At 41.9% G+C, this 243,793-nt stretch overlaps 7 protein-coding genes across 17 annotated transcripts; 5 read left to right on the forward strand and 2 right to left on the reverse strand.

The window, feature by feature from the left end:
- Positions 1 to 28,250: 28,250 nt before the first annotated feature.
- LOC115174853 (heat shock factor protein 2) lies at positions 28,251 to 34,667 on the forward strand. The gene is made up of 11 exons (XM_029733795.1): positions 28,251 to 28,453; positions 28,891 to 28,999; positions 29,088 to 29,215; positions 31,829 to 31,953; positions 32,059 to 32,134; positions 32,289 to 32,347; positions 32,442 to 32,523; positions 32,809 to 32,921; positions 33,010 to 33,264; positions 33,439 to 33,550; positions 33,867 to 34,667. The coding sequence occupies exons 1-11, from the start codon at positions 28,361 to 28,363 to the stop codon at positions 34,224 to 34,226; spliced, it is 1,512 nt and encodes a 503-aa protein (XP_029589655.1). The 5' UTR covers positions 28,251 to 28,360; the 3' UTR covers positions 34,227 to 34,667.
- A 31-nt stretch (positions 34,668 to 34,698) lies between these two features.
- Positions 34,699 to 41,051, reverse strand: LOC115174852 (serine incorporator 1-like). The gene is made up of 10 exons (XM_029733793.1): positions 40,922 to 41,051; positions 39,522 to 39,683; positions 39,215 to 39,408; positions 38,979 to 39,058; positions 37,300 to 37,437; positions 36,981 to 37,150; positions 36,742 to 36,832; positions 36,495 to 36,639; positions 36,133 to 36,357; positions 34,699 to 35,638 (listed from the first exon to the last, which is right to left on the reverse strand). The coding sequence occupies exons 1-10, from the start codon at positions 40,958 to 40,960 to the stop codon at positions 35,500 to 35,502; spliced, it is 1,383 nt and encodes a 460-aa protein (XP_029589653.1). The 5' UTR covers positions 40,961 to 41,051; the 3' UTR covers positions 34,699 to 35,499.
- Positions 41,052 to 58,624: 17,573 nt separating this feature from the next.
- LOC115174854 (cAMP-dependent protein kinase inhibitor beta-like) lies at positions 58,625 to 86,212 on the forward strand. Of its 2 annotated transcripts, none has more exons than XM_029733796.1 (3): positions 58,625 to 58,922; positions 83,449 to 83,608; positions 85,228 to 86,212. In XM_029733796.1, exons 2-3 carry the CDS (start codon positions 83,476 to 83,478, stop codon positions 85,314 to 85,316), a joined length of 222 nt encoding a protein of 73 aa, XP_029589656.1. In that variant the 5' UTR covers positions 58,625 to 58,922; positions 83,449 to 83,475; the 3' UTR covers positions 85,317 to 86,212. The 2 variants fall into 2 exon arrangements, with proteins under 2 accessions (XP_029589656.1, XP_029589657.1); XM_029733797.1 differs by lacking the exon at positions 58,625 to 58,922 and adding an exon at positions 69,183 to 69,268.
- Positions 86,213 to 87,483: 1,271 nt separating this feature from the next.
- Positions 87,484 to 89,421, forward strand: LOC115174855 (fatty acid-binding protein, brain). The gene is made up of 4 exons (XM_029733798.1): positions 87,484 to 87,645; positions 87,795 to 87,967; positions 88,564 to 88,665; positions 89,138 to 89,421. Exons 1-4 carry the CDS (start codon positions 87,573 to 87,575, stop codon positions 89,186 to 89,188), a joined length of 399 nt encoding a protein of 132 aa, XP_029589658.1. The 5' UTR covers positions 87,484 to 87,572; the 3' UTR covers positions 89,189 to 89,421.
- A 15,349-nt stretch (positions 89,422 to 104,770) lies between these two features.
- On the forward strand, positions 104,771 to 110,649 carry smpdl3a (sphingomyelin phosphodiesterase acid like 3A). The gene is made up of 8 exons (XM_029733799.1): positions 104,771 to 104,990; positions 105,317 to 105,530; positions 106,735 to 106,879; positions 107,164 to 107,260; positions 107,468 to 107,631; positions 107,852 to 108,032; positions 109,395 to 109,519; positions 110,324 to 110,649. Exons 1-8 carry the CDS (start codon positions 104,888 to 104,890, stop codon positions 110,624 to 110,626), a joined length of 1,332 nt encoding a protein of 443 aa, XP_029589659.1. The 5' UTR covers positions 104,771 to 104,887; the 3' UTR covers positions 110,627 to 110,649.
- Positions 110,650 to 125,852: 15,203 nt separating this feature from the next.
- LOC115174857 (clavesin-2) lies at positions 125,853 to 153,815 on the forward strand. Its single transcript, XM_029733800.1, has 5 exons — positions 125,853 to 127,157; positions 127,792 to 127,966; positions 144,321 to 144,431; positions 144,905 to 145,125; positions 153,606 to 153,815. Exons 1-5 carry the CDS (start codon positions 126,769 to 126,771, stop codon positions 153,697 to 153,699), a joined length of 990 nt encoding a protein of 329 aa, XP_029589660.1. The 5' UTR covers positions 125,853 to 126,768; the 3' UTR covers positions 153,700 to 153,815.
- A 10,821-nt stretch (positions 153,816 to 164,636) lies between these two features.
- On the reverse strand, positions 164,637 to 243,216 carry LOC115174858 (titin). Of its 10 annotated transcripts, XM_029733801.1 has the most exons (66): positions 242,719 to 243,207; positions 239,181 to 239,390; positions 225,677 to 225,733; positions 223,023 to 223,154; positions 220,708 to 220,734; positions 219,572 to 219,661; positions 219,213 to 219,239; positions 213,403 to 215,001; positions 211,459 to 211,545; positions 210,940 to 211,224; positions 202,195 to 202,233; positions 201,764 to 201,829; positions 201,105 to 201,137; positions 200,109 to 200,135; positions 199,239 to 199,277; positions 199,027 to 199,068; positions 198,733 to 198,777; positions 198,254 to 198,298; positions 198,092 to 198,133; positions 197,816 to 197,872; positions 194,783 to 194,830; positions 193,489 to 193,713; positions 193,142 to 193,189; positions 193,021 to 193,056; positions 192,770 to 192,805; positions 192,644 to 192,691; positions 192,509 to 192,556; positions 190,123 to 190,170; positions 189,525 to 189,563; positions 189,379 to 189,447; positions 188,986 to 189,129; positions 188,835 to 188,879; positions 188,658 to 188,690; positions 188,495 to 188,542; positions 188,353 to 188,391; positions 188,207 to 188,275; positions 188,011 to 188,058; positions 182,653 to 182,700; positions 182,512 to 182,550; positions 182,366 to 182,434; positions 181,973 to 182,116; positions 181,822 to 181,866; positions 181,650 to 181,682; positions 181,486 to 181,533; positions 181,345 to 181,383; positions 181,199 to 181,267; positions 181,003 to 181,050; positions 178,509 to 178,556; positions 177,981 to 178,019; positions 177,835 to 177,903; positions 177,705 to 177,746; positions 177,456 to 177,596; positions 177,305 to 177,349; positions 177,130 to 177,162; positions 176,967 to 177,014; positions 176,827 to 176,865; positions 176,687 to 176,749; positions 176,305 to 176,448; positions 176,154 to 176,198; positions 175,995 to 176,027; positions 172,216 to 172,248; positions 171,344 to 171,394; positions 170,520 to 170,585; positions 170,365 to 170,394; positions 168,275 to 168,319; positions 164,637 to 168,166 (listed from the first exon to the last, which is right to left on the reverse strand). In XM_029733801.1, the coding sequence occupies exons 1-66, from the start codon at positions 242,735 to 242,737 to the stop codon at positions 168,006 to 168,008; spliced, it is 5,796 nt and encodes a 1,931-aa protein (XP_029589661.1). In that variant the 5' UTR covers positions 242,738 to 243,207; the 3' UTR covers positions 164,637 to 168,005. The 10 variants fall into 10 exon arrangements, 9 of the variants coding, with proteins under 9 accessions (XP_029589661.1, XP_029589663.1, XP_029589664.1 ...); XM_029733803.1 differs by lacking the exon at positions 175,995 to 176,027 and having other exon boundaries at positions 219,572 to 219,679; positions 242,719 to 243,208; XM_029733804.1 differs by lacking the exon at positions 175,995 to 176,027 and having other exon boundaries at positions 172,216 to 172,245; positions 219,572 to 219,679.
- Between the last annotated feature and the right edge of the window lie 577 nt (positions 243,217 to 243,793).

Genomic DNA, 243,793 nt, shown 5'->3' on the forward strand with positions numbered 1-243,793 from the left:
GGCAAAGCTCTTAGAGACTTACCCAGAAAGACTCACAGCTGTAATCGCTGCCAAAGGTGATTCTAACATGTATTGTCTCATGGGGGTGAATACTTGTCTAATCAAGATATATTAGGGTTTTTATTTTTAATTTTTTTGCAAATGTTAGAATTGTTCTTTCACTTTGACATTAGAGTATTTTGTGTAGATTGTTGACCAAAATTTACAATTAAATCAATTTTAATCCCACTTTGTAACACAACAAAATGTGGAACTTCCAACTTCTGAGGGTCAGCGCCAGAGACAGATAGAGAACTCTATTGCCCAAAAGCCAGTTTTAGTATGGGCAGCACCATTAAGGACTTTCACCATTTTTAAGTAGTCAACTGAGTGGGACTTCCTACAGATGTAGGATCTTAATTTGATAACCTATTTGCAGGAGGACATTTAAAATGTGTAGTGTATTTGAAGTAAAAAAAAATGAACGTTCATGGGGTGAAACTATTTTCCATTAAAGTTCTTGCTTCATTTATTGTTAAAAGTTTAGTCACAATACCCTGAGCAGGGGACATGACTGCCAAAGACAAAACATTTTCAGGGAAGTAATGACATTTAAATAAATTCAACAACTTTATTTGACTCAGTCAACCAGTTATTATGGGTGAATTTGTAACATTGCTGGAACAAAAATGTAATATCTATTAAATGCTGATACTAATACAATAATGTATTTTGATAATTGTTAATTTTATATTTCTACACACCTCATTGTCCAAAGCACGAAGGAAAATGTTCCCATATCGTATAGGTCTGCTCAGGCTTCCTAAACCTCTTAATCTCCCTGTGCCCCAAATAAGCTATGGACCTGCCTCTATTCAATCATAGAAAATGTAAGTAAAAAGACAATCTGTGTTTTATACCCCCGATAATTCAATTTCTTTATTATAAGTCACGATTTCTCTGGCGGGCACTTTGACAGACTAGAGAAAAGGGCATTGTCAAGGAATTCAATGTACTTTAATTGGGGCTACCCAATGATTACTGGACCTTTTTCATTTCTCTGGCAGTGCTGGTACAGCCCATCAGACACATGGTGAATTGTAGCGATTGACTTACAAAGGTTATCCTCTCCTATGGTACTGTGAGTGGTGGGGGGTAGATGTGTATGGAATGCTTAAGTGAATTCACAATGGGGTTACTGGGAAAAGGGCACTGCAAAGCCAGACAAAGAGGTGCCCTGCTTATTCAAGTGCACCAGGGACTTGGATGAACTCTCTCTAAGGAGTCATTAGAACTTACACTGTCGATGCGTAAAATAACAGAAGGGAAGATGCAGAATGTACATATTCACCCAATCTGATGGGATTTGTGAGTACACTGAGTAGATTTGCTGACACAAGCATCTCTAGAAACCACTGATGTTGAAGAATGCTCTCCTTTGGCAAGTGTTTGCCCTTTATAAGTATGCCAAGGCCAACACATGTCCCCTGGAAGTAATTGCCTGCCCTTGACAACACACTCCTCTAATGTAACTGTAGTGTCCTCTATCTCCCCAAACTGAGGAGGGTGGTGAGGCCATCCAAGGCCTACACTACAGTATTAGTAGCAAAGCAAAGTTGGACACATTTGTGTATGACACTTAGACATTTGTTTCTAAATGATGTGCTCAGCTTAAGCTTGTCTCGAATTCAAGCACAGTGGAATTTATGTAGGATATGAGGCTTTTTGCTAAATGATGTTCATGTCAGTAGGAAAGCCCAAGGCCAATTTTATGAAAGCCCGTGTTGGTGTATCTCTCCAAATACAAAGTACCAACTGGCGCCGAAGGAGATGGCTGCCGTTTTACGATCCCGTAACCAATTGTGCTATTGTGTAAGTTATTTTGTACATAATGTTTCTGCCACCGTGTCTTATGATCGAAAAGAGCTTCTAGATATCAGGACAGCGATTAATCACCCCATACTGGAGGAATACTTTTTCTTCAACGAGTTGGACGGGAAGAATTACTTCAGACGCCCGACAAGGCCCTTATCCCCGTTATTCGCAGGAGAAAGAGACGGTGGTATCATGGACAAAGATCCGGGTGCCTTATTAGGATACGTCGCCGAGAGGGTAATCTACCTTTACCATCGGTCCTATTAGCCAACCAACAATCAATCGATAATAAAAGAGACAAACTATGATCATGTATATGTCCTACCAACGGGACATAAAAAACTGTAATATCTTATGTTTCACCGAGTTCAGCGAACGACAACATTAAGAACATACAGCTGGCGGGTTATACACTCCATCGGCAGGACAGAACAGCAGCCTCTGGTAAGGCATGGGGCAGGGGCCTATGCATATCTGTGAACAACAGCTGGTGCACGATATCTAAGGAAGCCTTGAGGTTTTGCACGCCTGAGGTAGAGTATCTCATGATAAGCTGGGGACCACACTATCTACAATAAGTGCATCGAGGACTTCATCCCCACAGTGACCATACGTACATACCCCAACCAGAAGCCATAGATTAGAGGCAACATTCGAACTGAGCTAAAGGGTATAGCTGCCGCTTTCAAGGAGCGGGACTCTAACCCGGAAGCTTATAAGAAATCTTGCTATGCACCCTCCAACCAACCATCAAACAGGCAAAGCGTCAATACAGGACTAAGATCGAATCGTACTACACCGGCTCTGATGCTCATCAGATTTGGCAGGGCTTGCAAACTATTACAGAATACAAAGGGAAGCACAGGCGAGAGCTGCCCAGTGACACGAGCCTACCAGACGAGCTAAATAACTTCTATGCTCGCTTCAAGGCAAGTAACACTGAAACATGCATGAGTGCATCAGCTGTTCCAGATGGCTGTGTGATCATGCTCTCCGCAGCTGAAATAAGACTTTCAAACTGGTCAATATTCACAAGGCATTAGAGCCAGATGGATTACCAGGACGTGTACTCCAAGCATGCACAGACCAAATGACAAGTGTCTTCACTGACATTTTCAACCTCTCCATGTCTGAGTCTGTAATACTAATATGTTTCAAGCAGACCACCATAGTCCCTGTGCCCAAGAACACTAAGGTAACCTTCCTAAATGACTACCGACCCGTAGCACTCACGTCTGTAGCCATGAAATGCTTTGAAAGGCTGGTCATAGCTCACATCAACACCATTATCCCAGAAAACCTAGACCCACTCAGATATGCATACCGCAAAAACAGATCCACAGATGATGCAATCTCTATTGCACTCCACACTGCCCTTTCCCACCTGGACAAAAGGAACACCTGTGTGAGAATGTAGCTCAGCATCTACAACTACAGCTCAGTGTTCAACACCATAGTGCCCTCAAAATTCATCACTAAGCTAAGGACCCTGGGACTAAACACCTCCCTCTGCAACTGGATCCTAGACTTCCTGACGGGCCGCCCTCAGGTGGTAAGGGTAGGTAACAACACATCCGCCGCACTGATCCTCAACACGGGGGCCACTCAGGGGTGCGTGCTCAATGCCCTCCTGTACTCAATGTTCACTCATGACTGCATGGCCAGGCACGATTTCAACATCATCATTAAGTTTGCCGATGACGCAACAGTGGTAGGCCTGATCACCGACAACGACGAGACAGCCTATAGGGAGGAGGTCAGAGACCTGGCCATGTGGTGCCAGGACACAACCTCTCCCTCAACGTGATCCAGACAAAGGAGATGCTTGTGGACTACAGGAAAAGGAGGACCGAGTACGCCCCATTCTCATCGACGGGGTTGCAGTGGAGCAGGTTGAGAGCTTCAAGTACCTTGCTGTCCACATAACAAACACAGTAACATGGTCCAAGTGCACCAAGACAGACATAAAGAGGGCACGATAAAACCTATTCCGCCTCAGGAGACTGAAAAGATTTGGCATGGGTCCTCAGTTCCTTTAAAGGTTCTACAGCTGCACCACCGAGAGCATCCTGACTGGTTGCATCACTGCCTTGTATGGCAACTGCTAGGCCTCCGACCGCAAGGCACTACAGAGGGTATTGCATACAGCCCAGTACATCACTGGGGCCAAGCTTCCTGCCATCCAGGACCTCTATACCAGGCAGTGTCAGAGGAAGGACCTAAAAATTGACAAAGACTCCAGCCACCTTAGTCATAGACTGTTCTCTCTGCTACCGCACAGCAAGCGGTACTGGAGCGCCAAGTCTAGGTCCAAGGTCCAAGCTAATCAAATGGCTACCCAAACTATTTTCATTACCCCCCCCCCTCATTTTACGCTGCTGCTACTCTCTGTTTATTATCTATGCATAGACACTTTAATAACTCTACCTACTTGTACATATTACCTCAATTACCTCGACTAACCAGTGCCCCAGCACATTGACTCTGTACCGGTAACCCCTGTGTATAGCCTCGCTATTGTTATTTTACTGCTGCTCTTTACTTATTTGTTACTTTTATTTATTTTTCATTTTATTTAAAAAATATATATATGTTCTCGTTATTTTGGTTACATTTTTTAAATATATATACCTAAAAAAAATATATCTATATTATTTTATTGTTTGATATTTTTTTTGGGGGGGTGGTATTTTTTCTTAAAACTGAATTTTTGATTAAGGGCTTGTAAGTAAGCATTTCACTGTAAGGTTGTAATCGGCGCATGTGACAAATACAACTTTATTTGAAGCTTGGCAGCAAGCAGGTTCACGCTCCGGACAGACACATCTTTACACAGGATAGATTGTAACAATCCACTGCAACCCAGTTAGTCAATGTACAAAGAACCCCATTATTAGAGGCCAAGTTACAGCCTATATTACTGCAGATTTTAAAATAGTAAATTCACAGATGTTTTAGTAAATGTGTTCATCATACTGCTCAGGATTAAGATAAAACTGCTTGTGCTGAGAGGATCTCATGTGCATTAAAGTCTACTAGTTTACTGTTCACCTATACATATCTAGCAATGCAACATCTGACTTGCCAGGGCTGTAGCTACATAGGACACCGAGGTCTGAAACTCACGTTGAATTGCAGCAAACTAGATGTAAAACTGCAACAAAAGGTTGATTTTGTTTATTTTTTGCTATTCAAATATGTTTTCTGCTAACAGAGCCTTCTGTAGGTATTAAATTATAGTTTTTAATCCCAGTGCTGAGTTCATGTGTAGCAGCTAATTGTATAGCTAATAGGCTATATGTTTCTGGAGGTGAATGAAGCTTCAGCATCCAATGTGATAATGGCTGGGGTCATTTTTTGCTTGTTTTTGCTTTTCTCCAAATAGCATTTTAGAGTTTAAAAATGTATAGAAATGCAGTAGCTTACAGTTCTTGGATGGGGGGGGGCTCACTAAGACTCAGATCCTGGCTACGGCCATGCCTGACACGTGACCGCCTAACACTCTTGATTCACATATAAACAAACAAGTACCTCTTGAATTGGGATTTGGAAGTGATATAAGAAGGATGGTAATCTTCCGTATCAGTAATTTCCTCACATACTTCTCTTGCAAATTAAGCTTGGAACATTTGTTGCCATGGAGCTATACCAAGGAAGATACTTTTTTAGTTATTTAAGCAGTCTTTCAGTGGGCTGTCAATTGTTCCCCTTGTCTCTCTGTTTGCATTGAAGTGTTGAGGTCAAGTCACCTTATGTGTCATTGTAGTTGAATATATTACTAAATAAGAAACACGGCATTCATTTATATTCTCTCAGAGTAATCATGAAGTATTAAATGAAGGCTTCTTCACTATTTGGATTATATGTCTGGCTAACATAAATTGGTTGGTAAAACAACCAGGTCAGTCTTATATAGTTCCTTCATGTTCGTTTAGAAGTTTCTCTGGAGGAACTGGAGGACATCCAAGTCGACGTGAACAGCTTCCATAGTCCAACTCAGTTTGACATGGTGAGAGGCACACCAAACACTGAAGGGGCAGAGCTGTGAATCAATAACAGCCTAGAGGAGAAAACAGAGCCAGCCAGACAGTGGATGTTAGATGGCACTGCAAGGATATACTGTTGAGAGCAGCTCTATTACCCAGTAAAATGTTTCTGTTAGGGAGGGGGCTGAGGGGGACCTGTTGGTACACACACAGAGAGAGACAGAGAGACAGAGACACAGACAGAGACACAGACAGAGACACAGACAGAGACACAGACTGAGACACAGACTGAGACACAGACAGACAGACAGACAGAGAGAGAGAGAGAGAGAGAGAGAGAGAGAGAGAGAGAGAGAGAGAGAGGACCTGAGCATCTGCCACTGATGTGGTAGTAATGCTTCTGTTCTTATCAACAGCCATATTGGAGCCAGTACATGAGTCTTACAGCCCAACACAGACAGACCTCGATAGCTGCCTGAGAAACAAGCATCACGAACTGAACATGTGCACATCACCACAGGTATGTGGAAATGCTCTACACTGGAAATACGCTTCAGAGCGTTGAAATCACTGTCAGCAGTGCCTAACAATCACAAGTGGGAATCATGTGCTGTTTATCTCCAAACACCCTTAACAGGTCATCATGCTTCTGGTTTCTGCTGACCCTGTTCAGGCGTTTCTTTAACGCCTGCAACGTTAGGTTAATCTTCAAGACTGAGAGGGATAGCCATTAAGATTACGCCCAAGCTCTTAAGAGGATACTGGCTTCAAGAAGCATTAGTGGCTCCACCTCTTTGAATACTCAGTGGTTCCCAACTATTTTTGGTTACTGTACCACCAACTGAATTTGATCTGCCCAGAGTACCCCTGAAGTATCCCTCATGTGCATTTTACCATTAGGCCTATGATCTCATGAGTTTTCTCAAGTACACCCTGTGGATAGGTCAAGTACCCCCAGAGGTCCTAGTACCCCTGGTTGGGAACAACTGTTCTAATGTGCTGAATATGTAGAAGCCCAGCAGGCATCTAGCAGCTGGCACAGCAGTGCTCCTCGTCCTCTGTATGAAAACGAGACGCACTGTATTATTCCCTATTATCACAATAACATCTGGAAAAGCACCGTTTGCTGGAAATTAAACTCACCTGAGCTTACATCTCATGTGCCAGTGGAGGCTGGTGAATTGAAAATGGAGGAGGATGGGAGACCCATGGTATAGGCGCGGAACACATGAAGACCATAAAGTTTGTTTAAAAAATCGTCAAAGACGAATTCTTTTAACCTAAAGCATTTAATAAAGGCATTTATAGTACAATATTATGGGGAATGGGAATGAGAAGGCTACTTACACAGTGTTGGGAAGGGATCACAGAGGTGATTGAATGAGGGTATGAGGCATGAGTTGAGGTGTTCAGAGGCTTGACAGGGAAGACAAAAAACAATAACACACCACAGTGCACAGTTAGACAAAAGAGCTAATAATGAGTTAGTCCAAGCAAGGAGTAAAATCTTTGATGTGTAATAATGTGCTTGTGTATGTGATTGACTCTACATACAGTAATGAGAGACAATTGATACTCACAGTGCTAGGAAGGGAAACATTCAATATGCCAGTGGATGAGCGGGCAGATGAGACATCATGGCTTCAGTTCGTCAGGAGAAAGTTGACAATGGTAGTGGAGTGGAGTAGTCATCACCACTTAGTCATGTAACATGAGGGGACATAGCTGTAAATACAAATAGCAGACACATTCCATTACAGCTGCGCCATCGTAGGTTTGGACAACGAGTTTCTCTATGAAGTTAAACTCAGACATCTCAGAATTCATAAAGTCGAACACAGACTGCACATCTCGCCCACTTGACACATCAAAGTAGCTCAAGGAACGTTCCTGACTAAAGCCCTGATCATCCACATACCTGACGATAACTGACAACTGCAAGCAGTCTGGTGGCACCATAGGTCCCAGAACGGTGGGGCAAATTTTACCTCCTGGTGTCTGGAGTTTTTCCTTATATGTTAATCTGAGAAATGAAGGCTATTCTGGACCCTATAAGGTATGACAGTGATTAATCAGTTGTTAAAAGGTTTTATATGGGCTATGATGGGACCAGTTTTTCCTAATCAAGTCACATGGTTTTAAAAAACTCCTGAAAACAACTCCTGGCACTGGGGGGATGAATCCATTTAAACTGCAGCTACCTTATATTTGTTCATATAAATTATATTTAGACGAGATTAGGAGGGGGATTTCCGTTACCCAGACACAGACAACAACTGATAGGTAATAGAACTCACAGGGCTGAGCTTGCTTTATCCATGTTTGCATCATGCAGGCCTGTGCAACTGTAGGACTTATAAAAAAATGACTCAGATCTGACAGATTCATTCCAGGTAATAATTTTGAATATAATCAAATTTGATCACATTCACATTTTCTCCTGACACACAAACACCAGAAATACATAACGTTACCAGTTAGTTACCCTGACCAGATGGACAGAGCACATAGGCTGTATGCAGCTGCTCTTATTAGCAGTCTTCAGTTGATCAGACTGAAAAATGGTCTCGTTTTCATCCCACACAGCATGTCAGATTTCTAATGTTTAGGTGTAGCCTGAGCTGTTGCAACATTTATGCCATGAGTCCGGAGCGACAATGTGTTATCATCTTTGCTAAATAAATACCGGAGGAAAGTGGAAAGCCTACATAAGCGCACAAAAAAAATGTGCTGTGTCAACCTCTCTCTTTACTCAATTTTTTGAATAGATGATGCGATGGAAGCTATCAAATCATTCGGGATTGTTTTCGATATCCCAGAAAAGATGTTCAGCGTGTAAAGAATCTTAATGTGCAATTACAACTCTAATGTACTTGTCCTCTTGCTTAGTTGTGCACTGGGGCCTCCCACTCCTCTTTCTATTCTGGTTAGAGCCAGTTTGTGCTGTTCTGTGAAGGCAGTAGTACACAGCGTTGTACCAGATTTTCAGTTTCTTGGCAATTTCTCGCATGGAATAGCCTTCATTTCTCAGAACAAGAATAGACTAACGAGTTTCAGAAGAAAGTTATTTGCTTCTGGCCATTTTGAGCCTGCAATCGAACCCACAAATGCTGATGCTCCAGATACTCAACGAGTCTAAAGAAGGCCAGTTTTATTCCTTCTTTAATCAGTCAAACAGTTTTCAGCTGTGCTAACATAATTGCAAAAGGGTTTCTAATGATCAATTAGCCTTTTAAAATGATAAACTTGGATTAGCTAAAACAACATGCCATTGGAACACAGGAGTGTTGGTTGCTGATAATGGGCCTCTGTACGCTTATGTAGATTTTCCATTAAAAATCAGCTGTTTCCAGCTATAATAGTCATTTACAACATTAACAATGTCTACAATGTATTTTCTGATCAATTTGATGTTATTTTAATGGACCAAAAAATAGCTTTTCTATTAAAAACAAGGACATTTCTAAGTGACCGCAAACTTTTGAACGATAGTGTACGTACACTGTATATATATACTGCTCAAAAAAATAAAGGGAACACTTAAACAACACATCCTAGATCTGAATGAAATAAATAATCTTATTAAATACTTTTTTCTTTACATAGTTGAATGTGCTGACAACAAAATCACACAAAACTAATCAATGGAAATCCAATTTATCAACCCATGGAGGTCTGGATTTGGAGTCACACTCAAAATTAAAGTGGAAAACCACACTACAGGCTGATCCAACTTTGATGTAATGTCCTTAAAACAAGTCAAAATGAGGCTCAGTAGTGTGTGTGGCCTCCACGTGCCTGTATGACCTCCCTACAACGCCTGGGCATGCTCCTGATGAGGTGGCGGATGGTCTCCTGAGGGATCTCCTCCCAGACCTGGACTAAAGCATCCGCCAACTCCTGGACAGTCTGTGGTGCAACGTGGCATTGGTGGATGGAGCGAGACATGATGTCCCAGATGTGCTCAATTGGATTCAGGTCTGGGGAACGGGCGGGCCAGTCCATAGCATCAATACCTTCCTCTTGCAGGAACTGCTGACACACTCCAGCCACATGAGGTCTAGCATTGTCTTGCATTAGGAGGAACCCAGGGCCAACCGCACCAGCATATGGTCTCACAAGGGGTCTGAGGATCTCGTCTCGGTACCTAATGGCAGTCAGTTTACCTCTGGCGAGCACATGGAGGGCTGTGCGGCCCCCCAAAGAAATGCCAACCCACACCATGACTGACCCACCGCCAAACCGGTCATGCTGGAGGATGTTGCAGGCAGCAGAACGTTCTCCACTCTGTCACGTCTGTCACACGTGCTCAGTGTGAACCTGCTTTCATCTGTGAAGAGCACAGGGTGCCAGTGGCGAATTTGCCAATCTTGGTGTTCTCTGGCAAATGCCAAATGTCCTGCACGGTGTTGGGCTGTAAGCACAACCCCCACCTGTGGACGTCGGGCCCTCATACCACGCTCATGGAGTCTGTTTCTGACCGTTTGAGCAGACACATGCACATTTGTGGCCTGCTGGAGGTCATTTTGCAGGGCTCTGGCAGTGCTTCTCCTGCTCCTCCTTGCACAAAGGCGAAGGTAGCGGTCCTGCTGCTGGGTTGTTGCCCTCCTACGGCCTCCTCCACATCTCCTGATGTACTGGCCTGTCTCCTGGTAGCGCCTCCATGCTCTGGACACTACGCTGACAGACACAGCAAACCTTCTTGCCACAGCTCGCATTGATGTGCCATCCTGGATGAGCTGCACTACCTGAGCGACTTGTGTGGGTTGTAGACTCTGTCTCATGCTACCACTAGTGTGAAAGCACCGCCAGCATTCAAAAGTGACCAAAACATCAGCCAGGAAGCATAGGAACTGAGAAGTGGTCTGTGGTCACCACCTGCAGAACCACTCCTTTATTGGGGGTGTCTTGCTAATTGCCTATAATTTCCACCTGTTGTCTATTCCATTTGCACAACAGCATGTGAAATGTATTGTCAATCAGTGTTACTTCCTAAGTGGACAGTTTGATTTCACAGAAGTGTGATTGACTTGGAGTTACATTGTGTTGTTTAAGTGTTCCCTTTATTTTTTGGAGCAGTGTATGTATATATATATATATATATATATATATATATATATATATTAGCATGGGTGTTGAAAGATACCAGAGGGTGGATAACAAAAAAAAGCACTAATATAAGAAGTGGAAGGTACATGTTCTGTTTTTGGACTAAATGTTTACATTATGATTTGCCTCTGAACTGGCACTAACTATTAAAATATAGGACTTCAACTATGTTATTTGCTCTCTTTCCCTCTTAGACTGCTAGCACAAAGCCTATGTGAAAATTAGGTTTATCACAAAAGATAATGAAAAAAAAGATCAACTGTCCCAAATCAGCTCTTCTTAATTCAGCAGGGAGGTACGCAACTATCATACATTATACCCATTATACCAGTGGAGAAACTACGTCACCTACGTAGGTATTACCATATCCCTTTCAATTCACATTCTTTGCAGAAATAACTATTTGCAAACCTTTTAAAACGTCCAGAAAGACAGTGGTCTCAGAAGGGTAGTTATACTTTAAAATACATATTTTATGTGAATGGATGTGTTTTAATGTCCTAATAAAGTGACCACTGTCCACTGTATCTATATACATGTGTTCTGAGAATACCCAGGGTATTAAACATTTGGCTGTAAGTGTTGAACAGTTGAATCTATTACCTCAGGAGATGGTACCATTCAGCTTGTCTGGGGATGACAAAGAAGGACTTCAACAAAGCCAAAATAAAAAATGATTGGAAGGGGCCTCTTTGCTGTTAAATTAGAGACGTTTAAATAAATTACTGTTGTGCCTTGTAACTACTTTAAAATGTGGAACTGTTGCACTAAAAATGCAAATATTGATTTGGTATACAATTTAAGATAGTAAACATTATACAACTTTATGTAAACATTGTCTAACTTCATATAGAACAAATTGCACTTGAAATTAACATTTCTTGAGAGTTATTGCAAATACATGCATATTTACACTTTTTCTGCAACAATCACTGAATTAGTTATTGATTTCTTAATCTTTAAATGCAATATTTGAGATGTTATGTATTTCTATCAAATAAAAACTGGAATTTCTACTCAAGCAAAGTTTGTAAAGGTATACTAGACATTTATAGAATAAATCATACCTAGTTGGATGATTATGTCATAATCAGTAAAAACATTCTTGATTTCTATAGCTTTAAATGGCATTTTATAGATGTTATGTATTTCTATCAAGTCAAAACTGGAATTCTTACTCAAAACAAAGGTTGTAAAAGTATTCTAGACATTTATAGAATAAATCATACCTAGTTTGATGATCTGTGACAAACGGTGAATTAGTTATTGATTTATACCGCTTTTAGTGGCATTTTATAGATTTTATGTATTTCTATAAAATCCACACTGGAATGTTTCCTCAAAGCAAAGGTTTTAAAAGTATGCTAGACAGTTATAGAATAAATCATACCTAGCTTGATGATTCTGTCAAAATCAGTGAAAATGTTGTTGATTTATTGTGCTTTTAATGGCATTTTATCGATTTTATGTATTTCTATCAAATCATAACTGGAATGTTTACTCAAAGTAAAGGTTGTAAAAGTATCCTACACATTTATAAAATAAATCATACCTAGTTTGATGTTTCTGTGGCAAAAGGTGAATTAGTTGTTGATTTATACCGCTTTTAATGCATTTTATAGATTTTATGTATTTCTATCGAATCAAAACTGGAATTTTTCATTAAAAAAGTTTGTAAAAGTATGCTAGACATTTAGAGAATAAATCATACCTAGTTAGATTTTTCTGTCATAATCAGTGATAACGTTATTGATTTATATAGCTTTAAATGGCATTTTATAGATGTTATGTATTTCTATAAAATCAGAACTGGAACGTTGACTCAAAGCAAAGGTTGTAAAAGTATTCTACATATTTATAGAATAAATAATACCTAGTTTGATGTTTCTGTGACAAACGGTGAATTTGTTATTGATTTATACAGCTTTAAATTACATTTTATAGATTTTATGTATTTCTATGAAATCAAAATTGGAATTTGTACTCAAAACAAAGATTGTAAAAGTATGCTATACATTTATAGAATAAATCATATCTAGTTTCATGATTCTGTGACAAACGGTAAATTAGCTATTGATTTTTACATTTGTAAATGGCTTTTGGCGAATGTCTGCTGAATGTCTGATCTACGTCTGTTGAATGTCTGTTGAATGTCCGAATGTGTGAATATGAAACAAACTTTACCTCAGTCTATTACCGAGCTATACATTTGATACCAGTTGGTATTGAACGCCCTCAACTTTCATCCTTCTTCATGAAACTGATCTCAGGCAGAAATTGGCCCTCACTTTTAATTTGCACCTTCCGTGTACCCCAGAGAAGGAAAGGGGTTCTTCAACAAAAAGTCCACAACATTTTCGGCAGCGTTGGCCATTCTACCATTTTGGCGGAGAAAACTGCTGGTAGCTAGCTAGCTACTGAAGTTAGCAAGGCAAATTTAAATAAATAGCGCTAACTGGACAAAATAAAATAAATAAAAAGGTTCTAAACCCAAGAAACAGCGTATAATATACCTCCTCCGTCTCCGTAATTTGAAAAAACTAATTTAAATTGAATAATATCCCAAAAATGCTCAACTGTCACTCTTCACTCTTAATGTCTATCCAACAATGTCACCAAGCTTTTCAACACATAACACCCCCATAATGCTCTGTGGCACAATCCCAATACAACACACTGGGTTCATTCTCTGATCCTACATCCATGATTGGACGGACAACATGTCAGTTCATACTACAAAAGCTTTGAGTGGTTGGAAGACGTCCTCCGGAAGTGATCATAATTACCATGTATGTCCATGGAAGGGGGTGAGGCCTACCAGCCTCCTAGGTTTTGTATTGAAGTCAATGTAGTCAGAGGAGGATGGAATTTATCTGTCCTCCAGCTATTGTAGACCTTCATTGCAAAACAGTGTATTTTAATCAATTATTTGGTGACATATGAATATATTTAGTATAGTTTATCTAAAAAGGATAACTTCTTTAATGTTTCACAATATTTATTTTGATGAAATTTCCCTGAGATGGATGGTCCTCCCTTTCCACTGTCATGTACAGAGAAAACTGCAGTCTATCTTTCTACACTCTTCAAGATCATACAACCATCAGAAAAAAAGGTTTGTCCTAATCACCTTGACTGAGCCAGGCCAAATCTTGGTTACACTCCAGTGATCCATCTCCTCTCCTCATGTTGTAGTTCACTCCTGGGTCATGTATAAATGCCTAATGGGGCTGAGCAGTGTGTCCCCATGGCCTTGTGACACCGCTGTAAGTGTTTTCTGAGCCATAAAGTACAAGAAAATGTTAATACCGGAGCATATAAACATGTGTGCCAGGTGGTTCTGAAAGTTTGGAGGCTTCGTTTATATATTTATTTACTTTTATTACTCTTGGCATGCAGGAATGCAGGTCTCGCACTGGGATAAAGCAGCCTGCATGCAGGCCAAATTGCTTTATTTAATTTATCGAAAAGGAAGAAATTGGTGAGAAAGTGCAACAAGTTGAAGAGTGAGCAGGATTTTCAGACATGTATATCATGCAACTGGAAGGATTTGGAGCTAACCCCAAGGATGTGAAGGTGTTAGTTAGGTAATGAACTATGTCTGTCTAGTTAGAACAAAGCCATATGTGCCCATGCCGTTTTGATCCCTGCTCTGCTGCTTTGCTAATTATTTTATGTAGGAATCAGGTGTTTTCTACAAATGTTTCATATCGTTATTATAAAGTGATGTCATTGTACATAAAATTATGTTACCTCACGCAGATGGTGAGAGTAGAAACCTTGAATCAACAGGCTATAACCTGAATACAAAAAAAAGATGCTAATCTGGATTTGTATGTCTATTCCTGTAGCAAATAAATTAAGAGAAATGATAACGTTTGATACAATAAAATAACCAGTTTCATGTTTTGTCCTTTATAAAACCACATGATTAGAAGAGCTCACATTTGTGAGTCAAACAATGTGTGAGACTTACCATCTGCAAACAGTTAGTGTGCTAATTATGACTGGCTCACAGCATAGTCTCGAAAACCCGACCCTAGGCAACACAGTGACTGGTTTCAATGATGTACTCTTTTGGATTAGAGGAACTATGTCACTGTCAGGAGGCAGACATGCCAGAATGTCACGATTTAAAACCAAAGTTTGCAGGCAAAACCTTTGCAGTGGTTTTAGTGAAGGTAGTAGATGCAAACTAGCCACTTGTGAAACGCACTCATTAAAAATAACCTCTGTGAGCTCCATCTTGCTAGCTACTATTTTGTATTTTATTCAAGCGGATAAAGTAGTGACGCACACAGTGACGTAGTTTCAATATGCCAAAAGAGCCTATCATTGAAACCAGACCCCAGTCACTGTGTTGCCTAGGGTCAGGTTTTTGAGACTACTCACAGAAAGCAAGGTACATGATGCCAACAAAGAGAGTGCAGAGCCTGAGACATATAAATCAAATCAAATATCCAGGTAGAACTTCCATGTGAATCAGTGTGAGTTGCAGCAGTAGTAGTCTATGCATCGTAGCAACATCGATTCGGCTCTGAATTCCACAACAATATGTCTTCCAAGGTCCCACTGAGGTTCTTCACAGTCTGGAAGGTGGACACAATGGGGTTGTCAGTGGTGTTGGAGTGGTCTTGGAGCCCAAACTTAGACCTCTTTATTAATTATTTAATTTATTAATAAGACAAGGTCTAATTGTATTCCATAGAGAACGCGTTCCAGATAACTCACGATCAAATGACTGTACCTGTGTAGCAGCAGCCCGTGTTCCACATTGGAATGTATAGGCTATCCATAGTCGGCAGACAGATCTTACATCACAGAGCAGTTCACAAGAAACTATTAAATAAAATTGTTGGACGCTACCTACCCCTCCAAATCAAAACCAAACATTGATGGGGGGGCATCTAACAATTGGATTTAGTGTTTCCTGGGCACCGCCCGGCGATGCAAACAATGCATTCGGAATCAGAACCATCCACCAACCACGAATATACCCTCAGACGGGGGAAAAGCATCGCAAAACAGGCACAGACAATGGTTGGTAAATAAGTAGCACTGTGGGCTCATGTTAGGTGGCTAGGAGCGAACCGGACTTCCCAAGGTAGAGACACATACAAACAAATGTCCATCCAATTATAGCTAGACATTTCTACGTCACATTAATAAATATTCACTCACATTTACAGTCAAATGGCCTATTAGCTACTTGTGTAGAAAGGAGAGACAGGCCTATTCCTGTACAAAAACTGTAGCCATGAGAGCATTCCCTTATTTTAAGAAACAGCTGGTCAGGCAGAGAGACACAGAGAGGGGAGAGAGAGAGAGAGAGAGAGAGAGAGAGAGATCTCTCTCTGGATTTGAAAGGAAAAGACAGATATATTTAAACCCCCTGTATCCCATGCCAACACCAATCCAATGCTTTTACATTTGTGGGGAGTAAGTAGTGTAGTGAGCGAGTGCACACTTCAGGAAGACGGAGAGATTATTGGGATCTGGGATGTACCTGAGAGAGTTGAAAGTGCATCTAGCTACCTACTTGGTCGGTCAACTACGAGTTAGTGTGGCCAATCACTGGCCTATCAATGCAGGTTGGTTAATGCACTGTTTGGGAGGCCACAAAAGGCAGTTCGTTCCTCCATCTGCAACTAAAAAGACAAGCTAGAATTGTTTGTATGAAAGGTGTTAGCTAGCTAGCTAAACAAAAATGTATGTCAAATGAGAAAATGAGATAGGTGCGAAATTGACCAATAGACTAGCGAAGGATGCTGGAAGTTACGCTGTTTAGCTAACTAGTTAGCTAGCTAGCCAGCGCTAGTTAGGTGTGCTTGCTGAAAGCCAAGCACAACTTTAGAAATTGTTTACTCTTATTATTATTTGCCTTACACTGCCACCTTTAGGGCCAAAACCGTAAAAGCAACCAACACCAAAACAATGTTAGAACTTGCAGGCAGACTGTCTTCGGGTTACTTGAGAAAAAAACGATGTTTTGATGCAACTTATACTTTTCACACTACAACCATATTAGCATAAATTCCAATGCATTCCATTCCAATTCTGGTCGCTACTATTTTCAACGGTAGGTTCAGAATTTCTTGTAGTAGATTGGTGTGTGTACAGGGCCAAGCATGTCTCTCAAGGAGGATAAAAATTGATTTTGTCTTGTAAAAGTTGAATATTTTCAGAAAGAGTTGGATAATTGGTTAATGGAGGAGGATTGGAGGGAAAGATAGAGGAGGTTGAAAAGACTGAGGGAGGCAGAGGATAGGTTTGAATCTGTTGAAGCTAGCAATAACAAGGGAGAGGGTATGTCGAGGAAGATTGGTGTCAAGTTCAAACAGAGTCATTTGGATGCCAGTTTGAGTTCTGGAGATGAAATGGAAGGGGTAGAAGGTGTTGTGAGGGACTCAGAGCCTTGCATTGATGGAAATGGTTATGATAAAGATGAGTTTGGTCCAGTGGGAGTGAGATTTTTGAAGAGGATGGAACTAGGCCTTTTGGCTAATCAATGGGTGGATTCAGGTTGGGTGGAAAAGATGGTGGGTGCTGTTGAGTCGTTGAAGGTAACCAAAAGTGGACTTGTGATGTTTGCTTGTGTTTCTTCAGATCAGAGGGAGCAGGCCTGTATCTTGCTTTGCACTTAGGTGCAGGACACCATTGAAGGGAATGATTTCTGTGGTAGCATTAAGTGTGGAGGTGGAGCAATTGAAGTTGAAGATTCTTGGTGTTTGTGACGCCCACCGTTTGGTGCGACACAGACCTGGCAGAGAGGGTGGTGAAACAGAGGTTATGCTCTCTGTTCTTTTGAACTTTGATTTAGAGTCTTTACCTGACAAAGTAATGTTAGGATATATGAGTTATACTGTTAGAGCTTTTGTGCCGAATCCACTGCGGTGTTATAAGTGTCACGTTTATGGGCATGTCGCAGGAGTGTGTAGGAGGGAGTTTCCAAGATGTGGGAAGTGTGCATGAGGACATTGGACAGAGTAATGTGTAGAAGTTGTGTATGTCAACTGCAGGGGTGCTCATTTTGCTGAGGATCGGACGTGTCAGGGTGCGAGAGAGGCAGGTTGAGGTGGCCAGGGTCAGAGTAGTGCGGAAGGGGTTGTATGCTGAGGCAGTGAAGAAAGGAGAGCAGGATCAAGGGTCAATGATTCTGAGAGAATCCCTGTGAATAGTAGATCTGTGCCAGAACAGAGGGATAGGCCAATGAGTGATATACTGTATGCTATAGTTCAGTTAGGAGCTGTAATGCAACATATTGGATGCCAACCACCGTTAAACCTCACAGAAGAAGAAGAATAACTATTTCAAACTGTTTGAGCTTGAACCACTATTCAAACTCTAAAAGGTGCAGACTGGTCTGAAATAGGTTGCTCGTATACTGTTTTTTGAAACCATTAATAGTAAATATATTAATTTAAAATGTGTACAAAAGATCCATAGGCTTCAATGGGAAGCATTTGGATTCGCCACTGCTCTTGAACTGTTAAAGCTAAAGACACCAAACTAACGTTGACATGTTCAGACTGACTCAACTTAGATTGCTTGACAAAAGATTGTTGAAACTATTTTGCTTTTTGAACTATAACCATTTAACATTTGCATAAAAGCTCCATTGGCTTCAATAGGAAACAATGACTAGCTACTACCTACTAGCTATGCCCCGGATCAAAGCTCTAGTCTGGCTCTCAATAAATAGCTTTGGTCCAGGGAGTAGTTAGTAGCTAGCTAGCTCTGGTCCACACTAGCTCTGGTCCAGCTCTGATCCAGGGTGTACCTAGTAACTAGCTAGCTCTGGTTTGCACTAGCATTGTCCCAGCTCTGGTCTGCACTAACTAGCTCTGATCCTGGTTATAGCTACTAGCTAGCTCTGGTCTGCAGTAGCTCTGGTCCGCCCTAGTTAAGCTCTGTTACCCAACCCGAGTTCTATGGACCCCGACATCTTACATCGGGTTAGGGCTGGGTAGGGCCTTTTTTTTAATCAATAACTAGGGTTACAGTCTGAGCTTGTGTATAATTTTCATGAATGATTAAATTGATGACTAACATTTTGAAGCTAAGCCATTTGCTCCCTTCGGCTCTTCTGTGTAGTGTCCCTGTATTGGTCATATCTTACGATCAATCATAACATGGTGTCAGAAGTGCTTCAACCTAGTAAAATAGCAGGCCAACCTCGTAAAATATACAGTAAGACCAGAACATTGTCCGAGTCGATGAGAGATTATTTCTTAGAAAATGTGACTTTTGCTAGCTAGCTCTGGTCCGCAGTAGTTTAATTTTACTGAAATTAACGTCAGTAGCTATCAAATTCTCTGGTGATAAAATATCTCATCAGGCATGTCACCTGTAAAGTAAACAGACACCAAAATGCAGTAGCAATGCAATATTAGCTAGCTAGCTAAAGTGTTTTGAACCTTGTCGCAAAGCACACCATCCACCCGAGTGGGAAATGTACAGGTTATTTTTTCTTCTTTCTTTTTTAAGTGTCAAGTTATTTATTTATTTATTTCACCTTTATTTAACCAGGTAAGCAAGTTGAGAACAAGTTCTCATTTACAACTGCGACCTTGCCAAGATAAAGCAAAGCAGTTCGACACATACAACAACACAGAGTTACACATGGAATAAACAGACATACAATCAATAATACAGTAGAAAAATAAGTCTATATACAATGTGAGCAAATGAGGTGAGAAAAGGGAGGTAAAGGCAATGAATAGGCCATGGTGGCAAAGTAAATACAATATAGCAAGTAAAACACTGGAATGGTAGATTTGCAGTAGATGAATGTGCCAAGTAGAAATACTGGGGTGCAAAGGAGCAAAATAAATAAATAAATAAATACAGTAGGGGAAGCGGTAGTTGTTTGGGCTATTTATAGATGGGCTATGTACAGGTGCAGTGATCTGTGAGCTGCTCTGACAGCTGGTGCTTAAAGCTAGTGAGGGAAATAAGTGTTTCCAGTTTCAGAGATTTTTGTAGTTCGTTCCAGTCATTGGCAGCAGAGAACTGGAAGGAGAGGCGGCCAAAGGAGGAATTGGCTTTGGGGGTGACCAGTGAGATATACCTGCTGGAGCGCGTGCTACGTGTGGGTGCTGCTATGGTGACCAGCGAGCTGAGATAAGGGGGGACTTTACCAAGCAGGGTCTTGTAGATAAGTATGAAGCGAGGGCCAGCCAACGAGAGCGTACAGGTCGCAGTGGTGGGTAGTATGTGGGGCTTTGGTGACAAAACGGATGGCACTGTGATAGACTGCATCCAATTTATTGAGTAGGGTATTGGAGGCTATTTTGTAAATGACATAGCCAAAGTCGAGGATCGGTAGGATGGTCAGTTTTACGAGAGTATGTTTGGCAGCATGAGTGAAGGATGCTTTGTTATGAAATAAGAAGCCAATTCTAGATTTAACTTTGGATTGGAGATGTTTGATGTGAGTCTGGAAGGAGAGTTTACAGTCTAACCAGACACCTAGGTATTTGTAGTTGTCCACATATTCTAAGTCAGAACCGTCCAGAGTAGTGATGCTGGACGCGGTGGGCAGGTGCAGGCAGCGATCGGTTGAAGAGCATGCATTTAGTTTTACTTGTATTTAAGAGCAGTTGGAGGCCACAGAAGGAGAGTTGTATGGCATTGAAGCTCGTCTGGAGGGTTGTTAACACAGTGTCCAAAGAAGGGCCAGAAGTATACAGAATGGTGTCGTCTGAGTAGAGGTGGATCAGAGACTCACCAGAAGGAAGAGGGACATCATTGATGTATACAGAGAAGAGAGTCGGCCCAAGAATTGAACCCTGTGGCATCCCCATAGAGACGGCCAGAGGTCCGGACAACAGGCCCTCTGATTGGACACACTGAACTCTATCAGAGAAGTAGTTGGTGAACCAGGCGAGGCAATCATTTGAGAAACCAAGGCTGTTGAGTCTGCCGATGAGGATGTGGTGATTGACAGAGTCGAAGCCTTGGCCAGGTCAATGAATACGGCTGCACAGTATTGTTTCTTATCAATGGTGGTTAAGATATCATTTAGGACGTTGAGCATGGCTGAGGTGCACCCATGACCAGCTCTGACACCAGATTGCATAGCGGAGAAGGTACGGTGGGATTCGAAATGGTCGGTAATCTGTTTGTTAACTTGGCTTTCGAAGACCTTAGAAAGGCAGGGTAGGATAGATATAGGTCTGTAGCAGTTTGGGTCAAGAGTGTCCCACCCCTTTGAAGAGGGGGATGACCGCAGCTGCTTTCCAATCTTTGGGAATCTCAGACGACACTAAAGAGAGGGTGAACAGGCTAGTAATAGGGGTTGCAACAATTTCGGCAGATAATTTTAGAAAGAAAGGGTCCAGATTGTCTAGCCCGGCTGATTTGTAGGGGTCCAGATTTTGCAGTTCTTTCAGAACATCAGTTGACTGGATTTGGGAGAAGGAGAAATGGGGAAGGCTTGGGCGAGTTGCTGGGGGGGTGCATTGCTGTTGACCGGGGTGGGGTAGCCAGGTGGAAAGCAAGTACGTCATTCCCATCAGCTGATGGAAGCTGGAGGCAAAAAGGGACATAAGACCATTTGGACAAGGAAAAGTCTAAGTGGAATCCTTGGGACATCTAATGCTGACATCAGCCAATTGAAGTAGAAATGTAAAATGGTTAAGGTAAGGGGGTTATGGTTAAGGTTGGGGCTAAACCTAGGGTAAGGGTAGGGGGTTAAGTTTAGGGTTAGAGTTTAGGGTAGGGATGTCCCTGGGATCCAACTTTGCATCTACCTTTGAACATACCACTTCATCAAAGATTTTAGATTTCATCAGAATAACGCCATATACCCAATAACATCATTGTTCTTTAAGAAAATGAGAGAAATCTACACAAGCTGATGGGTAAATAAAGACTTTGGCCAGCTTTCTGAATTCTGTCAATAGTTTTACCAGGCCTATACAGAATGTCATCAATCTGAAGACAAAGTTAAAACCAATTAACTTAATACAAGGCCTCCATCCCAGCGCTATTGGCCTTAATGTCCTCTCTGCTCTTGGATATTGATACCATGCTGTAACCCATTTATTCTCAACCCAGGACCTAACACTAATGTGAAATGTGCAAACATATCTTTTATGGATTCTGGCTTGTAAGTAGTCATTTCATTTCCAAGTCTCACTGAGCTAAAAGAAAATAAATGGATGTAATGATCTTTTTACTAAGAACTTCCTCAAAGCAAAGAAAAGAGTTTTAACATTTGTCTCTAACATCCAACTGAGAAGGTGTGTTTTATTGTTGCACATAGCTCTTAAAAATAAGTACTTTGGTGAGATCATTTTATTTCAATTTGTGTGGTGGAATATGCAGCATCAATTAATATACAGAGGCATTCCCATTTGGTTACACTTAATCAAAGATGTTTGAAGCAGCAGTAAAAATTCTCCTTTGGCAGTCTAAAGGAAGTCTAATACCATCAGAACATGGCAAACTCCAAACGTATTTATTAATTAAGTAAAAAATAAATCTGCTGAGATCTGGACTAATATATTTTTCTTTGGTTCTTTTCTGTTCTGTTAGACTTCAAGATTAATCAAATAATGAGAGAGAACAACAACAACTATAAAATGAGGGTCCAAGTTCTACATCCAATGGAAAATGTAAATTCATTCCAACATTTTTGTTCCAACTTTTCTGCAAAAAGAGAGGGAGAGTGAGTATGCAGCTTCACAACCACTACCTGAACACCCTGAGCCTCGTCCAGGGAATGGGCATGATTAAGGAATGCATTGGTAAAACTTTAACCTAACAGTGCTTTTGTCCTCCTCATGGTTGCATACAAACACAGGCCTGAATAAAAGTAGTTAATACGACAAATATAGGTCAAGTCATGTAGCCAATTCCTTTTGGAGCACTGTATCAACATTTTCCTATGGCATTAACACCTTACAAGTCAGATGAGAAGAGTGTCACAACCTTTCACCAAACGCAAAAGTTAAGCCAATTTAATCTTCTGAATTAGCCGTTTAACAATGCTGCCTGCCACCAAGTGAGACATAGTGTAAGTCCCCATAAGCACTCTATTTGCTGGCGCTATGCCTACTCTCCAGCATTTTTTCAACAATGGAAGTTTTTCAACCGGGGCAGGGATATTGTCAAATATAATAAGAAGCAACTTACATTCTTCAGCACCATACTGTGTAAATATACTAATGTTCAAGGGTCGAGCAGTATTTTACTTTTATCCAGGACAATTGTACATATGGTACTGAACTTACCTCCCTCTACTTATACAATGAAAGGCAGAATATCACCTGTCTTACTTTAATGTGCTGTGATTTTGCCTTTCCTATAATCTCTCTGTCTCAGAATCAAAGAATGTCCTAATTACTGCCATTTAAAAGGACTTTATGACGTCTTTTGATGTAATATTACCGTCTGTCCCAATTAGCTGTGCACTTGTCAACCTCATTTTGTTATGATGTCTGAATGTTAGAAGAGGCATGCGCTGTTGGCAACATAGATCTTTCTGCAAATGGTCCCCCTTTCGGTGTAGTGTGTTAGCCTATGTTTTTAAGCCACAGAGGGAAAAAAGCACTGAAATTAAGTTTATGTGTGTGAGATAAATACAGTACAATAGCATTACATTTTGTTCATGGGCAGCATTTAGGAATTCTTAAACATTTGCATTAATCCCTCTGAAGAATGCAATAAACACCAATCGAATGAAAAGTTACCTAACAATAGACCACAATAGTGTACTTTTTATGGCAAATAAGAAATGCCCTCTATTGGAAATAAGTTACGTCCTTGCTTATCTGGTTCACAAAGCAGACCGTTTTGGCCAACCAACCCCCACACATGGTTTCTGCTGTACTCTAGCTGCACTCTAGCAGGTAGGTAGTCAACAGTGGCTCTCTCAAACTGCGGAGGGAAATGGTTTTACTTAACCCCTGAACTCTCCTTTATGGCTTTTTCCACTGAGATGACTATAATAGTAGATAGATTTTTTCTCTCGGTTTTTTCAGGACATTTTGTCCTGAACATTGCAAATATTTATTCCAGATATTCCAGAAATTGAATGAATGATCAAGAACAATTGACAATTTATTCTTAATTTCACTTCAGCACTTTGATAATTGCTATACTTTTATTTGTGTTAGACCTTTATGCAGGGATAGAGCTGAAGAAAAGCATATTGTAATGAAAACAAACAAATATTTACATTAGAAGAAAAGTGCCAAGAGCATAAGTTATAGGAGCAGAAATTTGAGAAATATCTGAGGTTGGAAACTATCCTAAACATGTTACATACTACATGATCTAAGGCTGACACCTAGTGGCAAGACATAGAATGACTCATCAATCTAATGTAAACAAAGCTAGTCAGTAGTGGGTGTTATGAGCATCCTTCCATGCCAGCTGACTCAAGAGCGTCAATTGAAAGGCTGTCAATATCTAATATCTTACCTTAAAATAACTGCTCAGTGAAAATCTCACTTTTAAAAGTACATTTTCTCTTAATTCATACCCAAATAATGTTGTTGACTCATCCTATACTTGTATTTGTGGCAAAAGCATAAATTGGAGAAAAAATATTTCAAGTACCCCACCTCAAACTGTTAACTCAAACAGATATTTCCTGATAGAGGGTGATGTCATCCTCCTGAGGAGGATGAACTGGCCAATCAGTGGTCTACTCGCATGAATATTTTTTATGAATGGTAAACACCCATTCAATTGCTTTTTAACATACTTAATTACAATTTTTTTGGAAGGAAATCAATTTTACTCATATTGTAATTAATTAAAGGTCATATTTTGTAGAAATCTGTAAACCCTGGTCTGTCACTTTAAGGGTATTAGTATTTATTAAGGTTCCGCATTAGCTGCTACCAAGGCAGCAGTGATGCTTCCTGGGGTCCAGCAACATTAAGGCAGTTTATACAATTGAAAATATTACATTACATCACATTTCATAACACTTTTCACAACACATTAAGTGTGTTCCCTCAGGCCACTCCTCCACTATCACGTATCTACAATACAAAATCCATGTTTATGTGTGTGTCTTATCATGTGTATGTGTGTCTGTGCCTGTGTGTGTGTCTCTTCACAATCCTCGCTGTTCCATAAGGTGTATTTTTATCTGGTTTTAAAATCGGATTCTACTGCTTGCATCAGTTACCTGATGTGGAATAGAGTTCCATGTAGCCATGGCTCTATGTAGTACTGTTAGCCTCCTATAGTCTGTTCTTGACTTGGGGATTGTGAAGAGACCTTTGGTGGCATGTCTTGTGGGGTATGCATGGGTGTCCGAGCTGTGTGCTAATAGTTTAAACAGACAACTTGGTGCATTCAGCACATCAACACTTTTTGCAAAAACAAGTAGTGATGACGTCAATCTCTCCTTCACTTTGAGCCATGAGAGACTTACATGCATATTATTAATGTTAGCTTTAAGTGTACATTTATGGGCCGGCTGTACTGCCCTGTTCTGAGCCAATTGTAATTTTTCGAGGTCCCTCTTTGTGGCACCTGACCACACGACTGAACAGTAGTCCAGGTGTGACAAAACTAGAGCCTGTAGGAACTGCCGTGTTGATAGTGTTGTTAAAAAGGCAGAGCAACGCTTTATTATGGACAGACTTCTCCCCATCTTAACTACTGTTGTATCAACATGTTTTGACCATGACTGTTTACAATCCAGAGTTACTTCGAGCAGTTTAGTCACCTCAACTTGCTCAATTTCAAAAAAAAAAATTGTACACGATTTAGTTGAGGTTTAGGGTTTAGTGAATGATTTGTCCCAAATACAATCCTTTTAGTTTTTGAAATATTTAGGACTAACTTATTCCTTGCCACTGATTCTGAAACTAACTGCAGCTCTTTGTTGCAGTGATTTAACTCCCTGTAGTAGCTGACGTGTATAGTGTTGAGTCATCCGCATTCATAGACACACTGGCTTTACTCAAAGCCAGTGGCATGTCATTAGTAAAGATCGAAAATCGAATTAGGGGCCTAGACAGCTGCCCTGGGGAATTCCTGATTCTACTTGGATTACGTTGCATATGCTTCCATTAATAATCTTCTTCGGGATTGGTGTCCCATCCATGGGATGGTTGAGCTAACATAGGCTAATGCGATTAGCATGAGGTTGTAAGTAACAAGACCATTTCCCAGGACATAGACATATCTGATATTGGCAGAAAGCTTAAATTATTTTTAATCTAATTGCACTGTCCAATTTACATTAGCTATTACAGTGAAATAACACCATGCTACTGAGGAGAATGCACACATTTGAACATGAAAAGTTATTAATAAACAAATTAGGCACATTTGGGCAGTCTTGCTACAACATTTTGAACAGAAATGCAATGGTTCATTGGATCAGTCTAAAACTTTGCACATACACTGCTGCCATCTAGTGGCCAAAATCTAAATTGCATCTGGCTGGAATAATACATTATGGCCTTTCTCTTGCATTTCAAAGATGACGGTACAAAACAAAATACAAAAGAACGGTTGATTTTTTTATTTGTATATTATTTTACTAGATCTATTGTGTTATATTCTCCTACATTCCTTTCACATTTCCACAAACTTTATAGTGCTTCCTTTCGAATGGTACCAAGAATATGCATATCCTTGCTTCAGGGCCTGAGCTACAGGCAGTTCAATTTGGGTATGTCATTTTAAGTGAAAATTGAAAAAAAGGGGCGTTTCCTTAGAACACCCTCTGTATTCTGTTAGACAGGTAACACTTTATCCACAATATAGCATGGCATGTAAAGCAATAACACATATGTTTTTCCATCAGCAGACTATGATTGATAATGTCAAAAGCCAAACAGAAGTCTAACAAAACAGCTCCAACAATCTTTTTATCATCAATTTCTCTCAGCCAATCATCAGTCATTTGTGTAAGTGCCATGCTTGTTGAATGTCCTTCTCTATGTGTGCTGAAAGTTGTCAATTTGTTTACAGTAAAATAGTATTGTATCTGGCCAAAAGTTTACTAATGGTTGGTAACAGGCTGGTTTGTCTGCTATTTGAGCCAGTAACGGGGGCTTTACTATTCTTGGATAGTGGAATTACTTTTGCTTCTCTCAAGGCCTGAGGGTTCACACTTTCTAGTAGGCTTAGATTGAAGATATGGCAAATAGGGGTGGCAATATTGGCCGTTATTATCCCCAGTAATTTTCCATCAAATTTTCCATCTTACTGAGAAATCACGTGACTAGGGTTGATTTTCCATCTTACTAATAAATCACGTGACTAAGGTTGATAAAAATAAGAAACTATACTATAAAACAAAGATAAATTATATAAAGAATGATAGTAAAAACCTTTGGAGCAGCTTAAATGAAATGTTGGGCAAATAGGCTAACTCAGCTCCATCATTCATTGAATCAGCTCATTCATCACAAAGCCCACTGATATTACTTTAATGATTTTTTCATTTGCAATATCAGCAAACTTAGGCATGACATGCCAGCAACAAACGCTGACATTACACATCCAAGTATAACTGATCAAATTATGAAAGACAAGAATTATAATTTAGAATTGTCTTTCATAATTATTGTCTTTCATAATTTGATCAGTACATTTTCCAATCGGTTGGGCAGCCAGACTTATTTGCCATTCCTTTTGCCTCGTCGCTCTCAACCGTACAATTTTTCAATTCCACATCAATCTACGGGGATTTAACAGTTTTTACAGTCATTTTCTTAATGGGTGCATGCTTATTAGTAACTGGAATAAGCAATTTCATAAATGTGTCAAGTGCAGCATCTGGATGCTCCTCATTACACACCACAGACCAACAAACATTCTTAACATCAACAACATAGGAATCACTACAAAACGTATTGTATGACCTCTTATAGGCAGACTCAGCAAATTGACATTGCAGGTAGTAGCACCACAGATATTTAGAAGATACAAGACTCTCTCACAAAGTCACACACACCAAAAAGGCAGAGATGTTGAGCCTCGCGCTTCAACGCTCTTAGTTGTTATAGAAATTGACCCACTATGCTGTTTAGTTTCTGCATCTATATCATATTGCTGAGTGTACCATTAAATCATGTCAGAAAAACTACAACATTTCACCAATACTTCATTACCTTTTTTTGGAAGGAAAACGATTGAACTCATATTGCAATTTATTAAAGGTCATATGTAATAGAAATCTGGTCAGTTACTTTAATGCATGTCACAGAAAAACTAAAACATTTCAGCAATAATTTGCAAACGTATAATGATCTATGCATTATTCTGCATGTTTCACGTGTGAAACGTAATGTAAGTCAACATTCAACCAATCAGCTGCTGCTCTTCAAACAGGAAGTCGTATGCATGCTTAGGACGCTTGTTTTCTTCTTCTCAGCGACTTGCTTCTTTCATCACCAAAAGGCATCTTTCCTTCTTCAGTTTGCAAAATGAAACAAAATTCAAATGTACCAGCCTTTCTCACCAAGCTTTGGACTCTTGTGGAAGATTCTGACACAAATGAATTTATTTGTTGGAGTCAGGTAAATGAAATTGCCCAACTGAGCGTGCCAGCCTGGCAGAGCTAGGTAGCGCTAGCACTTGACTCTGCAGGGTGTGAAACGAGTTAGCCAGTTATAGTAGCTATGTCTGCCTAGTCCTAGATGCATGTGTCGATTAGTAGGATTCAAGAAGCATCGTTTTGTTTTGTTACTGATACTCTTTTGCTATTGTTGTCCCTGCTGGCTAAAGCTAGCACGTTATTTTGAATGATCTGTTTGTAAATTGGCTAGCTTCTTATAATAGCATATCAATAAAATTGGCTAGCTAACAAAAGAGCATATAAATAAGCATTCCATGATAAAATAAAGCAAGAATACCCATGCACTATTTACGTCCTAAAATTTAACACACAAAAATGTAATTGAGTGGAAGTAGTTGTAGACATTCTAGTCTCCTAATATATACATGTTTTTTTTAGGAAGGTAACAGTTTCCTTGTCATGGATGAACAGCGATTTGCCAAGGATATCCTTCCCAAGTTCTTCAAGCACAACAACATGGCCAGTTTTGTCAGACAGCTGAATATGTGTAAGTAAGCGCTTCTATAAACATAGCGGCTCTGCTGTTTTATTGGAATGCCTCTTGTGCAGCTGTCTAATGGGTGTTCAATCTGCAGATGGATTTCGCAAAGTGATGCACATCGACACAGGCATAGTAAAGCAAGAGAGGGATGGACCAGTTGAATTTCAGCATCATTACTTTAAACATGGGCAGGATGACTTGCTAGAAAACATCAAAAGAAAGGTAAGACTAGGGGTGGTGGTTTGTCAGCCAGTGATTGTCAAGCAAATAACTGTCGCTCTCACGGTAATTGACCGGCAATTAACATAAACACATTTAACATCTCCACACATAGTCTGCAAGCCATTTTAAAAGTCTAAATCCATGTAATATAGCCTACACCTTCACAATAAATCCATTATTTATTTTAGACATGTCTAAAGAAATTGTAGTCTATTTCAGAAGAAAAGAATAGCATAATCTGAGTTTTCCTTATGTTAGATCCAGATGCGGCTATGCCAAATGGCTGTGGGCTACACTAGTTCATTTAGCAGACAAGATTTGCTTATAATTCCATGGTATTATTTTATAGTATGAAGAATACAATTGAACAAACCTGAATAAAATATAAATAATTTCTCCGAAATGATTTGAGGGAGTGCGCACATGCGGCTATTCTGTGTTGAGCGGTTTACAAAGAAATAGGTACTCCTACACTACCAGTCAAAAGTTTTAGAACACGTACTCATTCAAGGGTTTTTCTTTATTTTTACTATTTTCTACATTGTAGAATAATAGTGACGACATCAAAACTATGAAATAACATGTAGTAACCAAAAAAGTGTTAAACAAATCAAAATATATTTTATTTGAGATTCATCAAGTAGCCACCCTTTGCCTTGATGACAGCTTTGCACACTTTTGGCATTCTCTCAACCAGCTTCATTTGGAATGCTTTTCCAAAAGTCTTGAAGGCGTTCCCACATATGCTGAGGATGCATTTTCCTTCGCTCTGCGGTCCGACTCATCCCAAACCATCTCAATTTGGTTTAGGTCGGGGAATTGTGGAGGCCAGGTCATCTGATGCAGCATTCCATCACTCTCCTTCTTGGTAAAATAGCCCTTACACAGCCTGGAGGTGTGTTTTTGGTCATTGTCCTGTTGAAAAACAAATGATAGCCCCACTAAGCCCAAACCAGATGGGATGGTGTATCGCTGCAGAATGCTGTGGTAGCCATACCGGTTAAGTGTGCTTGAATTCTATATAAAGCACCCCCACACCATAACACCTCTTCCTCAATGCTTTATGGTGGGAAATACAAATGCAGAGATCATCCGTTCACCCACACCGCACCTCACGAAGACATTGCGTTTGGAACCAAAAATCTCCAACTTAGACTCCAGACCAAAGGACAAATTTCCACCGGTCTAATGTCCATTGATCGTGTTTCTTCTTATTGGTGTCCTTTAGTAGTGGTTTCTTTGCAGAAATTCGACCATGAAGGCCTGATTCACACAGTCTCCTCTGAACAGTTGTTGATGTGTCTGTTACTTGAACTCTGAAGCATTTATTTGGGCTGCAATTTCTGAGGCTGGTAACTCTAATGAACTTATTCTCTGCAGCAGAGGCAACTCTGCTGGTGGTCCTCATGAGAGCCAGTTGCATCATAGCGCTTGATGTTTTTTGTGACTGCACTTGAAGAAACTTTCAAAGTTCTTGAAATTTTCCGTATTGTCTGACCTTCATGTCTTAAAGTAATGATGGACTGTCATTTCTCTTTGCTTGTTTGAACTGTTCTTGCCATAATATGGACTTGGTCTTTTACCAAATAGGGCTATCTTCTGTACCCCCCCCCCCTTGTCACAACACAACTGATTGGCTCAAACGCAGTAAGAAGGAAAGACATTCCACAAATTAACTATTTAGAAGGCACACTTGTTAATTGAAATACATTCCAGGTGTCTACCTCATGAAGCTGATTGAGAGAATGCCAAGAGGGTGCAAAGCTGTCAAGGCAAAGGGTGGCTACTTTAAAGAATCTCAAATATATAAAATACATTTTGATTTGTTTAACACTTTTTTTGGTTACAACATGATTTCATCGTTTTGATGTCTTCACTATTATTCTTCAATGTAGAAAATAGTAAAATAAAGAAAAACCCTTGAATGAGTAGGTGTGTCAACTTTTGACTGGTACTGTATGTGTGACATTTGTTTTGATTTAGAATGGACCATTATCATGCACCTGTATCAAAACAGGGGTAGCCGGGAAAAATACGTAATCTATGCACTTAAATAGTGAATGGAGGACTTTTCCCTGTGGTTTATTTTCATGCCAGCCAGGTAGGCTCTACTCCTGTTGTAAATATAAGCAATGTGCTTAATATTAGGGAAGTTGATAAATAAATATAGTAGGGCAAGCCTATAGAAGGCTGATGGATCCTCCTCTTTTTATTAGCGGCCATCACTCTGTTTTCTCCCGCATAGCCTAAACAAATGTTGCACAACATGAGCTGATTGGTTCTCATGAAGTGTTTCATTAGATTTTCGAATACATTTGTATGATGTTATAGTGATTAGAGGGACAATAGCGTGCTGAGTACCAGGCAGTTAGCAAGTTTGGTGGGCTACTAATGACTAGCAGCAGCATCAGAGCTTGGAGAAGCCTAATTACCGTGACTAAACGGTCATGTGGAATTTGACTGCCTTCTCGACTTGTGACCGCCGGTGTAGTGGTAATACGGTCACCGCAACAGCCCTAGATAAGACCTCATGGAAACAAACGTATGATGGTAAACAAATAAATGGCCTATATCAGTAAGTACGTCAAACTGAATAAGGGCATATTTTTTCAGGTTTCCAATGCAAGACCAAATGATACCAAGATTAGACAGGAAGACCTGTCCAATATTTTGGCCAGTGTTCAGAATGTTCACGGAAAACAAGAAAGCATTGATTCCAGACTCAACACACTGAAAAGGTAAGCAATCTACCATGCCCTGGCTATCAAATGGAGGTTAGAAAGTAGTAGTGATGTGTTGGTTTGGAGACAGTTCTATGCTCATACTTGAATTTATGTTTACAGAGATAATGAAGGTCTATGGAGGGAAGTATCAGACCTGAGACAGAAGCACTCCCAACAGCAGCAAATCATTAAGAAGGTGCAGCAAAAAAATCTGCACCAAGAATGAGTTTCAATATTCAGTAGGAATTGAATTGGAAACAATTTGCTCACAATAAAAACGCATAACAATTGGCCTTTAGGGTATAATGGTTCAGTCTAAATTTGATAATAATTGTCTTTATTCATTTCAGTTGATACAATTCATCATTACATTGGTACAGAAGAACCGGATGAGTTTAAAACGCAAGAGGTAAGGCTTCGTAGTATAGCAATCTTCCTCTGAATAACATCATCGATTACTAAACATTATTAATTCATTTTACATCTGAATCTCCATTTTACAGGCCTATTCTACTGAACAGCAATGGAAAGAAGCCTAAATGCATCCATGAAATCTACGATGATCCTCCTCTGGACCACAACAAAGTATGTGTAGAGGTCTGAATGGGTTTACCTCCCTATGTAAGGTGTACATGGTGGTGTCCATCCAATCAGTCAGGACACTAATAATGCTAGCAAACAGATCTTTTTATTTTTTTTTACAATATTAAGGCAGGATCACTGCCCAGGAAAATGCCGCATTGTGAGAACAAACTTGACATTGGCGGCGGCGCAGATTTCTTCCATAATATGAGTTTCTAATGTTATTTCAGAAGTCTGTTTTCTCAATGTAAGCTATTCTAAAGATGTACATTTTGAACTCTCTCCCAGCCCTCTGTCAGCGGTTTGAAGAGTGCTGATCTCACTGACGATGTCGTCATCTGTGATGTAACTGACGATGACACAGAGATCACAGAGGGCCCCTCAAGAGCATTGGATCAATCGTAATTCAACATAAAAAACATTGTTTCATGTATATTTCCATCTGCCATCGTCCATTCTCATGCCTTTTCTCCTGTCCTTCATTCTCAGGGATGTAGAAATAGTTGAGGTCTTCAACAGCAATACTGTGTCACAGACAGACAGCTCTGACAGTATAGGACAGACCAACTCTTTAGTAATCGAACCAGAAGAGACCACCATAAGCACATATGATAGCCTTCCCACAAGCAGCACCTTGCAGCTCAACAAACAGTCAGGGTTGAGCCTGGAGGATCCCATGAAGATGATGGACTCAATTCTCAATGAGAGTGGAGCTATTTCTCAGAATATCAACCTCCTCGGCAAGTAAGTGGACTTGACTAGCGTTACGTTTGTGGCCTGTAGTTCATGAAGAACTTGAGAAGGCTTTCTCACATTATGTTCCATATTACTGCGTTGCATTTTTTCATTTGAAAGGATATAGGCCTATTGAATTATTGTCTCGTCTTACAGTTAATAGGCATCCAAATGTTTTAACAGGGTTGAGCTGATGGACTACTTGGACAGCATTGACTGCAGTTTGGAAGACTTTCAGGCTATGTTGTACGGGAAGCAGTTCAGCATTGATCCAGATATTTTAGAGGCCACAGAGGTTTATGTTAATTACATTTCCATACAAAATCTACAGTTTTGCACTTGTATAGAATTACCTGGTTACCCCACTCAATTCAATATCTGGGATATATTTGTTACAGAAACCGTTTAAGAACCAAACACAGCAAATGGAATGAAACATGGAGGGACCTACCTGAATTTGTCCAATAGAAACTCTCGTTTGCATTTCCCATTTGGAGTAAACGGTTTCTGTTGCAAAACCTTTTTTGCCACAGAATTGACGTAATGATTATACCCCAAGTCTGTCTGAATTTTATTTGTGTTTCTGAATCCTCATTAATTTCACTCTTTAGGGGAGTGGCGGTCCCAAAGAAAATGCAGGGCTGCTATCCAAAGGAGACAAGTCTAGTTTCTCAGCAGACAACCAGCTGGTCCAGTACACGTCCTGCCCTCTGCTGGCCTTCCTGGATGGCTGCACCCCTTTGGCCACGGAGGCAGACAGCAACACAGCCACAGAGCTGGGAGACAGCCTGCTGCAGCACAACACTGAGGTCCCCACAGACCTCCTGGAGCCAGACGAGGAGCCTCCACGAAGCTCTCTGATCCGCCTGGAGCCCCTGACTGAGGCAGAGGCCAGCGAGTCAACGCTCTTCTACCTGTGTGAACTCAACCCAGAGGGCGACACCACTGACTCGACACAGCTGGAGATTTAACAAGGTTAACCAAGGAGCAGAAAAAGGATTGGACCTTTTGTAGATACTTGTCAAAATGTTCTATTTCCCCGTAGCTTTTCTGTTCATAAGACATTCCGTCATTTAGTGGAAATAGTGAAGCAATCTACTAACAGCTGTATGTAAACCCCGATAAAGATGAGGCTGCAATTGTTGTTGGTTTAGGTTTCAGCATTTCTTGTGAAAAGGGGAATGTTTCACTATGTATTATTGATTTCTGTATTGATATGTTTTAAGGATCACATGAATCTTTAATGAACAAAAAACAGAAGTGCCTGCATCATTTCCTTAGTAGAACCCCAATGTTGATCATTTCAAGTACTGTAGTCTGATATGTACCATGTGTAGCATAATGTTTCATGTTAAGATTCATAGATTGCGAAGCTTAACAGTGGCAATGACATTAAAAGAACAGCAAAAGCATCATTACATTCTGAATGCTTTGTTCTGTAGGTGAAGGTATATTCAAGTTTATTAAAAGGTGGGTTACAATGCACTTTAATACATGTCAAAAGACAAAAACAATTGTCAGTCTGCTGGAAATAATGAATACACATTTCTAGTATGTTAAAGCATCTACAAAATAATTTATCCACTGAACATCAGTATTTTACATTAAGATAACTCCAGTGTGAATCATAAGTAACAAGGTACACAAAACTGAGGGACTAATATTTGACCTATAACACAAGATGTGCATGATCACAAAAGGGAAAGCTGTAGTTTCAGTTTTGCAATTTGGGAGGATGTTCTGAAAAGGGAAGCACAGCAAAGCATGATGGTAGATTAGCCTATAATATCACGCCACTGGTACATCACTGATGGAAATGTCCCTGGATTACAACAATGAGCTAAAATCTGAAACCCTGCACTTCATTGCTACATATGCATAACTTAAAGCAAAGTGTAGCATATCAAACATCAAGCAGTCTTGCCCAAATCAATGGTTCTTTCTGAATGTCTCTTAACCAGAGTCAATTACAGTTGAGGAGGAGTCCTTTCACTGACCATCTCTCCAAGCCCCAGCTACCTTTACAACCCCAACTCGGCAAAAAAACATTATTTAATTTTGCAATAGGATAAAACATGTTACATAAAACACCCATGTATTCAATACTATAGCATGCATGCAGTGTATTAACAAAAAGGGTGGGTGGGGAATGCACATACAGTATTTACAGAGCTTGTTCACCTTACGAGTTGAATATTCAAATTGATCATGAGCAAATGATTGCCCCCCTCATTCTTTAGATCATCAGTCAAAGTCTCGGTTGACCAGGACCAGTGGGGCTGCCAGGGTCCACACATAGAGGGCAATGCAGATCCAGCTGGAGGAGATCTTCACCCAGACAGAGGGCCACTTGCTGGTCATTGTCTCATAGTTGGAGTCAGGGCTGAGAAAATCAAAAACAACAGACAAGTCAAACTCAGGAGGGATAGATGTGGTAAAAGAGGTCAATCAAACTCAACCAAAACAATGGAATTGCCATGGAAATGTGTGGGGGAAAAGGGCCGTGAGGGAAAGATCTCATTTAGACTACTGTTTGTGTGCATTTCACACTATGTTGAGGTAGAAATCAGAGTATAATGCCTGTATGGATGTCAACCCAAATACATGTTCCTGTAATACTTAATCAATCAATTGCATTAAAGTTAAAAACGACTGACTACCACCACCGATTTGTTTACTAGCTAAGCTAACCATCTTAAATGAAAGGGAGTTAGCATTGAGCGGTCACTTCTTCTAAACCTGAAAAGGGACAACTTCTACATGTTATGACCTGTGTATATTTCACAATATTCAATACTAAGGCTACAGACTCATTACTGCAATTGCCTAGTTATCATCCTACCAGACCAAATAATCCAGGAGAGTGAGGATACACACCTGTACCAGTTGGTGAGGGTCATCATGATGTAGAGGGAGGCCAGGAAGAGCATGAAGTGGAAGAAGGAGTAGCTGTAGGTGACTCCGTCCTTCTCGTTGTCCACGGCACGGTTCTCACCATCTTCCACGTCAAAGTTCTCAGGGTGGTGGCCATCCTCAATCAGGGAAGACTCGTCACTGGTCAGAGACAGTTTGTTCACCTGGGTGTTGGAGGAGTTGCGGATGCTATAGGAATGAATGGATAACATGTTATTGTCAGGGTCAATAGCAACTGCACAAAGCTGGTAAATGGTAAAATAGCATTAGCAGTTTTTTCAAAGAGAAAACTGCAGACGTTGTTTGGGTCTGACTTGTTTCCTTACCTTGAGTACAGAACACACATCAGGAACAGGACCAGCCCCACAATACCCTGGGCATCCCACCACTGAACAACAGGGTGGTCCTTACCAGCTGGGGTGGTGTTGTTGAGGCCAATGATACCCAGCAAGCTTGGGTTGCATTTCTTGTCTGTGGATGACAAAGACAAACACATTTACTCGAGTGCTTGTCTTGATGAAGAGCTAGCCATTTATTGGTGTATCGGAGACATTTGATCATTAAAATTCTCACCTGGCTCATTGGTCATGGCAGACCAGGTGAGATACATGGTGTACAGAGTCACAATGGAAGACTGCAGCAACCCGGACCTTGGCTGGGACTCCTGTTGAGAAAAGCGGTGACACTAAGATGTAAATGTGTCAGAACATATTAGATTAGATGTTTATTATACAAGATGAAGGTCCAGAGACTAAGGTTTTTGGGGTACAACATGGAGTGAGGTGACATGCTGGTCCAATGCACTTCCTTACCTGAATCTTGGGCAGGACGGACATGACTGAAGCTCCGACACACAGCAGCATGTTGACAGTGATGAAGGCCTTGTTCTCAGTGCAGCCGTCAGTGTGGGTGTAGTAGACGTAGAACATGATCAGAGACACCAGGGACAGGATGTAGTTGATGGTTGTAGCAGACAGCAGAGCTGCACGGGAGAAATTAGACTTACTGGTTATTTGTGGACAATGAGGACAGTTGGAGTTAAGTGTAGACAGAGGGTTGCTTTAACTCAACCTGTCACCAGTGCATTTTCACAAGGTATTCTTAAAGAGAAGCTCCTGTTGATTACCATACCTGCATACCAGCAGCGAGAGTTGCCCTCCTCCATCTTCTCCACCCAGGACTCATTCCAGGAGTGGGCAAAGTCTATCAGCAGGACCAGCTGGATCAGGATGAAGCAAAAAGCTCCAGCCATTCCTATGTAGAACCAAACTAAGGGAGAGAAGTGTGAACTAGCTGCAGGCTAAGTGAGTATTATTAGCTACACTTACAGTACCAGTCAAAAGTTTGGACACCTACTCATTAAAGGGTTTTTCTTTATTTTTACTTTTTTCTAGTTGATATTTGAGATTCTTCAAAGTAGCCACCCTTTGCCTTGATGGCAGCTTTGCACACTCTTGGCATTCTCTCAACCAGCTTCATGAGGTAGTCACCTGGAATGCATTTCAATTAACAGGTGTGCTTTGTTAAAAGTTAATTTGTGGAATTTCTTACCTTGTTAATACGTTTGAGCCAATTAGTTGTGTTGTGACAAGGAAGGTGTGGTATACAGAAGAAAGCCCTATTTGTTAAAAGACCAAGTCCATATTATGGCAAGGACAGTTCAAATAAGCAAAGAGAAACAACAGTCCATCATTACCTTAAGACATGAAGGTCAGTCAATGTGGAAAATGTCAAGAACTTTGAAAGTTTCTTCAAGTGCAATCGCAAAAACCATAAAGCGCTATGATGAAACTGGCTCTCATGAGGAACGCCACGGGAAAGGAAGACCCAGAGTTACCTCTGCTGCAGAGAATAAGTTCATTAGAGTTACCAGCCTCAGAAATTGCAGCCCAAATAAATGCTTCACAGAGTTCAAGTAACAGACACATCTTAACATCAACTGTTCAAAGGAGACTGCGTGAATCAGGCCACTACTAAAGGACACCAATAAGAAGAAGAGACTTGCTTGGGCCAGGAAACACGAGCAATGGACATTAGACCGGTGGAAATCTGATGAGCCCAAATGTACGATTTTTGGTTCCAACCTCCGTGTCTTTGTGAGACGCAGAGTAGGTGAACGGATGATCTCCGGATGTGTGGTTCCCACCGTGAAGCATGGAGGAGGTGTGATGGTGCTTTGCTGGTGACACTGTCTGTGATTTATTTAGAATTCAAGGCACACTTAACCAGCATGGCTACCACAGCATTCTGCAGCGATACGCCATCCCATCTGGTTTGCACTTAGTGGGACTATGTTTTGTTTTTCAACAGGAGAATGACCCAACAGACCTCCAGGCTGTGTAAGGGCTATTTGACCAAGAAGGAGATTGATGAGTGCTGCATTAGATGACATGGCCTCCACAATCACCCAACCTCAACTCAATTGAGATGGTTTGGGATGAGTTAGACTGCAGAGTGAAGGAAAAGCAGCCAACAAGTGCTCAGCATATGTGGGAACTCCTTCAAAACTGTTGGAAAAGTATTCCAGGTGAAGCTGGTTGAGAGAATGCCAAGAGTGTGCCAAGCTGTCATCAAGACAAAGGGTGGCTACTTTGAAGAATCTAAAATATATTTTGATTTGTTTAACACTTTACAACATGATTGCATACGTGTTATTTCATAGTTTTGATGTCTTCACTATTATTCTACAATGTAGAAAATTATAAAAATAAAGAAAAATCCTTGAATGAGTAGGTGTGTCCAAACGTTTGACTGGTACTGTATATTTCTATGAGACAGAAAAACATTATTTGTATGAAAAAGGCCATTACCAGTTGTGAAGGGACCCTCTGGAATGAAGAATGCACCAATGGTAATGGCAGTCGCAGAAGCAAACTTGAAGAACCAAAACCTAAAAGAAAGCACAAGTATTTTAACTGATCGACCCGTTTGAACTTAAATATACTTATGGATACCCTTGTTCCTTATTTCTCTTCCTGCATTGCAGTATATAATGCTTACTGATATTGTCATTACCCATATATGAAGAAGACACAGTGCTATTTACCCATTGTGTATAGTAGCTCTGGGATCCTGGCTACTCTTGACTTTGACCATGAGGAGGGAGAAGAGCAGGAAGAACATTGCCATGCCGAAGCAGATACGGTACACAGCCTTGTAGCCAACCAAGACATCACAGTTGACATGACCCTCCACACCTGGAATTGATGTACCCATTCCCCCATCACAGAATCCTGGAATCTGCAAGAGCCAATATGCACAAGTAATTAGTCAGGCCAAACAAAAATGTGTAGAATTAGTTGTCTTAATTGTTAATGTTGTATATCAAATACATAAAAAACATAGTTTGGTACCTTCTTGAGCTGCTCTTCCATCCCTGGCATGAGCATAATGCATGCGATGCCCACGCACAGCAGGAGGAAGAAGGCATAGATGAGTCGGGTGACAGTGGAGTTATTCCCACTGGGGCAGCATTTGCACAGCAGGCAGGGGGCAGTGCCACACAGGCAGGGGATCTACAAGGCAAGACAAGGGAATGAGGTTAAATGTGATTAAAACCAATTAGCTAAGTCATACAAGTATAGAACTGATGCTGACAGAATAATATATCTGCCCACCGCTGAATGGTTTTACAGTTAGAATATAGCCTAAGTACAAAGTCAATAGGGTTTTCATTCATTGATAAAAGTTAATACATCTACATAGGGTTGACATAACACCAACACACTTGTTTTTCCCAAGTTGCTAACTGCTTTGGAAACCAAATCTCTGCTAAGAATAGAGATCTGGCCACGGCAGGTGTCAAACCTAATCAAGTTGATACCAATGTGGAAGAGAGACCAGGCAGTTAACGGTACACTTTTAGCTTGAAAATAGTTCAGGAATATGATTAGTTAAACTAAATAGAAAACAATACCAGACATATGCCTAACTGAACTGAGTGCCGTTATGTTCAAGAGTATTTTAATGACCCACATTTCACAATGCACTGGTAGCCTAACTGGAGACGTCATAGTTAACGGTTATCTGACATTTGATTCTGTTTTGATGCCTAGCTACGGTGTTGCAATATTTCCAAGTACCGGGCGGTAGCTAGCTGGTTAAAATGATCATCATGTTATTGATAAACCATCGTCATATGCAGGTTTTGACAGTTCGCTCCCCGAACTGGTTTGCTTTGCTTGCTCTCTATACATTTCTACAGCAATGTAGGCCTACTTGAGACCTAGCTAGATAACCGCTAACGTTAACTATGACGTCTCCAGTTAGGCTACCAGTGCATTGTGAAATGTGGGTCATTAAAATACTCTTGAACATCACGGCACTCAGTTCAGTTAGGCATATGTCTGGTATTGTTTTCTATTTAGTTTTCTATGTAGAAATGTATAGAGAGCAAGCAAAGCAAACCAGTTCGGGGATCGAACTGTCAAAACCTGCATATGACGATTGTTTATCAATAACATGATGATCATTTTAACCATCTAACGTTAGCTAGCTAAAATTGTGGTCATGTTTTAGAAAGATTACCCGGGGCCAATGTATTTGATTAAAAGGCAACGCACCAGGCCAGACTGAACAGGGAACCACCCTGGCTTTGTTGTTGTGCATTGACGCTAACACAGCTACTTTAGGATTACTGTAGCTAGTGAAACTGTCGTCTGAAGAAATATTTGATTCGGTCCGTTAAAAAAAAAAAAAGTGGATCTGAGTGATGTCGACTTTTATTTAAATTATCATAAAAACGAAGGCTTACCCAACTCGCCATGGAACACAGTCCGAGAACGGCCCCCATGATGTTTTGCCGAAATAAGACTTCTCTGTGCTGTAAAAGATGGATGCTTTTCGTCTGTTTACAATACAATCGCGCTTCTTCTTTGGATTTGGTTGGTGGATCGCATCCAATTGAAAGTGCATATACCGCCATCTACTGTACTGGTGTGTGAGGCATTTCACGGCCTACTGTACCGAAATGAAATTATGGACCTACATTAAATTACACAAAATTTGAGAAAATTAAAATTGCCCTGCCAACTATTAACCATTAAAAAAACATTAAAAAAACACCCCATTCCACTATTTAACCCTATCTAATCCTATTCCAGCGGTCTGAGAAGATAGAACTCCACTCAACACCCATGCAACTGTTTTGAAAAAAATCCTTGCAATCCAAAGTACTTCTGTGCGGCAGCCACCACTACCTCTATTTTCTGTGACTTCCGATCCATTTATACAGTACAATTGACAACCATGGCTATGAATACTAAAAATCACACCTTACTGAAGCACATATTCTTCCCATTGCTCTCTCTTGGGCTCTGCCTATCCACAGGAATCCTCTCAATATCCCTCACCCAGTACCCATCTTCCACTACCACTCCCGTCACTGCTCCTGCACACTTCTCACATCTAGGGATCTCCCTACTACACACTACTGCAACATGCCCATAAACTGGCATTTTCGGAAAACAAAAGTTCTCATGGGATAACTTACACTTCCTAACTTGACCTTGTTGACAAAGACTCTACATCAAAGCTCAGCAGGACAGACAATGTCTTCTCCGTTTCCCCACGCTCTCCATCACACCAACCGGTGGGCATCACAGACACCGGGAATCTTCCATTTGAACTGATCCTCCTCAACACTTAATGCCACCCCTGTTATCACTTCTTTCTTAACAATCTCACTGCCACTTCTGTTTCTTTTATGGGAATCCACCATCTATGACTCATTTCCGGTTAGCCTTGCGTATGTGATCAAAGATGTGATCATGCACCAGTGTGAATAAATGCAACATACTCAGAAAATTGGCATATTTGTTGCTTTGAATCTGTTAGTTGGTTCTAAACACAATGCGTTCATTGTTGTTCAATGAACATTGTTACATATTGAAGGCAACTGTATCCAGGGTGGAATAAATGAAATGAATTGTCTTACATTCCCTTCAATTTCACTCCAGACAAACAGCGGTATCTACCATTCTGCTCTCTCTTTGCTGGCTATCAGTGGCAGGACCAAGACTACATTTGTACCTCTTTCTCTTGAGACTTTAACTTGAAACTTTGTGTTTTCCTCCTCTAAATGGTTACAATGCATGGTGCTCTATGCCTTTTCATTCTATTCCGATAGATCAGTGATTGTAGTGCAACCCAAGGAAAGTCCCACAGGCCTCACAAGACTCATCCCTATGTCCCCTGGTACCAGTTGAAAAAATGTATGAAAGTATATATGGTGACTGTTTAGTGCCAGAAATAAGCGGTTAAATACATGTAACAAACAAAACCTCTTAGTGGTGAATAGATCCTGGGCTGTTGTCAAGTGGACAAGCAGGGAGAATTCTGGAATCATGTTAATTCCTTAATGGAAATAAAACATCTTAAAAAATAAAGGGGGTTAGATGGACTTGTTTAATCTCTCCCGTGGATTCCATGACCATCACTTTAATATCGAATGCTCGACCCGGGCTGGCAAAACCCTGGATCATTGTTATTCTAACTTCCGCTACGCATATAAAGCCCTTCCCCGCCCTCCTTTCGGAAAATCTGACCATGACTCCATTTTGTTGCTCCCAGCCTATAGACAGAAACTAAAACAGGAAGCGCCCGTGCTCAGGTCTGTTCAACACTGGTCCGACCAATCGGATTCCACGCTTCAAGATAGCTTCGATCACATGGACTGGGATATGTTCCACATAGCGTCGGACAATAACATTGATCAATACGCTGATTCGGTGAGCGACTTTATTAGCAAGTGCATCGGTGATGTACCCACAGTGACTATTAAAACATTCCCCAACCAGAAACCGTGGATTGATGGCAGCATTCGCACAAAACTGAAAGAGCGAACCACTGCTTTTAATCATGGCAAGGTGACCGGAAACATGACCGAATACAAACAGTGTAGCTATTCCCTCCACAAGGCAATCAAACAAGCTAAGGGTCAGTATAGAGACAAAGTAGAGTCGCAATTCAATGGCTCAGACACGAGAGGTATGTGGCAGGGTCTACAGTCAATCATGGACAACAAAAGGAAAACCAGCCCAGTCGCGGACCACGATGTCTTGCTCCCAGACAAACTGAACAACTTCTTTGCTTGCTTTGAGGTTCAACAGTGCCATTGACACGGCCCGGCCCGCTACCAAAACCTGCGGGCTCTCCTTCACTGCAGCCAACGTGAGTAAAACATTTAAACATGTTAACCCTCGCAAGGCTGCCGGCCCAGATGGCATCCCCAGCCGCGTCTTCAGAGCATGCGCAGACCAGCTGGCTGGTGTGTTTACGGACATATTCAATCAATCCTTATCCCAGTCTGCTGTTCCCACATGCTTCAAGATGTGGGAACAGCCACGCTCAAGGTACTAAATGATATCATAACCGCCATCGATAAAAGACAGTACTGTGCAGCCGTCTTCATCGACCTGGCCAAGGCTTTCTTCTCTGTCAATCATCGTATTCTTATCGGCAGACTCAATAGCCTTGGTTTTTCTAACGACTGCCTCGCCTGGTTCACCAACTACTTTGCAGACAGAGTTCAGTGTGTCAAATCGGAGGGCATGTTGTCCGGACCTCTGGCAGTCTCTATGGGGGTGCCACAGGGTTCAATTCTCGGGCCGACTCTTTTCTCTGTATATATCAATGATGTTGCTCTTGCTGCGGGCGATTCCCTGATCCACCTCTACGCAGACGACACCATTCTGTATACTTCTGGCCCTTCCTTGTACACTGTGCTAACTAACCTCCAAACGAGCTTCAATGCCATACAACACTCCTTCCGTGGCCTCCAACTGCTCTTAAACACTAGTAAAACCAAATGCATGCTTTTCAACCGTTCGCTGCCCGCATCACCACCCTGGACAGTTCCGACCTAGAATATGTGGACCACTACAAATACCTAGGTGTCTGGCTAGACTGTAAACTCTCCTTCCAGACTCATATTAAACATCTCCAATCCAAAATCAAATCTAGAATCGGCTTTCTATTTTGCAACAAAGCCTCCTTCACTCACTCCGCCAAACTTACCCTAGTAAAACTGACTATCCTACCGGTCCTTGACTTCGGCGATGTCATCTACAAAATAGCTTCCAATACTCTACTCAGCAAACTGGATGCAGTCTATCACAGTGCCATCCGTTTTGTTACCAAATCACCTTATACCACCCACCACTGCGACCTGTATGCTCTAGTCGCCTGGCCCTCGCTACATATTCATCACCAGACCCACTGGCTCCAGGTCATCTATAAGACTATGCTTGGTAAAGCTCCACCTTATCTCAGTTCACTGGTCACGATAACAACACTCACCCGTAGCTCACGTTCCAGCAGGTATATCTCACTGATCATCCCCAAAGCCAACACCTCCTTTGGCCGCCTTTCATTCCAGTTCTCTGCTGCCAGTGACTGGAACGAATTGCTAAAATCACTGAAGTTGGAGAGATTTATTTCCCTCACCAACTTTAAACATCAGCTATCTGAGCAGCTAACTGATCGCTGCAGCTGTACATAGCCCATCTGTACATTGCCCACCCTATCTACATACCTCATCCCCTTACTGTTTTTATTTTATTTACTTTTCTGCTCTTTTTCCACACCAGTATCTCAACATGCACATCTTCATATGCTCATTTATCACTCCAGTGTTAATCTGCTAAATTGTAATTATTTGCTCCTATGGCCTATTTATTGCCTACCTCCTCATGCCTTTTGCGCACACTGTATATAGACTTTATTTTTTCTACTGTATCATTGACTTGTTTATTGTGTTATTGGCTTGTTTGTTTACTCCATGTGTAACTCTGTGTTGTTGTCTGTATCACACTGCTTTGCTTTATCTTGGCCAGGTCGCAGTTGTAAATGAGAACTTGTTCTCAACTTGCCTACCTGGTTAAATAAAGGTGAAAAAAAAAAAAAAAAAAAAAAAGAGGGCCACCATTGTTCCTGTTCCCAAGAAAGCGAAGGTAACTGAGCTAAATGACTATCGCCCCGTAGCACTCACTTCCGTCATTATGAAGTGCTTTGAGAGACTAGTCAAGGACCATATCACCTCCACCCTACCTGACACCCTAGACCCACTCCAATTTGCTTACCGCCACAATAGGTCCACAGACGACACAATCGCAATCACACTGCACACTGCTCTAACCCATCTGGACAAGAGGAATGCCTATGTAAAAATGCGGTTCATCGACTACAGCTCAGCATTTAACACCATAGTACCCTCCAAACTCGTCATTAAGACCCTGGGTCTCGACCCGCCCTGTGCAACTGGGTCCTGCACTTCCTGACGGGCCGCCCCCAGGTGGTGAGGGTAGGTAACAACATATCCACCCCGCTGATCCTCAACACTGGGGTCCCACAAGGGTGCGTTCTCAGCCCTCTCCTGCACTCCCTGTTCACCCATGACTGCGTGGCCATGCACGCCTCCAACTCAATTATCAAGTTTGCAGACGACACTACAGTGGTAGGCTTGATTACCAACAACGACGAGACGGCCTACAGGGAGGAGGTGAGGGCCCTCGGAGTGTGGTGTCAGGAAAATAACCTCACACTCAATGTCAACAAAACAAAGGAGATGATGGTGGACTTCAGGAAACAGCAGAGGGAGCAGCCCCCTATCCACATCGATGGGACAGTAGTGGAGAAGGTGGAAAGTTTTAAGTTCCTCAGCGTACACATCACGGACAAACTGAAATGGTCCACCCACACAGACAGCGTGGTGAAGAAGGCGCAGCAGTGCCTCTTCAACCTCAGGAGGCTGAAGAAATTCAGCTTGTCACCAAAAACACTCACAAACCTTTACAGATGCACAATCGAGAGCATCCTGTCGGGCTGTATCACCGCCTGGTATGGCAACTGCTCCGCCCACAACCGTAAGGCTCTCCAGAGGGTAGTGAGGTCTGCACAACGCATCACCGGGGGCAAACTACCTGCCCTCCAGGACACCTACACCACCCGATGTCACAGAAAGGCCAAAAAGATCATCAAGGACAACAACCACCCGAGCCACTGCCTGTTCACCCCGCTATCATCCAGAAGGCGAGGTCAGTACAGGTGCATCAAAGCGGGGACCGAGAGACTGAAAAACAGCTTCTATCTCAAGGCCATCAGACTGTTAAACAGCCGTCACTAACATTGAGTGGCTGCTGCTGTAACAGTGTAGGTTCCGTCCCTCTCTTCGCCCCAACCCTGGCTCGAACCAGGGACCCTTGCACACATCAACAACTGACACCACACAAAGCATCGTTACCCATCGCGCCACACGCAAGGGGAAACCCTACTTCAAGTCTCAGAGCGAGTGACGTCACTGATTGAAATGCTATTAGCGCGCACCACCGCTAACTAACTAGCCATTTCACATCGGTTACACTGCCAACATACTGACTTATCTCTAGCCACTTTAATAATGAAAAAATGTATGTAATAAATGTATCACTAGCCACTTTAAACTATTGCCACTTTATATAATGTTTACATACCCTACATTACTCATCTCATATGTATATACTGTACTCTATACCATCTACTGCATCTTGCCTATGCCGTTCGGCCATCGCTCATTCATATATTTTTATGTACATATTCTTATTCATTCCTTTACATTTGTGTGTATAAGGTAGTTGTTGTGAAATTGTTAGGTTAGATTACTTGTTAGATATTACTGCATGGTCGGAACTTGAAGCTTAAGCATTTCGCTACACTTGCATTAACATCTGCTAATCATGTGTATGTGACAAATAAAATGTGATTTGATTTGAGAAGAAAATAACTTGTCCTAATTGCGTTTTCCTATCTCGTTGAATTGACTTCCTTCTTAGCTGTTTTCTAAATTTAATAATTGAGTCACATTGAACATGTAAATGCCCCCTGAGCACAAATGCTGCTGATAGAGAAATAACAGAATGTGTGGGAAATAAGTATGATTCATGCATGGCTTTTTCAGTGAGCGAAGGGCTTCTGTTAAAGTTCACAGTCGACAAATCAAACATGATGTTAGATCAGATATTTGGTAGCTTTATCACCTTTAGGCTATTTTGGATAAACACATATTCTGGATATGGAGTATTAGGAAGTCATCCATGAGTACTTTGAGTTTCAGATGTATGTTAGGTGCCTCCTAAGAAGAGGTAGGTGCAGGAGTCAGGAGCAGGAGAGCAAGGAATTTCCAGTAGCACAATCGTTTATTGAATGTCCCAAAACACGACAACAACAGGTGGGGAAACACACCCAACGAAGTCACCACACACAGGGAAATAAATGTAATACACGGAGGAGAAACCTCTACTCCTAAATACACTACAAACGGTACAACACGACCGTGAGGGGGAAAAAAAACCCTGTGGCGCAAACACGCACCCCTAACGTAGCAACAACAGCAAATAATCCCCCACAAAGACTAGCAGGCAGCGGAGGTTAATAAACCCACCCAAATTAACTAATAGGACACAGGTGTAAACAAAACAGACAGACGCAAACGAAACGGAAAAATGGATCGGTAGCAGCTAGTAGGCCGGCGACGACGACCGCCGAGCACCGCCCAAACAGGGAGAGGAGCCACCTTCGGTGGAAGTCGTGACAATGTAAGTAGCCTCGCACGAGCCTTGGCTTGTGGGTTTCACATGGGCATCAGTTTTCCAGATACCTTGCTCAGGTGATAATTGAGCCTTTCCTTACTGAGCGTGAGGCTATCCTAATTTTGGCTGTGTATTGAGCACAGTCTGAGCTTGCTGTTATTTTAATTGCTTTTGTTCGATTAAGAATATTCATTTCCTCTCTGATCTAATTCTATTCTTTACCCTGTTTGGTTTGGGTGAAAGCCTTACATAGGCTTACTCTGTACAATAAGAGGCAGTGACTCCTTGTTCAGACAGTACTCATAAAACTAATTGCATTAATGGGAATCGGAAAAGATCAGGGACACAGTAGCCTAATTCTATCAAGGGTCGTCATGTATTGAGGAAGTTCGTTTTACCTCTCCAAGCTACTATAGCAAAGAAACTCTGACTATAGCCTGTCACTGATGATTTAGTAGAATAGGAAAGTCTAGGGGAAATTCATGCATAACACTTTTCTCACCATCACAAGAAAACCTAACAATTTGAGACTCTTGAAATGGATTTGCATCATTACATGGTTCATAACACAAAATTGTGCTGCTATTCAAATGTCAATTTTATTTATCTCATACACATATTTTGCAGATGTTATTGCATCTGCAGTGAAATGCTAATGTTTCTAGCTCCAACATTGCAGTGGCTTTGTCCCAGTTTAGTTAGTCTGTGTTTTCTCCAGCTGAAAAGGGGTGCATATGTTCCCTGTCCTGCCATGCATACATGCATATTTAATATCACAATTATATATTGCAAAATTAATTTTCTCTTTGGCTGTCTGGTCTAGGATTCCGTGTTACATTTCATAATTGAGTACTTTTCCAGAAAATCTCATTGCTCATTTTATTTCTGGGAAGAGAACAATTGTGGAGGTGACACATCGCCTAGTGCTCAGTGATGCATAGGCATATTCTACAAATAGATGAACCACTACACAAGAAATGAATTTAAGAATTCATTTGGTAGGATACATTTATCCATTAGAAATGTGCAAAGACTGAAATAGGACTATGTCTCTCATTGTATGACAGGTACATTCAAACTGAGGGAATGCAAATGTCAATACTACATTATAATTGTCACAAGCGTCGTTGTAGGTAGTGGACCAAAACACAGCGGGTATATGAATCATCTTCTTTTTATTTGAAGGAAAAACCAAAATACACTTACACAAAACAAACGACGAAAAACAGTCCCGTAAGGTGCTCAGACTATACAGGGAAACAACCACCCACAAAGACAAAAGAAAATAAACCCACTTAAATATGGCCTCCAATTAGAAGCAACAACAACCAGCTGGCTCTAATTGGAGGTCGTTCCCAAAACTAACATAGATATAGAAAAACTAGAAAACCCACATAGAAATAGAAAACATAGAACATAAACCAAAACCCCGAAACACACTAAACAAACACCCCCTGCCACGCCCTGACCACACTACAATAACAAACAACCCCTTTTACTGGTCAGGATGTGACAGTACCCCCCCCCCAAAGGTGCAGACCCCGGATGCACCGAAACACAAAGCCCCACAAAAATAACCCCAAACTAAAGGGAGGGAAGGGAGGGTGGCTACCGTCACCGACGGCTCCCGTGCTACACCCCCCCCCTCCCCAGTCCTCCAACTACGGAGGTGGCTCAGGGTCCGGCTTTAGTCCCCATCCTAACCTGCCCACCCCCCTTGAAGGCTCATGGCTGTAGACCACTGCTAAAGGCTCTGGGCTAAGGTGCGTCCTCGGGCTGAGGCGCATCGCTGGAGACCTCGGGCTGTGGGCCGTCTCTGGAGACCTCGGACTGTGGGCCGTCTCTGCAGGCTCCGGACTGTGGGCCGTCTCTGCAGGCTCCGGACTGTGGGCCATCTCTGCAGGCTCCGGACTGTGGGCCGTCTCTTCAGGCTCCGGACTGTGGGCCGTCTCTGCAGGCTCCGGACTGTGGGCCGTCTCGGGACTGTGGGCCGTCTCTGCCGGCTCCGGACTGTAGGACGTCGCCGGAAGCTCTGGACGGGCCACTGTCGCCAGAAGCTCGGGACGGGGCACTGTTGCCGGAAGCTCTGGACGGGGCACTGTCGCCGGAAGTTCTGGACGGGGCACTGTCACCGGAAGCTCTGGACGGGGAACTGTCGCCGGAAGCTCTGGACGGGGACTGCGCACTGAAGGCCTGATGCGTGGGGCTGGCTTTGGAGGCGCCAGACTGGTGACACGCATCACAGGGCTAGTGCGAGGAGCAGGACGTACTGGACTGGGCAGGCGCACTAAAGGCCTGGTGCGTGAGGCTGGCTTTGGAGGCGCCAAAACAGTAACACGCACCACAGGGCTAGTGTGAGGAGCAGGAACTGGATACACTGGGCCTTGACTATGCACTGGAGGTCTGGAGCGCACAGCCTGCACAACCTGTCCTGGCTGGATTGTTACTGTAGCCCGGCACGGGCAGAGTGCTGGCACAGGGCGAACTGGGCTGTGCTAAGGCATGATGGCTGCCGTGCGTAGAGCAGGCGCAGGGTAGCCTGGGCCTAGGAGACGCACTGGTGGCCAGATGTATTGAGCAGGCATACTTCTCCCTGGCTGGATGCCCACTCTAGCACGGCACTTGCGGGGGGCTGGTATCGCTCATACCGGACTGTGCGTGCGGATGGGCGAGACCGTGCGCACTTCCGCATAGCACGGTGCTATCTCCGCCAAACGCTCCCCATAATAAGTATGAGGAGTTGGTTCAGGCCTATTGCCTGAGTTACTCCAACTCCCCGTGTGCCCCCACAAATTTTTTTGGGGGGGCTGCCACCTCACCTCCTGAAATGGAGGATATAGTGCCTCGTACCTCCGACGCTCAGCCTTTGCTGCCTCCAGCTCCTCCTTCTGGGGCCGGTACTCCCCAACCTGGTGCCATGGTCCTGCCCCATCCAGGATCTCCTCCCAGGTCCATGACTCCCTATACTTTTGATGCTGCTCCTTCCTCCGCTGCTTGGTCCTTCGTTGGTGGGTGGTTCTGTCACAAGCGTCGTTGTAGGTAGTGGACCAAAACGTAGCGGGTATATGAATCATCTTCTTTTTATTTGAAGGAAAAACCAAAATACACTTACACAAAACAAATTACGAAAAACAGTCCCGTAAGGTGCTCAGACTATACAGGGAAACAACCCCCCACAAACACAAGAGAAAATAAACCCACTTAAATATGGCCTCCAATTAGAAGCAACAACAACCAGCTTCCTCTAATTGGAGGTTGTTCCCAAAACTAACATAGATATAGAAAAACTAGAAAACCCACATAGAACATAAACCAAAACCCCCAAACACACTAAACAAACACCCCCTGCCACACCCTGACCACACTAGAATAACAAACAACCCCTTTTACTGGTCAGGACGTGACAATAATTTCCATATCAGGGTCTGTAGTGATGCCTCAAGCACTGCGATGCAGTGCCTTAGACTGCTGCGCCACTCGGGAGGCCAATAAATACACTTTTAATAAAATACAAAGATACGTCAATGGTATTACTCAATAGTCTGAAAAATTTGAATTGGTCTCTGTTCTGGGCAACAGGCTTAATACATGTCACGTTGTACAGTATAATGATAGGAGACAGGCGCAGGAATACGAAATAGAGGGTTTTATTTCTCTACCCAAAATAGCATACCTCATGAACATGACGGGGACGAAGTCCAAACAAACACGTATACTGTTGAAGTCGGAGGTTTACATACACCTTAACCAAATACATTTAAACTCAGTTTGTCACAATTCCTGACATTTAATCCAAGTAAAAATTCCCTGTCTTAGGTCAGTTAGGATCACCACTTTTATTTCTTTCATCACATTCTCAGTGGGTCAGAAGTTTACATACACTCAATTAGTATTTGGTAGCATTGCCTTTAAGTTGTTTAACTTGGGTCATATGTTTCGGGTAGCCTTCCATAAGCTTCCCACAATAAATTGGGTGAATTATGGCCCATTCCTCTTGACAGAGCTGGTATAACTGAGTCAGGTTTGTAGGCCTCCTTGCTCACACACGCTTTTTCAATTCTGCTCACACATTTTCTATGGGATTGAGGTCAGGGCTTTGTAAAGCCACTCCAATACTTTGACTTTGTTGCAGTGGCGGTTCTAGACCATTTCAACTGAGGGGGCCAAGCTGGGGCCAGTTGTACTGTTAGAGGGGCCAGTTACATTAGACGTTAAGACCCATTTGCGAAGCTTTAACTTCCTGACTGATGTCTTGAGATGTTGCTTCAATATATCCACATAATTTTCCTTCCTTCAATGCCATCTATTTTGTAAAGTGCACCAGTCCCTCCTGCAGCAAAGCACCCCCACAACATGATGCTGCCACCCCGTGCTTCACGGTTAGGATGGTGTTCTTCAGCTTCAATGCTTCCCCTTTTTTCCTCCAAACATAACGATGGTCATTACGGCCAAACAGTTCTATTTTTGTTTCATCAGACCAGAGGACATTTCTCCAAAAAGTACGATCTTTGTCCCCATGTGCAGTTGCAAACCATAGTCTGGCTTTTTTATGGCGGTTTTGGAGCAGTGGCTTCTTTCTTGCTGAGCATGTCACAACTTCGGTCCCTCTCCTTGTTCGGGCGGCGTTCGGCGGTCGGCGTCACCGGCCTTCTAGCCACCGCCGATCCACTTTTCACTTTCCATTTGTTTTGTCTATGTCTTACACACCTGGTTTCACTCACCCAATTACCTGTTTATTATTTAACCCTCTGTTCCCCATGTTTGGTTGTGAGTGATTGTTGTTTTGTGGTCCATATTTGTGGGCTTGGTAATTCTCTTGTATTTTCATGACTTTGAGTAAAGTTACTTTTATTTACTCATCTCTGCTGTCCTGCGCCTGACTCCTCTGCACCAGCTAGCTACACATAGATCCTTTACAGAGCGGCCTTTCAGGTTCTGTTGATGTCGGACTCGTTTTACTCTGGATATAGACACTTTTGTACCTGTTTCCTCCAGCATCTTCACAAGGTCCTTTGCTGTTGTTCTGGGATTGATTTGCACTTTTTGCACCAAAGTACGTTCATCTCTAGGAGACAGAACGTGTCTCCTTCCTGAGCAGTATGATGGCTGCGTGGTCCCATGGTGTTTATACTCACGTACTTTTGTTTGTACAGATGAACGTGGTACCTTCAGGCATTTGGAAATTGCTCCCAAGGATGAACCAGACTTGTGGAGGTCTACAATTCTTGTTCTGAGGTTTTGGCTGATTTCTTTTGATGTTCCCATGATGTCAAGCAAAGAAGCACTGAGTTTGAAGGTTGGCCTTGAAATACATCCACAGGTACACCTCCAATTGACTCAAATGATGTCAATTAGCCTATCAGAAGCGTCTAAAGCCATGACATAATTTTCTGGAATTTTCCAAGCTGTTTAAAGGCACAATCAATTTAGTGTATATAAGTGAAATAATCTATCTGTAAACAATTTTTCCAACAATTGTTTACAGACAGATTATTTCACTTATAGTTCACTGTATCACAATTCTAGTGGGTCAGAATTTTACACACAAAGTTAACGGTGGCTTTAAACAGCTTGGAAAATTCAGAGGGTGGCAGCATCATGTTGTGGGGGTGCTTTACTGCAGGAGGAACTGGTGCACTTCACAAAATAGATGGCATCATGAGGAAGGACAATTAAGTGGATATATTGAAGCAACATCTCAAGACATCAGGCAGGAAGTTAAAGCTTGGTCGCAAATGGGTCTTCCAAATGGACAATAACCCCAAGCATACTTACAAAGTTGTGGCAAAATGGCTTAAGGACAACAAAGGCAAGGTATTGGAGTGGCTATTACAAAGCCCTGACCTCAATCCTATAGAACATTTGTGGGCAGAACTAAAAAAGCGTGTGTATTCAAGGAGGCCTACAAACCTGACTCAGTTACACCAGCTCTGTCAGGAGGTGTCACAGAATAAGTCATACTCATCGTTGAAACTGTCATCCATGAGAGAGAAGGACCAAGGCGCAGCGGAAGTGTGGACACTCATGTTTCTTTTAATTGGTAAAAGGCAAAGCATCCACCGGAAAACAAAACAATAAATGATACTCACAAGGACAGTCTCACAGGCTATGCAAACGCAGTGCAAGAACAATTCCCCACAACCCCAAAGACAAAACACACACACACCTATATAGGACTTCCAATCAAAGGCAACTATACACACCTGCCTTCAATTGGAAGTCCCAATCATCAACCCAACATTTAACAAACACAAACCCCCTGCCACATCCTGACCTAGACTAAGCAATACGCCCTCTGCTGGTCAGGATGTGACAGTACCCCCCTCAAGGTGCAGACTCCAGGATGCACCTAAAAAAGAAAAACACAAGAAAATCCCCAATACCCCAACAAAAACCAACAAACAATAACCCCTAAACCATAAGGGAGGGAAGGGAGGGTGGCTGCCGTCAACGACGGCCCTGTGCTACACCCTCCCTCCCCAACCCACCTATCCTGGAGGTGGCTCCGGTTCTGGCCGTTCCAGGCTGTTGGGGCAGTCTGGGCAGTCTGGCAGCTCGGGACAGTCTGGGCAGTCTGGCAGCTTGGGACAGTCTGGGCAGTCTGGCAGCTCGGGACAGTCTGGGCAGTCTGGCAGCTCGGGACAGTCTGGCCACTCCGGCAGTTCAGGGCAGTCTGGCCACTCTGGCAGTTCAGGGCAGTCTGGCCACTCCGGCAGTTCAGGGCAGTCTGGCCACACTGGCGACTGTTGACTGGCGGGCAGCTCTGAAGACTGTTGACTGGCGGGCAGCTCTGACGACTGTTGACTGGCGGGCAGCTCTGGTGACTGTTGACTGGCGGGCAGCTCTGGCGACTGTTGACTGGTGGGCAGCTCTGGTGACTGTTGACTGGCGGGCAGCTCTGGCGACTGTTGACTGGTGGGCAGCTCTGGTGACTGTTGACTGGCGGGCAGCTCTGGTGACTGACTGGCGGGCAGCTCTTGCCCCGTCAAACAGCCCTTGTGCCCCCCCCTAAAAAAATCTTGGGGGTGCCTCTTGGTCTCCCTTACCCGTCGTGTCTACCAGTCCTCGCCAGCCTTCTTCCACTGCTTGGCCCTGGTTTGGTGGTGGGGAATTCTGTCACAGAATAAGTCGTACTCATCGTTGAAACTGTCATCCATGAGAGAGAAGGACCAAGGCGCAGCGGAAGTGTGGACACTCATGTTTCTTTTAATTGGTAAAAGGCAAAGCATCCACCGGAAAACAAAACAATAAATGATACTCACAACAAGGACAGTCTCACAGGCTATGCAAACGCAGTGCAAGACCAATTCCCCACAACCCCAAAGACAAACACACACACCTATATAGGACTTCCAAACAAAGGCAACTATACACACCTGCCTTCAATTGGAAGTCCCAATCATCAACCCAACATTTAACAAACACAAACCCCCTGCCACATCCTGACCTAGACTAAGCAATACGCCCTCTGCTGGTCAGGATGTGACAGGAGGAATGGGCCATAATTCACCCAACATATTGTGGGAAGCTTATGGAAAGCTACCCGAAACGTTTGATCCAAGTTAAACAATTTAAAGGCAATGCTACCAAATACTAATTGAGTGTATGTAAACTCTTGACCCACTGAGAATGTGGTGAAAGAAATATAAGCTTAAATAAATCACTCTGCTATTATTCTGACATTTCACATTCTTAAAATAAGGTGGTAATTCTAACTGACCTAAAACAGGGAATTTTTACTAGGATTAAATATCAGGAATTGTGAAAAACTGAGTTTAAATGTATTTGGCTAAGGTGTATGTAAACTTCCGATTGTAACTATATATATATATATATATATATATATATATATACACTGCTAAAAAAAATAAAGGGAACACTTAAACAACACAATGTAACTCCAAGTCAATCACACTTCTGTGAAATCAAACTGTCCAGGATGGCACATCAATGCGAGCTGTGGCAAGAAGGTTTGCTGTGTCTGTCAGCGTAGTGTCCAGAGCATGGAGGCGCTACCAGGAGACAGGCCAGTACATCAGGAGACGTGGAGGAGGCCGTAGGAGGGCAACAACCCAGCAGCAGGACCGCTACCTCCGCCTTTGTGCAAGGAGGAGCAGGAGAAGCACTGTCAGAGCCCTGCAAAATGACCTCCAGCAGGCCACAAATGTGCATGTGTCTGCTCAAACGGTCAGAAACAGACTCCATGAGGGTGGTATGAGGGCCCGACGTCCACAGGTGGGGGTTGTGCTTACAGCCCAACACCGTGCAGGACGTTTGGCATTTGCCAGAGAACACCAAGATTGGCAAATTCGCCACTGGCGCCCTGTGCTCTTCCCAGATGAAAGCAGGTTCACACTGAGCACATGTGACAGACGTGACACAGTCTGGAGACGCCGTGGAGAACGTTCTGCTGCCTGCAACATCCTCCAGCATGACCGGTTTGGCGGTGGGTCAGTCATGGTGTGGGGTGGCATTTCTTTGGGGGGCCGCACAGCCCTCCATGTGCTCGCCAGAGGTAGCCTGACTGCCATTAGGTACCGAGATGAGATCCTCAGACCCCTTGTGAGACCATATGCTGGTGTGGTTGGCCCTGGGTTCCTCCTAATGCAAGACAATGCTACACCTCATGTGGCTGGAGTGTGTCAGCAGTTCCTGCAAGAGGAAGGCATTGATGCTATGGACTGGCCCGCCCGTTCCCCAGACCTGAATCCAATTGAGCCCATCTGGGACATCATGTCTCGCTCCATCCACCAACGCCACGTTGCACCACAGACTGTCCAGGAGTTGGTGGATGCTTTCGTCCAGGTCTGGGAGGAGATCCCTCAGGAGACCATATGCCACCTCGTCAGGAGCATGCCCAGGCGTTGTAGGGAGGTCATACAGGCAATTGGAGGCCACACACACTACTGAGCCTCATTTTGACTTGTTTTAAGGACATTACATCAAAGTTGGATCAGCCTGTAGTGTGGTTTTCCACTTTAATTTTGAGTGTGACTCCAAATCCAGACCTCCATGGGTTGATAAATTGGATTTCGATTGATTATTTTTGTGTGATTCTGTTGTCAGCACATTCAACTATGTAAAGAAAAAAGTATTTAATAAGATTATTTATTTCATTCAGATCTAGGATGTGATGTTTAAGTGTTCCCTTTATTTTTTGGAGCAGTATATATCACAGGGCTGCTCCAACAGTCTTCCCAGCACAGACCTGACCAACGAGACATGCTAGGCGTGGTCAGCAGAATAGACCAAAATGTAATCTATTTAAACCACAACGCCCCGTCCCAGCATGTCCCGAAACACTTTGTTAATAAAGGCCTGGAAGACTGAAGAAGCATTAGACAGGCCAAAGGGCATTACTAGATACTCGAATGTGCACCAGATTGTAGGCGCTCCTCAAGTCCAGTTTTGTGAAGTACTGTGCCCCGTGCATTTGTTCGATGATGGTTGGGATGAGGGGTAATGGATAGCTGAACTTAATGGTTGTTTTATTCAGTCTTTAATAATCAATGCAGGGGCGCAGTCCCCTATCTTCCTTCTTAACAAAAAATAAGCTAGAGGAGGCTGGTGACGTAGGGGCGGAAAAACCCTGCTGTAGGCTTTCCTGTAAGTAGTTCTCCATGGCCTCGGTCTCCGCATAGGAGAGAGGGTAGACGTGTCCTCTCGGGAGGGCTGCGTCAGACAGCAGGTCAATGGCACTGAGGAGGAGATGAGGAGGCAGGTGTGTAGCCTGGGTCTTAGAGAAAACCCGCTACAGATCCTGTTAATCCTCCGGTAAATCCACTTGAGGGGCGGAGGAAGGTAGTGGTGGTGTGGGAGCTGGTGCCAGAACTGGTGCTGGAGACTGGAGGGACTGCACATTCCCCTCCAAACGCAGGATGGTTGCCAGTACGCTGTCCATGGCGCTGCCGAGTCTGGAGAGATGGTCCTTGTGATGCTGGACTGTCCCTATGATGGCCGCCAGCTCTGCCTTTCCCGCTGTCTCCATTAGATGGGTTGATTATTCTGTCATGTTGTATAATGAATGATAGCAGACAGGCGCAGGAATACGAAATACAGCTTTTTTTATTTCTCTACCCAAAATAGTGTACGTCATGAACATGATGGGGACAAAGCCCAAAACAAACATGTATATATATATATATATATATATATATATATATATATATATATATATATATATATATATATATATATATATATATATATATATAACACAGGGCTGTAACCCAAACAAAGAGCGAGATGTAAACCTCAAATAAATACATGGGACGAGACACGTAATAACACTAGTACACACTAACACGGTAACACGCAAGCCGATACAACAGAGCACAGGTACTCACAAGACCAACGGACATGGAACAATAATCAACAAGGACAATGTGGAACAGAGGGCACATACATACACATACTAATCAGGGGAATGGGAACCAGGTGTGCTTAATGAGACAAGACAGTCCGGGGTTGGTGGTAATGATCCAGTTCAGTGACGACTAGAAGGCTGGTGATGTAGACCTCCGGAGCTGGTGAACAGAGTGAAGAGCATTACTGGGGGAATCCGTGACAATACAGAGTACTGGTGACTCCTTACTCCCCCACTTCATTCACTGCAATGCAATACACGGTATATGGGATACTTTTTGGGTTGTAGAGAAAATACTTTTCTACTTTTCTCAGCTAAATTGGGGTGGGAAATACTCAGTAGGTCCTCTACTAACCAAATATGTGTAGTTTTGGAAGGGGACTGTGTCATACATATCCAGCAGCACTTCGTTCTCCACCAGCTCCATAGCCCAAAGCAATACACTGTAATAGACTGTACATGGGATACAGAGAGAGAACTTTTCTAGCTGTCTCAGCTAAAGTGGTGTGGGAAATACTCAGTAGAGTCAATACTAACCAAATATGGCTTTTATTTGGAAGGTTTCTTCATTTCCGAAAGAACGTGACGTCATAATTTGTGCTGGCAGAATACTAGTTCTGTGTGATAAAAAAAAAAATATATAGTTCTGTGTGATGTCACCGCGGCGGAGATAGTTATCCTCGCAGTAGAATAAAGAGAGTAGAGGAAATCACAATGAGGACAGACTGTGCGCACCAAGTCCTTTCCATGGGTTGTCAATGGTGAAATATCGTTGGAGCGCTATTAAATAACATTCTCTTAACAACCATTGTTCTACACATTGGGTAAGTAGGTGTCACAATATTTCTTATTTTGGCAGGCTTCTCGTCGTCAGGTTGTTGCCAAATGCCGACAAGTAGCCTACAATCTGCTGTAGCTTAATTTATGGGCAAATTATAGGCTACAGTTTTTAATTCAGCTGGTTATTATTGTCATCGCTTGCTGTTGAAACCTGTAGCCAGAAAATGTTGGTCATGTAAATTCAACACATGACCATGCTGTATGCAATGTCATGCATAAAGGCTACAATGCACAGATGTGTGAGAGCAACCTTTTTGTCAATTGATGGATCCGTTGCACATGTATTCCATTGTTACATTGTTATGGAAAAAAACATGTTGTATGTGATGCAGAAGAATGTCAACGAATATCAGTCATACGTATGCCACTTGGGATTGATTGATTATCAGGATCATTAAAAGACATATGCTATTAATTGATCATAAAAGCGTTTTATTTGAATGACACATCCTCCTCTCCTGTCATCCCCAATGACGTTTGCCTTTGATGGCTATTGAATACTTGAAAACCCTGCATACCTATCTCAAATACAATGATCTGTCCTCTGTCTACCTGTCCTTCTACCTGGCTGATTTTCTTTAATGCAATAAATAGCTTATTTCAATGACCTGACTACAGTGCAATCCCAAGGAACAAACATGATCATATTAATCAATGTTTCCTTATACCTTTTGTTGATATTCTCCTGCTGATTAAATAAAGCATAGTCGTATAAACATGGGTCTTGTCTATTGAATGAGCTGTTTACGATGAACGTGAGTCAGACAGCAGCTTTCTTATCACAAAATTCAACCCTATGGTTTAAAATAGTGTTTGGCCTTCATGCATCATGCAGTAAGATGTTGTTGTTATGGTGACCTCCAAGCACTAGGTTTATTACTGGTTGCAGCATGCATTTCATGCCAGTGCTCTGACTCTATAGCTATAGCTCCTGCTGATTAGAGGGTTAGCACCATGTTATTCCCTCCACAACCACCATCAACACATCTACTGTACCAGTCAACACCTGCCCTGAGAGACCACATGCCTGGAAGAATAATAAGCCGGGGAAATGTGTTGATTATGATATGGAGAAAGAAGAGATTGCAGACACATTCTAATCTTAAATCTGTCGACTGCCTTCTCTAGTATTTAGAATCCTGTGTAACGTAATTTCCAGACCCTCTCGAAAAATCTGTCTGACCTTCTCCACCATCAAATCAAATCAAATGTTATTGGTCACATACACATGGTTAGCAGATGGTGATGCGAGTGTAGCGAAATGCTTGTGCTTCTAGTTCCGACTGTGCAGTAATCTCTAACAAGTAATCTAACAATTTCACAACAACTACCTTATACACACAAAAGGAATGAATAAGAAAAGGAAAGGAATGAATAAGAATATGTACATATAAATATATGGATGAGCGATGGCCGAACGGCATAGGCAAGATGCAGTGGATGGTATAGAGTACAGTATATACATGTGAGATGAGTAATGTAGGGTATGTAAACATTATATAAAGTGGCATTGTTTAAAGTGACTAATGATACATTTATTGCATCCATTTTTTAGTTATTAAAGTGGCTAGAGATTTGAGTCAGTATGTTGGCAGCAGCCACTCAATGTTAGTGATGGCTGTTTAACAGTCTGATGACCTTGAGATAGAAGCTGTTTTTCAGTCTCTCGGTCCCAGCTTTGAAGTGACTATGCATATATGATAAACAGAGAGTAGCAGCAGCGTAAAAGAGGGGTTGGGGGGCACACAATGCGAATGGTAGCCATTTGATTACCTGTTCAGGAGTCTTAAGGCTTGGGGGTAAAAACGGTTGAGAAGCCTTTTTGTCCTAGACTTGGCACTCCGGTACCGCTTGCCATGTGGTACTAGAGAGAACAGTCTATGACTGGGGTGGCTGGGGTCTTTGACAATGTTTAGGGCCTTCCTCTGACACCACCTGGTGTAGAGGTCCTGGATGGCAGGCAGCTTAGCCCCAGTGATGTACTGGGCCGTATGCACTACCCTCTGTAGTGCCTTGCGGTCAGAGGCCGAGCAATTGCTGTACAAGGCAGTGATGCAACCAGTCAGGATGCTCTCGATGTTGCAGCTGTAGAACGTTTTGAGGATCTCAGGACCCATGCCAAATGTTTTTAGTTTCCTGAGGGGGAATAGGCTTTGTCGTGCACTCTTCACGACTGTCTTGGTGTGTTTGGAACATTCTAGTTTGTTGTTGATGTGGACACCAAGGAACTTGAAGCTCTCAACCTGCTCCACTACAGCCCCGTCGATGAGAATGGGTGTGTGCTCGGTCCTCCTTTTCCTGTAGTCCACAATCATCTCCTTAGTCTTGGTTATGTTGAGGGATAGGTTGTTATTCTGGCACTACCCGGCCAGGTCTCTGACCTCCTCCCTATAGGCTGTCTCGTCGTTGTCGGTGATCAGGCCTACCACTGTTGTGTTGTCTGCAAACTTAATGATGGTGTTGGAGTCGTGCCTGGCCATGCAGTTGTGGGTGAACAGGGAGTACAGGAGGGGACTGAGCACGCAACCCTGGGGAGCTCCAGTGTTGAGGATCAATGTGGCAGATGTGTTGCTACCTACCCTCACCACCTGGGGGCGGCCTGTCAGGAAGTCCAGGATCCAGTTGCAGAAGGAGGTGTTTAGTCCCAGGATCCTTAGCTTAGTGATGAGCTTTGAGGGTACTATGGTATTGAACACTGAGCTGTAGTCAATGAATAGCATTTTCACATAAGTGTTCCTTTTGTCCAGGTGGGAAAGGGCAGTGTGGAGTGCAATAGAGTGCATCATCTGTGGATCTGTTTGGGCGGTATCCACATTGGAGTGGGTCTAGGGTTTCTGAGATAATGGTGTTGATGTGAGCCATTACCAACCTTTCAAAGCACTTCATGGCTACGGACGTGAGTGTTACGGGTCTGTAGTCATTTAGGCATGTTGCCTTTGTGTTCTTGGGCACAGGGACTATTGTGGTCTGCTTGAAACATGTTGGTATTACAGACTCAATCAGGGACATGTTGAAATTGTCAGTGAAGACACCTGCCAGTTGGTCAGCACATGCCCGGAGCACACGTCCTGGTAATCCGTCTGGCCCCGCAACCTTGTGTATGTTGACCTGTTTAAAGGTCTTACTCACGTCGGCTATGGAGAGCGTGATCACACAGTCGTCCGGAACAGCTGATGCTCTCATGCATGCCTCAGTGTTGCTTGCCTCGAAGCGAGCATAGAAGTGATTTAGCTCGTCTGGTAGGCTCGTGTCACTGAGCAGCTTGGGGCTGTGCTTCCCTTTGTTGTCTGTAATAGTTTGCAAGCCCTGCCACAAGACGAGCATCGTAGCTGGTGTAGTATGATTCAATCTTAGCCCTGTATTGACGCTTTGCCTGTTTGATGGTTCGTCGGAGGGCATAGCAGGATTTCTTGTAAGCTTCCGGGTTAGAGCCCCGCACCTAAAAAGCGGCAGCTCTACCGCTTTTAAGGTGCGGGATATGTCCGTAAACACACCAGCCAGCTGGTCTGCGCATGCTCTGAGGACGCGGCTAGGGATGCCGTCTGGGCCGGCAGCCTTCCGAGGGTTAACACGTTTAAATATTTTACTCACGTTGGCTGCGGTGAAGGAGAGCCCGCAGGTTTTGGTAGCGGGCCGTGTCAGTGGCACTGTATTGTCCTCAAAGCGAGCAAAGAAGTTGTTTAGTTTGTCTGGGAGCAAGACGTCGGTGTCTGCGATGGGTCTGGTTTTCTTTTTGTAATCCAAAAAGAAAACTGTAGACCCTGCCACATACGACTCGTGTCTGAGCCGTTGAATTGCAACTCTACTTTGTCTCTATACTGATGCTTAGCTTGTTTGATTGCCTTGCGGAGGGAATAGCTACACTGTTTGTATTCGGTCATGTTTCCGGTCGCCTTGCCATGATTAAAAGCAGTGGTTTGTGCTTTCAGTTTTGCGCGAATGCTGCCATCAATCCACGGTTTCTGGTTGGGGAATGTTTTATTAATAGTCACTGTGGGTACAACATCACCAATACACTTGCTAATAAACTCGCTCACTGAATCAGCATATTACATCAATGTTGTTGTCTGAGGCTATCCGGAACATATCCCAGTCCACGTGATCGAAGCAATCTTGAAGCGTGGAATCCGATTGGTTGGACCAGCGTTGAACAGACCTGAGCACGGGCGTTTCCTGTTTTAGTTTCTGTCTATAGGCTGGGAGTAACAAAATGGAGTCGTGGTTAGATTTTCCGAAAGGGGGGCGAGGGAGGGCTTTGTATGCGTCGCGGAAGTTAGAGAAGCAATGATCCAGAATTTTGCGCATTCAATATGCTGATAAAATTTAGGGAGCCTCGTTTTCAGATTAGCCTTGTTAAAATCCCCAGCTACAATAAATGCAGCCTCAGGATATGTGGTTCTTTCAGGGCTGTCGAGGTGTCTGCTTGGGGGGGATATACACGGCTGTGATTATAATCGAAGAGAATTCTCTTGGTAGATATTGCGGTCGGCATTTGATTGTAAGGAATTCTAGGTCAGGTGAACAAAAGGACTTGAGTTCCTGTATGTTGTTATGATCACACCACGACTCATTAATCATAAGGCATACAACCCCGCCATTATTCTTACTCTAGTCTTTAGAATCCTGTGTAACATAATTTCCAGACCCTCTCGTACAATCTGTCTGACCTTCTCCACCATACTGTATTGTAAGTGTCATTTAAACATTCAAACAGTGCCACTCAGCTTGGACCAGGCTGTTGTTGTCTACTGACTGCTGTATTTTCTAGAGGATACTAAAAGTAGAAATGAAATGTTGTTAACGCATATCCAGAGTGACAGATGAAGTTGCAGTGGACATAGCATTACAACCCCTCTGCTTCCTCTGGGCAGCAGTAACTCAAATAGACTCAGAAGGGTGCCCCTTCACCTCACAACACTATGTCGTTATCATTATTCTCTGGAAAGGTAAAGAGGAAGGTGAAGAACGCTGTTACCCTTTTAACGTTAGAGGTGGGGTTTGTCTGTCCCTAGCTGGCTGCTGCCTATAGGCTTATATTCCTGCTAACTGGAGCTTGTCCGGTGTTAGATATGCAGTTATTACTATTCATTATTCATGTGAACTAGTGTCATACATCATCTGCCAGCCTGTCACTCATGATCTAAATGTCACAGTAAGGTAATTCCAATATGGTCAGTCGTGACTGTACTTTAAAAACATCTATTCAGTTAATGAGTTTAGGAGGATCCAGGTGCGTCCCATTTGTATTATCCTCTTAATTGGCTGTGTTGATGACAGAGAATTAGCAATGGTGTCTGCCTACTAGTATGTGTAATTGCACACATGGGAATGAAAAGTGCAGTTTGGTATCACTTATTTTCCTGTTATCACATTGTGCTGTGTCTACACATTAATTGTTTTTCTCAGGCACGTCTGTTAAAACAAATGCGAAGAGAAACTGTGCCTGTTATTGTATCAAACAAATAAAGTGTAAGGTGTAACTTAATCAATTTCATCAAGAGTGTTTGATCGAAGACACCCCTATCTGAAAGCCCCAGAGACCAACATAGTCTTTTGAAGATGGTGTCTGAAGGGATTAGCCAGGTAAACACTGACAATAGGTGATATTTCAATTTGGACATCCTTAACTACCTGCGAGCTGCGACTCAGGAAATACTTTTTGTAACAGTTGTAGCTCACTCTGTTTGAAGTCTTCTTTTTTCATCAAGTGTCATCAAGGCGCCTGTGATTGTCTTTGACAGTTTCTGTGCTGGTATTTCACTGGCAATGCCCCAGGAGGGATCCTTTTTCCCATCATTCCTCTCTTCTGCCTGGCTCTCTCTCAGCTCAGTCAGCACCACAGTAATTGGCTCTTGTGAAACCGGCTCAGTTTTAGCACATAGCCAAGCATGCTCTCGCTCCTCTCACTGTTGAGTCAATAAAATTATCACAAATCGGTCCCTCTGTAGAAGACTAACAGGTCCTTGTGGGGGTGGGAGGGTATGTATCAAAATCTATCACATTGGCATTCTGGACCATTCTGCCAGAGACAGAACAGCTTGCAGAGACTGCTGCACACATATTTCCTCTCTGTGACATATTGAAAATAAGACTAAACTATGTATTGGATGTATTGCTAATGCTTTATTCATGCTATTGGGTCGCATTTTGCCCTTTTTAGCCCCTTAAACCTCCGGCATTTTGGTAATGAAAGGAGCCATGGGTTAGGTGGTTAAACAGCAAAACAATAAAATCCCATATTGTTGTGTTTATTTTGTGTACTGTAGTGGAGTGTTAAGGTTATCCCCTGGATTAGGTTTTTGGAGTAACTTGATCTTTTTGGGATTAAAGCTCCATTACACTGTTGTTACCACGCTGGATTAGGATCCAAATGTGCTGATTGGCCCATCGACCCACTGTGAACCGCAGTATTCCTCAGAGGTTCCTACCCTGTGGGTATGTCCATGTTCATCCGCCTGTATCTAAGTCCCTTTGGGTCACCAGCTGCCAGTTTGTCACTGACAAGAGGACAGTGGAGTACTATAATGTTGCAGTGCCAGTATTGCATGACACACATGCAGGAACCCCATGAGTGCACTTAGCTCTCACTGGTAGTGCCCACAATTATGCTACTCTAGTCTACATAGTACAGTGGTGCATCCCAAAATGAGTCATTTTAAGACCACAACACGGGTAGCATTCCCTGTTCCTTGGGCCACAGGTGGCAATCCATATCAGACATTGATTGTCTTTAAAACACAGATAAACTACATTGTAAATCTGATTATTACCATACATATTATTCACTTAGCACACACAATGCCGGGTGAAGAGCCCCACAGACACACAGCTCTGTGGCCTAATCCTTATCTTTATCCAGCCTTGTGTAAAGTCTGAGTTTTGGGCCAATAAAATGACCAGGATCGTGTTATCTAAATCACTGGATTTTAACTGAGTTATCACAGAGGCTAAAAATAAACCACTAGCAATCAAGGCTGCACTCGTCGCTCTGCTTTATATCCCGTGTTACACTCTGAAAAGGAATCTGCGGTTGAACAAGACACTGTATGAGGAATAACAAATATGAGACAGACCACCTAGCTGTCATTGTTTGGCCACAACCGACCGCACAACGGCCTGGTAAACTCTTCAACAAGGAGGTTGTTTTTTTCTAGACTGCCCTATGTGATTTGATGAAATGGCACTCTCATTTCCTGCTAAACAAACTGCCTGTCTGCTAATGTAGTCTGTGACACATATGGGCCGATATAAAGACAAGTGTTGCATTCACAAAGTGTTTGTTATCAACCTCTGGCAGGAATTCTCTCTGATGTGAAGAAACAAATTATTTATTAAAGCCCATGATCATTAAAAGGGATGATTGTTTCTCCTTCCATGTGTAATACACCTTGTTAATCTGGATTGTTTTAAACATCATTTCTGTGGAAATTGGAAAGAGAAGTATTGACTGACTGATTATGAATGAGGGTCTGTAGGCCTACTACAAATGTACTATTTCACATGAAGCCAAATAGATACACTACATGGCCAAAAGTATGAGGACATCTGCTCATCGAACATCTAATTCCAAAATCATGGGCATTAATATGGAGTTGGTCCCCCCTTTGCTGCTATAACAGCCTCCACTCTTCTGGGAAAGCTTTCCACTAGATGTTGAAACAGTGCTGTGTGGACCATTCAGCCACAAGAGCATTAGTGAGGTCTGGGACTGATGTTGGATGATTAGGCCTGGCTTGCAGTCGACGTTCCAATTCATCCCAAAGAGGTGTTTAATGGGGTAGAGGTCATGGCTCTGTGCAGGCCAGTCAATGTCTTCCACTCCGATCTCGACAAATCATTTCTGTATGGACCTCGCTTTGTGCATGGGGGCATTGTCATGCTGAAACAGGAAAGGGCCTTCCCAAAACTGTTGCCACAAAGTTGGAAGCACAGAATCATCTAGAATGCTATTGTATGCTGTAGCATTAAGATTTCCCTTCACTGGAACTAAGAGGTATAGCCCGAACCATGAAAAACAGACCCAGACCATTTTTCCTTCTCCACCAAACTTTACAGTTGGCACTATGCATTGGGGCAGGTAACGTTCTCCTGGCATCTGTCAAACTCAGATTCATCCATCGGACTGTCAGATGGTGAAGCGAGATACATCACTCCAGAGAACGTGTTTTGACTGCTCCAAAGTCCAATGGCGGCGAGCTTTCCACCACTCCAGCCGACGTTTGGCATTGTGCATGGTGATCTTAGGCTTGTGTGCCGCTGCTCGGCCATGGAAACCCATTCCATGATGCTCCCGACGAACAGTTATTGTGTTGACGTTGCTTCCAGAGGCAGTTTGGAACTCAGTGGTGAGTGGTGCAACAGGACAGACGATTTTTAAGCGCTACGCACTTCAGCACCCAACAGCCCCGTTTTGTGAGCTTGTGTGGCCTACCACTTCGTGGCTGAGCTGTTGTTGCTCCTAGACTTTTCCACTTCACAATAACAGCTCTTACAGTTGACCGGGGCAGCTCTAGCAGGGAAGAAATTTGACGAACTGACTTGTTGGAAAGGTGGCATCCTATGACGGTGCCATTTTGAAAGTCACTAAGCTCCTCAGTAAGGCCATTCTACTGTCAATGTTTGTCTATGGAGATTGTATGGCTGTATGCTCAATTTTATACACCTGTCAGCAACAGGTGTGGCTGAAATAGGCAAATCCACTAACTTGAATGGGTGTCCACATACTTTTGGTCATGAAGTGTAGGTGAGTCACTATGACTCTTGAAAGTGAATGCCTGTGCATGTGTGTAAATATACACAGTACAATATGACGATTTCCTTCAAATATGCTTATATCATTAATTATTCAATTGTAATCACTCTTGCATGAGCAAAAAGAGCTGTTTTCCATTCATAGGGTCACTGTCAGAGAGAGGAGTTACAGTGTTGGGGTGCGTGCATGCCTCTTCTGGCAGGTGTGTGTAATGAATTGGCTTTCAGGTGCATTTCCTCTCTCTGAGTCTTGCTCTCCCAAACATTAAACTCCTCATAAATGTTCTCAAGGTAATTTTTCAACAAAGCGTGGAGGGAGACGGCCTTCTCAAAGTTACAGGCTGCTTCCTGAGGGAGAGGGACATAACTTTTAAGCTACCCTTGGCAACACAATGGGTCACAGCTTCAACCAGCATCTAAGATATGCATTAATTGTAATTATAAACTGGGTGGTTTGAGCCCTGAATGCTGATTGGCTGAAAGCCGTGGTATATCAGACCGTATACCATGGGTATGACAAAACATACATTTTTTTCAGCTCTAATTACGTTGATAACCAGTTTATAATAGCAATAAGGGGTTTGTGATATATGGCCAATATACCATGGCTAAGGGCTGTGTCCTACACTCCACGTTGCATCGTGCATAAGAACAGCCCTTAGCCGTGATATATTGGCCATATTCCACACCCTCCAGGGCCTTATTGCTTAAATATAGCCTTGTTCAGTTTCAACCCAGCAAACCAACATTGGTTCTGTGAACATTCCCAGAACATACATTATGTTGCCCCAAAAGTTCTAATAATACAAAAAATGATGGTTGTGCTGATGATCATACAATGTTTGTATAAAACATTCGCCTGATGTTGCAAGAACGTTTCCAGAACACATTTTGTTATTACGTTGAAACCTAAACAAGCTTAGGGGAATGTTCTGTGGTGGTTGTTACAGATGTTGTGCACAACATTTTAGTGAATGTTAGGAGAACATTCCAACGATATTTCATTTAAAACATTTTCTGAGGAAAAAAAACATTTTGTTATCAAAACATTATTTGAATGAATGTTTTTGAGATGTCATAATCCTAATGTCAGATAACACCATAACTAAATATTAATGGGGATGTTAGCTAATGTCCTGGGGATGTTCCCGGTTTGCTGGGAACATACTGTTTGGTGTGAGAGGAATGTTAATTGCTGCTTTTTGGTTTGGGTATTTATACATTTTGTGGGACTATTTTAGGCATCCAGAAGATTTTATAGATATAATGACTTAGGACTTGTGAAAAAATGCATTTTGTTCTGCAAATGCTCAACGTCAAAAAGATATCAATGTGTTGTATGTTTTCTATAAATTGCCAACTTAGCCATGTGCAGCTGTTTTCAAAAGCTCTTTTGTTGTGGAGTCTTATTTCAAAAGCAAATACTGGCTTTCTTCACTTCAAAGCACGTAAGAAGATGTCCAATTGACTATCCAGTTCAAAGGATTTTAGTGAAGCCTGGAGGGATTTGCTTTGACCAGCGCTTTCAGTGTGGATAACCATTTTATGTGTGCTATCAGGAAGAGAACTGAATATGAAGGTGAATAAGACAATGTGTTGGTCTGCATGGAAAACATCCGTATCTGTTTATTGCATTATTACGTAGCATTTTCTCTTCTATGGATGTTTTATGTGATGTTCTGATTACAGTATTTTAGTGGTTATGAATTATGACTTATATCATTATAGCTGATTGTATTTGCTAGCTGTCTGAATTACTGGTGATTATAATCAGTGCTGATTGAGATATACTGTACGTCTGGCTTGGTCTGCATTAGTGAGTCTCATGTCTTCAAAACTAAAGGAATGCAAGATGCCATCTCCGATTTAGTCATCTACATTGTCTGAATAGGCGATAGCCTTCAACATGGTAATCGGTTTTAATAGCTTACATTATGTACTATGAATCATGGTGAGTCAACACAATAGACATGTGTTGTAGGCATGTTATGACTGAAAGGTTTTATATCATTACTGAAAAGATGTTGTGGTTCACTTAGATGGTGCATGACTTTTATTCCTGATCTGCTCTGTGAAATCCCTGGCAGCAATCCAGAGATGGGATTTGGGAAAGAGGGACAGTGTCTCCCAAAACACTGCTGGATTCCACAGATTCGCTTTGGCATCTCCTGCCATTGAAACAACAACACTTCAACAGCACAGCCCATGCAGTCTTCTTGTGCACCATGATCATATGTGCATCCCAAATGGCACCCTAGAGCCCTCCAAATGGCACCCTAGAGCCCTCCAAATGGCACCCTGGAGCCCTCCAAATTAGCCGTCGACCGATTATGATTTTTGAACGCCGATACCGATACCGATTATTGGAGGACCAAAACAAAGCCGACACCGATTAATCGGACGATTTTTATATACACTGCTCAAAAAAATAAAGGGAACACTTAAACAACACAATGTAACTCCAACTCAATCACACTTCTGTGAAATCAAACTGTCCACTTAGGAAGCAACACTGATTGACAATACATTTCACATGCTGTTGTGCAAATGGAATAGACAACAGGTGGAAATTATAGGCAATTAGCAAGACACCCCCAATAAAGGAGTGGTTCTGCAGGTGGGGACCACAGACCACTTCTCAGTTCCTATGCTTCCTGGCTGATGTTTTGGTCACTTTTGAATGCTGGCGGTGCTTTCACTCTAGTGGTAGCATGAGACGGAGTCTACAACCCACACAAGTGGCTCAGGTAGTGCAGCTCATCCAGGATGGCACATCAATGCGAGCTGTGGCAAGAAGGTTTGCTGTGTCTGTCAGCGTAGTGTCCAGAGCATGGAGGCACTACCAGGAGACAGGCCAGTACATCAGGAGACGTGGAGGAAGCCGTAGGAGGGCAACAACCCAGCAGCAGGACCGCTACCTCTGCCTTTGTGCAAGGAGGGGCAGGAGAAGCACTGCCAGAGCCCTGCAAAATGACCTCCAGCAGGCCACAAATGTGCATGTGTCTGCTCAAAGGGTCAGAAACAGACTCCATGAGGGTGGTATGAGGGCCCGACGTCCACAGGTGGGTGTTGTGCTTACAGCCCAACACCGTGCAGGACGTTTGGCATTTGCCAGAGAACACCAAGATTGGCAAATTCGCCACTGGTGCCCTGTGCTCTTCACAGATGAAAGCAGGTTCACACTGAGCACGTGACAGACGTGACAGAGTCTGTAGACACCGTGGAGAACGTTCTGCTACCTGCAACATCCTCCAGCATGACCGGTTTGGCGGTGGGTCAGTCATGGTGTGGGGTGGCATTTCTTTGGGGGGCCGCACAGCCCTCCATGTGCTCACCAGAGGTAGCCTGACTGCCATTAGGTACCGAGATGAGATCCTCAGACCCCTTGTGAGACCATATGCTGGTGCGGTTGGCCCTGGGTTCCTCCTAATGCAAGACAATGCTAGACCTCATGTGGCTGGAGTGTGTCAGCAGTTCCTGCTAGAGGAAGGCATTGATGCTATGGACTGGCCCGCCCGTTCCCCAGACCTGAATCCAATTGAGCACATCTGGGACATCATGTCTCGCTCCATCCACCAACGCCACGTTGCACTACAGACTGTCCAGGAGTTGGCAGATGCTTTAGTCCAGGTCTGGGAGGAGATCCCTCAGGAGACCATCCGCCACCTCATCAGGAGCATGCCCAGGCGTTGTAGGGAGGTCATACAGGCACGTGGAGGCCACACACACTACTGAGCCTCATTTTGACTTGTTTTAAGGACATTACATCAAAGTTGGATCAGCCTGTAGTGTGGTTTTCCACTTTAATTTTGAGTGTGACTCCAAATCCAGACCTCTCTGGGTTGATAAATTGGATTTCCATTGATTATTTTGGTGTGATTTTGTTGTCAGCACATTCAACTATGTAAAGATAAAAGTATTTAATAAGATTATTTCTTTCATTCAGATCTAGGATGTGTTGTTTAAGTGTTCCCTTTATTTTTTTGAGCAGTATATATTTGTAGTAATGAAAATACAACAATGCTGAATGAACAATGAACCCTTTTATTTTAACTTAATATAATACATCAATAAAATCTATTTAGTCTCAAATAAATAATGAAACATGTTCAGTTTGGTTTAAATAATGCAAAAACAGTGTTGGAGAAGAAAATAAAAGTGCAATATGTGCCATGTAAAAAGCTAACGTTTAAGTTCCTTGCTCAGAACATGAGAACATATGAAAGCTGGTGGTTCAATATTCCCAGTGAAGAAGTTTTAGGTTGTAGTTATTATAGGAATTATGACCCGTCAACTATTTTTCTCTATACCATTTGTATTTCATATACCTTTGACTATTGGATGTTCTTATAGGCACTTTAGTATTGCCAGCCTAATCTCGGGAATTGATAGGCTTGAAGTCATAAACAGCGCTGTGCTTCAAGCATTGCTAAGAGCTGCTTGCAAATGCAGCAAAGTTCTGTTTGAATGAATGCTTACGAGCCTGCTGCTGCCTACCACCGCTCAGTCAGACTTAATTATGATAAACACACAGAAATACGAGCCTTTGGTCATTAATATGGTCAAATCCGGAAACTATCATTTCGAAAACAAAATGTTTTTTCTTTCAGTGAAATACGGAACCATTCCATATTTTGTCGAACGGGTGGCAACCCTAAGTTTAAATATTGCTGTTACATTGCACAACCTTCAATGTTATGTTATAATTCTGTAAAATTCTGTCAAATTAATTACGATCTTTGTTAGGAAGAAACACAGTTCGCAACGAGCCAGGCGGCCCAAACTGTTGCATATACCCTGACTCTGCTTGCACTGAACGCAAGAGAAGTGACACAATTTCCCTAGTTAATATTGCCTGCTTACATGCATTTATTTTAACTATGCAGGTTTAAAAAAATATACTTCTGTGTATTGATTTTAAGAAAGGCATTGATGTTTATGGTTAGGTACATTTGTGCAACGAATGTGCTTTTTTCGCGAATGCGCTTTTGTTAAATCATCACCCGTTTGGCAAAGTTGAAGTAGGCTGGGATTCGATGATAAATTAACAGGCACCACATTGATTATATGCAACGCAGGACAAGCTAGTTAACTTTTTAGTGACGGGGCAGTATTTGGAAATTCAGATGAATGACGTGCCCAAATTAAACTGCCTGCTACTCGGGCCCAGAAGGTAGGATATGCATATGATTAGTAGATTTGGATAGAAAACACTCTGAAGTTTGTAAAACTGTTTGAATGATGTCTGTGAGTATAACAGAACTCATATAGCAGGCAAAAACCTGAGAAAAATCCAACCAGGAAGTGTGGAAATCTGAGGTTTGTAGTTTTTCAAGTGATTCCCTATCTAGTATACAGTGACTTAGGGTTCATTTTGCACTTCCTAAGGCTTCCACTAGATGTCAACAGTCTTTACAACATTGTTTCATGCTTCTACTGTGAATAGGGAGAGACTAAGAGCTCCTGGAAGTAGATGAGTGATAAAATGACATGAGCTCAGTGGCGCGCACTCCCGTGAGAGTTAGTTGTGTTCCTTTTCTTTTTTGAAGACAAAGTAATCGTCCGGTTGGAATATTATGGAAGATTTATGATAAAAACATCCTAAAGATTGATTCTATACATCGTTTGACATTCTATACATCGTCTGTAATATAACTTTTTGGACTTTTCGTCTGAACTGCGCAAGCACAGTACATTTCTCTACCGAATGCGCGAACAAAAAGGAGGTATTTGGACACATATATGGACTTTATCGAAACAAATGAACATTTATTGGGGAACTGGGATCCCTGGGAGTGCATTCCGACGAAGATCATCAAAGGTAAGTGAATATTTATAATGTTATTTCTGAGTTTTGTTGACTCCACAAAATGGCGGGTTTGGTTTCGTCTCTGAGCACTGTACTCAGATTATTGCAAAGTGTGCTTTCGCTGTAAAGTTTTTTTGAAATCTGACACAGCGGTTGCATTAAGAAGTGTATCTATAATTCTTTGAATAACAGTTTAATATTTTATCAACGTTTATGATGAGTATTTCTGTAAATTGATGTGCTCATTCACCTGAAGTTTTGGGAGGCAAAACATTTCTGAACATTACACGCCAATGTAAAATGGGGGTTTTGGATATAAATATGAACTTTATCGAGCAAAACATACATGTATTGTGTAACATGAACTCCTATGAGTGCCAACTGATGAAGATCATCAAAGGTTAGTGATTAATTTTAGCTGTATTTCTGGTTTTTGTGACGCCTCTCCTTGCTTGGAAAATGGCTGTGTGGTTTTTCTTGTCTCGGCGCTGTCCTAACATAATCTAATGCTATGCTTTCGCCATAAAGCCTTTTTGAAATCGGACAATGTGGTTGGATTAACGTGAAGTTCATCTTTAAAATGGTGTAAAATAGTTGTATGTTTGAGAAATTTGAATTATGAGATTGTTGTTGTTTTGAATTTGGCGTCCTGCTATTTCACTGGCTGTCCCGCGGGTGAGACGCTAGCGTCCCACATTTCCCAGAGAGGTTAACCTAGTAATATCATCAACCATGTGTAGTTAACTAGTGATTATGTGAAGATTGATTGTTTTTTATAAGATCAATTTAATGCTAGCTAGCAACTTACCTTGGCTCATTGCAGCCACAAGGTCTTTTTGATGCTGCACTCGCCTAACAGGTGGTCAGCCTGCCACGCAGTTTCCTCGTGGATTGCAATGTAATCGGCCATAATCGCCGTCCAAAAAGGCCGGCCATGCCGATTAATCGGTCGATCTCTACTCCAAATGGCACCCTAGAGCCCTCCAAATGGCACCATAGAACCCTCCAAATGGCACCATAGAGCCCTCCAAATGGCACACGAGCTCTCCAAATGGCACCCTAGAGCTTTCCAAATGGCACCCTAGAGCCCTCCAAATAGCACCCTAGAGCCCTCCAAATAGCACCCTAGAGCCCTCCAAATGGCACCCTAGAGCTCTCCAAATGGCACCCAAGAGCTCTCCAAATGGCACCATAGAGCCCTCCAAATGGCACCCTAGAGCTCTCCAAATGGCACCCTAGAGCTTTCCAAATGGCACCCTAGAGCCCTCCAAATAGCACCCTAGAGCCCTCCAAATGGCACCCTATAGCTCTCCAAATGGCACCATAGAGCTCTCCAAATGGCACCCAAGAGCTCTCCAAATGGCACCATAGAGCCATCCAAATGGCACACAAGAGCTCTCCAAATGGCACCCTAGAGCTTTCCAAATGGCACCCTAGAGCCCTCCAAATAGCACCCTAGAGCCCTCCAAATGGCACCAAAGAGCCCTCCAAATGGCACCCTAGAGCTCTCCAAATGGCACCCTAGAGCTCTCCAAATGGTACCATGGAGCCCTCCAAATGGCACCCTAGAGCCCTCCAAATGGCACCCTAGAGCTCTCCAAATGGCACCCAAGAGCTCTCCAAATGGCACCATAGAGCCCTCCAAATGGCACCCTAGAGCCCTCCAAATGGCACCCTAGAGCTTTCCAAATGGCACCCTAGAGCCGTCCAAATGGCACCCTAGAGCCCTCCAAATAGCACCCTAGAGCCCTCCAAATGGCACCCTATAGCTCTCCAAATGGCACCCTAGAGCTCTCCAAATGGCACCATAGAGCCCTCCAAATTGCACCCTAGAGCCCTATGGCCCCCTATCAGGAGGGTGTCTCATGTTTCTTTGATGAGGCAGGCTGCCAGCAGGACAGGCATCCTTTATGGATGGCCTTTCTCCCTCCTTCTCTAAAGGGAGAACGACCATGGTTCTTCCTTTCCAGTGGTCAGAAGAAGATAAATCACCATGCAGCCCACTTGTGTGGTGTATGCTTTGTCCCATTACCTCTCTGCTCTGTATCATTTCCATCTCTCCTCACTCCTCTTCGCTATAAATAGAGAAAGATTAAAACCTCTCATCCGGCTAACCTGCACAACATCTTCAACTCGCTTGCCAAGTATGTTTATGTTTTTCTCTTTCTTCACTGCATATAATATGTATTCTCTGAGCACTGGGGGTATTTATACAGACAGTTTATGAGTTCATATCAGTGGCTTTTAGAACTAATCTGTCTCAGCAGATGTGACACCATCTACACTAATGTAGGAGATTTATGAGAAATGGCGCCAGGAATTTGCAGATGGTACTATGAACTGAAGAGATGATCAATCAGGCTTAGGAATCTCTCCATTGGAAGTACGCTGGAGGAGCCTTACTCAGTGACTTTTGAGTGCATTGAAGTCACTTGTTAGTTTGGTGCTCTGACATTTGAACAACCCTGGGAGGTGTATCCTCTAAAGCCCATTCAGCAGGAGGTTCGCCTGTCCAAATATAGACCTGTATTGAAGAGGAGAGCTCTCTTCTCTTCCTGGCTGCTATGGGAGACATGTACTTAATTAGCCTCCCTATGTTTCAAAATATGGAGGTCACTTTGTAGGCTTTGTTTCAAATGACGTCTTTCCAAAGTAAAAGGACAAATAGCAGGAAAATTAGGTGGAAAAAACAAAGGAAATATTGTGGCCTCCCCCACTGGGATTTATTTCTGAATAGAAGAGGTCCAATGAGCAGTGTAACATGATCAGATGGGCATCTGCTTATCTGAAGCCTTTGTAGTAACACATGTAACGCTGAAATAACATTGTCTCTGCAAATATTGTGCTGCTGTGATGAATTTAATTGCATGTTTTTGCCATATAATGTGTTTTCTTATCAGTTACATAAACAAGCATTATGCTCCTGCAACATTCAAAGAGATTTTCTCCATAAATGGCTGTTTATTAGCGTGTTTGTTTGTGTTTTATTTATGTTCTGCAGTGCCATTGTCAGAGGTTATCACAGTATTTTTAGGTTATGTTTGGCAGGCGTCCTCGGTGCCTTTGGCAAGCGGCCTCTCTGTGGTGGCCATTTTATCTGACCGCACACTCGGTCACATGCTGCCCTTTTGGACAGAGGGGTGCTGGGAAAAGCCTTTGAGCCTGCTGAGAGGGACACACCGAGGACGTGCTAGCCTTCCATACTGTCACTCACAGCGGCGTCAACAGCTACCACCGGGTTGGATAAAGATCTCATAGGGACAAGATAAAATACTATTGGATGGCCATCTCTCAGATATAAATAAGGCACTGTCTCTTGGAAGGCCATTTCTTTTTTTGTAGTAGAGTATCTGGGATCTGGAAAAATCATTGTTTTCAAGAATACCTCAGTGGATAATTAGATAATGGTGCCTGATCAATGATATAATTTTATGCTTTGCACTGCTATATGACAGGGTAACAGTGGGAGTAACAGTGTTGGTGGAGAGGCAGGCAGTTCCCTATGCTCTGTGAGCAGGACTCTTGTGTTTGTTTGTGGCTACAGTTATGAGAGGCCCTGACCCACCAGGCCTTCCTGAATAATGAACAGTCAACTGTTCATTCACAATGCTGCCATGTGACTTCATTCCTTGAAGTTTCCCACTGAACACGGCTCATTATCGGACATTGGGAGCTCTCTCTTCTCTCAGTGGAGTGAAAGGAAGAGGGGGACCCAGGGACAGGGTCCTGATTGGGCCGTGGTGGAGTCGTCTCAAGCCTCTTCCTCTCTCCATGCAGCTCATCCACTTATCTCTGTCACTTTAAGCCTCCTGGGAATCGGACATACGTATACTGTCGATTAATAACTTCTGACAACAATGGCCTTCATGACAGCTGGTTGAATGTAATTTATGGTGGACTATGCGCTAACAAATTGTATTTGTCACCTAGAGAGAAAATACTACAGAAGGTTCTAGAAATAGTTGGTTGAAATAACACAGAAGTTTTCTACGTTCCTTTATGAGTACATGCACATGTTGACACTGCACCCCGTGTCTCATCTGAGCTGTTGTAAAAGCTCCACTTTCCCTCACTTTTCAATCCTATTACCACAATGGAGAGCTTATAAAAAGGTGCTATCTAGAACCTAAATGGGTAATTCAGCTGTCCCCACAGAAGAACCCTTTGAAGAACCCTTTTTTGGTTCCAGGTAGAACTCTTTTGGTTCCAGGTAGACCCCTTTCCACAGAGGGTTCTACATGGAACCCAAATAAGTTATACCTGAAACTTAAACGGTTTCTACTGGGGACAGCCGAAGAACCCTTTTTTAACCCTTTTTTCAAAGAGTGTGTGGATTAATAGGCAGTGGGGCTATTGAAAGCTTGTTCAATTCTCCATAGAATAGCAGGCTATGAGGAGGATAAATTAACCTTGTGGCTGGCAGGGTGTGCAATGCTGGTGATGAGTGGTGGTGGATGTTTGAGCTTCAAGGTCAGAATAGCCCAGAGTAATCAACGATTTCACATGGCATGGTTCTCTTTCAAGCCATTGTCACTGAGTAAATTGGCTGGGGCGGCTTTGCGTGTTGTTTGCTGTGCTGACACAGGAGGAGGAGCTTCCATGGCCGTTACCCTTATCACACTCGGCCAAGCTGCTCTAGGACATCACTCCACATTGGTCCCACCAGTACTGATGAATAGAGGGAAACTGTATACTGTTTCAGCCTTTAGTTCAAGTGACACTAAAATGTTAAAGCTTTGATAACAAAGGTTGTGAGAGCAGACTACATTTCACAGGGGCACAACTTTGGTTTTATAAGTGTGTGTGTGGGGGGGGGGGGGACACCAATAAGAAGAAGAGACTTGCTTGGGCCAAGAAACATGAGCAATGGACATTAGACCGGTGGAAATCTGTCCTTTGGTCTGATGAGTTCAGATTTGAGATTTTTGGTTCCAACCGCCGTGTCTTTGTAAGACGCATAGTATGTGAACGGATTATCTCTGCATGTGTGGTTCCCACCGTGAAGTATGGAGGAGGAGGTCTGATGGTGTGGTGGTGCTTTGCTGGTGACACTGTCTGTGATTTATTTTGAATTCAAGGCACACTTAACCAGCAGGGCTACCACAACATTCTGCAGCATTACGCTATCCCATCTGGGGACCAAGAAGGAGAGTGATGGAGTGCTGCATCAGATGACCTGGCCTCCACAATCATCCGACCCCAACCCAATTGAGATGGTTTGGGATAAGTTGGACCGCAGAGTGAAGGAAAAGCAGCCAACAAGTGCTCAGCATATGTGGGAACTCCTTCAAGGCTGTTGGAAAAGCATTCCTCATGAAGCTGGTTGAGAGAATGCCAAGAGTGTGCAGAGCTGTCATCAGGGTAGAGGGTGGCTACTTTGAAGAATCTAAAATCTAAAATATATTTTGATTTGTTTTAACACTTTTTTGGTTACTACATGATACCATATGTGTTATTTCATAGTTTTGATGTCTTCACTATTATTCAACATTGTAGAAAATAGTCCAAATAAAGAAAAACCCTTGAATGTAGGTGTGTCCAAACCTTTGACTGGTAATGTATATTTAGCCTTGATGTCCCTGAAATGGAAGACAGCTCTCTCTCTCTCTCTGTTTTTGACTAAAATAGAGATATTTTAGAGATATTCCACATATATGTTTGCAGTTTGTAGCCTAACTGTTACCTTTTTTAAAGTTTTTTGTCAAGATTGTCCATGTTTATCAAAATGTAGTTCTGGACACCTTCGATGGAGAGATGTCAGTCATCTGGGCTGGACTCAGTCAGTATATTTGTCCCTTCAATCCCACCCCCCACTAATCGCAGAAGAGATCATTGAGCATTCCTAGAAATAGACATGACAATTTCTCTCCATTAACAACTTCTTGAGGTCCTAGGTGGAAAGTTGTTCAGTATTAGGAGGTAAAATGATGTGCTGCTCCAATGTTATTTAGGGTTAGGACAGATCAAGACTGGATTAGCAGTCTTTGTTTTAGAGGGGTTGTTATTACCGTAGGTAATGTCTGTGTTGAGGTGTTGACTTCAAGATATTTGACTTCCTTCTTTGCATACTTTCGAGGGGAATATATTTGCTGATTAACTAGGATATTTTAGTCTTTAGTGGTCTAAACTGTGATCCTTTCTGATTGTGATAACATAGGCCTTTACACACCTACACCTTTCAACCCACATATGCACATGATGCTTTACAACGCCCTCCTTGCTGCACTGTGTAAGCAAGCTCAACCGTACGGAGATAAGCTTGTGTTTCTAACAGCAATGTGCGTGCGATGTTCTCAGTCAAACACACACAAGCTGATGCCTACCTCTTGCCTTCTGGCACTGGACTCTCTCTCATAGGCTGCTTGGCACAGGGGCCTGCTGGCCTGCTGGCAATGCACACAGCTCCTTTTATTCCAGTGGACATAGATGAGTGGAAGACTGCAAGGAGGAGAATGCCAACACCAGTTCCTGCTGCTTCCACTCTGCGAGGGCACTGTGGGTTCCACTGCTACCCAGAGCCTTCTGTTGTATGGACCCGAGTCCAAATACAGCAGTCTATCTGTAGTCACACACAGTTATGGATGCATGTGTTTAGCAGTGAGCCTTTAAACACACTCCTCAGAGCATCTCAGCACACACAAGGCCTTGAGGGCCACACTGCTTAACCAGCACAACACGTCTTCTAAAGCTGGCCACAGATAAAGGAGAGGGAGCCATGAGGATTAGAGGGCCCATTTAAGAAGTGTTGTTCACCTAGTGAATGTTTACATAACACTAAGTCAAGACAATTGCATTTTTGGTCTAAATGTCCCTGCTTGGCTCTGGCCCCTATTCTGACTAAATGTTGTGATTCAATTCTAAATGTTGTGACAACCAGCGAGTGCTTATCATCTACGGGACTGATACTCCCATACGCACATGTGTGTGTGCACGTGCACATGTGTGTGTGTTGTGTTCTTGGAGGTAGGATATGTTTTCTTTGGAAATGTATAGGGTGTCTAAATGTGTATGGTATTGTAGCGAATTCAAGGGGTTGCCCTGACCGGGACTCGTACCCAGGTCAAGCAACTGGCAATATTATTTCTGGTATTAAAACCTATTTGTAATCCAATGAAAGATAGTGAATAGGCCAGGAGAGACTGTAATCCAGTGAAAGACAGTGAATAAGCCAGGAGGGACTGTAATCCAATGAAGACAGTGAATAGGCCAGGAGGGACTGTAATCCAATGAAAGACAGTGAATAGGCCAGGAGGGACTGTAATCCAATGAAAGACAGTGAATAGGCCAGGAGAGACTGTAATCCAGTGAAAGACAGTGAATAAACCAGGAGGGACTGTAATCCAATGAAGACAGTGAATAGGCCAGGAGGGACTGTAATCCAATGAAAGACAGTGAATAGGCCAGGAGAGACTGTAATCCAATGAAAGACAGTGAATAGGCCAGGAGGGACTGTAATCCAATGAAAGACAGTGAATAGGCCATGAGGGACTGTAATCCAATGAAAGACAGTGAATAGGCCAGGAGGGACTGTAATCCAATGAAAGACAGTGAATAGCCCAGGAGAGACTGTAATCCAATGAAAGACAGTGAATAGGTAAGGAGAAACTGTAATTCAATCTCTGAATATGTTTTATTTTGCATAAATTAAGCAACAAGAGGGAATGTTTAACATGCACAGTAGATTTGTGATTTAGTCATACAGTACTATACTGCTGTGAAATGAGCCCCCTGCTGGTCAAATTGTACACTGCATTGCATATTATTTTGAGACTTACTGGTTGTCTGTCCATTACTACATGGGGTCTCATAATGTAAAAGGCAAAGTTGTATATTTAAAGAAGAAATAGAGCTGCAGTAATGACATGCAGGAAAGGTTTCATAACACATGGCTAAGTATTGATCACATGTGTACCAATGCCCCTGTAGTAATAAAGTAGTACAAATCAATAGCCATTAGGCCAAGGTAACAAAGGTCCTGGATATTTAGACTAGAGCTAAGGCACCAAATGTCCTTAGAGCAGGGTATTGAGGCAAGCAGTGCTCTTTGTGAAAGCACTATGGTCTGTTTTAGTGCTCATATTATGGTTCAGTATGTAGAGATTTACCATACCGTACTGTACCAGGGTTGAGGAGAAATTCACTACCTCTTCTAGTCTTTTTAAGAAACGTTTGTCTGTTGAAAATGCCTAACCACTTGCATAATCTATTAGCATACACTTCAAACAGACATACTGTACCAGTCAAAAGTTTGGACACCTACTCATCCCATGTTTTTTTAAATAGTTTTTATTACTATTTTCTACATTGTAGAATAATAGTGAAGACGTCAAAACTATGAAATAACACATATGGAATCGTGTAGTAAATAAAAAAGTGTTAAACAATTCAAAATACATTTTATATTTGAGATTCTTCAAAGTAGCCACCCTTTGCCTTGATGACAGCTTTGCACACTCTTGGCATTCTCTCAAACAGTTTCATGAGGTAGTCACCTGGAATGCATTTCAATTAACAGGTGTGCCTTGTTAAAAGTTATTTTGTGAAATGTATTTCCTTCTTAATGCGTTTCAGCCAATCAGTTGTGTTGTGACAAGGTAGGGGTGGTATGCAGAAGATAGCCCTATCTGGTAAAAGACCAAGTCCATATTATGGCAAGAACAGCTCAAATAAGCAAAGAGAAACGACAGTCCATCATTACTTTAAGACACGAAGGTCAGTCAATGTGGAACATTTCAAGAACTTTGAAAGTTTATTCAAATGCAGTCACAAAAAACCATCAAGCGCCATGATGAAACTGTCTCTCATGAGGAACGCCACAGGAAAGGAAGACCCAGAGTTACCTCTGCTGCAGAGGATAAGTTCATTAGAGTTAACTGCACTTCAGATTGCTGAAGAGTTCATGTAACAGACACATCTTTTTGTTGTTGTCTCTTGGTGTCATTCAGATAACTCTTATTAGATTTTTTATTTTGAATTTAATTTAATATCTTGTGTTGTTCTTGTCTTCTACTATTCTGTACTTTTTCATGTATTTGTAAGTTTTATGTGGTCCCCAGGAAGACTAGTTGCTGCATTTGTTGTAGCTAATGGGGATTATAATAAGCTAAACTAAACCATACCATTCCAGATAGATTTAGTTAGAAGCATGAAACTTTCACAGACAAAGAATTATGCACTAATTTCTTCTGATAATTATCATAAAAATAATAGGCCTATTACTGCTTATTATTATATGTACATGTGTCACGCCTGCTCCCCCCGGAGCTCGAGGGTGCCAGCATTACGCATCCCTGACACCATCATTACGCACACCTGCCTTTCCCCCGTCACGCCCGTCAGCGATTATTGGACTCACCTGGACTCTATCCCCTCTGTCATTACCTTCCTTATATATGTCTGGTTCCCCGCTCTGTTCCCTGCTTCAGCATTGATTGTCGTATGTCCTTGTTTACCCGTTTGCCGACACTGTGCCTGTCTTGTTACTTGTTTGTTCCTGATTAAATGTTCACTCCCCGTACCTGCTTCTTATCTCCGGCATCGGTCCTTACAACATGTATGTGTTGCAGCATGCACAATACATTCATTACCTTTGTAATGTGCACAGATAAATTCTGTTTTATTGTAATGTGTGACGGAAAGCTTGTGTAATGAGTTTTATAAATTGGGTGGGTCGAGCACTGAATGCTAATTGTCTGAAAGCCATGGTTTATCAGACCATATACCACGCGTATGACAATGCATTTATTTTTACTGCTCTAATTACTTTGGTAACCAGTCTACAATAGCAATAAGGCACCTCAAGGGTTTGCGTTGTGCCTAAGAACAGCCCTTAGCCGTGGTATTTTGGCCATATACCACACCTCCTCGGGCCTTATTGCTTAAACATAACAGTGTTATCAACCAGGTACAATATGTTTAGACATAAATTACACTTTGTTGTTGTGTTCCAGACTAGGCTATGAGGACAGGGCCCAGCGATGACTGATGTGGAGCCTATTGTCACTGATTTTGCAGCCACAGGGAGGACTGGCCGGAGGAACGCTGTACCTGATATCGCTGGGGCAGAGCCTGCTGACCTGCCAGACAAACTAGCAGAGCTCTCTGTTGTAGGTGGGTAGTGAAATTTACTATCAATTACATGCAGTACTTGATTGCAAGGTTTCTGCGATATTTACAATAATTTACATACGCCTACTGTACATGATTGCATGCTTTCACTCTGTTATGGATTAAGATGAATTGTACTTTCAATTGTAATTCAAAGTATTTTCATCTAAACATTTCATTTAGAATTTGATTCAGTTTATTTCAGAAACAGTATTTTGTGAATATTAAAGATGGTACTCTGTCCGTTTTTAAAAAGATCATAGAAGTACATGCAATTTTCCATAACAATACTTATCTCTATCTAGCCATTATAGAAAAAGTGTGGTTTAGCAACACTTAATAAAGCACTGTCATTAAAGAAACTCTTTACTCAGATAGTTGAGTGCTTTTGTGAGGCCCTGCCAGCCCAGTACCCATCACCATTATCAAGTGTCTTGTCTGGACAGCCAGCTTTCCATTAATCAAGCAGGGTTTAATGGGAAGGGCATCTGGACGTTAACAGAATGTAAAATTAACCACAGCTTTAACTGTTTAAATGGAAACAAATGAAAGGAACAGCCATCTTCCTCTATTAGTAATAGCACAAAGGCTGTGAGGGTAGTTTGGAAAGGGCTAACTATCTATCAGTGAGGGAAAGCCCAAGAAGTTTGGACTCCAGGAATAGTAGCTGCTGTCTTGGTTATATACTAAAGCCAATACACATATTGCTTCATAGGTAGGAGGGGAAGTTATTGTTAGTTGGAGGCCTCTGTTTATGTATAACTTTTTTACTCAGCATTGCTCCCTTTCACTTCGTGGCTGCAGTGCATTGTTACACCCTTCAACTATAACGACTTGTCAGTTGAGCATTAATGTATGAGTCAATAACAAGATTATGCACACACACGGTTGCACACATGCACAAACACACACACATAGACAGACAGACAAACACATACACACATGCACACACACACAGAGAAACACAAACACACACAGAAACACAAACACAAACACACACAAGGGGTCAAATGGTCAAACAACAGCTTTTGTGAAATTCATCTCCTTCTGTTACTCACATTGGCCATTTCATGACTTGATTTAAGCAGATTTAACCAACCAGCAGCATATACTGTATATCCTAATGTTGTAGAGGGCATGAACCAGATATATCACAGTTGCGTGCAATTTGCAGTATAAATCCCCTATAAAATACAGAAAGGAATTGTCTGTCAAGAAGCAGTCTGTGTTGGCTCATTTTCCCTGGAGACGGTCATCTCAATGATGGTGAAGGCTCTCTGTAGAGTAATTCACTTTGACAGTGTTCAAAACTGTATTGAAATGCTGAATATTTTTTATTTTTCAATTTTTTATGAACAAAGCGGTTGAGTTGTGAGGATCTGTGTTAAGTTTAGTCTCTGTTGATATTCAAGGTGTCAGCCAGCTATGTGCTGAGGTTGACAATCTCATATTCTCTTCATCTTGTGAATGCAAGATACTGTATCTTCCATGTCTTACAAACAAATACGCTACAGTTTGGATTGTGAATGGAATGCAAACATTTTCAACTACATGGGCATTGAGACATTTTCAAAGATATGTTCCTGACTGAAATGATGAATGTTGCTCGGTGTGTTTCTCAGATGATGGAGGAGAAGGCGGAGAGTGCACGTCCTCTGGAAGCCCACCGAAGTGCCCTACAGAGGGTGAGGGGAAGGCGGAGGGGACGTAATAGGGCCGTGGTCTCTGCCTAACTGACTACAAGAGAAGATGGAGAACAAGAGAGAGACTGGCTCTACTATGGTTCGCTTCACCTCAAACAAACCCAATTGACTAGACAACTGTAATCGTCATGCACTGTGCTATGCAATGTCAGGACACCTACGATGGAAACTTAAATAGTTGGGTGAAAAAGGGAGAGCGCTATAAAAAGGAAAAGGCTGTTTCTTTATAAGTTAAGGGGGTATTCGTTCAAGATTACCCATAATTCATTACATGTACAGAGAATGAAACTGCACTTATGTCCGGTTCATATTAACATATGAAGTGAACTGGTGAAGTGGCTAACTGAAAAATGTTAAGGGGGTATTTATTCAAGATTACCCATAAATTCATTACATGTACAGAGAATGAACCTTCACTTATGTCCTGTTCATATTAACATATGAAGTGAACTGGTGAAGTGTCATGACTGAAAAATGTCATTTCTTATTTGAGCAAGAGGGACTTGTACATACGTTGCATACGGAACTATTCCAATGAAAGCATTTTTTCTCAGAATGTCAAAATGTAGTTGCAGGAATGTTTGTTTTTGCACAACAAAATAATAAACATTCCATTTGGTGATGGAAGTCAAATTTGTATCTTACAATTGTCGTTTATTAGAGCACTACAGTGCAACCTCTACTTTGTGTGTTTTTTTACTGTTAAAATATGCATAGTTAACAACTGAGTTTTTAGAAATAAAAAAAATATATGTATTTTTGGGCAGTAAATACAGTTTTACATTATAGTTGCCACCCATTAAAGATGTATTTCAATGTCCACTGCAGCTAATATACATAATGCTTTATGTACGACATTGTGGTGAATATTTTTCAGATGCTATAATAAAAAATTAAATAAAAATTGTGTGTTGTCTTTGTACAAGTAGGCATCTCATTGCACAGTGAAATTGATACCAACCTACCTTGTTTAATCATTGGCAGTAAAATGGTGATTATATTGTCTCTCCTACTCTTCCTTAGTCATCTGCAATAATACAGTACATCAGCAGAGCTTTTCTTAGCCATGGAACCAGAATATTGTGGTGTGTTGTTTGCCACGAATGAAAGGCTACAATACCTTGAAAAATTAAACCATGTTGTTTTTGTAGATGTAATTTATATCTCTCATTATATTGTACCATAGTGTCTGGTGGGGACTGATTTGGCCAGAGGAGGGCACCAAACATCTCTTTCACACCAACATGAATGGATCTTTTACAAAATCCACTGGCAAATATACATTATATTTTTTTAACACCCTTTTTTATTGTCATGAAATATAAAGCAACTTACTAACTGAGTATAGATATTAAACAATACATCAAGGAGACATATTTCTTCAAATAGGGATTATTCATGCTACTGTAATAATACGTCTACATTCTATTAAACTACACAGAAAAATCTCTGTATCAAATTTCAAAGCTCTTGGAAACAAAGCACTGAACATTATGCTGAAAATCTTTAGTTAAAAAAGATGATTGTCTCCTAATAGTATTCATACATGCATACCATATGTTTTAAGCATATATTTAATCAGAATAGTCAAAACCTAATCATGCTAAGGAATAATTACTGTATCCATAGCCTACCCAATAATATGCGAGACATAAATGTTTGATTGTTACTTTCCTTCAGATTTAGGATACTGAAAATGAAGAACTATCTTTGCCTAAAACAAATACATTGGTACTTGAATGCATAATAACTGTCCTCAATGCAGAAAGCCCATGGGACTGTAAGAATGGATTAATCCACTTAATGACAAAGATTTGTCAAACAAACTCTGATTCCAGTTGGGTGGTTTTTCAGCCCTAGATCTGACACATTCCATTTACCGTCTGTCTTGCAGAGCAAGGACAGTGGTTAGTGTAGCTAGCATGTTTACTCTAAGTCACAACAAGACTGATCTGCAACTGCAATCAATGCACAAGCAGTTGATAAATAATATGTATATTTTGCAATAGGTGTGTCAAATCATGGCATGATATATGCTATGTAAAGTGAAAATCAAAGTATAGCTTTACAAGCTCTCAACACCAATCAGAAGACAGAAAGTATCTCCTGAGCCAATGGTAAGTAAGTCTCCACCCCCTATGAGCATATTAATAAGCCCCAGACAAATAATGAAGGTTTATGTGAAAAAGCTCATATTGACTCCGGCACCATCCGTATCAACTTTACCTCAGTTCTCTTATTGCACGGTCCTCTAACTCTTCATCATGGTTGATGCCTTCTGCGCCACCTGGAAACTGGTCGACAGTGACAACTTTGATGAGTACATGAAAGCACTTGGTAAGTTTTCATGACTTTACAGTTATGAACTAATAATAAGAAAAGTGATTTATTACCTGTATTCAATGACATAATGTACAGTAGTTCACGTCAGGTGATTCATTTTGCATGATCCCACCTCTCATTGCCTTTTTTCTTTACTTTCACAGGTGTTGGCTTTGCAACAAGGCAGGTCGGAAATGTGACCAAACCAACCGTTATCATCGCAAAAGAGGGGGACAAAGTGGTCGTTAAAACCCAGAGTACTTTCAAGAACACTGAAATATCCTTCAAACTGGGAGAGGAGTTTGATGAAGCCACTGCAGATGACAGAAACTGTAAAGTAAGTGCTACAATATGGGATGTTCTTACCTTTATATGTAATATAACTTTTTTTACCTTTATTTAACTAGGCAAGTCAGTTAAGAACAAATTCTTATGGCCTAGGAACAATGGGTTAACTGCTCTGGGATTCAAACTTGCAATCTTTCAGTTACTAGCCCAATGCTCTAACCACTAGGCTACCCTGCCACCCCAATATATGCACTGGACACTGCACTTGAAAATAGGCTTTGTCAGCTAGAAAAACTCTTATATTTTTCACTGGGTTGGTTTGAGGAACCTGTTAAAGAGCCCAGTCCAACATTTTAATTTATTGTTTCCAACATTTAATAATGCATTGACTAACAAGTTTACTTGACAAATTTCATTCAATTTGTTTATATTTAGCTGCATTATGAACTTCATACATTTTGGTCCAAAATAACTTTATTACAAATTTAAGCTATTTGTAAGAGTAATATGACCTGGATTATGAAACATTGGGACTTTGGAAGTATTGCATTTATATCTTCATAGAAGTTACCATAATATATTGTAACTATATTTAACTTGTTGTTGAGAGCAATATTCTGACCTATTTGTCCCATCTGGTTGCAGTCCACTGTGAGCTTGGATGGAGATAAGCTTGCTCACGTTCAGAAGTGGGACGGCAAGGAGACCAAGTTTGTGAGAGAAATCAAGGATGGAAAATTGGTCATGGTAAGAGCCTTCCTAAATGTATTCTGAAATTAGAACTGCTGGGTAATATGGATGTTGAAACAAGGTGATGGGGAAGCATGGCTACACTAGTACTAGTACTAGTAATGGCGTAGAGGGTATTTCTATGCTGAAAGCCTTTATGCTGAAGCTGGTACTGCTGAGCATAGTAGCATAGTTCTCAGTGTAGAGATATGTGCAAATAAGTTTTAAAAAATTGCATGGTCCTCATCAGTTTAACATTATGACTCTAGTTTTACATTTCCCACAAATTGTAGGAGTGACCTCTAATAGTCAATTTTATGCAACTTTCAGTTCCAGTCTGACCTGATGTGATATAGGAACTGGATTCTTATTTTAAGAGTCCATCAAGCAATATCTTACTTATCATGATTATGAATGTTATTTATACTGTATTTCATGTTTGATATCCTCAATGCACAGAGATGTATTTGTTATTTGATCTCATTCGCAGACTCTTACGTTTGAAGACATTGTGGCAGTGCGTACCTATGAGAAGGCATGAGCTGGGAGACATCACTAGTTAAAACATTTGAGTCCATTTTACTGGACTACAGCCAAGAAGTGTTTTGTTTTTACTGCATGCTGACCTTTGCACTTCATCCTTCCAAATGTTTTACAACATGGGCTGGAAGTCTTTTTTGTAAGACATTTTTATATATGTTTATTTGATGATAGCTCATCATTTGTAAACCTGTGTGAAACATACTCAAATAAAAGAACATGCACTCAAAATTCTATATGTTTTTACTCTATTATGTAAATGACTGTTTGATGCCCATTGTTGTGCAATTTCCTCAACATTAACATATTCACTCACTCAAGGATTGGGCATGCCTAACAGGTGTCAGCCACAATGTATTCATGTCATGACTATTCGATACAATATATCAGCAGAACTCAAGCTCACATGCCTTGGAAGACCATGTTATAAAAGTGTGGCGAAGGGGCATTTGTCTGTGCGGCTGTGTCTGCGTGCACTAACAATTATTTTGTAGAGCTGCGCAGGTGAAATCAAGAGCTCGCCAGCTCGTAATCCTAAAAAACACAAACTATTTACTTCTGTTTCGTTCAGACATTCATATAGAGAAAATAAATGTGAAAAGATAGGGTTTTGCGATAAACATAGAAAATAAGGTCTGAGGTTAACAGGTTTGATTTGGAGATCGTACACGTTTTGTTCTGTGAGATAATACCAATCAGTTAACATGACCGTCACAATTCACAAAAGGGACGTCAGCTGATGAAGAGGAACTCATAGCACAAAACTTATAAGATCCCCTGGCTAAGACTGTGTTTACCGCAGAGCTTATTTTCTGCGTTTATACAAAAATCCTACAAAAACTCCATTAATTTCCCCATAAGCTTTGGCCAACGAGCCATGGAGTAAGTGCCCGCAAAAATACTCTAATACCGTTGCTCTCTATGGGCCCAATTCAGACAGAAAATGTATGCCTTTCCTACGTATGCTTTCTTGTGCACTTCTTATGCAGGTGCTTAACTGGCTTTGCAGGTGTAGTTCCATTGCATGCGCTGAATAAATGTAATTCAACCAACCCTCCCACTTGCTGGCCAACAGATTTTCTCATGGAGTTTTAATTTAATAGCATTTTCAGTACATGTATGTAAGATCATGCCTTTAAATTTGGTGTACATTTAATTCAATTTTTTTTGACAGACTCACTAGAATATATGGAGAGAATGTTAAGAATATTAGGGATCAAATGAAAGAAAGCCGCAAGTACACTCATATATCTCATTTTCAGCACCAATTGGTAGATAAGAAAATACTCTGATATTGTATAGTATTTAGGATTAGGAAAGTATTTGGGAAAAATACAAATAAAACAGGTTTGGAGAGCCTTTATACACTGCTCAACAATATACACTGCTGAAAAAAATAAAGGGAACACTAAAAAAACACATCCTAGATCTGAATGAATGAAATAATCTTATAAAATACTTTTATCTTTACATAGTTGAATGTGCTGACAACAAAATCACACAAAAATAATCAATGGAAGTCCAATTTATCAACCCATGGAGGTCTGGATTTGGAGTCACACTCAAAATGAAAGTGGAAAACCACACTACAGGCTGATCCAACTTTGATGTAATGTCCTTAAAACAAGTCAAAATGAGGCTCAGTAGTGTGTGTGGCCTCCACGTGCCTGCATGACCTCCCTACAACGCCTGGGCTTGCACCTGATGAGGTGGCGGATGGTCTCCTGAGGGATCTCCTCCCTGGACTAAAGCATCTGCCAACTCCTGGACAGTCTGTGGTGCAACGTGGCGTTGGTGGATGGAGCGAGACATGATGTCCCAGATGTGCTCAATTGGATTCAGGTCTGGGGAACGGGCGGGCCAGTCCATAGCATCAATGCCTTCCTCTTGCAGGAACTGCTGACACAATCCAGCCACATGAGGTCTAGCATTGTCTTGCATTAGGAGGAACCCAGGGCCAACCGCACCAGCATATGGTCTCACAAGGGGTGTGAGAATCTCATCTCGGTACCTAATGACAGTCAGGCTACCTCTGGCGAGCACATGGAGGGCTGTGCGGCCCCCCAAAGAAATGCCACCCCACACCATGACTGACCCACCGCCAAACCGGTCATGCTGGAGGATGTTGCAGACAGCAGAACGTTCTCCACGGCGTCTCCAGACTCTGTCACGTCTGTCACGTGCTCAGTGTGAACCTGCTTTCATCTGTGAAGAGCACAGGGTGCCAGTGGCGAATTTGCCAATCTTGGTGTTCTCTGGCAAATGCCAAACGTCCTGCACGGTGTTGGGCTGTAAGCACAACTCCCACCTGTGGACGTCGGGCCCTCATACCACCCTCATGGAGGCTGTTTCTGACCGTTTGAGCAGACACATGCACATTTGTGGCCTGCTGGAGGTCATTTTGCAGGGCTCTGGCAGTGCTTCTCCTGCTCCTCCTTGCACAAAGGCGGAGGTAGCGGTCCTGCTGCTGGGTTGTTGCCCTCCTACGGCTTCCTCCACGTCTCCTGATGTACTGGCCTGTCTCCTGGTAGCGCCTCCATGCTCTGGACACTACGCTGACAGACACAGCAAACCTTCTTGCCACAGCTCGCATTGATGTGCCATCCTGGATGAGCTGCACTACCTGAGCCACTTGTGTAGACTCCGTCTCATGCTACCACTAGAGTGAAAGCACCGCCAGCATTCAAAAGTGACCAAAACATCAGCCAGGAAGCATAGGAACTGAGAAGTGGTCTGTGGTCACCACCTGCAGAACCACTCCTTTATTGGGGGTGTCTTGCTAATTGCCTATAATTTCCACCTGTTGTCTATTCCATTTGCACAACAGCATGTGAAATTTATTGTCAATCAGTGTTGCTTCCTAAGTGAACAGTTTGATTTCACAGAAGTGTGATTGACTTGGAGTTACATTGTGTTGTTTAAGTGTTCCCTTTATTTTTTTGAGCAGTGTATAAAGTACCAGTCAAAACTTTGAACACACCTACTCATTCAAGGGTTTTTCTTTATTTTGACTATTTTCTACATTGTAGAATAACAGTGAAGACATCAAAACTATGAAATAACACAAATGGAATCACGTAGTAACCAAAAAAGTGTTTAAAAAATCCTGACAACTTTAAACACTCTTAGCATTCTCTCACCCAGCTTCACCTGGAATGCTTTTCCAACAGTCTTGAAGGAGTTCCCACATATGCTGAGCACTTGTTGGCTGCTTTTCCTTCACTCTGTGGTCCAACTCATCCCAAATCATCTCAATTGGGTTGAGGTTGGGTGATTGTGGATGTCACGTCCTGACCAATATAAGTTGTTATTTTCTATGGTAGATTGGTCAGGGCGTGACAGGGGGTGTTTTTGTGTTTGTTCTATGTTTTCTATTTCTATGTTTGAGTTTCTAGTTTATCTATTTCTATGTTGAGGTTTATTGGGTTGACTTTCAATTGGAGGCAGCTGGTCCTAGTTGTCTCTAATTGGAGGTCATATTTAGTAGGGGTGTTTTTTCCTGTTGTTTGTGGGTAGTTGTTTTCTGTTTTGTTCCTTGTACCTGACAGAACTGTTGACGGTCGTTTTTGTTGTTTTATTATTTGTGTTTCATTAAAGTAAAATATGAGCACTTCACATGCCGCGCCTTGGTCCTCTTTGTACGACCCGCATTACAGAACTACCCACCATGACGATCAAGCGGCGTGCCCAGGCAGAGATGGACACCTGGTCATACATGGAATGGATGGAGAGGAGAAACTGGACTTGGGGGCAAGTCATTGAAAGATATCGGAGCCTACCGGGGAAGAACGAGAGGCAGCCCCCCCAAAAATTGTGTGGGGGGGGTAGTTTGGCTGGGCCAGGGGTGAGCCCTGAGCCAACTCCCCGTGCTTATTGTGATGAGCATGTGCCTGCCTCTCGCACTCTCTCTCCGGTACGCCTCCATAACCCGGTACAGCCAGTGCCTGCTGTGAGCACTCGGTCATTAGTACATCCTGTTCCTGCTCCCCGCACTAGCCCTGAGGTGCGTGTTACTAGTCTGGCGCCTCCAAAGCCAGCCCCACGCACCAGGCCTCCAGTGCACCTGCCCAGCCCAGTACGTCCTGTTCCTGCTCCCCGCACTAGCCCTGAGGTGTGTGTTACTAGTCTGGTGCCTCCAAAGCCAGCCCCACGCATCAGGCCTCTAGTGCGCCTGCCCAGTCCAGTACGTCCTGTTCCTGCTCCCCACACTCGCCCTGAGGTGCGTGTTACTAGTCTGGCGCCTCCTAAGCCAGCCCCACGCACCAGGCCTCCAGCGCGCCTGCCCAGCCCAGTACGTCCTGTTCCTGCTCCCCGCACTCGCCCTCCAGTGCGCCTCCATAACCCGGTACAGCCAGTGCCTGCTGTGAGCACTCGGCCATTAGTGCGTCTTCCCAGTCCGGTGAGACCGATTCCTGTTCCACACACTCTCCCTCCAGTGTGCATCCATAACCCGGTACAGCCAGTGCCTGCTGTGAGCACTCGGTCATTAGTGCGTCTTCCCAGTCCGGTGAGACCGATTCCTGCTCCACGCACTCTCCCTCCAGTGCGCATCCATAACCCGGTACAGCCAGTGCCTGCTGTGAGCACTCGGTCATTAGTGCATCTTCCCAGTCCGGTGAGACCGATTCCTGCTCCTCGCACTCTCCCTCCAGTGTGCATCCATAACCCGGTACAGCCAGTGCCTGCTGTGAGCACTCGGCCTTCAGCGGTGGTCTGCAGCCCAGAGCCTTCAGCGGTGGTCTGCAACCCAGAGCCTTCAGCGGTGGTCTGCAACCCAGAGCCTTCAGCGGTGGTCTGCAGCCCAGAGCCTTCAGCGGTGGTCTGCAGCCCAGATCCTTTGGCGGTGGTCTGCAACCCAGAGTCTTCGACGGTGGCTTTTAGCCCAGAGTCTTCAGCGGCGGTTGGCGGTCCCAGACCATGGATCATCTTCGGAGGCTTGGGACCACCAACCGCCGCCGAAGATGATCCATGGTCTGGTTCCTCCGGACAAACAGAAGCGGGGGGATCAGCGGGCGGTGGGGGTACTACGCCCGGAACCAGAGCCGCCGCCATAGACATTTTTTCACCCACCCTACCCTCCCTTTGTGTTTTTTTGTTTTTTGTTTTGGGGTTGGTTTTGTGTGTTTTTTTGTTGTTTAGTTTGCATTCGGAGTCTGCACCTTTGGGGGGGGGGGTACTGTCATGTCCTAACCAATATAAGTTGTTCTTTTCTATGGTAGATTGGTCAGGGCGTGACAGGGGGTGTTTTCGTGTTTGTTCTATGTTTTCTATTTCTATGTTTGAGTTTCTAGTTTATCTATTTCTATGTTGAGGTTTATTGGGTTGACCTTCAATTGGAGGCAGCTGGTCCTAGTTGCCTCTAATTGGAGGTCATATTTAGTAGGGGTGTTTTTTCCTGTTGTTTGTGGGTAGTTGTTTTCTGTTTTGTTCCTTGTACCTGACAGAACTGTTGACGGTTGTTTTTGTTGTTTTATTATTTGTGTTTCATTAAAGTAAAATATGAGCACTTCACACGCCGTGCCTTGGTCCCCTTTGTACGACCCGCATTACAGAACTACCCACCATGACGATCAAGCGGCGTGCCCAGGCAGAGATGGACACCTGGTCATACATGGAATGGATGGAGAGGAGAAACTGGACTTGGGGGCAAGTCATTGAAAGATATCGGAGCCTACCGGGGAAGAACGAGAGGCAGCCCCCAAAAAAATTTGTGGGGGGGGGGTAGTTTGGCTGGGCCAGGGGTGAGCCCTGAGCCAACTCCCCGTGCTTATTGTGATGAGCATGTGCCTGCCTCTCGCAATCTCTCTCCGGTATGCCTCCATAACCCGGTACAGCCAGTGCCTGCTGTGAGCACTCGGTCATTAGTACATCCTGTTCCTGCTCCCCGCACTAGCCCTGAGGTGCGTGTTACTAGTCTGGCGCCTCCAAAGCCAGCCCCACGCACCAGGCCTCCAGTGCACCTGCCCAGCCCAGTACGTCCTGTTCCTGCTCCCCGCACTAGCCCTGAGGTGTGTGTTACTAGTCTGGTGCCTCCAAAGCCAGCCCCACGCATCAGGCCTCTAGTGCGCCTGCCCAGTCCAGTACGTCCTGTTCCTGCTCCCCACACTCGCCCTGAGGTGCGTGTTACTAGTCTGGCGCCTCCTAAGCCAGCCCCACGCACCAGGCCTCCAGTGCGCCTGCCCAGCCCAGTACGTCCTGTTCCTGCTCCCCGCACTCGCCCTCCAGTGCGCCTCCATAACCCGGTACAGCCAGTGCCTGCTGTGAGCACTCGGCCATTAGTGCGTCTTCCCAGTCCGGTGAGACCGATTCCTGTTCCACTGCTCCACGCACTCTCCCTCCAGTGCGCATCCATAACCCGGTACAGCCAGTGCCTGCTGTGAGCACTCGGTCATTAGTGCATCTTCCCAGTCCGGTGAGACCGATTCCTGCTCCTCGCACTCTCCCTCCAGTGTGCATCCATAACCCGGTACAGCCAGTGCCTGCTGTGAGCACTCGGCCTTCAGCGGTGGTCTGCAGCCCAGAGCCTTCAGCGGTGGTCTGCAACCCAGAGCCTTCAGCGGTGGTCTGCAACCCAGAGCCTTCAGCGGTGGTCTGCAGCCCAGAGCCTTCAGCGGTGGTCTGCAGCCCAGATCCTTTGGCGGTGGTCTGCAACCCAGAGTCTTCGGCGGTGGCTTTTAGCCCAGAGTCTTCAGCGGCGGTTGGCGGTCCCAGACCATGGATCATCTTCGGAGGCTTGGGACCGCCAACCGCCGCCGAAGATGATCCATGGTCTGGTTCCTCCGGACAAACAGAACGGGGGGATCAGCGGGCGGTGGGGGTACTACGCCCGGAACCAGAGCCGCCGCCATAGACATTTTTTCACCCACCCTACCCTCCCTTTGTGTTTTTTTGTTTTTTGTTTTGGGGTTGGTTTTGTGTTTTTTTTGTTGTTTAGTTTGCATTCGGAGTCTGCACCTTTTGGGGGGGGGGGGGGGTACTGTCATGTCCTGACCAATATAAGTTGTTCTTTTCTATGGTAGATTGGTCAGGGCGTGACAGGGGGTGTTTTCGTGTTTGTTCTATGTTTTCTATTTCTATGTTTGAGTTTCTAGTTTATCTATTTCTATGTTGAGGTTTATTGGGTTGACCTTCAATTGGAGGCAGCTGGTCCTAGTTGCCTCTAATTGGAGGTCATATTTAGTAGGGTTTTTTTTCCCTGTTGTTTGGGGTAGTTGTTTTGTTCCTTGTACCTGACAGAACTGTTGACGGTTGTTTTTGTTGTTTTGTTATTAGTGTTTCATTAAAGTAAAATATGAGCACTTCGCACGCCGCGCCTAGGTCCCCTTTGTAACACCCGCATTACAATGGATGCCGGGTCATCTGATGCAGCACTCCATCACTCTCCTTCTTGGTCAAATAGCCTTTACACAGCCTGGAGGTGTGTTTTGGGTCATTGTCCTGTTGAAATACAAATGATAGTCCCACTAAGTGCTAATCAGATGGGATGGCGTAACGCTGCAGAATGTTGTGGTAGCCATGCTGGTTAATTGTGCCTTGAATTCTAAATAAATTACAGACAGTGTCACCAGCAAATGACCCCCACACCATCACACCTCCTCCTCCATTCTTCACGGTGGGAACCACACATGCGGAGATCATCCGTTCACCTACTCTGCGTCTCAGAAAGACACGGCAGTTGGAACCAAAAATCTCAAATTTGAACTCATCACACCAAAGGACAGATTTCCACCGGTCTAATGTCCATTGCTAGTGTTTCTTGGCCCAAGCAAATCTCTTCTTCTTATTGGTGTCCTTTAGTAGTGGTTTCTTTGCAGCAATTCGACCACGAAGGCCTGATTCTCCTCTGAACAGTTGATGTTGAGATGTGTCTGTTACTTGAACTCTGTGAAGCATTTATTTGGGCTGCAATTTGAGGCTGGTAACTGGCCAGCGAAGAGCTCGGCTCTCAAGCGCATTGAGCACATCTGGGACCTGTTGGATCGGAGGGTGAAGGCTAGGGCCATTCCCCCCAGAAATGTCTGAGAACTTGCAGGTGCCTTGGTGGAAGAGTGGGGTAACATCTCACAGCAAGAATAGGCAAATCTGGTGCAGTCCATGAGGAGGAGATGCACTGCAGTACTTAATGCAGCTGGTGGCCACACCAGATATTGACTGTTACTTTTGATTTTGACCCCCCCTTTGTTCAGAGACACATTATTCCATTGCTGTTAGTCACATGTCTGTGGAATATGTTCAGTTTATGTCTTAGTTGTTGAATCTTGTTATGTTCATACAAATATTTACACATGTTAAGTTTGCTGAAAATAAACGCAGTTGACTGAGTTTATAAGCCATAAGAATGCTGAACAGTTACTTAAATGGTTACCAGGACAATTTACATTGACCCCCTTCATTATTTATTTATTTATCTTAATTGTTTTGCACTAACACCCTTGCACTTGCTCTATGTACACTCACTAGACTCTACCCACACACCTAAAAATACTACACTGACACACACACACACACACACACACACACACACACACACACACACACACACACACACACACACACACACACACACACACACACACACAGTACATACACTCACAAACACACAAAAGACACACATGCATATTGATGCCACACACTCACACATACACACTTTCACATATGCTACTAGTTTTCATGAACCGTTTACTAGGTTTAAATTGCTATTTATGGTCTTTGTTCCATAATGATTCAATAAGACAACATGTCCCAAATTATTGCACAACTTATAATACGTTAGCCTAATATGATACACTATTGCTAGCGTTCTACAGCTGCACTATCGAGAGCATCCTGACCGGTCGCATCACCGCCTGGTTTGGCAGCTGCTCGGCATTTGAACATAAGGCGCTACAGAGGGTGGTGTGTACAGCCCAGTACATCACTGGGCCAAGCTTGCTGCCATTAAGGACATATCTACTAGGCGATGTCAGAGGAAGGCACAAAAAATTGTCAAAGACTTCCGTTACCCAAGTCATAGACTGTTCTCTCTGCTACCGCACAGCAAGCGGTACCAGAACGCCAAGTCTAGATGCAAAAGGCTCCTTAACAGCTTCTATCCCCAAGCCATAAGACTGCTGAACAATGAATCAAATAGCCACCCGGACAATTTGCATTGACCCCCCCATTTGTTTTTACACTGCTACTACTCACTGTTTATTATCTATGCATAGTCACTTTACCCCTGCCTACATGTACAAACTACCTCGACTAACCTGTACCCCCGCACATTGACTCGGTACCTTGTTGCTATTTTATTTTACTTTGAATTTTTTTTTACTTTAGTTGATTTAAAGATTTTCTTAACTCTATTTTCTTAAAACTGCATTGAAAGTAAGCCTTTCACAGTAAGTTATTGTCATGCCCTGATGTGTTTCACCTGTTCTTGTTATCGTCTCCAACCCCTCCAGGTGTCACTTGTTTTCCCCAGTGTATTTATACCTGTGTTTCCTGTCTCTCAGTGCCAGTTTGTCTTGTATGTTTTCAAGTCAACCAGCGTGTTTTTCCCGTGCTCCTGTTTTCTATTCTCTTTTTCTAGTCTTCCCAGTTTTGACCCTTACCTGTTTTTTTCTGGACTCCGTTCCCGCCTGCCTGACCCTTCTGCCTGCCCTGACATTGAGCCTGTCTGCCATGCTTTAGCTCTTGGACTCAGTACTGGTTTTGACCTTTTGCCTGTCCACAACCATTTTCTTGCCTACTCTTTTTGAATTGTAATTAAACAACAAAGACTCTAACCATCTGCCTCCTGTGTCTGCATCTGTGTCTCGCCTTGTGTCCTTATAGTACGAACTGGCCATGACAGACCAGCAGACTTGGACCAGCTCCGCCACGCTGTCTCCCTGCAGGGAGCCACTTTTGGGAGACATGAGGAGCTGTTACATGACCTTCTGGAAGGGCTCCATTCCTTGACGGAACGCCACGACCAAGGGTTTAAGGAGATTATGGAGCAAATCAGGGAGTTACCCCGGCTCCCCGAGAACCCCGCTTACCTCTTCCGGAGCGATATTCTGGGAATCCTGGTATCTGCCGGGGTTTTCTTTCTCAGTGCTCTCTTATTTTTGAGCTACAGCCATCTTTGTTTCCTTCAGACCGATCTATGTTATTACGCTAATGTCGGGAAGGGGGCTCTCATGGGCTACGGCAGTTTGGGAGCAACAATCCGCCATTGGTTGTCATCTGGAGAATTTCATGGCAGAAGTGAGAAAGGTATTCGATTCTCCGGTATCCGGGAGGCGGCCAGTAAACTTCTTGAATTACGTCAAGACTCCCATAGTGTGGCAGACTACGCAGGGGATTTTCACACGTTGGCCGCCGAGAGTGCCTGTAAACCGGAGTCTCTTTCGATACTTTTCTTCATGGATTATCTGAGGTGGTAAAAGATGAGCTAGCTGATCGGGAACTACCGGTGGACCTCAACTCCCTCATCGCCCTCACCATTAGAATTGATGGATGCCTAAGGGAATGCAGGAGTGAGAGGAGGTCTGGTCTCGGGCACACTCGTTCATCCGCAGTGGCTCACTCACCTTCGAGGGAACCCGGAAGTCTCCGAGGATGGCTTTTCCAAGAGGATCCAAAGCCACCCGAACTCCCTCGAGAATCATAGACGACGGGTGAGTCGGATACACCAGAACCTATGCAACTGGGAAGAGCTAGATTACCGCCTAGCTAACGTTCACATAGGCTAAGCTCCAACAGTTGTCTGTATTGCGGTGCTGCAGGGCATTTCATTGCTACCTGTCCAGTGAGGAGACCTAGATCATTAGCAGGTACAAGTACTCTGGTGAGTCAGACTGGGAATTCCCTAATTCCTATTACCTGTACCCCTTTTGATGTTATTCTGCTGTGGGGAGACCAGTCAAAGTCTTTTTGGGTGCTCATTGACTCTGTGGCTGATGAGAGTTTAATGGCGGTACCCTGGTATCTGAACAAGGTATTCCCACTCAACCCCTTTCCGTTCCCATGGACGCCAGAGCACTGGCCGGCCGGTCCATTGGCAGAGTCACGCACAGCACTGTTCCCATGACTCTGCGGATATCTGGTAATCACAGTGAGTCAATACAGCTGCTTCTCATTGAGTCTCCTCACATCCCTGTGGTTTTGGGATTTTCTTGGCTCCAGAAGCACAATCCCAATATTGACTGGACCACTGGTTCAATCCTGGGTTGGAGCCCGTTCTGTCACTCACACTGCCTAAATGTGGCGCAGCCTTCCCCTAAACGACTGCCTGCTGGATTAAGTTCAGCCTCGGATCTCTCTGCTGTTCCCACAGAGTATCGTGACCTTCGGGAGGTTTTCAGTAAGGCTCATGCTACCTCCCTTCCTCCACATTGTCCTTACAATTGCGTGATTGACCTCCTCCTAGACACCACACCACCTCGAGGTCGGATTTATTCCCTGTCTGGCCCTGAGACCAAGGCCATGGAGGAGTACATTGAAAACTTTCTGGCGGCTGGAAGTATTCGCCCTTTGGCCTCTCCTGCCGGCGCAGGGTTCTTCTTTCTGGGAAAGAAGGACAAGACCCTGCGTCCATGTATTGATTAGCGAGGTCTCAATGACATCACGGTCAAGAACCGGTACCCGCTACCACTCCTCTCCTCGGCTTTCGAACCTCTCCAGGGGGCAACCATCTTTTCTAAACTGGACCTCCGGAATGTCTACGACCTTGTTCGGATACGCGAAGGAGACGAGTGGAAGACTGCTTTCAATCCAGCAAGTACACACTATGAGTACCTGGTCATGCCGTTTGGACTCACTAATGCTCCTGCTGTGTTCCACGATGTGCTCCGGGACATGTTGAATTAGTTTGTTTTTGTATACCTCGATGACATTCTGGTTTTCTCCCGTTCTGCCCAGGAACATGTTCTCCATGTTCGACAAGTTCTTCAGTGCATTCATGAGAACCAGTTGTTTGTTAAAGCGGAGAAGTGAGTGTTCCACCGCTCCACAATCACTTTTCTGGGATACATCATCTCTGAAGGGAATGTTCAGATGGATCCGGAAAAAGTGACAGCGGTGGTAGATTGGCCCCAACCCACATCTAGGGTGCAGCTACAGCGGTTTTTGGGGTTTGCTCATTTTTACCGCCATTTCATTTGGGGCTACAGCAACCTGGTGGCTCCCCTCTCTGCACCCACCTCTCCCAAGGTACCGTACACATGGTCCCCAGCCGCAAACAAGGCTTTTGTGGATTTGAAGCAACGATTGACCACCGCCCCCATCCTCATCCATCCGAATCCGACCCGTCAGTTTGTGGTGGAGGTTGACGCTTCCGACGTGGGAGTAGGGGCCGTTCTTTCCCAGAGATCCGTCCAGGACCAAAAGCTTCATCCGCAGGGATGCGGATATCTTCCTGCGGGGACAGAAGGCTGGGATTAAAAATAAATTTAAGAAAAATATAGGACAAAACACACATCACGACAAGAGAGACAACACAACACTACATAAAGAGAGACCTAAGACAACAACATCGCATGGCAGCAACACATGACAACACAGCATGGTAGCAACACAACATCACAACAACATGGTAGCAACACAACATGGCAGAAGCACAACATGGCGGCAACACAAAACAGGGTACTGTCAAGTCTGCTCCTGCTCCTCCCCTCCGGCATACGACATCGCCAGAGTACTAACCACCGGTCCTGGGATTCATCATTACGCATACCTGGCACTCATCATTACGCGCACCTATTAATCTTTATGATTCACATCTGGACTCCATTACTTTCATAATTTCCTCCCCTTTATATGTCACTCTCCCATGTTCACTCACCAGTTGGTATTGCTCTTGTGGATTGGCGGTCTGCCTTGTTAGTGTTCTTTGTTTTGTTGTTTTATTAAAACGTTTCACCTGCTTCCGACTCACTCAACTGTCCAGTTTGAGTATTTGTTGCAGCTCGTTCCAGTCGCTAGCTGCAGCGAACAGGGATGTGTGTGCTTTGGGGACCTTTAACAGAATGTGACTGGCAGAATGGGTGTTCAATGTGGAGGATGAGGGCTGCAGTAGATATCTCAGGGTTTTAAAAATAAGCATTAACCAGTGGGTCTTGCGATGGGTATACAGAGATGACCAGTTTACAGAAGAGTATAGAGTGCAATGGTGTGTCCTATAAGGAGCATTGGTGGCAAATCTGATGGCCGACTGGTAAAGGACATCTAGCCGCTCGAGCACTCTTACCTGCCGATCTATAAATTACAGCTCCGTAATCTAGCATGGGTAGAATGGTCATCTAAATCAGGGTTAGTTTGGTAGCTGGGGTGAAAGAGGAGCGATTACGATAGAGGAAATAAAGTCTAGATTTAAATTTAACCTACAGCTTTGATATTTGCTGAGCCAAGGACAGTGTACCATCTAGCCATACTCCCAAGTAATTGTATGAGGGGACCTCATACAAGACCTCTAAACCCTCAGAGGAAGTAATCACACCAGTGGGGAAAGTGGCATTATTCTTACCACACGACATGACCTTTGTTTTGGAGGTGTTCAGAACAAGGTTAAAACTTCTTTGGGATGGGGGTGGTATTTTGACGTCCGGATGAAAAGCGTGCCCAAAGTAAACTGCCTGCTACTCAGGCCCAGGAGATAGGATATGCATATAATTGGTAGATTTGGATAGCAAACACTCTAAATTTTCTAAAACTGTTAACATAATGTCTGTGAGTATAACAGAACTGAAATGGCAGGCGAAACCCCGAGGACAAACCATTAAAAAAAAGAATTCAGCATACCACTGATTTCAAAGGCTGGCACTTTTATAATAGGGCGAACTCGTCCCCGATTGCAGTTCCTAGGGCTTCCACTAGATGTCAACAGTCTTTAGAAAGAGTTTCAGGCTGGTTTTTGGAAAATGAGTGAGAAGTTGTAGTTTTTCTAAGTGGCTCCCATTTTGGCTGTAGTGTTTCCAAGCGCATGACCGAGAGAGCGTGTTCTTTTTGTTTCTCTCCGCTAAAGACAATAACGATTCTCCGTCTTAAATTGTATCATTTATTTGCGTATTAGGGTACCTAAGGTTTGATTATAAACGTTGATTGACTTGTTTGGATAAGTTTATTGGTAACTTTCGGGATTCATTTTGTATGCATTTTGAAGAAGGGAAACCGAGTGGATTATTGACCTAAACGCGCCAGCTAAACTGAGTTTTTATGGATATAAAGGAGTTTATCGAACAAAAGGACCATTTGTAATATAACTGGGACCTTTTGGAGTGCCAACAGAAGAAGATCTTCAAAGGTAAGGCATATATTATATCGCTATTTCTGACTTTCGTGTCGCAACTCCCTGGTCGAAAATGATTTGTTATGCATTTGTGTGCTGGGCGCTGTCCTCAGATAATCGCATGGTTTGCTTTCGCCGTAAAGCCTTTTTGAAATCTGACACGGCGGCTGGATTAACAAGTTAAGCTTTATTTTGATGTATTGCACTTGTGATTTCATGAAAGTTAAATATTTATAGTAATTTCATTTGAATTTCGCGCTCTGCAATTTCACCGGATGTTGGCCAGATGGGACGCTAGCATCCCAATGATCCGCAAGCGGTTTTAAGGGGCAGACATAGCTTGTTGGACACTAAGAAAGCTTTGTTGTAGAGCGTTTAACACAAAATCTGGGGAGGGGACAGCGGAGTATAAGACTGTATCATCCGCATATAAATGGGGGAGAGAGCTTCCTACTGCCTGAGCTATGCTGTTGATGTAGACTGAGAAGAGCGTGGGGCCTAGGATCAAGCTTTGTTGTACACCCTTGGTGACAGGCAGTGGCTGAGACAGCAGATGTTCTGACTTTATACACTTCACTCTTTGAGAGAAGTAGTTAGCAAACCAGGCCAGACCCCTCCCCAGCCAAGCATACACCTGTTGTATTCGGAGCATGTGACAAATTAAATTTGATTTGATTTTGATCGTCAGAAACAACCACACGAACGTGACAGAGGAAAGAAAGGCATACCAACGATGTAATGTAATGATGCAAAATATAAGGAAACTAACACTAAGGGGATAGACTGTTGATATTCTTCAGTTTGCTGCCATTTTTACTGGTTTCACATTTGTCTTCAGTGATCATAAGGTAAAATGTATCTAAAACAATTGTAATTTATATTTACAATACCCTTATCCAAAGGTTTACTCATTTACCTAGCTCTATCAATAGCTCTTCTCAATTTGTAAATTACAGTGCATGGATAATGGTGTTATTTCATTGGAAAAAAAGATGTTGTTCCACTTGTAACCAACAGGTTGCTTGACCTTATTGAACGTTTCATCTCGCATAAAGAGGGGAATTATGATAGAAATAAATCAAGTCAGAATACAGCATATCTGTAGACACACCTCCACCACACCTTAATTTCTTTGATCTCCACCCTCAACGAATAGCAGGTGAATGGCATGCTATTCTCATGTTAAAATTCAAGGTCAGAATAGGAGTAGGGAGAAGTGCATAAAAAGGGTATTACGTTCCATTTACGCGCGTTTAACTCGGGTCAGAATTCCCCCATGCTCTCTTGACTTGCGTTGGAATTTATCACGTGACCGTACTGTTCGTTTCAGACCTGGACAAAGCAGTCACATGAGCGCCGTACTTCCTGTTTCTATCAGTTGAGAAAACGTCAATGACATAATCAAAAAACTGCAATTTCCCTCACTGTTATTTTGTTTAATGTGACAATATGGGCGTCGTGTCAAATCTTGTAGTTGGGCTGCTGTTCAACGTGCTGCTAATTTACGCGGTGCCTCTTTCAACTGTAAATAGCATTCACCTGCCAAGCATAGGTAAGTTGTTCATAGCGTTGATTGCACCCATGAATTATGTTGAGTTGTCAAAATCATTTTGCTTAGAAAAGGAAAGCGCATTCTGGTGTTTGCGTTGTATTATATGCCATTGTTTTCTGTGTTTAACGTTTAAACCAGGTTTTACTTCAGAAAAGTTTTATAACCCACCAACTAAAATTACATATTTCTTATTCTGGAAAAAAAAAAAAATTGAGTTACCTAGGGTTATAGTCCTGGTCATTTGATGTAACTAGCATTATTTACATCATCCCCTACATGTTATACAGTAGATTGATATAACATGCCCAATAATATTTCAATTTCAGGGAGATTTTGGCACATCTCTGATCTGCATTTGGACCCCTCCTACCATGTGACTGATGACCACACCAAAGTGTGTTTCTCCTCTAAGGGTGTCCCAGCCTCAAACCCTGGTCTGTTTGGAGATTTCATGTGTGACTCTCCCTACCAGCTCATCCTGTCAGCCTTTCAGCACATGAAACAAGTGGCCCCACAGCCAGAGTTTATGATCTGGACAGGGTTTGTAGCTTTATATGTTATGAAGAGCAATATGTAGTGTGCCTGCGGATTTGTATCCCTGTTTCACATACAACAACATTGGAGAAGTACAGTTTGAGAGGGTTAAAAAAAAAAACAATAGTAAATTGCTTCCTCTTTCTTTTCATTGGATAACTAAAAATGATCTTGTCACAGATGGAATTGTTGTAAAATAAGCAAAAAATCAGTGATCTGTTGGAGTTAAGTGAAGCATAATCAATGTCTGTATAGCAGGGCTGCCCAATTCTGGTCCTGGAGGGCCTCTCCTTCTAATCAGGGACACCATGGGAGTGCAATTAACTGCCAGGTAGAAACAAAAACCAGAAGTGTTTTGGCCCTCCAGGACTGGTATTGGGCAGCCATTGTATAGTCATTCAGCTGGAACATTGGTGTAGCACACACTGCCGCTGTATACTTAAGGTGGGCCCACGATAGAATATGAACACGTCATAAACCATGATTTTTTTTGTGGGGGGGGAGGACTACAGGAAATTAGCTTTAAAACTGAAGAAAAAAAATCTCAGCCTCATGTCAAAATGTGTAGAATAGCAGGAAATGAGCTCTAAAACAGCACAATTTTCTCTCAGCCTCATGTAAAATATGCTTGGACCTTGCATTACGCCACTGGTCTTGAATCAGCTCTAAGCTGTGTGTGTCACTATCCAAAATAAAATAAGTAATTTGCACATTCAGCCAAATAAACCATAAATCATCCATACAAGACTTTCTGCTGATATGAAAATAAAGTGCTATAAAGTCATTATGCCAAAGTGCAACCAGTGGGGGGACGGACGACTCAGCATTAGGTAGGTGTGCATACAGTATGAATAGAGTGAAGAGTGATGCATACTGAAGACTATTAAACATGAACTAAATGCTAAGCTAATGCCTGAAAATATGAATCATACATCACATGAAGGGTTATTTACTGCATGTGTATGGTGCTTTGTCATTTCAACTCATAAATCTCCAGTTAATCAGTTAAGCGTGACATTTTATTGGCATGTATAATGTGTGTTAAGCAGAAATATGCTTTGGTGAAAGGCCCCTGCCACTGCACCTATATTAAAATGTGTCTTAAAAAAGCCAACCCCTGGATTACAGGGATTTAGGGGTAATACATGAGCAGATCTTTGTTTTATTTTATTAATGCTGTCCTGCCCCCCCCCCCCCCCCCCCCCCTCAGAGACAGCCCTCCTCATGTCCCTGCAGGGGAGCTGTCCACAGATGTGGTAATCCAAGTCATCAGCAACATGACTCAAACCATCAGGGAGTTCTTTCCAGACATGCTAGTGTACCCCGCCCTTGGGAATCATGACTACTGGCCACAGGTATTTTATCTACAGTTTTCAACTTATGGGGAGGTGATGGGGTGGAGAAGACCTGTGATGTATAGTCATCTGGCCCAATGCTGATTGTGGTAGACTCTGGGTCAAACCAGAGATTGAGTCTGTACATCTGAAAGATTCATGTTTTCTTGAAATAAAGGAATTATTAGCATAAATGAAAGATGGGCAGCAGCAGTTTGTCATTTTCTCTCATAAGAATGTTTGTTTAATTTTTGTCAGTCTATATGCCTACTCTATTTCCATGACACAGTGGTCATTCTTTTCAGGATCAACTTCCGACGTCCACTAATGATATTTACCAGGCTGCAGCCAAACTGTGGGAGCCTTGGTTAAAGCCAGAAGCCCTTGTAACTCTCAGAGAAGGTAAGCTGCTTGTGTTTAGAACATGGGAACTAGTGTTAGGTCTGCTGATCAGGCCTCTTGGTGCCTGGTATTACTATGCATTTGCTTTTTGCATTGTTTTTAATCTACATAAACATTTACATATTGATAACCCTTGCAGAACTCACAATACCTTGATACAACACACAATAACCTTACTTGACCCTCAATTTGATGTATTTTGTGAAGGTGGATTTTATTCTCAGATGGTGCAGCCCAAGCTGCGACTGATAAGCCTGAACACTATCCTATATTATAGCCCTAATGAAGTGACAGTGAATATGAGTGACCCGGCTGGACAGTTCCGGTGGCTGCAGGACACCCTGGAAGCATCTGCTCAGAGCATGGAGAAGGTAAATAGGTCATCGCTACATTACTCTGTAGAAGGAATATCTCTGTCTATCCAGGTGAGGATGGCTTCTGAATAATCCTGCATGGATCCTAAGCACCCTTATATGGAAGACAGGATAATATACAGCAAATAACATGGAAGACTGATTTATATCTTTTTAAAAACAATATTTTTCTCTTCTGGTGCCTTAACCTGCTGTTCCTCCTGTCGGCCATCTGTAGGTCATTGTAATTGCTCATGTTCCAGTGGGTTACTTGCCCTTTGCCAGGAACACCACCGCCGTCAGAGAAGCCTACAATGAGAGACTTGTGAAGATCTTTCGCGACTATAGTGACATCATCTCAGGGCATTTCTATGGCCACACTCACAGAGACAGCATAATGGTCTTGCAGGACCAACAAGGTGAGTCACTGGCTAGTGTCAAAGCTCTGTGTTACTGTCATCAAGGGATAACTGATTGGGTCAGGATGAGGTTTGAACATAATTTTTTATCTGAGATCAAATGATTACATCTCCATCCTACATATCGGTTGCCTGACGACTCATACTGAATTTAATTCCACTGCTCTATCACAACATGCATTCAGTCTGAGACTGCCATTGTAGAAGTCCTTTCTGCTCACATCAAATTTAGGAGCATTGTACAAAACAAGTTATCAGTGATTGGATCGTCTCTAACCAATCAAAATAAACACTGTTGAAAGTTAAAATAGTGGAATTCACAAGGTGCAATTTCGAAACTTGGTTGTGCATGTCACTCACTGACAGTCACTCAATTAGCCCATATCAGTTAAACATTTTTAGATTTGTTAAATTGGTCTAGCCAGCTATCTTATTTTGTAGTATTCATTGCCGAATTGCCTCCAGGGGGGCCCCCATTGATTTTGATAGTCACACTCACTCAGATATCATATTAACATGGCATAAATCATGGCAAAGTTTGTAGAATTGGAGGAAATTAGCTTTTAAAACTTCTCCCCACCCCATGGCAAAATGTGTACAATTTCAGGAAATTGGCTGTAAAACTGCAACAACAAAAAAGTTACACATGGATTTGTATACCTTTTTGTTAATAAAATATTTTTTCTGCGAACAGATCCCTCTGTACGTTTTAAATGCTAGGTTTTAATCCTGGTTCTGAGTTAATGTGTTGCGGCTAATTGTATAGCTTATAGGCTATATGTTTGTAGATTGACTGAGGTGAATGAAGCTACAGCCTCTAATGAGTTAATGGCTGGGGTCATTTTTACTTGTTTTTTGCTGTTCTCCATAGCATTTCCGACCTCAGTATAACTCGGACCCTGGCTACAGCCCTGGGCCCAACCCATCGGTTTCTGGGACCAATCAGATCGGCTTGAATGTGTTCGCATTCGAGAAGTCATCAAGGAGAACAAATTTAGAATCATTCTAGAGAAGAAATGTTAATGGGTGTGGCGTTTGGCCGGAGCGATGTGGATTGATAGCCAGGCAAACACATCAGGGTGTGAACGAGGCATCATACACTGAGTAATATTTTGTACCTTTCCAGCTATAATGACGCATTTAGATCATGTTCAACACCGCCTCAAGTTACTCAGACAAACCAAATCCACCTTTCATCTCCTATCAGTGTTACAATGACTGCCAGTGTTGGCTAGAATCCCCACGGCCATGAAAATGCATGTTTGTCTAACTAGGTTAACTCAATGGAAGAGGAACTGAGGAAGGAATGCTTTTAGCCATTTAGTTATTTACCCAAATCATTCTCGTTTGTTTGCTTTGAAGGGGAACCGGTTAATTCCCTGTTTGTCACACCGGCTGTTACTCCAATCAAGAGTGCAGAAGAGCCGTACTCCAACAACCCAGCCTTCCGCATGTACCACTATGACCCACAGGACTACAGGCTGCTGGTAAGTGCAACCACCATTATCCAGTGGTTTTGGACAGGCCCCTTTCATTTGAACATGTTTGGAAATATTAACTCTCAAGGGGATGTAGGTAGCCAGAACTATTTCATCATTCACATGCAGAGGCTGATTTCAGTTCTGCATTTTCACTTTCCCTCTTATCATTAAGATCTGCACTGATCTTTCCTTGTCTTGGTTTATCAAAGTACAGAAATCCCCATGTGATTCTCGCTTATACAGCATAGAGCTCAGAGTAGCTTACAGGTGATTTCAGCATCCCCCTTAGACGGGAGCTGGAACATGTTAGCTCCACAGTCAACATTGGGGAGGGCATAGCCCTTAAATTATTTGATTTTTTTAATTTTACCTTTATTTAACTAGGCAAGTCAGTTAAGAACACATTTGAGGGCCTAGGAACAGTGGGTTAACTGCCTTGTTTAGGGGCAGAGATTTGATCTTGCAACCTTTCGGTTACAAGTCCAACGCTCTAACCACTAGGCTACCTACCGCCGCCAAATCTCTAGTAGCTCTACTTTCTGGGGTAATCTGTTAAGAAAAGGCCAGGCGGATAAACGACAGAGTCAGAAACATCTTGAATATACTTATTAAAATGGGGACCATTCAGGTCAATGTCATTTAGGTAAGTTAGCTCTCAACAGCTTAACCAGCCCCTAGACCCACAGCAATGATGTTCCTTCATGATTAATGGTGCTGTCACACATCACTACTTCTAATCAAGGTACTCTCTCAGAGTGGGGTTTTTACATGGCTTTTCATGGTTTTGAAATAGTCTTTCTCTCTCTGAAGGATATTTGGCAGTACTACTTGAATCTCACCGAAGCCAACCAAGAAAAAAGATCTGACTGGAAACTTGAATACGTAATGACTGAAGCGTTTGGATTAAAGGACATTCAACCAGACAGCCTGTTTAAACTTGTCTTGAGTTTTAAAATGCAGCAAAGCAAAGCATTTCAGAAGTATTTTAGCCATTTTATGGTGAGTTATGATGATACCATTGTGTGTGATGGGGCCTGCAAGCTGACTCAGGTCTGTGCAGTGCAGTCCTTGGACCATGCCTCCTATTCCAAATGTATTGAAAAGGGACATTAAAACAATTCTTTTTTTTTGTGAGTTAATCTAAAAATTCAGGGATTTTATACATGTAGAGATATTTCTTATGTTTTCACATGACCATGAAATGTAAATGTATTTTTTCTAATGCTTTCAATTTAATAATTACAAATCAAAGTTTATTTGTCACGTGCGCTGAATACAACAGGTTTAGACCTTACAGTGAAATGCTTACTTACAGGCTAGTGCAAAAAAGGTATTAGGTGAACAATAGGTAAGTAAAGAAATAAAACAACAGTAAAAAGACAGGCTATATACAGTAGCGAGGCTATAAAAGTAGCGAGGCTACATACAGACACCGGCTAGTCAGGCTGATTGAGGTAGTATGTACATGTAGATATGGTTAAAGTGACTATGCATATATGATGAATAGAGAGTAGCAGTAGCGTAAAAGAGGGGGTGGTGGGTAGTGGGACACAATGCAGATAACCCGGTTAGCCAATGTGCGGGAGCACTGGTTGGTCGGCCCAAATGAGGTACTATGTACATGAATGCATGTATAGTTAAAGTGACTATGTATATATGATAAACAGAGAGTAGCAGCAGCGTAAAAAGAGGGGTTGGGGGGGCACACAATGCAAATAGTCCGGGTAGCCATTTGATTACCTGTTCAGGAGTCTTATGGCTTGGGGGTAAAAACTGTTGAGAAGCATTTTTGTCCTAGACTTGGCACTCCGGTACCGCTTGCCATGCGGTAGTAGAGAGAACAGTCTATGACTGGGGTGGCTGGGGTCTTTGACAATTTTGAAGCAACTCTGAGGTCGAAATATGTTTAAGATACCTTGAAATGTTGATGATTATATAATTGCAAAAGGCCAGATATTTTGACCAACTTTCTCTCTGTGAAATGTTGTAATCAAAGGGAAATAAATAACTAACTCCTATGCACATTGTCTGTTTATTGCTTTGAAAATATCTGGCAGTTATTGAATAAACTCTAAACTGAATTGCCTTGCTTGCAGTACAAAGCAAATTAGCTCTAAGTGAAACTGTTGCATAGAAAGTGAGGGCATTCATGAGAAATGTTTTTTTATTTCAATTAACAGCTTGTTTATTTATTAATTTTTACAAATAAAAGATGGCACAACAATTTACTCTGCATTTGTAAGTTGTTCGGATATTATTTCTCTGAGACACCTATCTGTTTCTCATGTTACTGAGATCAAGCTCTCTGGATCAAAGGGGCCCTAGTTTTCCCAGCTGTAATGCTGCAGTTCTCTTCAAGTGCTCCCCAGCCCCTTATATAGCTGTACTGTGAGAGAGGTTAACGCATGACCTTGCTGGAGAAAAGGAGAAGCTCGGAAATGCCTCGCTAGACCAAACCACTCTGTAGGGGAGATGGGGGTGGAGCGGATGGGAATCAGACATCCCCAACCCCATTTGACCCCCGCCCCCCCCCCCCTCTTCTCCATCTCTTCCCCCTTTGTCTCCTCTCCATCTCTCCCCCCTCCTCTCCTCTCCCCTCTACCCCCCCTCTTCTCCTCTCCCTTCTACCCCCCTCTCTCCTCTTCTCTCCCACTTCCCGTTCTCCTCTCCCGCTCTCCTCTTTCTTCTACCCCCCTCCTCTTCCCTTCTCTACCTCTCTTCCCCCCTCTCTCCTATTCTCCCCTCTCTCTCTCTCCACACACGATCTACTCCAGGATGACTATCTGCCTTTGCCTTTTGGAATTGGGGACAAAATCTTTCCACTCAAATGCCCTCAACTGAGTTTAGTCATTAGCATTCAGGGGCAGAGAGTCTGGAGGAGCCACAATACCCGGTGGAAGGGACTGTTGAAATGAAGTTAGCGGTTGACATGGTGATGAAGACGACTCCGGGGTAACTGTGGCAGAACTCTGGCAGGCCTCATTAATGACTGAGGTCCACTAATGAGCGTGAATCACTGGCCTGCCAATCAGACAGGCTGGTTCCTCTCAAAGAACCAGCCACTGATGGAGTGAAAAAGAAAGAGATGGGCCAATATTTTCCCTGTCGCTGTGACTCCATTTGAGAGTAGAATGGGTCTCCTGCTCTTCAGTCTTCACTACCCCGCTAGCCACCCAGGGTTGTCCTGAGTTCAGGCCAGGTTTTAAACAAGAGTATAAATCTAGTAGGAGACAGTGACTGAGGGCCCCTCCTACGGTGGGCAGTAGTAGTGAATGCCTGGATTGGTCTCCTCCACACTGAAAGAGAGGCAATAATACCAGTTCTTATACACCCCCTGAAAAAGGATTTGGGTAGGGTGAAACGTAGGAGAGAGCGGGATATGGCTGAGCCCACGAAAGACACTTCAACTGTCAGCAGCATTCCAGGCATGTTATGAGAAGGGAGGCACGCGTTCTCAGAAAGCCTCCAAGCCTCTACATTTCAAACTAAGAATCCACTCAGACAATAGTGACAGAAGGCTGAATTCTTAAGCTTCGGTGGACTTAATGCCATTATATGCCTCTGACCTTCATATCGCCTTAGATACAAGGAACTCAACAACCTGCCTTGCTTATACACTGCTCAAAAAAATAAAGGGAACACTAAAATAACACATCCAAGATCTGAATGAATGAAATAATCTTATTAAATACTTTTCTCTTTACATAGTTGAATGTGCTGACAAAGTCACACAAAAATAATCAATGAGAATCCAATTTATCAACCAATGGAGGTCTGGATTTGGAGTCACACTCAAAATTAAAGTGGAAAACCACACTACAGGCTGATCCAACTTTGATGTAATGTCCATAAAACAAGTCAAAATGGGGCTCAATAGTGTGTGTGGCCTCCATGTGCCTGTATGACCTCCCTACAACGCCTGGGCATGCTCCTGGTGAGGTGGCGGATGGTCTCCTGAGTGATCTCCTCCCAGACCTGGACTAAAGCATCCGCCAACTCCTGGACAGTCTGTGGTGCAACGTGGCATTGGTGGATGGAGCGAGACATGATGTCCCAGATGTGCTCAATTGGATTCAGGTCTGGGGAACGTGCAGGCCGGTCCATAGCATCAATGCCTTCCTCTTGCAGGAACTGCTGACACACTCCAGCCACACGAGGTCTAGCATTGTCTTGCATTTGGAGGAACCCAGGGCCAACCGCACCAGCATATGGTCTCACAAGGGGTCTGAGGATCTCATCTCGGTACCTAATGGCAGTCAGGCTACCTCTGGCGAGCACATGGAGGGCTGTGCGGCCCCCCAAAGAAATGCCACCCCACACCATGACTGACCCACCGCCAAACCGGTCATGCTGGAGGATGTTGCAGGCAGCAGAACGTTCTCCACGGCTTCTCCAGACTCTGTCACGTCTGTCACATGTGCTCAGTGTGAACCTGCTTTCATCTGTGAAGAGCACAGGGCGCCAGTGGCGAATTTGCCAATCTTGGTGTTCTCTGGCAAATGCCAAACGTCCTGCACGGTGTTGGGCTGTAAGCACAACCCCCACATGTGGACGTCGGGCCCTCATACCACCCTCATGGAGTCTGTTTCTGACCGTTTGAGCAGACACATGCACATTTGTGGCCTGCTGGAGGTCATTTTGCAGGGCTCTGGCAGTGCTCCTCCTGCTCCTCCTTGCACAAAGGCGGAGGTAGCGGTCCTGCTCCTGGGTTGTTGCCCTCCTACGGCCTCCTCCACGTCTCCTGATGTACTGGCCTGTCTCCTGGTAGCGCCTCCATGCTCTGGACACTACGCTGACAGACACAGCAAACCTTCTTGCCACAGCTCGCATTGATGTGCCATCCTGGATGAGCTGCACTACCTGAGCCACTTGTGTGGTTTGTAGACTCCGTCTCATGCTATCACTAGAGTGAAAGCACCGCCAGCATTCAAAAGTGACCAAAACATCAGCCAGGAAGCATAGGAACTGAGGAGTGGTCTGTGGTCACCACCTGCAGAACCACTCCTTTATTGGGGGCGTCTTGCTAATTGCCTATAATTTCCACCTGTTGTCTATTCCATTTGCACAACAGCATGTGAAATTTATTGTCAATCAGTGTTGCTTCCTAAGTGGACAGTTTGATTTCACAGAAGTGTGATTGACTTGGAGTTACATTGTGTTGTTTAAGTGTTCCCTTTATTTTTTGGAGCAGTGTATAATTAGAGTATTGCTTTACATCTTTTCAGTAATGTAAATAGTCTATGCTATAAAATGTACAAATCCAGAATAGAACACAAGTTCTATACGTTCATGTTTCTCTATCTGAATTGGATTCTATTTTGTACCTGTAGCCAATTAAGAAAGTAAGAAGGCATGGTTAATGCTGTCAGGTATGCTTAGATTTGTAGAGTGCTCTTTGCTTCCTGAAAACCTTAAGAGCGGAGGTCAATGTGAGGGACCCCAGCAGGTCAAGTCTACGCTAATTACCAGGCCTCATTATGGTCAAGCAGACTGTCATCAGTCGCCACACCTCACAGCACTTTTATTTCTGCTGGCTGGGTTTATGCTGCAAAACATTTCATCTGTGGATTACTGTCAAGATTGTGTACCTGGGCAGGCCCTTGGGGAACTGGCATCTTTGGAATATGACTGTTAATTTCAGGAGATGGAGGCAGAGCACAGAACCCACTCAGCACAGATTACACTGTGCCACTTTGATCAGGGAGACTGTTGTTACTTTAGAGGCTTTTATTCAACACGGAGGGCAATGACACAATGTTAGGTAATGGTGTCGAACCCAGTCTTAATATCACTTAGAGCATCTGTTCAGTTATTGAGGAGTCCCTATGGATTATTAAAAACTATTTAACATCCAAACATCCTCATGTCTCTTATAATAATAATACATGAGATTTTAAGTGCCTTTCAAAAAAACCAAAAAAAACAGCAAAGAGTATAGAATAAGACAATTATATAAAAGCTGCTTAGCTAGGGCTGAGTAAGGGGGGAGCTAAAATTAGGAGAAAGCCAGACTGAAACGGTGGGTTTTGAGATTGTTTACATTAGATTACCTCACCCTCCCCAGTCTTTCCATCTATGGCCATGGCGACTGAAGTGTTATGTGTTAGAGCCAGCTGTGCATTGTTTTGTTGTCCCGTTTATCTTGGCTGTGTCTCCAAGACGCTCCGGGGTTGCGGAGGAGGAGGCGTAGTAGCCAGTAATGAACTTGTTCAGACATTAAAACTGCCACTGGATGTCTAGTAACAATTGCAGCTCGTGGTTGTAGTGTGCATGGTTATTATGTGGAGGTGGCGTGTGAACGGGTCTCATACCCCAGGTCAATATTTCACACCCTCAGTCTAATGAAGAGACAAGCCATAAGCCATCTTGGTGAAGACTAGTGCTTATCAGTGACCTGTCCTCACTTACCCTCCTCTCTATCACTTGATTTCAATGTAAGAGATTCTGAAATCGGGGCCTGATCTCATTTTAAAAGGACTTATTTTGCATGCAGCGACTAAAACCTAAAAGGGTGCCATTTAAAGTACAAAATAGCCTAAAAACCAGTGGGTCTATTCCAGCAACAAGTACTTTGTGCTTGTAGACAATAAATTATGTTTCAAATCAATGTTGCAAGTTGTAACATTGTTGGATCACTCAGCTATGACTTTACCACAAAATACCAGCAAGCCTGTAGGGTCCCATTACCGATAGTATAGATGCAGGGCCAGTTAAAGATCAATACAAACCCCTTGAATCATGATAAATATTATTATTTAATCTTTATTTAGCTAGGCAAGTCAATTAAGAACAAATTCTTATTTACAATGACGGCCTACACCAGCCAAACCCAGACGACGCTGGGCCAATTGTGTGCCGCCCTATAGGACTCCCAGTCACGGCCGGTTGTGATACGGCCTGGATTCGAACCAGGGTGTCTGTAATGACGCTTCTAGCACTGAGACGCAGTGCCTTAGACCGCTGCGCCACTCGGCAGCCCAAGTGTTGTATTACCTACTGAGAGTGAGAGATGGTCTGGATAGACGGTCAGACCTTTTCATAGTCACACCTCTATTGGGGCTCATCTTCAGGAGCTCTGTCAACAATGCATAGCCTTGGTGTTGAATCTGTGTCAGCAAGGACAAGAGTGGTCTGGTCTGGGACTGCTAAGTAACCTCTCTCTCCCCAGCCTGGCAATCCTCCTGTGGGAAATTCCTGTGGTTTGTAAATACTGCTTACTGTTCTGCTTATTGGCCAGTTCACTGTCTCGTTCCCAGCTTTGTTTTATTCACCGGAAAGTAATTGAGACTAGTATTGTTGGCCTACAACAAGGCTCAACCCTATTTAAGTGTTGCTTTGTTCCATTCAGGTTTTTATTTTATTCATCAAGTATGGACTTTGATTAATCACTTTTTACCTTAACTCACAGAAAGGTGAAGCATGGTCGTCTAATGATTTTTTACAATACAGGAGGTTTAAAAATGTTGTAAATTCACAGGAATGGCAAGTGTTTTATTGTTTTTACGTGGTGAAATGTAAGATAACCATTGCCACTTCTATAAGCATTTAGTAAATCAAAAGTAAATCTAAAGTCTAATATAACTCTCTGTATAGCCAAATTCCCCTGTGGACCAACACAATGTTCTATTCATAGAGTTAACCTCATGTGAGGCTAGCTCTCACACCCTACTCCTTCTCCTACAGAATATAAAGAGACTTAGTGAAACAGATTTTCAAAGCCAAACTTGGCACAGACCAGCCGTTGAGAGGGAGGCATGGTGATTGTGCAATCCAGCCTGTTTCCCCAACGATGGGGGTAAGAGGTGGGGTCTGGAAGGGGGAAAGGGCCAGGGGTGAGAGAGAGCAGGGGAGCAGGCAGAAACCCGACCAGGGGGGTTCCTTTCGTCTCATGCTTCAGTGGCAATTTGTCAGCCAGCATGAATGGCCGCCTTTATGAACCCACAAGACAGCAGTCGGGGTTCAGATCTGATTGAGCTCTAAGCCGATTGTACCCCGTTCCTTTGTGGGCCGAGCATAGCCCGTTCCCCCTCAGCCAATGGGCATCCAGCTAGGGCATTACCTCACGATCATATGATGTCTATGCCAATCACCCAGAAAAACACTCCCTCTTTTCCCCTTTGAGAGGAAGAAAGGCACTCTGGGAAAATAATGAAACTCCCATCAGGCCTTCCATGAGAACCACTCTCTCCAGGAATACATTGACAACGGAGTGTAGAGAGAACAAAAGACAGATTTCTGCAGGGAAATATTTTACAAAGTGGCGTGTAGACAATCGTGATTGAGGGAGTGTTTGGAAGTAGGCCAAATATACAGGGAAGATCACCATTATGGAGACTACTGCCAATTAACATGTTCCCCACTGCTCGGGCTGGAGATTCCCATGATACACTAGGGTTCAGCTATTGTCTTCAGACACAAAGCTCTTATTATGGAAGTGGGAGCTGCAGGTATGCGTGCAAGAGACAGTGGTCTGCAAGAATGTACAGAAGTACACTGATGTGAATTTAAGTTGTTTCATTTGGAAATAATAAAACTGACATTATGTTTTGCATGACAAAGTGAATAAAACTTAGAGCTGTGACTAGTTCTCGAACCAATTTGTGGATTGTTTCTTGCTTCATTAACAGTAGGGTTTACACAAAAGTGAATAAATGACATGACACTTACTACAGTATTTTCCCAAAATATTTTGTGAGACCATGGACAGTAGCTCAAATAGTTTTCAGCCTAACATCATTTGAGAACAACATGGTAGATATTAATTAATAAATGACCTACAACCCATAGTAGGAATGACCAAATTCTTGATAAATCTATGTCTTGTGATTTGCATCTGTCTGGCATCCTATGTTTATTTCCCTCATCAGAGGTGACTTACCTAACAAACAGACTAACATCCTAAAGGATCATGTTCTACTTACCCCCGCCCTGTAACTTCATCTAAAAACAGTGCCTACAGAAAGTTTTCACAGCCCTTGACTGTTTTTGTTGTTGTTGTGTTACAGCCTGCATTTAAAATGGATTCAACTGAGATTTTCTGTCACTGGCCTACACACAATACCCCATAATTATATATATTTTTTTACAAATTAATAAAAAATGAAAAGCTGAAATGTCTTGACTCAAGTATTCAACCCCTTTTGTTATGGCAAGCCGAAAAAAGTTCAGGAGTAAACATTTGCTTAACAAGTCACATAATAAGTTGCATGGACTGTGTTAATTAATAGTGTTTAACACAGAGTTTCCCAAACTTGGTCTTTGGGACAAATAATCAACTAATCATCCAGCTTTGAAAATTTGAATCAGCTATGTAGTGTTAGGGCAAAAACCAAAACTTGCACCCCTCGGGGTCCCGAGGACCGAGTTTGCGAAACACTGGTTTAACGTGATTTTTGAATGACTACCTCATCTCTGTACCCCACACATACAATTATCTGTAAGGTCCCTCAGTTGACCGGCGAATTTCAAATACAGATTCAACCACAAAGACCAGGGAGGTTTTCTAATGACTCGCAAAGGGCATCTATTGGTAAAAAAAAGCTGAGATTTGAATATCCCTTTCAGCATGGCAAAGTTATTAATTACAATTTGGATGGTGTATCAGTACAGCCAGTCACTACAAAGATACAGGCATCCTTCCTAACTCAGTTGCTGGAGAGGAAGGAAACCGCTCAGGGATTTCACCATGAGGTCAATGGTTTAAAACAGTTACAGAGTTTAATGGCTGTGATAGGAGTAAACTGAGGATGGATCAACAACATTGTAGTTACTCCACAATAATAACCTAATTGACAGAGTGAAAAGAAGGAAGCCTGTACAGAATACAAATATTCCAAAACATGCATCTTGTTTGCAAAAAGGCACTAAAGTAAAAAATGTGGCATAGCAATTCATTTTTTGTCCTGAATAAAAAGTGTTATGTTTAGGGCAAATCTAATAGAATACAATACTGAGTACCACTCTCCATATCTTCAAGCACAGTGGTGCCTGCATCATGTTATGGTTATGCTTGTAATCGTTAAGGACTGGGGAGTTTTTCAGGATGAAAAGAAACAGAATGGAGCTAAAACAGGCAAAATCCTTGAGGAAAACCTGGTTCAGTCTGCTTTCCACCAGTCACTGGGAGATTAATTTACCTTTCAGCAGGACAATAACCTAAAACACAAGGTCAAATCTACACTGGAGTTGCTTACCAAGAAGACAGTGAATGTTCCTGAGTTACAGTTTTGACTTAAATCTACTTGAAAATCTATGGCAAGACTTGAAAATGTTTGTCTAGCAATAATCAACAACCAATTTGATAGAACTTGAAGCATTTTTAAAAGAATAAAGGTCAAATTTTCCAGGTGTGGAAAGATCTTAGAAACTTATCCAGAAAGACTCACAGCTGTAATCGCTGCCAAAGGTGTTTTTACAAAGTATTGACTCGGGTGTGAATACTTATGTAAATTAGTTGTTTCTGTATTTAATTTTCAAAACATTTGCAAAGATTTCTGAAAACATTTCACTTTGTCGTTATGGGTTATTTTGTGTAGATTTTGTGTAAAAACATCTAGTTCATCCATTTTGAATTCAGGCTGTAACACAACAAAATGTGCAAAACGTAAAGGGGTATAAATACTTTCTGAAGGCGCTGTATGTGGACAGAAGGACATATTTCCAAGTCAGTAATGATTTTCTAAAGACAAGCCTAAGCCAATTGTGTGCCTTTGCTGCAGGTTTCCTTCCTTGGCTTTATCCTTGGTTTGTAGTGGGGCAGAGCCTCAGTAGGCAGCATTGAGTAGTTCAGGGTCAATGGTTTTGCCCAGGATGGAACATGTTGGCCAAGGTCTTTGATCATGGTGGAGCCTGGGGGTCATGACCCCTTTTATTCCACATGATAACAACTTTACTGACCCATGATACTATGCCTGCGTCCCTAATGGCACCGTATTCCCTATGCAGGGCATTATGTTTGACCAGGGCCTGCACTATGTAGGGAATAGGGTGCCATTAGGAACGCACATAGCACAACAGATGACCCCACCTGCAGTTTAGGGGCACAGAGCTGGTTAATTTCTAAAGGCAGGTTTCCTCATTACATTTAGCCCCTGCTAACTGCCTTTTCAACTCTTGATGTTCACCATTGTTACATGCATTAACCAGGCTAGTTTGATATGGATATGAACAATTGCTCTGAGAAACACTGTACAAATAGTACTTGAAATTATTCACAGTAGAAACACTATTCTGACAACCTCAATATTGTCAATTTGACTTTGAATTCCCAAGATATTGTTATTCCACCCTTAGTTTACACAGTCCACTGTTGTATGCATGATACAGTATATTGCCATCTTCATTGCAATGGCCTGATGTTCTACAAAAAAATGGAGATGATGTGGTGTGGGAAGGTTGCCAGGACATACTTTAACACAATCAGACCTGACCTGTGCATTCTGCTCATGTGGAAAATTCATGTTTAGGTTTAGTTTTAAACTGGCTATTCAATTGTTTAAAAGTACTCATTATGATAATCTTCTGTGTTATCATATTAGCATTAAAACTGTGCAAGCTATCTGTTGTTGCTGACCAAAATGCAATACGCTACTCTGTGGCAAAGGGGTCTGAAAAGGTGGTAGACTGCAGATGAACTGCTACAACAGTGCCATCATCTGGCATTATATGTTCATTGCACCCTTCTGAATAAAATCCTGCCAACAGTTTTGCACTTTTGTTGGTGGAGTACGTTGGTCATCTGTAAATATGGGGGTGTGCGTTTTACTTAATTAGGTAGTTTACCATTGGAAATTGTGATGTGACCTGACTGAGCATTTAAATGAATGGAATCATAAGAATAACAACAAACATGTCAGAACCTTAATATAATTAAATGACATTCCTCATATATGAATGAAGTGGTATGTTGTATTCTCTTATCGTTAAAGGAGGTAATAACAAAGGCAAGGGCTTTTTTCAATTAAAGATATTAAAATAACTAATTGAAAAGCACTTCCCTCCCACATAAGATTATATAAGTGATTCTGAGATAAATGTAGACAAAGTGACATATAACCAACATTTTTTTCCCCTAATGTTCCACAGAAAAAAAACAGGGTGTCCAAACAGATTGTAATATTTTGTAACATAATCAGTGAACATTACATTATTGGTCTCTTGGGACCTCATTTATCATTCATGCGTAGGCACAAATCTGTGTGTAAACCATGCGTGGGATCATTTCCACGCAAAGTGCGAGATGTATCAATATGAACGTTGGCTTGAGAGTGTGCCATGACCATGTGTGTACACACAGTGCCAAGTGGTAGAATACGGGAACTGTTTGTCAAGCGTAGTATGGGGAAAATATATGTTGAAAATGTGTGAACCTGTGAGAGTAATCATGAAATCGTTTTTAAATGTAATCGTATTTCCATTTCCAAACCCCATTTTTATAGGATTTTTGCGAGGATTTAAGACTAACCTTAAAAAGGCATGCCATTCCGGTGCACATCCAAGTGCTATCCACCCTCGGGGTTTTGGCAACCGGTACTTTACAGCGGGAGCTTGCCAATTCGCATCTCACAGCCCTCGATGTGCCAATGTTTTGGATGCAATCATCAGCAAAATGAACAGTAACACATACCATTTCCATAAACCATCGCACAACAGGTCGCCGTCAACAGGGGTTTCTTTGCCATGATGCTATAAATGGCTTCCCAAATACGAACGGATCAATAGACGGCGCCCACCACATCGCCATAAAATCACCATCACAAAACGAATTCAACTATGTGAACAGAAAAGGCTTTCTTTATGTGCAGGTTATGTGATGCGCAAAAGACGCTGCTGAATGTTGTGGCAAGATGGCCAGGTGGAACGCACGACTTGTTTATTCTGCAGAACAGCATTGTTGGCCTATATGTCGACAGAAGGGAGCTGTTGAGGATGGATGGCTTATTGGTGAGTGTTGCTTACTCAGTACCTATATTTTGCCATTGCTAAAGCAACTTGACTTGGCCTAATGGTCCTCTCTTTGTAGCTATGTTTTTATTTTTACTGGGCAAGCCACAACTGAGCAAGACAAATAAAACATTTTGGTTGTACTCACTCTCTGACACTAGCACCTCTATTTAATGTATTTTTTTTCCTTCTTAGGTTTTTTGGGTGCGCGGTTGTATTTCATGGTATGGCGTCGTACAATCCCCACGGTTTAAATGGACCACGAGGTTAATTAGGGGCGTTTCGAAAATCAAACAGCTCAATTCGTGCATGAGCACTGATGCTGGGAACAGTTGGTATTTGTTTATCAATGGTTATCTCCTACCCGTGTGCATATGACGCTCATAGGTTTGTTTGACAAATCACACTTTTTCTATGCATACGACAATTCTAAATTCCGTTCGGTAAGTGGTATGCTATGACAACATCCCTTAACCCCCAGACTATTAATTGAACCTGTCACCACTAATAAGACCATGTAGACTGCGTCTGACAAGATGCCAGATAGTGAGATTGGTTCAGGCCTTAGACACGGTCCGGCGCGCCATATGGCGTGTAATTTATCATGAGTTATACCCTACAGCAGCTCAAGCATATTGCTCCATCTAAACATTAGCGGACACGCAGCGACCATATTGGCAAAGGCCCTGGGCAAGCCAACGATAAACCACTAGTCCATTAGGTGGCATCTGAATCCCTGTCTGTCTGTACGAGCGAGCACACCCGGCCTGGCAGCACTGGGCGACATGTTGAACCCACTCACCCATTTCTCTGAACTTGCTGGAACGGGGAACTGAAAGGCTAAGAAAAACGTTTTAATGAAAATTCTTCATGACAGTTCTCGAGAATGTTTAATTAAACGACAATTCGGGTAATTTGTTAACATTTCTGTTGTAGGCCTAATAGGCTACGTGCTTCCATTCCACCCATAGATTGTTCAGAGATCCACCATTCCCTCCACCATCTGGCTATTGAGATAAGCTCCTGGGCATTGGCTTAATAGACGCCTGCCCCGTCGAATATTGAAGCAGCACCAGACCAGTGGTTTTCACACAACCACGCTTATGGACCAGCCAAGGTCGGAGGCAGAGGCCCGGGCCTATGAGGAAATCATTTAATTCATTAACATGACTGTAGAAAATCAAAACTGAAACTAAGAGCACCATTAAGATGTGCAATTGAATCATCATTGATATTCGAGTTGAATATGCATACACAATTTTTTATTTTTTTAGCTCATGCACTTTACCAAATAAGCTAGTATGCAACTCATGGCATCTGTCCATGCACTGATGTACTGAGTGTTCTGGACTATATGGTCCCGTGTTGTTTAGTAAGTAGCCTGTTTTCTCTCACTGCTGTATATTTGGGATGTTTTAAACTTGACATCTACTTCCAATCTAAACATCTAAAATAATGTTACATCGCCGTCATTAATACCAGCGACACCAGTTTCCAAATACCCCGCAGAGCTAGAGCAGAGTCAACAAGGCGCTGTCCACTCACCTGGTGCTGAAACGGCCACCGGGCAGCACTGGAGTGACTGGACTCGTGAGTTTGTTCAAGGTCACTAATTTCATGACACCTTTGTGATCTGGCACTGTAATATTAACCATTTTGTAAACATCCAACTTGTCTTACCAGGTAGCTGCTGAAGCCTAGATCTCAATTTTTTGTAGATAGGGGTAATTGTCATCGAGCATAGATAGCCTAATGTCATTCTGAATGTCATCATGCACCAATACAAATACTGCAAACTGAGTTCTAACATCTTAAGATGCGATTTTTTTTAAATAATCAAGGAATCAAACATCGAAAGACCAAATGGCCTATTCACAGAGCAACGTGAGAGAGCACTTCAAAATGACAGCTGCGCCTTCACAACAAAGGTAATTTGCTATGCAGGTCCGTCCATTCAATTCATTTCCTCCACACACCCGTCAGAACAGAGTGTAATTATCGTCTGCCCATTTCCCTCTCCCTCGGGAGTCTATTTTTCCTCCCTGTCACTGCTCAGATGTCAGTCCTGTGCTCCCTCTGGCCCCTCGCGCTACATACAATTATCCACGCGCTGCGCCTTATCTTCCGCTACATCCTCACCAGTGTCGAGCTCGAGCTGGGGGAGCGGTTGAGTGATGTCCAGAATATCTGATGTCTAACTAACACTATGAATCAGTTAACGAAATAACCAATTAATAAACCCCACACAAGCTCTGCAGAATAAGTGACTCCAGAGGAGATGCACAAGGAACAATGCATAATTGGTTCGACTGAGTGAGTGGGAGGACATTTCCTTTGTTGCACTAGGTTGATAAGCTCTGAAAATTGAGCCTTTTATATCTATAAGACTTTGAACTGAATGTCTCATCATCGCACATGGCACAAGGAAGTGTATGTGCATCTCAGTCTGACTCAGACAACAGCACCCATATGATTATTATGCAGGTTGACAATTAGAATATAGGCCTACACAGGTTTGCGCACCATTATAAGGGCTCAAATCGGCAGCCATGATGCGGATGGTACCTCAAAAAATCACATTGATTGGATCCCTGTCAAGTCAAGGGGTCCCCTGCTGTGTGCGCGCGCGTGTGCACCGGTGCGCATGCCAAGTCCTCCTCAACAGTGTGCGCGGTTGATCATCGCTCTCAGCGCTTGGAAGCAATTTGGGCAACCTTTGTAGCACAACTTGTAATCACATTTGTTTGTACAGGGGGAGAGAGCAACAAACGCAACAAATGCTGGACCAGACAGGTTGGTATTTATTATTCAGTTGAGCGGCCACTGGCCCCGCCCTGAGTGGGAGGACCAGGAGGACAGTGTGCAGCCGTAGACCACCACAAGACATAATTAATTGTCTTACTGAAACAAAGCCCATGTCGGGATGCTCCTGCAATCAATTAAATAGATATATCAAACCAATTGTGTTGCCTATTTGTTGCAACATTGTAAACATTTTGATGTGAAGTGTCACAATAATGAAAGGGAGGGCCATATGAATAAACTATTTAATAAACTAAAGAGAATGAAAATTACCCAAGAAGTAATAACACGTGCATTTTTTTTCGGTTCTAATTGTAGGCTATAGCCATATGACCTAATGCATTTATAGCCAAACGCAAAATGGGTTCCCCAATGCAACGCTAAATGACATAAACATGGTTGGATGGTTGGAGGTCGTTTCAAAGATATTATTTATGCAGCACTAGAATAGCCTATACACTAAAATAAAATAAATAATTCATCACCCACAAATTGATGACAGACTGAGATTGAGACGACGATAGAAGAGGATTCAGCATAAATTCGAATATAAAATCAGAGTGGGCAGCCTGTCTGGTCTGGTCGCAGCCAATGAGCAGGTGGTGTTTGGGTGCGATGAATAGAGAGTGAAGAGAGGGTTTTTCTCCCTCCTACACCATGTGATGACGGCCAGACTGACTATAACACTGGAGCGATGGTTTTTAGTCACTTTCAACAGCAACAAAACGGCAACAGCATCACTGACGTAAAGCAACCACAAAAAGAACCGGAGCAGCACCGCGCTCAGAACAACGGGACTTTGACTTGGTCATCCAATATTGGGAACAAACACACAGAATGGAAATAGACAGCATACTGAATGGAGTGAGGATGTCGACGGAATATGTCGCCTTGAGTCTTTGACTGTAATTTCTAGCAGTCGGGCACAGCATCTTTCTGATTCTGAATTGCAATGCATTCGGTAAGGAGAGTTATGACAGGAGTTGCTGCAGGGTGCCGCATTGCCTGACCGCTTGCAGGTAGCATAGTGTAATGCTTTTATGGTAATTGTAATGTTAGGTTATTTTGGGTGGGGATGGATGATAACGGTTGTCTCACAATTGTGTGTTTAGGCTTCCAACATAGCCACGTTAGAGATGCAATCGGTGACTGAACATAGGCTATTCATAGACCTAATTGGGAAGTCAGCAACAGCCAGTATTGCGACTGATTTGAGAGCTATAAATGTCAACGTATGAAAAGAAAGTTGGAAACAGAAGTCAAACGTTAGCTAGGTACAGGTGGAAACATAATGGCGCTGTCCAAAAAGTGAATGCAGCCTATGTTGCACCTTCTATCACAGGCCTACTCAGGAGGACCCAGGACGATATCTGAAGTCAGGCTTTGATTTTAGGGAACTGATTGAGAGGGTCCAATAGGCATATACGTGACGCATTCATTGTTGGAGGTTTAGGCTCCATCGACGGTAATATTTTACCTACCATTCAATATTGGCCGTGGAAGCAAGGACGATGGCTCACTTGCAAGCGGGCTTGTCTCCAGAAACCCTGGAGAAAGCCAAGGTGGAGTTAAAGGAGAACCCCGACACTCTACATCAGGACATTCAGGAGGTGAGGGACATGATCATCACCCGCCCAGACATTGGCTTTCTTAGGACAGAAGATGCTTTCATCCTGCGCTTTCTCCGAGCGCGGAAATTTAATCATTTCGAGTCGTTTCGCCTCTTGGCCCAGTATTTCGAATATCGTCAGCAAAATCTGGACATGTTTAAAAACCTCAAAGCAACCGACCCGGGAATCAAGCAAGCTCTCAAAGACGGATTTCCGGGGGTGCTGACCAACTTGGACAGATATGGCAGGAAAATACTGATTCTCTTTGCTGCTAACTGGGACCAGAGCAGGTAATGTCCGTCTGATATTTGGGAGCTGTCCTTTCAGAACTACTGTAACGACTTTCCCACAAATTTGTGGCATTGGCTTTGTTATAGCCTATTCTCACGAATTTATCCGAAACATAAATTGAACTATTAACCAAAAGGCAAGCCCTGTCAGTGTCTCATTGATGTAGGCCAGGGAATGGGCATAGACTGGGCTGTATAGGTCAGTAAAAATGCTATTACCCCACTAGTGAATGAAGAATGTAAGTGTTGAACCAGATACAATCAAATTAAGTTTCACCACATTACTTTAGAGATTTGAGTATGTGATTTCTTTTACTTTTAGGGGCCCACTCATGTGATCTCCATAGTCACAATGAAAACACATTAGTAATTTCACACAATAGCAGGATGTGATAAACACACAAAAGGCCATCAGGAGTGCCTATTAACTTAATAACAGCACTCATACAAGTCAAGTCGTCTCTGCAATCTGAATCTCTGTGTATTACTCTCCTGAATGAAAAGGTTAAAGAGTCACATTATGTATTTACTGCCAAACAAGGGTATGCTGGTTACATTTCATTTTTACAGTTAACTATTTAACTGGGATTACAGTACTAGAATAGTCTCCTAATGCTTTTGCTCTCCTCTATAGGTATACATTTGTGGATATACTGCGATCTATTCTGTTGTCGCTGGAGTCCATGATAGAAGATCCAGAGCTACAGGTGAATGGATTTGTCCTGATCATCGACTGGAGCAACTTCACGTTCAAGCAAGCCTCCAAACTAACACCGAGTATGCTGAGACTGGCCATAGAAGGTCTACAGGTAATAGTCTCAACATTCTTATAAACCTTCTCTTTGCTGGGCTCCACATCACTCGGATTAAGTTCTTAGCTACTTTTGACACTAAACTCCATTTACTGAGATTACTCAGATGACTCCTAATTTAGAGGGGTTTGCTACATTTACTCATTTAATCAAGCCTAAAACAATAAAGGTCTTTGGTGATTTTGAGTACACCAGACACTTGTCAGTCTTGCAGTGTGGAAGTGCAGATCTTTGTTGTTGTCATGGTCGGTTATAGAAATATAGCACTACTGCTACTAGTTTATATGGGGGGAACATTAGCGACAACTTTCTTATCATTCTCTTGGTAATGTGACAAACTGTTATAATGTAAAAGCACATCCACTCAATAATCACTCCTCTGTACTCTCAGAAATGACTTTACAATCAAAGACTTGCATAAGAAATTAATGACGACATTTCCATTTTGATTTCTGAGCCTATGATTGCAATCTTCAGCAGGTGATGCAGAGACTCAAATTTGAACAATATTCCTTTGACCCTGTTCAATATTTTCTAATGGAATACAGAAGACAAGGTCTCTGTCCAAGTGCATACTTTGGGAGGTGGCCAACCAAATGATAAATATGATGTGTAGCCTAATAACAAAATGCATACAGCAATTGCGAATTACATTTTTGTCATTTAGCAGACACTCTTATCCAGAACGACTTATAGGAGCAATTAGGGTTAAGTGCCAAGCTCATAGGCATAGAATGATTTTTCACATCCTCGGCTCTGGGATTCGAACCAGCAACCTTTTGTTTATTGGCTCAATGCTCTTAACCGCTAGGCTATCTGCCAACCAATTCCTCTGTAGTCCATCATTCAAATTTCAATGTATGGAAAGTTAAGATAGACTAGTTTTATAGCTGTGTAGCCATGTAATATGTAGCCATGTAGAGCGTAGGCTGTTATCACCAGAAATGTTCCTTGACTGAATATCAATGGAGGACCATGATGAGGCCATTGCACATTCCACTGCCTCTCCAGACACAGATTAGACTGTGAATAATTGATCACTGCTATTAGTATCTCAGCCTCCCAATGTGCCGCTACCAAATCATGCGGGAACACTGTTGTCATCCTTTGAATGGAAAATAAAATAAAACCCAACAGAAACATTGTACTAACTAATGGAATCAGCCACATAATCAACAGTTACTGGCTAAATGTTTCTCCCTGTCTGAGTCGGAGACGAAAAGCTCCAACTGAAACCCATTTCAATCTGAGCAGGTTTATATCTACACTACATAATATATGTTCATCAGCTCTACAATAGTAGATACTTCATAAGGTATATATGCTATTTATTATATGGTATGGTATCTTCAACTATTGATTTTCCACCTCAAGACACAAAATGTGTTGTCCAGTGCCTGACCCTTCTACTCATAATGCTTCTCTCCAGTGTAATGGATAGTGGTGACATCCTATCTGTGAGCCCGCTTGACACTGAACACTGAGAGCATCTCAGGGTGTTGTGGCCCTCTGGTGGGTTGTGTAATGACATTGAAGGGCTCGTGTGTGCCAGCCCGCCTCATGATTCACTATGACTGTCATGAAGGGCCTGAGCTGCTAAAGAAATCACACACAAAGAAAAGCACATTCAAGACATCAACATTAGGTTTTCATCCTCAGCTGAGGTTAACACTCGTTGCCTCTATGGGTATTGATTTTTGAAATTGCCAAGACGTCAAGATGTTGTTCTTTTTTGTTGTGAAGGACATGTTATAGTTAATGATTTATCCATATTACATACCATTTGTACTTGCATCAGGTGCAGCTCACTGTTTGCTGCCCACCAGTGTGTTTGTGTGTGTCTTCCGGATCTCAGTTCAGCTTCTTTATCATTTCCTGTCAGTACATTTGTTAATGCACGTGGGTGGTGTGTTCAGAATAACATGATGAAATTCAACATTACTGACAACAATTACATTTTTTTTTAACACTTCCACTGGCAACAATGAAAACACTCTGCTTACAGAATTTGAAAGAGATTATGGAAGATTCTGAAGCTTAACAGAAAAATGAAAATGAACCAAAAATCTGAACATACCCCATAAGGATGTTTCAAAATGCATCTCCAACTGTGTCTGCTAAAAAACTAAATTGTAATTGTCAATGTGTGATAATTTTCCTATTCCCAAACTGACAGTCACATTTATTGTTGTTGGAATAGCTAATACACAGAGCACAGCTCTAGTACAGATTTTATTGCGTATTGCAAAACAAAGAGAAAGAAATCACTCTCTCTCTCTCTCTCTCTCTCTCTCTCTCTCTCTCTCTCTCTCTCTCTCTCTCTCTCTCTCTCTCTCTCTCTCTCTGTCTGTCTGTCTGTCTGTCTGTCTGTCTGTCTGTCTGTCTGTCTGTCTGTCTGTCTGTCTGTCTGTCTGTCTGTCTGTCTGTCTGTCTGTCTGTCTGTCTGTCTGTCTGTCTGTCTGTCTGTCTGTCTGTCTGTCTGTCTGTCTGTCTGTCTTAGCCATGCCTTTTGTCCCTATAAGTCTAGAGAATAACCTGTGTTCGGCAGCCAATCACAAAAGACCAGTCTTCCCCATCCCATCCCACAAGTTTCCGTGGCAACCTGTCCAACCGCCATGCTATGTACTCTCCAGATGGACTGTGCTGCTAGATGAGAGAAACACACTTCTGCCATTCTCTCTCAGAGTGGGTGATGATGTGTGCATTGTTTCTGTGGGTTTAAGACAGATTGGGGGACAAATGTTTTACATTAACATAATTCTGCAGATGTAGGGCTGTAGTCAGTCCCTCTCTCCATATGGTCTGCTTCTCCATAATTATGTAATTTGGTGCAATGGTGTTAATTCACATCTTAAAAGGTGACAGCTTAAAATCCATTTAGCCAGGCTCAATCAATTAGTTATATATGATCAATAAATTATATATGAGTGCAACACATTTTCAAATGCTCTTACATTTTTAAATTTGAGCCATTTAGCAGACGCTCTTATACAGAGCAACTTACAAGAGCAATTAGGGTTAAGCTCCTTGCTCAAGGGCACATCGACAGATTTTCACCTTGTCGGCTCGGATTTGCACCAGCGACCTTTCGGTTACTGGCACAATGCTCTTAACCGCTAGGCTACCTGCCACCAAATCTTCATCACTATTATTAATGATAGTAGGAAATTGTCAGTGAAATAATTGGAACTGCAAGAGGTTCATACTTGGAGCTATTTTTAGAGCGCATTTTTTTGAGCACTATAAAGTATTCATATTGCATTGTCATTTTTTTCTAAGTGTATTGTGGTGAAAACTACATTTTGTTCATTCACAAATGAATGTGTTTTTCCCCCTGCGTATGGCTAATAGACTTAATTCAGTAGCAGCAGATAATGCCGTGCTGTGCTTTGAGGACAGTGGCTGCAGCTATACAGTATATGATGTTCTGTCTGAGGCTTGGGAGAAGGAAAGTCTACTTTTGTGAAGAGGTGTAGTATAAATATGATTTATGGCTTTATCCTTTAGAATTAAAGTGCTAGATAGTTTGATGGAATAGTTATTTTTTTGCTGTGTGTTAACTTGAGCTTTGCCTGAGCTTGGTGTGCCCTTGAGAGTGGTTCAATTGATTGAAAGCTGTTGTCTCTGTCTGTGTTTTTTCCCTTTGTTATCTAACATCTAATCCCTGAGATTGTATATCTATTAGATGCCCAGTCAGTTTCTCACCCATCAATACTCTTCTACATACTGTAGCTACACATTGTATATACACTACATGACCAAAAGTATGTGAACACCTGCTCGTCAAACATCTCACGCCAAAATCATCTGCATTAGTGTGGAGTTGGTCCCCCCTTTGTTGCTACAACAGCCACCACTCTTCTGTGAAGTCTTTACACTAGATGTTAGAACATTGCTGCTGGGACTTGCTTCCATTCAGCCACAAGAGCATTAGTAAGGTTGGACATTGATGTTTGGCGATTGGGCCTGGGTTGCAGTCGCCATTCCAATTCATCCCAAAGGTGTTCGATGGGGTTGAAGTCAGGGCCAGTCAAGTTATTCCACACCGATTTTGACAAACCATTTTTTTATGGACCTCGCTTTATGCACGGGGGCATTTTCAATGCTGAAACAGGAAAGGGCCTTCCCCAAACTTGTCACAAAGTTAGAAGCACAGAATCATCTAGAATGTCATTATATGCTTTGCGTTAAGATTTCCCTCCTCTGGAACTAAGGGGCCTAGTCCTCCACCAAACTTTACAGTTGGCACTATGCATCCGGGCAGTTAGCGTTCTCCTGGCTTACCGTCGGACTGCAAGACGGTGAAGTGTGATTCATCACTCCAAAGAACACGTTTCCACTGCTCCAGAGTCCAATTGTGGCGAGCTTTACACCACTCCAGCCAACGCTTGGCATTGCATATGGGGATCTTAGGCTTGTGTGCGGCTGCTCGGACATGGAAACCCATTTCATGAAGCTCCCTATGAAGAGTTATTGACGTTGCTTCCAGAGGCAGTTTGGAACTCGGTAGTGAGTGTTGCAACCGAGAACAGCCGATTTTTACGGGATACGCGCTCCAGCACTCGGCGGTCCCGTTCTGTGAGCTTGTGGGGCCTAGCACTTTGCGGCTGAGCCGTTGTTTCTTCTACACATTTCCACTTCACAATAACAGCACTTACAGTTGACTGGGGCAGCTTTATCAGGGCAGAAATTTGACGAACTGACTTATTGGAAAGGTGGCATCCTATGAAGGCTCTTCAGTAAGGCCATTCTACTGCCAATGTTTGTCTATGGAGATTGCATGGCGGTGTACTCGATTTATACACCTGTGAGCAACGGTGTGGCTGAAATAGCCGGATCACTAATTTGAAGGGGTGTCCACATACTTTTGTATATATAGTGTATGTGTCAGGGTTAGGGTCAATTCAGGATGTACATTGAAATTCCAATTCCAATGATCCTCAATGATTTTCAGTGGGGAAAAATGTGAATTTTCGTTTACTTTCTGAATTGACGGGAATGGAACTGGAATTGACCCCAACCTCGTTATGTAGTAATGCAGGGAGAAAACCCTATTCCCAGACAGATACTTCTTACAATCCACTGAGCAAAACATTTTGGTCAGTATTCTTAGTCAACTCAGTGTTACTGTATTGTTTGGATGCAAACTATGATTATTGCATAGATAATGATGTCATTATAAATAAAGTGGATAAAATAGCCCTTGAGCTTTGAAGGGATTATACAGTGTTTTTCTTTTTCTACTTGTGGTGAAAACTCCACAAGTAGAAAAGAACACTGATCAGATCCTAATGCCATTCTATTTATAACTTAATGAGCTATGATATATTCCCATCAATTGCATGTTTTATTAAGCCCACCCACAGGATGGATGAATTGAAAGCAGCAAACCACTCGACATGGTTCTCTAAGCTTGCCGATAACGCAGTGGATTTGCTCCATTGTATTCAAATTGTATTTATGAATTTAGTCCTAAACTAGAACCTTTTCAATGTGTTTATCACCAAAGTATACCCAAAAGCTGTGAAATAGGGATTTGACCTTCCCTCAGTTGTGTCTGGACTTTTATCAAGGGCAAGTCTGTATAATATTTATAGATTCGACCTGTTAACACATTTCGAGTGATTCAGAAGAACAGAGCCTTTCCTCAATGAGAGGTCAGGGATTATGCTGTGCTGTGCTCAATAGTGCAGTATGCACATGTAACAAGTTCAACCAAAGTGCTCAATCCATCTCTCTGTCTGACTGGGAGTCTCCCATCTGAATGTTCAGCTCTTCAGGCAGGTGCAGATAAAGTGTCTCCTGTGGTGCCTACGTTATTGACGTGACCTATCGTTTGTGACTGTCTCTCTTCTCTCTCCTTTCTCCTCTCTTTATTTCCATGGCTACGTATTAACCCAGGGTCTGTCTCTTCAAAGAAAGCAGAGAATGTTCAATGGCTTTATGTCATTTTCAGTTTTCACTTAATGTAGCTCTCAATCAAAGCCTTCCCCAGATAGCCTACTACAGAGTGCTGTGGGCCTGTTTATATTGTAGTCTGCTGTTAAAGTAGTGCATATGAAGAGGCCTGATTCCAGTAAAGGCATAGCCGTGGGAAGAAGTGGTGCTGAGGGTGCTGCAGCACCCCCTGAAAAATCATAATAATAAAATATATATATATAAATGGGGGAAAAAATATTCAAATCCACAAAAGTGGGCCTTTAACTTCTATGGGCTACGTGGGACGCTAGCGTTCAAAATGTCATAATTCAACTTTCTCAAACATACAACTATTTTACACCATTTTAAAGATACACTTCTCCTTGATGTAAACACATTGTCCGATTTCAAAAAGGCTTTACAGCGAAAGCAAAACATTAGATTATGTTAGGAGAGTACATAGACAAAAATAATCACACAGCCATTTTCCAAGCAAGGACATGTGTCAAAAAGCCCCAAAACAAAGCTAAATGAAGCACTAACCTTTGACGATCTTCATCAGATGACACTCCTAGGACATTATGTTACACAATACATGTATGTTTTGTTCGATAAAGTTCATATTTATATCCAAAAACAGCATTTTACATTGGCGCGTGATGTTCAGAAAATGTATTCCCACCAAAACCTCCGGTGAATGTGCACATCAATTTACAAAAATACTCATCATAAACGTTGACAAAATATATAACAATAATTTCAAGAATTATAGATAGACTACTCCTGGATGCAACCGCTGTGTCAGATTTTAAAATAGCTTTACGGAGAAAGCACATTTTTCAATATTCTGAGTACATAGCTCGCCATCACAGAAAGCTATACAGACACCCGCCAAGTTCGGGGCAACCTAAACTCAGAATTAGTATTATAAATATGCTCTTACCTTTGCTGATCTTTGTCAGAATGCACTCCCAGGACTGCTACTTCCACAATAAATGTTGTTTTTGTTTGAAATAATCCATATTTATGTCCAAATACCTCTGTTTTGTTTGTGTGTTCAGAGCACTATCCGAAGGCATAACGCGCGAGCGCGGTACCAGAGACGAAAAGTCAAAATGTTCCATTACCGTACTTAGAAGCATGTCAAACGCTGTTTAAAATCAATCTTTATGGTATTTTTAACGTAAAATTGCGATAATATTCCAACCGGACAATAGCGTATTCATTCAAGAAGAAAAAGAAGGAACGGCGCACTCGTGGGATCGAGCATATCCAATCCCTTTGTTGCCAGGCAGTCCACTCAGTAACTGAGCTCCTATTATCTGCCCAGTGACAGAAGAATGCTGAAACAACTTTCTGAAGTCTTTTGACAGCCAGTGGAAGCCTTAGGAAGTGCAACGTAACCCCACAGATACTGTAGTTTTGAAAGGGACTAGAAAGAAGAACTACAATTCTCAGATCCTCCACTTCCTGGTTGACTTTTTCTCAGGTTTTGGCCTGCCATATGAGTTCTGTTATACTCACAGACACCATTCAAACAGTTTTAGAAACTTCAGAGTGTTTTCTATCCAAATCTTCTAATAATGCATATTAATATGCATATTCTAGTTTCTGGGCCAGAGTAGTAACCTGTTTAAATTGGGTACGTTTTTCATCGGGCCGTGAAAATACTGCCCCCTAGCCCAGACAGGTTAATAGTGCTGTAATAGCGGACCAATATAGCGTCTGTTGCATGGGCCAAAATGTTTTTAAGCGCCCTCTCTCTTGAAAATAAATAATAATAAAACGCAACATCCTCACCCCCAAACTACTTCCAGTGGCTGTAAGTAAAGGGATATAACAAAGTAGCATCTTCACTTCAGGTTACATTTTCTTTTTGAAAAGGACTCCACTAAATTTATGTTTTCTTTTTTCATTTTCACAGCAGGATTAATTCACTCCATCCTTTATCAATGACTCCTGAAAAGAGCAGAGCTGAATTTAGAGAGCTTGTCAAGCCAATCTGTCACAACTTCCACCGAAGTCGGTCCCTCTCCTTGTTCGGGCAACGTTCGGCAGTCGACGTCACCGGTCTTCTAGCCATTGCCTCTCCACCTTTCATTTTCCATTTGTTTTGTCTTGTTTTCCCGCACACCTGGTTCGCATTCCCTCATCAGACTAAATGTATATTACCCTCTGTTTCCCCCATGTCTGTGTGTGGAATTGTTCGTTACGCTACAGGCTGGCTTGCGCTAGGCTTGTTTCAAACCTAGGTTTTTTGTTTTGTTTTGTTTAATCCGGTTCATGTTACTGTGGTTATGCTTTGTGCTGCCTTGCCTGTGCTTTTGGGCCAGGGTGTATATTAAAGTTCTCCTATTATCACCCATCTCTGCTCTCCTGCGCCTGACTTCCCGGCAACCAGTCACTCACCCCGTTACACAATCCTATGAAAAGAAAAATGAATCCAGGAAAAGATGGGCTCATCAGCTTTACAAAAAATAATGTGAAAACATGAGAGCCGCATTCCAGAATTTTCAACATCAACAGTAGTGGAAAAAGCACAGATTGACAATTCAAATAATCAGATTTACATATTATAGGCTATAACTTTTAGTACACCATCTCATCTCTTGGGTTTGCATGCATATACCCATTTGTCATGTTTACGAATCAGTTGCCAAATTCATTCCAGACCATGAAGCTCAAATTCAAATGAGATTCATTCAAAATGGGGATAGTGCATTCACTGTTGCAATCGGGCTAATCAGCATTTTCTGGTTGACAAATCAAATGTCATCAGTGTATACCATTGAATCCTTGTGGAACAACACATTCTGGGATTTTGCCAGTATGTGTTCATCAGTGTTCACTAAGGGGTTTGACAACTTGGCTTTATAGGCTTCTATTGCCATCAGTGCCTCTCTGCAATGCAAGGAAAGTCTCATCAGCAATCTCTGCCTTGTTAGGTGGGCTGCCCTTGAATTTCTGCCCTAGTTTCTTGCTTTTGTTGCTTGGGAAAATCTGTGAGGTAACATCAGGCAACCTATATGCCTTCAACAACAAGTACATCAGGAGGCTAAACTGTGACATAACAGTCACCAAGAGATAAGACAATATATATATGTCTGGTTATTAACTAATACATCTAAACAGAAGCTAATAAATCAATTGAAATGATCTTGTGATAAAAGATCTTTGGAGCCCTGCAAAATGGCCCACGTATGCCCACGTCCATCTGTTCATGTTCCATGTTGCTGGCTTCTGATGATGCTTGGATGTCATTTGCCTTTTTATTTGCTCACAGTTAAAGATGCACTATGCAGAAATCGCTCCGGCATTTCCTGGTTGCTAAAATTCTTATAGTTCGCCTAATTTCAATTTATGTAACAAAACAATTAAGTATAGTGTAGAGAATCATTGTACCATCTAAACCGCTGTGAAATGTATTTTCCATAACCCGAAATGTTGTATTTTCAGCTGTTTGAAGCTGGTGTACAAAACAGAAAGTAAAAGACACAAAAATGAAACTTAAGAACGGGTAGCATAGAAATAGCACACAGATCTACCGCTTCTTAGACTTGCTTTCAATGAGAATGACAGATGTATAACACACATTTCTATGTGAATTTGGTCTGGTCACCCAAAAAGTTACATATTGCAGCTTTAAGCTTCATGCTCTCTCAATTATGGAAGTTTTCCTCTCCAAATGAAACTGCAGCAGAAGTAGCTTGTAGCTAGAATACATCAAAGAGGGCAGCAGTGGTTTTTCTATTCTTCCCCTTTCCTTCCTCCAACATCGCACTAGAGGTACAGACCAACAACAACCAGAGGAGGAAGACGAAGTCTCCATCCTGCATTCTATTTTGTGTTTCTTAAACATTCAGTGTACAAAACATTAAGAACAGCTGTTATTTCCATGACATAGACTGACCAGGTAAATCAAATCAAATGTTATTTGTCACCTGTGCTGAATACAGGTGTAGACCTTACAGTGAAATGCTTACTTGCAAGTCCTTAACCAACAATGCAGTTTTAAGAAAATTCAAAAAAAAAGTATGAGATAAGAATATCAAATAATTAAAGAGCAGCAGTAAATAACAATAGCGAGGCTATATACAGGGGGTACCAGTACAGAGTTAACGTGCAGGGGCACCGGTGTTGTACTGTTTTCTTCCAGGTGAAAGCTATGATCTCTTCTTGGTGTTACTTGTTAAATTCCCTTCAATCAGTGTAGATCAAGGGGAGGAGACAGGATAAAGAAGGTTTTTTAAACTTTGAGACATGGATATGTGCCATTCAGAGGGTGAATGGGCAAGACAAAAAAATGTAAGTGCCTTTGAACGGGGGTATGGTAGTAGGTGTCAGGCGCACCGGTTTGTTTCATGAACTGCAACGCTGCTGAGTTTTTCACACTCAACAGTTTCCCGTGTGTATCAAGAATGGTCCACCACCCAAAGGACATCCAGCCAACTGTGGGAAGCTTTGGAGTGAACATGGGCCAGCATCCCTGTGGAACACATTCAACACACTGTAGAGTCCATGCCCCGAAGAATTGAGGCTATTCTGAGGGCAAAAGGAAGGTGTTAGGAGGTGTTCCTAATGTTTGGTATACTCAGTGTATAATGCAGATGGCGCCTTCATCCTAGTCAAAGCTGTCGGATGTATCACTCTCCCTGTCCACTATCAGCTGTGCCTTATGATGTTGTGCCAGAAAACAGTCTCAACCTGTGAGCAGCTCTACTGGTGCCAGACGCTGGACCTCCCAGTGTCCTTGCAGCCAGGCCAAGGGATGCTAACCCAGCTGTCCAGCATCACCATGGCAACAGCGGCTGTCCTTCCTGAGATAGACAGAGCCCTTAAAGCTCAGTTCTGTCATCTTCACCATCAAAGCATATGGCTCTTTTCTCTCTCAGTCCAGGAAGGGCAGAGCAAACACATGCTAGCCCCACTGAGGAGAATGAGGAGTATCCTAAACATACGATAAACTGATCCCTGGGATGTAAAGGGATTAAGGTGTATGGATCCTTCTGTTTGGCTTCTACGCCTAGACGTGCACATGAAGCCATTAGTGCCATGTTTTAAAAATGAACAGCTATCTGGTTATCCTCAAACTACGCATAGCCAAGAGACAAGATCTATCTCACACTGCAAGGATACCCTCTGTCACTTCAACTTTTTGTCTGAAAGTGTGATAGAGAGAATTAGTGTTGTGAGTTGATTACCATGCTTAGTAGAGGTATACGTCCCGCTGGGTATATAGGTATAGCACAGCTTGTGTTAATGAAGAATTCCCAGCATTGGTTCTCTGAGCTGGGAGGAAAAAACTCACAGTCGTCTGTGATCTTAAATGTCTAGCCTGATGAATATGGATTAAAAACTGAGACAGATTTAATAAGAGGGAAACCCTACTGAAAAAAACATAATAGCCTAATTTTCAAGCTGGTCCACGCTGGGCTATGTTGTCCATGCAGGTCCGATTGCTGGTCAAGATGGTCTGACCAGCATGGTCTAGCTGGTTAGGTTGGCCAACAAGCTGGTCAAGCTGGCGATGCTGGTGAACAGCTCATGCTGGTATGCCGGTGATTCTGGTATGCAGGTGACCAGCTCATGCTGATGTGCTGGTGATGGTGGTATGCTGGTGACCAAGCTGGTCCATGCTGGTCTATGCTAGTCCAGCATGGTCTAGCTTGTGAAGCTAGTCTGCAAAACCATGCCCATCATTATCATATTTCCCAGCATGCTCTATTGCAGTTTGATTTTTGGAATTGTTTGTTTCAATATCAGTATTTTTGCATGTACTTGATTGATTAATCGATTAAATTATCTTATGCTACACAAAGATAAATAACATTTTCTAAACTAATCCAATCTGTTAGTTGCAGTTATTGCACCTGTTACTGAAATGGTTGTTCCAGTTTAGGTGGTTTACAGTGCATTTGGAAATTATTCAGACCTCTTGACCTTTTCCACATTTTCTTGCAATACAGCCTTATTCTAAAATGGATGAAATTACTTTTTTCCCTCATCAATCGGCACGCATTACCCCAAAATGACAAAGCGAAAACAGGTTTTTAGACAATTTAGCAAATGTATTTTTTTTAATACCCTATTTAATACCCTATAAGTACTCAGACCTTTTACTGTGGGACTCGAAATTGAGCTCAGGTGCATCCTGTTTTCATTGATCATCCTTGAGATGTTTATACAACTTCATTGGAGTCCACCTGGGGTAAATTCAATTGATTGGACATGCTAAAATGTCCAATGACCTGTTTTTGCTTTGTCATTATGGGGTATTGTGTGTATATTGATGAGGGAAAAAAACTATTGAATACATTTTAAAATAAGGCTGTAACTTAGCATCCCTTGGGGCAGCAGGTAGCCTAGCGGTTGGAGTGTTGGACTTGTAACTGAAAGGTTGCATTATCGAATCCCTGAGCTGACAAGGTAAAAATCTGTCGTTCTGCCCCCGAACAAGGCGGTTAACCCACTGTTCCTAGGCCGTCATTGAAAATAAGAATTTGTTCTTAACTGACTTGCCTAGTTAAATAAAGGTACAATCTAATAAATAACAACATTTGGAAAAATTCAAGGTGTCTGAATACTTTCCGAATGCGCTGTAGGTAGTGTCATTTATTAATATTTCTAACCCTGGCAGTCATTCTGAATTCTGATTTTAGGTGAATGAAAGTTCCATTTGTTGGTTATCCCCAATCTGTCTGGATTCCAATAGGAATTAAACATTACTTTGCAAGCCAGCATAATGTGACATGATGCTGGTTATGCTGGTCACTAGTGTCCAAAACACAGTGAAGGCTGGTCAGCAGCAAAACACAGCAAAAGGCTGATCACCAGCAAAAACTAAGCAAAGACACCAGCAAAAAAACAGTGAAGAGACCAGCAAAAACCAAGCGAATGCACCAGCAAAAAAACAGCGAAGGCACCAGCAGAAACACAGCGCAAGGCTGATGACCAGAAAAAACACAGCAAAGGCTGATCACCAGCAAAAACACAGCGAAGGCTGGAAGGCTGGAGACCAGCATGACCAGCCTACAGTATGCTGGTCTATGCAGTTTATTTTCAGCAGGGAAGCTACAGTGAGCTAGCAACACCATTGTCAACTACCTCCATTAGCTAATTCAATTAATACAGGTAGCCATTACACCAGTCTTAAACTTCAGTAAAGTCTGCAGAACAGATGGGAACCACACTTACACATGAAACTGAGGCTTTACCAACATGTTAAATGTTGTGAGACTATTGTGTATTTTCAGTTTTCCTGGTGATTGTCCTCCCACGGGTTTGACTGTAGCTGTGATGTTGCTCTGCTGCGGTGCCAGTGTGAGCTGACTTTACCCCAGACTGTGTCACTAGATTACAGGGTGCACTCTGGATGTTCCTCCTGCGTCCTCCTCACAAACAATCCCCTAAATCATCAGATTGCTCCTTTACATGAACTTCTCCCCAGGGACACAGTTCTGCTGCTCGTCAGCAAACCCTGTTATATCAGTGTATATTCTCAGAATACTCCCTGTGTCCAAATTATAACAGACCATTATGATAATAATGTTCAACCTACAGTGCCTTTGGAAAGTATTCAGAACCCTTGACTTTTTCCACATTTTGTTACGTTACAGCCTTATTCTAAAATGGATGAAACATTTTTTTTCAGCAATCTAGACGCAATATCCCATAATGACAAAGTGAAAACAGGTTTTTAGAATTATTTGCAAATGTATTCAAAATAAAAACAGAAATACATTATTTACATAAGTATTCAGACCGTTTGCTATGAGACTCGAAATTGAGCACATGTGCATCCTGTTTCCATTGATCATCCTTTCGATGTTTCTACAACTTGATTGGGGTCCACCTGTGATCATTTCAATTGATTGGACATGATTTGGAGAGGCACACACCTGTCTAAATAAGGCACCACAGTTGACAGTGCATGTCAGAGCAAAAACTAAGCCATGATGTTGAAGGAATTGTCTGTATAGCTCTGAGACAGGATTGTGTCAAGGCACAGATCTGGGGAAGAGTACCAAATCATTTCTGCAGCATCGAAGTTCCCCAAGAACACAGTGGCCTCCATCATTCTTAAATGGAAGAAGTTTGGAACCACCAAGACTCATCCTAGAGCTGGCCGCCCGGCCAAACTGAGCAAAAGGGGAAAAGGGCCTTGGTCAGGGAGGTGACCAAGAACCCAATGGTCACTCTGACAGAGCAGAATGTGAGATACTCCACAAATACATGTTTGTAGCTTCATACCTTAGAGGACTTGAGGCTTGAATCACTGCCCAAGTTGCTTCAACAAATCAAATCAAATGTATTTATATAGCCCTTCTTACATCAGCTGATATCTCAAAGTGCGGTACAGAAACCCAGCCTAAAACCCCAAACAGCAAGCATTGCAGGTGTAGAAGCACGGTGGCTAGGAAAAACTCCCTAGGAAGGCCAAAACCTAGGAAGAAACCTAGAGAGGAACCAGGCTATGAGGGGTGGCCAGTCCACTTCTGGCTGTGCCAGGTGGAGATTATAACAGAACATGGCCAAGATGTTCAAATGTTCATAAATGACCAGCATGGTCAAATAATAATAATCACAGTAGTTGTCGAGGGTGCAACAAGTCAGCACCTCAAGAGTAAATGTCAGTTGGCTTTTCATAGCCGATCATTGAGAGTATCTCTACCGCTCCTGCTGTCTCTAGAGAGTTGAAAACAGCAGGTCTGGGACAGGTAGCACGTCCGGTGGACAGGTCAGGGTTCCATAGCCGCGGGCAGAACAGTTGAAACTGGAGCAGCAGCACGGCCAGGTGGACTGGGGACAGCAAGGAGTCATCATGCCAGGTAGTCCTGAGGCATGGTCCTAGGGCTCAGTTCCTCCGAGAGAGAGAAAGAAAGAGAGAAAGAGAGAATTAGAGAGAGCATACTTAAATTCACACAGGACACCGGATAAGACAGGAGAAATACTCCAGATATAACAGACTGACCCTAGCCCCCGACACATAAACTACTGCAGCATAAATACTGGAGGCTGAGACAGGAGGGGTCAGGAGACACTGTGGCCCCATCCGATGATACCCCCGGACAGGGCCAAACAGGCAGGATATAACCCCACCCACTTTGCCGAAGCACAGCCCCCACACCACTAGAGGGATTTCTTCAATCACCAACTTACCATCCTGAGACAAGGCCGAGTATAGCCCACAAAGATCTCACCATGGCACAACCCAAGGGGGGGCGCCAACCCAGACAGGAAGACCACGTCAGTGCCTCAACACACTCAAGTGACGCACCCCTCCTAGGGACGGCATGGAAGAACACCAATAAGCCAGTGACTCAGCCCCTGTAATAGGGTTAGAGGCAGAGAATCCCAGTGGAGAGAGGGGAACCGGCCAGGCAGAGACAGCAAGGGCGGTTCGTTGCTCCAGAGCCTTTCCGTTCACCTTCACACTTTTGGGCCAGACTACACTCAATCATAGGACCTATTGAAGAGATGAGTCTTCAGTAAAGACTTAAAGGTTGAGACCGAGTCTGCGTCTCTCACATGGGTAGGCAGACCATTCCATAAAAATGGAGCTCTATAGGAGAAAGCCCTGCCTCCAGCTGTTTGCTTAGAAATTCTAGGGACAATTAGGAGCCCTGCGTCTTGTGACCGTAGCGTACGTGTAGGTATGTACGGCAGGACCAAATCGGAAAGATAGGTAGGAGCAAGCCCATGTAATGCTTTATAGGTTAGCAATAAAACCTTGAAATCAGCCCTTGCCTTAACAGGAAGCCAGTGTAGGGAGGCTAGCACTGGAGTAATATGATCCATTTTTTTGCTTCTAGTCAGGATTCTAGCAGCCGTATTTAGCACTAACTGAAGTTTATTTAGTGTACTTAGTAAAAGGTCTGAATTCTTATGTCTTTTTTAAAATATAGATTTGCTAAAATTTCTAAAAACCTGTTTTTGCTTTGTCATTATGGGGTATTGTGTGTAGACTGGTGAGAGGAAAAAACTATTTAATCAATTTTAGAATAAGCCTGTAATGTAACAAAATGTGAAAAAAGTCAAGGGATCTGGATACTTTCCAAATGCACTGTATGTCTCAAACCTGCATGGTAATGTAACAGCACGGAAAAAGCCAATATAAGTGCAATATTGTAACATAAATGGACTGGGTCATTTTCAATGAGCAACATTAACATGAAGCCAATAATGCCAATATGCAAACCCATCAAGATAAATCTGTAACGTTGGACAAGGAAATGAAAAAGAACAGAATTACCTTCTATTTACATTCTACAAAACAATGTTCAAATCCACTCTCATTAGCCAACATACCCTCCTCATAATGTAGTTTGAATAGAATAAAACAATATATACTCTTAGCGAAAACACAGCAAAAGTGGATTACCATACCAACAGGTAGAATAGTGAGTGTATTTGTGTTTTTTATTGCCCACAGGACAGCTTTCCTGCCAGGTTCGGAGGAATCCACTTTGTGAACCAGCCGTGGTACATCCACGCCCTGTACACTGTCATACGGCCCTTTCTGAAGGATAAGACAAGAAAAAGGGTAAGATGGGAGGATGTTGTTGACTGAACATTCTGAAAAATCACTTTGACAGAGACCAACAAGTCAACTGTGTTGCTGTAACCAATGAATGTCAGGTCATTCTATTGAACATACAGCATCGGTTATTATACTTTCTGAATAGCTGCTGTCATAAGCATTGTTCAGGTCAGGACATTTGCTTTTCAAAAGGGCAAATCTATCCACTCCAACAAACTGTAGACTTTTATAACGTGCTCTTATACAGTATATACTCATTATCTATCTGTGTCAATGTGTGTTGTTGTTTTGCCCAGTGCTTGACTTGGAGTAAAACAGTATTGTTTACAATTAGGTGGAGAAGCTCCACAATACTTTTGAGCTATTATTCTATAAGAGGAACATGATCTAAAGTGGTAGAATGTTCGAGGTGCCGGTACTCAGCTCCGGTGAGCTCCCGCACAAGTCAACCGCTGGTTTTGTCCATCCCTCTCTAGATCTTCATGCATGGGAACAACCTGAACAGCCTTCACCAGCTCATGCACCCTGAGATCCTGCCCTCTGAGCTGGGTGGGATGATGCCCCCCTACGATATGGGCACCTGGGCCCGCACCCTCCTGGACCACGCCTATGATGAGGAGACTGAGTACTGCCCCGAGTCCTACTCCCTGTCTGTCAAAGACCTGGAGAAAGACCTGTCTCCCAAAACCATGAAGAGGTCAGTCTAGACTCTGGACAGTCATGTTATTCACGTGTGTCAATGTGATAGATTGTGTATTGTGTGTCTTCATACGAGATAAAGGTGGAGGTGTCTTCTAAGAAAGCGATATGTTAGTCTGTCAGATATGTCATAACTGATGTATTGTTTCCATTTATAAACTGGATGGTTCCAGCCCTGAATGCTGATTGGCTAAAAGCTGTGGTATATTTAAGAAATAATGCCTGTGGGGGTGTGGTATATGGCCAATATACCACGACTAAGGGTTGTTTTCTTAAGAACGACGCAACGCGGGGTGCCTGGACACAGCCGTTAGCCGTGGTATATTGGCCGTGTATCCCAAACCCCTGAGGTGCCTTATTGTTATTATAAACTGTTTACCAACGTAATTAGAGCAGTAAAAATAAGTGTTTCGTCATACCCGTGGTATACGGTAAAAATACGTGTTTTGTCATACCCGTGGTAAATATGGGTACCCATATATATATATATGACAAAACACTTATTTTTACCGTGATATACCATGGCTGTCAGCCAATCAGCATTCAGGGTTCGAACAACCCAGTTTATAATAGACCATATTCCACTGGTATGACAAAAAAATACTATTTACTGGTCTAATTTCGTTGGTAACCAGTTTATGTGTTGTGTCATGCATAAGAACAGACCTTAGCCGTGTAATATTGGCCATATACCATACCCCCTCAGGTCTTATTGCTTAAATATATCATAAAGTATATGGTTCATGTAATAACCACAGAAATAGGGCAGATATGGAATATACTGTACGTAGGGCTTCCTAGAGCTAGAAGAGTAAATAGGGCTTCCTAGAGCTAGAAGAGTAAGTAGGGCTTCCTAGAGCTAGAAGAGTAAGTAGGGCTTCCTAGAGCTAGAAGAGTAAGTAGGGCTTCCTAGAGCTAGAAGAGTAAGTAGGGCTTCCTAGAGCTAGAAGAGTAAGTAGGGCTTCCTAGAGCTAGAAGAGTAAGTAGGGCTTCCTAGAGCTAGAAGAGTAAGTAGGGCTTCCTAGAGCTAGAAGGGTAAGTAGGGCTTCCTAGAGCTAGAAGAGTAAGTAGGGCTTCCTAGAGCTAGAAGAGTAAGTAGGGCTTCCTAGAGCTAGAAGAGTAAGTAGGGCTTCCTAGAGCTAGAAGAGTAAGTAGGGCTTCCTAGAGCTAGAAGAGTAAGTAGGGCTTCCTAGAGCTAGAAGAGTAAGTAGGGCTTCCTAGAGCTAGAAGGGTAAGTAGGGCTTCCTAGAGCTAGAAGAGTAAGTAGGGCTTCCTAGAGCTAGAAGAGTAAGTAGGGCTTCCTAGAGCTAGAAGAGTAAGTAGGGCTTCCTAGAGCTAGAAGAGTAAGTAGGGCTTCCTAGAGCTAGAAGAGTAAGTAGGGCTTCCTAGAGCTAGAAGAGTAAGTAGGGCTTCCTAGAGCTAGAAGAGTAAGTAGGGCTTCCTAGAGCTAGAAGAGTAAGTAGGGCTTCCTAGAGCTAGAAGAGTAAGTAGGGCTTCCTAGAGCTAGAAGAGTAAGTAGGGCTTCCTAGAGCTAGAAAATCAATGGAAAACACATCCTACAGTAAGAACAATCCTTCATTAAATTGCACTACACGTGTAGTTCGGTGGAAATTATCCAACCATTATGTAGAAATTATGTTGAATATAATAATAAATTACATTTATCAATCTGACTCCATTATTCTGTGAATAAATGCAACATGCTCTGTATGTCTCTGGAGGAATCTAGTCAAGGTAGCGAGCCTTACATCTCCTCTCAGTATGACTATAATGATCATGTGTCTAACTTGCAACATTATGCAATTATTAAGAGACTAGATACAAAGAGCTAATCCTGGCAACCAATGTTCAAGCATTAATTTATTCAGACAAGCAGATCAGAGATGTCAAGGTGTTACCCAAACATGTAGTGTAAATAACAACTACAAATAGACCTACTAAATGATGAACGTGTAGTCAAATAATTACTCTGTAAAACGAGGAATGTATTTACTCAATTCAGCTAATATAATTTATTAGTCACAAAATAATTAACGCTCAAACAATTACAGTGTACATGAAATTCATGATCCATTGCAGACTAGCACAGTAAATTACTACAACCAATAGGATAAGACTTAACGTGGTTACACGTCTTCAGTTCAGAATAATCTCTAATCTAATCAACTCAATTTAAATTATTGGAGCGCACCCCTGTGTCACTCCCTCTTTGAACTACCCGCTGTCCGACGAATAAAATAACAGTTTCCCAGTGTCACGGTGCTGATAAGAGACGGACCAAGGCGCAGCATTTGTTGAGTTCCACATATTTATTTAAAGTGAAACTTCTTCAACCAAAACAATAAACAAGCAACACAGCGTGACTACGTGGTGTAACAAGCACCACCATAAACAAACAATTTCCCACCAAGCAGGTGGGAACACGGAACCCTTAAGTATGATACCCAATTAGAGACAACATATGGTATCAAAATTCATAGCTCTTAACGATCTCTCGAACAATCCAAACATGACAATTTAATTCACACTGTAGCATTCATTTCGCCAATTTCACATTTTCATCTAATTTCACTCCAAAGGTGTCTGTGCTCTCAGAGTTCTGTGGGAACGTACACCCCCCCCCCCCTCAAATGTGCGGACTCCGGCCGCAAAACCTGAAACCAAATGGGGAGGGTAGGGGGGGTGACTAGTGTCGGTGGCGGCTCTGGTGCGGGTCGTAGCCCCCGCCCAGACCCCGGATCCGGCCATAGCACCGGGCTGAACGCCGTGCCTGGACTGGGCACCGGCGCAGAGGAAGGCTCCGGCCTTGGAGCGGTACTGGACGCCGTGCCTGGACTGGGCACCGGCGCAGAGGAAGTCTCCTGCCATGGAGTGGGACTGGATGCCGTGCCTGGACTGGGCAGCAGCGCAGAGGAAGGCTCTGGCCATGGAGCTGGACTGGACGTTGTGCCTGGACTGGGCACCGGCGCAGAAGAAGGCTCCGGCCATGGCACCAGCGCAGGAAGCTCCGGGCCGTGAACCGTCACTGGAGGCTCCAGACCATTGACCGTCACTGGAAGCTCCGGACCGTTGACCGTCACTGGAGGCTCCGGACCGTTGACCGTCACTGGAAGCTCTGGGCTGTAAACCGTCACTGGAGGTTCTGGGCTGTAGAGGCGCACTGGAGGCCTAGTGCGGGGAGCAGGCACAGGATGTACCGGGCTGGGGAGGCACACTGGAGGCCTGGTGCATGGAGCTGGCACAGGTGGCACCGGACTGGTGACACGCATTTCAGGGCGAGTGCGGAGAGCAGGCACAGGACGTACTGGGCTGAGGAGGCGCACTGGAGGCCTGGTGGGTGGAGCCGGCACAGGACGTACCGGGCTGGGGAGGCGCACTGGAGGCCTGGTGTGTGGAGCCGGCACAGGTGGCACCGGACTGGTGACAGCACTTCAGGGCGAGTGCGAGGAGCTGGCACGGGACGTACCGGACTGGGGAGGCGCACTGGAGACCTAGTGCATGGAGCCGGTACAGGTGGCACCGGACTGGTGACAGCACTTCAGGGCGTGTGCGAGGAGCTGGCACAGGATGTACCGGACTGGGGAGGCGCACTGGAGGCCTGGTGCGTGGAGCTGGCACAGGTGGTACCGGACTGGTGACACGCACTTCAGGGAGGGTGTGGGGAGCTGGCACAGGACGTAGCGGACTGGGAAGGCGCACTGGAGGCCTGGTGCTTGGAGCCAGCGCAGGTGGCATCGGACTGTTGACACGCACTTCAGGAAGGGTGCGGGGACCTGGCACAGGACTCACCAGACTGCTAACAGGCTCTTCAGGTCGGATGCCGTGCAGAACACACCTACATAACATTTCTCTCATCTCTCTCTCTCCCAACTTCTCCATCGCCTCCCTGACGGTCTCTGGCTCTTCAGGGCGAGTGCGGGGAGCTGGCACAGATGGCACCGGACTGGTGTCACGCTCTTCAGCACGCCTGCGCTGCAGCATACTCCTTGCCAAAGTCATTCTCCGATATCCCTCTTCACACTGCTCGATCGACTCCCAGGCGGGCTCTGGCTCTCTCCTTGGCTCGGCCAACCACCACATGTGCCCCCGACGTTTCTGTGGCCCCCGACGTCATCGCTGTCCTTCCTGCGTCTTCTGCGACTCCCGCCAAGGAAGGGTCTCATGTCCTCCCATGATCTCCTCCCATGTCCAAAACTCCTTTACCTCATGAACACGCTGCTTGGTCCTCTTTTGGTGGGATATTCTGTCACGGTGCTGATAAGAGATTGACCAAGGCGCAGCGTTTGTTGAGTTCCACATATGTATTTAAAGTGAAACTTCTTTAACCAAAACAATAAACAAGCAACACAACGTGACGTAACAAGCACCACCACAAACAAACAATATCCCACCAGGCAGGTGGGAACAGGGAACCCTTAAGTATGATCCCCAATTAGAGACAACGAACATCAGCTGCCTCTAATTGGGAACCATACAAAGAGCACCAACATAGAAATGGAAAGACTAGAACACCCCCCTAGTCACGCTCTGACCTAAACACCATAGAGATCCAAGGGATCTCGTGACACCCAGTAACAATAATTCCATAGCACTTACAGTACAATAAAACATATGGTATCAAAATTCATAGCTCTTAACGATCTCTCGAACAATCCAAACATGACAATTTAATTCACACTGTAGCATTCATTTAGCCGATTTCACATTTTCATCTAATTTCACATCTCCAAAGATGTCTGTGCTCTCAGAGTTCTGTGGGAACGTCCCTCCCCGCAGAAAACACAGATAAAGTGTTGTTGACCACTGTGATAGCCCACAGATGGTCATTCATCCAAACAATGTCATAAATCGTGATTGAGTCATCACGCTGGGCCTCGGCGCCTTCAAGTCGCCAGTCCTGAGTATCACCTTCTCTCTTTCTTCCACTACACACTGTAGTGCAGAGCACAAAGATCCATATGCTTGTTTGTGTGTGTGGTGTATTAATGCCCTCTCACTGGCATAATTTAGTTGGATTGCTCTGAGAGATAAGCACTGAAAATTGTATACTTGGAGATTATCTTATTTATTCACTATTCAAAATGCTAAACATTGTTCTGTGTGTTTCATTCAGGTGAGTAGTTTAGGAAATCCTCCTTGACATATACACTACTCGTCAAAAGTTTTAGAACACCTTCTCATTCAAGGGTTTTTCTTTATTTTGACTATTTTTTACTTTATAGAATAATTGTGAATACATCAAAACTATGAAATAACACATATGGAATCATGTAGTAACCAAAAAAGTGTTATACAATATATTTCATATTTGAGATTGTTCAAAGTAGCCTCCCTTTGCCTTGATGATAGCTTTGCACACTCTTGGCATTCTCTCAACCAGCTGCATGAGGTAGTCACCTGGAATGCATTTCAAATGACAGTTGTGCCTTCTTAAAAGTACATTTGTGGAATTTCTTTAATTCTTTATGCGTTTGAGCGAATCAGTTGTGTTGTGACAAGGTAGGGGGGTATACAGAAGATAGCCCTATTTGGTAGCCCTAAGACTAAGTCCGTATTATGGCAAGAACAGCTCAAATAAGCAAAGAGAAAGGACAGTCCATCATTACTTTAAGACATGAAGTTCAGTCAATTTGGAACATTTCAAGCGTTACGATGAAACTGGCTCTCATGAGGACCGCCTCAGGAATGGAAGACCCAGAGGTACCTTTTCTTCAGAGGACAAGTTCATTAGAGTTACCAGCCTCAGAAATTGCAGCCCAAATAAACGCTTCACTGAGTTCAAGTAACACACGATGTAGACACATCGTCTGTTCAGAGGAGACTGTGTGAATCAGGCCTTCATGGTCGAAATGCTGCAAAGAAACCACTACTAAAGGACACCAATAATAAGAAGATACTTGCTTGGGCCAAGAAACATGAGCAATGGTCATTAGACCGGTTTAAATTTGTCCTTTTGGTCTGGTCCAAATTGGAGATTTTTGGTTCCAACTGCCGTGTCTTTGTGAGACGCTGTGTGGGTGAACAGATGATCTCCGCATGTGTGGTTCCCACTGTGAAGCATGGAGAATGTGGTGTTATGGTGTGGGGGTGTTGGCTGGTGACACTGTCTGTGATTTATTTAGAATTCAAGGCACACTTAACCAGCATGGCTATCACAGCATTCTGCAGTGATACGCCATCCCATCTGGTTTGGGCTTAGTGGGAATATCATTTGTTTTTCAACAGGACCCAATGACCCACCACACCTCCAGGCTGTGTAAGGGCTGTTTTACAAAGAAAGAGAGTGATGGAGTGCTGCATCAGATGACCTGGCCTCCACAATCCCCCGACCTCAAACCCAATCGAGATGGTTTGGGATGAGTTGGACGGCAGAGTGAAGGAAAAGTAGCCAACAAGTGCTCAGCATATGTGGGAACTCATTCAAGACTGTTAGAAAAGCATTCTAGGTGAAGCTGGTTGAGAGAATGCCAAGCGTGTGCAAAGCTGTCATTAAGGCAAAAGTTGGCTATTTGAAGAATCTCAAATATAAAATATATTTTTATTTGTTTAACACTTTTTTGGTTACTACATGATTCCATATGTGTTATTTCATAGTTTTGATGTCTTCACTATTATTCTACAAAGTAGAAAATAGTCCAAATAAAGAAAAACCCTTGAATGAGTAGGTGTTGTAAAACTTTTGACCGGTAGTGTATCTTTTTTTGACAGTCTATTGTCTCAGTGAGTTTTTTCAGGGCTGTGTCTCTTACGACTTACTGGGTCGTGAAATGAGCATTAGACAAAAAAAATGAATATGATGCACTGATCTGCACTCAATTGACGGAGCTCTGACTTCTTCTGAGTGCGCTAGCTACTGTAGCAATCTTCTGGAGCATGAACAGAAGTGATGGACTTTTACCTTCGGCAATAAGCTCAGTTCCACTCCTGCTGCCTTACAAAACCCTCTGACTAAACCTGTACAGACATATGACTGTCATGAAGGCCTTCTTGCCTTGGGGAAATTGGCCACTCTAATGTCCTTTTTTTGAGAGCCATCTCAATTTGTCAAGTGTGTTTGTGTGTTTATGTGTGTGCATGCATGCATCTATGTGTGTGTGTGTGTGTGTGTGTGCCTACCTGAAAGGAAATACATGCACTTCCCCGTTCATAGCACAGAATCTTTAGTTAAAACATGTTTGGATTCAGCAGATTTGAATCAGTAAAATTCATTCTCATTGACATTTCTGTTTACCAAGACAGTAGACCGACACAGCAGGCAAAGCAATGAGAGATACAGCACAGTATGGGATTTTCATAAAGGACATAAAAGCATTTAATAACGTCTTTATTCCTATTGTTAAGCACTCTGTTGCCCTGCACTGCCCTGTATCTGTGACAGAGGAGCATTTGATTGGTGTATCATAGCATCCAGGCCAGGGTCCTAATGTATGGTGAACTAAAGGCTGTAATCACCAGCAGCCATATGATCTGAAGTGACTTCTTTAGTCAGGGCTATTATCTCCCCACTGTACACTGCCATTCATACACTCCACAAAGTTCAAGCAAACATTACCTCATCAACTACTTGATTAAAATAACAAAATTGTATATGAGTCACTGTTAGAGAAGTATATGTTTTGTATGATGAGCCACTGTGTCATGGGCACCCCATAATGACGAAGCCATACTGTACTGTGTGACTATGATGTCTGTGAGTGGAGACAGATCTGTTTTACTTTACTGCTGCAGTAATTACATAGCTCCCCGCTAGCAGCAGTAGCTGTATGACCTAAATGTTAACCTCACTGAGGCTGACGTGATTGAGTTCTACTATTCATTCCAATGGTCATTTAGCCCCTGTGTTAATACTGTACATTCATACATTTTATTTTGTTTTGGGGTGTTTTTTTTGTCACAGGTGAATGAAGCTCTGGTTGTTGACTTAGTTATCATCATCAGTCATATGAATCTTTATCTGTCACGGTAGACACAGGAGACCAACCTGTCCCAGATTTCTGCATGATGAATGATAGCTCCCGTTCCCCAAAGCAGCTTAGGCTTTTATTAGAGAAATATATCAAAAATAGGTCAGATCAGTGTCTGAGTGTGACATTTTGTGATCAACTTTTCGGGCTCATGTACTAGACAAGATAACACCATTTATTTTTCTAGGAGAAGATCATTTTTATTGATGGTTTTGTGTGCTTGTGCGTGTGCTTGTGCATGTGTGTGCATTTGTGTGTTTGCATGTAACCCAAGGCCTCTTCTGAAACAATTGATGCGGAGAGATTTTGGGATGCATTTATGAAACCCATCGTATATGACCCATCGTCTATGACCCCCATGTGTGCTACCTGCTCTGCAGGATGCAAGGGGGCTCTGGGGCTCACACCTTTTCATCCCCTCCTTTGTACTTGAGTAGGTGAGAAGTCATCAGTGATAATGCTTCACTGAGCACAGGCCTCTCTGATGCTAGTCATCTTTTATTTATATCCACAGGTCCCAGTCGGTGGTGGAGCCCGGAGTTCTTAAACGGCCAGAAAAAGTGAAGAGCGAGGAGGAGAACATGCAGCCACTGCTCTCGCTGGACTAATGTACAGTCTGACACAACACAAGCAGCCTAGAAAACATTGACCCACAGACAGACAGACAGACAGACAGACAGACAGACAGACAGACAGACAGACAGACAGACAGACAGACAGACAGACAGACAGACAGACAGACAGACAGACAGACAGACAGACAGACAGACAGACAGACAGACAGACAGACAGACAGACAGACAGACAGACAGACAGACAGACAGACAGACAGACAGACAGACAGGAAAGAATGCCCTTGTTCCCCCAAAACAAAGAAAATAGCACAGGCATATAAAAGGGAGGTGAGGAGGAGGGAAGAGATTGGAGCACGAGAAGAGCCTGTTCTGGCATCATAAAGATGGTCCGACCCACCATTTTGAGGGATATTTCTAAAAAACAAAAAGGGAGTAAGAGTTACTAGCAGAGTTCCATATGTTATTGTTAAGTGCCAATTCAAAACTGTAAATACACTTCTGATCTAAACCCCAGGAGGATGGGGAACTCATTGTGACAGGGACACATCTAGAGACTGCTGTTAATATTCTGTATGTGCTTGTGAAATATTTTGTGAAAAAATGGTACTATAGGAGGTTGATGGAAAATCACGCTTAAGAGGATTGGGAGCTGGGGACTTTCGGTACAGTTTCTAAAATGTCCAAACCGGCAAGTGCAGCTCAGGATTAGTTCTAATAATGATGAGGTTCTCTAAATGTGAAGCAGAAAGTGTCTGACTGCTTGCACAGCAAGGCATGTGGCTCTTTCATCCGAGGAATTCAAACAGACGTTCAGGTTTCTCTATCTAAAAGCAAACTCCCCTTTACTCTTCAAGGCTCAATGAATTATGTGTTTTTGTCAGAGACCACATTTTTTGTTTGGTCTGAATCTTGCTATTGGAATACTTTCATCCAGAATGGCTTCTTATCTATGGTTAAATTTGGCTAAACAGTGTCTTCAAACCATTACATTTTTCAACATTTATGAAACATTTGTCAAGGTTAGGTATTTCATATTACATTTGAGACAAGATACAAGGTAAGAAGTGCATACAGTACCATGAAAACATTCTGCAACAGCAAGGTCACATGACAATTGTTTTGTATTTTGAAATGATTTAGTATTAGCTATTGGTTCAGCTCAGAAGTGTTAAGAATGTTTTCTCTGTGTCATGTGATTCCAGAAATGAGTTCTTGTTTAAGATGTATTATCTACACTTGCTTTGAGGATTATCTTGAAACTATTTGTTTCAATAGGAGAGAAGCTGTCCACAACAGCATGGCTACACCTACTTGAAAACCAATTTACATACAGTATTTAAAAGATAGAGACATTATTTTCTTATATCTTATTTTATGATGGTGGAAGTTAAGATATAATGTAAACTTATATACAGTATGATAACAAGCTTTTGTAATGGCTGCAAGGGTACAGTCAGTGTATGCCACTGTGTGACCATCCGTTGCGAGCTCCTTTGTTTCTCCCTGCATGGTGGTGAAGCTTGAGGCCATGTTCAGCTCTGGAGCCTCTGAGCCCTGACACAGTGCTGCCTTCCTGTTATGACACTAACATGGGGTGAGTTTGTAAATTCACTCTGGAGTGGCTGCCTGCTGCCCAGAACTAGGCCAGGCAGACAGACATTCTTAATACCCAGTGAACACAGTAGCGTAAACCGTACAGGAAATGTCAGCTCCAGCTCGATGACTGAGTGACTCGGGTTTTCATCTGCTGCAGATCCAGGAACCTTTTTGGTTGCTTTGGTGAAGAAAGGGTGCCATAAGAGCTTGTCAGTGTTACCCACTCCGTCTGTAGTAGCCGTTAGGTAGCGATGTGTGAGATGTTACAGAAACTTGATAGCTGAACAATGTATTTTTTTAAATCTAAAGCCTCATTATCAGATGGGGCTGTCTGTGTGCATCACCCTGGTATATTTTGTGTGATGTTCATCAGTATTTTAAGGCATTCATGGTGCTTGTTTGTCCTGTGCACTATTCAGATCATGCAACAAGAGCAGCAGCGTTTTTGATAATTGAATATGCTTGTTTAGCATTTGGAATGTTCTTCCAACTGTTTTCATGTATCCAGCCTTGCCATTTCAACCAAAGCCACCCTTTGACAAAACAAAGATTTTATTGTATTATGCTTTACTTAATAAGAATCCACGGCTTGAAGGTAAAGCAACGACTTATTACGACAATGTATTCTTTTTCATGAAATGAATGCATATTATTGCTTTGAGTTAAGTCTTTGGTGTCATGTTTTCATGTCACTTTGATTGTATATACATGTAGGAACAGATGGCAGAGCAACTCAATTTAGAGGTCTAGTCAAATCTCAGATTATTCAAAGCGGACGTGTTGGGCAGAGTGTTTAATGTTTAAATGTCCTTAAAGACAACTTACTGACTTAAATTATGTAACTGAATCAAACATGTCATGAGCAAAAAACAACCAATAAATATGGACACACTTACATTGGCATCGCTCTGCTCTCTTATTTACTGTTCTGCACTCCTGTTTGCTGCATAGTATGTTTACATCGAATGAATGTCCTAAAATGGAAGCCATACTCCTGAGCGCACACCAATTTCACCTATAGGCAGTAAGGCATGCGAGTGAACTAAACAGTGTCACGACCAAGGTTATACTGAAGGTATTTACAGGCACTTTTGTTAAGGACCTCTGCTGTTGAAGTATGAGTTGCAGACCACTGAATAGAATACAATATGATTACAGCGGGTAATTGAGAGACCATCAAAGCTTTCAGTAAGCAGGTCGCATTCAAACGAGAGCGCCTTCTCTAAACACGTGTATTGGCTAAGGGACCAATGAATACATTAAAAGCTCTGAAAGATATCAAAAGCTGTGTGCTCAGGGTAATTGGTTGGGTGGAAAATTACTTCGGGAATGAATACCCCTAGGTCGCGTTTCAGAAAAATGCAAGCATCTGGCGTGAGTGTAGAGAGCTAATATGAGGAATTGTCGCAGCAGGATGATTTTTCCGTCCCTGCCTATACTGAGCGTCTACCAGCCACACTGGGTTTACCCCCCACTGAAAAACACAGCAGCAAACCCGCCAGCTTTCTGAATTATTCATTGAAAAAGCCAGCGTTATTCCCTCCCACATGACCATCACAGTGCAGTCTGTTTGGCTAGTTGGCTCACCCAGTCAGAGCCCATACTGACTGAGACAACAGATGTGGTTTGATTTATACTTTAGCATGGGATCCTCCACTTTGAGAGATTGGTCCGAATGATGGATGAACTTGACTGTGTATGAGTCTTCTGCTGACTGTGTATGAGTCTTCTGCTCATCCCTATTGACTTCAATGTGATAGTGTAGCTAAAGCTGTGTTTTTCCTGTGGGGGAGGCGTTTCACTGTCTGTTGAGAGCGTGAGGGGCCAGGGCTATTACAGGAGTCGTCATCACACTGCACAGTGGAACCAGCAGCTTCCATATTGCCTTGCTTTGCCCTGGTCCACTCCCATACAGCCACTTATGGAGATGGAGCTCTGATCCTGGCCTGAGGTGGATTCTGGGAGCTGCCTGCGTGTTTAGCCTGTTGATGCTGGAGGGAGTTGTGTTGTGGAGGGTGCTGTGGCCAGACAGGCAGAGATGAATCACACTTCTTTACCTCATGACTCTTACCATCACACACATGCTGCTCTGGGTACATGGGAAGGAGCAACGTTCTCTCTAATGTCTCTGTCTGCACAGTGGTTATATCAGAAATTCAAACAACCCCCACAGCGTCATTCATTTCAATCTGTTTTCAACATAAACTCCACGGTAGCTTCAAACCGAAGACAAGCGGTTGTATTATTTATTGCAAGTGGCAGCATTACTGAGCATGCGGCACATTGTACTAATTTAGTGCTCTGGCTGACCCAGATCTCCCGGCTGATCAGTTGATGATGTGGCCTAGCTAGCTAGCTAGCTTGTGCTTCTCTCTATCTATCTCTCACTGCTACTGTAGCTACTCTGCTCAGATTATCGCGGCTGTAGAGCCATGGAGAATTAAGCCTTTAAATAGTGTACTGCTTTAAGGTGACAGATTAGAAAATATGGGTTCAAGTAGCATCATTTTATCGGGAATTAACCAAATGTAAGAGAGGAATTCACTGGATTCAATTTTTGTTCCCTGCCCTGTTCGGAGCAGATTTGATTCAATTCCTTTTATGAATGGCTCAGGCGTGGGCTGGGCTGTCTGACTCCTCTTGATGGGCCAGATTGTGAGGAGTCTTGAGAGAAAATGGAAAGCACAAACCCACAAATCAAATTATACAGTACCACTAAAGTACTTTGGCATACAGTAGGGGATACTCATACTGTATCTGTGGAACTGACTCAATTTGATTTGCACTGCATGATATTTAGGCAATTACACCTCAAGTACAGATGGCATATCTTAATTAGACTATCCTGTTGTTGCAGGAATTTTCATGCACAGCAGGAATGGCAACTTGTACTGTATTCAAGGTTTACCATTTTTTATAAAGTTAGTACATTTCAGACTTGATTTGCCCTAATGAAAAATGTAGAAACCACTACAAAAAAATGGCTATTAATTATAATCCACATAACAATTCACATTTCCTTTTGCTGCAGGAGTATTTTCCTGCTGTGAGAAACTGGGTCAAATTAAGATACGGCATCTGGACTCTATTATTGTCTTATTTTTATTTCCTCTCAGGCCTGGGAATGGACTATGTATCCTGGGAGTCGTAAAGGCTGCTTGTGTGGTAAAGTTTCAGAAAAACAACCCATCTGCAATTTGGGAAGCACTCGATAGCAGAACATAAGGTTGCCTTCCTCGTAACTGTGGTAACAAAAGCAATGAAAACGTCAAGTATGATTATCCCTCTATTGCAGAAACAGCATTACCGCTGCTGTTTTAACCCCTCCAATATTAGTCCCTGTCTATAAGGACTGCTGTTACACAGGGGAAAATGGACATAAGAGGATTTGACGTGATCAACAGTCTTTATACCCACTGTTGTGCCTCAGAATTTGATAACTTTGTTGCTGGGTGGCATGACAATATGAAGTGCAGAATACAACCATTTAAGAAGGATCGCTGGGTCCCCCACGGGACGGTTGAGCTAACGTAGGCTAAGGTGATTTGTAGATCAGTCAGTCTGCAGTCGCCTGCAGTGTCGAACAAGCCCAATACCAAACCAATCAGGTGGTTGTTTGATGAAATGAAACTTCAGACGCCATTGATGACGTGCTGCTGAAGCCCTGCCCACAAATCTGACCCAGGCTCCAGGGTAGACTTGTTTACGCTGCTGTGCGTTTTTGTTGCCGTTTTTACTTTGCTACCTGACGGTTTTTACTTTTTCATTACCGTATATTTTTACTTTTTCCCTCACTCAACTTTTATTATTTTTTTCATTCAACTTTCTTACCCCGGAGGTTTTATCTGGACATGGTTCGTCAGGACTTCAAACAGCCGAAGCTAAGTAACATTAACATGATGCCTTCTAATTGCAGTCGTTGTACTCATAATATACAGGAGAACGATCGCCTTACGGCAAGGATAGCTGTGCTGCAAGCCCAGCTTCAGACGCAATCGTTAGGCAAGGGTCATTTCAGTGTAGGAAAGGATGAAACAGCGTCTGTGCCACCAGCAAGTACAGATAGTAACATTAGTATAAACCCCCTCGCACGGTCCCCGCAGCCGGACATCTTTCTCATGGTTTCTGGAGGGAAACGCTGTAGGAATGCTCAACCGGTGTCGCTTATTCAGCCGACAGAAACTTTCAACCGGTTCTCCCCGTTAAGCGAGTCGGAGTCGGAGGCCGAGACTTCTCTGGTCTCTGCTCCTCCCGTTGTGGGGTCTGAGACGCCGACGGCTCCCACCATTAGCTCTGACAAATTGAAAACCCTAGTCATTGGCGACTCCATTACCCGCAGTATTAGACTTAAAACTAATCATCCAGCGATCATACACTGTTTACCAGGGGGCAGGGCTACCGATGTTAAGGCTAATCTAAAGACGGTGCTGGCTAAAGCTAAAACTGGCGAGTGTAGAGAGTATAGAGATATTGTTATCCACGTCGGCACCAACGATGTTAGGATGAAACAGTCAGAGGTCACCAAGCGCAACATAGCTTCAGCATGTAAATCAGCTAGAAAGATGTGTCGGCATCGATTAATTGTCTCTGGCCCCCTCCCAGTTAGGGGGAGTGATGAGCTCTACAGCAGAGTCTCACAACTCAATCGCTGGATGAAAACTGTTTTCTGCCCCTCCCAAAAGATAGAATTTGTAGATAACTGGCCCTCTTTCTGGGATTCACCCACAAACAGGACCAAGCCTGGCCTGCTGAGGAGTGACGGACTCCATCCTAGCTGGAGGGGTGCTCTCATCTTATCTACGAACATAGACAGGGCTCTAACTCCTCTAGCTCCACAATGAAATAGGGTGCAGGCCAGGCAACAGGCTGTTAGCCAGCCTGCAAGCTTAGTGGAGTCTGCCACTAGCACAGTTAGCGTAGTCAGCTCAGCTTTCCCCATTGAGACCGTGTCTGTGCCTCGATCTAGGTTGGGCAAAATTAAAAATGGCGGTGTTCGCTTCAGTAATCTTACTAGTATAAAGACCTCCTCCATTCCTGCCATTATTGAAAGAGATTGTGATACTTCACATCTCAAAATTGGGTTACTTAATGTTAGATCCCTCACTTCCAAGGCAGTTATAGTCAATGAACTAATCACTGATCATAATCTTGATGTGATTGGCCTGACTGAAACATGGCTTAAGCCTGATGAATTTACTGTGCTAAATGAGGCCTCACCCCCTGGTTACACTAGTGACCATACCCCCCGTGCATCCGGCAAAGGCGGAGGTGTTGCTAACATTTACGATAGCAAATTTCAATTTACCAAAAAAAAAACAATGACGTTTTCGTCTTTTGAGCTTCTAGTCATGAAATCTATGCAGCCTACTCAATCACTTTTTATAGCTACTGTTTACAGGCCTCCTGGGCCATATGCAGTGTTCCTTACTGAGTTCCCTGAATTCCTATCGGATCTTGTAGTCATAGCAGATAATATTCTAATTTTTGGTGACTTTAACATTCACATGGAAAAGTCCACAGACCCACTCCAAAAGGCTTTCGGAGCCATCATCGACTCAGTGGGTTTTGTCCAACATGTCTCTGGACCTACTCACTGCCACAGTCATACTCTGGACCTAGTTTTGTCCCATGGAATAAATGTTGTGGATCTTAATGTTTTTCCTCATAATCCTGGATTATCGGACCACCATTTTATTGTGTTTACAATTGCAACAAATAATCTGCTCAGACCCCAACCAAGGAAGATTAAAAGTCGTGCTATAAATTCTCAGACAACCCAAAGATTCCTTGATGCCCTTCCAGACTCCCTCTGCCTACCCAAGGACGTCAGAGGACAAGAATCAGTTAACCACCTAACCGAGGAACTCAATTTAACCTTGCGCAATACCCTAGATGCAGTTGCACCCCTAAAAATTAAAAACATCTGTCATAAGAAACTAGCTCCCTGGTATACAGAAAATACACGAGCTCTGAAGCAAGCTTCCAGAAAATTGGAACGGAAATGGCGCCACACTAAACTGGAAGTCTTCCGACTAGCTTGGAAAGACAGTACCGTGCAGTATCGAAGAGCCCTCACTGCTGCACGATCATCCTATTTTTCCAACTTAATTGAGGAAAATAAGAACAATCCGAAATTTCTTTTTGACACTGTCGCAAAGCTAACTAAAAAGCAGCATTCGCAAATGGAGGATGGCTTTCACTTCAGCAGTAATAAATTTATGAACTTCTTTGAGGAAAAGATCATGATCATTAGAAAGCAAATTACAGACTCCTCTTTAAATCTGGGTATTCCTCCAGGGCTCCATTGTCCTGAGTCTGCACAACTCTGCCAGGACCTAGGATCAAGGGAGATACTAAAGTGTTTTAGTACTATATCTCTTGACATAATGATGAAAATAATCATGGCCTCCAAACCCTCAAGCTGCATACTGGACCCTATTCCAACTAAACTACTGAAAGAGCTGCTTCCTGTGCTTGGCCCTCCTATGTTGAACATAATAAACGGCTCTCTATCCACCGGATGTGTACCAAGCTCACTAAAAGTGGCAGTAATAAAGCCTCTCTTGAAAAAGCCGAATCTTGACCCAGAAATTATAAAAAACTATCGGCCTATATCGAATCTTCCATTCCTCTCAAACATTTTAGAAAAAGTTGTTGCGCAGCAACTCACTGCCTTCCTGAAGACAAACAATGTATACGAAACGCTTCAGTCTGGTTTTAGACCCCATCATAGCACTGAGACTGCACTTGTGAAGGTGGTAAATGACCTTTTAATGACGTCAGACCGAGGCTCTGCATCTGTCCTCATGCTCCTAGATCTTAGTGCCGCTTTTGATACCATCGATCACCACATTCTTTTGGAGAGATTGGAAACCCAAATTGGTCTACATGGACAAGTTCTGGCCTGGTTTATATCTTATCTGTCGGAAAGATATCAGTTTGTCTCTGTGAATGGTTCATCCTCTGACAAATCAATTGTAAATTTCGGTGTTCCTCAAGGTTCCGTTCTAGGACCACTATTGTTTTCACTATATATTTTACCTCTTGGGGATGTCATTCGAAAACATAATGTTAAATTTCACTGCTATGCGGACGACACACAGCTGTACATTTCAATGAAACATGGTGAAGCCCCAAAATTGCCCTCGCTAGAAGCCTGTGTTTCAGACATAAGGAAGTGGATGGCTGCAAATTTTCTACTTTTAAACTCGGACAAAACAGAGATGCTTGTCCTAGGTCCCAAGAAACAAAGAGATCTTCTGTTGAATCTGACAATTAATCTGGATGGTTGTACAGTCGTCTCAAATAAAACTGTGAAGGACCTCGGCGTTACTCTGGACCCTGATCTCTCTTTTGAAGAACATATCAAGACTGCATCAAGGACAGCTTTTTTCCATCTACGTAACATTGCAAAAATCAGAAACTTTCTGTCCAAAAATGACGCAGAAAAATTAATCCATGCTTTTGTTACTTCTAGGCTCGACTACTGCAATGCTCTACTTTCCGGCTACCCGGATAAAGCACTAAACAAACTTCAGTTAGTGCTAAATACGGCTGCTAGAATCCTGACTAGAACCAAAAAGTTTGATCATATTACTCCAGTGCTAGCCTCCCTACACTGGCTTCCTGTTAAGGCAAGGGCTGATTTCAAGGTTTTACTGCTAACCTACAAAGCATTACATGGGCTTGCTCCTACCTATCTTTCCGATTTGGTCCTGCCGTACATACCTACACGTACGCTACGGTCACAAGACGCAGGCCTCCTAATTGTCCCTAGAATTTCTAAGCAAACGGCTGGAGGTAGGGCTTTCTCCTATAGAGCTCAATTTTTATGGAATGGTCTGCCTACCCATGTGAGAGACGCAGACTCAGTCTCAACCTTTAAGTCTTTACTGAAGACTTATCTCTTCAGTAGGTCCTATGATTAAGTATAGTCTGGCCCAGGAGTGTGAAGGTGAACGGAAAGGCTGGAGCAACGAACCACCCTTGCTGTCTCTGCCTTGTCGGTTCCCCTCTTCCCACTGGGATTCTCTGCCTCTAACCCTTTTACAGGGGCTGAGTCACTGACTTACTGGTGTTCTTCCATGCCGTCCATGGGAGGGGTGCGTCACTTGAGTAGGTTGAGCCACTGACGTGGTCTTCCTGTCTGGGTTGGCGCCCCCCCCTTGGGTTGTGCCGTGGCGGAGTTCTTTGTGGGCTATACTCGGCCTTGTCTTCGGACGGTAAGTTGGTGGTTGTAGATATCCCTCTAGTGGTGTGGGGGCTGTGCTTTGGCATAGTGGGTGGGGTTATATCCTGCCTGTTTGGCCCTGTCCGGGGGTATCATCGGATGGGGCCACAGTGTCTTCTGATCCCTCCTGTCTCAGCCTCCAGTATTTATGCTGCAGTAGTTTATGTGTCGGGGGGCTAGGGTCAGTCTGTTACATCTGGAGTATTCTCTTGTCTTATCCGGTGTCCTGTGTGAATGTAAATATGCTCTCTCTAATTCTCTCTTTCTCTCTTTCTTTCTTTCTTTCTTTCTCTCGGAGGACCTGAGCCCTAGGACCATGCCTCAGGACTACCTGGCATGATGACTCATTGCTGTCCCCAGTCCACCTGGCCATGCTGCTGCTCCAGTTTCAACTGTTCTGCCTGCGGCTACGGAACCCTGACCTGTTCACCGGACGTGCTTGTTGCACCCTCGACAACTACTATGATTATTATTATTTGACCATGCTGGTCATTTACGAACATTTTAACATCTTGACCATGTTCTGTTATAATATCCACCCGGCACAGCCAGAAGAGGACTGGCCACCCCTCATTGCCTGGTTCCTCTCTAGGTTTCTTCCTAGGTTTTTGGCCTTTCTCAGGAGTTTTTCCTAGGGAGTTTTTCCCAGCCACCGTGCTTCTTTCACATGCATTGCTTGCTGTTTGGGGTTTTAGGCTGGGTTTCTGTACAGCACTTTGAGATTTCAGCTGATGTACGAAGGGCTATATAAATAAATTTGATTTGATTTGATTTGATTAATGCAATTAGCATGAGGTTGTAAGTAACAAGAACATTTCTCTTGCATTTCAAAGATGGTACAAAAAAAATAATAAAGAACGGTTGTTTTTTCCTTTGTATTATCTTTTACCAGATCTATTGTGTTATATTCTACTACATTCCTTTCACACTTCCATAGACTTCAAAGTGTTTCCTTTCAAATGGTACCAAGAATATGTATATCCTTGCTTCAGGGCCTGAGCTACAGGCAGTTAGATTTGGGTATGTCATTTTAGGTGAAAATTTAGGCTAATCCTTTAGAGGTTTTAAGCGGTTAACACAAAAATAAGTCTTCCATGACTAGAAGACATCTATACCTAAAATTGGAGGAAAGCCCATAACAAAATCAAACAGACTTATTTTTATTTTTTGACATGTTTACTCGATTTGTAACGCTAACATTGCATTGCCATGTGCAGTCCATGTTTTGCTAAATGTATACTCAAAAATGATCAAGGTTAACAACAAAAGAAGTCAAGAGCACATTGTTCTGAAAAAAAACAAAAAAACAATACATTCTTATAAATACTGCAACAATTGATAAATGCTTTTTTCTTTTTAAATCAGCTATCAGTTGTTTTATGCACCATGTACAACATACTTTAAATATATATTTTTGGGCATTGATTGATGTGTTGTTGCGTTGCTGTTTAAATAACGGTTTGAACTTTGTTAAAACTGCAACAACAAAAAAACTACAACTTAAGAACAGCATCTGTGCCATCATGTTGTGATCAATTACAAAACATACAGTAGCTACAGAAGGCAAACATAGTTTAGAAATAGTCTCAGAATCTAGCAATAGAGCATTGACAAGATAAATATCTATAAAAAGGAATAACCCAAAATAAAGTAGGTATTTTTGGCAAGACAATTAATCTGGGATGTAATTAGTCTTTGGGAACATATCTGATATTTAAGGCTGAGAGTTTGTTTCCTCCGTGCATGTTAGGAAACTCTTCTGTATTAATGAGATGTCTCAAATCAACAGAGCGTACACATCTCATAGTAAAGCTATCTATATCCATCCTTTACAGCTCAACTGATGTCTGACTGAGATATGATTAAAGCTAATATTTCAAGTCCTACGGTGCTCACCAGAGTGTAACTGAGACATAGAACCAGAGACAATAACTGCCAAATGTTTTGTCTTTTTTTAAATAACAGTCATGCATAATACACAGGAAATTACCAAAAATGAATTGTCCAAATGAACAAAACAACCCAAAATATATTTAGTTTGTGAATAATTTTCTTTAAAATGACATTGTTACAGCTAACATAATCAGCACAGAATCCGTGCTTATTAATCACGTATATCTGAGGTCTGTACTCTGTCAAGACATTCCACAATGTGCCATGGGCACTGTTGTAAATCAAGTAAACATCAGGTATTTAAACCTCATACTGTAGGGTTGTCTAGTCAACTTTGTTATACCTAGTGACTGGGAAGGTATGATGGTATGACCGAGCTCATAATGAAAGAGCAGTCAACCAACAAGTCCATTCTGCCACGAGTAAATACGTTTCTCTGACAAAAGAATAGAAAGGTAAGACATAGTTATAATTATAAAATATATAATTAGTGTAATCTGTTGTTGCATTGTAGATAAGTGTGGGGGACTCTGCCTCCATCAGTCAGATCCACAGAAAACAACACACAGACAGACAGCAGCATTTCCCCTGGTGGTACAGGAAATGGTGCACTGGAACTTCAAAGTCAAGCTTTTTTTCCTTTGGCCTACTTCACAATACTTTGTCGAGCTGTTGTTGCGGACTATGGCTGCATGTGCCACTGCAAAATGTATGGATAGATAGTACAACAGGCTGAGACAGCTACAGTCAAAACTAAGTAGAGTTTCTCGGCCTTCCCTCTCAGGCTTTCAATAGTCTAGGTACCAGTCTTTTTCGCTAACATTCCACTCCTTGCCACTCCTGTCATTTACCATGTCGGCAAATGACAGGAGTGGCAGGGATGGGAATGTAATAGCTGAATAGAGAAGGTAACCAGGCTTTCACAGTATGGGCTCTCAAGCCACCACTTACTGAGCATTCTTATTTTCCCTTCTACTGTTTAAAGGACATCTGATCTCAGGCCCAATAGTTTCTTTCACATGGTCTTGAAACAGTCTTTAGTTGAGTAAGACAACAATGGATACGCTGGACTTAGCACAGCAGCACCATTATCAGAATAAAGGCGCTCCTACTTGAACATGATTCAGCAGTAGGCTGCTGCGCATGACAGCAAGCGCCATGATAGTAACATGACAGCAATGATAAAGTCATCCACACCTATATATCACAGGATGACATCATAACATCATCTCACGAGAATCATTGTTAGTTGTAAAAAAAAGAAATGTGTGGACAGTCATTGACTTGACCTCTAGTGTTGCATTGTCAGTACACACACACACTCCTCAGGAGAGAGAGAGAGAGAGTAGAGGTTATTCTGGTTAACAACGGGAGCTCCCATGAGAAATGGTACCATACTCATCTTCCCACAATTCTTTACCAACATGCCAAGCAGCAAGATACAAGCTGATGCAGTTATTTACATGGAAGTAGCATATTAAACAAAAATGACAACATCACATCACCTTGCTTTAACAGTGTGTGTAATGAGTGATAAGGCAGTGTTCTTAAGCCATGTGTTTTATACAGATCTGTCCAGATGACTACAGTTAGTGTTACATACCTGTACCTTATCTAATAATATCTGACAAGGAGTAGAAACCTTTACTGTAGGTGAAAACTTCTTGTCATCTTTGGCAGGTGAACTAATTTGATGAATATTTTTTTAAATAAAATAATAATATTCTTTCTAAATACAGATATACTCAACTCTGTAATGTAAAATTCAGCCATTTTTAGGCAAATATAAATATTGATCCTCTTTCATGATCAGACTGTGATGCACTCAATTTCTAAAATTCTTATGAAGATCGTCACTGTTTATTTGATGCGCGACTATTACAATAGTCTTAAAATATGGCTTAGGATTTCCTGTTACAGCAATAATGGCAGGGTATGTCACACATCAACAGAAGCATACAGGCATGGACATGTTAGGAGAAAGTGAGCTATATTGTTAATTTGTTATTGTATAGCATGTTCAATTCGTTTCCTTAATAAAATAAAAACATGAAATAAAAACTAAACAAATTTTTTATCACAGTGCCATTGATAATGTATGACCCCAAAATCAATTTACAGATATGTTTTGTCATCCTGAACTTGTTGAATATTGTGATAAAAGTAACAAATGAAAAAATTATAACGTGAAGTAATCATTCAACAAATGAAAAACGGCAAGATGTTGATATTACATGTACATTATATACATTGAATTTGAGCTAAATTACAATTTCTATGCATATGTACATTGAATTTGATTGAAATTTACAGAAATGATCAAATCCATTCGCTTCCTAAGGAAATATATAGGCATAACTTACACTCCTTTTCTTATAAATAAATCTGCTGAAAAACATAGATCACAAAGGACTCAGCACTGAGCACTAGCAAAAGCGGCAAAGCCACAGGTAAAATAAAAGAGTTCAGGGACTTAAAAACTCATGGGAGCTCGACCGGTCATAGAAAAATAAATAATACTGTACTGTCCATCCATCCTTCCCCTTTAGTCCCTGATTGTCCTGGTTAAGGCTGCCGTTCAGACTGACTAGAGGGAGCAGCATGGAGGTGAGGAGCTAGTCTACTGCCCCGCTGCTCTGGCTTTCTGCTGCTGCGCCTGCTGTAACATCATGGACCGCATGGCTGGGCTCATCGACACAGGGGTCATACCAGGGGTGGAAGGTCGCAAAGGGTAGTGGGCATTCTTTCCAACCATTAAAACACACTGCAAGACTTTCTGACCTGTAAGATACAGTGTGGAAATAAGGAATCAATTAAGGATTTTTTATAAAGGAGCATTTTTGCATGTTTATGACAGTAAGAAAAAGTTAAGACAGAAATTCATCTTACCTGGCTTCTTCTTGTCCATGGCATTCTCGTCAGTCTGAGATTCTTCTGATGAGGGCAGGGAACACAGGGAATGAGAGATAGACATGTATGAGAGGGAGAGAGGAGAAAGACTCCTGGTACCCAATGTATATATTATCCTTATATAAAAACACAATGTGATGGCTCTCTCTAGATTTCCTCTATCCAGGGTTCCCGAGTGGCGCAGCGGTCTTAAGCACTGCATCTCAGTGCTAGAGGTGTCACTTCAGACCCTGGTATGATTCTAGGCTGTATCACAACTGGCCGTGATTGGGAGTCCCATAGGGCAGTGCACAACTGGCCCGGCGCCGTCCGGGTTAGGGTTTGGCCGGGGTAGGCCGTTATTGTAAATAAGAATTTGTTCTTAACCGACTTGCCTAGTTAAATATAGGTTAAATAAAAGTAAAATGTATAAATAAATTACCAGAGGATATGAAGGGAGTTTCAGAGCAGACCCTTCTCTAGCCCTGCGAGGACTACTGGGATTTGGGGAATATGTACTGCTGTGCTGACAGGGAATTCTGATCAGGAAGTCTATAGTATTCCACTGGGGAAAATGGGTTCTGAATTTCAATGATACAGGTGACCTTAAAAAATACTGTGATGGATAAAGGAAGGAAGGAGTATTATTTCCCCATTAGAAAGAAGCGTTTTAAAAGTGTTCAATCTAATCAAATTTGACACAGGGTATTTGTTTGGTCCTTAGGAAGAAAAACAAAGAACGTAGAGTAGGGGTGTTGAAATCATTTTGCCCCAGGGACCGCATTCGGTCTTCAATGAAGTCCGGAGGGCCACACTGAAAATTGGTTATATTTCCTTGCCGTAAAAAATTGCCAAAAATAGTCCTCTATCCATAGTTTTTGCAATTTTTGATGCTCCCTGACTGTCTAGTGATTATTATCGATTTGGACAGTCAAGAAACTATGAATGTAGGTCCATTTTCTGTGCACAGTGATTACTAGCGAGCTGGACAGTCAAGAAACTGTGTGAATATACTTCCATTATCATTTCTACACAGCTTTGATTTGTTTTTAGTCATTTTAAAGTATATTAAGATCGTTTTTTTTATGCATCAACATAGTTACTTTAGGGAGAAGAGTTAGAGTATACTTACTATGTTTGTTTAACTAACTTTAAGTGCAGAGAGTGGGAAGGCCATGGCGGTGAACACAAGCATGACTACAACCTTTATTTCAAACGAAGTAATTGCAGCTCAGGTCTCAAAAGACATGTAAATCACTTTTGCCTTAATGTAATACATACAGTAGATGGTCATCATATTGAGGATAGTGATTGAGTATTGCTTGATGTCCCTTCACTGTGAGACAAATCACACAGGACGTGAGGAGAGAGTGACTGGGAATATGGGTAAGGAAGAGATGGGACTAGAATATCAAGACTCCACAAGCTCAGTCAATAGAACATCACCCTAACGTCTTTAAATCTTCTGGCTTTAACTTATATCAATCCAGTAAGTGTTGTTACTATTTATCACTAGGCATAATCTAGTTTCTCTGTGAACAATTAACATGGTTCATTTACTCCCCAAAACCCCCCAGAGAGCAATATCAGCAAAGAGTCATTGAATCCTAGTTTTATTGTGTTGGCCAGTGGAGGGGAAGGTATAGCTACTACCTTAGTCATGAATAGAAGGTAAAGAAAATTCCGCCCCAATCTCTAGAAACATATAATAATTTTAATGGAAAATTGCAAAGGAAACAGTTACAGTAATGAATTCCGATCATATTGGATATTATCAAGGCGATATCAGTTGAATAAATGAGGTATAAATATGCAGTTAAAAAAAAAAGACAAATAATATGATTCCACCTTCCAGAACACTGTAGCAGTAAACGTTTTTACACATTACATTTAGATTCTACTACTGCAGGATCACTCATTGAGATAATCCTCAATAGTAAGTACAGCAGACAACCCAAAAAATCATGGGTTAGACAGAGCACCATCATGTGGGGCCTAGTGAACATGGCTGCACTAAATCTAACAGTAACCACTGCTACATCCCTATCTCTTATTTGAAGCACAGACACAAGGCATTGGTATTTACTCACTTGCTATACCAGGAGGCTTCACTTCTTTCTCTGAAATCAGAGGCGGGGAAAATCATCAAGCATAAATAATCAATGGAGATCACTAGTAATGTATCAACCGTTTATGAGGAACGGTACCAGCAATAAGAGTTATTTGATACTTTGAGCTGACGTACCTTTAGCCTCCTTCACAGCTTTCTTCTCAGTCTTCTCAGCTTTCTTCTCAGTCTTCTCAGCTTTATCTGTAAGAAGAGAAAAATACATTTGTCTACATGCCATTTCACCCGTTCTTCAAACTCTGCTTATAATCTCAAACGTATTCTCTTCACACTAACAAAAAGTGACATGGCTGTAATTGTAAGCTCTAATCATGTTACGAGTGACTGGTTTCATTTTTCATGTGTTGTGAATTTTTGCCAACAAATGTATATAATAAGTGATGTGAAAGGGAATCATTGGAATGCTTATTCAGTGCTGATCTGTCTAGTAAACAAAGTCATTCTGCCTGGCCTTTGTCTAAAGCTATGCCGTTTGACAGATCCAATTTCCAGCTGTCAACTAGTGTTTTGTGTTGATTAAGCATGAGAAAGATAACTGATGCTGGCATGTAATCAACCAATGACTATCGTAATATACTATTACGCATGACATACTATTCACAAAGAAATGTGCAGCTTTACAGGACACTATAACAGAGGAGAGTATCCAGTCATTAAGAACATTCCCAATGCTGATCCATGGACAAGGAGCATCTTAACAAAACAATGAATAAATAAAAAGACATTTGATGGCTATTTAGCATGACAAATGTATTCAAAACCTTGAAACCACTCACTCGTATCTACTCAAGTTTTAGTCAAATAAATAAATCATTAAGTCCTATATAAATTTGTGTTAAAAAAAGAAAACAGAAACTGACCTACTTATCAATACAAACAAGATTTCTTGCTCAGGGATTGATTGGATACGGACCCTATGGTTTTGGTTTCTGTTTACTTACGTGGTTTAGTGGGCTGGGCTGTCTTCACAGAGGGTGTGGTTTTAGCTTTGGCTACGAGACAAAATAAACCAAAAGTACTTTTACAATAACCTTAGTACCAGGTTGAGGGAGCATTTAGTACTATATACGCTGGGATAAAGCTTTTGAACCACCTACATTATTCAGTAACAATGCATTATTCAACTTTAATTATCTAAACAGCTTTGAATTAGTTTTAATGGAAACAAATCCTTCGCAAAAAGCATTTAACCCATTTAATGACCAACGATAAGTCAATCTGTGTATAAAATCGGTTTATAACACTTCCTGTCTACAAAACTTGAGAAATGAACTATGCATACACTAAACAGTGCTAGTCTTTCCACACATACAGTATGTCAAGGAAGGACTGAAATAACAGAAAAAACTAAATGCTGCACCACAATCAGTTGATTGATCACTCTAGTTGGCCTGGGGTGATTAATAGTTAAATTGAACCATTTGCCTCAGGTTTATTGATTAAAAGTGTTCTCCAGCCACACTTTGGTATAGGCTACATTACAAATGGTCAATACCAGATTTGACTTTTTTTCAGCCTAGTTCGTTACTGGAATCTTGTGCTGTTGGCCCGTGCAGTAAAAGGCTGGAGCCCATCTCAAATACCCATTAGTCAGAGGATGAGGCATAGTCAAACAAGGACTGTAATATCTTAACACTCAATTGGAAAATAAAAGGAGAAGCTGTTTGTAGTTGTGTAAACAGACATACTGCAAAGACACTGCTATGGTAGCTAAGTTTGATAAAAATCTAATCCTTTTTTTATTCAATAGCAGCATCTATTCAATTCATACTAGAGCAATGTATTTGCATATTGTTATATGAACAGAACTCACCATCTGATGTCTTCACATCCTTTACCTTGTCTTCTTCCCATGCAAGAAGGAGGAGAAATGTATATGAGTGGTATGTATTCCTCTTATAGCTGGAAGGTTTACACATCAAACAGTAGAAGCATGAACATCTTAGTAGTCATTCAGGTCAATCTATATTACAAACCCAAATAGATTCCTGTCTCTTTTAAAACTGGATGAAGATTATTTTACACATACGGTTCAATGTTGTACACTGGGCTGCCTGCAGTCCTGTAAGACATGCAGTAGGAATCTGGGTTTTGACCCCAATAAGAATCCAATCTAAGAAAGGCCACAAATTCAAATCTCCTTCATAGCTACACAACATTCTACAATATCACCAACATGTGACCATTTACAAAATACGTTTCAGCACGAAGCTCTACAAAACAATAATTCAAGTTGAATTTGTAAAGGGCCTTTAAAGTGTATCTTTGGTTGGTCTAAATTACCCCACGGTAAAGCTAGGATAAAATCTGAAGTGTATTTTTTTTAGGGTTAAAGTCATACTCTTGAGAATCTCACAAAGCTACAAGATTCTTTCTTTGGAACTAAACAAGGGAGATAAACCGTTAAAATCATTTATTCATACTAATGAAAATAGATGCATTGGTTATGCAAAAGGATACGTAATATCCAGAAAACACCCTATTTCACCCTACTATAGGCCTATCATCAATATAGGCAAAGTTGAGCAAATTAAGTGTCCTTTGAGTAATGTAACTTGATTTTTTTTTAATTTCACCTAATTTTAACATTCTGTAATAAAGAGCCACGTTCAACTTAATAAAAAACACTTTCCCATCACAAGATCTAAAAAAAAATACTATAGTACAGTGCCTTCACAAAGTATTCATACCTCTTGACTTATTCCACATTTTGTTGTGTTACAGCCTGAATTCAAAACTGATAAAAAATAATAAATCAATACATGTTATTGACTTAATCTTTTTTGGTAAGTCTCGGAGATTGTTGCACACCTGGATTGTACAATATTTGCACATTATTCTTCAAGCTCTGTCAAATTTCTAGTCAGCCATAGATTTTCAAGACGATTTAAGTGAAAACTGTAACTAGGCCACTCAGGAACATTCAATGCCGTCTTGGTAAGCAACTCCAGTGTAGATTTGGCCTTCTGTTTTAGGTTAATTTCCTGCTGAAAGGTGCATTTGTCTCCCAGTGTCTGTTGGAAAGCAGACTGAACCAGGTTTTCCTCTAGGATTTTGCCTGTGCTTAGCTCTATTCCGTTTGTTTTTATCCTAAAAAAACCTCTCTAGTCCTTGCCGATGACAAGAATACCCATAACATAATGCAGCCACCACTATGCTTGAAAATATGAAGAGTGATGTGCTGTGTTGGATTTGCCCCAAACATAAAGCTTTGTATTCAGGACATAACATTTATTTCTTTGCCACATTTTTTGCAGTTTTACTTTAGTGCCTTATTGCAAACATAATGCATGTTTTGGAATATATGTATTCTGTACAGGCTTACTTCTTTTCACTCTGTCATTTAGGTTAGTATTGTGGAGTAACTACAAGATTGTTGGTCCATCCTCCTATCACAGCCATTAAACTCTGTAACTGTTTTAAAGTCACCATTGGCCTCATGGTGAAATCCCTTTCCTTACTCTCCGGTAACTGAGTTAGGAAGGACGCCTGTATCTTTGTAGTGACTGGGTGTATTGATACACCATCTATAGTGTAATTAATAACATCACCATGCTCAAAGGGATATTCAATGTCAGCCAAAAAGAGTAGAACCAACTCACCTGATTTTACACTATGATTTGACTAGATGTTGAATGTGTCTTTTGAAAAAATATTTCAAAAAGGAATAGTTTCACCATATTAAAACAAGAGTTCAGTTCACGTAACAGGGTTGACCTTAAAATGAGGGATAGTTACTTTAAATGAATCCCTAATAACATGAAATAAAAATAATCTTCAGAAATGAATTCAAATCTTCCTAGAAATCACAGAAGATGCATGGAGGGACAGGTCAAAATGCTGAATTTTGGCACTTGAACATGTCTTTATTCATATAAAAAAAAATGGATTTATTGAATTTTCCCTGTGGTCTATATTAAATGGAACCTAATATACCAGGCTTTTAAAATTCAATATGTGTTTACAATTTCTCTTAAAATATCAAAGGGCACTCATTTCGTGAAATGACCCATATATTGTTAACCATATTTGTTTTGTTAACACAGATGTGCCAGTGTTTGTGTTTTATTTTAGGGTTCAAGTCCTTGAAGGGAATTACAGCTGAGTGTTGTTTTTCCAAACACATTACCCAGTTAAGTAAAACACCACTTTGCTCTACCATGCAGACACACCACAGGCGATATAGAGAAGGATCCCACTGTAATGGTCTAGATACAGGGAGGAAATGAGGCGTTGGGTTGGGAGGAGCAGAACATATGTTGAGTGTAGACTGAGAAGAACTGCCAGGTTAAAACTTGAACCCTACATATAACTAGTCAGGAGGGTGTTGACAGTCAGGAAGCCCATATGACAGATTCCAGCCTGCACTAACCTGATCGCTCCATGCTCCACAGAATATGAAGACAATGTATCATGTGTTTTAATATGTGTGTGTAACCTTTACTTAACTAGGCAAGCAAATTCTTATTTACAATGACAGCCTACACCGGCCAAACCCGGAAAATGCTGGGCCAATTGTGCACCGCACTATGGGACTCCCATTCACAGCCAGATGTGATGCAGCCTGGATTCAAACCAAGTACTGCAGTGACACTTCTTGCTCTGAGACACAGTGCCTTAGACCACTGCGCCACTTGGGAACAGTACAAATGTAGCATTTTAATTTGAGCCAGTTTGCTAGAGCAGGAAAATAATCTTGCAGCAACAGGAAATGTGAAGTATTAATGGACATTTTGGTAGGGGTTGATACATTTTTATAAGGGAAAATCCAGTTTGAAATTGCAAAGTGGAAATTACAAACATCAGACACATTACAAGTTTAAAATGTCCTGCCCCTGAACATGGCAGTTAACCCACTAGGCTGTCATTGTAAATAAGAATTTGTTCTTAACTGACTTGCCTAGTTAAATAAAGGTAAAATATTAAATAATTAAACCTATCCATGTTATAGGGTTTTCACAAGCTTCTATAGCCACAAAGTCAGATTCCACTGCCACAAAGTCCAAAATGTGTTTTTTGGTCTTTATTTAAGGTTAGGGTTAGGCATAAGGTTAGCAGTGGGGTTAAGGTTGGGGTTACGGATAAGTTTAAAATCATATTTTAAGAAGATCAATTGATGAAATGGACGGGGGTTAGGACTTTGTGGGTATAGAAACTAGTAATGACCATGTTATGGGCTTCTCTGGGGGGTTGCTATAGTAACATGATGGAGGCTTGTGTATGTGATAACGGTTATCACCAACATGGGAATGTGAACAGCACAATCTTATTAACATCCAACAATAGAAGGAAGAAATACTGATGTATAACAGATGTTGCAGCATCGTTCTGAAGGACTGTGCCAATGAAACATGCATACTGTACAGTAATCAAAATAAATAGCTACCATCAGTAAAATAGTGAGATATTATATATTGCGTACTAACAGGAGTCATCCTTCAGGGTTGCATCACCATTAAGTACATCATGGGAGATAACTGTTCAACTGCTGTAGGTCACATGTTTAACACTACTGTTTGAAGTGTTAACCTGTTTGACTCAGCTGGCTGAACATGAATTCATCCACTCAAAACACAGTCAAATCATTCACACCTTTTTTCTCTGCCGCTTTTGGTTTCTCTTTTGCTGATGGAAAATGTTTTGATTCATTTATTATTCAGTAAATTGCATTCAAAAGAAAAATAATGAAAGATGATATACTGTTAATGCTGAGTTTCTGCCCTGCACACTGCTACAACAGATACATTTTACCTGTCTCAGGTTCTTTGGATAGCTTCTCCTCCTTCACTGCAGGAGCTAAAAGTGTTAGAACAGTTAAACAGCATGTTGCCAATTGTCATTGTATCTAACTGAAAATAATCTATATTTAGTTTGATGAACTTTTGCATTGCTGTGTGGTTACCTTTTGTTGTAGGGATGGGTCTTATAGCGACAACTCTTGCCATGGCTTTTACCATTGGCACCACTACATTTGTGTGGTTACCTTTCCTCATAGTGGGGATTCTTGGAGTGGCTTTCTCTTTTAGGGGCTCAGGTTCTGAAACAACTGGTGCAGAGACAAATTAATTTATTACATACTCATAAAGCATACCAATAATTATCGCCTTGATTGAAAAAGTTAATTATGCCAAATTGGGTTTAAGAAGCAGCATACCATTCTTTACAAGCGACCATTCGGCTTTGACAGCACGAAGTTCTGAGATAAACAAGACATGTAAGAAGCGTTTCACTACAACTAATAGTAAGCATCTACTCAAGTTAACATTTGTGAAATACAATATTACCTTTCTTGGAAGTGCTTGTCTTGGTAGTGCTTGTCTTGACTTTTTCTTTGGAGATTGCAGGCTCTAAAACCATAATATATCCACAGTTAGAATATATGTTAATTCATCAACTGGAATAACTTGATCTAAGTTCTTGTTACCTTTCTTCGTAGGAGTTATTTTGACCTTTTCCACAGGCTCTGAAACAATAAATGCAAAATATGCTCATCATTCAAAATACAATATTCATACAGCTCAATGTTGCATTGAGAATCCCATAGCAACTAAATATATTCATTACCTTTCTTGGCAGCTGTTGTTTTAGCTTTATCTTTGGAAACAACAACCTCTGAAACAAGAACACAGGCCAAACACTTAGTCACCCACTGAACAACTCTAAAAGGAAAACATATACAAAATGTCTGGACATAAATCCACTCAAAACACAGTCAAATCATTCGCACCTTTTTTCTCTGACGCTTTTGGTTTCTCTTTTGCTGATGGAAAACGTTTTGATTAATTTATTATTCAGTAAATTGCATGCAAGATAAAAAAAAATGAAAGATGATATACTTGTTTGTATAATATTTCTAATGGCCAGTTTCTGCCCTGCACACCGTTACGACGGATACATGTTACCTGTCTCAGGTTCCTTGGATAGCTTCTCCTCCTTCACTGCAGGAGCTAAAAGTGTTCGAACAGTTAAACAGCATGTTTCCAATTGTCATTGTATCTAACTGAAAATAATCTATATTTAGTTTGATGAACTTTTGCATTGCTGTGTGGTTACCTTTTGTTGTAGGGATGGGTCTTATAGCGACAACTCTTGCCATGGCTTTTACCATTGGCACCACTACATTTGTGTGGTTACCTTTCCTCATAGTGGGGATTCTTGGAGTGGCTTTCTCTTTTAGGGGCTCAGGTTCTGAAACAACTGGTGCAGAGAAATTAATTTATTACGTACTCATAAAGCATACCAATAATTATCGCCTTGATTGAAAAAGTTAATTAAGCCAAGTTGGGTTTAAAAGCAGCATACCATTCTTTACAAGCGACCATTCGGCTTTGACAGCACGAAGTTCTGAGATAAACAAGACATGTAAGAAGCGTTTCACTACAACTAATAGTAAGCATCTACTCAAGTTAATATTTGTGAAATACAATATTACCTTTCTTGGAAGTGCTTGTGGTTGTCTTGGTAGTGCTTGTCTTGACTTTTTCTTTGGAGATTGCAGGCTCTAAAACCATAATATATCCACAGTTAGAATATATGTTAATTCATCGACTGGAATAACTTGATCTAAATTGTTGTTACCTTTCTTCGTAGGAATTATTTTGCCCTTTTCCACAGGCTCTGAAAAAAATGAAAATGCAAAATATGCTCATCATTCAAAATACAATATTCATACAGCTCAATGTTGCATTGTGTCAGGGGCGTCGTAAAGGATAGACCAAGGCGCAGCGGGTAGAGTGCTCATCTTCTTTAATTTTAATGAGATAACACTTTTACAAAAATTAACAAAACCGACAACTGACAGTTCTGTCAGGTACTTACACAAAACAACCACCCACAAAACCCAAAGAAAAACAGGCTGCCTAAGTATGGCTTCCAATCAGAGACAAAGAAAGACACTTGCCTCTGATTGGAAACCACACTCAGCCAAACCTGGAAAAGAAACATAGAAAATGAAAACTAGAAGCAAAATCCCCTAGACCAAAAACCCCAAAACACACAACAAACACCCCCTGCCACACCCTGACCATACTACAATGACAAAAGACCCCTTTACTAGTCAGGTCGTGACACATTGTGAATCCTATAGCAACTAAATATATTTGTTACCTTTCTTGGCAGCTGTTGTTTTCGCTTTATCTTTGGAAACAACAACCTCTGAAACAAAGAACACAGACCAAACACTTAATTTCACCAACTGAACAACCTTGAAAGGAAAACGTATACAGTGCCTTAGGAAAGAATTCTGACCTCTTCACTATTTCCACATTTTATTAATTAAGTTATAGGCTTATTCTAAAAGGCATTAAATGCATTTTTTCCCCTCAATCTACACACAATACCTCACAATGACATATCAAAAATAGGTTTTTAGAATTTGTTGCCAATTTATAAAAATAAATGAATGAAACATCACATTTACATAAGTATTCAGACCCTTTACTCAGTACTTTGTTGAAGCACCTTTGGCAGTGTTTACAGCCTTGATTATTGGGTATGACTCTACAAGCTTGGCACAACTGTAGTTGGGGAGTTTCTCCCATTCTTCTCTGCCAGGTTGGATGGGGAGTGTCGGTGCACAGCTATTTTCAGGTCTCTCCAGAGATGTTCAATCTGGTTCATGTCCGTGCTCTGGCGGGGACACTCATGGACATTCAGAGACTTGTCATGAAGCCACTCCTGTGTTGTCTTGGCTGTTTGCATAGGGACGTTGTAATGTTGGAAGGTGAACCTTCATCCCAGTTGGAGGTCCTGAGCGCTCTGGAGCAGGGTTTCATCATGGATCTCTCTGTACTTTGCTCTGTTCATCTTTCCCTCGATCAGGACTAGTTTCCCAGTCCCTGCCGCTGATCAACATCCCCACAGCATCATGCTGCCACCACCATGCTTCACCGTAGGGATTGTGCCAGGTTTCCTCCAGACGTGACGCTTGGCATTCAGGTCAAAGAGTTCAATCTTGCTTTCATCAGACCAGAATATCTTCTTTCTCATGGTCTGAGAGGCTTTAGGCGCCTTCTGGCAAACTACAAGCCGCTGTCATGTGCCTTTTACTGAAGAGTGGCTTCAGTTTGGCCACTCTACCATAAAGGTAGGGTTGGTGGAGTGCTCCCGATATGGTTGTCCTTCTGGAAGGTTCTCCCATCGCCACAGTAACTCTAGAACTCTATCAGAGTGACCATCGGGTTCTTGTTCACCTCTGACCAAGACCCATCTCCCCCGATTGCTCACTTTGGCCAGGCGACCAGCTCTAGGAAGAGTCTTGGTGGTTTCATACTTCTTCCATTTAAGAATGATGGAGGCCGCTGTGTTCTTGGGGACGTTCAATGCTGCAGAAATGTTTTTGTACACTTCCCCAGATCGGGGCCTCAACACAATCCTCTCGGAGCTCTTCGACCTCATGGCTTGTTTTTTGCTCTGACATGCACTGTCAACTGTGGGACCTTATATAGACAGGTGTGTGCCTTTTCAAATCATGTCCAATCAATTGAATTTACCAAAGGTGGACTCCAATGAAGTTGTAGAAACATCTGAAGGATGATCAATGGAAACTTGATGCACCTGAGCTCAACTTCGAGTCTCATAGCAAAGATTCTGAATACTTCTGTAAATAAGGTATTTCTGTTTTTAAATTTTTATAAATTTGCTACAATTTCTAACAACCTGTTTTAGCTTTGCCATTATGGGGTATTGTGTGTAGATTGCTGTGGATTTTTATTTATTTAATACATTTTTGAATAAGGCTGTAACGTAAGAAAATGTGAAAAAAAGTCAAGGAGTCTTAAAAACTTTCCAAAGGCAGTGTATAAAATGAACGGTGCCTAGGCGTAAGTTGTGCGTCATTACTTCACAGGAGACCCATTTGAATGTAAACTTAAAAAATATATCTAAATGTGTTTTTTGACAGAAATGCCTTCTGGAACGTGTGGACTTTCATGTGCCTTAATAACAAACTTGTATGCCATCTGTAAATACAAATACAATTGTTAATTAAGAGCCTAGTTGGTTAAGCCATGAAAAAAGATAGGAACCTTTCCATTAGGCATGTTTGGCTGAGATAATGGGTGGGCTGGACATGCCGAGAGATGAGTTCGGATTGGCCTGCCATGTAGCACGCTCCTGTCTATAACAGAAGCTGGTCAGTATGTGTAGGTAATCCTTTATACCGCTGCTTTTTTCAAAAGATATCACAAAGTGGAATTGAAAAGGTGTTGCTCTCCACTTTTTGGAGGACCGAGTTTTGAAATCAGTGGAATGCCCGGTGGAATTGGTAAGGTAAGGATATGGAGAAATTTCTGCCGTTTGATTGCAAATATGGAAAGGGAGTTGAAAAGAGAACACAGAAGACTGTTGCATAAAACACCTGTCTCCAGATTACATATTTAAACTAAGGGTAACCATGGCATCCATGACAGAGAGGGAGAAACGTCCATCCATGTATACGGGTAAGGTAGTCTAGCTAGCTACATTTTCAGATATTGCACATTTCTAATTTTGTCAGAAAGTCATTTTAATTTCAAGTTAAAGTGTACTACTAGCTAGAACATGCTAGTTGGCTGGCGATCTAATGTTACGTGTAATATTATTACATCATGCAATAAAGTACCTTTCCTGATTGTGGTAGGTTTGGTCTTTTCTTTGGAGACAACAGCTTCTGGAATGACAACATCATGCTCAATATTTTCCAATAAAAGTCAAGCATGCAGTTATGTTATTAATAATGCACTACAAAACCACAAGCTTTTAACTACAACTAATTGTAAGCATCTACTCATGTTAACATTTGTGAAATACACTATTACCTTTCTTGGAAGTGCTTGTGGTTGTCTTGGTAGTGCTTGTCTTGACTTTTTCTTTGGAGATTGCAGGCTCTAAAACCATAATATATCCACAGTTAGAATATATGTTAATTCATCAACTGGAATAACTTGATCTAAGTTGTTGTTACCTTTCTTTGTAGGAGTTATTTTGTCCTTTTCCACGGGCTCTGAAACATGAAAATGCAAAATATGCTCATCATTCAAAATACACTATTCATGCGGCTCAATGTTGCATTGAGAATCCGATAGCAACTAAATATATTCGTTACCTTTCTTGGCAGCTGCGGTTTTTGATTTTTCTTTGGAAACAACAACCTCTGAAACAAAGAACACAGACCAAACACTTAGTCACCCACTGAACAACTCTAAAAGGAAAACATATACAAAATGTCTGGACATAAATCCACTCAAAACACAGTCAAATCATTCGCACCTTTTTTCTCTGACGCTTTTGGTTTCTCTTTTGCTGATGGAAAACGTTTTATTAATTTATTATTCAGTAAATTGTATGCAAGATTTGAAAAAATTAAAGACGATATACTTGTTTCTATAATATTTCTAATGGCCAGTTTCTGCCCTGCACACCGTTACGACAGATACGTTACCTGTCTCAGGTTCCTTGGATAGCTTCTCCTCCTTCACTGCAGGAGCTAAAAGTGTTAGAACAGTTAAACAGCATGTTGCCAATTGTCATTGTATCTAACTGAAAATAATCTATATTTAGTTTGATGAACTTTTGCATTGCTGTGTGGTTACCTTTTGTTGTAGGGATGGGTCTTGAAGTGACAACTCTTACCATGGCTTTTACCATTGGCACCACTACATTTGTGTGGTTACCTTTCCTCATAGTGGGGATTCTTGGAGTGGCTTTCTCTTTTAGGGGCTCAGGTTCTGAAACAACTGGTGCAGAGACAAATTAATTTATTACATTACATACTCATAAAGCATACCAATAATTATCGCCTTGATTGAAAAAGTTAATTATGCCAAATTGGGTTTAAGAAGCGCTGTTGTGTTCTTTACAAGTCACCATTCGGCTTTGGCGTTTGCAGCAGAGGGTTCTGAGAGAAACAAGAAATGCAAGAAGCGTTTAACTACAACTAATAGTAAGCATCTACTCAAGTTAATATTTGTGAAATACAGTATTACCTTTCTTGGAAGTGCTTGTTGTTGTCTTGGTAGTGCTTGTCTTGACTTTTTCTTTGGAGATTGCAGGCTCTAAAACCATAATATATCCACAGTTAGAATATATGTTAATTCATCGACTGGAATAACTTGATCTAAATTGTTGTTACCTTTCTTCGCAGGAATTATTTTGTCCTTTTCCACAGGCTCTGAAACATGAAAATGCAAAATATGCTCATCATTCAAAATACAATATTCATGCAGCTCAATGTTGCATTGTGAATCCGATAGCAACTAAATATATTCGTTACCTTTCTTGGCAGCTGTTGTTTTAGCTTTATCTTTGGAAACAACAACCTCTGAAACAAAGAACACAGACCAAACACTTAATTTCACCAACTGAACATCCTTGAAAGGAAAACGTATACAGTACCTTAGGAAAGAATTCAGACCTCTTCACCATTTCCACATTTTTTTACGTTACAGCCTTATCCTAAAATTGATTAAATAGTTTTCTCATCAATCTAAACACAATGCCCCATAATGACAAATCAAAAACAGTTTTTTTGAAGTTGTTGCCAATTCATGAAAAAAAAGATATATCCCATTTACATAAGTATTCAGACCCTTTATTCAGTACTTTGTTGAAGCACCTTTGGCAGTGTTTACAGCCTTGATTATTGGGTATGACTCTACAAGCTTGACACACCTGTAGTTGGGGAGTTTCTCCCATTCTTCTCTGCCAGGTTGGATGGGGAGTGTCGGTGCACAGCTATTTTCAAGTCTGTCCAGTGATGTTCAATCAGGGTCATCTAGGTGCGGTGGGAGGCCAAAAGAGTGGGTGCATAATTTCCATATCGCTCTTCGGTCTGGATCTTGAATATTTACGTTTCCGATAAGATAAGTGTATTTGAATCGATTGTTAATTTGGTTGGTAAACCTATGGCCGTTGATCAAGAACGAAAATAGGCATTATGATTTGTTATCAGCCGTAGTAGCTAGGTATCTGTACACATTTGCAGCTGCACCTGCACATAGTCACGAATACAGTCTATTCAAGGAGATCAGTGTAATGTTAGCTAGTTAGCTACATAGTTGTCTTTGCATCAAGGATAAAGGTGTAGCTAAAGGTGTAGGTGTAGCTTTGAGAAACTAATTTTGAGAAACTAACAAGGTTAGCTAGCCAGCTAGTCAGCTGTATTCGTTCGTTCGCGCCGTTTTCCAAACGGCGTCAACATCACATCCCAACACCACAGCCACTGCTAGCTAGCCAACTTTACCAACTAGCGGTACTGTAGAAACTAAATATATTACAACGGAACGATTTGATTAGTGTAACGTTAGCTAGCTACATAGTTGTCTTTGTATCAAAGATAAAGGTAAATGCAGCCACTGCTAGCTAGCCAACTCTACCAGCTACCAGCACTGTATCATTTTTAGTCAATAAGATTTTTGCAACGTAAGCTTTCGAGTTGTGTAGTCCACTTGTGTAGCTAGCAGGACTGACTTTGTGTTAGCTAGCCAACGTTTAATTACTTCTGCGTTGTGAAAGGAACTAGACACGGACACGAATGATCCATTGGTAGTTTGTTGTAACCAAGTATTGGTGCTAACCGTGTGTTATTGGATGCTAGCATGCTAGTTAGCTACGGCATCATAAGACACGGTGCACTGGGTGGGTTTCACGGAAGAATACTGTACCAAGTTATCTAGCTGAATAAACTAAGTTTGAGCCTATTCCTGGAAACATTGGACCACTGTAGTTTACATCTAATTTCTAAGTTGAAGTTGGAATAGTTATATTTGAGTGTTTCAGCGAATGGTTAGTGAGGGAGCCCTGCTCTCTCGCTTCCCCAGTTGTTTAGTTAATTTTCTTTCCAATCTCCTTTGCATTAGCGTAGCCTCTCCTGTAGCCTGTCAACTATGTGTCTGTCTATCCCTGTTCTCTCCTCTCTGCACAGGCCACACAAATGCTTCAGACCACATGGCCGCTGCCACTCTAACCTGGTGGTCCCAGCGCGCACGACCCACGAGGAGTTCCAGGTCTCTTGCAGCTTCTGGAACTGCCGGTCTGCGGCCAACAAGGCAGAGTTCATCTCAGCCTATGCTACCCTCCAGTCCCTCAACTTCTTGGCGCTGACGGAAACATGGATTACCACAGAAAACACTGCTCCTCCTACTGCTCTCTTCTCGTCTGACCACGTGTTCTCGCATACCCCGAGAGCATCTGGTCAGCGGGGTGGCGGGACTGGAATCCTCATCTCTCCCAAGTGGACATTCTCTATTTCTCCCCTGACCCATCTGTCTATCTCCCCCTTTGAATTCCATGCTGACACAATCACTAGCCCATTCAAAATTAACATCCTTATAATTTAACGCCCTCCAGGTTCTCTTGGAGAGTTCATCAATGAGCTTGACGCCTTGATAAGTTCCTTTCCTGAGGATGGCTCACCCCTCATAATTCTGGGTGACTTTAACTTCCCTACGTCTACCTTTGACTCATTTCTCTCTACCTCCTTCTTTCCACTCCTCTCCTCTTTTGGCCTCACCCTCGCACCGTCCCCCCTACTCACAATGCAGGCAATACGCTTGACCTACTCTTTACTAGATGCTGTTCTTCTACCAATCTCACTGCAACTACCTTCCAAGTCTCCGACCACTACCTTGTATCCTTTTCCCTCTCGCTCTCCTCCAACACTACTCACTCTGCCCCTACTCAGATGGTATTGCGCCGTCGCAACCTTCACTCTCTCTCTCCTGCTACTCTCTCTTCCATCCTATCATCTCTTCCCTCTGCTCAATCCTTCTCCAACCAATCTCCTGATTCTGCCTCCTCAACCCTCCTCTCCTCCCTTTCTGCATCCTTTGACTCTCTATGTCCCCTATCCTCCCGGCCGGCTCGGTCCTCCCCTCCTGCTCCGTGGCTTGACGACTCCTTGTGAGCTCACAGAACAGGGCTCCGGGCAGCCGAGCGGAAATGGAGGAAAACTAGCCTCCCTGCGGACCTGGCATCTTTTCACTCCCTCCTCTCCACATTTTCTTCCTCTGTTTCTGCTGCTAAAGCCACTTTCTACCACTCTAAATTCCAAGCATCTGCCTATAACCCTAGGAAGCTCTTTGCCACCTTCTCCTCCCTCCTGAATCCTCCTCCCCCTCCCCCCCTCCTCCCTCTCTGCGGACGACTTTGTCAACCATTTTGAAAAGAAGGTTGACGACATCCGATCCTTGTTTGTTAAGTCAAACGACACCTCTGGTCCTGCTAACATTGCCCTACCCTATGCTTTGACCTCTTTCTCCCCTCTCTCTCCAGATGAAATCTTGCGACTTTTGACGGCCGGCCGCCCAACAACCTGCCCGCTTGACCCTATCCCCTCCTCTCTTCTCCAGACCATTTCCGGAGACCTTCTCCCTTACCTCACCCCGCTCATCAACTCATCCTTGACCGCTGGCTACGTCCCTTCCGTCTTCAAGAGTGCGAGAGTTGCACCCCTTCTCAAAACCTACACTCGATCCCTCTGATGTCAACAACTACAGATCAGTAGCCCTTCTTTCTTTCTTTCCTCTCCAAAACTCTTGAGCGTGCCGTCCTTGGCCAGCTCTCTTGCTATCTCTCAGAATGACCTTCTTGATCCAAATCAGTCAGGTTTCAAGACTGGTCATTCAACTGAGACTGCTCTTCTGTGTCACGGAGGCTCTCCGCACTGCTAAAGCTAACTCTCTCTCCTCTGCTCTCATCCTTCTAGACCTATCTGTTGCCTTTGATACTGTGAACCATCAGATCCTCCTCTCCGAGTTGGGCATCTCCGGCGCGGCTCACTCTTGGATTGCGTCCTACCTGACAGGTCGCTCCTACCAGGTGGCATGGCGAGAATCCGCCTCCGCATCACGTGCTCTCACCCCTGGTGTCCCCCAAGGCTCAGTTCTAGGCCCTCTCCTATTCTCGCTATACACCAAGTCACTTGGCTCTGTCATATCCTCACATGGTCTCTCCTATCATTGCTACGCAGACGACACACAGTTCATCTTCTCCTTTCCCCCCCTTCTGATAACCAGGTGGCGAATCGCATCTCTGCATGTCTGGCAGACATATCAGTGTGGATGACGGATCACCACCTCAAGCTGAACCTCGGCTGCTCTTCCTCCCGGGGAAGGACTGCCCGTTCCATGATCTCGCCATCATGGTTGAACACTCCATTGTGTCCTCCTCCCAGAGTGCTAAGAACCTTGGCGTGACCCTGGACAACACCCTGTCATTCTCCGCTAACATCAAGGCGGTGACCCGATCCTGTAGGTTCATGCTCTACAACATTCGCAGAGTACGACCCTGCCTCACACAGGAAGCGGCGCAGGTCCTAATCCAGGCACTTGTCATCTCCCGTCTGGATTACTGCAACTCGCTGTTGGCAGGGCTCCCTGCCTGTGCCATCAAAGCCCTACAACTCATCCAGAACGCCGCAGCCCGTCTGGTGTTCAACCTTCCCAAGTTCTCTCACGTCACCCCGCTCCTCCACACACTCCACTGGCTTCCAGTTGAAGCTCGCATCTGCTACAAGACCATGGTGCTTGCCTACGGAGCTGTGAAGGGAACGGCACCTTCGAACCTTCAGGCTCTGATCAGTCCCTACACCCAAAAAAGGGCACTGCGTTCATCCACCTCTTGCCTGCTCGCCTCCCTACCTCTGCGGAAGCACAGTTCCCGCTCAGCCCAGTCAAAACTGTTCGCTGCTCTGGCACACCAATGGTGGAACAAGCTCCCTCACGACGCCGGGTCAATCACCACTTTCCGGAGACACCTGAAACCCCACCTCTTTAAGGAATACCTGGGATAGGATTAAGTAATCCTTCTAACCCCCCCCCCAAAAAAAGATATAGATGTACTATTGTAAAGTGGTTGTTCCACTGGATATCATAAGGTGAATGCACCAATTTGTAAGTCGCTCTGGATAAGAGCATCTGCTAAATGACGTAAATGTAAATGTTCATGTCCGTGCTCTGGCGGGGCCACTCATGGACATTCAGAGACTTGTCATGGAGCCAATCCTGTGTTGTCTTGGCTGTTTGCTTAGGGACGTTGTAATGTTGGAAGTTGAACCTTCACCCCGTTAGGCATGTTTGGCTGAGATAATGGGTGGGCTGGACATGCCGAGAGATGAGTTCGGATCGGTCTGCCATGTAACACGCTCCTGTCTATAACAGAAGCTGGTCAGTATGTGTAGGTAATCCTTTCTACTGCTGTTTTTTTCAAAAGATATCACAAAGTGGAATTGAAAAGGTGTTGCTCTCCACTTTCTGGAGGACCGAGGTTTGAAATCAGTGGAACGCCCGGTGGAATTATTAAGGTAAGATATGGAGAAATTTCTGCCGTTTGATTGCAAATATGGAAAGGGAGTTGAAAAGAGAACACAGAAGACTGTTGCATAAAACACCTGTCTCCGCATTACATGTTCAAACTAAGGGCAACCATGGCATCCATGACAGAGAGGGAGAAACGTCCATCCATGTATACGGGTAAGGTAGTCTAGCTAGCTACATTTTCAGATATTGCACATTTCTAATTTTGTCAGAAAGTCATTTTAATTTCAAGTTAAAGTGTACTACTAGCTAGAACATGCTAGTTGGCTGGCGATCTAATGTTACGTGTAATATTATTACATCATGCAATAAAGTACCTTTCCTGATTGTGGTAGGTTTGGTCTTTTCTTTGGAGACAACAGCTTCTGGAATGACAACATCATGCTCAATATTTTCCAATAAAAGTCAAGCATGCAGTTATGTTATTAATAATGCACTACAAAACCACAAGCTTTTAACTACAACTAATAGTAAGCATCTACTCATGTTAACATTTGTGAAATACACTATTACCTTTCTTGGAAGTGCTTGTGGTTGTCTTGGTAGTGCTTGTCTTGACTTTTTCTTTGGAGATTGCAGGCTCTAAAACCATAATATATCCACAGTTAGAATATATGTTAATTCATCAACTGGAATAACTTGATCTAAGTTCTTGTTACCTTTCTTTGTAGGAGTTATTTTGTCCTTTTCCACAGGCTCTGAAACAATGAAAATGCAAAATATGCTCATCATTCAAAATACACTATTCATGCAGCTCAATGTTGCATTGAGAATCCGATAGCAACTAAATATTTTCGTTACCTTTCTTGGCAGCTGCGGTTTTTGATTTTTCTTTGGAAACAACAACCTCTGAAACAAGAATACAGACCAAACACTTAGTCACCCACTGAACAACTCTAAAAGGAAAACATATACAAAATGTCTGGACATAAATCCACTCAAAACACAGTCAAATCATTCGCACCTTTTTTCTCTGACGCTTTTGGTTTCTCTTTTGCTGATGGAAAACGTTTTGATTAATTTACTATTCAGTAAATTGCATGCAAGATTTGAAAAATAATGAAAGATGATATACTTGTTTGTATAATACTGTTAATGGCCAGTTTCTGCCCTGCACACCGTTACGACGGATACATGTTACCTGTCTCAGGTTCCTTGGATAGCTTCTCCTCCTTCACTGCAGGAGCTAAAAGTGTTCGAACAGTTAAACAGCATGTTTCCAATATTCATTGTATCTAACTGAAAATAATCTATATTTAGTTTGATGAACTTTTGCATTGCTGTGTGGTTACCTTTTGTTGTAGGGATGGGTCTTGAAGTGACAACTCTTACCATGGCTTTTACCATTGGCACCACTACATTTGTGTGGTTACCTTTCCTCATAGTGGGGATTCTTGGAGTGGCTTTCTCTTTTAGGGGCTCAGGTTCTGAAACAACTGGTGCAGAGACAAATTAATTTATTACATTAAATACTCATAAAGCATACCAATAATTATCGCCTTGATTGAAAAAGTTAATTATGCCAAATTGGGATTAAGAAGCGCTGTTGTGTTCTTTACAAGTGACCATTCGGCTTTGGCGTTTGCAGCAGAGGGTTCTGAGAGAAAAAAGAAATGTGAGAAGCGTTTAACTACAACTAATAGTAAGCATCTACTCAAGTTAACATTTGTGAAATACAGTATTACCTTTCTTGGAAGTGCTTGTGGTTGTCTTGGTAGTGCTTGTCTTGACTTTTCCTTTGGCGATTGCAGGCTCTAAAATCATAATATATCCACAGTTAGAATATATGTTAATTCATCGACTGGAATAACTTGATCTAAGTTCTTGTTACCTTTCTTCGTAGAAGTTATTTTCTCCTTTTCCACAGGCTCTGAAACATGAAAATACTAAATATGTGTCACGGTTGTCGTCGGTGAAGGAGGACCAATACGCAGCAGGTACGTGTATGCTCATCTTGATTTTTAATTACTCTCAAAAATGAACATACAAAAATAACAAAGAAACGAATGAACAACTACAAACAGTCTGGCCAAGCAAAGCTCAACACAGAACAATCACCCACAAATACCAAACACAATCACACCCTACTATATGGGACTCTCAATCAAAGGCAGATAGACAACACCTGCCTTCAACTGAGAGTCCCAACCCCAATTAACCAAACATAGACATACACTTACTAGACTCCACATAGAAATACTTAAACATAAACCAAAATCCAGAATTACTAAATCAACCACCCTTTTAACAAAAACACACCACCCTGAACCACATAAAACAAATACCCTCTGCCACGCCCTGACCAAACTACAAAAACAATTAACCTTATACTGGCCAGGACGTGACAATATGCTCATCATTCAAAATACAATATTCATGCAGCTCAATGTTGCAATGAGAATTCTATAGCAACTAAATATACTCGTTACCTTTCTTGGCAGCTGTTGTTTTAGCTTTATCTTTGGAAACAACAACCTCTGAAACAAAGAACACAGACCAAACACTTAATTTCACCAACTGAACATCCTTGAAAGGAAAACGTATACAGTACCTTAGGAAAGAATTCAGACCTCTTCACCATTTCCACATTTTTTTACGTTACAGCCTTATCCTAAAATTGATTAAATAGTTTTTTCCTCATCAATCTACACACAATGCCCCATAATGACAAATCAAAGACAGTTTTTTTGAAATTGTTGCCAATTTTTGAAAAAGATATATCCCATTTACATAAGTATTCAGACCCTTTACTCAGTACTTTGTTGACGCACCTTTGGCAGTGTTTACAGCCTCAATTCTTCTTGGGTATGACTCTACAAGCTTGGCACACCTGTAGTTGGGGGGTTTCTCCCATTCTTTTCTGCAGATCCTCTCAAGCTCTGCCAGGTTGGATGGGGAGTGTCGCTGTACAGCTATTTTCAGGTCTCTCCAGAGATGTTTGATCGGGTTCATGTCCAGGCTCTGGCGGGGCCACTCAAGGACATTCAGAGACTTGTCCCAAAGCCACTCTTGTGTTGTCTTGGCTGTTTGCTTAGGGACGTTGTAATGTTGGAAGTTGAACCTTCACCCCAGTTGGAGGTCCTGAGCGCTCTGGAGCAGAGTTTCATCAAGGATCTCTCTGTACTTTGCTCCATTCATCTTTCCCTCGATCCTGACTAGTCTCCCAATCCATGTCGCTGAACAATGTCCCCACAGCATGTTGCTGCCACCACCATGCCACCACCACCACCACCACCGTAGGGATGGTGTCAGGTTTCCTCCAGACGTGACGCTTGGCATTCATCGTCGAACAGTTCAATCTTGGTTTCATCAGACCAGAGAATCTTGTTTCTCATGGTCAGAGTCTTTAGGTGCCTTTTGGCAAACTACAAGCCGGCTGTCATGTGCCTTTTACTGAAGAGTGGCTTCAGTCTGGCCACTCTACCATAAAGGTATGGTTGGTGGAGTGCTCCCGAGATGGTTGTCCTTCTGGAAGGTTCTCCCATCGCCAAAGAGGAACTCTAGAGCTCTGTCAGAGTGATCATCAGGTTCTTGCTCACCTCCCTGACCAAGACCGATCTTCCCCGATTGCTCAGTTTGGCTGGGCGGCCAGCCTAGGGAAGAGTCTTGGTGGTTCCAAACTTCTTCCATTTAAGAATGATGGAGGCCACTGGGTTCTTGGGGATGTTCAATGCTGCAGAAATGTTTTTGTACCCTTCCCCAGATCTGTGCCTCGACACAATCCTATCTCAGAGCTCTTCGACCTCATGGCTTAGTTTTTGCTCTGACCTGCACTTCAACTGTGGGTCCTTATATAGTCAGGTGTGTGCCTTTTCAACTCATGTCCAATCAATTTAATTTACCAAAGGTGGACTCCAATCAAGTTGTAGATCATCTGAAGGATAATCAATGGAAACAGCACCTGAGCTCAACTTCGAGTCTCATACTTGTTATTTATTTTTTGTAAATTTGCTAAAATTTCTAACAACCAGTTTTTGCTTTGTCATTATGGGGTATTGTGTGTAGATTACTGAGGATTTTTTTATTTAATATTTTTTAGAATGAAGCTGTAACGTAACAACGTGAAAAAAGTTAAGGGGTCTGAATACTTTCCAAAGGCAGTGTATAAAATAAATGTTGCCTAGGCGTAAGTTACGCGTCATTACTTCACAGGAGAGCCATTTGAACGTAAACTTTTTTTTAAATCAAAGTGTGTTTTTTGGCAGAAATGCCTTCTGGAACATGTGAACTTTCATGTGCCTTAATAACAAACTTGTATGCCATCTATAAATACAAATACAATTGTTAAATTAAGAGCCTAGTTGGTTTAGCCACGGAAGTTGCCGAGAGATGAGTTCGGATTGGTCTGCCATGTAGCACACTTCTGTCTATAAGAGAAGCTGGTCAGTATGTGTAGGTAATCCTTTCTACTGCTGCTTTTTTCAAAAGATATCACAAAGTGGAATTGAAAAGGTGTTGCCCTCCAGGCAAGTTTTGAAATCAGTGGAATACCTATTGGAATTTGTTAATGATAGCTAAGAATATGGATAAAATTCTGCCGTTTGATTGCAAATATGGAAAGGGAGTCGAAAAGAGAACACACAGAAGGCTGTTGTATAAAACACCTGTCTCCAAATTACATTTTCAAACTAAGGGCAACCATGGCTTCCGTGACAGAGAGGGAGAAGCGTCCATCCATGTATACGGGCAAGGTAGACTAGCTAGCTACATTTTCAGATATTACATGTTTCTAATTGTGTCAGAAAATCATTTTCATTTCAAGTTAAAGTATACTATTAGCTAGTTGTAATATTATTACAACATGCAACAAAGTACCTTTCTTCATTGTGGTAGGTTTGGTCTTTTCTTTGGAGACAACAGCTTCTGGAATGACAACATCAAATGCTAAAAAATTTCAAATAAAAGTCAAGCATGCAGTATGTTATTAATAATGCAATACAAAATCTGTACCTTTCTTTACAACAGCTGGTTTGACCTTCTCTTTGGACACAACAGCATCTAGAATACAAGGCAAGAGATATAAACTGTATTCAAATACAGAAAGCAATGATACAGCTTAACTGTACAAATTGTTACCTTGCTTCTTAACTTTTTCTTTAGGGGGCTCTGGCTCTGGAAAAAATACATTATTGACAAAATATGAGTAGAAAATCTTATTGATGTGTGTATGCTTTGGTGTAACACTTATAATCAGCTATATTACCTTTACCTTCGGTAACTTCTAACACTGAAACCCTTACTGTTGAGTGCATTTACATAACAGTATATATTCAGTACATGTTTTCAGTAAGTGTGAAGGATGATTTGGTATGTAGAGAGTACCTTACCCTTTGGGGCAGCTGCCTTGGTCTTTTCCTTTGGAACTGAGGGTTAAGAATAATGTGTTCAGATCAAACAAGAACAAGTTATGTAAGTGTATCCCTTTGAATCAATACAATATGTCCATACCCTTCTTTATGGTGGCAGCCTTCTGCTTTTCTTTGGGAGCCTGTGGTTCTTCAATGACAAAAAAACATCTGTTAAGAGTATCCTTTCAAGTACAGTATCAAGGGTCAATAAATCGAAATAAGACATCAGATATGAGCATTTTCATTTATATGGAGAGAACAGAAGATTACTGTTTTCCTCACAAAGTATTATGTCTATCTGTGTGGAAGCAATATACATACATTTTATTCTAGTTTATTTTATAATATATATTTGATTTGCAAGCACCCTGTCCCTTTAGTGAAAATGACCTTGTTGTTCTAATATTACCAACTAAGTTAGAGCTTTAGTTCTGAGAGAATAATTACCTTGAGTCCATGAAGCTGGTTGAGTTGCCGGTGCAGGTCCAGGTGCTGGTGCTGGTTCAGTTGGTTGAGTTGCTGGTTCAGCTGGTGCAGGTGCTGGTTCAGCTTGTTGAGTAGCTGGTGCAGGTGCTGGTTCAGCTGGTTGAACTGGAGCTGCTGGTTGAGCTGGAGGAGCTTGATAAACTTGATACGCTGGAGGAGCTTGATAAAATGACTGAGTTTGATGAGCTGTTGGAAGATGCAGTGGAGATGCTGAAAAAAGTTGTAAATTCGTGTATAATGCAACTTTGGATAAAACATGTGAATCAAACATATTAGCCAATTAAAATGACATCTGATGACAAGGAGAAAAAAGTAGCTGAGGTGTTGAGCAACAAGGAAAAAAACAAGGGATGTTAAATATGGTTAAACAGCAGGAAGACAGATCAATTAACTTCCCATTACAGTGTCTTTTCATTGCACACTTGGTAAAGTTATAAAAGTAATTAATAAGACAGCATTTATTTTAAAATAATATATGACATATTGTTAATATTTATTTAGAAAATGTACAGTATATGTCTACTGTTTGTTTTAAGTTGTAATCACGAGACCTTTTCGGTGAGAAACACCAGGAAACTGCTGGGAAATGCCACTGTAACTAAAGGCGCTACTGACACAATAGAACAATAAAGGAACATTGGGCAGAACAATTTAAAGATGGAGATCTTTAGTATTTTTAAAATGGTTATTGTTAACAATACATCAATGTTTACCAAGAGATAATAATTAGAAACCTATACAAGGACATAAGGACATACAGATGTAGGATCTTAATTTGATCACCCTGTTGCAGGAGAACATTGTTGCAATGCAGGAAATGTAAAACTTGTAGTTAATTGTTTTTTGCTTTAAAAAAGGCTTCTGAAGTTTGCAATTTCCACTTTGAAATTTCAGGCTGGATTTTCCCTTATGAAAAATGCATCAACCCTTACAAAAAATGTACATGAATTGTAATCTATATAATAATACAAATTTCCTGTTACTGCAATATTATGTTCCTGCTATAGAACATTGTCTCAAATGAAGATCCTATATCTGTACAGTAAATGGTGGGTGTGGAAAAGGCTGTGAAGTAGATAACTCTCAGCCCTAGTAACTAGGGGTTGGAGGGTTTCTTGGTCTAGTTACACGCTGAGGATTAACTCCTGGCCATAATTACAACACAGAGCTCTGCAGACATGTCAGACACATTTAAATAGTGTTAATATTAGCAATTAATTATCTAATTGGAAATAATTAAAACAATACCAAATACCTGTCATAGTTGTAGGTGGGAATGGATTGTCTGTGAATATGTGATGCACTGGAAGATAAATTGATTATTTTCAGTCAAGTTTGAGAAGGACATATTATACTTGACATATACAGGACAAATACAGGACATATACAGGACATATACAGGACATATCATACTGGACATATACAGGATATATAAAGGACATATTATACTGGACATATACAGGACATATTATACTGGACATATCATACTGGACATATACAGGACATATCATACTGGACATATTATACTGGACATATACAGGATATATAAAGGACATATTATACTGGACATATACAGGACATATTATACTGGACATATTATACTGGACATATTATACAGGATATATACAGGACATATTATACTGGACATATACAGCATATATACAGGACATGTTATACTGGACATATACAGCATATATACAAGACATATTATACTGAACATAAACAGGACATATTATACTGGAAATATACAGGATATATACAGGACATATTACACTGGACATATACAGGACAAATTATACAGAACATATGCAGGACATATTATACTGGACATATACAGAACATACACTGCACATATTATACTGGACATATTATACTGGACATATTATACAGGACATATTATACTGGACATATACAGGACACATTATACTGGACATATCATACTTGACATATTATACAGGACATATAATACTGGACATACACAGGACATATTATACTGGACATATACAGGATATATTATACTGGAAATATACAGGATATATACAGGATATATTATACTGGAAATATACAGGATATATACAGGACATATTATACTGGACATATACAGAACATATACAGGACAAATTATACAGAACATATGCAGGACATATTATACTGGACATATACAGAACATACACAGCACATATTATACTGGACATATTATACTGGACATATACAGGACATATTATACTGGACATATTATACTGGACATATTATACAGGACATATTATACTGGACATATACAGGACACTTTATACTGGACATATCATACTTGACATATTATACAGGACATATAATACTGGACATATTATACTGGACATATACAGGACATATTATACTGGAAATATACAGGATATATACAGGATATATTATACTGGAAATATACAGGATATATACAGGACATATTATACTGGACATATACAGAACATATACAGGACATATTATACTGGACATATACAGAACATATACAGGACATATTATACTGGACATATACAGGACATATTATACTGGACATATTATACTGGACATATACAGGACATATTATACTGGACATGTACAGGACATATTATACTGGACATATACAGGACATATTATACTGGACATATTATACTGGACATGTTATACTGGACATATTATACTGGACATATTATACTGGACATATTATTCTGGACATATACAGGACATGTTATACTGGACATATTATACAGGACATATTATACTGGACATATACAGGACATATTATTCTGGACATATTATTCTGGACATATACAGGACATATTATACTGGACATATACAGGACATGTTATACTGGACATATTATACTGGACATATACAGGACATATTATTCTGGACATATACAGGACATGTTATACTGGACATATTATACTGGACATATACAGGACATATTATACAGGACATATTATACTGGACATATACAGAACATATTATTCTGGACATATACAGGACATGTTATACTGGACATATTATACTGGACATATACAGGACATATTATACTGGACATATTATTCTGGACATATACAGGACATGTTATACTGGACATATTATACTGGACATACACAGGACATATTATACTGGACATATTATACTGGACATATTATTCTGGACATATACAGGACATGTTATACTGGACATATTATACTGGACATACACAGGACATATTATACTGGACATATTAAACTGGACATACACAGGACATATTATACTGGACATATTATACTGGACATACACAGGACATATTATACTGGACATATTATACTGGACATATACAGAGCATATTATACTGGACATATGCAGAACATATTATACTGGACATATTATACTGGACATATACAGGACATATTATACTGGACATATACAGGACATATTATACTGGACATATTATACTGGACATATACAGGACATATTATACTGGACATATACAGAACATATTATACTGGACATATACAGAACATATTATACTGGACATATACAGGACATATTATACTGGGCATATACAGGACATATTATACTGGACATATACAGGACATATTATACTGGACATATACAGGACATATTATACTGGACATATTATACTGGACATATACAGAGCATATTATACTGGACATATTATACTGGACATATACAGGACATATTATACTGGACATATACAGGACATATTATACTGGACATATTATACTGGACATATACAGGACATATTATACTGGACATATACAGAACATATTATACTGGACATATACAGGACATATTATACTGGACATATACAGAACATATTATACTGGACATATACAGGACATATTATACTGGACATATACAGGACATATTATACTGGACATATTATACTGGACATATACAGGACATATTATACTGGACATATACAGAACATATTATACTGGACATATACAGGACATATTATACTGGACATATACAGGACATATAATACTGGACAAATACAGGATATATACAGGACATATTATACTGGACATATACAGGATATATACAGGACATATTATACTGGACATATACGGAACATATATACAACATATTATACTGGACATATACAGGACATATTAAGGAATGTATTAAGGATTGTATTATTACTGTAATAGAAGAGTGACATACAGTATACAGAACAACAATTACCACTGATTTGAATATGTATGAAGCAGATAATAAAGTTATTATTATTACTATTGTTATACAGTATATTTAGGAGGTGTTAGTGCATACTTACGATACCAGCCAGGAGGCGATGATGGCCAGTAGACTGGTGTGGGTTGACAGGTGGGAACTACAACATACAACATCACACATTCATACAGAACATGCATGCTATGAAACGTCAATGTATTGAATAATCTGTTGCTTGAAATAGTGTTTCAATGTAATAGAAAGACAACATACTCAAAATGTGGTCTGATTCTTGTCTACTGTATGTTCTCTCATACTGCAATGTGTCCTAAGATGAGACAGTGCTATCTGAACGGTACCATGAAGAAGACACATTTACCTGGTGCAGGCGCAGGTACCCCCGCATCTACATGTTGAGAATCTGCAATATGATAAAAAGAGGACAGAAGTAAAGACATGAGGTGTTGGACAAACATAACACAAGTCCTGGCACAGACTCTGACTCTTAAAAATAGCTTTAATTAATGCATGGCTGAGTTACCTTTCTTTGTGGACTTCTCCTTCTCTTCCTTTTTAAGTCTGAGTTCTAAGGAGGGAAAGGGAATGGCACAGCAGGGTTACATCTGATAGGTGACTTTGAAGTATTTTTCCACCTCAGCCGCTCTAAAGACCTTACTCTCCCCACTAGGAGAACTGAGGAGAAGAGGGTGATCTCCACACATATTTGACTGATTTGAATTAAATAAAACTGGGCAGTTTAAAACCGGACAATTTACTTTCTTTAAGCAGTGAGCGCTATGTGTATCTTTTCATGAATTGTAAGACACTGAGAAAATAATACCTTTTATCATTGAGTATTTTGTTCTGTATCCATCAAACTATACAGAAGTCTGTACTGTTCTGCACTGTACTGCTCAGGGGCATTGACAAATCATTGAATATATATTTTATATATCCTTTATACATATATACGGCTAAGTCATTCAACTTGGGTCTGTACTGTATTTAAAAATACTGTACCTCTCTTTCTGATCACCTCTTCTAGCTCCAATTGCCTTGCAACCTCTGGTTCAATGACATTGTTAGAGGAGTTACAGAGAGATGATCAACACATTCAAAGGGGCAAAGCAATCTTAGAATATTTTTTATTTATTCAATGTTGCGCTGTTCTTCATTTCAAATACAAACAATATAGTAGGCTATTGCGTAAGTTCCCTGTACTTGCCATTCAACTTAAAGAAATATTTCAAAATTGCAACCATCTCCTCAAGTTGAAACATTTGTCTTTCAGCTGAAAATGAAGATTAGTCCTACCTCTCCTTTTGGTGTTCTCAACTGGCTTGCACATGTCTCGTTCTTTATAATAGAAAAAAATCACATAACAATAATGAATATGTCATTGATGCTCTTCTCATAAATAGAGCAACTACTACCTTTAGCATGTTTCTGCATTACCTAATATTATGTATTATCAACATTGAAATACATAGTAAATGTACAGAAAATACATAGTTGTCCAACGGTACCTCTCTTAGTTCTCACTGCTGGTTCCTTTTTAGGGGCCTCTGAAAATGAACACAGAATACATGACACAAGAGAACATTGTAAACCCATTCTTGCTTAGTGCTGTAGTTGTATGCCAAAGCTGAATGCCAAACTTTTAGAGAACACATTCAGGAATCATTGGCCACTTTAATAAATGGATCACTAATCACTTTAATAATGCCACTTTAATAATGTTTACACATCTTACATACTCATCTCATATGTATATACTGTATTTTATACCATCTGTTGCATCTTGCCTATGCCTCTCGATCATCGCTCATCCATATATTTATATGTACATAATCTTATTCCATCCCTTTAGATTTGTGTGATTAGGTAGTGGCTGTGGAATTGTTAGATTACTTGTTAGATATCACTATACTCTCGGAACTGGAAGCACAAGCATTTAGCTACACTCGCATTAACATCTGCTAACCATGTGTATGTGACCAATAACATTTGATTTGATAGTGATTTGATTTGAATGTATAGCTGTTTTAAAATAAAACCATATTACAGAAAAATGACTGAAAATGTCAAATGTTTGAAAATTGCAATAGTTAAGATTATAATTGGCTTAATCATACTGTACAGCTAACTACTTCTGACAAACGTGGCTAAGCGGGGAAGCGGATAAACCATCAAGAATCTACAATTCAATCTCTGTTTCATCTTTAACTTTAAAAAGATTTCTGATCAAACTGGAAGAGAATTAAAGATCCTCTACCACTTCAAAGATGAACAGCTTTGCACTAAGATTGAATTGGTTCATCAAACCTCTCTAGTCTCTAAGCTACTTTCAAAGCTACATTCAAAGCAACATGAAATATCAGCTTCACAACACATACTCTTCCGGTCAGGAGTGGCCTTTTTAGCTGTGGATGAGGAAATGGTTGTGGTCAAACAAGTCATAAAGTTGTATATGTAAGTGTATATTATTAGTTCATTTTAAAATACTCTCAGACTCATCTAATATGAAATTGTTACAGACCAGTGATTTTGATTGCCTAAACCTTTTCTCTTACACCATGCTTGAGACACTACAAAGTCAACAACTCAGAGTGCATACTGTATCATGCAATGATCATGTCATATGCATATCTAGCATAGAGCTATCAAATAGAAAACACATTGACACATTGTATAGAGATGTATAGATATAGGCTACATACTCTATATCAGGGGCATTCAATTCTTACCCTGCGAGGTCCGAAGCCTGCTCGTTTTCTGTTCTACCTGATCATTAAATTAATTGCACCCACCTGGTGTCCCAGGTCTAAATCAGTCACTGATTAGAGAGGAACAATGAATGCAGTGGAACTGGCCTCAAGGTCCAGAGGTGCGTTTGAGGGCTCTATATCTGTTACCAATGTAGATCTCCTCCTTTTCAAACAGCAGGGGCCAGTATTATGCCTACTGAGGCAAGGTTCAATACCGCCATGCTCTCTAAGGTCTCAACATGCTCCCAGTTACAAACATGGCAATACACAAAATCACATTTTATCTGAAAACTTCCACTGAGCATTTTCTCCAAAATTGCAATTAAGATGTTTATGTTAATAGAAGAGCTGCTTCTATAAATATACAACAGGCAAAAAAGTGAGATCAGCATCACTGGCGCAGCAGTATACATGCATTACCACAGTTTACAGTAATTTCTATATGGGGCAGTTACATATTAAGAGTGCCTTAGTGCTGTTTAGGGCCTGTTAAGGGCTTTTCATTCCTCTACTATATAAGCTCTTACTTCAACAGCAACCAACACCCTCCTTGGGGAGCATGAAGCGATGCACTACTGTGCTGCTATTCCTAACCACATGAAAGATAACGTGACTCTAACATACCTTGCTTGGCTACTTTCCTCTTGACATGTTTAGCTACATATGACACAGATATATACCAGCAATTAGAGAAACACACCCTAATGCATGGCTTATCTAAACCTCTCCACTAGATGGCGACTTTGAGAAGCAAAACCAAAGAAACGCAAACCATAACTTAAAATTGAGTTACTGGGGAGTTACTCACTACTGAACTTTTATTAACCTATGTTTGGTAGAAACACTGCAACCCTGCAGCACATATGGGTCAAGTTGTAGCAATGGACTTTGAATTACTTGATAGTTAGTATGTCTACAACAACATTTAAGCCATACATGGAACTTACAACACTGATATCATTAAACCAAAGTTTTAAGTGTGGCCAATAGCCCCATAAGTCAGAAGCAGAAAAAGGTGTTAAGTCTACTACACATAGGCATCCTCTCAAAGTCATAAGACACTTTTATGACAGCCAGTTCTACATTCAAGGCTATATTAAGCAGAAAGAATCACTCCAATAGTTGTCCTATACAAATACATTTGACCTATAGGGGAGCACAGCCCTACTCACAGAAATAAGGTCAGCCGAATGTATGGTAAAGATATGAAGGGGTTAGTAATGAACAGCTCTCACTTCTCCACAACCATGCATGATATTGACCTATTAGCGGTATATCAATACCTTTTTCCTCCGCTGGCTCACTTTCAGGCTCTTTTGGTTTTGATGAATGCATACAAGGACACACTACTGTAAAATGGAATGCACATCTTTAAGCTTTACGATGGATCTTTGTATTTACATGTCACTATTTATTCGTTTTTCTTTTTCACTGATATTCAGATGCAGGGGTGCAACTTTGGTTTTAGAAGTGGGGGAACATAATAATAATTATTTTTTAAATAAACACTCCAAACATCCTACCCGACCGCTTGGAGGCATCCACATGGTCCTAAAGCACACCATTGCCTCGTTTTGTATCACATTCCAATGATAAAACTGGGGGGGGGGGGCAAAAATGACATTTCAGAATGTGGGAGGGACATGTTCCCCCCTGTCCCCAGTGAAAGTTGCGCCCCTGTTCAGATCAATAACCGACAAGGCTGCTGATATACCTTGATGTGCAGGAGTAGCAGCTTGCTGGACCTTATTCTCTGAAAAAGAAATTGATTCACTGATCAATACAAATAAATATGTAAACAGCCAAATGTTCTGGTGCACTAAACCCTCTTCTAAATAATCAATCAACATAAATGTAAGATGGAGCTCTTTTCCTTTGATGTCATACAAATATATCCTCATAAAAGACCTGTATTGACATGCTTCAATAGCAAGGGAGAAGAAAAATTAGGTGAATCACAAACAAAGAATATAATTAATTCTTCAACCAAAAGGGTGATTTTTCTCCTCAGAAAATCAATATTCAACCAAAAAGGGGATTTTATGAACTAACAATATGCATGTTTACTTCATTAAAAGTCAGATCTCTTGTATTGTAGCGTTAACATTATGCATTCATAAATCAAAAGGTTACGACTGGAATTAATTTGAAAAGTGGCAAGTGTAAGTTACAGGATGCAAATACGACAGCTTTATTAGAAATCTGGATTGCTTGAATTTGTCAGAATTAATGTGACACATTTTGATTAAACAGTAACCTTTCACTTGAGAGGTGGGATCTTCACAGCAAACCTATGCAGCTGAATCTAGCATCCAATGACAAAGTTGCAAGGAACAGAAAAATAATGGTGGTTGCCATAGTGCTTGAGGCCATAATCAGTGGGGAAATATAATATAAGGATACCACAATACTTCCAATTTGTGTAAATCAAAAGATCATGCTGCAGAAATCAAATTTGGAGCTGCTTCTCTGATGCTTTCGGGGACATTGAGACTGATCTCATTTGAAAGCTTTTAGCCAAAAATGCTAATTCCTTCCTTGATTCTATTCAGCCCTGCGGTCAAGTACATGATCTGTGTTATTAAACAATTATTCCTTTATCTTATTTTTTTTCTGTTTGTATTGTATAAGCTGATAAAACAAAGCATTTCTCTTTATCCTGATTGAAATCATCAGGGATTCCAAGAGAAATATATTTCAAAAGATTGAGGCTTAATTTTTTCAGTCTTATCCTCCTTTTGCAGTTTGAACACGAATGCTGGAGAAAAAATGTCAACATGTAAAGCATGCTTTAGGGCTGTAGGACAAAACAGGACAAGAAAACTAGAAGATCATGATGTCACGATGAGCTCCCTTTCTGGATCCTTTCTGGAATATATCACTGATCGATCCATTAGTCAATATATCACTGATCCATTAGTAAATATATCACTGATCTATTAGTAAATATATCACTGATCCATTAGTAAATAGAAAAATATAGAGTAAATAGGTAAATAAAAATATAGTCTAGTTTCCCATTCTATCAAATTAAAATATATGTTATTACTCACACTGTAGTCTGAACAGTGTTCTTCTTTCTCAGCCAGACACAAACACAAAATAACATATACAATAGATGCTCAGTAGTTGGACACTTTTCAGCTTGAGGAGAGACAAAGATTTTGCAAGACATGACAAAAAGAAACAGTTGTCAACCAATCCTGTTCCGAGGCTTAAGGTCAAACCGCTTCACGAGACAGAAGTCAAATCTGTTCCACAGACTTTAACATAATACTTTTTGCTGTGGCAAGGTGTCCTCGGATTCTGAAGAGAATTAATAAGTCCTACAGTACACTGTAAGTGGGCAGCTGCACTTAGTGTACAAGAGTATTGAAGAGTATTGCCAACAGGAGTGTTTGATATACAGAGGGGTTCGAAATTATTGACATATTTTATGCAAAAACAATGAGACATTTTGTTACTTTATAATAATGCCATTGCTCAGAGAAAAATATTTTTTTTAATAAGTAAATATTTTTTTGTTTCAAAAAGGTAGGGGTTAGAATTATATTGTAGGTTCCTCTGTGTTCAATACCTCACCTTATGAGGATAATGGCACTGAGCCTTTTCTAAAATGTTTTATGAGTTGGAGAACACATTGGGAGGGATCTTAGACCATTCCTCCATGAAGAATCCTTCCAGATCCTTGATATCCTTCATCTGCGCTTATGGACTGCCCTCTTCAATTCAAACCACAGGTTCTCAGTCCTGAGACTGAGATGGCCATTGCAAAATGTTGATTTTGTGGCCAATTAACCATTTCTTTGTGGATTTTGGCAACTTGGAAACAAGGTTTTTGGATACAATATCCTGGAACTGGGTAAAATGCATGATGCCGTTGACCTAAACAAGGGCCCCAGGACCAGTGGAAGCAAAATAGCCCCATAACATCAAAGATCCCCCACCATATTTTACAGTAGGTATGGGGTCATTTTCTGCTCATGCATTCTCATTTAGACACCAAACCCACCACTGATGTGTGTGGCCAAAGAGATCTATTGTCATGTAATTTGACCAAAACACTGGTTCCAATCCAAGTGCCAGTGCAGTTTAGCAAACCCCAACGTTTTTACATTTGTTGGATGACAGGAAAATAGATCTCTTTGGCCACGCACACCAGTGGTGGGTTTGGTGTCTAAATAACCCCATACCTACTGTAAAATATGGTGGTAGATCTTTGATGTTATGGGGCTATTTTGCTTCCACTGGTCCCTTGTTAAATGATAGGGCAAGATTTCATACATAAACACCAGAGAATTTATTAAGATCAACAGCATCATGAACTTTAGCCAGTACCAGGATATTTTAACCAAAAACCTGGTTGCCTCTGCCAAGAGGCTTAAACTTTGCAGCAGGTGGATCTTCCAGCAAGACAATAACCACATTAAAATCCACAAAGAAATGGTTAATTGCCCACAAAATCTACATTTTCCAATGGCCATCTCAGTCTACGGACTTGAAACCTATTGAAAGCCTGTGGTTTTAATTGAAGAGGTCAGTCCATAAGTGCAGACGAAAGGATATCAAAGATCTGGAAATATTCTGTATGGAGCAATGGTCTAAGAGTTCTCCCAATGTGTTCTCCAACTCATAAGCATTTTAGAAAAAGGCTCAGTGCTGTTATCCTTGCAAGGTCAGGTATTTAAATTCATAACAGGGGTGTCAATCCTTTTGACCCCTACTTGTGAGAAAAAATAATTACTCGATAAACAACATCTCTTTCTCTGAGCAATTGTATTAGTTTAACATAATTGAATTTCCCATTTTTTTTCCATACAACATAGCTCAACATTTGAATAATTTATTTCATACATTACATTCATTTTTGTTCATCTTTATCAAGGGTGTCAATCACTTCAGCCCTACATGATCTAAATGTATACATGCATGGAAGCTCAGTCCATCTCTACAAAGCCCATGTTGGCATGAGCCATATGAGAATGGACAGTAAATCCACATCAGTGTTATGATATCAGGTTTCTAAGACAGCAGCAGGAGCAAAGGGCAGTGGTTCCTCTCAGGCTAGCCTACAGGAAGTTCCTGTTAGGAAGTTCACTGTGTAGATTCAGAACCTAGACTCTCATCTAGTGCATCATGGGGGAAATAGGGCAGGAGTTCCCACACTTTTCTACTCTCCAAATTAACATAAAAAAATTACAGGGGACCCCAATTAAAATATTATCTTGCCTCGCTATGTGATTATATTTACAAAATTCCAGTCTACCCCGGGTTGCCTCATCACATAATAATGAAATCCATGTGTATTCTAACAGTGTAAAATACCCTTTGTTGACTTGATTGCATATATTGTACCTATGCAAAGTAAAACATTTTAAAATTATAGATTTTCTCAAGGGACCACATTTCAATAGCAGCCACGTTTGGGAAATGCTGACATAGTGTATTTCTGTGTTTGTGCCTCACTGACAATAACAAATACTGTGGTGGTATGGATGATTTTCTATGGCTTATTAATTATGCAAATGTTTCTAAACTAAAAATATCTTTAACAATTGCTAGAATTCGGCACTTACACCTCCTACTTGACTTGATCATTCAAAATAGCTTGAGAGGCAATACCATTGACCTTAAATATAATGAAAGTCATAACATCAGATCATCATCTAGTAGCATGCAACAAGTGTTTGCATCAAAGGCCATCATCACTCTGAATCTCTCTCATGCTATTGATCCTGTTTGGCCTTTGCATACTGTAGGGACTGTGAGTGTGCAGACTGCGTCCTCTTCCTCTCCCACAGGAGGATTGGCTCCTATGCAATCCTGTAGATTTGTCTCCAGCCTCTATGGTGTGTACATCTAGACCTCAGAGCCCACTACAGCCTTAAGCCTTGTGGGAGCTACACTGTCATTTAGAGACCTTGGGACTATAAGGTTCTATTTGACAAGACGTCACAAAACAGTTCTAAGATCTGGGACGTGAAAAATACAAATTATTTCAAAACCATACATTTTGCAGATAGAACCTTGATTATTCATAACATAGGCTCTCATTTCTTTCGCAATTGCTGAGATTTCTTTCACCACTTTTCAAAAGAATAGCCACCACTTAAGCTCTTTATGGTAAAAACAAGTACATACAAGAGCCTTAGAGCATGTTTAAGGTGCATTGAAAACATACCACAATTGACTGATAACTAGCAAGTAGTTTACTGACTTCGGGTGTCAGAGACCAGAAAAATATATCAGTTTACTCATCCAGAGCTAAGCTTCAGTAACGTTGCTAGTTCTCCATAGGATATGGTGTATTTGTCATTTTAGTGAACTATCGCTTTAACAAATGTGTGATAAAAATTAATTAATATATTTGATGATGTGACTAGAAAGAAGGAAAGGTATTCTCTTTATTACATCATTAAATGTCTGTACTTTTCTATTGAAATATAAATAATTGTAACATTCTGTGCCAGATAGAATCTTATGGCTGAACCCAGATTGACATTTCAGAACCATAAGGTTCTATCTGTGTTTGCACCCCCCTAGAAAAAAAACAGATTTACAAATGTCTAAGAATTTTGATACTCTGCACTTGAGGTACCTTTAAGGTGAGGACCTTAATGTTTTATGAAAGAAGAATTCACTACAATACAGTTTAAAGATCTGGGATGTGGATAAGTTAATTGTCACGCCCTGACCGGGTGAACTCAGGTGTTTTGGGTCAGGGTGGTTTATGTTGGGTGGTTTTCCTGTGTTTGTGTTCTGTTTTGCGTTGGAGCCTTGTGTTGGCTCTATTGGGGAGTATTTCTATGTTGGTTTCTGTCTTCCCAATCAGAGACAGCTGTCGCTAGTTGTCTCTGATTGGGATCTCATTTAAGTTCATTTTCCCCCACGCTGTTCGTGGGGAATTGTAGTTTGCACTGTGTTTCGTTTCTCCTGTGAAACTGTCACCATCTGTCGTGTTTATTGTTTTTTCGTGTACATCATATTTAAATAAAATGATGTGGAGCACGCAACCCGCTGCGTATTGGTCTGACAGTGATTTCGAGATATCTTCCGATGAGGGAGAATATGAGGAACGTGACAGAATTCCCCACCGAACCAGGACCAAGCAGCGGGAGGAAAAGGAGCGCGAGAGATGGGCTCGCGAGGGAAAGGAGTTCTGGACCTGGGAGGAGATCATGTCGGGGAAAGGACCCTGGCGGACGGACTCCCAGGTCGAGGAGGAAAAGCCAGCCGGTAGACGGAGTCGCAGGCGGCGGTCGAGGAGGCCCGGAAAACAGCCCCAAGAAAATTTTGGGGGGGGGCTAATGGGGTGGTCCGGTAGGGCAGAGGAAGAGCCCAGACCACTGCTCTCGTGGGGGATGACGGCGGAGGAGGAGACGAAGATGATGAGGCAGTTGATTGAGGACCTGCAGAGGGAAGATCTGGAGGAGGAGCCCTGGTATGCGGAGTTGCGCGCTGTGTCGCCAGTGCGCCCGCACAGCCCAGTGCGTCCGGTGGACAGACCCAGCACATGCCGTGCTAAGATGGGAATCCAGCCGGGACGAGTGGCTAAACCAGCTCCACGCTACAGGTCACCTATACGTGTTCACAGTCCTGTCTGGCCCGTCCCTGCTCCCCGCACCAAGCCCACGGTGCGTGTCCCCAGTCCTGTCCGGCCCGTTCCTGCTCCCCGCACCAGGTTAGTGGTGCGTGTCCCCAGTCCTGTCCGGCCCGTTCCTGCTCCCCGCACCAGGTCAGTGGTGCGTGTCCCCAGTCCTGTCCGGCCCGTCCCTGCTCCCCGCACCAAGCCCACGGTGCGTGTCCCCAGTCCTGTCCGGCCCGTTCCTGCTCCCCGCACCAGGTTAGTGGTGCGTGTCCCCAGTCCTGTCCGGCCCGTTCCTGCTCCCCGCACCAGGTTAGTGGTGCGTGTCCCCAGTCCTGTCCGGCCCGTTCCTGCTCCCCGCACCAGGTTAGTGGTGCGTGTCCCCAGTCCTGTCCGGCCCGTCCCTGCTCCCCGCACCAAGCCCACGGTGCGTGTCCCCAGTCCTGTCCGGCCCGTTCCTGCTCCCCGCACCAGGTTAGTGGTGCGTGTCCCCAGTCCTGTCCGGCCCGTTCCTGCTCCCCGCACCAGGTTAGTGGTGCGTGTCCCCAGTCCTGTCCGGCCCGTTCCTGCTCCCCGCACCAGGTTAGTGGTGCGTGTCCCCAGTCCTGTCCGGCCCGTCCCTGCTCCCCGCACCAGGTTAGTGGTGCGTGTTCCCAGTCCTGTCCGGCCCGTTCCTGCTCCCCGCACCAGGTTAGTGGTGCGTGTCCCCAGTCCTGTCCGGCCCGTCCCTGCTCCCCGCACCAAGTCAGTGGTGCGTGTCCCCAGTCCTGTCCGGCCCGTCCCTGCTCCCCGCACCAGGTTAGTGGTGCGTGTCCCCAGTCCTGTCCGGCCCGTCCCTGCTGCCTGCACCAAACCAGTGGTGCGTGTTCCCAGTCCGGCACGGCCCGGGTCCGGTCCACCGGTGCCCAATCCTGTTCCGGGCGACGGCTCCGCTCCAGAGCCTGGGCATGCCTCTCCACAGTGGTCCAGTCCGGGCCAGAGGGGTAGGGCTAAGGGGGAGGCGGGGGGGAGAACACGCCCGGGGCCAGAGCCTCCACCGAGGGTGAGGCGCCCACCCGGATTCCCCCCCCTAATAGACTTAAGTTTGGTGCGCCGGGAGTACGCACCGTTGAGGGGGGGGTACTGTCACGCCCTGACCGGGTGAACTCAGGTGTTTTGGGTCAGGGTGGTTTATGTTGGGTGGTTTTCCTGTGTTTGTGTTCTGTTTTGCGTTGGAGCCTTGTGTTGGCTCTATTGGGGAGTATTTCTATGTTGGTTTCTGTCTTCCCAATCAGAGACAGCTGTCGCTAGTTGTCTCTGATTGGGATCTCATTTAAGTTCATTTTCCCCCACGCTGTTCGTGGGGAATTGTAGTTTGCACTGTGTTTCGTTTCTCCTGTGAAACTGTCACCATCTGTCGTGTTTATTGTTTTTTCGTGTACATCATATTTAAATAAAATGATGTGGAGCACGCAACCCGCTGCGTATTGGTCTGACAGTGATTTCGAGATATCTTCCGATGAGGGAGAATACGAGGAACGTGACATTAATGCTCAATGTCTCAGAACTATGCTTTGCTCAGATAGATCCTTGTAGTCCCAAGGTCACAAATTCCAATTGCACTTCTGTATGCTACTCTGGGGCATTATCTTACGTCAGAAAGCGCGTCGATTCCGCCTGCAGTGACGCTATCTAATGTAAAACAATGACTCTGGGGTAATCTGGGTATATTTCTTTGCTCTTAAAACCCACAGGAATCTACATACTTTGCCACAATGGCAGTTATTTCAACTTCTGTCACGTCACATTTCCCTATCATTGCAGATTAGATCATTCACAGCATGTCTCCAAACGTAAACACAATTGTGAATGGCAATTCCAAAACATTGAGGATGGAATGATATCTTGACCGTGTGATGAGTTAAATAAAGGTTAAATAAAAAGAAAGAAATCCAATAAAAATGAGTGTCCTGATTGTTAAAACAGAATAAAAGAATATGTTCTAGTAGTTCTGGATGCTTCAGCTGTTCTGTTTAAATGTGACCATGACCATTCTGTATAAGGCACAATATCACTGGAGGGAAAAACATGTGCCAAGCCTCTTAGAGTAAACATGGCACATCAAGCAGCAGTAACATTCCTTTGATCAAAACTCAGCCATATAAAAATGATTATATTTTTATCTACCAGAGCAGATAATAAGGAATTTCAAGATGAGGTACCTCAACGGAATGCATACATACTGCACTTAGCTTTTATATAATTCTGACAAATGTTTGATTCATGTATTTGTAAGGGGATAATTTTTTTGTCATATTTTCATTAGCATATTAGAATGATGTTGACCTTTAGCTTTCGTGGTGAACTAAAGCTGAAAGGGTAAAGAAATAAACTCCAAAACCAGACCATTGTTATTGATCCCCAACATTTTCTATGGTAAACTCTTAGAAAAAAAGGGTTCCAGAAAGGTTCTTTGGCTGTCCCCATAGGATAACCCTTTTGGGTTCCATGTAAAACCCTCTGTGGAAAGGTTCTACCTGGAACCAAAAATGGTTCTTCAAAGGGTTCTCCTATGGGGACAGCCAAGGAACCTTTTAGGGTTCTAGATAGCAACTTTTTTCTAGGAGTATAGTGAGTGGCACAGTCTGAGACAGTCTCATGCAGACATGCCAGCCACCGAGACATATACTTAATATTGATAAAAAGGAACAGATGGGAAAATGAGTAATGGAGAAGACGGAGAGAGATCAAAGAATTAGCCTAAGGCCTTCCTCTCCTCTCCCACCTCCCTGCTCCTCATACTCTACTCTCTCTCTCCTTATCCTTACCTTACCTCACCCACATCTATTCAAACACTCAGACTGTGTCTAGCATCGTCCCGCTCTTTTTATTTACCTTTGACTGCAGGTTCTACCTCCTCCTTGGGCTCAGGAGTTACCTCATCTTCCTCCTTCTCGGGTTCAGGCAATGCTGCTACCACCACCTCCTCGAGTTCATGCTCTGGTGCTACCTCCTCCTCCTCTTCGTCGGTATCAGTAATGGGTTCTACCTCCTCTTTGGATTCGGGCTCTGCTGTCTCTTCCTCCACTGCCTCTTCTTCCAAAGCTTCCTCTATTGTCAGCTCTGGTTCAGCAGATGGTTCCTCAGTCTCCTCCTCCTCCTCCTCCTCTTCTGGTGCTTCTGGAGGGATGATCTCTGTGAATATACTCACAGCTGCAACTGAATAGCTTTGCCAGTTTTCAATGCATCAATGAGGAACCTAACTTTGCATTAGGGGATATTACCCAGCCATTGTAAGGGTCATGCTGACTTTCAATGGAATAATTTGGTACTAACATCAGTATGTTACACAACATTTGGTTCCCATTTGAACTCTAAGAGTGGGAGAAGCATGGCATGATGGGTAGTTTTCACCTTGGATCTCTTCTGTCTTTTCGTCTTCTTCAGTCTCTTTAGCCTCTTCAGAAGGTGGGGTTATTGTTTCTTCAACAGGTGGCATTACTGTAATGCATGCAATTAGTTATATCAGAAAATCAAATGTTGGCAGCATATTATGAAAGCATATTGATTGGATGAATGGCATCTTTTGCCATTAATATAATGAGAGCTTCAATATGAACAGACTTACCTTTGAGCGCTGGTACATTGAACGATAACGTTTAAGTTTAGCCAATTATATTTTACGTTTTAGCAGACACTCTTATTCAGAGCGACTTAGTGAATGCATACATTTCAAAAAATGTTTCTCCACACTGGTCCCCCATGGGAATTGAACCCACAACCCTGGCATTGCAAGCACCATGTTCTATTAACTGAGCCACACAGAACCTGTAAATTCTCTGTAAAGTATTTACATAACAAATTCAAGATTAAACAGATTTACAGACGGCAGAAACTAAGTATCTTTGATCAAGCCAGCGCCATTAGTAATCTACTGATGCGATAGTACTACTAACTATTACACTATTAATAACTATCAAAGCAAGGCTATGGTGGCATATTATTGAAAGCTGTGCATGTGGTGAGTAATTATGGTATACAAATATGATATAAGATGACTAATGATAAATGCATTTCAATATCATTTAAAAAAACAGTGGCAATACTATTGTTTCTACAACACTTCCTACATAAACCGCCACTACTTCAACTGCTGATGGAAAAAAATGGACTGTAGCCAAAAATGGACTGTGAGAAATCACAAGCCCTTGACCGACCTCCCGGAGGATGTAACTAGCTACAGGAGCTTGATGAGCGGCAAGTTCACACATGAAAACTGCCTCTGGTACCCCCTGCCTTACAGAGGTACTTGGCTGGCAACCCTACAGAGCAACAGCAGATGCTACCTTCTGATCTACCCAGTACGAAGACGGGGATCTCTATCACAACCCCCAGAACATGCACTGCCACACACACCTCCTCGCCTGATTTCATCAATATTCATGTCTAGGTTGGTCCGTTGCCAAACCTAACCAGTGTATCATCTGGAAATAAGACCAACATTATTCTAAACCAAGTCATTTTTCTAAACTAGAACATGAAACAATGTGCGTCATTAAAACATTCATGTCTTATCATTTTTCCTGGTTTGTTGTGGAGGCACCATACTGGATAAAATTCCATCCACACAGGCCTTGCTACAGAGGGACAACAAATCCTATCACCCCGTAACCACCATCTTCTTTGTACTGGAGTGTCATTGAAAAGTGTAATTTCATTGTGTATCGAGGAACAGAAGTATTTACTGTGTCTACCTGGGCCACTCTGGTTGACAATTACAAAACCAATATACAAATCAAGTGTACTATTACATCACTCTAATCATGCGTCTTCCGTCCTTCCATCATTGGGCTTCCTTACATACTGTACTGTATATTATCTTTGTCAAATATCATAATTTATGCCATTAAGAATATCATGGGCAGTCCTAAGGTAATAATTCCTACTGAATGTATCAATATGATTTAAGGCCTTGTTACAAGGAACAATACGTACTGTATTAAGTAAATCACCAACCATCACTCATGGGTAAAAAAGGTATCTTTGTGATGCTGTATAATGTGACTCCGAGAAAGCTTTAGTTTCAAGGCAGATTGTTCTATTATGGATCTGCAAAAAGTGTAGACTATTCAGACTCATTTGATCTCTTATCTATACTGTATATCAGATTTGAGTGCAGTATAAATAATTCATGGTATAATCAATAATGTACCCTATGAAACATACAGCTAGTTTTAATTCTGACCAGTTAGTTGATAATGTATGAGTGTTATTATCTTCTCATGGACAGTACTACACAGGTATGATGGTTATGCATGATGATGAAACATCAGCGCAATGAAAGTTACTGGTCAATACCTGTCAAAAGAAGGTCATCAATGCCATCATCATCATCCTCTTCTTCATCCTTGGATAGATCATCTTCCTCAGGAGCTGAACTATCAAAGGCTTCTGGTGTGATGTCTTCATCGGCGTCATCATCTTTGCCGATCACTTCAGCTGCATCCTTCCCCTCATCATCATCATCTGCTGTGTCATCAGAAATGTCTGCGACATCACTGACAGTCTCTCCTGAATCCTCCATTGTTTTGTCAGCGTCATCAACGACGGCACCACTGTCCTCACTGACAGTGTCATCATCGTCATCATCAGTGTCCTGTAAACTATCTGTAGAGTCATCAGTTGTATCGTCAGCTAATGTGTCTGAGATATCAATACCCTCACTATCAGCAAGATTGACCTTGATATCATCATCGTCATCATCGTTATCTTCTAGGTCAATGGGTTTAGCATCATCATCTGTTTTGTCATCATCTATGCTATCATCTTCCTCATCATTTTTATCCTCATCATCATCATCAACATCATCAACATCGGCAGAAGAGGCAACAGCATCTACATGTTTCGCAACAATGTCAATGTCATCGTCCTGGATGTCATAAACAACATCTTCTGTGACATCAATTTCCTCCTCTTTACCATCATCATCATCATCGTTGTCATTTGCAGTAGAAGCAGGAGCATCCTCTGTGACTTCAGCACTGGCATCATTGGTTTCATCCTCTTCATTATGGTCATCATCAGTGGAAGCAACAGCAGTATCACTGGCATCCTCATCTGTAATTGTTTCCGTTTCAGCTTCAGCTGTGGTGTCATCCTCCTCTCTGTCATCATCTCCAGCAGAAGCGTCTGTCTCTGTGTCATCAACAACAATCAGAATGGGAGCTTCATACTCTTCATCATCATCATCAGTCTCAGCAGTGACTTCAGCAGCAGCTTCATCCTCACCATCATCTCCCTCTTCCTCAGCCACCTCATCCGCTGCAACAGCCTCTTCCTCCTCCTCCTCCTCCTCATCATCTTCTTCATCCTCAGCAGTAGCAGCAGCTTCCTCATCATCAGCAGCAGCCTCTTCCTCCTCAAGATCATCAGCCTCCGCAGCAGCTTCTTCATCATCATCTGCAACATCCTCTTCCTCATCGTCATCATCCTCATCATCTTCTTCATCCTCAGCAGTAGCAGCAGCTTCCTCATCATCAGCAGCAGCCTCTTCCTCCTCAAGATCATCAGCCTCCGCAGCAGCTTCTTCATCATCATCTGCAACATCCTCTTCCTCATCGTCATCATCCTCTTCTTCAGCCACTGTAGCAGGCTGTTCTTCATCTGCCTCACCATCATCATCCTCATCCTCATCTATCTTAGCCTCAGCTGCTGCTTCCTCGTCCTCTTCTTCATCTTCTTCATCTTCTTCCTCATCATCAGCTTCTTCTTCATCCTCATCTTCTTCATCCTCATCTTCTTCCCCTTCTTCCTCATCCTCATTTTCCTCTTCTTCTTCATCCTCATCCTCATCATAATCTTCCACTTCTTCCTCATCCACCTCATCTTCCTCTTCATCTTCTTCTTCGTCCTCTACTTTAGCAACTGGTTCTTTTTCCTCTGCAAACATCCCTGCAACTACAGAATTAACTGTGTATCTTAACATGATGAGAAAACCTTGAATGAAAAGTGACATTCAGTGCACTGGGCCATAACCAAAGAGACCCATAATGCATTGAGAGTTTTCAAGAACACAACACACTGCACAATATCTTTATTGTGTACTCATAATGCTTACACCTGACAAGCTGCTCTCTGCTCACCTAAACCACATACATCTAGTGGTGTGTATGTATACTACCATGATCCTTATTCCATACCATCGATATGTCGATATATCCAACATAATGCTTTCTCTATATTACATTGCAGCATGTGGTATAAACATAATGACAGTGCTCCATGATGCAAGACACCACAAAGACTGACTCACACAGGTTGACTTGTTTGAGGAGAATTATAGGTTAGAAATTGTCAATCCACAAAGAGTCTGTCAGTGAAGAGTTGTTATTTTCTGTGGTAGTGAAATGGAGACTCGTAGTACCAACAGTCTCCCCTTTAAGAATCCTCTCATTCTCTCATGGTTATGATGATGCTGGGTATGAACAGCAATTCAAAACCGTTAAAACCCCAGACCGAAAGGAAGACGGAACCGAACAAAACAAAAATAATACCCTCAAGACAACAACTCACACTTACTGTATAAACAGTATGCACATGGAAACACATGCTAGAAGATGCAGTACTGGTGAATTCATGTCCATATAAATTAGTCTGTTCTTAATTAAAGATCCAATGCAGCCGTTTTCATCTGAATATCAAATAATTTCTGACTAACCATTTAGTACCTTACTGTAATTGTTTTCAAGTAAAATGGTTAAAAAGAACGAACAACATTTTCTTCTTAGCAAAATGCAATTTCTCAGGCAAGAATTTAGCTAGGACTGTCTGGGAGTGTTCAGAGAGAATGGCCTAACTGTAGGAGCCTAATGGGAGGGATGTGTCACCTGAAAACTATCTGTTATTGGCAGAGAGGGCAAACTCTCTTTGTTATTGGTCTATTAACTAATACCGCCTGGTATAAGTAAAAAAATCCCACCCAGCCAAACAAGCTGACATTTCAGGCAGTCTACTCCAACAGCTCTTACACTAGGGGCTCTATTTTCGGCTGGCTTTAAGGTGATGCTAGTGTCAAATGCACGTTAGTTTGCTATTTTGTCATGTAAAAACTGGCGCACTGGCATTTTCCAGCCCTAAAGCCAGGTTCAGCAATTTACCTGTCTTATATCAGCTCGCTTGCGCTCAGATGGGCGGGATGGAAATATTTTAGGTGTGTCCTTAAATAAATGATCCAAAGTGCTAATTTCAGGCAGCGCTGAGAGGGATATTTAAGACCAACCAAAGCTGGTTTTGGTAACGCAGTAAGTAATGGCATGAATTTTGACAAAGGAAACACAGCCTATCCAGTCGTGACACACACTGCCCGTATGGGCATGGAACAAGAGTAGACTAATCTGCTTTCTTACTATGTATTTAGCAAAATAAAAAACAAATATTTTTTCCCATTTTGTTTTATTTGATTAAAAACCAAGCATAGCCTCCCCTCCTCTGTATGAAGCCTTTTTTTGAACTGCTGTTCAATGCAGTTGCGAAGTAGTCAAGACTGTCGATAAAGGGTTTGACTCCTGACACCGCTTGGAAATAAAGGGTTTGACTCCTGAGACCACTTGGAAATAAATATTAATCACCAAAGCTTTATGAAAATATCAAGTTTGAGAGGAGCAAAACAGTGAGGTTACATTCCCTTTTTATCTATGCATTGTAGGCAGGCCCACATTATTTTAGCCATGCAGGTCCCTTGTTTAGGCTACAAATTCCATGCCCATCATGAAATGAGAGATGAGAACCTCTGTACTGGTGAATCTCGTATTTAGAAGTTATTTTCCTGTGACAATTGATTGTTTTCTGTTTCATATGTTCAAAACCCAAGCCCTCCCTTACCCTAGGCCCAACGAAGGCTGGTTCAACAGCAATGCCTGTCTTTTTCATCCAGGCGTCTTTATGATATAATTACCTTTTACATTTATTTATTGTTGTTGTTGTTAAAACGTTGTTAAAACATTTAATTTTATTACAACTAAACTTATTGGAATTATTCACCTTCCTGGTTTTATGGCGACAACTCCGTGGCACACCTGCAATGCAACTCCTGTAGATGTGTGAATATGATATTATCTGTAAGATGGGTCCGATTATGTTCATAAAACATATTTGGTCGCAGTGTAAGATAAGTCTACATTTTGTTATTTTGTTTCTGTAAGTCATTTGCCAAATTATAACAGACGAACATTGGAATTGCTGTTGATTCCAAGGCAATACATAAATTACCGTAAATGCACAACTTGAAGCAACCACATATTTTGCCATGGAGCACATTCTGATTGGCCATTGAGGGGCCAAGCCTCGACATACCGACAACTTGTTTATTCATCAAAACCCAGCCCTTTCACGCCAAGGCCAGCAAGTGCAACAATAATTGTAATACTGAAAATAGCTCAAATATTTCTGACACACCCCTGAACCTATAGCGCTACAGCCTGCGCTTAGATTTACCATTGTGTTAGGTTTGTTAAAATAGAGCCCATAGATTTACCATTGTGTTCGGTTTGTTTAAATAGAGCCCCTAGATTTACCATTATGTTAGGTTTGTTAAAATAGAGCCCATAGATTTACCATTGTGTTAGATTTGTTAAAATAGAGCCCCTAGATTTACCATTGTGTTCGGTTTGTTAAAATAGAGCCCCAAGATTTACCATTGTGTTAGGTTTGTTCAAATAGAACCCCTAGATTTACCATTGTGTTAGGTTTGTTAAAATAGAGCCCATAGGTTTACCATTGTGTTAGGTTTGTTAAAATATACCCCCTAGATTTACCATTGTGTTAGGTTTGTTAAAATAGAACCCCTAGATTTACCATTGTGTTAGGTTTGTTAAAATAGAGTCCCTAGATTTACCATTGTGTTAGGTTTGTTAAAATAGAGCCCCTAGATTTACCATTGTGTTAGGTTTGTTAAAATGAGCCCCTAGATTTACCATTGTGTTAGGTTTGTTCAAATAGAACCCATAGATTTACCATTGTGTTAGGTTTGTTAAAATATAACCCCTAGATTTACCATTGTGTTAGGTTTGTTAAAATAGAGCCCCTAGATTTACCATTGTGTTAGGTTTGTTAAAATAGAGACCCTAGATTTACCATTGTGTTAGATTTGTTAAAATAGAGCCCCTAGATTTGCCATTGTGTTAGGTTTGTTAAAATAGACCCCCAAGATTTACCATTGTGTTAGGTTTGTTAAAATAGAGCCCCTAGATTTACCATTGTGTTAGGTTTGTTAAAATAGAGCCCTTAGATTTACCATTGTGTTAGGTTTGTTAAAATAGAGCCCCTAGATTTACCATTGTGTTAGGTTTGTTAAAATAGAGCCCTTAGATTTACCATTGTGTTAGGTTTGTTAAAATAGAGCCCATAGATTTACCATTGTGTTAGGTTTGTTAAAATAGAGCCCTTAGATTTACCATTGTGTTTGGTTTGTTAAAATAGAGCTCCTAGATTTACCATTGTGTTAGGTTTGTTAAAATAGAGCCCTTAGATTTACCATTGTGTTAGGTTTGTTAAAATAGAGCACTAGAAGTGCATTATCATAATTTTCACAATTTTACAGTATCATTTCAACCTCGTGGTGTGGAAATATATATAAAACACAGAAAAATCTAGTTTTTGTCTGAACTGCCCCTTTAAGAGTATTTGTACCATAGTACTACCAAATAATAAGTCAGACTGAGATAAACTGTAATGGTCTATTTATAACTGCAAACAACTCTGACATTTGAAATTCGAATTCACTGAAATTAATGGTACTATTAGATTTTATCCTACTACAATATCAACAACCAGAAGACTTGTAATGACCATGTATTACAGCGATCAATAATTAAGGTAAATGGACCAGTTGTCTGTAGTAGCTTCTGGGAGTATAATTACGGTGTCTGGGAATAAATTGAGCAAGTAATCACACACAGGTACAGGCTAGTAATATCACATTATATAGCAATTCCTGACAGGAGAACACACATTTGCCATAAATTACTCTGGCAACAGTGCAAATTACCACTTACAGACATCATGCAGCAAAATGCCTCACTCCCATGTATCAATCATCAATACATGTCTAATGTTATTTCATATCTGATTAATTTTCTATATGAGCGTATTAAGAACAGGAAGGCACAGACCTTGTTTTCTGGACGGTAGGAATGCAGCTATGAGGTAGGAAGGAAGGTGATTTCAGTAGCAAGAGGTTAAACACAAAGAGTGATCCATGTCCCTTGACAAGTACACAATGTCTGACTATGGATAAGAAGTTAGTAAGAGAACTGCAAGTAGCCAAGTTAATACAATGGTTATGTTAATAAAATGTAAGCATTTTAGCAAAGCCCCAAAACAACAAACCATTTATTAGCGCTGCTGAATAGCTTGGTTAGAGTGATATCCATTGATTTTGCTTACTAGTATGTGCATTTGTTACGTGCCATTCTAGTTAAACTACATTAGATCTAATGTAGTTTAAATATAGTAAACATCGTATGTTTACCTATAAACCTGGAAAGCATGGCCATGGTACCTTCTGTTCCCCCCTTCTCACTTTCAGCATGATGATCCTCTTCAACGTACCATCCTATATCTTTTGGGGCCGGTTTTACTGTTACGTGCCAAGGTGAACATCCACAAAATCAACCCCCATTAACCTCAGCCTATGTAATCTTTTCAAATCCTTGGGACAGCCTACCTACATTAATTAAATGTTTGGTCCTAAAAAAAAAATAAAACAAGCATAATTTCATCTTGTGTCAAGGTTTAATTTTGCTTATCTGTTTTGTCAGTGATGTGAGGCTCCTAAAGAGTGAGGGGAATTGCATAGTGGAGATAGGTGGTGGAAAACGATGCAGTGGAATGGTTTCAAAATGCCATCTAGAGAGACAGCGGGGCAGAATCCTTAGGTAATAGACAGCTGTGTGTTAGATTTAGAGATTTAGAGATTTGGAGAGTTTATTAGTCACATGCACGTGGTTGCAGATGTAAATGCAGGGTGCAGTGAATATCTTAAGCTCCAAGCTCCAACAGTGCAGGTCAAAGGGAAGTGAATGAAACAATAGTATTTCTCAGTATAAGAGAGATTTAGGCCTATGTTATGAGGTCATTATGTTAGGGTCTCTGGCACAGCCAAGCATGTATAGCCTACTAGATAGAGCTAAACCATCATATAGTACATCTTACACTACAGTCGATTACAAATGTTGTAGGTCTTGTAGGTCTAACTCCATGCAGTGACCTGCATTTCAGCAGCAGGTTTGGAGTGACTAAGCGGCACGTCTAAGCTCTTGCTGAAGGAAACAAGGCTTTGACTTGGAAAGCTTCATTAGTGGCCGGATGAGTGAGATTGTTATCTCAGGTCATATGGACGCCTGCTAAGCTGTAAAGCCAAGCTCGCGTCCCTCACAGTAACCTGTAGCTGAGTCCTTTAAGGGCACAGGAAGTAGCAGGCAGAAGAGCAAGCATTCACATTGACTGACAATAGCGCTATTGCCAGGAAGCATTTCTCAACAAATACGTTTTTTTTCCTTTCACTAACATCTGTGTTATAAAGAGCATGAAGAAAACAGCTATTATAAAACATTGACGAATAAGTAAAAAAACCTATGGTAAATGAATAGATACATGAAAACAAACCTTTTTTCTTCCCCGGATCTAGCTCACCTAAAAACAGATTGGGGGAGGGGGGGGGGATATGGGGGGAATATGTTAGTGTAAGAAAGGAATCAACACAATAGATCCAGTGAAACATTGATGAAGGCAGAATCAATTATGAATGTGGATCAGAGTGGGAGTAATGCTCTTCTCCAGCTGCAGCCACTTTACTTTTACCTCTTAAAAATCACTAAGGCGCTAAAGAGTATAAGTCAACTCAATGAGAGGCAGTAGGCTACACAACAACATCAACAACATTTGTTTACTATGAATCTCAGAGCAAAGGTGGACGATTTAGTGAAATGTATTCCTGTGAAAGAGCCTGGGAGTGGTAGCAGAATTATGTCTAACATGTCAGCTGTGTTATGCTAAGTTTGTGTTATGCTAAGTTTGTGAGGGAAAACAAGTGTGAACTCCACAAAAGTCAGTAGACAGGTTTAGTTTCTGCAGAGCAGTTTGATTTGACGAGTCAGCCATTCTTCAAGGGAGATGTGAAAATACACCCACCTCGTTTGTGCTAAACTGGCTCTAGCTATGAATAGCAGATATTCACATTTGGGATTTATTTTTTCTCTCAGAAGTAAAATGAGAGGAAAATGCTAATTCTGAAGGGTGTGTTTGATGTTGTGGGGTGCGTTTTGAAATATACTGTATCTCTTACTGCAGAGAGAAGGAGGTCCTTTCAAACCACATTAGCCCAAGAGATAACGTTACCAGGTTGTATAAATGCATTAAAGCAACAAATAATGTTTAAAGCTTATTTATTTAATAATTTGTTATTTATTGCTATGAATCTGAAGTATTAAGAAGGTGCCAAAGCCATGGCGTCACATAACCTGGACACTATGTTGTGCCTGTACGAGTGGTTAAAGTGTCTACCCTACAGTAAGACAGAAATAGTCTCTGCCCTTTGAGTCGTAACTCACAGACAGCTGTCAGACAGCCAGGCAGGTCAGCATCTATCTGTATTTAGTCCACTGAGCTATGCATAGCCACCGTGGGACAACCCTTTCTCTTACTTTCTCTGTCCCTATAATCTCCATTTGTCTTGCCCTCCATCCCTCCACAGACTCACTCTCTCCATCATTTACAGGGAGCAGAGGTCACTGTCACTGTTACCGTATGTGTGTGTGTGTGTGTGTGTGTGTGTGTGTGTGTGTGTGTGTGTACATAATACAACTACATTGCTTTCTTCGGTGAGTTACTATTGGGACTGACATTTGTGCTACTCTCCTGCACTCCCTTTATTGCACAGCGAAACTATTAGTCAAATCTACGTGACGTTTGCTTACATTATTTTGTTGTACTGTAATTCAATAACAGCTGCTGAACTGTACGTGTGGTGCTGCTGTTAAATTAACTATAAACATTTGCTTTCCCAAATCACACTGATGTGTGTTCACTTCTATGCCACAAATCAGTACTGTTCCGCAGGAAGTTTGTCCCTGAACTGTTGTACAGTAGTTGTCCTCCACACTGGGGTATACTTACAGCTCCTGTTATAAGAGCTGGTAAATCACTAGGTTGTCATTGGAAAGGACTATTGATATCAAGTTCCTTCCTGGTTCAATAAGACTGGTAGAAATATATCTTAATACCCAACTGAATCACAGGCTAAGCTATGGAATGGAGACTAGCTCCTTGGCTGTTTCAGATGTCCTTTAGCTAACATTGTGTAAACTGTATGTGCTGATTTTGTTGTGAGGAAACATACGCTGCTGAGTATGTTGTAGTGGTGAGTGTGGAGAGAGAGAGAGAGAGAGAGAGAGAGAGAGAGAGAGAGAGAGAGAGAGAGAGAGAGAGAGCTAAACCTTCACTTAAATTTATTTTTCACACAAATGTGGTACAGGAGTTAAAGGTATCACGCTGCAGGTCGAGAGAATTGTTCTTCCGTTTCAAAATTATTCTGTGTGAAAGGCTGTGTCCCGTTCTTTAGTTTGAAGTTTGGAATGCTGTTATTAGCTCTATGTGGATGGAGCTTGTATTTAATATGACAATACATCATGTAATATGAGATATGATAAACAGGCTCAGGTTGATATGTATGGACCTCCTTTCAACATACTGTGATTTACAGTATATATAGTATTGTGTAGTGTTTAGAGGACCTATGGTTCACAGGTTCTCAGTCTGACATATTTTTCCTGCATCCATGAAGTTGAATGAGGCGTGACCTGCCAGGTGACTCGTCAAATCAAAGTGGGCTGGCCCTTTTTCTTTTAGAAATACCATGGTGTTCTGTTTATTATGTTACTGTTGTTGATGTTATTTGGTCTATTAGTATGTGTGAAGTATACCTTCAATTTCCTCCTCCTCAGGTGCTACCAGGTTGGAGGCAAAGGTCAGAAGCAGGTTGCCCCAGCCAGTGGTCTCCTCCACTGCCTCGTTCACCACTTTCATGGGATCTGAGCTGATATGCTGAATGCTTCCTGAGAGTGTGGTGAACAGACTGTGTGAGTTAAGACCCCGCAAAACATAGCTACCCTACATTTACACATTCACTTCTAGAAACACTCCACTCAAAACTAGACTAAGGAATATTTAAAGAATACTTAGTTACCAATGTATAAAACTGCATTCTGTATAGATAATATAAATATTAATTTAACAATATGCTGTGCTTAATCTGTCAAATGGAATCATACACCGTTCAAATGTTCTGTATGTAGATAAATGCATTAGAACAAGCAAATCCCAGCAACGGAATTCATACCCAGAAACAAACAGAGAAGTGATATGAAAATGAATGTGTACATGACTATAAACAATAGCTTGTAACTAAATGACTATAAAAATGTGATGTAGTATAACATGTCCTCCGTCCATCCATGGTCCAATGGGTTACTTCTAATTTCTGCTGGCGTATTCACTGTGGAGACGGCCACCTGTCTGTCTGTCTGTCTGTCTGTCTGTCTGTCTGTCTGTCTGTCTGTCTGTCTGTCTGTCTGTCTGTCTGTCTGTCTGTCTGTCTGTCTGTCTGTCTGTCTGTCTGTCTGTCTGTCTGTCTGTCTGTCTGTCTGTCTGTCTTGCTGTGCAGGCAAACAGCATGAGACATACATTTCCATTTCATCATAGGTAGAGACACACAGTAGGCAGTAGGAATGACATGGTACAGTACAGACTACAGGACATGTCAGACACCCCTGCCAGCATACTGTGTTAGTGACAACTCTCAGGAGAATCTGACTGACTGGTCTTTAGAGATTGCTCTTTAGACTGTTTAGTGCTCATTAGCGAGCAATTATCAAAGCAGTATAATGGATATTCAGAAGAGAGTGGTTATTAGTTATATAATCTATAGTAGTGTTGAATTAGCATGAGTGGGTTAAGGAAACACGGTTGATATAGCCATATTCAACAAAGGACTTTTTGTTTCCTGGACTTGAAAATATTTAAGTGGGAATTTATTTTCTATGCAATTCTGAACAAATGGATGTTACAGCTATCGACAATATCTAAATGCTTATATCAAAGGTATTGAAAGGGACACAATATTGGCAAAAGTATGTGGACACCCCTTCAAATTAGTGGATTCGGCTATTTTAGCCACACCTGTTGCTGACAGGTGTATAAAATCGAGCACACTGCCCTGTAATCTCCATAGACAAACATTGGCAGTAAAATGGCCCATACTGAAGAGCTCAGTGACTTTCAACGTGGCACAGTCATAGGATGCCACCTTTCCAACAAGTCAGTTCGTCAAATTTATGCCCTGCTAGAGCTGCCCCGGTCAACTGTATGTGCTGTTATTGTGATGTGGAAGTGTCTAGGAGCAACAACAGCTCAGCTGTGGTAGTCCACACAAGCTCACAGAATGGAACTGGCGAGTGCTGAAGTGAGTAGTGCATAAAAATTGTCTGTCCTCGGTTGCAACACTCACTACCGAGTTTCAAACTGCCTCTGGAAGCAACGTCAGCACAAGAACTGTTCGTCGGGAGCTTCATGAAATAGGTTTCCATGGCCGAGCACACAAGCCTAAGATCACCATGTGCAATGCCAAGCAATGGCTGGAGTGGTGTAAAGCTCGCCGCCATTGGACTCTGGAGCAGTGGAAACGCGTTCTCCGGAGTGATGAATCACACTTCACCATCTGGCAGTCCAATAGACAAATCTGGGTTTGGCAGATGCCAGGAGAACGATACCTGCTCAAAAGCATAGTGCCAACTGTAAAGTTTGGTGGATGAGGAAAATGGTCAGTGGCTGTTTTTCATGGATCGAGCTAGGCCCCTTAGTTTCAGTGAAGGGAAATCTTAACGCTATAGCATACAATGACATTCTAGACAATTCTGTGCTTCCAAATTTGTGGCAACAGTTTGGGGAAGGCCCTTTCCTGTTTCAGCATGACAATGCCCCCGTGCACAAAGCGAGTAGCATAGAGAAATGGTTTGTCGAGATTAGTGTGGAAGAACTTGACTGGCCTGTACAGAGCCCTGACCTCAACCCCATCAAACATTTTTGGGATAAAATGGAACGCCGACAGCGAGCCAGGCCTAATTGCCCAACATTAGTGTCAGACCTACTGTAACTAGTGTGTTTGTGTCTGAATGGAAGCATGGCCCCGCAGTAATGTTCCAACATCTAGTGGAAAGCCTTCCAAGAAGAATGGAGGCTGTTATAGCAACAAAGGGGGGACCAACTCCATATTAATGCCCATGATTTTGGAATAAGATGTTCGACGAGCAGGTGTCCATATACCTTTGTCCATGTAGTGTATTTATCATGACATGAGTTAATGGAGTAATTAGTTGCTATATTAGTCGTTAATAGTACATTGTATTATATTTAAATATATATATAGATATATATATATATATTTTTTAAAGAAATATATGAATTTGTTTTGTCTACTCCTCTAAAGTTAGTTGCAACAGTATGTCAACTCAATCTCACTAAGGGCCTCAGAGGCCTCTAATCATCACAACAAAGTTAAAAGCATATTATAATGACTTGCCTCTAGACCTCCCTGCCTCCTTAATTGCTTTCCTGACAGCGGGAGGTGGGGGGACCCCTGTTAGAAGCAGAGGTATATAAGCAGTGGCACAGGGACAGGGACAGTGAACAGTCTCCATCACATGCACATGATCAATGTGGGGAGAAGAACAAACTCCAGAGTGATGCGTTCTAGGAGGAGAAAACGGACTGTCTTACCACAACAACCAATCGCACAGAGACACAGTTACTCACGATTCACAATCAAAGTATAGTGACAGAAGAAATAAAGGTCATCACAAAGACATTCATCACAATGGAAACAAAGATAGACATGACCATAGTGTAGAGAACACATCAACATACAAAAAGTAAACACCCATAATGCAATAGGTGTGAAAAATGGGAGAGAACAACAAAATGCTGTGCTGTAACTATAACGAGCACAGTATGCCATTCACTCTTTATTGAATCTGCCATACTGTAGCAACAGCTGGGTTTGACAAGTTTTTTGTTTTTGTTTTATTTAATCCCATTGACTTGATTGATTTGTTCCAAAAGCTAATGTGCAGTTATTACATACTGCTGTGGTTTGTATGATTTGAAGCATACCAATGAAATACTGATTATTCAGTGACATTTGCTTGATTGGCACTTCAACCTACGTCATGTAAATGACCAAATATCCCTCAACGCTTGTGCATTTGAACCCCTCTATCTCTATTCTCTGACAACACTGATTCCTGGAAGGATGACTTCAACTAAATACATAGAAATAAATAACATATTACCCTGAAAGAAGTGGTAAGAAGGCAAGGGACTTGGGAGTAGAGTGGAATCAACCATCCAAACTAAGTCTCTCATTATGGGAAGGCTCTGTGGTTTGTTCCAAAACACATTGGAAGGTTTAGTTCTCTCTCTCTCTCTCTCTCTCTCTCTGTAAAGGAAGCAGTGGTGGCATGACAATAGACTTGGTTCAACTCCAATTGGTCGCCTCCCAGGCTATGTGGTGCACATCAAGGGGAATAAAATGTCTTCACAGTCAACACACTCTGCTCATTGTTACAAAATGTCGGTTAAGTATTTAATTTACTGAGTGTTGCCCTTTATTGAAATGTCATGGTGGGAAAAATTCTTATTAAAAATGCAGTCATACCCAATTGCTGTCCACTAAATGGCTGTGTTATGGCTAGGTTCATAATTTCCAAGGCCAGCAAAACAAATACAGTGCCTTCAGAAAGTGGTCTTTCCTCATTTTGTTGTGTTATAGCCTGAATTTCATATGATCAAATGTAGATGTTTTGTCACTGGCCTACACACAATACCCCATAATGTCAACATTTTTGTTTTTTGCAACAAAAAAATAATAAAGGAAAAGCTGAAATGTCTTGAGTCAATTAGTATTCAACTCCTTTGTTATGGCTTAACACGTCACATAATAAGTTGCAAGGACACTCTGTGTGCAATAATAGTGTTGAACATTATTTTTTAACCCACACATACAATTATCTGAAAGCCCCTCATTCGAGCAGTGAATGGATTCAACCACAAAGACCCAGGAGGTTTTCCAATACCTTGCAAAAAAGGGCACTCATTGGTAGACGGGTAAAAATAAAAGTTATAAATTGCACTTTGGATGGTGTATCAATACACCCAGTCACTACAAAGACACAGGCGTCCTTCCTACCTCAGTTGCCGGAGAGAAAGGAAACCCCTCAGGGATTTCACAATGAGGCCAATAGTGACTTTAAAACAGTTAGAGATTAATGGCTGTAATAGGAGAAAACTGAGGATGGATCAACAGCATTGTACTTACTCCACAATAATAACCCAATTGACAGAGTGAAAAGAAAGAAGCTTGTACAGAATAAAAATATTCCGAAACATGTATCCTGTTTGCAACAAGGAACTAAAGTAATACTACAAAGAATTTGGCAAAGCAACTAACTTTTGTCCTGAATACAAATTCTAATATATATTTTCAAGCATAGTGGTGGCTGCATCATGTTATGGGTATGCTTGTAATCGTTAAGGACTGGGGAGTTTTTCAGGATAAAAAATAAACACAGGCAAAATCCTAGAGGAAAACCTGGTTCAATTTTCTTTCCACCAGACACTGGGAGATGAATTCACCTTTCAGCAGGACAAGGCCAAATCTACACTGGAGTTGCTTACCAAGAAGACAGTGAATGTTCCTGAATGGCGAGTTACAGTTTTCACTTAATGGCCAAGTTACAGTTTTCACTTAAATCTATGGCAAGACCTGAAAATGGTTGTCTAGCAATGATCAACAACCAATTTGACAGAGCTTGAAGAATTTCAAAAATAATAATCTGAAAATGTTACACAATCCAGGTGTGGAAAGCTCTTAGAGACATACCCAGAATGACTCACAGCTGTAATTGCTGCCAAGAGTGTTTCTACAAAGTATTGACCCAGGGGTGTGAATACTTATGTAAATGAGATATTTCTGTGTTTCATTTTCAATAAATTTGCAAACATTTCTAAAAACATGTTTTCACTTTGTCATGATGGGGTATTGTGTTTAAATGGGTGAGAGAAACAATTTAATCAATTTTCAATTCAGGCTGTAACACAACAAAATGTGGAATAAGTCAAGGGGTATGAATACTTTCTCATCACACTGTATTCTGTCTCAGGGCACACAGCCTTTTGTTTTACATATCGATTAGTTTGTGACCTTTTTGAAATTAATATAGCATGTTTCCCTGTTACTGTATGTCTTTGTGTCAAAAATGGAAAGTACTGAATGTGTATATGGTGATGAAATGACTATGAAAAAAAAGTGCACTTAACTGTCTTCAAAATAAAATAATCATTCCAAAACTCTGTTGGATATCCAGTTGGGTCCACTACCATACATATTTGGTATGAAATTATGAGTGGCATGTACTCCTAGCTATTCCCCTAAATTCCAATGTCTCTGGCAGTCTCTTTTCTGACAGTGAGGGGTTCAAATGAACAGAGAGGACCAGTTTATGAGAGGGAGTCTAGTGACACAGTCATCCTTCACAGAGAGAGATGATACCGCTCAGTATCCTACAGGGGACCAAGTGCTACAGTAGCTACCTGTCCTGACAGACGATTCTTAAAAGCAAGGACATGAGACTTGCTTTCAGTATTACTGTGATTCAGCATGTCATCAAAGATTGTGGCTTCAAAGGCAATTTTTTAAAAGGTTTATATGATATGGGTATATTTACATTTACATTATACTATACGTATAGAAATTATACTCACGCCAAAAAGTGTTAAGAATTGATATTTGTTATTTTTGGTCCTCTAGTAATTGTCTATTTTTTTTCCTTTCAAGGGTTAATGGATGGTGCCATGGTTTTGTGTGGTGATTATCACCCTCCCATTCCACGTGTTGTCCTAGTGCCATACAGTATCCCCAGGGATCATTTTTACCAACCTTAACCCCCCTTCCCTAATTTAATTTAGGGATGTGTGACCCCAATGTAGTCCCTTTGTTTTCATTACAGTTTTTCTCAGTCCCTTTGGTGCATTTCTTAGATTAAAAGTGCCATTCTTGACACTACTTGTACAAATTCCAAATCATCTAGTCACTTGTGCACATCATTAAAGCAATTTTCTTTTGCAATTGCTTTTGTACATATTGCAATTGATAATGTACAAGTGTCAGCTTTTTTCCACATTTTCAATTGCTCATGTCATGTTGATCAAAATATAGTAGATGGTTCTCTGTTGAATAGTCTTACCCCTCAAAACATCTAGGCATTAGTTCCTTGCATAAGCCATTACATGCAAAATTGTTGAACTATTTGTCATAAACTGTCAAGCATAGTTTTACACATTTCTATTAGACCTTTTGTACAAAAACGTGAATTGATGAATGGTGCAGGTGAAATTGACCCTCACTCATGAAGGAATGTAAAGTGTTAGTTCAACCAACAATCAACCAGTTGTCTAAATTGCTCAAAGGTGCATCTCATGAAGAATCAATTGGCAAGCATATATAGACAGACCACAACACAGAGTTGCAATTTTCCAATAATGGAGGGACCAGGAAACGAACAGGGTCAACAGCCAAGAGGAGGAGGAAGAGGAGCAAGGATGCGTGGTGGAAGGCAAAACAGAGGAAGAGGCAGAAGAGGACATAGGCGCATATCTGATGACATAAGGGCCACTATTGTAGACCATGTTGTCAATCATGGCCTTACAATGGCTGAGGTGGGTTGAAGGGTGCAGCCGAATATTGGGAGATCAACCGTGTCCTCAATAGTTCAAACGTTTCGAAGAGAGAACAGGTATGTCCACCAATGCACACAGTTACTGTATATAAGCAGTATACTGTATACTTCCTACAATGCTTCATATTACAGTAGTCCACTTGTATTTCACAGCATACAGAAATATACTCTATACAGATACATACTGCACCTTACATGCACCCACCTGTATGTTTTACAGTAAAATGTGTGTTCACATAGTTTTTGTCTATGTGAAAGTGTGTGATGCATCGCTGCATTTTTCCCCACATAGGACTGCAAGATTACCTCAAACTGGTGGCAGAGGACGCCTTTTCACACCTCAACAGGAGGAGGCTATTTGCACCATGGTCCGAGCAAACAATGCCATGAGACTCAGGGAAATACAAAGGACCATTATAGAAGACAACGATGTCTTTGAAAACATCCATACGGTTAGCATCTCAACCATGGACAGGGTGCTGCATAGAAACCAGATGAGTATGAAACAGCTGTACCATGTACCATTCCAAAGGAATGAGGACAGAGTTAAGGAGCTACGGTACCAGTATGTACAGGTAAAACATATATCTATGTAACTACTTTACAGCAACATTTTATAGTGATACATAGTACAGTAAGCATAAACTGCACACGTTTCCATTGCTGTGGAAGGAACATGCAATATATGTAAATTTTATGTCACTCTTCCTTACCAAAATAAATTCAACTGTGTGTTCTGGGATATAGCGTATAATGGAGTTGGAATCAAGTGAACCCTCTCACAACTTTGTATACGTGGATGAGGCTGGCTTCAACCTGACCAGATGCAGAAGGCGGGGTGGGAATATCATCGGTCACAGAGCTACTGTGGATTTGTCAGGCCAACGGGGAGGAAATATCACCATGTGTGCTGCTATTTCAGAGCATGGTGTCCTAACCCATATCCCCCTTATAGGGCCATACAACACCCAGCATCTACTCAACTTTTCAGAGACTCTCTACAGGGCTCTCATCCCTGATGATGAGAGGGGTCTGTTTAGAGAGGATTTGCCAAAGTATGTGGTCATTTGTGATAATGTGAGTTTCCATCGATCAAACATCATAAGGCAATGGTTTGTGACCCACCCGAGGATGCTCATAGAATTCCTCCCACCTTATTCACCATTCCTTAACCCAATTGAGGAGTTCTTTTCAGCATGGAGGTGGAAGGTGTACGATCGTCAGCCACATACACAGATGACCCTGCTGGCTGCAATGGATGCAGCATGTGAGGACATCACAGTAGACGCCTGCAGAGGATGGATAAGGCATTCCAAAAGATTCTTTCCACGTTGCATTGGAAGGGAAAATATCCGGTGTGATGTGGATGAGAATATGTGGGCCGACAGACAGGAACGTCTGGATGTGTAGAGACAGCACTAGAACAGTGCTGCGGGCAAAGTTGTGTCTTAGGGGTGGTTTCCTGTGTTTCTTTCTAATTTCGTTTTTTTTCCTTTGTGCCCCTTGGGTTGTCCAGTCTCTTTCAATCAATAACCCACATACAGTAATATGTAAATAGTACTGTTGAAATTGATATATGCCATAGAAGTGCAGCCTTGTGCATTTTCAATACAGTAACTGTCATCCAAACTGTAGCCTAAGTTTACATCAGGTAATACTGTCAAAGTACACAGTTCCATTGACAACATGCCTAAACATTTTGACGACCTTGTTCGTGAACAATGACTCAATGACTTATCATTCTGATGACACTGACATGATCATTGGCATGAATATTTACTTTTGAGAGATGTACTAAGGATTTTTAGTGACTGACTAGCTTTAGAAACACATCTATTGTATATTGCAGTTTGTACAAATTGTTCTGAGAAATGCCCTTATTATTTTGCACATGTTAGGGATGATGTGAAAAATGCACCAAAGTGACTGAGAAAAACTGTAATAAGGCTACTGTTTAAGAAATTGGTTTAGGGTATAGTTTAGCTGTAGTCTGACTACTAACACCTAATAAATACTATTTTATACTTATAACAAGGCTGAGAGGCTTCGGTAGAAAGGGCCACAGCCTCAATTTCTTCCCATTATTGCACGTGGAATGGATTAGGAGGTCATTCCTCCATAGATGACCATCGGTATTGGCCACATTCAATGCTCATTATTATGCATTGTAGATTAAATCTACATCTCTCCTTGCAGGCTTATCTGCAACATGCAATATTGAATTAGAAATATTAAAACACATCAGATTGGTGTCTCCTCAACAGCAGCACTCAATCAAAGAGAAAGACATGCTGCATGGTCACTATTTAATACCACACAGTTAACAACACAGACTGATGTGGTCTCAATGTACGATTATTTTTTATTTATTTTTTTTATTTCACCTTTATTTAACCAGGTAGGCCTGTTGAGAAGAAGTTTACAACTGCGACCTGGCCAAGATAAAGCAAAGCAGTGCGACAAAAACAACAACACAGAGTTACACATGGGATAAACAAACATAACACAATAGAAAAATCTGCATACAGTGTCTGCAAATGAAGTAAGGAGGTAAGGCAATAAATAGGCCAATAGTGGCGAAGTAATTACAATTTAGCAATTTACACTGGAGTGATATATGTGCAGATGAGGATGTGTAAGTAGAAATACTGGTGCACAAAAGAGCAGAAAAACAAAAAACAAATATGGGGAAGAGGTAGGTAGTTGGTTGGATGGGTTACTTACAGATGGGCTGTGTACAGCTTCAGCAATCGGTAAGCTGCTCTGACCGCTGACGCTTAAAGGTAGTGATGGAGATATAAGTCTCCAACTTCAGTGATTTTTGCAATTCGTTCCAGTCATTGGCAGCAGAGAACTGGAAGGAAAGGCAGCCAAAGCAGGTGTTGGCTTTGGGGATGGCAGTGAAATACACCTGCTGGAGCGCATGCTACGGGTGGGTGTTGCTATGGTGACCAGTGAGCTGAGGTAAGGCGAAGCTTCACCTAGCAAAGACCTATAGATGGACTGGAGCCAGTAGGGTTGGTGACGAATATGTGGCGAGGACCAGCCAACAAGAGCGTACAGGTCGCAGTGGTGGGTAGTATATGGGGCTTCGGTGACAAAACGGATGGCACTGTGATAGACTGAATACAATTTGCTGAATACAGTGTTAGAGCCTATTTTGTAAATGATATTGCCGAAGTCAAGGATCGGTAGGATTGTCAGTTTTACGAGGGTATGTTTGGCAGCATGAGAGAAGGAGGCTTTGTTGCGAAATAGGAAACCTATTCTAGATTTAACTTTGGATTGGAGATACTTAATGTGAGTCTGGAAGGAGAGTTTACAGTCTAGCCAGACACCTAGGTATTTGTAGTTGTCCACATATTCTAAGTCAGAACCGTCCAGAGTAGTGATGCTAGTCGGGCGTGCGGGTGCGGGCAGCGATCGGTTGAAGAGCATGTATTTAGTTTTGCTAGCATTTAAGAGCAGTTGGAGGCCACAGAAGGAGTGTTGTATGGCGGTGAAGCTCATTTGGAGGTTTGTTAAAATTAACACAGTGTCTGTCCAATGAAGGGCCAGATGTATACAGAATGTTGTCGTCTGCGTAGAGGTGGATCAAAGAATCACCCGCAGCAAGAGCGACATCATTGATATATGCAGAGAAAAGGTTCGGCCCGAGAATTGAACCCCGTGGCACCCCCATAGAGACTGCCAGAGGTCCGGACAACAGGCCCTCCGATTTGACACACTGAACTCAATCTGAGAAGTAGTTAGTGAACCAGGTGAAGCAGTCATTAGAGAAACCAAGGCTGTTGAGTCTGCCGATAAGAATATGGTGATTGACAGAGTCGAAAGCCTTGACCAGGTCAATGAAGACGGCTGCACAGTACTGTCTTTTATCGATGGCGGTTATGATATCATTTAGCACCTTGAGCGTGGCTGAGGTGCACCTGTGACCAGCTCGGAAACCAGATTACATAGCGGAGAAGGTGTTAGTATCAAGGCAATTGTGTATAAATTGAGACAGGAAAGTCAACTGAATTGACAGTTGTAAGTTATCATAGGCCGGATGCATGAGAGCAATTGTCACACAATTTAATGGGATGATTTTGCCTGGAAATATGCCCATAAAAAAACTTTGCCCATAAATCACTTTAGACTTAAAAGCTCATGTCAAGACTAATAGTGAATTCAGGTGAATATATAGATTTTTGTCCTTTAATTCTGGTCTATTTTGCTCTATTACTTAAGATGCACAAAAAAACAAGCAACACTCAAATTATTTTATTGTTGAGATTGAGCTATTGAAGACATTTCAACTATTTATGGAAAGATTAAGAAATCGTTACAGCTTTCTATTCAATTGCACCGACAATTGCACCGACAAGCGTTGGACTTGTAACCAAAAGGTTGCAAGATCGAATCCCCAAGCTGACAAGGTAAAAATCTGTCGTACTGCCCCCGAACAAGGCACTGTTCCTAGGCCGTCATTGAAAATAAGAATTTGTTCTTAACTGACTTGCCTAGTTAAGTAAAGGTAAAATCAAAAATAAATAAAGCAATATCCAGACATTGGAAAATAGCACAGGACTTGGGCTTTTTAAAACGTTGCTTTTCTAAGGCCATGCAGTTTTGCTGGGCACAAAACATGATGTACTGTAATACAGACTCAATACATTGTAAAGCTGGCTGGTTATGTAATAATTGACTAAACTATATAGGCTACTGCAGGCAATGCTACAACCAACTTACAATAGTACAGTTACAGCACATTCATTACAAATTAGCACTTCATACACTAAACACATTTTACTGGATTGCAAGTAATTTACTGAAAACACACATGCACACATGCACACATGAACACACAAATATCTTTAATGCAATGGATGTTACTTAAATTGATATTCAAGCCACACTATGTCACAGAAAAGGCCACACTTGGGTGTTATTATGGTAAGTTTTGTTCACCTACACACTAAAAACTGGTGAATAGTAGTTTAATGACACATCAGGTGACTTCTAAATGGGCTGTATACCTTTTCAATCATAAATCAGTATTAAATCAGTTCCGTAGATGAGTTATCATGAAAGCTATAGTCCAAAACCATTCATATAGGGAGGTTATGGTTGACCTTAGACTATCTGTACCATTATGGTTGGCATCAGTATGGAAACATACTGTATTTGTGTATAAACACAAAATAGCCTACTTCAATTGTGCTAATGAAATAATAGTGTGAAAAGGTATATAGACTCAGTACTAGATGTAACCTGTGTAAACTTGAATGATCCAGAAGCAACACTTGATGGACCATGGGTACATTATCCATTAATGCGCAGCATGAAGCCCCCACAACACTGACTGAAGTGTGTGACAATTGCTGCCTATCAGCAATTAAAGCATGCAGGTTGTTAGTAGCAAAGCGGAAGCAAAAGCACAGACGGGCAAGCGTAGTATAATGCCGGCATTGACAGGGTGAAAATAGGAGGAGGAAACTAGATTAGAAATGAGAGTGAACGTACGTAGCTATGGCACTCTAATGAGAACCTCTGTGAAGGCTAAATGACTTGGGGTGGATAGACTAGACTCACAGCCCCCAGTGCCTTCAACTACTGTTTTGTGAGTTGAACAGATCTACATTACAATGGTGCCCACTTTTGAAGTTTGCTTATAAAACATACAAATTAAATGTGAATACGTCTGCAACAGTCGTAATGAACTATATTAATCACAAGTCTGTGATACAATAGCATCCCTACTGACTGAAGCAACGCATCTCAAATCGTATCTACCAGTACATATTTTTGACTCATCCAAAAGTAAGCTATTTCACTCAAAGCTGTTTGACTGGGACAGGGGCATTGCTATTTCTGCCCACCCTCTCTCAGATAACTGAATCCTACAGACGAAGAACCGTATATGTGACATTTTTCAAAAAAAAGAGATATACATGAAAAATCATTATTGGACACCCTTTTTCTATAGTGAACCGGTTTCATAAGCTTTCCACGCGCTAATTAACAATATTTTTAAATTTAAAGATAGGCTCTCGTGGAATAACCGTTTATGTGCACCACTCAGAATGGACGGACAAGCGCACAACTTTTCTGTTGCTGATGAAAATCGTCGAAATGTGGGAAAGAAACGTAAAACAAAACTAAAAGAATTGAAAGACAGGCAAAGGAAGATCTTACGGAATGCGGGAAACCCTATACAAATCGTAAGGGTCAAGAAAAAACTGTGAAAAGCTGTCCAAAAGAGGTATGTGGAAGAACCATATATCAAACAATCAAGCTAGCTAGCTAGCTATAGAGTACAGTAACTAACATGTATGTTCTGGGTTGTCTAATTTGTAACTATAGAGAAAACATATTAGCTAAAGTTTGTTGGCTACTAATTTATACACTATCGTTACAAATGTTATTGCTAGATTATAGAAGAAACATAGCTAGCTACTTTTTGTCCATCCACCGGATGATTCGACATGGCTACAGTAGCTAGCTAGTTATATGTAACGTTACACTGTATCCTGCAGGGAAGAGCGTGTTCCACGACGTGCAGAAAGGATTGTGGAAAGTTGACTGATGAGCGCAAGCTGCATCTGTTCAACAGTTTCTACACTGTCCCATACGAGAAACAACAAGCGTTGATTCTCTCCGGCTTAGAACAGGTTAGAAATAGGACAAAACTCCTATTATAATAGCTATATGGAACACTTGCATAGTTTAACTTTGACAGTAATGATACGTACATTAACGTTAACTCTAAAAGTGCAGTGTTACACAATGGTGCAATACAAACTCATTCTGTGTATAGGTTGGGAGTGGGAGTGTGTGAAAGATGGGGGTCCTGATCAAGCAATACCCTGAATGTGCTACAGTATATGTTTTACTATCAATAAATGTATATGTTCTACAAAGAGAAGAATACCACATCATCTGCAAAATTCTGGGTTTATAGGGACATTTTCAAACAGCAGAGTCTCAATTTCGGCCAACCCAGGAGTGACACCTGTGGCAAATGTGACGCATTCTTCACTAAGATGTCAGCAGCAACATCTGAAGAGGAGAAGAGGAAGATTGCAGTTGAAAGTGAGTTGCACCATCGAAAAGCCGAAAAGGCCTACACACAGCTTCAAAGTGACACTGAGTGGGCTAAAGCCAATGCTGACTGCCATGTCATTTATGTGGATCTACAGGGGGTGAAGTACACCCCTAATCTGACCCACTCCAATGTCTACTATCAGCGGCAGCTGTCAAATTTTAACCTTTGCATCCAGGAACTTGGAAAAGAAGATCCTGCATACATGTGTGTTTGGCATGAGGGGATTGCACACCAAAGGTCCATTGAGGTAGCAAGCTGCATATTGAAGTGAGTGAAGACAAAATTCACGCCACTCACCAAACCAGAGGTGCGCAAGTTGATCATCTTCAGTGACAGATGCTGTGGGCAGAATAACAACTGGCGGATGCTCAATCTGATGTCGATGCTCATCTCTATGGGTTACTTTACCCAAGTTGAGCAGAAGTTCATGGTCTCTGGTCATTCTTTTCTTCCTTGTGATCGATCTTTTGCCACCATCGAGAAGAGGTGCAAGGAGTCAGTCCTTCATACACCTGATGATGTTTCAAAGATGATACTTGAAGCACAACCAGCGAAACCATTCAAGGTGATGAGGATGCAATGTGAAGACTTCAGGCACCTTCCAGATTCTGTCCTCAAGCGACCAGCTGGACTACAGATCACCTCAGTGAGGTGGTTAAAAGTCACAGGTATTGCACAGAAAATAGTTTACTAACATCCCATCAACATGCAACATGTGGTTCTAACAATAAAATATCCTAATGATTACCTTTTTTTATTCATTACAATATACAGTACATCTCTCTGTCACCACATTTAGCATTAACTCTAAGCAGTTAATACTTATTTACTGCTGTCACCTCAGTACAGAAGGACATTTCTTGCCTTTAGCATGGGTTTAACGCAATTCAAAACTTAATTGCTGATCATAGTGTTAAAGGCAAAGAGAATGGTTTTCTGAACGTTTTGTAATATTGACCTTAGGGACCTGCATAATGGACATGCATATTGGCACATCACATTGATCCATATTTGATATGTACAAGTTGTGCTTATTTTGATTTAATTAATTTAATTGTATTCTATTTTTGTAGTTATTCTATGGTATGTTCACATTGAGGGCTTCATTTTAAATGAGACTAAGATTTCATGACTCAAAAGAAAAGTCATCAGTGCTAAAGTTGATAGACCACCTTTAAATGAACCTCCATACAAATTAATTAACTACATATTGCATTTAAGTTATTTACATGAAGGGCATCTGCACTTGAAAGTACTTAAAACATCATATCAGGTGTTAAAAAAGGACATCTTACAAGTGTCATGCAAAATGTCACATATACTGTTCTTCCACAAACTGAAATCATCGCTGGAGATATACTGTTCTTCCACATTCTAAAAATTAAAACAGCAATAAAAGAAGTATTTTTTTAAATAACAAAAAAATATCAATTGTTGTTGGAAGATATGAGTATGGTGAATTATTTGTCAACCATAAAACACCTAATGTGGTACACACAATTAATAATATAAAAATAACTGATTATCTTAAAATGGAAAAATTGTCACTTATATGGTTCTTCGTCTGTAGGATTCAACTGTTGACTGTAACCGAACACAGCTGCTGCTGATATTTCCCAGGCCCAGTAAACTGCAATGCTACACCCTATCTGTCTTCGTCACTGTCGGTCCTATCAGTAACCAGCCAATGAGCTCCCGGCTACCCTGAGAGCCCGCACTCCGTTGGTAGGGCAGTGGCACTTCAGATAAAGTAGTGCCAGCCTGGAAACAACAAGCTACTGGGCCTTATCGTGCTCCCTGAGCTCACTGCATCCCACATCGGCTGTTTTAGCCATTATCCATGACCTTGTTTCACCCAGGCTAAATGTTAAGGCTAAATTAATGAACAAACCTGAGTAGAGGGGCTGTGTATAATTGGACCAAATCTATATCCACATCATTAAAAACCAAAGCCTAAATGACCAAGATGGATGATAACTCAATGCATGATGCATCACATAAACTACTGAGTAGCACTAGCCCCTTTTCATCCTAATTAGTACAAAGGAAAGAGGAAGTCTAGCTCTAACCTACAGAGGCCTTTGAGGAATAAGGTAGAATCCTAATGCAAAGAGCAAGTCTAAACTTGAACCTAACACAGACCTAGAAGTAGCATCCCAATGCATGATGGGTGGGAGCAGTAGGGGGACAGGTTCAGGACCTACCTGTGAGGCCCTTGTAGTCCATCAGGTCGAACATGATGATGGCCACGCAGGACCAGGTGATGACCAGGGCTAGGACCAGGATCCAGGCCATGGGGGAACTGAAGGTAGTGTACAGGTCATCAGTCACGGTCCTCTTAGACACCCTGACTAGGGGCTGTCCTGCCTCCCCGTTTTTGCTCTCTATGACCATGGTTGTGGTGGAGGATCGCACTGGAAGAAAATAACCAAAGATAGGTTGGTGGCCTGATGCTGAACCAACCATGAAGACCAAGTGATTGGTTGGGTTGGTTTGTGATTAAACTGCACTGAGATAAGTTTTTGTCAGGTGAATAGCTAGACTGTGAAGGTACTGTATTGTACTATACATGGTGCACAGTGTCAAAGTAATCTAATGTCTTGTATGGAATGTGTTGTCTCTGTGATCTTTGACTTAGCCATGAAAAACCCATCTCTACAAATTAATATAAATCTCTGTGACGTGGCAATTTGATTTGGTGTTAAATGGAGAGAGCTTCCTTACAAACAAAATATATGACCTTTATGTGCGCCATTCATTTGACAAGGCTACTCATCGATTTACCAGAATGTGTCAGACTAGGTCAGAACAAGCCATTGATTGTTGTGCAGCTGCAGTAGTTAGAATGCAGTGTTCATTTTCTCAAATTTTATATGCTGCTGTAACACTGTGAAATCAGGTTGGTGCAAATCAGAGAGAAGCCCTGGCTTGCGACATGGTCTCTGGTGTTCTCTCTGAATCGGCCCATGACAGAGATAGTATTCGACTGAAATTCTGCTCCAGCCATCATGATTTGTGTGCATGCATGTGTATGAATGCATGTACAGTACCAGTCAAAGTTAGGATACACCTACTAATTCAAGGGTTTTTCTTTATTTTTACTATTTTCTACATCGTAGAATAGTAGTGAAGACATCAAAACTATGAAATAACACACATGGAATCATGTAGTAAGCAGGAAAGTGTTAAACACATGAAAATATATTTTATATTTGAAGTTCTTCAAAGTAGCCACCCTTTGCCTTGATGACAGCTTTGCACACTCTTGGCATTCTCTCAACCAGCTTCATGAGGAATGCTTTTCTAACAGCCTTGAAGGAGTTCCCACATGCTGAGCACATGTTGGCTGCTTTTCCTTCACTCTGCTGTCAAACTCATCCCAAACACTCTCAATTGGGTTGAGGTCAGGTGATTGTGGAGGCCAGGTGATCTGATGCAGCACTCCATCACTCTCCTTCTTGGTCAAATAGCCCTTACACAACCTGGAGGTGTGTTTCGGGCCATTGTCCAGTTGAAAAACAAATGATAGTCCCACTAAGCGCAAACCAGATGGGATGATGTATCGCTACAGAATGATGTGGCAGCCATGCTGGTTAAGTGTGCCTTGAATTCAAAATATATCACAGACAGTGTCACCAGCAAAGCACCCCCACACCATCACACCTCCTCCTCCATGCTTCATGGTGGGAATCACACATGCAGAGATAATCACCTACTCTGGGAATCACACATGCGGAGATAATCACCTACTCTGTGTCTGATGAGTCAAATCGCACATTTGGACTCATCAGACCAAAGGACAGATTTCCACCGGTCAATGTCCATTGCTCGTGTTTCTTGGCCCAAGCAAGTCTCTTCTTCTTATTGGTGTCCTTTAGTAGTGGTGTCTTTGCAGCAATTTGACCATGAAGGCCAAATACACACAGTGTACTCTGAACCGTTGATGTTGAGATGAGTCTGTTACTTGAACTCTGTGAAGCATTTATTTGTGCTGAAATCTGAGGTGCAGTTAATTCTAATGAATTATAGCAGAGGTAACTCTGGGCCTTCCTTTCCTGTGGCGGTCCTTATGAGAGCCAGTTTCATCATAGCGCTTGATGGTTTTTGCGTCTGCGCTGGAAGAAACTTTCAAAGTTCTTGAAAATGTCTGTATTGACTGACCTTCATGTCTTAAAGTAATGATGGACTGTCGTTTCTCTTTGCTTATTTTAGCCCTTCTTGCCATAATATGGACTTGGTATTTTTCCAAATAGGGCTATCTTCTGTATACCACCCCTACCTTGTCACAACACAACTGATTGGCTCAAACGCATTAAGAAGGAAAGAAATTCCACAAATGTACTTTTAACAAGGCACACCTGTTAATTGAGATGCATTCCAGGTGACTACCTCATGAAACTGGTTGAGAGAATGCCAAGAGCGTGCAAAGCTGTCATCAAGGCAAAGGGTGGCTACTTTGAAGAATCTCAAATATGACTTTTTTGGTTACTACATGATTCCATATGTGTTATTTCATAGTTTTGATGTATTCAATATTATTCTACAATGTAGAAAATAGTAAAAACAAAGAAAAGCCCTTGAACGAGTAGGTGTGTCCAAACGTTTGACTGGTACTGTAGGTCAGTGAGTGTGAAAGAGAAAGAAAGAAGAGAGAGAGAGAGAGAGAGAGAGTGCGTGTGCATGTGCTTGTGCATGTGTATTTGTCCAGCCTGGCCCAGTGTGGGATCAGGCCACCTGTTGGGTCTCTTCACCATGGCCTGCACCCCGTTGTCAGCTAAGGGGGATTATTGGGTACCCATGTCCCCTCAAACTGCTGACTCAAGAGGCTCTGCAGACATACACCATATGTCCGGCTTCCTCTCACTTTGATTCAACAAAAAACAATACACAAGTCATACTGTGACTTGAACAGTGTCAGTGTGTGTGCGTGTGCGTGTGCGTGTGCGCGTGCGTGCGCGTGTGCGTGCGTGCGTGTGTGTGTGTGTGTGTGTCTAGTATGTGCACTTGAGTGTGTTTGTCAGGGTTACAGTAATGGTATTCACAGTATGGTATTATCCTGGACTCCAGCAATGTGGAGGGGATAGTGATGGAATACATCACACAAATATGCTGTGCTGTTAAACATGTATGAAGCTCCAACACATCTACTTTCCCTCTCTCATGACCCATCGCTGCCTGAAGTTGACGTCCCTGTCTTGGGAACTCTTAGTAGATATCTATGACAACTAATCTCAGGACAGTAATAGAGTCAGATAGAGTCAGCCAACAAAACTGATATGATTTTATCCTCTCCTGGGTGCTCTCAAAATAGACCCTTCTAGGTCAACTTTAAGTTTTGTCACCCTGGCTCAGGTTAAATAAAATCTGAGCCAGGTATTCGAACTGACTGAGGGAAAACGAAGTACATCAGAAATAATTATTAGTTTGATTCCCAAAAGTCAGATGACGTCTGTAACAGTAATAATGGAGGTGTATTATGCACCTTAAGTGCAAGACACTTAAAGCTGTGCTATCATCACAAGTGTTTCAAGGCTGCAGAGCAAATGGCCAATATGACATGCTACATGATATCCAGTATTTTTAGAAGCCGACCAATCATGAGATTCCTTTACAGAGCAGGTTCCAAAATGTCTGCTGAGCTATGTTACACATCTGTTTTTAACATTTAAAATAACAAATTAAGTTACCTATAATAAGGAAGTCAAATGTAAAGACATACTTAGACTGGTGTCGATACTGTACCTTCGACTCCCTCAGTCATGCTGGTTTGAATATTTAATTTCAGCAATTAATCCCTTAGGCCAAAAAAAAAAGAAAAATGAAGTTGTAGAGAATAACATGGACCGCCACCTCGCTAATCCTGTTTGAGTCCTGATCGTCGAGGATGAGTCCATGCACAGAGCCCCTACAAGGAAGAACTGCCACAACCAAAAGATATTACAACTGGTGTCTGGACTGGATGTTCAATTCCCCTGAAGATGAAAAAGGATAAATATACCAAAGGGTCACCGTCACGTAGGTTCTCTGAAGAGGGTCAATTAAAGTCCAGGAGGGGGAGAGCAAAAGTTGAGGAGGAAAAAAGTTACAGGGCTGGCCAGAGGAGAGGTGCAGATGCAGCCGAAACGTTTTCCCTGCCCATGATGGGTGTAGATCAGGAAGCATAGGACAGGAGGGGGGCTTCAATGTAACCTTAGCCCAGGCTACTCTGCCCTGCCTGGGTTATTCTTAGAGCTAGCCACACCAGCTGTATTCTGTGTTGCCTTTTTAGGCTAGGGGTGTGACCCCCTCCAACAGACCTGTACTGTCATGGAGTGGGGAGCAGAAGGGGCATAAGTACTCCTCTCCTGAACAGCCCCCTCCCTCTGCTGGCCTGGGAATGGGACTGGCAGACACACAAGTCACGTCACTCACAGTGGAGTGTCCACAGTTAGGAAACTGAGGAAGGTGTTTTTAAAGCTGATCTTGATTAAAAATAATAATACAAATTAAATAATAATAAAAGCCACAGTCAGGAGCTGTTCATCTGTCACAGGATGCCAGGCTGATTGCAGCCTAAGTGCTTAGTTTACCTTTGTGAACATGAAATAAAAGATACAGACTGGATTTATTGCCCTTTGGGACTGCATTACCTGTGAAGCGCTGTGCCCACATTATTATCTTGGTGCCAGCTGGGTCAGTCACTGCCCACTCAACAGACTGGCACCTGGCAGCCTGATTTAGGCATGGTTAGTCCAATTATTCATAGATTATCTTTAGAACTGTAAGACCAAAGCATATCTGATATGATGGTTGGAATATAACCACTGACATTGTATGA

Source organism: Salmo trutta, chromosome 35 (assembly GCF_901001165.1).
Source record: "Salmo trutta chromosome 35, fSalTru1.1, whole genome shotgun sequence".
NCBI classification, from domain to species: domain Eukaryota; kingdom Metazoa; phylum Chordata; class Actinopteri; order Salmoniformes; family Salmonidae; genus Salmo; species Salmo trutta.

What these genes read in the sequence shown, in the direction of transcription:
- LOC115174853 (XM_029733795.1), top strand. Translation starts at nt 28,361, where the DNA reads ATGAAACAAAATTCAAATGTACCAGCCTTTCTCACCAAGCTTTGGACT. An exon ending in TGTCAGACAGCTGAATATGT is followed by an intron (nt 29,000 to 29,087) that starts GTAAGTAAGCGC and finishes TTCAATCTGCAG; the next exon opens with ATGGATTTCGCAAAGTGATG. An exon ending in TAGAAAACATCAAAAGAAAG is followed by an intron (nt 29,216 to 31,828) that starts GTAAGACTAGGG and finishes ATATTTTTTCAG; the next exon opens with GTTTCCAATGCAAGACCAAA.
- LOC115174852 (XM_029733793.1), bottom strand. Translation starts at nt 40,960, where the DNA reads ATGGGGGCCGTTCTCGGACTGTGTTCCATGGCGAGTTGG. An exon ending in TGGAAGAGCAGCTCAAGAAG is followed by an intron (nt 39,409 to 39,521) that starts GTACCAAACTAT and finishes TGGCTCTTGCAG; the next exon opens with ATTCCAGGATTCTGTGATGG. An exon ending in ATGTGTGTTCTGTACTCAAG is followed by an intron (nt 36,358 to 36,494) that starts GTAAGGAAACAA and finishes TCATTCCTATAG; the next exon opens with CATCCGCAACTCCTCCAACA.
- LOC115174854 (XM_029733796.1), top strand. Translation starts at nt 83,476, where the DNA reads ATGACTGATGTGGAGCCTATTGTCACTGATTTTGCAGCCACAGGGAGG. An exon ending in AGCAGAGCTCTCTGTTGTAG is followed by an intron (nt 83,609 to 85,227) that starts GTGGGTAGTGAA and finishes TGTGTTTCTCAG; the next exon opens with ATGATGGAGGAGAAGGCGGA.
- LOC115174855 (XM_029733798.1), top strand. Translation starts at nt 87,573, where the DNA reads ATGGTTGATGCCTTCTGCGCCACCTGGAAACTGGTCGACAGTGACAAC. An exon ending in CAGATGACAGAAACTGTAAA is followed by an intron (nt 87,968 to 88,563) that starts GTAAGTGCTACA and finishes ATCTGGTTGCAG; the next exon opens with TCCACTGTGAGCTTGGATGG. An exon ending in AGGATGGAAAATTGGTCATG is followed by an intron (nt 88,666 to 89,137) that starts GTAAGAGCCTTC and finishes TCTCATTCGCAG; the next exon opens with ACTCTTACGTTTGAAGACAT.
- smpdl3a (XM_029733799.1), top strand. Translation starts at nt 104,888, where the DNA reads ATGGGCGTCGTGTCAAATCTTGTAGTTGGGCTGCTGTTCAACGTGCTG. An exon ending in CCTTGTAACTCTCAGAGAAG is followed by an intron (nt 107,261 to 107,467) that starts GTAAGCTGCTTG and finishes TATTTTGTGAAG; the next exon opens with GTGGATTTTATTCTCAGATG. An exon ending in GGTCTTGCAGGACCAACAAG is followed by an intron (nt 108,033 to 109,394) that starts GTGAGTCACTGG and finishes TTTGCTTTGAAG; the next exon opens with GGGAACCGGTTAATTCCCTG.
- LOC115174857 (XM_029733800.1), top strand. Translation starts at nt 126,769, where the DNA reads ATGGCTCACTTGCAAGCGGGCTTGTCTCCAGAAACCCTGGAGAAAGCC. An exon ending in AGGATAAGACAAGAAAAAGG is followed by an intron (nt 144,432 to 144,904) that starts GTAAGATGGGAG and finishes ATCCCTCTCTAG; the next exon opens with ATCTTCATGCATGGGAACAA. An exon ending in TCTCCCAAAACCATGAAGAG is followed by an intron (nt 145,126 to 153,605) that starts GTCAGTCTAGAC and finishes TTATATCCACAG; the next exon opens with GTCCCAGTCGGTGGTGGAGC.
- LOC115174858 (XM_029733801.1), bottom strand. An exon ending in ACCTACCACAATCAGGAAAG is followed by an intron (nt 182,701 to 188,010) that starts GTACTTTATTGC and finishes TCTTTGTTTCAG; the next exon opens with AGGTTGTTGTTTCCAAAGAT. An exon ending in AATAACTCCTACAAAGAAAG is followed by an intron (nt 181,268 to 181,344) that starts GTAACAACAACT and finishes TTATGGTTTTAG; the next exon opens with AGCCTGCAATCTCCAAAGAA.